The sequence below is a fragment of the Microtus oregoni genome, unplaced genomic scaffold (genome assembly GCF_018167655.1).
Source record: "Microtus oregoni isolate MIOR12 unplaced genomic scaffold, Mior012 000063F_ref0000156, whole genome shotgun sequence".
NCBI lineage: Eukaryota > Metazoa > Chordata > Mammalia > Rodentia > Cricetidae > Microtus > Microtus oregoni.
The window spans coordinates 10,201,541-10,452,712 of NW_024543873.1; the positions used below are offsets into that span (position 1 = coordinate 10,201,541).

At 42.2% G+C, this 251,172-nt stretch overlaps 1 protein-coding gene across 1 annotated transcript; it reads left to right on the plus strand.

The window, feature by feature from the left end:
• The first annotated feature begins 15,335 nt into the window (after positions 1–15,335).
• LOC121439847 (dedicator of cytokinesis protein 11-like) lies at positions 15,336–216,312 on the plus strand. The gene is given in 54 exon segments (XM_041640459.1): positions 15,336–15,437; positions 70,341–70,457; positions 70,542–70,631; positions 77,644–77,726; positions 89,785–89,890; positions 92,348–92,482; positions 95,651–95,828; positions 96,210–96,289; positions 97,452–97,535; positions 101,290–101,430; positions 102,882–103,094; positions 107,246–107,368; positions 108,644–108,726; positions 111,471–111,593; positions 111,777–111,853; positions 113,636–113,820; positions 113,908–113,973; positions 115,973–116,065; positions 119,180–119,303; positions 127,126–127,247; positions 127,824–127,910; positions 129,396–129,485; positions 135,320–135,438; positions 137,813–137,882; positions 137,969–138,094; positions 139,119–139,190; positions 141,108–141,254; positions 142,540–142,623; positions 143,812–143,923; positions 146,061–146,239; positions 147,890–148,006; positions 150,017–150,092; positions 150,662–150,771; positions 152,897–153,008; positions 160,026–160,092; positions 161,985–162,032; positions 164,138–164,280; positions 166,333–166,448; positions 170,384–170,521; positions 174,148–174,330; positions 178,120–178,233; positions 180,320–180,535; positions 180,619–180,676; positions 182,007–182,013; positions 182,894–182,897; positions 185,854–185,949; positions 197,519–197,641; positions 199,247–199,360; positions 200,770–200,916; positions 206,794–207,004; positions 207,346–207,536; positions 207,984–208,084; positions 210,019–210,157; positions 216,155–216,312. Coding segments are annotated over 54 exon segments (6,162 nt in total). The 3' UTR covers positions 216,275–216,312.
• The last annotated feature ends 34,860 nt before the right edge of the window (positions 216,313–251,172 follow it).

Sequence of the window (251,172 nt, forward strand, 5' to 3'; positions counted from 1 at the left end):
TTACTATTTAAAAAATTCTGTAAGGCTCTATGTACCCATAGTAAGTTACCAAACAATTGAAAAAGATTATATTCACAGTAGGACATGCATTATTAAATTATAAGTTTTAAAAGATTTATAAAACCTTTGTGGTATGTATGATTATAATATGATAATTCTAAAAAGAAAAACCAAATATCCAAGTACAGGATGTTCAGTGATAGAAGGAGTAGCATAATAAAAAGATCACATCCCTTCCAACTGGCATATAAACTCCCATAATCAGACTAAAATTTCTACAAAGCTTTTGTAAAATTTGGTGAATTGATCTTCCAAAAGTATGTAAGAGAAAAAGTGCCAATTCTAATCCATTTTTAAGACAACATGAGGATGTTTTCTTTATTATAAAAGTATAGCAATGAAGACACGGTGGCATTGGCTTAGGGGTAGATCAGAGAAGCCAGGACAGACCTACCCCAAGGTGGAAACTTGCTATATGACAGAGGTGGCTTCAATGAGAAGAGAAGACAGGATGGATTTTTTAGGACTGGGGAGACGGCTTAGTTAGAAAGGCATGTACCTAATGGAAACCTCAATTCGAGAGTTTCAGAACCCATGTGGGGAAAAGCCATATGGCACACTCTGGAAATCCTGGCACTGAGGGAATTGCTAGAACTCAATGGTCAACAGACCTAGCCTACTTGGAGACTTACCAAGAGGAAAAGACACTGTCACAAAGGAAATAGCGCAATACTTGAGGAATGACAGTCAACATTGTCCTCTTGGTTTCCACATGCACCTACACACATGTAAATGCACACATGTGAACACACATGCATACACACACACACACACACACACACACACACAAACATGAAATGGTAGACTATGATCTGGTGCCAGAACAATTGGTTTTCAGAGGAGATTGATAAGTGAACCTACGCATGTGCGGTGCACGCACATACACCCCAGGTTAACTAAACACTTGGATATTTTAAAACGACTTCTAGAAGTCTGGAGACAGCACTCAGGAGAATGAGGATAGGGAGAAATTGGAAATGGAAAGTTTTCAAAATTATACGGTATACTGCCATATCAAGGAACAATTTGACAAGAGATGAGAAAGGTGAGAAAGGGCTACATTATACAAACCCAGAGAGACTCTCAGATATTGTGCACAAATATTTAGAGTTCTAGAGAGAGTGTGTATTTGTGGAATAGTCTTAGGTATCTTTGACTGTCAATTTGACACAGCCTCGAGTCACTCTGGGAGGGAAATTGCATAGATCAGATAGGCCTGTTGGCACATTTGGCTGGATGAATCCTGTTCGCTAATTGCTGTGGGAGGGTCCTAGCCCACTACGGGCAGCCACCATTCCCTGGGAAGGTGGCCCCGGGCTATATAAGGAAGCTAGCTAAACAGGAGCTGGGAGGAGAGAGCAAACAGCATTCCTCCATGGTTTCTGCTTCAAATTCCTGTCAGAGATTCTGGCCTGACTTCTCTCAGTGATGGACTGTGACCTATAAGCTGAAATAAACTTTCCTCCCCTAAATTACTTTTGTTCAAGTTTCTTATCACACTGACAGAAAGGTAACTAGAATGAAATTAAGTTCAATAGAACAAGCTAGAAGTAAATGTATTAATTAATTATTTAAGATATTTCCTCTGGAATGAAACATTTCCTCCTGGGAGGGAGGACTAGAGGCTCATAAGACAGGATGCTTATGAAACTTAGGAGACAGGAGATATAAGACGCTTAGAGAGCTATATGATTCCCAAGGCCCTTCCCCAAGGTTATAAAAAGCAGTAAACAGTCTCTTCCAGGACCTGAGGCTCTGGGCTCTGCTGGAGCTGCCTGCGGGTTAGGCAGTTATGTTTGAGTAATGAGTATAACCCCAATAAGTAACCCCAATAAATTCACTGATTCACCAAGCTAACCTTAGAATAGAATTGTTTCTTTGTTCTGTCATTAGAGCCTCGTCTGTGAGAATAGGCATATTCTTTCTCTCTCCCCAGAATAAGGAACACCACGTTTTATGAAGCAGTAGAGACTCAGACTCCTTATGAACGGTATGGGCATAGTTCAGAGGGAGAGCTCCTGCACAGCATGCACAAGGCCATTTTTTCCACTGCCCAAACAAACTACAAGCACAGGTTATAGAATGCTATGCCCCAAAAGCTATGCAAAACGTAAATACACAGGGAGGGGCTGGAGAGATGGTTAAATGATTAAGAGCAGTTGTTGCTCTTGCAGAGGACCCAGGTTTGACTCCCAGCGTGCACGCCATGGCTCCCAACCATAGGTTAACTCCAGCTCCAGGGGATCTGATGCTGCCTTCTGACTTCCCTGGACAGCAGGCATAGAGGTGGTACACATTCTTACATACAAGTAGAACACTCACATGCATTAAATAAATCCTTAAATTTTTAAAAAATGCACACACAAAGCAATACTACATGTGCTATATGGATAAATGCACATACAGTTAAAGTATAAAATTTTGCTTGGAAAATATATGTACAGACATCAGGTAATGGTTTCTTCTGAGCCAGGCAATGTGGCATAAGCCAGCACTCAGAAGGTTGAAACAGGAGAAAAATCAAGTTTGGGGCCAACTGGGACTGAGGTGTCTCTTCAAAATAAAGAAAGGAAGGAACTAAGGGGAGAGAGGAGAGACGAAGAAAGGAAGGAAGAAAGGAAGAAAGAAAGGAAGGAAGGAAGGAAAAGGAGGCAGGGAGGAAGGAAGAAAGGAAGGATGTATGGGAAGGAGGGAGGGAGGGGAAGAGAAAAAGAAAGGGGAGAAAAGAAAAAGAAGCTCGAAATTACTTCCAAAACAGTGGCAAAGAGAAGGGAATTGAGGAAGGCACGGTGAGGTCCGCACATGAACTGAAAATGCTTGTTATGAAAACTGAGTGCTGCTGTAACAGGTTTATTCCATCCTTCGTATGTTTGAAATAGTTCATAAATTCAAAACATTTTTTTTTAAAAAAGGAATCAACAATAGGAACTGATTGATAGAGTGTGGGTGTGAAGTCAGGAAGGGAGTCAGGGCTGACTCAGGTTGGATATCTGGTGCTGATGTCAGTGACACAGAGAGAGGCGCAGAAGCTGGCTTCATGAAGGATGCTGAGCTGGAATTCAGACAAGATAAGCGTCAAGAAATAATAGCGCTGAGATGCACGCCAAGGTGTGTCATGCTGGGGGTCGGCACAGGAAACCGCCTTGCAAAGATGGAATGACAAATCAGCTCATTCCCCCTGAGTGCCAATGTCTCATGTGTCCCAAGGGCCAGGCCAGAGAGGAGGCATTTAACAGAAGAGAGATTCCAGAAGGAGAGGAGGAGGAACAGTGATGAGCTCAGACAAGGAGGACTGAGGAATGGTGGCTGATTAACAGTTCCAACAGGCCAGGTGACAGAATGCTCCAGGGCATGTGACAGCAGGGGGAAGTGGTGGACCATTCGTTTGAGAAGGCGGGCAATGAAGAGTAGGCATTGCTATATATTGCTTATGAATATGGATATATGTAGTAAAAATGTAAAAATATTATAATTTTGGGAAGTACAGACTATGTACAAGAATATACACATGTGTAAGCTACATGAATTGTATATATGCTTATACACACACACACATTGTGGAATGTTTTCATTGCTCACAATACTAATTAATACGCCCTCCCAAGTCTCTCACAGTGAACAAATACATACATATGCATGACTGTGTCATACACATGATGATAGAGGTCCACGTAGATGTTTTGCATTTGGGATGCCCTAAGGCCCTATGTTTGCATGCTAGAGACAGTTAGTGTTGGAAAGCTATTTTTAGAGGTACTGCAAAGAGGACTAGAAGAGAAAAAAGCATCGACTCCGAGGCCTGGCCAGTCATTTCAAGAGAAATAGGAAACTGAAGTCAACAGCCACGAGGAATCCGAATCCAAAGAAACAAGTCCTTCGAGAGGGAAAACTTGAGAATGGCACCCTAACTACGAAAGGAAAGGCCACACCTGGAGTGAGGCCGGCACCAACCAGAAGAACATGTTGTTAAATGAAGTCCCTTGGGCTAGAGGGAAGAAAAAGGAAAAGGAGGGGTTGTCCCAGAACTTAGCAACAATTCTTATAGTTATGTAGCCAAGGGGCACTCCTTCACCTCCTCTCTTAAGATATTAATTTAATTTTTTATCTTTATATATGTTTGTGACTGGTATATGCATGTACTCCAAGTGTGTACAGAGCTCCGAAGTTAGAAGAGACATCAGATCTCCACGCCCCCCTCCCCTGCTGGGAACCAAACCCAGCAAAGGCAGTAAGCATTTTTTTTGTTTTTTGAGACCGGGTTTCTCTGTGGTTTTGGAGCCTGTCCTGGAACTAGCTCTTGTAGACCAGGCTGGTCTCGAACTCACACAGATCCGCCGCCTCTGCCTCCCGAGTGCTGGGATTAAAGGCGTGTGCCACCATCACCCCGGCGGCAGCAGTAAGCATTTTGATTAAGCTACTCCCCCAATGTCAAGGGAAACTTATTTGCTTTATTACCAATTTTCCTGTCTATTTATTTCTCTGAAGCTGAATGAATGCTGTGGAGGGCAGAGGACGACAACTTGTAGGAGTTAGTTCTCTCCTTCCAACATGTGAGGTCCAGAAAATGAACTAGGGTCGTCAGCCTGGCAGGCACACACTCTTAGCCCAGGAGTTTTCCTGCCAGGCCTTGCCAGCCAATTGTTCTGATTGTCAGGGACAGGGACTTACAGTGTAGTCCAGGCTGGCCTATTACTCCCTTCTTATATCAAGTTTGCCTAGAACTTAGGATCTTCCTACTTCAGCCTCCATGCACGAGCTGCCACACTTGGCAAGGGACAGCCTTGAAGTTAATATGTACAGCTAGAATAACACCAGGAACTCAAGATATAATGCTCATTTGAATTATAGTAGACCAGCAAGCAGTGTTTAAATGAATACAGTTTATGCGTTGTTATTTCGGGTGTAAAGCTAGCCATGCGGGGAGCCGGGTGGGATGAAAAGCAGGCCTGCCCGCAGATCCGTTAACAATTGAGAAATGAATTGTTCTTCAAAACTATTACAGTTTGATCCACTGGCTTTATAAGTTTCCTGAGACATCAAAATACACAAGGGAACATATGTAAAATATTGAATGATATTTATAATTTAAAAATGCATTAACTTCCACCATCTTGTGTTTTCAGATTTTTTAAATAAAATGTGATAGACAAGAAGAAATGTTTACAAATGGCACCATAGGTTTTTGCATCTTCTCAGCACACGTTTTCTGAACATTTCTGAAATAATCGTACTGGGTAGGCATTTTCAGTCCCCCATGTCATCCGACACGTGTGCGTGGGGCATTGGCCGTGTGCCAGTACTGTACCAGGTGCTGTAGCCGTCTTAATGAAGCAGACGAAAGGTCCTGCTAACCCAGAGATTACACTATGCTGCAGGGAAATCAGTTTGCAAACCATTTAAGTAGTGTGTGCTGTGAGGAGTGGAGAGAACAGGTTAAATGGAAAAAAAATAGCAAGCCTCAGGGGAGGGAACGGGTTGCCATTTTAAACGAGGTGTTCAGGGAAAGCGCATTTGAGCACAGGAGAGTGTCCAGAGAGCCTTGCAGCTGTCGATGGGGGTGGGATGGGGGTGGGGGTGAGGGTGGGAGTGACAGCATTCCAGACCAAAGGGGCAATCAATGTAAAGGCCTGAGACTGGAGCATTGCTCCACTGGTTGATGAAAGAGCAAGGAAGCCAGCAGGCCTGACACAATTTGGCCAAGAAGGGATTACTGGGGCAGGAGGCCACAGTGGCCACAGGAGGTGAGGGTACAGACTCATCCAAAGGATCTGGGGTTTTGCCAAGTGAGAGGAGAATCATGGCAGTTTCTGAAATGACTTGCATTTAGTCCTTGTTTTGTGGCCATTCCAAAGGGGGCTAGGGCTGCAAGCACAGAGGCCCTTGGGGCGGCTGGTATTTTCAGTGGGAGATACGGCCATCTCCGAAGAGATAAGAGCTCTGGAGCCTAGCATTAGTGGTGGTGTGAGAACTGCTCTTTCGCTTTGAAGGTAGAGCTGCCAGGGTTTCTTGATAGATGAGATGCAACCTGAGGAAGATGAGTACAGAAAGGCCCAGATGGTGATGTAGGTCTCAGTAGCTGAGAAAAGTTTGTGGGCATAAACTGATGTGACTGGCCATGGGCATGTCCATCTGCAATCCTGGCACTCAGCAGGCTGCAGCAGAAGGATTTCTGGGACTTTAAGTCCTGCCTGGGCTACATAGTGAGCCCCTGTCTCATAAACAAAACTGACAAAGGAAAGGGAGTTGAATTACTTCTCATATAGCTATTATCCGGCTTCAACAGCACATGCCTTTTACATGATTTGTTTATTTTATATGCTCAAGTGTTTTGTTTGCAGACACTTACACATGCTACATCCATGCCTGATGACCGCTGAGTTCAGAAGAGGCCTCAGATCCCTGGAGATGGAGTTACAGATGCTTGTGAGCCACCATCTGGGTACGGGAACCAAACCTGGATCCTCTGCAAGAGCAATACATGCTTTTAACCTCCGAGGCATACCTCCAGCCCCACGCCTTTGGCTTTTTCAATGCAGTCCTTAAAGAAGTTCCTCCAGGTTCAGAATGAAGTTTGATCATATCCACTTCCCGCTCTCATTCCGTCCAGAGCCACCTCCCAACATGTCCCCTTCCCGATGTCATATGACCCTTTCTTTAATTGTTTTTCATTTTTAATATTGTATGTGTCTAAGTTTTGCTTCAATATATTTCTGCCTATCATGTGTGTGCCTTGTGTCTGCGGAGGCCAGGAGTCACAGACTCCTGGGAGCTGCCATGTGGGTGCTGATTATTGAACCCAGGTCCTCTGGGAGAGCAGTCAGTGCTCTTAACCACTGAACCATCACTCCTGGTCCTCGCCCTTCTTTTTTAAAACATAATAACCCACGGAGTCTAGTTGGTGCTTCCCTCAGGTATGTGGGCGTAGGTTCATCCACTGGAACATGGACAACCTACCAGTGGCCACGCCCCCAAAGAAAAGAGGCCTTCTCTTAGCTGCCAATTGTTCCTCAAGTAAGGGTAAGGCTTTGGGAGGCCCTGTCTGATCCATGCTGGGATTCTGGCTAGCTTGATCTTGTTCAGGCAACCCCGGCTGCTGTGGCATTCTTAAGTACAACCTTGAAGTGTCCAGAAGACAGTATTTCAAAATAGCATTCCCCGTCCTCTGCCTCTTATGTTGTTCCAGCCCTCTCTTCCTCAATAATCCCTCCACCTTAGGGGAGGGGTTGATGCAACTGTCCCATTTAGGGCTGAGCAGTTCTGTGCCCCTGTACTAACTGCTGCCCGCTGCAGAAAGAGCCTCCCTGAGCAACGACGAGAGCAGCACAGGTCCATGGCTAGAAACATAAATATTTGGAAGGAGGTTTGAAGGTGTGACTTCTTAGCAAAATAACATTAGTAGCTTCCTTTAGTGCCTGTGATCTCCCTTGCGAGCTTTTGACTGGCTTCCAACACCAGACATGAAATCCCTCCTCTGGAGTGAGTCTTATAGTCAAGAGAGAAACTGGTTGCCTTCATAAAGAGCATTGCCACTATTTTTTTCCCAGTAAGCACATCTGGCTTGGCAGGGTGGCATTGTAGTATTGTAGCCCTGGGTAAGATCATTGATGTCCCTGCCCCCAGCATCCCACAGAGCACCTTTTCGCACTATGGAAGGAAGTTAGCTGGTTAGCTGGCACGGAGGTGTTCCCAGTCCATTCCAGACTGATTTCCCTGTGTCTTGAGACCCAGGTGTGTGTTGTCTTAAAGCATCTTACAGTGGGCAAACAGTCCCAAAGCCTGAGTAATATACAAACCAAAGAAAAACTACCATGAGACATACATATGAACACTGCAAGCAAAATAATAGAACCAAAGCAGCAAAACAAGACGGCTTCATAGATTGCTGGCACAGCTATGCCGAATTGAAAGATGTAGGTCTCAGACCCGTTCGCTCCCAGCAGGCTGCGTGTGGGGTGGTGTGGTAGGAGGGAGGGGTGAGCTGGTGATTGAGGCTGGAATTGGACACTTGCCAAAGCTGGGCATGCATTGCCTTCACCTCATGTCCTCACGGGGCTCTCCTTGTGGGTAGTGTCACTCCCTGCATGGCAGACTCGGGAAGGTTAGCTGGGCTGTTTATGTGGCAGCCAAGGGCTCCATCAAAGGTACCCCAAAGAGCACCCAGATACTAGCCCTCTTTTTCTGTTCTGGTATCAGAAGATATCTGTGTTGACTCAGACTCAGTCACAAGTAAACCAAGACTCAGAGATAACACAGACCCCTCCCTCTGTTATGGGGGTTACAGGTGTTGCCACCTGTGCCATCCCATGGGGCTCCTCGCTCACACGATCTGTGCATTTGACTTAATGCTCTCTTACTGTTGTCATGAAATTTGAAATAAACTATGATCATGGGTCCCTTAAGCCTAGCAGATTTTATAACCGATTTTGCCAAGAAAGGAAAAGTGCCACAACCGCATTTTCAGCAGAGCCCACGAGATGGGAGGTACTGTTGCCCATATCTTTGGGAAACACAATTTGCCACAGTTAATCCTTAGATGCTTAGTGCGAGCTAGGGTATTTTATCTTATTAAGTTTCTATAACCATGTGAGCCAAGTCCTTGTAGTCTAGTAGCGGCTGGAGGAACAAGATGTTGTGACCCAGTACAGTGCGAGCCTAGCCCCTATTGCTTACCAGCGACATTGCCCTATTCATGTTGATTAACAGCAGCCTCAGTAAGCCCCAACCATGTGGGTTGTGTCTGTGCTTGGTCTTTAGAGTGACCGGACAACAGAAATTCTCATACTGCCTGGTGCAGAGTAGAGCTTCAGTAAACTCTCCCCCCCCCCCCGCTTCCCCCAGCTTTCCTATGGTATAACCTTGCAGTCTGTGGGGGTCCTTATCTCTAGGGCTTCTCTGGGGTATCAGTTTTGGTCTTCATTAATGAAGGTTCTATACCTAGTGAGAGTCAAGCTAGCTTTTTATCCTTGTCTGTTGGCTTGTGAGGTGGTCCTGCCTTCTGAGTGGTTCATGTTCCTGTATCTAGATGAAACCTAGCTTTGGCTTCTGTACAAAAAAACGCACTTTGTCCTACCAACTAGACACCGTATAATGTCTAAGATCTGTTCCAAGGTCTACAAATTTGCCTTCTCTGTCTTCTTTTTTTTGTTTGTTTGTTTTTTGAAACAGGGTTTCTGTATGTAGTTTTGGAGCCTGTCCTAAAACTCACTTTGTAGACCAGGCTGGCCTCGGACTCACAGACATTCTCTTGCTTCTACTTCCTAAGAGCTAGGATTAAAGGCATGTGCCACCACTGACCAGCCCCTGTCCTCTTCTTGCTCTGATCCTAGTTCCTGCAACTATCAGGGAACAATGCAACTGTTCCTAAAAGGTCCCTGGAAGTCCTCCTTGCTCTGGTCAGCTCTGCCCCAGGGTTAATGCTCTGATTTGTGGCTGTGGAAAACATGACAACTCAAAGCAGTTTTGGGAGGAAAGGGGTTTATTTTACTATCAGTTCCACGTCACAGTCCATCATGTGGGCAGTCAGGGCAGGAGCGCAGGTAGGGCAGGAACCTGGAAGGAGGAAGTGAAGCAGAAGCTGCAGAGAAGTGCTGCTTACTGGTTTGCCTTCCATGGCTTGAGCTGTCATTTAGGAGTTTACATGTACTTTGGAAAAAGCACTCCCCAATGCTTTCTGTAACATTTGAAACACATAAGAAGCACACGTTGACATTTTCTTAGACCTATTACTGAATTCCTGGAAGAGAAAAGTTCATCTTTAAATCTACAAAGTACTATTACTATGTGTAGAGACTACCTTTAATTTTTTTATGTTTTGGGTTGTGTGTGTGTGTCAGAGAGAGACAGAGAGACAGAGAGAGACAGATAGGACAGGAGTATGTGTCAGTGTGAATGCATGAAGAGGCCAGAGGAATACCTTGAATGCCTTCTTCCTTTTTGCTCACAAAGAATATTCATTGCTTTAAGACAGGGTCTTGCTGTGTAACTGAGGGCAGTTCTCCAGCCGCAACCTCTGAGTGTTGGGGTAACTGTGGCCCACTGGAGTGTATCTTTACTATATCCTTTGAAGAAAGTGAATTTAGAAAACATTAAAACATTTGTAACTTTTTCTGGAAAAAAAATCACCCATTATACCAAACCATACAACCATCCAATAGTAGATACTCAGTAAGGTTCCTATTACTTTAAATGAATGCTATATGATTGCAATGGGGCTCTACATACACATCTTCATACAGTGCATATATTATTACATCCAGTCTGACACCTCAGTATAAATTAGTAACGATGAGTTCACAACGTCTAAAGTGTAATGGAATTGTTTTCCGGAACAGTTGGATTTCTGGACACTATATGGTATCTCTGCAAAAGACCTCAAAGGCCAACTACTGTGTGATTTATCTTCCTTGATTTCTTTATCTATAAAATGGGGGGAAAATGACCTCAAATCTCCCCACTTCTCACAATTGTTCTGAAGACTGAGAGAGATATAGACATATGGACCTCAGTGATTAAGAGCTCTTGTTGCTCTTGAGGGGGACCCAGGTCCAATTTCCAGCACTCACATGGCGGCTCAAAGCCTTGCTAATCCCAGTTCCACGGGATCCAGTGCCCTCCTCTGCCCTCGGCAGGCATTGGCCATGCACATGCTGCATACACAACCGTTCAGACAGAATGCCCATATTTATTAGATAGATACATAAATCTAAAAAATGAAAAAGAAAGCGATATAGACATGAATGTGTTCTGGAGACTATTCGGCTTACCAGAAAGACCATTCACCATTCAGACCATGCTCAAGAGGTAGACACAGCATTATGATTGCTTATGCTGTTTTAGTTTTCTCATTCACATAACAATCGCTGTGTTTTCATTGGAAAAGGCCCACACAATTTTGTCCCTGAATAGCTTTTATGCTCTTCTAAGCATGCCCTGCATTTGGCTGTTGAGCATGCAAAAGGTGGCTCATGTGAAGAAGGAATGGAATTTATAATGTAATCAAATGAAGATATACTTAAACATAAAGCCAGCTGGGTAGAGGTGCACACATTTGAAGTCTCTGCTGGATAATAAAATGTAAAGGCTCATTGGCTCTTACCAGTCTCTTAATTCACATATAAGGGCATAAGTATATGCATGAATTATTTTCCATAAGCAAATAGTTATTCAGCCTCTTCCCCCTCCACACTACCTCCTCCTCCGCCCGCTTCTGAGACTGACTCCTTTTATGCGTCCCAGGCTTGTCTCAAACTGCTATGCTGCTTAAAATTTCGAACTCAATCCTCCTGCCGCAGCTATCTGAGTTCTGAGATTGCAGGCTTGCACCACCATGTCTGGTTATGACAGAGTTGATGTGACATGTAAATTTGTAAGAGACCGCCAAAGCTGCTTAACAAATGTAGACACGAACTCACCAAATGAAATGCCCTCTTGCAGGCTGGAGAGGTGCCACTACAATTTCTTTTTATCACGTGAGTTAGAGAAGTCCTGCCCACATCCACTCATTCTTCAATGTCCAGCTCTAACAGCCCCTTCTTCAGAAGTGCTCCAGAGGCGGGATCTCTCCTAAAGGAAAAAAAAATGGACTGAGCTCCTTATCACAGCCTGCCTCAAATCACAAACAACACTCTCCAGAAACTTCAATTCTTCCCATGAAGGAATTGGACAGTGCCATTAATTTTCTCATGTTCTCAGCGGATAGCTCCACTCTCGATGTGTAAGTAATTAAACACAAGTCCTAAGGCAGAAGATGTAAAGCCTACACCCTCATGAATGAGCGGGGAGACTGCACAATGGCCAGATGGTGTTTGTGCACCATCAGCATGACATATGCTTCCCATGGCTCGTGAGGCTCTGTAGAAACTGCTACTTCTCTGCCTCCACCTCTTAACTATTCGTCTCACTCAGTCCTTCGGCCTCTTGGGCCTTTTAAAAAAATTCTGATCTTCGAAGACATTAAGTCTCCCTTCATCTTCAGGATATTCCCTGCATTCTTGAGCCACTCGCAGGGCCCACCTCCCTGGGATTCAGCTCAAAGAGGCTGTTTTAGATCAAACTGTCTACACTAGGCGCCTAACTTCAATGACTCTGAAGCATATTGCTTTAAATCTCTGTATGGAATTTCTATTCCTGAAGTAAACATGCTCATTGTTTATAGTGGAATGCCAGCCCCATGAGAAGAGAGACTGTGTCTGTCATGTTCATTACTGTGTACCTTTTGCTGCTGCAAAGAGTCTTCAGTACTAAGGATGCTTTTGGCTAAAGCTAACAGACTACTTGACTACATAAAAGTAACACAAAGGGCTGGAGATATCACATGCACAGAGCATGCACAGAGCCCTAGGCGTGAGCCCCAGCCCTGTATCTACCAGGTGTGAGTTCAAGGCAAGCTGTAGCTACCTGGAGAGTGTCAAGGCAGTCTGGCAGAGAAAGGGGAAGAGGCACTGATTGACTCAAGGGTTTATTTTCCGTCCATACAAAGGAACTCAGAGCTATGTAGTATGAAAGTAGATTTGATAGCTCACCGCCGCTGAATTCTGGCTTGGCTTCTTTAAGGCTGTCTTGGACTTCCCTCTTGGTTACAGTACAGCTGTCCAAGGCTGACCCTTCACACACAAAATTATATTGCTCTAGAGAAGAATAAGAGGCAGAGGGCTCTGTCTGTCTGTCTGTTTGTATTTTATGTGTGTTGTATGTGACTATCCATCAAGCTTAACTGTTGCTCTCTTCAGGAGTTCAGCGGGGCCTGTTCTCCAAATATCATCAAAACTGGGCGTGTTGACTTGTGGCTCTTGGAAGGAAGGGGTGTGGAAGGTCATAGGCCCTCACTCAAGTGTCCAGTACTCCCTCCCAGCCAGTTCTATCCTAATTGCACATGACCTCAGGGGCTCTGGGAAGGACTAGAGGATATGGGTAGGGAAGGATGAGTATGGGAAGGGACATCTGTCTACATTGCTGTGGCAGGGACACTATAAGCTGGATGTGGACCCTTCATTGTGACTGCTTCCAGGTCACCCACACTCTTGCCAGAACACCTCATCTCTTGCTTTGTAAAAAAGCCTAAACAACTCTTTGGTTCTCCAGGTGAACTTTGGTGGAACGGCACCTTTGATTGCCATGGGGACCTTAGTGGGAGGGTTAGATGTTTTTACATCTTGCCCAGGGAAGGACTTTTAGCAACAGCATGGGTGTCTTTGGCCCGAATGTGTATGCATGTATCATGTGTGTGCTCGGTGGCCAAAGAGTTTAGGAGCACTGGATGCCCTGGAGCTGGAGTTGTGAGCTGCTGGGAACTGAGTCCATGTTCTCTGAAAGAGCAACCAGTGCTCTCAACCTCTAAGCTGTCTCTCCAGCCCCAGAGGGGACTAGACTCTGCATGATCTGAGAATTGAACCTATGGGGTGAGAAATGAACCCCCTTCTCTTTCTATCAAAAGGGAGAACTTCCCCAGCAGTCCTCCCAGTCTGCTGTCATACACCCCGTTGCTCCAAACTGAGCAGGAGTCTAGGCCATCCTACTAGTAAAGGAAGGAGGTTAGCATGGGGTCAGTATACACCAATTATGATTCATCTGCACCTAGAGTGCAGCCCCTCTTTCTTAAATCCTGTGCCTCTTCCTTGTCCCTATAGCAGCAAATCTGGGCTCTCTTAGCAAGGAAAAATGCTGGAGCATTGTGGAGGTCACCAATCAGGAGTCAGGCATAAAACGTTCATCATTCATGGAAGTCACAGCATGAATTTATGCGGATCCACTTGCAGGCAACAGTTACCACCTCTCTCTCTCTCTCTCTCTCTCTCTCTCTCTCTCTCTCTCCCTCCCTCCCTCCCCCCCCACACATCATGCCACACCCTGTGAAGTCAACATTTGTGACCATGCCTGTCCCTTTAGAGGACTTCTACATCCCAGGTCCTGCAGGAACCTTCCGTCTGTGCTTTAATGAGGACCCATGTGAAAGTGGCTGAATGGGCTTTCTGCAAAGTCTTTTCTGGGTTCATGGAGTTTATTCCTATGCCTTTGTTTCTATAACAAAATCCTTCTGTAGATGTGACTGTCTGCTCTTTGAAGGCAGGAGAAGTGTGGACAGTGCCATGTGGGCACTGGTGAGAATCCTCTCAGATGGGCAGCTTGGGTCCCTGGTGATGGACCATTTTCAAACTTTTAAAAAATGAAATGGGCCCTTTCATTTCAGAGTTAAGTCTTGGCAGGGTCACTAGCTCTCCAAGATTCTTCTTGTTCGTGTTTTAAGTATGCACACTTTACACCTAGTCAGATGATCTTTGATTCTTTGGAAAAACAATTTCTTAGAAGCTGGAGAGAAGCTAAGGCAAGGGCGAGGCGGTTGCAGGACACAGGTAAAAGCTGAAAATTGATAGGTTCTCCAAAGCCAAGGCCATGGCCTTCCCAGCACCAGGGCCACCCATTTCTGGTGGATTCACTCCAGAACTCAACCTGCCACAGACTCTGGTATCCCCCACCACCCAGCTCTCCCTGCCTGGGCAAGTCACATTTTCAGAAGCCTGTTCCTTCCTTGGAGTTGCCCTGTGAAGTGGATGCCTGGGCAATGAAATGAAGTGTGTTGGGTGTGGGACCCAGGCAAGTCTGTCTTGCAGCAAACCTGCTCTTCCTTCCTTTGACATAGGCGAGACCCAAGCAGGCTGCATACACAATAGGCGGCACGCAGCTCCATGTTGTTTCCCAGCCTCTAGCCGCCTGGGACCTAGGGGCTTGCTGGGTGGGAGCAAGGTCCTGCAGTCTTTAGGGAGGCAGAGGAGCCTTGGGGCATGGCACACCCTAGTCTTGGAGACATTTCATCACCCACCTCTAACCCCCCCCCCCCAGTACACAAGAAAAAGAAGCAGCCTCATCTCGCCTCCCGGATGCGGCTGCACCAGCAACATCAGCTGCGGGCGGAGCCCGGGTGCTTGCCACTTCCCCCCTCTTCCCGCGTGACCCTCGCCCCCACCTCCAGTACTCCTTCCCCCTCCAGCAGACACACCCTCCTTCTTAGGCTGGTGGCTCCTCCGGCGGGGCCCCAGGAGGAGCCAAGGGAGCCGAGGGTTGAGCTAGCAAAAGCTTGAGAGAAAAGGAGGGAAAGAGGGAGGAGCGGCGCTAGGGAGGAGGAGCCGCGGGAGCTGGGCGCGGGGTGGCGAGGCGAGCTGAGATGTGGCGGGCCGGCCGGCGTGTAAACACAAGCAGCGGCACAGGCAGCAGCAGCGGTCGCGGTCGCCCGGGCCCGGGGCACTGAGCGCGCCCGCCAAGACCTGCCCGCCACCGCTGCCATGGCCGAAGTGCGCAAATTCACCAAGCGGCTGAGCAAGCCCAGCACGGCAGCCGAGCTCCTCCAGAGCGTGTCGGAGGCCGTGCGGGGATCCGTGGTGTTGGTAAGTGGCTGAGCGACTGGGAGTCCGTGTGTGAGGGGTGGGTGGGGGGGACACGCGCTCGTGGGGAGAGCGGCGCGGTGGCTTCCCGCGCGCGCGCGCTGGGGACGGCGGGCCGGATGGACGCCTGGGCGGCAGCCCGGTGCACTAAGAACTCTCTTTCTCTGTCTGTGTTCTAGTTAAGTTTTCTCTCTGGCGACTGGCTGCCTTGGGGTGGGAGTCCCCGGCTCCAGGGGACAGCGCTCTGGTTGTCCCACCAGCATGCGCTGGGCTTGAAGCTGGAGAGAAAAGCGGGTCGCGGACAGCTGCGTCTGGAGCGCGGGTTCCCACCCTGGGCGGGGGCGGCTAAGAGCTGCAGAGTGCACCTCCCACTCCCCCGGACCCCGCACAAAGAGCTGGGGGCGAGGACACGAGGAGATCTGGATCCTCTTGGGAGGGCACCTGGGGCAGCCTAGGCGGAAGGATGCGATGAGCCTCTTGCACAGACGCACTCGAGTGCGGATACACATTGAACACACACACGCACGCACACACGCACACACACACACAACCCCACCCAAAAAGCCCGGGGCGCCCGAGCCCTGGCGGGTGGTGTGGACAGAGGAAGCACAGTGACTTCCTCCTGCTACTGGGGAGAGGGAGGGCGGTGGTGAATATTGAGGGGTACTGCCCAAAGACAGAGGGAGGGGATTAGAAACAACGGGGTTCTGCGCCTGAGTGGGCTTTGGGTCGATCGCCTCTGAGAGAGGATAGTCGCTGAGACTTGCTAGAGCTTGGAGGCAAGAGGATGGGGGAAAGGTCGGGTGTGCCTGTGTTAGGATGAAGAACCTAGAACCAGACGCCTACCGCAGAGGACTGGGGTTGTCTTGGCGGCGGGCAGGGCTGGGGGATGGGGATTGGAGTGCATTCTGACCCCCCTGGGAACCCTTCCAGCACACCCTCAGCCCTGTTCAGATTGTCTAAATCTGGAGAGAAGCCGTGGGTGGTAAAAGGGCACTTGCTCCTTCGATTTTAAAGACCCTCATTGCCATTTTTTTTTTGGACTAGGGATAAAACCTTTTAAATAAGCTGTGGACTGGTTCATTAGCGGGCGTTTTGTTACTCCGTTTTGCGGGAGATTTGCTGGCTTTTGTCTCATTCCACTCCTATATTATTTTGTGTCATTTGCTGTGTTTTAAATTTCGCCAGGTAAGAGAGGGCTTTTTTGTTAGCACAACTTATCCGGGGAAGGGAACCTCGCAGCTTTCCCTTGTAATTTTTTTTTTTTTTTTTTTTTTTTGGTTTTTCGAGACAGGGTTTCTCTGTGGTTTTGGAGCCTGTCCTGGAACTAGCTCTTGTAGACCAGGCTGGTCTCGAACTCACAGAGATCCGCCTGCCTCTGCCTCCCGAGTGCTGGGATTAATCCCTTGTAATTTTTTATGTTGATCTTGTAGAATCAGCAATAAAACCAACATTAAAGCAAGGCAAGGGGCCTGATCCTAGCAGTGGGGAAAGTTGACAGTAGTGGGAGTTCTGGAGGAGGATCAAAGGTAAAATATGTACCTTTGAGATAAAAATCGGATTTCTAATAGCTGCAACTGTGCAGAGCCAAGTGACTTTAAAGAAATCTCTTTGTCGTGGCTGGACCCTTGAAGTTTAATCCTGCTGTTTGGTGAAGCTAAACCCAGACCTTTAATGTTGTTTTAATGGATTTGGCTTATTGTCTATTTCCCTCGGATTTTGGAGCGAGAACCTGTTGAGGTCAGATGAGACCCTCACTTGTCATCACAGCCAGTTAGAGAGGACCACAAGCTGTGTGCAAGGCATTTCTTTCTACCGGGCCATCTTCTCCAAAGCTTATTAGCAAATGATTCAGACAGCCTAGCACAAGGATGGCTTTTCTAAAATTGTAAAGAAAGAAAACCTTCCCGGAGCAGTGGTGTCTGGTCACAGACCACAGTACGTGAAAGGAGAGGGCAGATGGACAGATGGTAGCAAGAGAATAAATGGGACACAAGCAACCTCTGCTGGGATTTGACCAGCATTTGACTAGCTTACCGCAACAGTAGAAAGTTAACATTCTTTCCCAGGTTTTAGGCTTTAAAAAGAATTTCAGTTTTGAGACAGGGTGTCCCGACTGTAGCCCAGGCTGGCCTGGAAGTCTGGCCTTGAGCTTGGTGGTAGTCATCCTGCTTCAGCTTACTGAGTACTAGGATCAGGGACGTGTACCTCCAACAATTTTTGTGCAGCCCAGGTGCAGTGGTTTCGCCGTTCTTGACAAAGCTGGGGGGAGTAATTCTATAACAGAGAAAGACTCTCTTGTTGCTACAGCCAGGGGCCAGAGTTTCCTGGTCAGCTGGCCTCACTTTTATGTCAGGGGGTGTAGAGGGGTGCGATCTATTCATTTCTGTAGCATATGTTTTGTATTAAGATTTGGGGACTTGGGAGAGCAGTTTCTAGTGATGTGGATCAACATCGATCGAGCCCTTCCTCTGTGCAAGGCCTGGTGTTAGACGCTTCATTGTTATAAATGAATAAACATGACCTGTTCTTCACTTATTTTCTTTAGTTCCAGCTTAGGGTGTGTGTGTGTGTAAGATACTAATCAGTCTTAGGGTTTCCTAAGGTTCTCAATAGTGCTCTTTGTTAATTAAGAAATAAATAGCTTTAAATAATCCACGCCCGTTCATGTATTCCTTCTCTTCCTGTATTTTGTTTTGGTTTTTGTTGTTGTTGTTGTTGTTTTTTACTTCACAGAACTGTTAGCCAGAGATAGGAAAACCATGGGTGATGGGAGAGGCAAACGGCCATGTTGCAGCTGCTGTCAACTTCTGGTTCATTTCTGCTGTAAGCCCCAAGTGTTTATTGAGAGACAGCTGAGGTGGGATGTACACTTGCTGCCCTAAAGCCAAGACAGCGGCAGGGTTTCAGCATAAGTTGGAGCCATTAGCACAGCGGGTCATGCTTTCCTCTCATGGAAGTCTTGACAGAACTTGGAAGCCCTACCAAGCTGATCAAATATACACTATTTCCTGTTTAGTTTTTTTTTTTTTTACAGTTACACCCTTGTTGGCATGTCCATAACATCATTGAGTTTTGCTCACTGTTCAAAAAATTCAGAAGGCTTGGGCCTTGGCTATATATAGCATGCTGTTATTAGTACTTCCATGAATCTATTAACTATGCAGTGAAACAGGCAGAGAAAGAGAGACTGTTTCATGGCTGCATGTTCCTGTGAGTTCAGCATTTTTATGAAGGTCAATTTTAAATCAGGCAAAGGGATAATTACTGAATTGCCATTGACCAAGATTTCTCAAGAGAGCTTTGGGAGGAGCATCACGATATCCCGCCAGTGAGCACTGGGGCTATTGGACAATGGTCACATACATGCATGTTTAATGTGCTATGTTCCAATTGTCTTTTTGTTATACTTCAGATTCTAGTCCGTGGTGCCTGGAAGGGACCAAAGACATTTCAGAAACCTGCTGTATCCCTTAGGAGGTGTTTAAATGGTGCTTGCTACTTACCATCAGCAAAAGGTTGTTAGATATTACCAGTCGTAGCCCCTTGAGGCAAGGGAATTTGGGCAGGTCCTTTGACTGGTATCAAGGGATTTCGGGAGAGGAGCTCTCCAGAGTTGAGAAAGACTGACAAGGGTCGGCAGCTGTTGACTCCTCCACCCTGCCACTCAGCACTACCTTTGAGCAGAATGGTTGTCATGCTTGCCTTTAGGCAAGCCCTGAGAAACCCAGCAGCTCCTCTGTTCCCTCTTCCTGGGGAGGGTGGGGGGGTGATTTGGAACGTACTTAATATAGGACAAAACTCACAGCTGCATCTGCAAGGAGATGACAGCTTCCACTGTGGAATAAAGTCTATTTCAACTTGGGCTTTCCCCATTAGATGCTGGGGACAGAAGTCAGGACCCTGGATCAGGCTAAGCATTATTCTACGGACTGGCCACACTCCTAGTTCTGCTTGGGTGTTTGCTTGTTTCTCAAGACTTTAAGTCATGATGCTCCTGCCTCAGCTTCCTGGATGCTAGGGTTTTATATACCTGGCCTCAATTTTGGCTTCTTGAGCATGCCTTTCCAGTTCTAGGTTAGCTCAGCTCCCACTGAGCTGAGAGTGAGAGGGGTGAGCTATACCCTTGGCTCCTGACCACATCCCTTCTCATTCTTCTTTCCGGTAGCTTCTCTTGGTTGGAAGGGTTCTGGGAGACCCATTCCTCTAAGGTTTGTTCAAAACACCTACTCAGTTTGTTATAAAACCAGAGGGGTCACCTCACTAAGCCCTCACTGGAGCAACTGATAGAATCCCCCTGCTCTTTTTGGTGTGTGTATGTGTGTATGCATGTGTACGCAGGCGTCCTCACCTCTGTGCACCCATGCGGAAACCAGAGAACTTGGGTGCCCTGTTCGAGAGGGGACTTGTCCCTTAATTCCCTCGAATCCAGGTCTCTCACTGACTGGAACTGGCCATTCTTTGGCCAGACTGATCTGCCTTCCTGTCTCTGCACCCTGTTCCCACCTACTATGCCCACGGCCACACCTGTCTTTTTGACGTGGTGCTGGGAAATCCAAACTCAGGTCCTCCTACTTGCCCAGAAAGCGTTCGTACACTTCGCTGTCCCCCCAGGGCTGGCATTTGGTGTCTAAGCTTGACATGTCAAACCCATTCTGCAGGTTGAGTCTTTCCCTGTCCTAATCATCAGCAATCTTTCCTTAAACTTTTATTGCTTTACCACTTGAACATGCATAGTCATTACAGAAAAATTTGAAAAGAAAAAGATTGAAGTGTCACCATCTCATTGCTCAGAAGGAACTCTGTTAATAGTCTGCTGTATGTATTTTACTTCTATATATGAATTTTCAGTTTTGTTATCATGTGGTTACGCTGAGCCATCTCACCTGTCCCTAAATAACTCTTCCTTTACCCCTAGCTTATTAACATTCGCTCATGTCCGTCAACATCCCCTTAAGCATGCTTAATAAGATCGCCAACAATTATATTAGGAGTTTTTCGTAGATAAATCGATTTTAGATTTAATTTTATTGGAGTGTGTGTATTGTACATGCACGTGCATATGGGCATTTGCATCACAGTGCCTGCGTGGGGTGGGGTCAGAGGCCAGTTTTCGGGAGTTGCTTTTCTCTTGCTCTGTTAAGGGAGGGCCTCTTTTGTTTTTGCTGAGCTGTACACTCCAGGCTAGCTGGCCCAGGAGCTTCTAGGCAATTCCCTTGTCTCAGCCTCCCATCTCTCAGTGGAGGTGCTGGAATGACAGGTGAAGGCCCCTGCACCTGGCTTCTCTCCTGTGTGCGGTCCAGGGATAGGTCATCATGCTTCCTCTGCAGGCACGTTCACCTGCTCAGCTAGCTCCCTGGCCCGGTGCTTTCTAGTCTTCTGCAGCCATAATCATGAGCCGTCCTCCGCTGTCTTAGATACCTTTAGATTTTGACTTCTTCTTTTTCTTTTTTTTTTTTTTGATAGTGTCTTTCTGTGTAGGCGAGGCTGGGCTTTTAATTTTAATCCATGTGCCTTAGCCTCCTGGGATGACAGGTGTGTGCTACTCTGCCTGACACGTCTAAATGTAACCGGGCGGTGGTGGTGCACGCCTTTAATCCCAGCACTCATGAGGCAGAGGCAGGTGTATCTCTGTGACTACGAGGTCAGCCTGGTACAGAGAGAGTTCCAGGCCAGACAGGGCTAACACACAGAAAAACCCTTTCTGGAAACAACAAAAATAATAATAATAAACAAATAAAAATAAAAAATAAAGTATTAATTCCTAAATTGCCCTTGACACAGCTTCTTAGTAGCCACATCCACATGTGACTACCATATTAGACAGTGCTAAACATAGCATTTCCATCACTACAGTCGGTTAGCACTGGGCCAGACATCTTAGAGAGAATCGTTTCAAATGTGCTAGATTTTGCCCATAGATTAAATTTCTGGCTATCAAATTGCCTGTTCAAAGTCCATATGCATTTTTAGGGTTGAAAATTTCTCTTAGGGGTGGGGATGCCAGGCCTTGAGGTCCATCTTTAGCACCATAAACAATGCTTGGTAAATAAGCCGAACCAAACCAAACCAAACCAAACAGCGCTGTAAATGACACTGCAGAAAGTTGCTCCAGCTTCTCCCGCCATAGCCAGTGAGCCTACATTTCTCTGCTCCCATGTTGACGCTGCTTAAGGCTCTTCAGCTCGGTAATCTGATAAACTCTTAATTTGTGTATATCTTTCATTACTGTTGAAACTGAATAAAGAGTGTCTCCTATGTTGATGACCCATCCATATTTCTTCTGTTAAGGCCAGGGAACCTTGATACAGACTCTTTTCCTTCTTTGGATTCTTGAAATAACCATCTTCACCCTTCCCAGTTCTGTTTGGCTGCGGCAAGGGTGGGACCGCGCGGTCATATTCCTTTAGGTCTCCTCCCGGTGATTCTGATGCACCCAGAAATGCTAATCTAGGCCACTCATCTCTTCAAGGCAAGAATGTCCCTTAAATACATCTTTGACAAAGGCTTGTTTGGGTTCTCCTGAGCCCCCTCTTCACGTTAGAAGGCTGTGTTGGAAAACTTAAGCCGAAATTCACTCTTCTGAGTTCTATGCTGGTCTGCACCAAAATCCACTGTTTGGAGCAACATGGAATGTTTGCTTCCTCTTTCACACGACAAGCTTTGACATGTGGGGACCACCACTATGCCATTTGAAACTGTACTCTTCTCACGGCCGGAGAGCCTTCATTGCTTTCCTTCATTTCCCACACGACTTGGTTTCACGATTCTTCATATCGTGGTCATTCTGTTTGACTCTGATCCAAGTGTTCAATGTCCTCCTGAATAGCAGCGGCAGAACACCAGGACTAGAGGGAGGCCTGGGGCCTGGTCCCAAGTCTGCCTTCTGTTGCCACTTGCATTGTGAATGAAGGCAGGTAACCTTGTCTGTGAAATGGGGACAGACAAAAGTTAGCTCCCTTGTGAGGAGTAAAGAAATAATGTATGAAAATGGCTGGCGTATACACGTGGTTCGTAGGGTTTTAAAATGAAGGTCGAGGGAGAGGCAGTTTTCCTGGTAAGTTGACCACGTTCCAGTGGAAGACCACACATTCAAGAACATTTGGGCAGCCCAAAGTGGTCTTAAAGGGTTTAAAGTGAAAAGGACACAAAGTTGAGTGGGTAGGGACAGGAGTATAGATCTGGGAAGAGTTGGGGGAGGGGATGAACATGGTCAAAGAACATTATATGAAACCCTCAAAGTACTAAAAAAAGAAAACTAAGACAAATAGAAAAATAAATAAAGAGAAGGTTGGGAGGGGGAATGCCTCAGTGTCTGCCACAGAATGTTCCCTACTTATTCTGGGTCTGAGTCCATCACATGGTGCCTGGAATGCAGTAGGCAGACAGTTTACATTTTGTGTATCTTGGGAGAAGAGCCGGGAGGCAGGAGACTAGTGAAAATATAGAGTCGAGGAGAGTGATAACAGCGGGTTTAACCAACAAAGGCCTTAGCTGAGGCAGTGAGGATGGAGATAGAGACAGTTCAGTGATAACATCTATAGCGCTAGGTAATTGTTGAAGGGAGCAAGGGGGAAGGGAAACAAAGGGGAGGAAGAGAGAGGTGGAGTCAAGCTAAAGTTGAGGTTTTTACAGCTCGGGAGAGCAGAAGGAAGGAGATGGAGGAAGGGCAGAGAAAACAAGCAAGCTCTGTTTGAGAAAACTGTGAGGGTAAGGCCAGGTTTGGTGAGAACATTCTAAGGGGAGGCTGAGCAAGGAGAGTTGTGTTTTGGCAGAAGCCTGGGGTTCTTGAGGGCAGAGAGGAAAGTGTTCCAAGTGGAATCAGGAAAGGGAGGAATAGCCAGGAAAGGACCAAGGCTCAGGGACAGAGATGAGATTGTAGCCGGTGGAAGAGGCTTGCCCCTCTGGGGATGATTAGGAAAGAGAAGGCAGGGTAGGGAAGAATAACCTGGAGGCTAGCTCTAGACTTCCCGTTAAAATGATAGTAGAAGTCCACACACACACACACACACACACACACACACACACACACACACTGGTGGGGTGGTGAGAGCTTGTTTTAGTAGTTGGCTTTAGCAGATCATGGGAACAAGGAACTAGTCAGATTTTTCTGGGTGCCCAGGGAGGCTAATGTACTAGTCTCCCCTTAAGGGACTCCTGATTCAGACATGAAGATAGGATACCCAGTAATAACTGATGTAGAGAAGAAAGAAAGCAGTGAGGATGCCATGGCTATGGTAATGCCTTCTAGTTTCACCTGATTCATCCTGTCCCCCTGTCCCCCTCACCAGTACTTCATGATTTGTTAAGACCTTAGTAGTAGTCCCTTCTGGCCTTAACAAGGCCAAAGAGGCTTTTACTAATGACCACTGTTAATCTCTGTGGTTTTGTCTGTAGAGTTCCCTTCCCCTATGCTTTCTGGGAAAGAGTTAACAGTGAGAGTTAGCGGTGACTTGTAATGGTGAGAAATTTGCCGAGCTCACCTTGGCATTCCCTGGCTTGACCTCTGTGGCCCCACACAGTGGTTGTTACCACACAAAAATTCCACCCACCTGCTTTTAAATTCATGAATTTAACATCTTAAAATCGTTATTGCACTGTGTGTGCGCGCATGCAGACATGATGTGTCTGTGAAGGTCAGACAGCTTGCTGGAGTTGTTTCTTTCCTTCCACTGTGTGAGTTTCTGGGATTGAACTCAGGTCAGCAGGCTTTGGTGTAGTTTGCTTAACCTGCTGAGCCGTCTTGCTACCCTATTCTTGCTTTTAAAAAATATTTAACTTTGAAGTCGTTTGGAGAACTTCATACTTGAGCAGTGCATCGACGTAAGTGCTATCCCTTTTAACTCTCCAACTCCTCCCATTTTCCCCCAAATTCTTTACCTCTTCTTTAATTATTGCGCACAGACAGACAGACAGACACACAGACATACAACCTACGGAGTCCATTTAGCGTTACAACTTATTACAGAGGATTGATTCACCTGCCGGATTTTTTTCCCTCCTGAGACACAGAATCATCCAGAAGATATGCTGAAAAGTGTATTCATAGTCTCTAAATTTTATTTACCACTGAAACCGGAAACCACGGGAGGGAGGGAGCTCAAGCAGTTCCTCCTTTCTTATGGTTTTTGTTTAGTTTTATGCTTTGTCAATCTTAAGGGTCCTTTTAGAATAAGTTTCTCCTTGGGATTCAGAGCTCATAATTTCCTATAGATTTTGCCAGGAGGGCGGAAGAATTCCAGGCTAATATTGGTCTGCTATTTGTATCAGCCTGGAGCCAGATGCCGTTTTGATTCTTTGCACAGCCCCACCCCGGAGGCTTCCTGAGCAGAGAGACTGGAGTGGGGCAAAGGGACCATCGTCTTGCTAAGCTGCTACTGCCTCTAAGCCCATGATTGTTAGAGCTCCGGGTGAGAGCCCGAATTTTGGGAGCACACCACAGACGTGCTCAGAGTTCAGCCCAACTGCTTGCTGGCGGGCTGACGTTAGGCTAGTGCGTGTAGAACACATCAGTGAGAACATATGATCTGCATGAGTGTTGTTTCGGGGGAGATAGCTTGGTCAGTAACATGCTGAGATGAGGACATGACCTTGATCCCCAGAACCCACGGGAGAAAAGTCAGGTGTGGTGGTGCACCCTTGTCTCGACAGTTCCAGGGAGGTAGAGACAGGTGGCTCAGGGCCTACTTAGTGAGCTCTAGGCCAGGAAGAGACAGTTGAGAGGGAGGGAGGGAGGGAGGGAGGGAGGGAGGGAGGGGAGGGAGGGAGGGAGGGAAGGAGGAAAAGACAGACTATGAAAATGAACCCGAGAAACCACAACCCTGCCTGTTCTTTGGCCTCCATATGCATGTGCACGCATGCGCATTCTCACCTCCCTGTATACACCTGTGCATATGCGCATACGCACAGATTCACACAAAGCGTGCCTTGTTGCTTCTCACACCATCCCAGGCTTTATGTCCTTTTCTGTGGTGTCGGAGAGAGAAAGGGCCTCACAGATGCTAAACTCGCATGCTCCCTCTGAGCTCCAGCCATCACCCAAATGTCCTGTCCTAGTTTGCTGATGGAGGAAGGTCATTGGTTAATTAAATAAAGAAACTGCTTGCCCTGATAGGTTAGAACATAGGTGGGTGGAGTAAACAGAACTGAATGCTGGGAGGAAGAGGAAGTGAGCTCAGAGATGCAATGCTCCCCTCTCCTGGACAGACGCGATAGCTCTGCTCTCTGAGGCAGAGGGCAATGCAGCCAGCCACCAGGTCAGACATGCTGAATATTTCCTGGTAAGTGCACCTCGTGGTGCTACATAGATTATTAGAAATTGGTTAAGAGGCTGAAACTAATGGGCCAGGCAGTGTTTAAAAGAATACAGTTTGTGTGTTGTTATTTCGGGGCATAAGCTAGCCAGGTGGCCGGGGTGCCGGGGACGCAGCCCCGCTGCTCCTAATACTACAGTCTGCTAGTCAGGTTTAGTAATAGCAGGCTGGCTTTGTTAAGGGGGGCATATCCAGCTTCCCGGTCAAGTCAGCCTGGAAAACACGTGGTTTCTCTATTGTTCATCCACAACCTTGTACAATCACACCTAACTTTTGCTCTGAATGATTTCCTGTGATTCTTGGCTACTTGAGTTTTTATTGCCCATGGAGTTTATCATCGCCAGGAAGTTTCTCCCCGCTTTCTTGACAGCTCCTGTTGGACCATAAATGTTTCAAGGTGGTGAAAAGGGTTAGGAGGAGATGTTTAGGGTCTTCCGTGTCCCCGCCATATTGTTTTCTCTAGTGACTGGCCAGATTTTACTGGTCAAGATGCAGCTGGAGATATTCTGAAGTCCCTGGACAGAGTATCTTTATCTGAAGCATTTCAGTGCATTGTGACAGAAGTCTAGCAAGTTCCTTTGCATGGAATGTTTTTCAGATGATGGCCTTATATTTCCATAGCCCCATTAAAAGTACTGATTTGATTTTATGTGTATGGGTATTTTGCCTACATGCGCATGCATATACTCTGGAACTAGAGTTATGGACAGTTGTGAGCCACTATGTGGTTGCTGGGACTCGAACCCAGGTCCCCTAGAGGAGCAGCCAGCGCTCTTAAGTGCTGAGTGATTGCTTCAGCCCCATTAGGGCCCCAGTTTTAAGAAGCGTTCAAAAGACTGTTATGTCTGTGATGTCATGAGGTTACAGGTCACTGTTAAACACATTCCATGTTGTCATCACTCTAAATGGAGAAACAGAGGCCTGGTTTCTGGTGAGATAGCCACAGGCCGTCTGTCATTTCCAAGTGACTGGGCAGGTAATGAAGTCCAGGTTTCTCTGTGCAGCCATGTGAAAAAGCACCCGTGGCGTGCCTACCAGATTACACAAGCAAGCAGGGGAAAGAAACTTTTCTTGTGTGGCTTGCTGATGGCTTATGGGAAGCCATATTTATTTCCAAACAAGCTTGCTTTCTTTAGTGGGAAGGTAGAACTTAAGGGTAAGATTAATTTTTGAAATTTGGTGAACTGCTTTTAGTTTGCTGTTCTTCATTTCTTTACTGTTTGAATAAATATACAGAAAAAGAACACTCTAGAACTTTATCCCCGCAAAGGTACCTGGGATCGTTTTCATGGAACTCCTTTTAGGTTACCACTATCCAAAAATAACATAATATATATTTCTTTCCATGCCTTTTCTATTAGTAGTTTAGTTTTCTCCCTTGAGAAATGGCCAGCTTTATACCTTACAAGGCCTGCTGTCACAGTGTTCCCGAACACATGGCGTACTTCTGTTGGCACGACCAGTTTTTTTTCATAGGCTAGCGAGTTCCCAGTGCACCAAATGACTACCTAGAGACTTGAAGGAAGGAATGCCACCTTCTGAGGTGTCTATCTGACTATCAAGAAATGGCTGACATCCATGGAGACTCGGCATCAACTGTTGTGTAAACTGCACTGAATTGTTCTTTAAGATCTCACAGGGGCCAGTGGTTCTCATTTGGGCCCATTGGAGAGCTTATGACACACTCTACCGCTCTGGAAGCGAAGACTGTTCTCCTTTCAAACTTGCCCCCAGGAGACTTGTTCTGTCACTTCTAGTGACTGACCTGACTGTTCACAGAATAAGTGGGCCACAGTCTATCCTTCCAAATAAATACTCTGTCAGAATTCTCACTAATAGTGCCAAAGTGTCGCCAGAGTGTGTAGTAATAGGAGCGGCGGGGCTGCGTCCCCAACACCCCAGCCGCCTGCCCGGCTAACTTATGCCCCAAAATAATTACACGGACACTGTATTCTTTTAAACACTGCTTGGCCCATTCTCTTCTAGGCTAATTCTCACATATTAATTTAGCCCATTTCTAATCATCTGTGTGTAGCACCCCAAGGTGCGCTTACCAGGGAGATTCTAGCCTAGTCCATCCTGGGTCGGAGCTTCATCCCGGGAGCGGGACATGGCGTCTCTCTCAGGCATCTGCTCCTGAGAGGAAAGCTGTGGAGTCTCAGCTCACTTCCTCTTCCTCCCAGCGTTCTGTTCTGTTTACTCCTCCCACCTATCTTCTAACCAATAAAATGGGCCAAGACAGTTCCTTTATTAGCCAATGACCTTCCTCCATCAAGAGTGAATTCGCTAAGTTTTCTAATCTATACCCACATGAGCTTTCTCCTTGCTTCTCGCCCTCCTTCCTTTCTCTACTTAGAGTCCAGTCTTGCTCCAATACTGGAAGCATCAAGAGTTTCTCACATTCTGTCTTCAGGTCCTAGGTTTCAAGTTGTCTAAGCTGCTGGCTGTGCCCTGTATGTTTGTGTGTATTTGTTTGTTTGCTTCTATTTATTTCTCCATCCATTCACTTGGAGACAGGGTCTCATGTAGCCTAGGCTGACCTCAAACTTAAAAAGAAAATATTATCATTAGGTGGTGGTGGCACACACCTTTAATCCCAGTATTCAGGAGGCAGAGGCAGGTAGATCTTTATGAGTTTAAGGCCAATCTGGTCTGCAGAGTGAGTTCCAGAATAGCCAGGACTGAACAGTGAGGCTTTGTCTCAAAAACAAAACAAAGGTGTGTGTGTGTGTGTGTGTGTGTGTGTGTGTGAGAGAGAGAGAGAGAGAGACAGACAGACAGACAGACAGACAGACAGAGACAGAGAGTGCATACCCGTTCTACAGTGCTCATAGCGGTCAGAAGACAACCTCCGTCTATCACGCAGGTCTCAGGGGTTGAAATTAGATCATCAGGCTTGCAGCAATTCTTTTAACTCTGAGCCATCTCACTGACCCTAGTCTCAAACTCATAGTAGCTAAGGCGACCTTGAATTTCTAATCCTTTGCCTCAGCCTCCCAAGTGCAGAGGTTCCAGGTGGACACCATCACAGCCAGCTCTATTTTAATAGTCATTTATTTTGCTGGTACTAATGACTGAATCTAGGACCCAGGGTATTCTAGGGAAGTGTTCCCCCACTGGACTCCCCAGCTCTAGCTTTACCTTTAAGTTTTAGACAGGATCTTGATAAGTTGCCCAGGCTGGCCTTGAACTCATTCTTTTGTCCAGGCACATCTTGAACTAGCGGCCTTCCTGCTGTTAGCCTTTTGAGCAGCTGGGGTGACAGATCTGTGCTGCCAGACCCAACATCTACCCTGTCTTTAAAATTAACTTCTAGTAATCTAGTTGTTGGGTTCTGGTGTTACTTTTTGTCTACCTTGTGTGTGTGTGTGAGTGTGTGTGTGTGTGTGTGTGTGTGTGTGTTTATATGTGTGTGTGTTGCCAGATATGAAGCCAGCAGACTGCCATCCATTGAACAGGTCATCTACCCTGTACCAAATTTCCAGTTCCGCTGTCCCTAACCCAGTCCCCTTACCCACCCATATCTGATCCCCTACTTGGTTTCCTAGCAGGTTACCATGATGTTCCTCTACAAGTGACTTCTTGTCATACTGCTAGGTCTCCTGAGCAGGATGCTGTGCCTTTACCATGCTTCTGCAGCTGTTCAGCCGTAGCTCTGTACTTGAACTCTGTACAGTGGAACCGGACCGTGTGCTGAGGGAGGGAGGAGCTACTTAGCAAACTCAGAGGAGGCTGAGTGACCAGGGAAGGAGGTCCAGCAGATGGGCCTTATTGAGAGCTGGACAGTAGTCCACATGGTGGATCAGTCTCCCATTTCTGCTTTAGTATATTGTCACAAAGTTAGTGTCTTCAAAGTACAGAAATTTTATTTATTTATTGTTTGTTTGTTTTTCTGAGACAGGGTTTCTCTGTGTAACCACCCTGGGGCTGTCCTGGAACTCACTCTGTAGATTAGGCTGACCCCAACCTCACTGAGATCCTCCTGTCTCTGCCTCCAGAGTTCTGGGATTGAAGGTGTGTGTCACCAGTGCTCAGCTTATTTATAATAAATTTATTTATTTTGAAAATAAATTTTGTCATGCAAACTCCTAACTCCTCCCACATCCTTCCTACTTTCCCACCCACCCAAATCCCAAATCCATATTCTTTCTTTCTCTCATTAGAAAAACAAGCCTATGATGATGATGATGATGATGATGATGATAATAATAATAAATCAAAGCAGAATATGGCAATACAAACAAACAGGAAAGAAAGAGCCAAAGAAAAAGTACATAAGAACTCATAGATGCAGACACACACACATTCACATACACAGAAAGTCCATAAAAATACAAAAGCAGAAACCATAATATGTAAGCAAAAGATCTGTAAGGTAAAAAAGAAAATCCCCAGACAAAGTATTATGAGACAAAAAAAATCTCCAAAAATACCACTGACGCTGGGAGATGGTGGCACACACCTTTAATCCCAGCACTCAGGAAGCAGAAGCAAGCAGATTTCTGTGAGTTCGAAGCCAGCCTGGTCTACAAGAGCTAATTCCAGGACAGACTCCAAAGCTACAGAGAAACCCTGTCTCAAACAAAACAAACAAAACAAAAATACCATTGAGTTTTGTGTTAGGCATCAAATTGCTTGGCATGAGGCCTGCCCTTAAGTGTGGTTTGTATGCCCAAAGAGACTGTTGGTGAAAACAAATTTTTTCTTTGCGAGTGGTTGTCCATTGGAGATAGCTTCTGAGTTAGGGACAGGGGCTTGTGTCTACTTCCCCTCTCAAGGCTGGCTTCCCATTGGACTTGCAGCTGTGCAGGCCCTGTGCACACTGCCTTAGGCTCTGGGTGTCCATAGTTGTGTCAGAAGGCCACGGTTCCTCTGTGTCCTCCATCCCCTCTGGCAGAGCCCTGAGGGGAGGAAGTTGTTGGAGACAGCCCAGTTAGGACAGAGTGTTCCAAGGTCTGTCCCTCTGCCCGTTGTCTGGCTGTGGGTGTCTGTGTTTGTTCCTACCGCCCTTACTGTTTCTAATGCAGTGGAAGCTCCTGTGTGGAGGGCTGAGCACAGCACTTACCAATGAGTATAGCAGAATAGCATTCAGAGTCATTGTAGCTCTTCGTTCATTTTATTGCTACCTTCCTTTAGCACTGTGCTTCTCAACCTTCCCAACGCTGGAACCCTTTAATACAGTTCCTCATATTGTGATGAGCCCCCCAGCCATAAACTTACTTTGTTGCTACTTCATAATTGTCACGTTGCTACTGTTATGAATCAAATATCTGATCGGTAGGATATCTGCTATGGGACCCTAAGAGGGTTGTGACCCACAAGTTGAGAGCCGCTGCGTAGTATTTGGTTTGCCCCTGGTCTGATGGCCTCTCTAGTCTTAGGAAGAGCACAGACTTTTTATAGTTCTGGATGTCACAAGTCTGACACAGGATTCACTGGGATGAAACCAAGGTTTGGGAAATTGGCATGGCCTTCAGGAGCTCTAGAGGAGAGTTCCGTATGTTGCCTTCTTTTCCAATTTCCAGAAGCTTCCTGCATTCTCTGGCACATGATCTCTGTGTCCATCTTCAACAGAGCAATGGCTGACCACGTTCCACTCACAGCCCCCTGCCTCTGCATCTATCCGCACATTCTCTTCTCCGCCTCTGATTAGCCGGCCGCCCTCTGTCATCGTAAAGCCCCTTGCTTTGTTTTTGTGGTACTGGTGATTGGAAGCATGGCCTCGCATGTGCCATGCTGGACAACTATGCAACACTTTAAGCCACATAGAAGAACCTTTGGGAGGACTTTGGTCCCACCTGGATAACCCAGCATGGTCTTCCCGTCTCAAAATCCTCAACTTCATCACATCTTCAGTTTAAAGAGGAAAGTCAGTATTCCCCGATTTGAGGGACTGAGATGCAGCCACGTTTGGGGAGCCATTGTGGTTCTTCAACTTCATGAAGTGTTGCTTTAGGTTGATGAATCTGTGGGCTACTGATGAGTTGGTGAGGTCAGGTAGGTTCCTGACTTTATGATGGGAACGAAAACCGGACATGGATCCGAGAGACTAGCGAACAGTGAACTAGGTGCAGATGCCTTCCCAGCATCCTACTGAAGGAGCATGATCCCTTTCGAGGATCTTCGCTGAAGTAAAGCAATACAGGTTTGTCATCTGTGATTTCCATTCGCACGTTTTCTGAAATTCTTCCTGACTAACTGTTTTCCCCACAGAGGACTCCATTAGTCTGGAGTTCTTATAGAGGGCACTGCTTTCAGACTTGAGGTGTTTCGGGATACAAGTTGGCCAGACACATGCAGGCACTTAGCCAGTTGAGGCCTATGGAATTTTCCACTCTCGGCTAAGGAAAAGAGGAAAGCAGTAGGGGTATAGACGTGTGTGCAGGAGACATGCTGAAGAGAGAAAGGGATGGTTTCACATCACAGTGAGTAACTGGCTGGCAAGTCCCAAGATGCTTCTCGTATGTCCTCTGTAAGAGATACTTCACCTAGGCTGAAGGTCACCTTAGATGGAGCCACATCCCCATGAATTCTCAAGGTAACCACAGGACCCCTTGCAGACAGGTCGGAGAAGGCGGAGGAAAAGACCGGGAAATCTCTGAGTTCCTTCTTGACTTCACGGGGATTTTGACTGAGACATAAATCGAAACTTCCTCTCCCCGCGTAATTCAGTCCCTGCCATTTTAGAGAGCTGCACCACAAAAGCTTCCTGGCTGCTTTGGTTTTAGCCTCCTCGCGCTGCACAGCACAGTATAATATCCGTGATGGTCTGATGGCGCAGAGCCTTGCAGCTCTGGGGGAGCACTCTGTCATAGACGGGGGTTGTTCTTGCCGTTTTTACAGCAGCTCCAGTTGGCCACGGCTGTATTTCTCCCTGGCTCAACCGATCCTTTTACAGGTCCTCGGGTAATGGATCTGGCTGTGCGTTGAAAAGCCTTATGAGAAGGTCCAGGAAAATCACAGATTTTGTTTCAAAATCTGGAGCAATGAAATGTCCAGAAACTATCTTCACTTTTTTCTATTCCATGTTTTTTTTTGGGGGGGGCGGGGGGGCTCTGCCATGGGAAAATAATTTCCATTCTTTTTTCTAGACAACTTATGATAAATCTTCAGGTATTTTCAGTGGGTTTGTATTAAGTGGTCCACTATTCTGTAAGAGTAATCTACCAATTTTTAAATGTGCAGGTGTATTAACTATAGCCCTATTGGGGACTTATTTAGAAAGACTTTTAATACAGTATGCATTTTATCTAAGATATGGGTCCTTTACCTTCGTATTGGACTTGAATTTTTGGTTTGTTTTCCTGATATACTGGTCTCTGTTGTGGGGGTCTCCCCTTTTCTGCTTGTCTTCCACGGAACTCCATGACTTACAGGTAGTGTCCACTACATCAATGAATTTCAGGATAGACTTGATGCCTTAGACACCTGGAACTTCTTGGCCTGTGGTAGATAGCAGAAGGAAGTCAAAAGCCACATATTGATGGAGAGTGTGCTGACTGGTGAAAAAGATACGTTGTGAGGTTGTAGATAGCTGCATTGGCTGCTGGTTAATATGGATGCTTTCATTCACTATCTGATGCTAAAGTCCCAAGGGGCGTGCTTTTAGAGCAGTTGCCTGAACTGTACAGAAGCAGAGGTTCTATTTCCACTGGTTTCTTTATAATGGACTAAGTCTATTTAGAGCGAAGGTGTGGACATGAGAGAAGGCAAGAGGAATAATCCGAGGGAACTAAATGATCTTTGGGCACCACAATAGAGCAAAAGTCCAGAGATTCAAATAGTAGTGCTCTTCGATGGGGGTAGCAGCCTAGTTTTAGAGAGGCAGACAGGAAGGAGTGAGAAGCTCTAAAGCTAGGTAGGAGGAATGGCTTGGGGAGTAGGCAGGTGGCCAAGCCTAAAGATGCTGCATGCTGTCAGCCAGCAGAATTCAAGACCCCAAATCAGTTAGCCGAGGGATTTCAAAAGTCCTTGTTCTCCATTGTATATTACAAGTGGAGACCAACTGTCCAGTTCCGATAGAGGTCAGAGTTTACGGACCGGCAGACCCCTCCCTGTGCAAGACTTCTTCTGGGAGCCAAGGGTGGAAGGACTCCGGCGCAAGGCATGCCTGCCTCTCTTCCTTCATCCTAGCTTTCCTTAGCCTCGACTGGCAACCTCTCACACCTATTCCAAACCTGTATTTCTTGAGGCAGCAAACCCTGCTGGACAGGAATGGCAACAAGTAGAGATGGAACCTCCAAGCCATTGGAACTTTGCAAGAGCAGCCCTGCTGGGACTGACTTCCTTTTTACTGTTTTCTTTCTCTCCTAAACCACTTTCTTCTCTTTTCTGACTTCTACTTCATGCTCACTGCTCTCCTGTTCTCTCCTCATTACCCCACCCCCCGCACCTCAGGTGTCGGCAGTTTGTGTGCGCAGAAAGCATTCCACCACTGAGTTACATTCCCCGCCCTTTCTCATGTGCACACTCTCCTATTGATGGTCCCCGTATTCCCCTCTCTGCACTGCAAATCTGGATCCTCTCGGCTCCTCCTCATGGCCTCCCTTCTTTACTGCCCATCAAGATATCATTATTCTAGCGTGGGCACATTCCTACTTTATTTCCTTCTCTCTCCCCCCCTCTCTCCCTCCCTCCTTCCTCTCTCCTTCCCTAAGTGCTAGGAGGACAGGTAGGCACCACCACATGCAGATCCCACTTTCCCCTGCCCCATCTCTCTCTCTCTCTCTCTCTCTCTCTCTCTCTCTCTCTCTCTCTCTCTCTCTCTTTTGACTTGACTACAAAGTGTTCACCATGGGGCAGAGACATCACTTTGTTTTTTTTTTTCTTTAACCTTTTTTTTTAAAGCCAAGGGTGGAAAATTCCAAAGGCCTGAGTTAGTGATGGCTAGGTGCCTTTTCTGGAGCTCCAGTAGCTGGAGTGCCAAGGGAATGTCGTGGGGTTGCACATCTGGAGAAGTCGTTCTCTAAAATGTCCTGGATTTGAATTTAGGTCCATGCGAAAGAAGAGGAGCTTTTAGCTGTGTAATGATGAAATCAATACAGCAACTAAACATCCCAGATCCCAGTTTACATCACTTGCTTTTTTTTCTGCTGGGCTCAATTGGGAAGGCATAGCCTTTGGCTTCTTAGGCTTTTCTAGAGTCCAACCTTTTGCATAAGAAACAAATGCAGCTCTCACAGCCCAACTTAATTGAGGATTTCACTTTGTTGGAGTCATTCTTTGGCAGAGGCCCGCTCCATTTCAGAACAACCCGAGTGGGTCTCCTGGGGCACGGGAGCATCCTCCCAAATGTTACAAGGTGGAGTTGAGTAGATGAACCCCACCCTCATGTGTCTTGCTGCTTCTTTGGAGAAATAACCTGAGCAGGGTTTTGCTTGCAGAGCCCCTAGGGCTGTAACAAATTAGAGGTGACTAGTTTGACAATTCTCCAAAAAGCAATCTTCTTGAAATGCATAGAGAAGTAGTCTGCCATTCTGCTGCTTCTCGTGAAGGTGGAAGAGATGAAAATTCCCAAGACCAGAGAAATACCAACTCCTTTTGCTTTGGTTTCACGTGACTATAAGTAAGACCTTTAACTCAACCACTTCTCTGTAGGCTTTTTTTGCCATGCAGTCACATTAGAAGGTTCCAGGCTTTAGAGAGGGGTATGTGTGTCAGAGGTCTTTTTTTTCCCAGTTTGCCCTGCTAACTGAACAATGCAGCCAAGTTCTTAGGTTTTAGAGCACATCGATTTCCTTCTGTCTCATCAGTGTAGCTGTTGATAGCCTTTCTCTTCCATTAGAATGTTGATGCCTTAAGGGACCAGCAGGAGAAAGGCAAGAGCTAATGTCCAGCAGTCAGGGTGCCAGGAGGCCCAGCACTGAGAGTCTGTATTACCTTCGGTAGGCTATTTAACCTTGAGGAATTCCTTGCAGTCATTTGTAAAAGGGAAAGAATAACATTATCTTTGGGACTTGGTAGCATTGTTCACAAGAGCAAAAGAAATACAGATTTAAGTGTTCAGAAATAAGGGTCAAGAGTGCATACTGCACTTGCAAAGGACCCATGTAAGGAGGCTCAAAACCACCTGAAACTCCAGCTCCTGGGGGATCCAGTGCCTCTGGCCTTCAAATTTACACACTCACGTGTGTGCATGCACAGACACTCATGCTTGAAAAGAATAAAAAAGAAATCTTTTTATGAAGTAAGGGGCTGAACAAATTAACCCCCATGCACCAGACAACCATGCAGTCGTTGCCATGGCTTCTTCCTACATGATTCACATCAGGCAAAAGCCTTAGTTATAAACTATGAAATTGCATACAAAGTATGAGTCCGTTTTTGGAGAGTAATGCAAATCTGTATGAATTTAGTTACTTAATTACTCCCTACCTCGGTTTTCTCATCTGTAATATCGAGACAGTGCTGGTTATGAGACCACAATGGGATTGCTGTTCAGCGTCATTAAAGCAATGCAGTAAATTTCTTACAACCATGCCTGGCACACAAAAAGCACCAAGTTAATGTGGCTCCTGGTAGTATTGATATCCTCAAAGCATCACTGGGACATTACGTGTTTATAATGCATATGTGCCTGTGGATATTAAGAGTACATACTCTGGATGGTGATTTTGTGGCTAAATTTTATTCTTGCTTTATGTCTTCTGGGTTTTGTTTTTGTTTGAGACAAAGTTTCCCTTTGTAGTCCTGGCTGTCCTGGAACTCATGTAGACCAGGCTGACCAGAGATCCCCCTTTCTCTCCCTCCCAAATGCTGTGATTACAGGGATGTGCTGCCATGCTAGGATTTTTTTTTAGCCTGAAACTTGCCATGTGGAACAGACAGGTCTTGAAGTTATGGTGATCCTCCCGGCTCTGCCTTCTGAGAGCTAGGAGCAAAAGAGTGCGCCACTCCCGCTATGCTTTGTGTTTTTAAGACCTTTATTTATTTTTCCATGGATCACAATAACTTCTAAAAGCAGATAAATAGATTTCAAGGCAAAAACTGTAATTGCTTTTTGGGTGGCTATATTTTTGGCTATATTTTTTGGTGGCTATATTTATATGGCAGATACACATATAACACTACCTGTAATTTACTTTATTTATTTATTTATAGGTTCTTTGAGACAGGGTTTCTATGTAACTTTGGAGCCTGTCCTGAAACTTGCTCTGTAGCCTAGGCTGGCCTCAAACTCACAGAGATCCATCTACCTCTGCTTTCTGAGTGCCTGGATTAAAGGAGTGTGCCACCACCGCCTGGCCTATGTTTAATATTATTTGCCTAGTATTCACTATGTGACCCAGTCTGGCTTTAGAACTCAGGGCAATTTTCCTGTCTCAGTGTCTCACGTGCTGAACTATGGCCATATACTACCACAGTTTGAATTACTATTATTTATTTGTTTGTGCTTGTGTGCGTACGTGTCTGTGAGTGCGTGCATGTGTGTATGTGTGTGCGTGTGGTGTGTGTGTGTGTGTGTGAGAGAGAGAGAGAGAGAGAGAGAGAGAGAGAGAGAGAGAGAGGCTGAAAGAGGGTTTTGATTTCCTTGGAGCCTGAGTTACAGGCAGTTGTAAGTTGCCTGATGCGGGTTTGAACTCAGGTCCTCTAGAAGACTAGTACGTACTCTAAACCACTGAGCCATTTCCAGCCCCAGTATTGTTACTGATTATTGAGATAGGGTCTCTCTAGTATGTAGCTCTGGCTGTCCGTGTCCATGTCGGACCAGGTTGGCCTCAAATTCACAGAGATCCACCTGCCTCTGCATCCTGAGTGCTGGAATTAAAAGCGTGTGATATCACCATGCTATGGTGACCCTTCCCAACCAGAAAATTATTTTTGTTGTTTTTTTCATAACTGTAATTTTGTTACTGTTATAAATCATAATATAAATATCTGCGTTTTCCAATCGTCTTAGGTGACCCCTGTAAAAGGGTCATTCAGCCCCTCAAAGAGTCCCGGCCGACAGATTGAGAACTGCTGCTTTTGAGGCTGTCTTTCTTGACAAGGTCTCTCTATGTAACTCAGGCTAGCCTTGAACTTGGGACCATCTAGCCTCTGCCTTCCAGTCACAGAGAATACTGGTTGGTTAACCACATCTAGCTTTATAATGTGTTTCTTCTTCTTCTTCTTTTTTTTTAAAGAGAGAAAAGATTCCACCCTATAGCCCAGGTTGGTCTAGAACACATTATATAGATCAGACTGACGTTGAACTTGAAAAATTCCTGCCTCTTCCTTCCAAGTGCTTACATCTGTAAGCCACCACATCTGGTGGAGACTTAAATTTCAAGCAAATTTAATCAGTACATTACATGCATTGCTATTATAAGGAGTCATGGCAGTGATTTTTTTCCTGAGTTTCAAATAGGCCTGTGTTTTGGTTCTTTTATTTAAATAAAACTTAACATCTTCTGGCACAGGAGTGTCCCTTTGTTAGAAATTACAAGTGACTTTACAGAAGATGTATATTATGAGATGGTCATTTCCATCCCAAAGGAATTATTTTCTTTGCTAAGAATGTCAATAGAGTTTGTCTTTTAAAAATGGGTTGAGTTTATGCTTAAATGATTTGATTTCCCCCAAATTTAACTTCCCTACAGGTTGCATTGTGTAAACACAGCTGTACCCAAGTGTGCACAGTGATTGACACCTGTCTGTGCACCATGACTTGGGGCTGTTCACAATCCCATTTTATTGGACCCACTGCCACCCAGGTCACACGGTGAAGAGTAGATGTTCTACTTTCTGACTCATAATCCCTCACTGTGACAATAAAATTGCTTGGCTTTTACCTAGTAGCTTTCATCCAAAACCTTCAAAGTGTTCAATCCACAGTTGCTTCTTCATAATTATACAAATGAGTCAGCAGCAGAACGAAGAATGCAACCTTTCAAAATACCCGCCACTGGGGAAACTAATTCTGTTCTGGCAACTGACGGTAGAAAAGACAGTGCAGAGTCATTACAGTTATCTTATTTTTATTGAGATGAATGTAAGATTTTATGTATCTTTTATGAACTCCGTTTAGAGTAACGGTAATGTTCGGGTCAAAACAGAACCACAAGCATGGTGGTCACTTCTCATATACTGCCGCCTCCATTATGAAAGTGGTTAGTTACAGCAACAACCAAACCCTGAACTGAGTGGTCAGGTGTGCTGATGCAAGCCTGTAATCTCACCCTTGGTAGGCTAAGGTATGAGGGTAGTGGGCAGCCTGAGCTACACAGGGAGAGAGCCGGTCTTAAAAATACTGAGGAGACTTCTATAGGAGACTGGAGAGTTGGCTCCATGGGTAAAGTACTGTGGTGTGAGCATGAGGACCTGAGTTCAAATCCTCCACACCCAAGTGAAAGCCAGGCATGCTTATGCTGAGATCCGCGACCTCAGTGCTGGGCTGTAGAGGCAGTCACATCTCCAGGTGGTGTGCTAGCTGGCCAGTCTAGTCAAAACAGGGCTCTTTATGCTCAGTGAGAGATCTGTCTCGAAAATCAAGGTGGAAATGGATTGTGGGAGACAGCCAACGTCATCTTTAGTCTCTACAAATGCACATAGACTTGAGTTTACCCACAGAAGTACGTGTGGACACATACAGACACCACATACACATATAGCAGATAAATAAACTGATGCATTTTACACCTCATTATTCATATTTGGCTAATATTTTTTTCCAGTACTGAGATGAAATCCTGGACTTTACACGTTATAGATAGCACCTGCCATTGGTCTCTATTGCCAGACTTCATTTTACTTTTTATTTTGAGACAGGCTCTCTAAGTTGCTCTGGTTAGCCTTGAACCTACTCTAGTTCAGGCAGGTCTTGAACTCAGGGATACTTATGCTACTTCAGCCTCTCAAATAACTGAGATTATAAGCATGTACAATTAGGCTCAGTTAATGATTTATTTTAACCTTTATGTGACTAATTGGCTGTTGATTTATTCAATATCTTTATAGTCTGCAGTATTATGACATTTTTTTCCAGCCCGGAGGATTATACTGTACCACTGAACTCTATCTCCAATGCTTGCTTTTTAATTAAAAATATTCAACGTGGGTAGTGTTTACTAAAAATAAATAAAGATTAGATTGGGTTGCAACTGGGCTCTAAGCCATAGTACAAAAATGGTTTTGAAGTATGATGTAGAGGGTTATCTCAGCAGTAAGTGCTTGCATACGCATGTGCAAGATCTTGGGCCAAAAATAAGATGGGAATAAAATTTTAGATAAATTTAAAATTATATGGTTCTTTGAGGCTTTATCAAGTATCCTTGGCATTATCTGTCCCTCCTTCCCGTCCTTCCATATTAACTTCCTTACTCTTTACCATTTAGAGCCCCCTTACCATTTTTCTCATTTCTCTGTTTCTGTCTCTCTGCCTCTCTGTCACTCACTCTCTCTCACACACACATGCACACACACACAATACACACATGATGAATTATGCTACTTGGACTCACAGTGCTCCCCACAAGAGCCATAGACTAACAAAAGCCTCAGTACTCGTGTTGTGTGTCAAAACTTTCTTTTCTGGGGGATACACAGTACACGCATCTACTCACCCCAGATAGGCAGCCCATGACAGACCAAGGTATGGACACCACCAAAGTCCAGCTTGGTTAGCCAGTAAGTTTTATTGGTTTTACTTACAGGACTCTGGGTAAGGGGTTACTTACAGGAGCAGAAATGACTCAAAGACAGATGTGTCACCAAAGCCCACAGCCCAGCATGGATGACAGACAGCTCACAAGAGCTGGGAAACTGTAGTACACTGCATAGCCTGACGCAACTTGACAGGTTGGAGAGTGTCCTTTCCTAGTGACTCAGTTGATCTCAAGCCCTTGCAGGCAGCTCAGCTGGTTTCTGCTTCTTCCAGGCAGCTGGTCTTGTCTCAGAGTCTTCTTTGCCTCTTGACTCTCTGCTCTTCTGAGAGGGACTCTCAGTTTTTATTGCCTACTCTGGCAGGGAGGGGCCTAGTGAATCCGGTCTGTTTCAGTGACTTCCTGAAGCCATTTTGAGTAGTTTACCTTCCTGCTTAAGGAGCTTCCTGCAGGATAGACTATTTCAGCCTTGGAGGAAACTGTGACCCAACAGCCAAGCATGAGAAACTGCCATTCAAGTAGTTGGTCAGGATAGTCCAAGTGATTTCTAAAACAATATAGCCTATTGCTGTTGCCCTTGGTTGACTCTCAGAGGTTGAGAGTAATTATCTGTTGTCTAAACACCATACACGTCAGACAGAGGACTTCAGTGATCTTAAAAGAGTCCAGATGGACCTCATCTGAAAGTCTCTGACTTGCAGTCTAGCTCTGTGTCAGCTCCTGCCTCCAGGTTCCTGCTCTGACTTCTTTCAGTGGTTGGCTGAGATGTGGAAGTGTAAGCGAAATAAACCCTTCTTCCCTAACTTGCTTTTGGTCATGATGTTTCACCATAGCAATAGTAACCCTAACTAAGACAAGTGGGGATGGAAAGATTGTAAGAGCCATAAGACCAGGAAGTCTGCTGTGATTGTGTATCTGAGAAATGGCAAGGAAGCTACACCCATGATACCTCTACAGTATGACTGACCAAACAAGACCTGAACAATGATAATACAACAACAAACATGCCAATGTGGAAGGGGGAAATCAAGTGGGATTCCTCCCCCACCCTAGACAATGAATTACAGGCAACTAATGACTGCTGAGAGAGGGAGAATTAGCCTCTCCCAGGGTTGAACTCCCTAACTGATTGTCCAATAGTAGTGCAGGAGAATTGTCTGTATTCTGTCAATCATATTTTAAATAAACACTGATTGGCCAGGCAGGAAGTATAGGCGGGTCAACCAGACAGGAAGTATAGGCGGGTCAACCAGACAGGAAGTAGAGGTGGGGCGATGAGAACAGGAGAATTCTAGGAAGGAGGAAGCCCATTTTTCCCAGTCCAGCGCAGACCACCAAAGAAGCAACATGTGACCTACCCTTCTGTGAAAGGTACTGAGCTATGTGGCTAGCATAGATAAAACTAATGGGTTAATATAAGCTACAAGAGCTTATTAGAAGAATGAGCTAATGGGCCAATCAGTTTTATAAGTTATGGAGATCTCTGTGTGATTTTCTTTGGGACTTGCCGGCTGTGGGGGACTGGGCGAGACAGAAACCCCAACAAGCTGGCCCTCATGTCACACAATACAAAGTGGTTGGCTCTGAACTCATTTATATGCAATTTAAGCAACATTAAGTGGACTCAGAACCTTGTATTTATATATCTATACACACACACAAACACACATGTAGCAATAATAAAAAAGGAATCCATCAATTTGAGAGGGAGTGAAGGAGAGGAGTGGGATTGAAGGAAGGAAAGATAAGGGAAAGTGATGTAATACTAAAAGATTTTAATCTTAAAAAAATATGTGGGCATGGTGTTGCACACCTATAATCCCAGCATTTGGGAGACTTCAGCAGGAAGGTGACTATTTCAAGGCATGATGTAGGTGGGTCATCTGTGTATGTGTTACTTTCATTGGTCAAATAAAGAGAATGCCTTGGCCTTTGATAGGACAGCAGCTTAGATAGGTGGAGTAGACAGAACAAAATGCTGGGAAGAAGGCAATGAGGCAGACGCCATGATTCTTCGACCCTAGGTAGATGTAGGCTAGAATCTTTCCCGGTAAGCCACCACCTCGTGGTGCTCCACAGATTATTAGAAATGAGTTAATCAAGATGTGAGAATTAGCCAGTAAGAGGCTAGAGCTAATGGGCCAAGCAGTATTTAAAAGAATACAATTTGTGTGTTGTTATTTCGGGGCATAAGCTAGCCAGGCGGCTGGGAGCCAGGCAACAGGAACGCGGCCCGCAGCTCCTTCTACAAAGGCATGCTGTGCTATAAGTCAAATCTGTCTCAAAAGAGAACAAGAAACAAACGAAGCCACACTGATGTGACCTCCAAAGTCTCCAGTGTGTGTTAGGGATGACTCTTCATATTAAACACTCTGTGAGTACAAACCTGCACCTGTATTTATCACTCTGGTACTACAGAATGGTAACACTAGACTAAACATCTTGTGTTCTGGCTATTTACCCCATCCCTCTCTATATTTGAAGTTATGAGGAAGTATTCAAAACTCAATTTAAATACAAGATATACATTTTTCATGTATATCTTACATTTTGAAGAGAGTAATGGTTGAAAAGCAGACTTGCATGGGACAGTGCAATGGAAAGAAGCTAAATCAAGAAGAAAGAACAAAATTCAAAGATGTGCATGCTACCAAGGAAGATGGCACACCAGTACAGAGGGAAAAGTAGCCGCCACTTACTTTCCAAGACAAGCGCTCTGATCTGAGTGTCTTAAATGTCAGAGGCAAGCCCTTCCATTCAAAGCTCCTATGTCATCAGCAATTGACCCATTCATTCTTTTCATTGTGTTGTGTTTTGAGAGTCTTACCACATAATCATGGCTGGAATGAAACTCACTATACAGACCAGGCTGGCCTCACACTCACAGAAATCCACTCACCTCTGCCTCCTGAGTGATGGGATTAATGGGGTGTGCTGCTCTGCCTGGCTCCCATTCATTTGTTCTTATGTTATGGGATAGTAAAGATATGCTACATTTGTTTAATTATGTAAAGATGTATTTTTGTTTCCACCTTGCCTGCCTAAGGCACCTGATTAGTCTAATAAAAAGCTGAATGGCCAATAGCTAGGCAGGAGAAAGATAGGTAGGGCTGGTGGGCAGAGAAAATAAATAGGAGGAGTAATCTGGGCTCAAGAGAGGAGGAGGAGAGGAGATCCAGAGAGAAAGAGAGGGACATGCTTGAAGTTAGAAGCTAGGCAGCCGCCAGGCAGACACACATAGATACAGTAAAAAGTAAGATATACAGAAAGAAAGAAGGTAAAAAGCTCCAAGGCAAAATGTAGATAAAGATATTAAAATAAGAGCTAAGATAGGGCTCAACATTCATAGCCAATAAGAAGTCTCTATGTCATGTTTTAGGAGCTGGTGTGTGACCTAAAAGAAAAAGCCTGGTACATCTTTAAGTTCTCAAGTACTATAAGGATTCTTCTTCTTTTTTTTAAAGATTGCAATATAGTTACATCATTTCCTTTTCTCCCTCCAAACCCTCCCATAAACCCCACCTTCCCCTCTTTCACATTTATGGCCTTTTTTTTTACTAATTGTTGTTATATACATACATATATACATATACACACATATATATGTGTGTGTATATATATATACATACATATTCCCAAATATAACTTGCTTGGTCTGTATAATGTTCCTTCTATATATGTTTTCAGGGACAACTATTTGGTATAAATAAGCAATTGCAGTGCTCTTCCCTAGGGAAGGCTATTTTTCCCACTCTCAGCATTCCTTAGTTGCCTGGAGTTATTTGTATGGGGTTGAGTGGCTTCCCTGTCCACTTTAGCATGCCTGTTGTTGTCCTTGCTCAGGTCATGTTTAGTCAGTCATGTTGTTGAAGCTTCGTGGGTGTAGCTTTTAACATTCCTAGGAGGCATAGTCTCTCAGAAAACTCTCTGATTCTCTTTCTCTTACAATTTTTCTACCCCATCTTCCAAAATATTCCTTGAGTGTTAGGTGTAGGAATTGTTTTGTAGGTCTATCAGTTGGAACAAACTTCATAATTCTGCGTTTTGGTTCGGTGCGGTTTTCAGTAGTAATCTCTGTCTCAACACAAGAGTTCCTTGTTGAGGGGTGAGGGTTACGCTTATCTATTGATATAAGGACAAATGTTTAGAGTGTAGTTAGGGATTATGCTGGTTTAGTAAAGTGGTGTTTGTTTGTAAGGTCTCCTATTTAGGAATCATTAATTCCTTCTGGCCTGAAGAAACCATATAATCAAATCTCATTTCTGGTAAATAAGTAATATAGTATCAATTCTCATTTCTGGGCACTAAGTAATAGAGTTCTTTCTTATATTGTCTTTTGAAACAGGTTCTTTATTATTATTATTGTAAATGGATTCTTCTCTCATGCAATACATTCTGACATCCCTTTTGTTTCCCCGACCTCTACTCCTCCCAGCCCACCTTCCCTCTGCCCCAGATCCACTCCCCCTCCATCTCCCTCCAGAAAAAAGTAGGTCTCCAAGAGACAACAACCAAATGCAACAAAACAAGATACAGTAAGACAAGACAAAAGCCTGTGCTGAGGCTGAACAAGGCACCCCAACAGGAGAAAAAGAATCTGAAGAGCAGGCAAAAGTTAAAGACACACCCGCCATTATCAATCCCAAATAAACATCAAGCTAACAGCCACAGCATATACACAGATGACCTGGTGTATCCCCTACAGACCAGTGTTTGCCACTTCAGTCTCCCTGAGCCCATATGTTCCCTGGTTAGTTGATTCAGTGTGCCATGTTCTCCTGGTGTCCCCCATCCCTTCTCACTCCTACAGTCTTTCTACAACCTCTTCTGAAGGATTCCTTAAACTCTGAGGGGAGGGACCTGATGGAAATTGCCAATTTAGAGACTCTCTCCACATAATGTCTTGCTGTGAGTCTCTGCATCCACTCCCATCTGCTGCCAGAAGAACCTCTCTGCTGACAGGTGGACAAGGCACCCATCTATGAGTTTAACAGAATATAACTGGAAATCATTTCACTGATTTTTTTTAGACCAGTCATGTTTAGTTTTACCCTAGGTCTCTGGGCTATCCAGAGATGGCTATCTGGTTCCTCGCCATCTAAGCAGTGTTGGGTATGGGACCCTCTCGTGGAGTGGACCTAAAGTTAAATCAGACATTGGTTCGGCGCTCACACACGTTCTGCACCACCATTGCCCCAGCACATCTTGCACACAGGAGAGATTGTAGGTCAGAGGGTTTTGTGGCTGGGTTGGTGTCCACATTTCTCTCTGTAGCCAGCAGAATGAGTACCTTCCCACACCAAAGAGAACAGAGGCTTCATGCAGGCACCAGCTTGGCCTCTCCATATTCAATGAGTCCTGTGGACGTTGTCCTCGGCAATGGGAACCTGCTTTTGGAGGGCAATCCTCTGCCCCAGTATCAGCCTGGGGTGTTTGGAGATCTCCATGGGATCACCTTGGCCAACAACTCAACAAAATACAACCCAGTCCCACCACTGGAAGCCTTGCCCGATGTCCAGTTGAGACTCCAAATCCCCCATAACTAGGAGTCCTCACCAGGGCCACCTTCAAAGATTCCAGAGAACCTCCACTGCACAAGGTTGCCATCCCCTGAGATGTCCCCCAACTCCAGCGGTCTCTCTCCTGAACTCTCTCCCTTCATCCCATCTCCTTCCCCTCAAACCCACCTAATCTCTCCTGCTCCCAGTCCATCGTAAAATCGATTCTATTTCCCTTTCCTGGGGAGATCTATGTGTCTCCCTAGAGCCTTCCTCTTTTTCTAACCTATGGATTGTTGCTTGGTTATCATTTACTTAACATTGGGTCTATGGATTGTTGCTTGGTTGTCATTTACTTAACTGCTAATATCCACTTATAAGTGACTACATACCAAGTTTGAGACAGGTATTTAAACAGCCAAGGTTGGCATTGAACTCCTTATCTTCTCCCAACTGTTGAGATTACACGGTATGTGCCACCACACTGGTTCTAAAGTGCCTACTAGTTCTGTGAATGCATGATTTATTCCTTCATTGAAACCTGAAAAAAATTCAAGGGCTAGAAGATGCCAAGAAAAAGATTTACGTTCTGCTTCTAAATATAAATACTAGAAGTGTCGTTAGAAAGCTTATGTGATATGAGTTAAAAGTAGGTGGTTGGAGCCACTATATTAATATGTGGCTGAAAGAGCAAGGAGTGGACTGGCAGCCATTTGCAGGCTATTCTTTGGGGGGAATTCATTTCTGTTTGTTTGTTTGTTTGTTTGTTTTTCAAGACAGGGTTTCTCTGTGTAACAGCCTTGGCTGTCCTGGAAGTCAGTGTAGACCAGGCTGGCCACAACCTCACAGAGATCCACCTGCCTCTGCCTCCTGAGTGCTAGTATTTAAGGCATGTGCCACCATTGCCTGCTTCCTTTGGGGAATTCTTGCTGACAGTCTCATGGGTTGAGACTGTATTGTGACCTGCCTTCCTCTTTTGTCTAGGGAGCCCGCCCTTATCCCCCACCTCCTGAATTTTGTGCTGTCCTGTTTTCAGTGCTCCCATAGTGCTGTTCGGCCTTTACTCGTGGTTGTTTCTTTCTTAAATAGCCTTTGGATCCAACTTCCGTGTATGGCCAGTGAAAGGGAAGAAAGGGTGTCAGTGTATCTTGCATGGGTGCTGGGAGAAAGATTGCGCTTCTGTCCCTTTTAAGACACTTCTTGACGGTCACGTACAGAGCTGTGAAGGGTGAGCTTCTCCAAGCCTGGGTCAGACTTTGCCTTTCATTGACCTCAATGAATGGCAGCTAATGGAAAAATATGATCAGGGTTCACCCTATGGAAGCATTGCTTAATATTGTAGATGACTCATTGGAATTAGTGTGTTAGAAAATCATTTCCAGATGTGTAGCAGAAGCTTTTCCAAAAGGAAGAAATCAGCGCTGGAAAACTGGGTTAGTTTTCTTTCTTTTAAATGGTCTTAGTGCCAGAGTTAGTCAGTTCTTCTCGTTTGTGGTTAGTCAACATTTATTTGGGGTTCTCAGTGGTAAGAACCTATTCACGTATTCATTAGAGTGACATCCACAAAAGTGGGGCCTGTCCCCAGACTGCCCCTTTATCCCCTTGCCTTCTGTCTTCTTCAAGTCCCCCCATGTTTTCATAATAATGAATGTTCCTACGTGATTCCTAGTCCCCTGGACTCTGGCCTCGTTCCTTATCATTATCAGTGAGCATTTGTTGTGCAATCCTGTGGGAAGGCTTCTTGCTAGGCGCTGAGAAGGATGGGGAGAATACCTTGGCAGCAGAGTAGGAACAGAATGGGTAACACAGCGAGTGGCTGAGAACGACTGCGCTGGAGTCTGGGTTGGAACAGCACTTTCTATCTATAGAATATGGAAAAGTTAACTTTAGCATATCTGTTTCTTTATTTACGCAAGGGGAGCAGTAGTAGTAATAATCTGAATGAGGTCATCCCTTGCAAACACTGCACAGCATCTTCTCTGATTTGACTCACTGTGTGTAGTTTCCTGTGAAGGAGGAGCGGGAGATCTGACTTGCAGATGGCTGCTCTCCAGAAAGCCATTGCAGTGTTAGGGTTTTGCAATTCCACCTTTACAATACTTAGCTCCAGGAGGGAATCCCCAGGCTTCTCACAATCGGCAGAGCTTTAGTCGAGCCCTGTGAGAGAGGTACAGTGTTGTGATCTGCTTGCTAGCAGCAGACGACAGATCCTGTAGCGCGTGCCACAGCCAGAAGGAAAGGATGTGCCGGGAGCGCAGCCTGGAGCTCCAGCAAAAGCTCTAATAAGGTGCTTTTGGTAAATAAAAACTCATATTTCTGTCTTGCCCATTTTCCATGACTTACCTCGTTTCACATTATATTTCTGCTGAATGCGTGTTCTTGCGGGAGATCTTACATGCTAGGATATGGGCGCCCAAATTCCTGAACTTGAAAAATCTTCATCAGAAAGTGGAAAGATGATGAGCATTGCTGTTCCATAGACTTAGATTTCTCTCATTGCCTTCTCTCTTTCTATTTCCACCTCTGTTCTCTCAACCCCTGTGACTGGAGCTGGAGCCCAGGGCCTCACACCTGCTAGGCAGATATTCTACAGTGGAGGTTCTACAGCCTCTCTACAGGTTTTGAAGTGCTAAAATGTTTAGGAATTCATACAAATGTTACCAAAACTCGTGTCTTGGTTAGGAGTGTGCACTCCATGGTTAAGCAGCCCTGGCTTTGACTCCCTACCGTGTTACTTTTCTATTACTGCATGGCATAGTGCCACAAATCTAGCAGCTTAAAATAAAGCACACTTCCTAGTTCTCAATCTCTCTGGGGCAGTAGCATGGACAGGGCTCAGTAGGAGGCATTCCTCTGTGTCCACAGGTGGTGGGAGCACTGTCTTCTGGAAGCTTACAGCCTTTCCCGAGCTTGTGCAGGTTGGCTTAATGCAGTCTCAGCATTCAGTGGTTAGTGGTAGGAACTGATTCCATTTGCCGGCTGGCAGTCGGCAGCACCCACCAACTCCCAAAGAATAGTGTCAGTCCCAGCCTGTTGGCTGTCTTATTACATGGCAGTCTATTGGTCCAAACTCAGCAGGGGAGTCTTCCTCTTCATGATGAGCCCTGTCCATGCTTCTAGGAGCTATCGAATTCAGTTAGGCCTCCCTTTGATGATCTCAAAGTCAACTGTTGGATAGCTTAATTGGGGGAGCAGTATTTCCTAATACGCACAGTTCCCTCTTATGCAGATAGAACACAGAGACGGGCCTAAAGGGCATCCTAGAACTCTGCCCACTGCAGCAACTCCGTCTGTCACCTGAGCAAGTTGCCTTAGATCTCTCCTGCTTTCCCATTGATAAAATATGAGTTGTGGTAGTATTCTCCACCTTCCAAGGTTCTTGGTAGAATCACGTGAGATGACACACTCAACACATCTCCACATAGCCCAGGTGCTAACGGAGCTTTCCAGAAACACCAGAGTCAGAGCACAGAAGCACTTTGTTCTTTCCTTCTCTCCCACCTTGTCTTTACTCCTACCCATAATGAAATGGTTTTAAGGCTGAATGAAGCTTATGCTAACATGCTGAAAATGTTCGGTGTTTTCCCCTAGTGATTTGCGTTACTTCAAAGAGAGAGAGATGACACACACCTGTAATCCCAGCTCCAGGGAGGCTCCAGGGGCATGATTGTGAGTTCCCAGCTTGAGCTATAGAGTGGGACCCAGTGTCAAAACTAAAAAGGAAAAAGTGAAGCAATTTCTTAATATTTAACACTCAGATTTCTTACTCATTTGTATTAAGACGTGCAGGTAATGGCCTCTCTAGAAGTTTCCAGCTTGAATATTTGCTGAGTGAACACACGTAGTTCGTTTGGTTCATGGTTTTCTTCCCGTGCTAGGCCAGAGGTGTGTTTTCTAGATAACGTAACACTTTCGGGTGGTAGTCTGCTTATGTGAACCTGTCAGCGTGGAGCCAGGCGCAGTGGCGCACACTTTAAATCCCAGCACTCAGGAGGCAGAAGCAGGTGGATCTGTGTGAGTTTGAGGTCAGAGAGCAGCCTGTTCTGCATAATGACAACAGCCAGAGTTGCACAGTGAGCCCCTGCATTGAAAACCAAGAACAAATAAACAAACAAAAAAGAAAATCAGTTTGGTAGCTCAGTGATCTGTAATTGACAGTACTGGCTTTTGTTTTGTTTTGTGTATGTGGATGCGTGCTCGCTCATGCGTGTATGCGTGTTTGTATGTGTGTGGGCACATTTGCAGGTATGTATGCACTAAAAATGTGGAGGCCCGAGGTTGGTGCCCAGTGTCTTCCCTGATTGTTGTCGGCTTGTGTTTATTGAGGCAGGATCTCTTGGTAAATCCAGAGCTGGCCAATGCTAGTTAGCACAAGGAGCCAGTTCGTCCCAGGAATCCCCTGTGTCTGACTCCCTAGCTTTCCCGTATGTGCAGAAGAAGCAAACTCTAGTCCTCATGCTGGTCAGGGCTGGGGATTGGGGCTAGAAATATGGCTCAGCAGTCACAGTACAGTCATGGAGACTGTTTTTCAGAACCTGGCACCCATGTGGCAATCCAAGCCTCCTCCAAACACTTGTAGCTCCAGCTCTGAGAGTCTGAAGTTCTCTTTGGCCTCTGTGCACAGGTGCACATGTGTAACTTCCCACACAAAGACGTGAATCTGTTTTAAGATAGCCATTTTCCAGAGCTGCCCCGTGTTTCTGCCCTATAGACGAAAGGCGTTGGAGTTGTGCAGATGTGCCCTGAGTTTGTTCTCATGAGCTACTGAGTCATGGCCATTGTAGGGGATTTGAGTATGAGCACGTGGCCGTCTTTAGAAGAAATTGAGTGTGACTTCTTTCTTGTTGCCCAGAGGAGGAATTATGCTTCAATGTACTTAAAAAATAACCTCGTGTATGGCGTATGACATACACTTGTTTAGAAGGGTCCATTCGGCAAGCAAGAGAGGGGATAGGATGGAGAGCTGTAAAGACAAAAGAGCAGATCCTTGAGAAAAAGGCAGTGCTTAGGACTTGGGCTGTAGCTCGGTGGGAGAGCGCTTGCCTGGCATGAATGAGTCCTGGGCTCTGAATGACTGATGCTCCATGGGGTTGCCAGTCCAGTACTCTGGAAGCCAAAGGAGGAAGGTCTTGAATTTGAGGCCAGACCACCCTACATTGTGAGACCCCCCTCATCTCAACAAAGAAACCAAAATGAAAGGGTACGCTTGCAATTCAGAAGCTGACCCACTGCCGAAGGGTTTGATTCTTCAAGGCAGAAAGAAACCTCACAATAATGAAAAATACTATTTTTTCTTAAGTGTTGGCAATTCTGAGGGTTTGTGTCTTTAAGGGCTGCTGAGGAAAATGGAGCTGGTGAGACTGAGGAACCATGTAAGATCTCAAGTCATCATCACCTTGCCTGCACTCAGTGGGCTTGCTGCCATAACCGGTATGGAGCCTCTTTCTGTGGCTCCCTAATCCACCAGGGTTCAACAGCATCAGCTGCTCCAAAGCGGAGCCCAGAGAGAAGAAGTCATGAGTTTATAATCTTAAAGCTTCCATTTCTCATATAGCCTGAAAAGAGTAGAAAGCAATTTCTTCAAGCTCTCGGTTGGATCTTTGAAGATTTACCCAGGCTTTCTTTAAGAAACAAGATTGAGGCTGAGCATGGTAGTAGACAGTGATCTTAGGTCTCTGGAGTGAGTGTTCAAGGCTAGCCTGGGCTGTCTACTAGGTCTACATAGTAGTCAGTCAAGGCTACAAAGCAAGACCATCTTTTATAAAATAAATCAAAAAGAGACTGGGGTTTAGTGACACACATCTGTAATATACACATCTCTGATTCCTAGCACTTAGAGGTGTAGACATTAGGATCACTATCAGTTTAAAGTGAGCTTGGACCAGCCTGTGCTACATAGCAAAATTCTATTTCAAAACAAAACAAAACAAAACCCAGCACTTTGGTTTACATTAGAGGTCACTAGCCAGAGAATGAAAAGGCATCACCCCAAATGTTTGGAAAGATTTGCCACAGTTCTACCTGAAAAAGGACTAACATCTAGAACATATGAAGAACTCCTCCAACTCGACAACTGTGGAGAAGACTTGTTTTTAAATAAGCACAGGAGTTGAACAGACATTTCTCTTAGGGAGATTAAACACATGTCCAAATAAGCACATGAAAAGATGCTCAAGAAATGGAAATCTAAAGCAAAATTCCAGTGAGATACCATGTCCCACATATTGCAGTAATTGTTGCCCACCCCACCAGCCTTCACAAAAGAACCCTGCACAATAGCAGGGTTAAGATGTGGAGAAGCTGAAAGGTTGTCTGTCGCTGTGGAGAATTTCAGACTGGTGCAAATGTTGGGGAAAACTGCTTAGTGGTTCCTTAGAAATTGAAATATAGAACTGCCTCTAAATAGAATTAGGAACTTCTCACCAAAGAACTGAAACAGAGGCTCCAAAAGATATCTGTAGCAAGGTCCAGAGATGCGTTACTCACACTCACCAGAAGTTGGAAACATCCCGGATGAACACAAACCCCAAATGTGATAGATATGTCCAGGGGAATACGACTCAGTTTTACAAAATGAAATTCTAACGTCTATGACAGGATGGGCAAATCTTGAAAGCCTTGTGCAGGTGGCTCAGGCCAGACGGAAACGGAGCAATTTTGTACAATTCCAATTATGCGAGATATGTTGATGCAGCAAATACATCGAAATAGAAAACATAGGTTGCCAGAGACCAGGAGGAACAGAGAGTGGAGAGTTGGTGTTTAATGACTGTGAGGTTTCTGTCTGATTCGATTCAAAGTTTGGAAATTAGTATTGCTGACTTCAGAACAATGACTGTACTCTATTTTGGAAATTTGGTTTTCGAGATAGGGTGTCTCTGTGTAACCCCAGAGGGCTTCAACTTCTCAATCCCCCTGCCTCAGATTCCTGAATGCTGGAGTTAGAGACGAGCATCACTGCGCATGGCATGGGAGTGGACTTACTGCCACTGAAATACACCCTTAAAAGGGTGAGGGTGGTAGATAAGTAGTATGGAGAATTCCCCACAACAATAACCTCTCCTCAAATTCAGTACTTGTATGCTTTTGGACTGTACCAGGAATACTTAGCATTAGAAGTCTCTGAGGGAAACCCAGACACTGGAAGGGAAAGATCATCATGTCCCCATCCAGCACTCTGAAGAAGTATAGTTGATGTTCTCATTTCATCATATTTATTTTTAACCACCTTGCCTTTGTCAGTGAAATTAACAGTCATTCTACCACTTCCTGTGCAAGTGCACGGTGGTATCTGCTTGTTCCCTAGTGAACCTTCATGGTCTTCATGCACTGTTAGAAGAGAAAGCCAGACAGTGGGGGCACGTGTCTTTATTCCCAGCACTTGGGAGTTCGAGGCCAGCCTGGTTCCAGGATAGCTAGGGCTGTTTACACAGAGAAACCCTGTCTCAAAAATCCAGAGAGAGAGAGAGAGAGAGAGGGGGGGGGGGGGGAAGGACCTCAGAGTTGAGATAAACCTAGCTGTCATGGCCGGCATTCAGCCACCCAGTCCATCCTCAGCAGCAGTGGTTCCTCGGGCTGTGGGGGAGAACAGAGAACCTTGGGTCCACAGGCTGGCTCCATGAACAGTGTATCACAGGTTGACAAGTCTGTGGCTATTGTCAGACTACACACAGAGACCTGCAGCTGCGGCACACATTGCAGAGGTTGATTTACAACCTCATTATGCCAAGTGGGGCTCTTGGCTCCAGAGAGATGTTGAGGACTCTTACTAATTAATCCTTTCAGCTCCGAGTCCTTCTGCCCTCCCACATGGGTTTTTCTCCAGGCCTTCCAGTGGATAGACAAGCAAAGGGGAGAGTGCTTCTGAAACCTTACGAGGAGAATGATCACCTGTTTGTGGCTTGACCCTCTGGAAAGTGGTCACTGTCGGCTCGTGGAGTTCCCCAGAAAGCAGGGGCAAGTCCCTAACCCGGCTGGGGCTGCAGCTCCTACGGTGGATGACAGTGGGTTCCTGGGTGAGTTCTGGACTCTCTTTCAGAGAAAGCTGCACCTGGTGGAATGAGATTTTGAATCTACCTCTGCAGCGTGCGCCGCAGCTGCAGGTCTCTGTGGATTGTCTGATGATAGCCAGACTTCTCAACCCTGCTGTAGAATGGTATTCAGCATCCCCATGGGCACTGTCTGGCTTTTGGAAAGAGCTGTCTTTGCTCCCCCTCTTGAACTAGAGTATTATTGGGCAGTGGACATAACTTAGTGACGGGATACTTGCCTAACAAGCACATGATCCTGGATTTCATCTCCAGCACTACAAACAGGAGGGGAAGGGGGTGGGGCGGGAGAGGAAATCTCAGCAGAGAGTAGGCACAAGTGGCAAGAAATCTTTCAGCTGATTCAAGAAAATCAATAATCTTATTCTTTCCAGAATTATCTTGATTATGAAATATGTAGGCAGTGTTGGTGAAATAACTGCACCAAATAGATGTTTTTTAGGAAGCCACCAATGTAGGAGACCATACATTTACTTCCTAATATTATCATTGATGGAGAGAAGGACTTTATATCACAGTAAGTTTGTGAGAATATGAGAGAGATGATGAGGGGCTTTACATACAGTGATAGTTCGTGGACTATATGTTGTATCATAAGTGCATTTTGGGAGTAAAGGAAAATGTATTATTTTTAAAAAGTGACTTTTATGGACCAGTGAGATGACTTGACAGGTGAAGCCGCTGGCTGCCTGTCAAGCGTGATGAGCTGAGTTTGATCCCTGGTACCCACATGGCAAAAAGGAGAGAATTGGCTTCTACAAGTTGTCCTCTGATTGCCACACTTGTGCCACAAACGTATGCACATCACTTGTATCTAAAATATAGGAGCACTGGGTGGGTGAGATTACTCCAGCAGGTAAAGGCATTTGTCACCAAGCCTGATAATCTGAGCTTTATTTCTTGGGACCCAGAGGGTCAAAGGAGAGCTCTGATTTCCGACAGCTCTCCTCTGACCACTGAAATGGGGAAACTGACTGTCTATCTCTCTCTCAATAAACAAAAAATAAGTAAATGTAAAAATTAATAAAAAACCTGACTTATAATGGATTAATTGCTTCTCAAGCCTGTAATTGTATTATTCCTGCCATCTGTCTTTGCCCCCCCTCCCCCCGCCAGTTAATGCAACTCCAGACAGTCTAAGTGAAAAGATTCTACTTGATAATCTGGGGTTTGACACAGCCTATCCAAATTCTACCAAGTTTGTTTGTTTGAGACAGGGCTCCTTTGTAGCCCTGGCACCCCCTCGTGCTTGCGATGCTTCTGGCTCCTCCTCCCAACTGCTGAGATCATAGGGGATCACTACCATGCCCATCAAAATGCCTAGAGTTTTAAAATTTATATCCTTTATTTGCCTAGCAGTATGACATTTACATAATTCATGGATGTGTCTTAGAAATTAAAGGGAGTTTTTGAACACTCATCCAAAATTCCTTTTATGCTCAAGTTTCTCTGACATCATTTGAGACATTGTGGCTACCAGAAACCAGCTTCACATGCAATCTGAATCCAACTTGAAATCCAAATAGATCTGAGATTGAGGAACAACCGTCAGCAGTGTTCCCGCCCAGGCTGTGAGTTTCTAAGTGACTTTTATTTTCTGAGTTGTAGTTTTGGATTCGAAATTCTACTGTGAACATGTATCACTTTTACAATGATTGAAAATTAGAGTTCTCACACAAAATAGTTCATCTTGGGTATAGGAAAGCTAGCATGGCAATTGATTTTTTTCTTTTTTATTACTTTATAAATAATACCAATCAAAATTCCCACTTCCTTCCCTCCTCCCACTTCCCTCCTGCCCCCCCCCACTCTCCCCCCATCCCCTCCAGTCCTAAGAGAGGGCAGGGTTCCCTGTCCTGTGGGAAGTCCAAGGCCCTCCCTCCTACATCCAGGCTTAGGAAGGTGTGTACCCAAACAGTCTAGGATCCCAAAAAGCCAGTACATGCAGTAGAGACAAATCCCAGTGCCATTATCATTGGCTTCTCAGTCTGCCCCAGTTGTCAGCCACATTCAGAGGGTCCAGTTTGATCCAATGCTCATTCAGTCCCAGTCCAGCTGGCCTTGGTGAGCTCCCATTAGATCAGGCACACTGCCTCAGTGGGTGGACCAACCCCTTGTGGTCCTGACTTCCTTGCTTATCTTCTTTCTCCTTCTGCTTTTCAACTGGACCTTGGGAGCTCAGTCTAGTGCTCCAGTGTGGATCTCTGTCTCTATCTCCATCCATCGCCGGATAGAGGTTCTATGGTGATATTCAAGATAGTCATCAGTCTGACTAAGGGACAAGGCCAGTTCAGGCACCCTCTCTTCCACTGCCCAGGGTCCTAGCTGGGGACATCCCCGTGGACACCTGGGGACCCATCTAGAGCCAAGCCTCTATGGCAATTGATCTTATCCTTTCTTGTGTGACACATTCCTTTGAGATTACCAGAAGCTCCAGACTCTTCTGAAGGATGTAGAGCTGTACACATGGTGCTGTCAATGAATTCTTTCCATTTATGAAACTCAAGTTTCCTATTCTTCCAGGCAAGTGCTCTGTCGCCGAGCTCTCTACTAGTCTTTCGCAGGCCTGTGACACAGGGGCCTGGAGTACAGGAGGCTTGGAAGGAGTTAAGGCAAAGCCTTCCGGGCAGGGCTGGCAGCTCAGCTAAACTTAGAACCTGAATCAGCAAGGAAGCCTATGGGCACCAAACTGGGATTTTCCCCTAGGAACAGGGCACAGCAGAGAGAACAGCGAGGAGGCTGATCTGGGGCTTGGAGTGGTGGCAGTGGCGGTAGATGTAGTTTAAAATGACAGGGGGTAAATGAGAGCACTCTTGGCCTTTAGGCTTCAGTTCCCCTGACAGTGGAAGTAGGACCCTAGTGCACTCTCACGCAGAGAGCATGACAATGATGTCCACCAAGCTCAAGAATATATAAGACAGAAGGTGCGGAGGGATAGTGTTTTGATAGTGGTATAGTAACTCAGTCAGTGCTATAGTGTAGAGGCCCCCCATTCTCATGGTAGAGTTTGCAGGAAGTGGGGTAGGTACTGCCAAGTGGGGGTGCTTAGATAAGGGCAAGGGGGAGTGCTGGTTGTAGCTAAAGCCTCTCGATTTCTGAGCATGTATGACTGTATTTTGGAGTGCTTTTAGCAGGAGCAAATCAGCGAATGTTCTTGTGGGCACATTCAGTTTACAGGCTAAATATGAAGTCAACAGTGGGAGAGGGAGGTGAGGGGAGAGGCTGAAAGGCTAATTGACTGTTTGGGAGAAAGCCTATTGATGAACACCACAACCAGTATGAATGGACTTTTGCTTCCTCTCAGTTTTAACTCAAATGCCCAAACTGACACCATTTTCAACGGCCCAGCCCTGGTATTTCTTTGTGCAGGTATACCTTTTCCTCGGAAAACTTCCTCTAGAGATCTATGAATGTATCCAAAGAGTAATGGGTGGGTGATGTTCATGCTATTCACATGTACAGGGCAGGGCTCCTCGATCACTCCCTAATGAGTGTCTCTCAGTGAGTGCTCATCTTGGAAAGACTACAAGGGGAAGACAGTCCTAACGCTGAGGGTTCGAAAGACATTGGCAGTTGGGTCTGTAGCTTCCTCATTCACTCTTTCAGGATATAATGTGGGGGCACTGGGGACCCAGCAGTGACTAAGTCCAACAGCCTGCCACCTCAAGGCTTTCTTTTTTTGGTGGGGAGGGTATGGGAGAAAATTGAAGAACACTGACGGCATCAGTGCCCTTCAGTCGTGGGCTAGGATGGCAAAGGAAGCAAGCTACTGGTTCTGTGCTTCAGGAGGTGAGCACCATTGGATATCAGGGGCTGGCCACATGTACCTGCATAGATCAGGTAGCTTTACAGGACTTTGTGGTGTAGTGGAAGGGAGAACCAAATGGAGGAATCAGGGCCAACAAAAGTGAGATCATATGAGCTACTAGGAGCGATGGCCACTCTAGCTGGAGGGCATAGGCTGGAGAAGGGGATTAGAGGCCAGATCACAAAGTGTCTTAGAGACTTTTCTCAGCAGTTCGGGTCTTATGCAGCAGGTTCTGAGAAGCTGCTGAAGGAATTTAGACAAAGGAATAATGTGAGTTGACTTTCATCTCATGAAAAGTTTAACTGATTTGGATCAAATTGGCCAATGAAGAGGTGTTGGGAACAAATTCAATCACAGATTGGCAGCTGATCTTTTCAGAATGAACTGTTCGGGTTAATTTAGTCTGTCACAAGGGAGATAGAGACAGGCATTCTCTCGGTGTCCTTTAAAGAAAGGTTCTTCGTACAAAAGTTCCTGCTTGCTTTCCCTCAAGAGTTTTGTATGCAACTCTAATGAGCAGGTTTTTTTTTTATAATTCTGTGCATTGCTCCTGGAAAATAGAGACAGTGGGGTACATTTTTAGATTATGTTGTCATTTTATGGATTAATTTCTATTATTATGGACATTTTGGATTTCAGTGCATAAATATGAGCAAAACATTCCCTTGCTTAAAGAAAAAAAACAACTTCTGCTGGCTCCGCACTCCTACACCAAGAGACAGTCTCAGGCCATTTTCTTGGTGCCTGCTGCCCTCCGTGAATGGACCTCACCAGCTCAGCTGCTCCATCTCCCTTTGCTGCACCCCAGCAGACTCACGAACACCATCCTCTATTCTCTGCTTACTGTTTCTCCCATGCTGCTTTGCTCTCCTCGCCTGCTGCAGGATGATGGTCTTCCATTGTCTGGGTAGTAGCCCAACTGCTTCTTTCTCCCTCACCAGCACTGTCTCCCTTATTGGCAATCCACACAGCACTGTCTGTATGCCTTGATCTGTTGTGGAACTCTGAGCTCCAGCCATGGCATGGCCCTTGCTGTATTGAAATTTGAGCAGCTGGAATGACCTGCAGGAGGCTGTCAGGAGGCTGGGCTTGCTAACATTCTTCATTGAGTAGAGGGAGGGCTCTGGTGACACTCCAGGAGAGGTTTGCTAGCCCGCCCCCTCCCTCCTCCAGGGTATATAAACAGTTAACAATTACCAGGGATCGGGGAGGGCTGTTTGCTGATAAGTTGCCCACCCTTCTGTGAGTAACTCCAACTAACCTCATTGGTTCACCAAGCTAGACTTGGGTGAAATCAGTTTCCTGGTATGTCGTTGGTGCCCTATTTGAAATACATACATGTTTATCTCTACCCAGGAAAAGTTAATGTGGTACCATGCCAGTCCTGGCCGTGTCTCAGACTAGCTCTCTGTGGGAAAGCATGGCCGTCTGCCCCTCTAGTTCATGGACTCACCGAGGGCTCTGTCTGCATGTTGTTCATCTTTCAACAGTTCGTAACTCACTGCCTCACCCCTGGCTGAAGCTCAGTGTGACTAAGTTAAATGGTTTGTGTTTTATTCTCTAAGTACCCTGGATGAATCCCGAGGGGACGACTGACCAGGGAGCCTCACTTTTGTAGCAGGTTGGCCAGCAAAAGTTTTGACTGAGGAAGGATCTTCTCACACACCAAAATCTAACTGTGCTATTGCTAGGGTTTCTGTCCTGGGAGCCTATCTCTGAGGCGACACTGGAGGGTTTTTATCTTTTTGAACATACAAGGAAGTGAAACTTTTTTATGTTTTAGCTTTCTTCTTAATTATCATTAAACTTAGCATACAGGGCAATTGGGTTTCACCATCCCTCAGTATACTATAGGTGTTCAAGAAGCCTTTCATAGGTCTTGACCCTTAATACTTCGAATTCTCTTTCTTTCTATTTTGGTTTGGTTTTGGTTATCTCAACACAAGCAGGAGTTCTCCAAGAAGAGGGAACCTGTGTTGAGAGATGCCCCCATTAGACTGGCTTGTAAGAAAGCCTGCGGGGCATGGCCTTGATTAATAAGTGACATGGAAGGGCCTAGCCCACTGTAAACAAGCTTTTCTGAGGTGTGAGAAAGCAAGCTGAGTGAGTCACGGGAAGCCAGCCAGTAAGCAGCGTTCCTCCACGGTCTGCTTCCTCTCTGCTTTCGTTCCTGCCCTGACTTCTCCATGACTGACTATTGTAAGATGAAGCAGACCCTTTCCTCTCTAAATTGCTATTGGGTGGTCAGTGTTTTATCACAGCAGTAGGAAGCAAAAGTAGGCCCCAGCGCTCGCTCTCTCTCTCTCTCTCTCTCTCTATCTCTCTCTCTCTCTCTCTCGTGTGCTAACTTCTTGGGATCAAACACAAGAACTTGCTCATGTTAGCCAAGCTATTCTACTAGTCAACTAAACCCCTACCACACCAGGACTCCTTTCAAATACTGTCTCCAGTCATAGGACATTTGTCATAGGGAAGAGAATTGGCTTACAGAAGGATTCAAAGATCATAGTTATGGCAGGCTACCCAAGAGATGGTTACCCAAGGAATGCTGGTCAGATTGAACACCCTTCCTAAAGATAGATATAAGCCAAGCCACAGAAGAAGTCCTGATAATGTGAACAAGGGAGTGAGAGATGTGTGTTGGGAAACAAATCAATTGTATTAATAGGGGAGTACATGTTAAGCTTCTTTAAACCAGACTAAAGCAACATGGGTATGATTGTAGATTGGCCACCGAGGAGGCCCATCTGCCCAGGGGGTGTGTGGCTTAAGAGGGCAGTAAAATAGATAACCACACTGAGGCAGGTGTGGCTGTTGGGTTATAGGAGGATAGATAGGATTAACATGGATTGGCTCACTATGTCCTGGAATATTATTCAAAGAAATAGGAAAGCTCCCAACTTTAAAGAAAAGCCCAAGGTGCATTGCCTTTATTCTCTTGAAGTAGCTTTCACAGTGGATTATCTCATGTAGTGATGCCAGCTTCTTGGATTGGGAGGGGGTTCACAAAAAAGGGGCAAAAAGACGGGGGGGGTCATTTTAATTAAGGAGTAGACGCAAGATGACCAATTATGGGAAGACTAAAATATTTGTCACAGGAAGTCAAATTTTTGTCCTATTCACGGTTCATTTTCAAACTGGGGCTTTTCAGTTTTCTTTAGTTCGTTATCAGAAACAAACCAGTGAGAGGCACAGACCGGTGGAGCAACCCAATGTGGAAAATTATTTGTGGCTGCACTTTCAAAAATGTAAACAGTAGTGTTCTGATGATGCTAAAACAAACTGTAGGTGCTTAGTTTTTCACTGTCTGTACATCTATGGAATATCTGTGTATTTGACTTTTTCTGCTGAGAATACAAAGTATGTTATGACTGTTTATAAGTATGGAAAAAGTCAGTGAGGGTTTTTTGTTTGTTTGTTTGAGGCAGGGTTTCTCTACATAGCCCTGACTACCATAGAACTCACTCTGTAGACCAGGATGGCCTCAAATTCAGAGACCTACCTGCTTCTGCCTCCAGAGTGCTTGGAATTCAATGTATGTGTCTTCACCACCCTGATAGTGAAAATATTTTTTGAAGGTCAAAACTGGCCTTGTCATCCTGGGCTTACATAGTCTCTCTCTCAGCTCCCTAAATAGCTGGGACTGTAGGGGTGGGTCACTGTTCCTAGCGAGAACTTTATCGTTTTTTGCAGTTCTATGATGAACACAAACTTCCAAGGAAGGTTGGAATTAGTTGATAGGCATGGAACAAATTGTTTGCCATAATTGTGTCTGTCTTGAGAACTTGTCCAAGTCTTTGGTTTTTCTGGAAAGTTGTTATGTTTTACCAAGGTGCCTTTTTCCCCTATCAATAATGGTGTGCTAAGAATGAAAAATAGTATTGTTCTAATTGACATCCTCTCAATTTATTCAAGTTCTTTTGTTAATTTCCCCCTGTTCTTGTCTTCCTTTTGAGCCATTTAAAACTTATCAGCATAAAGTGAATGCCAAGCCAGGAGGCACTGAATCCAAATCTGTTCTTGCTTGAGAGCCAGTGGATTGAGTCAGCTTAGACTCATTGACTACAGCAAAGTTCATCAGACTTCTCCTTACCCCTTTGGGGAGAATAGGGATTATTTGTATACTATCTGAGTTAAAGCAAGCATGGAACCACTCATAGAGCATGAATACAGTCATTTCTTTAAAATAAAATCTTTTTGAGTATTTCAGACTAGTTCTCAAAATAAATAGCAAGTAGACTTGGAAAGGGGAAGTAATTTTGCATTAAAGATGTCCCGTGCGAGGGGAGCAGAGAAAAATGTAGAGCTCAATAAAAATCAATAAAAAAATTTCCTGTGCTAAAGTTATAAAATTGGAAGAAAATAGGGAGGGGTAGGTAATGTAATTTTTCCTGGTTGTCTTTATGTTCAATTTTAAGTACCTTTTGAAATCTCCTTTTGTTGTCTCTTAGAGTTGTAAGTCATTCCTTAAAGTTGGAAACTGAAAATTGGTTCTGAACACTGTTTGCTCTCCTGACCTCCTGGGTGGCCATTTTGGCTTGGAAAACTTGTACACAAGACTGACTCTTTGTATTATGCAGCTGGCTGTCCCCAGGAACCACAAAAGCTGGCTTTGGAGTTCTCACGGCTCTCTGATAGGTTCTGTGGAGGATACTGAGATGAATTAGATACGGTCCCTTGACAATATCTTACTTTTTTTTTTTGTAATTCGATTCTTCCCGCTTGAATCTGCCAGCTCCTTTCCTCAAAGTAAAATATCCAAGGTGTTAATCCCTACTCATTGGAGACAAATGCTAAATTGGAAGCAACAGCCGGGAAATGCAAAACTCCTTATCCAATTAAGATACAAGCTCGCCTAGTCAGCTATGCTCAGCATCAGGGTAAGAGGGGAAGGTTTAATTTTGCTTAAAAAAATGATAAGGTATCTCCAAGTTTTAGAAAGTACCAAAATGTAAAGTCCACAGACGGAAACAAAACATGGTAGGCAGGATCAAGAATGAAGAAATATTAAGTATCTGTGGAGTTTCGAGTGCACAGGTTTATGGGTACATAGTATGGTTAAGAGCACTTATCCAAGCTGGGTGGTGGTGGTACACGCCTTTAATCCCTGTGCTCAGAAGGCAGAGACATGAGGATCTTTGTGAGTTTGAGGCCAGCCTGGTCTACAGAATGAGTTCCAGGATAGCCGGGGCTATATAGAGAAGCCCTGTTTTGAAAAACAAACAAACAAACAAATAAACAAACAGAGCACCAATACAGCTCCATAAATATGAGGCATTCAATCTGCCTAAACCTCAGTTTCCTTATATGTAAAATGAATATTTAAAAAAAATAGAAAAAAAAACCTTCCTTACAGGATTTTTGACTTGTGTGGTGCTTAACAGTCTGTGTCATGGTGCTGGGTCTATGAGGCCAAGCACAAGGTATTGCTTTTCCTCCCCACCAGGAGTTTAAGGTTCTGTTGAGAAAATTGAACACCACGAAGTAGAGTGCCCAGGCAAAGTAGTACGAGTGCATGGCGCAGCCAATGGTAAAAACACCGCGGCTAAGAGAAGAGGCACCTTAGGCTTATCTTGAGAGTAGTATGAGGCCTGGGGACATGGCTCAGTGACTAAAGCACTCACCACACAACCATGAGGACTTGGCTCAGGATCCCCAACACCCACATAAAAGCTGGACAGGCATGGTACCTGTTTGCAATCCTAGTCCTCTCAAGAGCTAGAGAGCAGAGATCCCCAGGGCTCTGCCTATCCAGACTAGCTGAATAAATAAATAAAGCGACTAATCCAGAAAGATAGCTGATAGCAACCTGGGGCCTCTACATGCAGATGCACCTATACCGTCACACGCATGTGTGTCCACACATGTGAACAGCCGTACACACATGAACTCACATAGATAAGAATAACAAATTGCTAAGAGTCTGAGTTTTCTGGGATTGTGTGTGTCTCTCTGTGTGCACGTGCCCATGTGTGCATGTTCTGATAAGGACTTCCTACATAGTTCAGCCTGGCCTCAAACTTGTAATCTTCTTGCCTCAGCCTCCTGAGTGCTAGGACACCAGGTGTACCACCATGTCTGGCTTTCTTCTAGAGTTTATGAACACGCAGAAGTGATCTGAGTCTGCATATCCTCACACAAGGAAAGCTTCTGATTGAGATAAGTGCTAGTAGATGGATTCCCATGTTTTTATGTGTAAAATGCTTTGTGCCAGCTAGAAGCAGCACTGGCCATTGGTGTAGGTATGATAGAGACGTAGGAGCCAAGTGTGGCTTCAAGTTAAGACAGCTTCTAAGATCCAGTCATGTGTCTTGGGTTTATCTGCCTTCTGCACTGTTGGGGTTTCTTAAGGGGCAGGTCTAATTCTTTTTATGTCTGGATCACCAGAGCTTAACTTAAGCTGGACCTTAGTGGGGACCCAATAAATGTGCCACATTCTGAACCTGCTCTGTTTGCTCTCCTGCCGGAAATTCCATGCCCCCAGTGGCCATTTTGAGTGCAGAGGGTTATTTTAAGGTATTCTCTGGAGAGGACACTAGAAGCTGCTGTTGAGTGGCTAAAAGGGGGAGGGGGCTGAATGACAAGGGACAGTGCAGAAAGTTCCAAGTGAAGTGGGTGGAGGAGCCATGGGACGGAGTGACTCATCTCTTTTTTCTTCACACTATCAACTTCCATAAAAATGTTCAGCAAGGCATGGTGCCCTATGCCGGTGATCCCATCACTTGGGTGGGTTGCCATGAGTTTGGGGCTGGCCTGGGATACCTAGTAAGTCTCCCATTTCTCTCTAAAACAACAACAAAGGAATAAGACTAAAGAACTCAGATACCACTGAACATACAGTCCTGTCTCAAAACTACACACATGAAAAATTGAACCAAGTCACCGTCTTAAAACATTTGTTGCCTTGCCCGTCCACACACGGAAACCTAATGTGGCGGATGGGTTGGGCCAGGTGCTGGAATTGGCCCCATGCCTCGCTGCTAAGCTTTCTGATCTCCCTCCCAGTATGATAAAGAAGGGATTCTGTGCAGCCAGTCCTCACTTTAGAGTGGCAGAAGACGCATTCTCCGAATTCTTCAGGAGAACTGGTTTCTAAAATAGAAGATTTATTGGTAAACTCATGACCTTTAGTGCAATACCTCAGCAGAAGTAAGTTGGGCTGGGTTTGGTGGTGTTGGTCTGGAAATACGAGGTTATTTGTGGTTTAAGTTTTATTGTTGCTTACCGTGGTTGTAGATCTGTGTGGTGTGTGCGTATGTGGCAGGGTTTGTGCAGATGTGCCAGGGTATGCGTGCAGAGGTCAGGGAGCAGCTTTGTAGAGGAGGTGTGGGTTCCCAGATGTAACTGAGGTGGTCAGGCTTCTGTGACAAGTGCTCCTCATGCCCCTTCACGGAGTTGTCTTAAATGAATGGATCTGTGCTTATGTTCCTAATGATAGTCTACACAGGCTGACTAGCCATGTATGCTTTGGGACAGACTCAGTGATTGCACTGTCCACACCAGTGGGTACTCCATCAGCTGCAATGCAAGAATGCACATTTGCTCATGTTTTAGGATTACAGACATGGTTTTGTACTTTGCACATGCATAGTTAAAATGATGAAAGATCCCCACAATGGATGTGTACTAATTGCCACAAAGAAGAATGTCCCGGTTTTGATGCCGTGGATAGACCCTCAGTTGGGATCCTTTCTTTCCAGTCATTTTGCCAAGGGGCATCCTGCAGCTGAATCTATACTGATGGTTTTTCTGTTTTTCCCATAATAGAAATAGTAAGATGTTCTGTTTGTGAAGTATGTGCTTCTTCCTAGTTTTAGGATTTACACCCCGAAGGCTATTGAAAATTGTCACTAGAACTGGCTAAATAATGATTTATTTGCCTTTACAGGAGGCTCAGAAAGCTTGTATTTTTTTTAAATAAATGCATCTCCATAGAAGTGTTTTTAGAGCTGGGATTGAGCCCTCTACCACCGAGCTACATCTCCAGATTCAGTAAACATATTTGATTTGAGGATTGCATACCCATCCATTTAGTGTGTGAAACACTGACAAAAGGAACAAGACCAGGAGTTAGAAGATGGAGTTTGGGTCTGCAGTGTAGCTCAGTCCTGCCATGGACCAGGTCCTATTTCTAATGTGGCAAAAAGAAGAAAGAATCTGAGCTTGAATGGTCATAGTGGTGCTTCTGCTGATATTGTCAGACAGCTGAGCCACTTCCGTCATGTAGAAAGTTAAAAGTGTGTGTACTTGATGGTCCTTCAGTCATAACAGCAGAATGCAGTTGTGAGTGCTTTCCTAATATTGCAAAGTGATCTTTAAGTGAGCAGAACAGCAAACGCTAAGATTGCCACTAGCAAGTTATGCCAAGGGCTCAGTGAATGAGAACGTTCAAAGACAGATCGCTTTGTTTTCTTTCCCTTGATGAAAACTGAGTAGGTTCCAGATTTAGGTTGACTGCTTTCTTGTCATTCCTTAGGAAGTCAAGATGGAAACATTTGCTTACTTTACTCCAGATTGCATAAGCGCCTTTGCCTTTTGTCTAACGCTGTTATGGACTCGTGAAGCTACGCTGGGGCCTTGTTGTTACTCGAGCGATTAGTAAAGTCTGGTTTATTATGATACAGTTTTCTGGGGTTATAAAAACAGTCTTTGTAGGCTAATCATTGCACAAACTAAAAGGATAAATAGCAAATATGGAAGAAAATCCATATTCTCTCCCTCTCTCTCTCTCTCGATAGTGTTTCTCTATGTAGCCATTGTTGGGTCTCATTATGGATCAGGCTGGCCTTGAACTCATAGAAACCCACCTCCCAAGTGCTAGGATTAAGGAATGCTCAGCTTTCTGTTTTTAATTTAAAATATTTTATTGAATATCTCTCTCTCTCTCTCTCTCTCTCTATATATATATATATATATATATATATAATGTTTTTTTGATCACCCCCCCCCCGAAAAATCTGTAAGTGTGGTAAGAACTTTCTCTTTTTCTGTTTGGTAATCATAGAATGTAGTATTAAGGGCGGCGGGGCCTCTTCCCCAGCACCCTAGCCGCCCGCTCGGCTAGCTTATGCCCGAAATAACAACACACAAACTGTATTCATTTAAACACTGCCTGGCCCATTCTCTTCTAGGCTAATTCTCACATATTAATTTAGCCCATTTATAATCATCTGTGTGTAGCACCCCAAGGTGCGCTTACCAGGGAGATTCTAGCCTAGTCCATCCTGGGTCGGAGCTTCATCCTGGGAGCGGGGCATGGCGTCTCTCTCTGAGGCGTCTGCCCCCGAGAGAGCTGTGGAGTCTCTGACTTCACTTCCTCTTCCTCCCAGCGTTCTGTTCTGTTTACTCCTCCCACCTATCTTCTAACCAATAAAATGGGCCAGGGCAGTTCCTTTATTAGCCAATGACCTTCCTCCAATAGAAGACAAACAAAATGACCAAAAAACAAACCCAAACTCAATAAAGGTTATGGTGTAGGAAGAACCTCTGTTAAATCTATTAAATCATGAAGTTCCATAAGTAAATCCAACCTTTTCCTTGTCTCTGATGATTTAATCCATTTGGAAGGGAAAGATAGTATTTCAGGCCTCTTTTTTTTTCCTCATATGGTGAAGCCTGGTTCGCAGGTCTAGCTAGGTTTTCTTTTAAGACAGTGGTTTTCAACCTTCCTAATGCTGGAACCCTTTAATACAGTTTCTCATGTTGTGATGACCCCAACCATAAAACTATTTTCATTGCTACTTCATAACTGTAACTTTGCTATTGTTGTGAATCGTAATCTAAATATCTGCTGTGCAGGATATCTGCTATGTGACCCCTGTGCAAGGGTCGTTCGATCCCAAAGGGATTGTGATCCATGGGTTGAGAATCAGAATCTTTGGGGAGAACACTGTGGTCCACAGAGTAGTTACTCTAATTCTTCTCATATCTTGCTGCCTGTAACAGAGGAAATAGAAATGAAGACCTAGAACATTAGGTTGAAACTGTTTGAAATGAAAAACAAACCCCTTTTTATGTGGTATGCATATGACTTTTAAAACATAGGGAAAATGTTTATTTCACTTTTAGAAGGCATATAGTGTTTACATCTAAACACATGATCCTTTGTACCATAGGCTTATTTTATACTAATGTGCTATTAGAAGCCAAAAGAGGAATTTCTTTTTGTCATTTTACTGAGTTACTTGAAGCAGATACATGTGAGCTTCCTGTACAGCCTAGTTAATGGATGCTAATTCATTAAGTTAGGCCTTGACTCTGAGAACTATATTTAATTTATCTTATTTTTCTAACTCTTTGGTATTGAGGGCTGAACCCAGGGCCTTTTGCATACTAGGTAAGTGCTCTACTATTGAGATACACCCAAACCCTGTTTTTTTCTCAGACAGAGTCTCAGTATGTACCCCTTGGCTGACCTGGAATTCAGTATGTAGACCAGGCTGGCCACGAACTCAGGGCTCTGCCTTCTTCTGCCTTCTGTGTGCTGGAGTTAAAGGCATGTATCACCATGCTCAGCTTATTTTTCAACATTTAAGTGACACATAAAACCATGGAAAATCTACATACTAATGAGTACCATGTAATGCTAAAAATATGTATATATCATGCAATGTTAAATCATGTTAAATATATATATATATATATCTTTAAACGTGTATCATATCTTTGTGGTGAAGGTTTAATATGTCTTCTTAATTTTTTTTCCAAGACAGGGTTTCTCTGTGTAACAGCTCTGGCTGTCCTAGAACTTGATTAATAGACCAGGCTGACCTCAAACTCACAGAGATTCACTTGTCTCTGCCTCCTGAGTGCTGGGATTAAAGGTGTGTGCCACCACTGCCTGACTGTCTTTTTGATTTTTTAGATTCATTTTATTATTAGTTTTTGTGTATAAGTGTTTTGCAGCAGATGCATGCCTGGTGCCAAGAAAATGGGGAGCCTTTATCTGGGTGTTGGGTCCTTTGTAAGAACAAGTACTCTTAACCACCAAGCCACCTTTCCAGACCCAATGTAATATATCTTTAATGTGGAATTTCCTTATTCACCTTCTATTAATACAACTGAAATAATTTCATTAAATAAAACATCCTGATTAGAAATTATTGACATATATTGTTTAAACAATTAACATGTAATTGTTTGAAATAGCCTGTAGAGGCATGGTTTTAACTGAGTCTGGATATCTCGAAGTTCATTCCATAATTAATGCTTGAATGTCTAGGGGGCACGGGTGTTTTAGGTGCTGTTGTTATGACAGTGACCAAATAAAAGCTTTTCCTTGGCTCCAAGGCTAGCAGTTCACAACCGGATCTCACTGGAAGGGGAAGGCGGGGCCTTCATCCTTTCTCCCTTTCTTCTCATCGAGATGTTTAGTTTGGTTTTCTATTGTGGGAAGTTCCATGCCTTTGAATAGGCAGAGAGGAAAAAATAGAACACAGTATGTTCAGTGAAAGAAAATGACAGACAGGTAGGTAGTGGAATAACCCAAGTTCAAGACCTTGCACAGTAATATCTTTGTGTATTTCTGAGTGAGGGGGGGACTGCAGGAGAGAACGCGTGTGAGTCTTTTCAGGTACACACCTAGTGTTGACTTTTGCCTCTGAAGATAGGCAAATGATTTAACCTGAGTTAAATCCAGAGCTTTCCCAAATGTAATGTGTTGGAGCCGATTATACCTGTTTCGTAGGTGGTTAGGAGCATTGCACTGGAAGATAGACAGCAAACAGTTCCCTGCTCATAGAGAACACTCTGTTGGCGATTGATGACTGCTGAGCGAGGCTCAGATTTCTTCAAGGACATGAGCCCATGCTCTAGTAGATGGTCCCACACCCATGCACTTACAGACAGCACTAATGGACTCAGTGGCATTGTAAGAGACAAGTTGAGAGAGGAAAGTGGAGGGAAGTAGGAGAAAAATTGGAAGGGAGAGTATGGGTGTGGACTTCATCAAAGCACATTACGTGCATGAATGGATACTAAATACAATACTTCTAAAGGAATCCAGTTGGTGCTTTTATTATTATTACTCCTCTTCCTATGTCATATTATACTCAGCTTTCATTGACCCAATCCTTGTAACAAGAACCTCAGACTGGTACCCTACTATCGCTTAGCTCTCTGACAGGAGTCCGTAGCCTTTGCCTCCTGAAACCTCACCCTCTCAGGCCCCGTCAGCAGGATTAAGCATCTCCAGGTCTCGTGCTTGCCCTAGCAAAGCTGGAATGTAATGCACTCTTTGGCTTGTGTATCGGGTACAGAGAGGGAGCTTGGATGTTGAGATTTTTTTCCCTCTTAGTTACCCAGCAAACAGTGCACATTTGTGAAATGACTCACAGGCTTTTAAATATACCATTTCTGTTTGACTTCACATTTAGGGAATTTTTGGAAGACATACAGATATATAGAATATGGTGTTATTTCTTTAGAATTCTTATCTATAGTAAGGAGGAGTTTGTTTATGCATGTCCTTGTGTTCACTTGTGTTTGCTATGTGTATGGATGCACTTTTAGAGAAGGTTTCTCTTGTTAAAGTAACTTTATGTACTTGGTATCAACAATCACCTCTTTGCGGAATAGCATATCTTTGCTACAGAGAGAGGAATTTCCCTCTTCAGGGAGTCTGACAGTAACAATTTATGTCTTTGGTCTCTTACAAAGGAAAAGGCCAAGGTAGTTGAACCCCTGGACTATGAGAATGTTATCATCCAACGGAAAACACAGATTTACAGCGATCCTCTCCGAGACCTGCTTATGTTCCCCATGGAAGACATATCTGTGAGTTCATGAGTACTTTTTAAAAGAATAAGCATTTTATTTTCCAAACCAGTTCTTAAAGCAAGAATGCGATTTGTTCTCTAGATCTCAGTGATTGGTCGTCAGCGGAGAACAGTGCAGTCTACTGTACCAGAAGATGCTGAAAAGAGGGCTCAGAGCTTATTTGTCAAGGAGGTAAGGGGTTCAATGGTCAGCCAAAGAACGTATTTTTTTGTGTTTATTTTATTCATTTGTTATGGGTGCGTGCGTGCACGTACATGTGCACAGACCCATGCGTGTCTGAGTGAGTTTATGTGCACCGTGTATGTGCAGGTGGCTATACAGGCCGGAAAAGACTCTTGGATGCTCTGCAATTAGAGTGAGAGACAGTTGTAAATCACCTGATCCTGGTGCTGGGAGCTGAACCCAGGTCCTTTGCCAGAGCAGTGTATGGAGCCAGGCAGTGATGGTGCACGCCTTTAATCCCAGCACTCGGGAGGCAGAGGCAGGTGGATCTCTGAATTTAAGGTCAGCCTTGTCTACAAGAGCTAGTTCCAGGACAGGCACCAAAACTACAGAGAAACCCTGTATCAAAAAAAAAAAGACGAGCAGTATCTGCTCTTAAGCTCTGAGCCATCTCTCTGGCAACCCGCCATATGTTCTTAGTATTAAAAAATAGTTACATATCTGTGAATTTCAAATTTATATTATAAACTGTTGAAAGTACCTCTTCCTTTATGATAAATGGGAAATAAAATTCCTAAGCTTAATTAACTTATGTAACAGGTCCGTGTGCTGTGAGGGCAAAGCAAGATCCCCATACCAACATTTCTCAACTCAGTTCAAAAAGTCTGTTAGTATTTCGCCAGACTTTGGTTTGTGTGTTTGAGACAGGGACTGGCTATACAGCCAAGGCTGGCTTTCGGTTCATTATCCTCCTTCCTCAGGTCTCTGGTTACTGGTGACTCCAGGTGTGTACCACCATCATCAGCTCTGCCAGACTTGAAAAAATAATGCTTCTTTTTATTCTTTTCCAGTATCTAAAATGAATGATTCCTATTTTCTTTTTTTTTTTTTTTTTTTTTTAACTCCGGTCACTTTTTTATTTTTTTTTTTTATTTATTTTTTTTTAAATTTATTTATTTATTAAGGATTTCTGCCTCGTCCCCACAACCGCTTCCCATTTCCCTCCCCCTCCCCCGATCAATTCCCCCTCCCTCATCTGCTCGAAGAGCAATCAGGGTTCCCTGACCTGTGGGAAGTTCAAGGACTGCCCACCTCTATCCAGGTCTCGTAAGGTGAGCATCCAAACTGCCTAGGCTCCCACAAAGCCAGTACGTGCAGTAGGATCAAAAACCCACTGCAATTGTTCTTGAATTCTCAGTATTCCTCATTGTCCGCTATGTTCAGCTAGTCCGGATTTATCCCATGTTTTTTCAGACCTAGGCCAGCTGGCCTTGGTGAGATCCCAATAGAACATCCCCATTGTCTTAGTGTGTGGGTGCACCCCTCGTGGTCCTGAGTTCCTTGCTCGTGCTCCGTCTCCTTCTGCTCCTGATTTGGACCTTGAGATTTCTGTCCGGTGCTCCCGTGTGGGTCTCTGTCTCTGTCTCCTTTCATCGCCTGATGAAGGTTAATATTCCTGAGGATGCCTATGTGTTTGTCTTTGGATTCACCTTCTTATTTAGCTTCTCTAGGAACATGAATTATAAGCTCAATGTCCTTTATTTATGGCTAGAAACCAAATATGAGTGAGTACATCCCATGTTCCTCTTTTTGGGTCTGGCTTACCTCACTCAGGATAGTGTTTTCTATTTCCATCCATTTGTATGCAAAATTCAAGAAGTCCTTGTTTTTTACTGCTGAGTAATACTCTAATATGTATATATTCCATACTTTCTTCATCCATTCTTCCGTTGAAGGGCATCTAGGTTGTTTCCAGGTTCTGGCTATTACAAACAATGCTGCCATGAACATAGTTGAGCATATATATTTGTTGTATGATAGGGCCTCTCTTGGGTATATTCCCAAGAGTGGTATTGCTGGATCCAGGGGTAGGTTGATCCCGAATTTCCTGAGAAACCGAAACACTGCTTTCCAGAGTGGTTGCACAAGTTTGCATTCCCACCAGCAATGGGTGAGTGTACCCCTTTCTCCACAACCTCTCCAGCAAAGGCTATCATTGGTGTTTTTTATTTTCGCCATTCTGACAGGTGTAAGGTGGTATCTTAAAGTTGTCTTGATTTGCATTTCCCTGATCGCTAAGGAAGTTGAGCATGACCTTAAGTGTCTTTTGGCCATTTGAAGTTCTTCTGTTGAGAATTCTCTGTTCAGATCAGTGCCCCACTTTATAATTGGGTTGATTAGCCTTTTACGGTCTAGTTTCTTGAGTTCTTTATATATTTTGGAGATCAAACCTTTGTCAGTAGCAGGGTTGGTGAAGATCTTCTCCCAGTCAGTGGGTTGTCTTTTTGTCTTAGTGACAGTGTCCTTTGCTTTACAGAAGCTTCTCAGCCTCAGGGAGTCCCATTTATTCAATGATGCCCTTAGTGTCTGTGCTGCTGGGGTTATACATAGGAAGTGGTCTCCTGTGCCCATGTGCTGTAGAGTACTTCCCACCTTCTCTTCTATCAGGTTCAGTGTGTTCGGACTGATATTGAGGTCTTTAATCCATTTGGATTTGAGTTTTGTGCATGGTGATAGATATGGATCTATTTTCATTCTTCTACAGATTGACATCCAGTTTTGCCAGCACCATTTGTTGAAGATGCTCTCTTTTTTCCATTGTATACTTTTAGCTCCTTTATCGAAGATCAGGTGTTCATAGGTTTGTGGGTTAATGTCAGGGTCTTCTATTCGATTCCATTGGTCGACTTCTCTGTTTTTATGCCAATACCAAGCTGTTTTCAATACTGTAGCTCTGTAATAGAGTTTGAAGTCAGGGATGGTAATGCCTCCAGACAATCCTTTATTGTATAAGATTGTTTTGGCTATCCTGGGTTTTTTGTTTTTCCATATAAAGTTGATTATTGTCTTCTCCAGATCTGTGAAGAATTTTGATGGGATTTTGATGGGGATTGCATTGAATCTATAGATTGCTTTTGGTAGAATTGCCATTTTTACTATGTTGATCCTCCCAATCCAAGAGCAAGGGAGGTCTTTCCATTTTCTGGTGTCTTCTTCAATTTCTTTCTTCAAAGACTTATAGTTCTTGTCAAGTAGATCTTTCACTTCCTTGGTCAGGGTTACCCCAAGGTATTTTATGCTATTTGTGGCTATCGTGAAAGGTGATGCTTCTCTGATTTCCCTCTCTGCTTCCTTATCCTTAGTGTATAGGAAGGCAACTGATTTTTTGGAGTTGATCTTGTATCCTGCCACATTACTAAAGCTGTTTATCAGCTGTAGGAGTTCTTTGGTAGAATTTTTGGGGTCGCTTATGTACACTATCATATCATCTGCAAATAACGAAAGCTTAACTTCTTCCTTTCCAATACGAATCCCCTTGATCTCCTTATGTTGTCTTATTGCTATTGCTAGAATTTCAAGCACTATATTGAAGAGGTATGGAGAGAGTGGACATCCTTGTCGTGTTCCTGATTTAAGTGGGATGGCTTTGAGTTTTTCTCCGTTTAATTTAATGTTAGCTGTTGGCTTGCTGTAAATAGCTTTTATTATATTTAGGTAGGACCCTTGTATCCCTATTCTCTCCAAGACCTTTATCATAAAGGGGTGTTGAATTTTGTCGAATGCTTTTTCAGCATCTAGTGAAATGATCATATGGTTTTTTTCTTTCAGTTTATTTATATGGTGGATTACATTGATAGATTTGCGTATGTTGAACCAGCCCTGCATCTCTGGGATGAAGCCTACTTGATCATAATGGATAATTTTTCTTATGTGTTCTTGGATTCGGTTTGCCAGTATTTTATTGAAAATTTTTGCGTCGATGTTCATGAGTGAGATCGGTCTGTAATTCTCTTTCTTGGTTGGGTCTTTTTGTGGTTTTGGTATCAGGGTAACTGTAGCTTCATAAAAGGAATTTGGCAATGACTCTTCTGATTCTATATTGTGAAATACATTAAGGAGTATAGGTATTAGTTCTTCTTGGAAGTTCTGGTAGAATTCTGCATTGAAACCATCTGGTCCTGGGCTTTTTTTCGAAGGGAGATTTTTGATAACCATTTCTAATTCTTCACGAGAAACCGGTCTATTTAGATCATTCACCTGGTCTTGGTTTAGCTTTGGTATGTGGTACTTATTTAAAAAAATGTCCATTTCTTTTGTATTTTCCAGTTTTGTGGCATACAGGCTTTTGTAGTAAGATCTAATGATTCTCTGAATTTCCTCTGTGTCTGTGGTTATGTCCCCCTTTTCATTTCTGATCTTATTTATTTGCGTGTTCTCTCTCTGTCGTTTAATTAGTTTGGATAGGGGTTTGTCGATCTTGTTGATTTTCTCCAAGAACCAGCTTTTTGTTTCATTGATTCTTTGGACTGTTTTCTGTGTTTCTATTTTGTTGATTTCAGCCCTCAGTTTTATTATTTCCAGTCTTCTACTTCTCCTGGGCGCGTCTGCTTCTTTTTTTTTCTAGAGCTTTCAGGTGTGTTGTTAAGTCCCCAATGTATGCATTCTCCGTTTTCTTTAAGTGGGCACTTAGTGCTATGAACTTTCCTCTTAGCACTGCTTTCATTGTGTCCCATAGGTTTGAGTATGTTGTCCCTTTATTTTCATTAAATTCAAGGAAGACTTTAATTTCTTTCTTGATTTCTTCCTTGACCCAGGTGTGGTTCAGTAGTTGACTGTTCAGTTTCCATGAGTTTGTCGGTTTTTTGGGGGCAGCGTGGTTGTTGCCTTCTAATTTTAATCCGTGATGATCTGATAAGACACAGGTGGACACTGATATTTTTTTGTATCTGTGGAGGTTTCCTTTGTTTCCGAGTATGTGGTCAATTTTTGAGAAGGTTCCATGAGCTGCAGAGAAGAAGGTATATTCTTTCCTATTTGGGTGGAATGTTCTATAGATGTCTGTTAAGTCCATTTGCTTCATTACCTCCAATAATTCTCTTAATTCTCTATTAGGTTTCTGTCTGATTGACCTGTCCCTTGGAGAGAGAGGTGTGTTGAAGTCTCCTACTACTAGTGTGTGTGGTTTGATGTCTGCCTTGAGTTCTAGTAATATTTCTTTTACATAAGTAGGTGCTTTTATATTGGGGGCGTATATATTCAGGATTGAGACCTCCTCCTGATGAATTGTTCCTGTTATGAGTATAAAGTGACCGTCTCGGTCTCTTCTGATTGATTTTAGTTTGAAGTCAGTTTTGTTAGAAATTAGTATGGCCACACCTGCTTTTTTCTTAGGACCATTTGCTTGAAACACCTTTTCCCAACCCTTTACTCTGAGTAGGTGCCTGTCTTTGTGGTTGAGATGTGTTTCTTGCAAACAGCAGAATGTTGGATCCTGTTTTCGTATCCAATCTTTTAGCCTGTGCCTTTTTATAGGTGAATTGAGCCCATTAATATTAAGTGATATTAATGACCAGTGGTTGTTTACTCCGGTTATTCTTATTGCTTTTGGTAGTAGAGATTGTCTCCCTTCTTTGAGATGTGCTCGTGAAGGGTCATTAGATGCCTGGGTTATTGTAGGCAGTGTTGGCAGTGTTGGATTCCTTGGGTTGCGATTTTCCTTCTATTACTTTCTGTAGGGCTGGATTTGTGGCTACGTATTGTTTAAATTTGTTCTTATCCTGGAATGTTTTGTTTTCTCCATTGATAATGAATGATAGCTTGGCTGGGTATAGTAGTTTGGGTTTGCATCCATGGTCTCTTAGCTTCTGCAGAACCTCTATCCAGGACCTTCTGGCTTTCATAGTTTCCATCGAGAAGTCAGGTGTAAGTCTGATCGGTTTACCTTTATAAGTTACTTGCCCTTTTTCTTTTGCAGCTCTTAATATTTTTTCTTTAACCTGTATATTTTGTGTTTTGATTATTATATGGCGAGGAGATGTTTTTCTTTGATCCAGTCTGTTTGGTGTTCTGTATGCTTCTTGAATATTTAAGTGAATATCTTTCTTTAAGTTGGGAAAGTTTTCTTCCATAATTTTGTTGAAAATATTTTCTGGGCCTTTGAGCTGTGACTCTTCTCCTTCTTCTATTCCTATTATTCTTAGGTTTGGTTTTTTTATTGTGTCCCATAGTTCCTGAATGTTTTGTGTTGAGAATTTGTTGGCTTTGCTGTTTTCTTTGATCTGTTCGTTTATTTTCTCTATGGTGTCCTCAGCATCTGAGAGTCTTTCTTCTAGCTCTTGTATTCTATTGATTATGCTTGTTTCTGTAGACTCTGCTCGTTGGCCTAGATTTTCCATATCCAGCTGGTCCTCAGTTTGTATTTTCTTCTTTGCCTTCATTTCAGTTTTCAATTCTTGAACTGTTTCCATTACCTGTTTGATGGTTTTTTCTTGGTTTCCCAGGGTATCATGTACGTATTTACTCATTTCTTCAAACTTTTTGTTATACTTCTCATCCATTTCTATAAGGGCATTTTTTACATGTTGTTTAAGGGACTCTATTATCTTCATAAAGTCGATTTTTTCCATTTCTTCTGTGTTAGGTTGTTCAAATACTTCTGTTGTAAGATCATTGGGTTCTGATGTTTTCATGTTGTTTTTCGGATTATTGGGAGAATTCTTGCCTTGGCGCCTGCCCATCTCCTCCTATTGATCCTATCCAATGGGTCCTTTAAAAACCGGATCAGGTTTCCCTGCTGGCCAAGGGCTCCGCTTACAAAATGCCCTCACTCTCTTTCGTGGTTCCTGCTGCAGGCCAAGAACCCTCTCACCCCTCTGAAGGATCTTCAGGACAGGACCAGGCTCCCCTTGTGCCAGTGACCTGGCCAACCAAAGGCCTACCTCTTTGATTCGATTGTAGTAGGGCGATCTGCTCTCCTTATTGCACGCCTGTTCCCGCCGCTTGGGTCTGCCTCTGCGCCGGTCCCCGAAAGCCTCTTCCTGTATGCGGTGTTGCTCCGCCGCGTCTGGCCGCCGCCGCTCCGCCGCGTCTGGCCGCCGCCGCTCCGCCGCGTCTGGCCGCCGCCGCCCCGCCGCGTCTGGCCGCCGCCGCTCCGCCTCTGTGCGTCTGGCCGCCGCCGCTCCGCCTCTGTGCGTCTGGCCGCCGCCGCTCCGCCTCTGTGAGTCTCCCTATTTTCTTATAGTGTATTAAGACCTACAGCACAGATTGGCATGTGGTCAACTACAAGTACGAAGACTTCTCTGGGGACTTTCGGATGTTGCCATGGTAAGTTTTGAAGAAAAGGGAAGCAGGAGAGTTATTATTATAATTGTTATCACTGTTATTATCATTGTTATTATTTGGCTTTTTAGAAACCTCTTCTGAAACCCCTGCTATAGTCTATAATAAATCAAACTTGAAACAACAGCATATTTGGCTTATGCAATATTTTGATTAGTCGAGTGTGTTTTATCTTTGCTTAGTGACACTCTTACCAATAAGTGTGGGCTCACATGCTTTGGTGTACCCATAGAGATCACAGAATAATCTTTAGTTCGTTCTGAAAAACACAGAGAAAGATGAGGTAATGCCAGGCCTTTCTTCAAGGCCACTTCTGCAGAAAGGGCTGCAAAGAAGACTTGAGGAGAGATGCTGAAACCAGTGCCTATGAGTAGCTGTGGCCAGTTTTTCTAACCAATGGGTGGTTTTTAATAAATAAAGGTTACATTTCCAAATGAGTTTTAGAAAATTTCCAATGAAATGGGCAGAGCTGTGTATATAAATGTGTTCTCTTGCCTGTGTGATGGGATGGTAAAGTTACTTCTCTTGTTGGGCATGTGGGATGGTGACTTCATGTGGATTTGCCTCCTTGCTACATCCCTCCTGGGACAGAGGGTCTCGATGTCTGTGACATTTCAAGGTATAGTTTTGACTGCATAACAAGGAGGCTTTCTTAGGAGGCCACTTGGACACGTCAGCAACTATTGAGTGCCTGCTATGTTATACCACTGGGCCTTTCATGCTGTAGACAATAATTTCAATATTTATGGAGAGCAATACTTTTATGTTTAACTAGGAAATGGGAAGAGGGCTAGCTCTGTGTCTGCTAAGTGTTGCTTACTAAATAAATGGTTGACTACTATTTACTGATGATTTTCTTCTCTTCTAGGATTCATCCTCTTTGTGTTCTCATTCATTCCCCTACCCCACCCCAAAAACCTTTAATGAAAGAATCTTTACAGTGTGTGGAATTTTAAAGCGCCATCCTGAGAACAATGTTAACTCAGAAATGTTAATTTTTAAAGGCATATTATGAAGTTCTTATTGTCTGATTAAGTGAGCTTAAGAAGGAAGTTGGTAGTTGAATGAAGAAAATGGCTTTGCAGAAACAGGCATCAGAGGTTCCTATGTGGAAAGGAATTTAATGAATAAATTTGGCTCTTATTAAATATAATTGACTGTGGTGAAGCATAGATAGCTAAGATGGAGAGTCCCTTGTGTCCAGCAGCTTCATAATTCTGTCAGAAACACACCACCATGAGTCCTACATGAAGCAGTGCCCGAGGGTGGCCAGAAGAGCCTCGTTAGAAAATGGAGTAGTTTGACAACAGTGAATTTGTGTAAGGGACTCGTGGGAGACAAAACCAAAAACACTGAAAGGGACAAAGTACAACGTAGAGCCTTTGATGCCTTGACACGAGCTTGACTTTTGTTTAGGAGGTGGTGGAGAGCCATTAAAATCCAGAGGAAGAACAAATGAGCTTCTTAAAGATTCTCAGCACAGAAACACATTATTCCATGGTACCAAATATAGCTGTTCTTTCAGATATTCAATATAAGATCATGTGATTTACTGAGGGTGAGTCACAGTCCCATTAAGCACTGAAGGTCATTCTAGCTTTCCGATAGCCTGAAAGCAGAAACCATGGGTATCTACCAAAGGAAGACTCAAATTCGGTCTTAATTTAATATTTTGCCTCCTGCTTCCCTTTAGTGGCCATGTCCTGTTCTCACTTTCATTTTCCGGCCCCAAGATAATGAATCCACGTTGTAGGATGTTTCCTGTGTATCTGTTGTATCCGAGCATGGGATTTGTTTCTAACGTGAGATAGTAAGAGAACCCTTTTACTGGGGGCTCAAAGTGTGCCAAGAACCATACCAAGTTTATTTTGCATCTCATTTTTATATTCTGCATTTGATCTGAATGGCAACCTCATGAAATAGGCACTGTTATTATTGTTCTTAGATTAGAGATATGGTAAGTTAGGCACAGATAAGTCTGATGGCTAAGCCGATCTCCAGCCCTGGGGATATGACTTACTGGGTAAGGTGCTTGCTGGGCAAGCATGGGGGCCTGGGTTTAGAATCCTAGTACCCACATAAACAAAAAAGCTGAGAAACATTACATTCATCTGTAATCACAACACTCGGGGATGCTGAGACAAGGTGGATCAGGGGCTGGCAGGCTAACCAGTCAAATGAACCAGTGAGCTCCAGCTCAGGGGGCTGGAGAAGGTGAAGGAAGCCACTCCATGTGGACTGCTAGCCTCTGTATGTGAGCACAGGTGACTACACCAGAACACACATGTGCATATGTGTCTGTATACCACATACACAAATCTACCAAAAGCAAAACAGAGCCCCAAGTATTCAGAAGGAGGATTTGAGCCTCTTGGCCAGTATACTCTCATCGTCAGTGCCTGAGTACAGGTCCTGTCAGTTATTAAGTTCAGATGCACATGAGTGGAGGTTATAACTCTGTGCAGATTGTCAGAAAGTGCTTCTAGGATTTTACACTTTTAAAAAGATACATAATGTACACACTTACGGGTTACGATGTAAACTTTTGATACACGTATCATGCATAAGGAGCAATGGATCAGGGGAAATGGCACATGCATTAGCCTAAATATTGATCACTGTTGCATGTGTGTATGTGTGTGTGTGAGTGTGTGCATGTGTGCTTATTTATGTATGTGTGTTAGAAACATTTGAAATCATCTTGCTTTTTGGAATTACCTGATTAATTGCTGCCGGCTGTACTCCACTGATCTGTAGAAATCATTCCCCTCATCTGATTATACCCTTGTGTGCTATAGCTTAGACTCCATTCCCCTCCCCTAACATTCTCCAAATGTTAGCCTGCTTTACCTGCACCTTAGGGTTAGCATAGCACTAAGGCTATATGCTACATAGAAAGCTAGATTCATAAGACATTGGTAAGAAATTAATATTTATTAATCAATTCACCTCAAGACTGTTTTCAATTGTTCCTCAAATACCATCAAATTACATTTTGCTTTATGGACAACTTTTTAACTTCTTAAGAAGATAATGTTTTAGATAAAAAGAACCAGTTGCCTGTAAAAAAAAGTTAATGGTTTATACCTTCTTTCCTGATCTTTAAAATACATGTCGATGTAGTAGCAAGGCTAATGAATCCCTAAAGATGTCCTAATCCCTGGGACCTGTAAGTGTTTGCTTACACGACAAAAGGGAATTCAAGCTGCTAATAAGCCAATAGGGAGACCATTTTGATTTATCCAGGCAGGCCCAGAATAAGCACAAAGATCCTGATATGTGAAAGAAAGAGGAGACAGGAAAGGAGAGTCAGAGGGGGAGATGTGAGCAGAAGCTGGGGCAGGAGATGCTATGTGGCTAACTTTGAAGATGGAGAAAGGAATCACAAGCCCAAAGATGGTGGGCATCCTCTTGAAGGTACAAAGGAGCAAGAGAGTGGAAATGGACCCTCCCCTACCTAGGGACCAGTTAGACTTCTAACCTACAGAACGACAGCGTAATAAATCTGTGTTGTTTCAAGCCATCCTGTTTGGGGTAATTTATTATAGCAGTAGAAAACTAATACAGTCAGCCAAAGATTGATTGTTCAGCTTGGCTGTTATCTATCTCTGAGGTTGAAAACTCCCGTGCTTACAGGGGCCCAGGAGGAGCCATAAATTGACGGAGTGGATGATAGATCTTAGGTAACCTGGTGACCACATGGGTGAGGCGAAGATGTCACTTGCTACTTGGTTGCCATTGCCCTGTCCTGTTGAGCTAGGTTCTTTGCTTTGTCTCTGCTTATTCCCAGATACTCATATTTCCCCTCTCTTCTCTTGCTTTTCTCCTCTTTCTCTTTCTCTCCCCCTTCCATTGTCTTTCCCTTCCTCTCTCCTTCCCATCTGCCCCTTCTTCCCCACTCCTATCTCTGTGGGAAACAATTTTCATCCAATTCTTTTCTTTCTATCTGTTATTTTTGAGATAGGGTCTCATGTATCCCAGGCTAGCCTCAAACTTGCTTTGTAGCTGAGGATGAACTTGAATTTCTGGTTCTCCTACCTCCATCTCCAGGAATGGAACCCAGGGCTTCATGTATGCTAGGTATACTCGATCAAATGAGTTGCACCCCGGCTTGTTGTTTCTTCTTAAACCCTCTATGAAATGGTAGACAGAGGAAGCAAAAAACAACAACAACAAAAACAAAACAAACAAACAAACAAAAAAACCCAAATTGGTCATATGAGGCTACATAGGTTTTAACAAAATCATTTTGCAACATAAGGGCCATAGTGAGGTTTGGGAGTGATTTCTGGTTAGTACCCTCATCTACTATCCATTGGGGATGTCTATTTGGAATTTTTGTTGTTTGTTTGTTTGTTTGTTTGCTTTTTGAGACAGGGTTTCTGTGTGTAGCCCTAGCTATCCTGAAACTCACTCTGTAGACCAGGCTGGCCTCAAACTAACAGAGATCCACTTGCCCCTGCCTTCCAAGTGATGGGCTTAAGGGCGTGCGCCACCGCCATGGAATTTTGGAAGTTAAGCATGTGTCCTGTACTCTTTGCCTTCATCTCTTAAGTCAAAACAGTACTGTTGTATTTGGGGGATCTGCCAAACCTACAATGGGCATGAGAGAGGAAATATCAATCAGAGCTTTCTGATATACTTTGCCAAAGGTTCTCTATCCTATATAGACTAAAATATTTTAATTATTGTTCCATTGTGCACTTCAGGGCTTAGTTGCCCCTGGAGTGTTTACCCTTTGAGTTTTACTCTGCTCGCTTTCTCTGTGAACAGAGGGGTTATCAGGGTGGTCAGCAAATGGCTGGAAATGGTAGTGGTTTTGAAGTTGCTAAACAAGGGGTCCTGTCCTGTGAAGCAAGGCATACTAAGGGCGTAGAGCTCGCAACCTTAGGTGCCCTGTCACGGGATGGGGAGAAGTTCTTCCGAAGTTTGCACTGATTCAGGCTTAATAAGAAGCTAAGTGCCCAGTGGGGCGGAGCAGCCTGTCTAGCTCTGGCAGTAGCAGAGACAGAGGAGGTATAACTAAAGCCAAAGGTTAACAGAATTGGAGGTGTGCTGGAAGGATGTTTTGTTTGTTTCTATTAGGTGACTCTTCAAATAAAGACGGTTAATCAGTCTCATAAGCAAACGGGAAGATGATTCAGGTGTGCCGTTATCTGAGTAATTTCCCCAGCACTTGAGGCAGGATTATCCTGGATGCAGCCAGAGTTCCCTGCCCAATGGGGCCCTCCTTCTGCACTGGTGCGATGCAGTAGGAGCCTTAGCAAACAGCCACAGTGCCCGAGCTCCAGAACTGACCCCAGAGAATCTTTCCTTATCGGCAAATTCATGATTTAGTCTCTGCTAACTCCCAGCGGGCAGGAAACTGCCTGCCTCAGAAGGGTGTAGGTATTAATCATGACTCATTGGCAAAGAACAGCCCGCAGAAGCCAAGCTTCTTTCTTTGTATTTTTATTTGAGTCTCCGTGAGGGGCTGGAGCTTGACACCAACCTGCATATCCCTTTGTGACTGGCAATTGTACTTCTTCAAGCAAGTTATGTATTCAGAAGTGTTTTAAGAAATCATTTTAAAACACACAAACCCAAAAATTAAAAAAATTCTGTTAAGAGTAACTGGGCCCGGTAGCACAGGCTTGTAGTCTCAGCACTCATAAGACTCCAGCAGGGGGGTAGAATTAAGGGCAGCCTGGGTTATACAGTGAAATGATGTCTCAGACAGCCAAACCAAGAGCGCTTTGTGGAAGCGGTCCCTTAAGATGTTTGAAATTATGCACAAGAACTGCAGGTTTTGTTCTGTTGTTGTTGTTTTTTTTTTTTTATAAACAAGTCCAAGTCTTTTCCCTAGACATTTGGGCTGTCCAGAGTAAAAGAATCAAAGAGCAAAGAAAGAAAAAATAAAACTAGAATCACGAGGGAAGATGCAAAAGTAAAATGAAAAAGGATCAGAAGTTGCCCAGTTGATTTACAAGAGAAACCAGAAAGAAGACTGTTAATTTATGTGATCATTTGAGCAAGCAGCCATGTGGCCGAACGTAATATCAGCGACATGGTCAATGCAATTTCTGCTGGGACTGCTTTCAAATATCAAACCTCCTCTGGTGCCTGCCAGAATTCTGCCAGGGCATTCAAGTTGCTAGTGCTGGTCCTTACAGGAAAGAAGGGCGAGCATGTGAACCACACTGAGTTCTTGATGCTGGAATAAAAATTGTATTTTCCCCAGTGGATTGTGTCCCCTCCCCCCGCCACTCGGAACAGTTAAGTACCATTCCATTCGCTGCAGTCGTCATTATCTTCCTCAAAGTGCTTTCTGGGTACCCTCATTAGCCCCCAACAAACTATCACTGAGACACCAGGCGGTGGGAGAGCTGCTAATGATATATCTAGCTTCACAGTGAGACACAGTCACTCCGCAGCAGCCGTCACAGTGCCCAAGCACTTCCTCTCCCTGAAGAGGATGCTGGCCTTGTGCAGCTCTTACAAAGGCGCTGATTGTTGTCTGGGCACAGTGACTGTTTTTCACCCAGCACTTGTAAATTGCCTTGTTGTCAGCAGTCATGTTAAGACAGGACAAGCTTTATTACAGCGAGCCACTTCTTCAATTCATGCTTTCTAGTTAATGGGAACCCGTCCCGCGACCCCATTCCAATTCCTGGAAAAGGACTGAAGCGAAGCTGAAGATAATCATAGAGATTAGACGATCACTTAGGCAGAAACTGTAGTCCTAAGAGGAGCCTATTCGGTTGCACTCTCTTTCCTAATTAGCTGCTAGAGACATTTGCTTTATTCAACTTGTTCTTTAGCACTGAGAAAATATTTAATGCAGACTAGATAGCTGTGCTATCAGGTATGACCTTCCCCTGGTATTTAGAACTATTTTTTCTAAAGACTATGATGATATATGGCCTAAGGAACATTTTTGATCTTGAGGGTGATTTCTGGTTTCGAAGAGTTGCACATTCTTGGCTAACCCGTGGCACACCTACCTTTGTGGATCTTCTTGGCTCAGTTTGATCGCATTCCTTAGAATCTCGACTCCCCATTTGCAGCAATTAAATGTTGAAGGGCCTTGCTGTGTTATTGCAGTTGCGAGGTCAACTGTCTGATGTATGACTCACTTCTCGTGCCCGTTTTACCCCGACAAAAGAGAGCCATTTGTTATACATTCAGAGTCCAAAAGTCCTTATTACTCTTTGACTACTGAAGGAGAATTCTCTTCTTGGTAGGGGGAGAGCAGCAAATCAAAAGAGGATTTCATTCAAGAAAGTATATATAATATGAAAGAAATTGCTGGGAGGTCAAGGTCACTGGGTGCATCGGAACAAGAGGAAGATAAGATCTATTGTTTTGATTTTTTTCTCCATGTGCTCCAACTTACTAGACAGCATCTTACAGTAAATAATATGGATTAATACGTGTTTATCATAGGCAGGGGCTTTCTCACTAACTTGTTTTTCTGTTTTGATTCCCTTCATTTGGTGACTGCGTCTCAAAACCTGCTTATTAGGTACTTACTATATGCCAGGCACTCCTAGGAGTCATCAAATCCATCACGAGATATACAAGCAATACTTGATTAGTCCATTAAATTAGTATTCGGGGAGGTAGACAGAAGTATCACATGTGCCTCTTCTGACTTACGACCTCTTTGGAGATATGAGACACACAATAAAAATAACTAATTGTTTAATGGTTGTTCAGGTACCAACTGCATGAACATGGGGTCTGAGATGGCCAGACCTTGAAGGAAGGGCGTCCCAGAAGAGAATATGAGTGTGGACACAGTACATAGAGAACCCATACTAAAGGAAGTCTGGTAGTCATGCTAGGTTAAGTTGATTTGCTCCCTGGTGTCCTTCTGTGCCTCAGTTTCTCTTTTGTGATGTGGCAACGAAGATCGTGGTGACCGCACAGAGTTGTTTATAAGGATGAGCTGACATGAGCAGAACACTTAGTCAGGGCCAAGAAGACAGAAAGCACACCAGTCATCGTGATTTTCTGTTATGAGAATGACGAGAGGTTAGGTCCTGGCACGTGAGCCTGATTATGCAAGAACTGTGATACCACCAATAGTGTAAGCAAGGAAACAAGTCGGGTGTGCTGGGTCTTGCTTGCTTGGGGACTGGGGCAGGAATTTCACCTTGAGATTGAGGCTAGTCTGGGCTAAAGAGTGAGACCCTGTCTCAGAAACAATAGATGGAGGAGGAGGAAGAAGAAACAGGAGGAAAGGACAGAGGAAGTTGAGCAAGGCCGTCTTTGTTGAAATAAGTCTGAGAAAATAATGTGTCTGCAATGATAAGAGAGATTGTAGATATCCTCTTTCATGGTTTGTTTCAAATGAGTTTTAAAAATTTCCAGTGCTTGGGTATGATAGACCTATTCAAGAAAAACGAACATGTTTCCCCTCCAAGTTTCACATAGTGTAGCATTGTGATATATGTTAAAGCGTGATAGGAGTATAAAATGATATGGAGACAGATGAGAGGTAGGTTGCCAACCTTCTGGAGGGGCTTCTCCAGAAAGACCAAGTCCTTGCCATTCTAGTATAATTAAGTGTAAGTCAGTTTTCGTATAAACTCTTTGGGGTTTTCTTTCCTACTGTTTCTTCCATGCTTGCTTACAACAGTTCTGAGACACCGTATGACTCTTGTCCCCCCCCCGCCCCCTTTTCCTTTGAGGCAAGAGTTTCATAATGCAGCCTCAGGCTGGTCCTGAATCTCTAATCCTCTCACCTCTGTCTCATGAGGGCTGGGATCCTGCTCTCTTCCTTTCACTGCTATCCTGGCTGTTCTGTTAACTTTAACACAGTTAAGTAGATCCCCTGCCTCACTTCTGCATTGCTGCTGTTCTGCATTCCTCCTATTCTGTCCTTATCCTTTAGAGCATCCCTTCTTGGGACTTCTGGTTACTATAATGTAGAGGAAGTTTCCACACTCTAGGCAATACACAGACAAGGCACCCTTGTGGTTTGTTATATAAGATGATCAAATGTTCTCCTAATTGGAAGGCAGGGTAGTAGTTACTCTACCTTTCCTGCTTGCCTTCCGTCTTTGATGCAACTGAGTGACAAATGGCCTTTGTGACTGGTCCAGAAGAGGTCCAAAAGGTTACTGTCCCAACATCTCAGGGCTTTGAAAGGACTTGGCATGACCTGATCCCTGAGAATCAACTTGCTGTCATCCTTAGTCTCCTAAATGGACCACTCTTTGGGATCCGTGTTTCTCATAAAGGAAGATAGAGAATAGTCATCTGTGCTCACTCTCTAAGACAAATAATAAAGGCAAGAAGGATGAGAAGAATGTTGGTATTACAGAGAAACATCGTTCTATTGAATGAATCCTTTGAAAATATGTTGGTGGACAAATTTTTTTTTCCTTTTCAAAAACTTTAATGAGTTTTAAGCATTATACTAGACTTAAAACAATAGTGCACCTTAATAGTCTAGAAGGGAACAGGATATTTTAAAGAAGAGATAGATGAATGAGGTAGATTTGGATAGGGTTCACACTGCAGAAAAATGCTATAATGTTTATAGGTACTTGTAGAAAAACAGTTCCAGGAGATGAGACTCAAGGACAGTCCTGAAAGAAAGTAGAGGGAATTGTGTCATTATTCAGGCAAGAGGATCCCAGGCTAAAGGCAGGAAGAGAAAAGACTTAAAGGAGTTTCCTTGGGGTTCTTCGGTATTGTACATAAACCAGTGTAGCCTGAGTGGTGGGATTAGATATTCAGGTGCAGGCTTGGGAGATGGCCCAGTTGCTAAAGTGCTTGTTCTTCATGGGGAGTTTGATCCCTCAGGAGCAGGGTATAAAAGCCAAGTGCTGGACTCCTTGTAATTCTAGCAGCAGGACGGCAGAGATACAAGGATCATCGTGCCAACTCTGGGAGATTGAGGTTCACGGAGAGACCCTGCCTCTAAAAACAAGATGGAGAGAGCAATTAAACACACACACACACACTTTCTCTCTCTCTCTCTCTCTCTCTCTCTCTCTCTCTCTCTCTCATACACACACACACACTCATGCACACACACTCACTCACACACACACACTCTCATACACAAACACACAACACACACATACGCATGCTAACCTGAGATCATATCAGGCACCATATTCTAAGCTATGGTAGATATTTTATTTAAAACTTATTTTTATTATTACTATTATTTTTTTGTTATTGTTGAGATAGGATTTCATGTAGCCAGGACTGACATCACACGTTTGATCCTCCAGCCTTCACATCCCAAGTGCTAGGACTACAGTTGTGTTCTACCATACCTGGAAATTTTAACTATTTCATAATACACATATAAATTATATGTTCATGGTATCGTAGCACGAGTTTTGGAAACATGCATACATGTTTAAATTAGAGTGAACATGTGTTTTCATTTTTTACTGTGAAAGCTTTGCCTTCCTTTTTTGAAGTAGACAGTGCATTGCTCTGTGTGAGTGCCTGGTTATGCTCTACCATCCCAGAACAGCTTCCTTTCTCCAGCTGCCACTGATAAAGCCTTGCCCTTCTCTCTCTTCTCTGCACCCTCCATAGATGAGATTTTGATTGACCATGAGTGAGAAGCCATTGCAGGGTTTGAGAGAGACTCTCTCTGTGGATGTCACAGGAATGTGACTCCAGTTTAAGTAGTGACCACTGTGAATTTAAATACATCTTTATTATCTCTGTTAGGGAAGATGTGAGTGGATATATATCCTCAGGTAAAATAGTTATCTGTTGATTTCAAAGGACTTGAGGCCTTTTGATGAAAACTCTGATGTAGAATTATTATTTTAGCATCTATCTTCTTTCTGAAATGAAATTCTGAAATGAAAAATATATTTACCTGTATCCTAAATTTCTGCATCTTGGATATTTTGAAAATTTCTTCTTGGTTCTATAGTATTGATTTCGGATGCTCTTTTCTTCTTTGACAAAGGGACCTACAACTTCCCAGAAGTTCAAACCTAACCTAGCAGTGCTAGAAAGATGGCTCAGAGAGAGAGATGTGGCTTAGAGGTTAAAGGTACTTGCTGCTCTTGCAGAGGACCAGGTTTGATTCCCAGCACCCATATGACAGCTCACAACCATCTGTAATCAAGATTCCAGGGCAATCTGAGGCCTTCCATTGGCCTCCATGGGCACTAAGCATTCAAGTTGTGCATATACATAAATGGAGGCAAAACACCCCTACACATAAAACATAATTTAAAAATATTTAAATAATAGATACATCATTGACTCTTAGAATGGAAAGAGAGTATAGCCATCTCCTGATCTGTCGTTCATTCACAAACCAATTTCTATACAGGAGTGACTTAAAAACAATTTCTAAGCCACACAAAGAATCATATCCATGTATTCCCAGCTATTCTGGTGTCTGAGGCAAGAGGATCAACTGAACCAGGGATAAAAAGTCATCCTGAGCAATGGAGTGGGACCTCCATTGCCAAAAAGAGCAAACAAAGCAATTCTTTGCTATGCAAACGGTGTGCTTCTAATGTTTAAGCCATCTCACGGGTGAGCGTGTTTGTGTGTGTGTGTTGGGGTAACTGTCAGTCTAGGAAAGCTAATGTGTAACTTGTTCAGTGAACATCTAATATATGGGCCATCTCACGCGTAAGTGTGTGTTTGTGTGTGGAGGCTAAATGTTAGTGCAGGAAGGCGAATGTGTACCTTGTTCAGTGAGCAACTAATTTCTGGGCCATCTCACGCGTAAGTGTATTTGAGTGTGTGTGTATGCTGGAGGGGGGGGGTAACTGTCAACTTAGGAAGGCTAATGTGTTTGTTACTTGTTCATGTTCAGGGAAAGGGTTTGTAGAGTCTGATGACAAAATGACCTCCTAGCTCACCTGGTCCAATCCAACAGGTGAGGAGACTGACAGAAGCAGCAACCTCAAGGACAAATGTCACAGGGGCTCCTGGATGAGGGTCACCATCCTCAGCCTTCGTGACATCTGCTCCTTCCAAGTGCCCTTTTAGGCAAATGCTCTCTCTCTGATTTCTGAACTACCTAGCAATTACACCTCGCGGTGTCATTGTGTTATAGGGGGGTGATTGCCTATAATTTCCCTTCCCTAATCTTGGAAATGGTGGCTGCTGCAGAATGCCGTTACTTGGTGAGACAGCTGCACACGAAGGCATTTGTGCAGATGGTAATTGGACTCCAGGCCACAAGTGTTTTGCTTCGTGCCTTTCCTTCTCTGCCCTCGCTTTGTGGCTGACTGTGGGCTTTTCACGCAGATTTGGCCAGCTGTCTCACTGAATCTGTACCCTTTGAGTTGTAGATTTGTTCACAATTAAACTTTTAGTTGGGTTGCAGGCTTTTAAATCATACTAATTTTTGCCTAGAAGATCTATTGATTTTTGCCATGTAATTACTGTTGTAACTTTTAAGAAGTCATAGATGCACAGTCTCAATGCTCAGTAAATTATTCATTTAAAATAAGCTCAGTATGTAATTTTAGGTTTTCTGGTTCCATTATTTTATTAAGAGATGTGGACCATTGTCACGAAAAATACATAAATATAAATGATATGATCACCAACGTTGTTGTTTGTTTTTGAGATAGGATGTCATATAGCTCATACTGACCTTGAATTCACTGTATAGTCAAGGACAGCCTTAACCTTCTGATCATTCTTCCTCCTGAGTACTGGTATTACAGGCATGTGCCAACATACCTGGATATAACAGTCATTTTGTTTAACTTTTTTGCATATTTATGTAGACTTATATAAACATAAATATATTTTAATTAAATATACATTTTAGGCATTATATTACATTAGTATAATTATATTGCTATAATTATATATATTAAATATGTTTTTATATCTATGAAATACTTGAATACCTCCAATTTGAAGACTCCCAAATTCACTGATTTCAGATTTTCAGTTTAAGGATGTAATCTAAAATGCTTCTCTGACCCCAGGTACTTTAGTTAAAGGCTACTCAACTTGTATATGAATAAACAAAAGACATAAATACACATAGGAGCACACTCTCTGTATTTATGTGTCTCGGTAAACTAACATTTACTTGAGGCTCTACAAACAAGCTGGTGTTTTCTGCTTGTTCTCCCTTCTGTTGATGCCATATAGCCCATATGCCTACTTACCTGAAATAGAAGCTGTAGCGTTTACCCGTCTGACTTGGCAAGGAGTCCCTCATACTAGTACATTTTTGTATTCATTCACAAATAGATGATCCTCAAACAAGTCCAAAATGGTTGTAAGCATTATTATTATTTTACTTTTTTCTAAAAAGAAATACCCCATAATATTGTTATATAATTTAACTTGTTCATGCTATGGAGAAATGAATTGTTGATGTTTCAAGATGCTTTGGCAGAGAATTTAAGTAGTTGGCAGGAATGATCGGGTCCAATAATGCTCTTTTCATGATATTTAAGTCCTTTAAATATCAGATTACAGATCATATTGGGTTGTCAGATGGGTGATCGCAAATGGCAAGCTTAAATCTTCCACTTTTGTGAGTAAGACATGATGCATAGGCGTATATTTCCTCACTAATCGCTTGGAGTCTGTTTTTCGGGCTCTGTTACTATTCTCATTCTGGAGTGCTTTCAGACCCACGATTCTGGGGAATTATGACTGGAGTAAGTTTTACTTTCGCTATGACAAACGCTTGACACAGCCTATAGTTTCTGACTCATTGAAAAAAAGCACAGAAACATCAAAGGGTTTGTAGTCCCCTCTGCTCACTCTACTCATTGTACTCTCTGGGAGAAACAAAGGGGAAACATAAAGGCATTTAGGTAGTCTTCCTTTCTTCCTCATTTCTGTAGGCAACAGCCTACTCCCATCTCTGATCACATGGCCCAGGCCCCTTGGGCCCTATTGATTCAAACTTCAGCACTGAGGCCATTGATGATTCTCTCTGCTTCTCTGGGAGAAAGCTGTAAGTGGGGTTTTCAGGAGCAAGAGTTCCGGTCCACTGTAACTGTTCTGTGATATGAAGGTGATGTAAATTGCATGCCTTTTAATACTTGGATTTGTGGAAATGAGACATAATTGGAAAAGATCTATTTGTTTCTTCCTGTTAGACAGAAAAGGATACTGGGTGAAGAGGCCAGTGATTCAGATGTAAAAGTGTTTTATACATTTTCAAGTGTTAAATATTCACCATTAGCAATATATTTGATTAGCTAAGGGTAAATTGCTTGACATCATAGTATCTTTAAAGAAATAAGGAACAAAGCTAAGCATAATTCTTGCTTATTTATTTATGTATTTATGTATGCATGTATTGTATATGTGTGTGTATGTGTGTCCCTAAGTGTATATGTATGGATACATGCTTGCATATGTATGGAGGTCAGAGGAAACTTTCAAGAGTTGGTTTTATCCTTTCACCATGTGAGCCCTGCGTATCAAACTCAGGTAAGTGGGCATGGTATCAAGTGTCTTAACCTGCCAAGCCTTCCCATCAGCCCAGAAACCTGATTCATAACAATTTCTGGAGATTGTCTGACAATTGTTCAGATACCATGGCTGCCAAGATGTTGAAGGTTTTTGGTTCAGATAAACAGACCTTCTGCCGTGAGTATATGTTACAGTGGATCTTGGCTGCATTCTCCTTCCAGGTGTTCAAGAGACGGTACTTTTACTTGACTCAGCTGCCTGATGGTTCATACATCCTCAATTCTTATAAAGATGAGAAAAATTCCAAAGAGTCTAAAGGTTGCATCTACTTGGACGCATGCATTGATGTTGTTCAGGTAAGGCTATTGCAGTAATCATTCTTTCTCCTTCTCCAAGTGGGTTGTTGATGAACTATTAAAAACGTCGGCAGTTCCCCTCTTGGTTGATGGCATCTCCATGCCCCTAAACACCTGTATTCGTAAACTCTAAGCCTCCTTACACCACTTCCATTCAGGGCCAGTATTTAAAAGTTTATGGAGGACCTAGGACTTACCACAGGGCAGGGAACCCGGACTGCTCTGTGGACTGGAGAGGGAGGGGGGGAGAGGAGTGGGGGTAGGGGAGAAGGGTGGGAGGAGGGGGAGAAGGGTGGGAGGAGGGGGAGAAGGGTGGGAGGAGGGGAAGGGAAATGGGAGGCTGGGAGAGGAGGTGGAAACTTGTTTTTTGTTTATGTTTTTTTCTTCTTTTCGCAATAAAAAAAATTAAAAAAAAATAAATAAAAAGTTTATCAAATCCTTTGAGTCTTACTCCAAAGTGCTTCCTGATTCACATTTTCTCTGAATTTTCCCTGATTTTTCTCTGAGTATCCCTTGTATACTGCCTACTCTAGAATTTTGATTTTTTTCCCATTTAAGATTTCTTTTTAAATGAATATGTTACTAGAAACATTACTGAAAGGCTACTACAGCCAGTACTTGCTGTGAAGTACTTGCTCCTTCAGCCCACTTGGGCATGGCCTCTTATACTATAAATGTGGCTGTAAAGCCTGCACTTGCTCTCTTGCATCCGGCTCACTTCTAGCTGCTAGATTCTGTTTCTGTTCCCCATTCGTGCAGAGGATTGTGATCTGTAAGTACCCCCTAAATAAATAACCCTTTATTATAAAAGAAAAAAAGATTTCTTTTTTTTAAAATTTATTTATTTATTAAAGATTTCTGTCTCTTCCCCGCCACCACCTCCCATTTCCCTCCCTCTCCCCCAATTAAGTCCCCCCCCTCAGCCCTTTTTTATCATTACTTCTTATGTGTATTTGTGTATATGGGCATGTGCACATGCGTGCAGGTGCCTGAGGAAGCCAGAAGAGGGCACTGGATTCTCCTGGAGCTGGAGTTATAGGCAATTATCCCTGTCTAAAGTGGGTGCTGAGAACTGGCCTCAGGTCCTCTGTATGAACAGTAGATACTCCTAAACACTGAGCCATCTTTCTACCCCAAATCTTGCCTTCCAAACTCCCAGTTTACTGTTTTACTTTACTCCACCTCCCTGAGACAAAGAGTGGATCCCTCACTTGTCTCTTTAAAACCTTCGGGTCTTAATTTCCTGCCTCATAGAGGAAAATCGAAAGGTCTTACAGAGGGATTCAAAGCCCATGGTGATATGCCCTTAACCTGTTGTCTAGTTTCATTCCTGTGCATCTGTGTTCTGATCACAAGCTGTGTATTCATGGATTTCAGACACATTTGTGGCTTCCCTATTTCTTATTTCTTTATTTTCCTGATGCTGGGAATGGAACCTAGGCTTTTGTGCATGCTACACAATATCCCTAACCCATGTTTTATTTTGACACAAAGCCTTGTTAAATTACTCTTATCTTTTAAAACTCAGTTTAAATTCCCTTTCAACCTTGAAGTGCTTTCTGTTTCCTTCCTCACTATCATTTCCACCCAGTCAAATCCAGCTCCCGGTCTGCTGGGCTATCCCTTGGCTATTTCCTTTATCAAAAGCACACTTTAAATTGTGTTTTGTTCGTTCCTTTTTGTGTTTAGATTGCAAAGACCCTCTCTCGCTCATTCCTGGAACTTCTATAATAATTAACAAGGCTACCCACACCTTAGGGAGTTAGTAAGTGTCTATTGATTTGAATTCCTGGTGATGTAGAGAAAGGTCAGGTGGGAACGAGAAGGCAGAGAAATAACTCGAATAGTGAAGTGATTGACCAGGAGAGGAACATTGTTAGGTGCTGTGGCACTGTAATTCAAAATAGGAACACTGAGCTAATGAAGAGGCAAGGGTGACTGTTTCAGTAACTTCAATTTATTAGAGTATTTTCAAAGCTATAATGTCAGATTAATAATATCTTCATACTCCATCCAGTAAGATTGCTGTGAGGTTCAAGTGAAAAAAATTAAAACTGTAGCCATCTTTGTAAACTCAACATGCTTTTCATTAGGTCTGGTTTGGTGTGCACAGTGCTGAGGCCCAAAGTTCATGTCTTGAGCACACCCAGCGCGAACTCTACCTCTCAGCATCAGCCCCAGCCTGAAGGTTTTTTTGAAATAAATAATAATCGCACATTTTAATTTTACTGGAAGAAAAGAAAGGCAGACATGATTGCGGAGCTTTTTCAATCAGCCCTCTTCCAGTGACCTTTCTCGTTGTTCTCCCACAATGTCTCTTTATGACTCCCTCTCCTAGTGTTTTCAAATGCAGAAATCATTACAGCCTGCTACGTGGTTTAATTTCACCCTTTTCTGTTCTTTGAAGACGAAAAGGTCCAGGAAAGTCGTTGGTTTCTTCTTAAATAATGACCGTGCAGTGGAGAGTTATTGATTTATGACCCTTTCTTGAAATGATTGCTGAGGCGCAGGAGAGGGGCCGCATGCCATTTCTATTGTCAGGACAGAGAGGGTGGTAAAGTGTGTTATTAGGTTTGAAGACGGGAAGGGGTCTTTTTTCTTTTTCTTTCTGTTAGAATATTCAGTGTGGGCCACTTCACGTCTTATTGAAAGTCGCAATTTGATGTGAAACAGTTAGGACCTTCCTTCCCCAGTGATACTGCTTTGACCCTGTGCATGCTGGACCCAGTCACACCCTTGTGCTCATGAGGAGAGGGAAAGGAAGCATTGCATTTGCTTCTTGTGATATTTTAGCTGGATTCTAACATCTGGTTTTGAAAAGTCTATGAAATAACGCAAGGGAAATTTTTGGATGAGGAGAGGAAAATGTGTTCTTGTTTTAATGGTGGTGGTTTGGTTTTCTAAATGTGAAGGGTCGCAAAGGCCTTAAGTGATTGATGTCTGGCCGCTTTGTCCTTATTGCAGTTTGCTCAGGCCGGGGAGGAACACCAAAGATAGGTTTGGTATGCTCTGGGAATGTCTATATCTTATCGAAAGAATTAATGGTTTTGTGAAATTGTTGGTGTACATATAGGCTGAGCTGAGGGAAAAAAATAAATAAGAGAAAACAATATCAAAAGGGCAGCTAATCTAATTGAACAGGTGTTTTCTTTTTCCCCCCTTCTCTAGTGCCCCAAAATGCGCCGTCATGCTTTTGAAGTCAAGATGTTGGATAAGTATAGCCATTATCTGGCGGCTGACACTGAGCAGGAAATGGAGGAATGGTTGATAACGTTGAAAAAGATCATTCAGATCAATACTGACAGTTTAGTGCAAGAGAAAAAGGAGACAGCAGAAGCAATACAAGGTAAGAACCATGAAATGACTCATTCGTAAAGGAGGCCCTCATCTGTAATCCCTGGGAATGTCCTGCAGGCTAGATGAAGATAGAACCTCCACAATGAAGGCCAACCTGCTTCTTCCTGAAGGATGGACTGCAGGACAGGCTTTTCAAAGAGCTGGGACTGCATGGGCCCTGACACTTGAAATACAACCATGCTGAAATGGATAAGAAATTCATGGCAGATTTTCAAAAGTCCATTAAAGTTTCCCCGGTGCTTTCATAATCACAATTCTTTGCCATAAATCTAACAGGAGAGGATGGGGTGGGAGAGAGGATCGTTCTCTTAGGTGATTAGCAATGCTCTGTATGGTTTGGAACATCTGCTTTCCATGAATCTATCTGCAGATGATGAAACGAGCAGCCAAGGGAAAGGCGAGAACATCATGGCCAGCTTGGAGAGGAGCATGCATCCGGAACTGATGAAGGTATATCTTTCTTCTGGCAGCTCACCTTCCACTGACATGATGCAGGGCAAGCTGGTCCGGCTTCAATGCTGCATTATGTTTGGGAATGTCATTTTCGAGTTCAGTCACCTCCCCAAATTGATGAAACAGGCATAAAAAGGATGGTGCATTCCAGATGAAGGACTCAGAAGTGTCCACTCTCAGCATGGAAAAATCTTTTTTTTCCCCTAGACCCTACATAAAGGAAAAAGAAGCACACCAAACTTCTAAGCTTTTGTAGCCTTATTAATTTTATCTACTATTATTCAATTTCATCGTTAAATAAATTTTCTTTCAGTGGGCTCATGATACAGCTTGTGCAAATGGGATTCAGTCCAATGGCACATGCTAATTTCTTCTGTCAATCATGTGGATAATTTACTCAGATAAAGACTTTGGTGAACAGCCACTGTTTGTGCTACCTCCCCTTATTTGTGGAGTTTGAAATAAAAAAGAATGTGAAGGTAGACAGTTATTGCCATGCGTATCTTAGTGGGATGTACATTTCTTCTGTTACAGTGAATTAGAGCCTATAAACCGCTTGTTCGTTTCAATCGCTGTTGAGGCTACTTACACATTTACTTTTGTTTATTTCCCTGGACTCGTGATACAAACGCCGTTCTGGTTCTCTGTTTTAAATTCACCCTCTCTGAGAATCTAAAAACATCTTTAAAGGATCGCAACCTGCTCATGACCCCATGGTCTGTGATTTCTGAGTTTGTGGGTTTTAGCTGAATCCTTCTTGTGGTTTTTAGTCCTGCGAGATGTATAGTCATTATCTCCCTGAAGACAATAGAGTCTGAATCGTGTATGTAGCTTACAGCCAGCATTATGGGGATGTCAACTATGGTACTGTTCTCTTTTATTTCTTGCTTGCATCCCAAGTCTTTTGGATTATTGTTTTATAATGAGCACAAAATGTAGAATATTTAGGTCTTATGGAAATGTATAATAATCAGATCTTAGTATTAATCTCAATGATGGTGCTGTACTCCCCAGCCAATCAAGCCTGTTAAAGCCATATTACATGCATGGCAGCAAACATGGCACATGGTGTCACTGATCTGTATAAACGATAGAATTGCCTGGCATTTAGTTTTGTTTTGAAGGAAAGGTAACAGTGTTATGTATCTTTAAATTTTAGTATGGCAGAGAAACAGAACAGCTGAACAAACTCAGTAGAGGAGATGGAAGACAGAATCTCTTTTCCTTCGACTCGGAGGTGCAGGTATTGATATATCTCTAACTCAGATATGCACGAGTGAGGTGGGTCAGGTTGGTGGTGGTGGTGCATGTTCTCTGAGTTGACTCCCCGCTCAAGAGGACTGCTGATAACATGGGACGGAATGTATATATCTTCTCCTCGGTCTTTTAAATCCTTGCATCACGCTGCTTCCCATGGGTAATTTACATAATGCCTATAGATGATTAAGTACAACTGTGATCTAGTGGCAATGAATATCTACAATATAGAGAGTACTGAATTCAATGAAATGTGGATTTTCTCCATTTGATATTGGTATATAGAACAGGGAAGTATGCAGTATATGACTAGATAGTTTCTAAACTAAGAATATTTCGCAAAATTATCTGGGGGAGTGAATTTTTGTTTTCTTCTCCTTTCTATATGAAATCTTTTTCTAATAGTTTATTGTTGTTGTCGTTGTTGTTGTGTGTATCTGTGTCATTTTTGTAGGCAAACATATCATGGTGCACAAGTGGAGGTCAGAAGACAACCTTGTGGAGTCTGTCCTCTCCTTTACTCCTTAACGGGTGCTGGAGATTGAACTTAGCTTGTCAGGCTTGCATGGTAGTGCCTTTACCCACTGAGCCAACTCCTGTTTTAAATAAAAAATATAACATGAACATGGCAGTTTTTAGTCCAGTAAAAACATATGAGGGATATATAAAATAATTTGAGGAAAACTAATTTTGTTATTTCCTTTTCCTTTGTGCTTGAAGAGTTCTTGAATCGAGTTCTAAGTGTGTATGCGTGATACGTACGGTAATGAAATTCCCATGTCAAACTGATACTGTGGGGCGTGCATGTGTGGCGTATGACTGTGTACAAGTAAGCATATGTGTGCACCTTTCTGTGCACCTGTGACAGCCTGAATTTAGCTTGGCGCATCTTCCCCCCATCACTCCACACCTTCTGTTTGGAAATGGTTCTCTCCCTGAACCTGGAGCTCAATGATTTAGCCAGACTAGCCAGCAAGCCCCAAGGATCCACCTGTCTCTTATCTCCATGCTGCCCCCCCCCAGCTGTGGGCTTACAGGTGAACAGTGTTGTGACAGTTTTTTATGTGCATAGCCAGGTTCCCTCCTCAGGTCCTTAGGCTCGCACAGTAGGCGCTTTACCCAGTGATTCTAGCCCCAGCAAATTAATTTCAAAAAAATTCTATTTTCCTCATAGCAGTTTTATGTATTGTTTTAATGTCAGTTATGTGATAGATAGATAGATAGATAGATAGGTAGATGCAAGCATGCATCCATACACACACACTGGTGAGATGTTCCAGTTGGTAAAGGTGCCTGATTACTTAAATTCCTAAAACACACTTAAAAGTGGAAGGAGAGAATCAACTCCAGAAAATTGTTCTCTATCCTCCACACATGTGCTATTGTACACACACACACACACACACACACACAGAGAGAGAGAGAGAGAGAGAGAGAGAGAGAGAGAGAGAGAGAGAGGAAATGTAAGACCAAATAGAATAGCACGTTTCAGAGATGGCCATCTCTGGGACACTGGTTAAAAAATGTCCTTGTTGCAAACATGACTGAGCCTTTGCTTGCCCTGGGTGATTGGGCTCTAATTGGACACGTCAGGCTCTTTGCCTGAGTACAAAGCAGGCAATTGACAGTGGTTGAAACTGAGTCCAGTAGCTTTAAAAACTTGTGGCGTAGTGTTTTTTGTGGTCGGGAAACTGAACTGATTCTGTGTTTATCGGAGACCTACAAATGAGAGAAAACCCATAGTTGTGGATGAATCTTTAAGCACAACCAACATGAATTTCCTGGTGACTGTGGAAGGTCACCTCACACAGAGTAACTCCTGTTGTGTCAAGTAAAAGGTGAAATTCACCCAGAATTTCAACTTCCTCTTCTGGTCACATTTCAGTGTGGCAAGATAAGAGTCTTGTCTGTGCCCTTAGTGAATAACGAAATGCTCCTTTGACTGAAGGAGTGTGGCGTCAACTCTGAGCTGCTGGGCAAGGCCATAGGTCTCTAAGTTTATTCTTAGGTGCCTCAGAAAGGAAAGGATTTGGGAGCTGGGAGCACTTTGGGCCACTTGCTCCACATTCCGCTGTCTGAGTAAGACAGAAAAGAAAGCAGATAAATGGGCAGAAATTAGAACTGATCTCCATGGCAATGACTTGCTTCAGCTGGCTCCATAGCTAGGTGTTTAAAAGGGGCTGCCTAGTCCCCCATGTGCGTGTTTTTTGTAGATAAATAGACTCAGAGAGGGAAACTACACATTCCGGTACAGGTTTTATGCATTAGGCTCCTTTAAGGGAAGTTTTGTTAGAGACCCAGGCTGGGTCAAAGCCATTATGATATCTAAGAGTCTTCAGGTATATCTGGCTTGACTTGGGCTGCTCAGGTAGCTGAGAACAATTCTGTCTTTTGGCTTGACTGTTCTTTATTGGCAATAGTCTCTGATCAAGTTAATTGTGAGTCATTTCTCCCCTACTGTGTCTATGGCTTTAATGAAAGTTAAGTTGTCATATAATCCATACTTGGCTTCCTGTTTGCAAAGAAAATGGACAGAGGTACTTAGACTGTGTGAGCCTTGGGAGCTGGGGAGTTTATTCTAGAGTTTTCTTTGAGAAGACACAGATGCCTGCCCTATTAGAGGAACTGACTCCCAGTATCTTGTGTTTAAATGTTTTATTTACCTTGAGGTACAAGCACTTTTCAAGAAATCTATCTTTGTGGCAGTTAGAGCACATCCCTCGGTTCTATTAGAAGCTGAGCTCATATTTATCTGTCTCCTAGGCAGGCCCTTTCTCTCTCTGCTCATCATTTAAATGTAGGCAGTTTCCCTGGGCTCCAGCCTTGGCTGCCTTTCACCCTAGATGCCCATCACTTTCAAATCCTTCTCCCCAACACAGACCCCTCCTAGTTTTCCAGTCACTCCAGTCGCTGGCTAATCACCTCAAGCTCAGAACACTCTAAGTGAACCGCTGCTGTCCCCCCATCTGTCATTCATTTGTATGTCACAACGAATGACGATTTTTAACATCGCTGTCTGTGTGAGCTCCCGTGTCTGACACCGCTGTGTGATTCTTGTAGGCTTTCCTACCTCTTCCTGTCCATCTGTCCTGAAGGGCTTGTGAAGGAAACAGATTCTACCATCTCTGAGGATGTATTCTAGGAAGAAGAAGAAAAGAGCCAAATAAATGGAGGCTAAAAGTAACGCAAGATAAATCCAAGAAAGGAAGTTTAGACTATCTGTACGCACTTTTGTTTACAGGGAGTTGGGGAAATACTTCCCTTCACAAGTGCACGTTGATGGGACAGACCAGAAGGAAATGAGAGGGCAAGCCATGCAGCTCCTTGAGGGCAGGGTTCCTGATAGAGCAGCAAGCACACAGACCCTGTGGTGAGGAAGGCGCTAGATGGGCTAGAAAAATAAGCAAGGAAGGATGTGGGACTTGGAGCAGTAACCTGAGGGGGCGGGGAAGCAAAAATAGTAAAAGACAAGGTCACCAACGTGGGAAATGAGAGTCATGGGAGTCACGCCTTGTAGGGTAGGGGTTTGTAGGTCAAGGCCTGGATTCTATGTTCATTGCCTTAGGCCAGATTCTCCTCATCTCCCTCCAGGAGTTCTCTAAGGGCTTGTCCAGTGGAATCCAGACTGGACAGAGCTGCTGGATTCTGCCGCCATCTCTAACATACTGATCTGAATCTCTATCAGTCAGCGTCACTATGAACCCTGTCTCTTTAAATAACTCACGCTGTCTGTTTTGTAGAGGTTGGACTTTTCAGGAATTGAGCCTGATGTAAAGCCATTTGAAGAAAAGTGCAACAAGCGTTTCCTGGTGACTTGCCATGATTTAATGTTTAATATCGTCAGTCACATTGGAGACAATGCAAAAGGACCTCCCACAAATGTACGTATGACCCTTCCTTCTCCTCCCCTGCATCCAGCATATTGAAGAATCGCTTTTCTTTTTATGACTAAGGGCTAATTGACAGAACAAAAATTCCAGTGTTACATATTATGATTAATTTGCCATGAAGAATTTCGTATCTTTCTTTGGCCAAAGTACAAATGTGTTCTCATCTTGAGAGGATTCCTGCAAGTCTTATCTACTTGGATGGCAGTTGGGAAAGGTCCTACACTTTTCAGGAGTGCCGTGTTCCCAGAATCTGAAAGAAATATCCCTCACATTGGATTTGACTAAGGAATAGGAATTCTTCAGGAAAATTGGTTCATGGCAGTGAATTAGTGTCCCCAAGCCCTAGTGTGACATAGATGCTATGCAGTCTGCTAGGCTTACTTACTGTTCTATAGAATGAAATTCACTTTTGGTCTGTATAAATACTAGGTATCCTGAATCGAGGAGGTCAGAAATACTTGCTTCCGTAAATGTCAAATCTTCAAAGACACCGTATTTAATGTTCATCTTTATTTTGGGTTTCTAGTTTCAGAACTATCAAGTAATGATGAATTCTTTCACAAAGTAGCTAAAATCTACTGGAGTACTTTTCTGCCAGTAAAGGTTTAATCTTCATGTCACCTGGTATGAGATTTCTCTTTGTGACCAGCTTTTGAATGCCATCTGTAGGGAGGAATCATGTCTTCTAGATTTGCTGATGGGGGCAAAGCATTTTTTGAGTAATTTACTGTTGACTGACAAGTCCAGTGCTCCGATGTGGGTCTCTGTCTCTGTCTCCATCCATTGCCGGACGAAGGTTCTATGGTGATATGCAAGATATTCATCAGTGTGGCTATAGGAGAAGGCCAGTTCAGGCTCCCTTTCCTCTGCTGCCCAAGGACCTAGCTGGGGACATCCCCTTGGACACCTGGGAGCCCCTCTAGAGCCAACTCTCTTGCTAACCCTAAAATGGCTCCCTTAATTAAGATATCTTCTTCCCTGCTCCCATATCCACCCTTCCTCCATCTCAACCGTCCCACTCCCCCAAGCTCTCCCCAGTCTTCCTCTTCTCCCTTCTCTCTCCTCATCTCTTCCACCAGACAAGGATTTTTAAAATGATCTATAAGTTAGCATTGTTTTAGGAGTCGTCAGTAAATATATAGCAATTTAAATTGTATTTATAGATTAATGCTTCTTTAGATGAAACTTTTGAATTCTGCACACCTTTTAAAACATTGTGACTTGTAAATTTTTGGGAATTTATAACTTGAGAATTTGCACTTGAAGAAATGACTAGACTTTTATTTCTCAATGCCTTTCATTCAATGCAGAATAACAATAGTGCAATTTTAGCTAAATAATGAACTGGGACAATAACATAATGACTCAAAGAAAAAAACACTCATTTTGCAATCTATCTCCCAAAAACTTAATTTTAAAATGTCAACTGTCTTCATTCCTAGGTTGAGCCCTTTTTCATCAACCTTGCCTTATTTGATGTAAAGAACAATTGTAAGATTTCAGCTGACTTTCACGTAGACCTGAACCCGCCCTCTGTCCGTGAAATGCTTTGGAGCACCTCCACCCAGCTGACCAATGATGGGAGCATAAAGGGGGGTTCACCCGAGTCTCTGGTCCACGGAATTGCCGAGTCGCAGTTATGCTACATAAAGCAGGTGATTGTTGCTCCTGGACTCTTGCACTCTTGCAGTACACTCACGACAAGAAAGAGAAACATTGTTGCCTTCCTTCATGGTTTCAGGCACTTTTCTTAGAAGATCTGGGGTAAAGGCAGGATTTGAACCTAGACCTGAAAGATCTCAATCGGCAGTAGTAGATTGAGTACATTGTAGTTAAGTTCTACCATACATACCACCTCCACAAGCACTACCAGATCCTGGGGGTTGTAAATACAAGGAGTGGGCTGGGTGTGGGGCTAAGTGCTTCAGAAGAAAGGGGCAGGGAGAGGGTTAGAGTCACCCTGGGGAAGAGGACATATCCACTCTTCACTGGTGAGGAAGGGTTAGACAAGAGCCCTTGTCACAAAGAGACTAAACTCCCAGTGGCTTTCTTTAGCCACTTTCTATATCAGAAGACGGGAGATACTAGAAAGTTTTGGGGGCAAAGGTGGAAGAACCTCCAAGATTGTACCCTTCCTCTACTTGGAGCCCTTGTCAGTAAAGGGCTTCTAGGAGCTAGGTAGATGGCTCACCACATAAAGTACTTGCTGCTCATGCGTGAGAACCAGAGTGGATCTCTAAGAACAACAGAATCCAGGTGGGCATAGTGGCCTTTCTGTGATCCTAGCCCAGAGACAAAGGATCCCAGAGACAGACACAAGATATTCTGGAGCAAGGTGACTCTTCAGACTAATCAGCATGGTGGGCTCTGGGTTCAGTTAGAGGCCCTGCTTCAGGGTTTAAAATGGAGAGCCATCGAGGAAAACCCCTGGTGTCAACTTTGGGCTCTTACATGCACAAACACATGTACCACATATGCATGGGAACACACAACTCTTCACACACCGCAATGCATCCACACAAGGAAATGAGCTTCTCTATGCCTCTGGACCTTCTCTAGTGTGGAAGCAGTGACAGCTTCTGCTTCCCAGGGCCCTTATGGGAATCAGACAGGTTGCAGCATCCCCAGAAAGCAGGTGCAACACATGTCCTCAGTGCAGTGTGCCTGCTATGGGTAGCGCCAATAACGGTGACCTTAGATAAAGGAGAGAGAATATTGCTTTTATAAATTGCCAGATGGTATTAAAGTATAATATTCATTGCTGGCATCAGTGTGGGAAAATGCCAAGATGGCTGGAATGAGGAATGGTGGGTCCTCAGCAAATGCTTGCAATACTTGGTTATTCTAGCTGCCCACATCATGTGATATACTGAAAGCCCAGGGTGTGTGCTCTTCTTTACCATCTCCTATAAAAACATTTCTGAGCTTCTGTTTCCGAATCTTTTAAACATATTGATAACTAGTGTCTTTAATTTAAAAAATGAAGGTAGAATGAGATCAAGCATACAGATAGCCAGGCATAAGGTTTTGTTTAGCATGAATTATACTTATTCAGGCACAGTAGTATACATCACCTGCTTGGGAAGATTGCGGCAATGGGATCACTTGAACTTGGGAAGTCCAGGCTAGCTTGGCCAACATAACAAGATGGGTGGTTGGAAGGAAGGGAGGAAGGGAGCGAGGTAGGAATGGGGGAAGTCAGGCAAGAAGGAAGGAATGACCTGGGTGGTGGGGGTGATGGCGCTCACACCTTTAATCCCAGCACTTGGCAGGCAAAGGCAGGTGGATCTCTGAATTTGAGGCCAGCCTGGTCTACAGAGTGAGTTCCAGGACAGCCAAAGCTCTTACAACACAGAAAAACCTTGCTTTGAAAAACCAAAAACAAACAAGAAGAAGAAAGAGGAAGAGGGAAGGAAGGGAGGGAGAAGGCAAAGAAGGGCAAGGGGAGGGGAACGGAAGGTGGAAAATGGGAAGGAGAGAAAATGGAAAAATGGGAATGGAAGAAACATTGAAAGGGAAACATTTATAGAAGCAAATAAATGCAAATGGGAAACCACTATAGACATGGAAGACCTGAATGCTGTAGGTGAAACTTTTTGGAATTTATTAACAGACCATGGCTTCCACCAACCAAAAGGCTAAGGGTGTCGTCAGATAGCATCTGAGGCCACTGCATTGGTTCTTTGACACCGCTGTAATCCACCTACCTGATGGCCTCACCAATGGATTTGAAATATGTATTACTTTATGACTTCCTTTGTTCCGTTTCTATAGAAACTTCACAACATTGTCACCATATTGAAACATGGAATTTTGGGTAACCTGAATCTTTGTTACCAGGCCTTATTGGCAGACATAATAACAGAACGAACTGTCTGCTATTCCCTTAAGAATAGTTTAAAAATTACAAATCTACTGGGCTCAGAGTCCACGGATGAACAGACCTCCTGCAAGGGCAGCTTGGATGGTCTGTTAGCCCAGCTCACAGTTCAGGCAGCATGTTTCCAGCAATACCAGGAGCCGAGTTCTGTGACCTTGTTACAGTTTTGATGGGCCACCCTGGTGTTGACCAGACATCTAGTGTATTTTATTTCATTTAATCCATATGTTTTTGATAGCACTCTTATTCTTAGTACCATCATTTTATAGGTTAGAAACCTAAGGTGTAGACAAGATAAGAATTGGTTAAGCTGATGAATGGTCAAGCTAGAATATGAGCCCAGGCTGTCTAGCTCCTCACCCATATTTTAAATACCTTGTTCTATGTTTTCTCATGCTTGCGGCTTGGAAATTGACCACCCAGCCTTTCTAGAAGCTCTTTGAAGGGAAGGGACGTTGCTAACCTTGCGAACTGTCTTCTGTTGTGTTCTGTCAAACTCAGAAGCTCCAATTTGTATCTAATGAGATGATATGTCTGAAGTAACTTGAAAGCTAGAAAGCAACATATTAATACACAAAACAGGAAAATAACACTTGATAAAGACCTAGTGATGGAGTATTCTACTCAAATTCCTTTGCTTATTGAAGTGAGAGACAAAATCCACTAAAACACATGTTCAAAGAAAATGGTGTGACTTTGGCTGCAGCTGCTTTCCCCATCTCCATTGAGAGCACCAAGCTTTGAAAATGCAGAGTTTTCCACGATGTGGTTTAGGACATGTGTGTGTGTGTGTGTTGTGTGTGTGTGTGTTTGTATATGTCCATCACGGTGTGTATGTGTGTGTATGTGTGCATGTGGATGTGGAGGTCAGAGGTCAATGATGGTGTCGTCTTCAATCATTCGATAGCTTATTTTTTCCTTTTAAAAGAGACTTTAATTTGTTGTTTTTAACCATGTGTATATGTTGAAGTGTGCATATATGGGTAAATACATGAGTGACCATGTAGGCTCCTGGAGCTGGAGATACAGGCAGTTGTGACCCCCGCCCCCCAACATGGATCTTGGGGACTGAACTCTTGGCCCTTGCAAGAAGAGCTTCAGGCAGCTTTCTACCCATCCACTTTATTTTTTGAGTCAGCATCTCTTGGTGAAGCTGGGAACTCTTCCATTCAGCTGGACTGGTTAGCCAGTGAATTCTAGGAACCCTCCCCCCTCCCTGTCTCCTCCCCAGCATCAGGACTACAGATCTTCTCTGGGCTTGATGTGACAAATTCAGGTGCTCCTGGCCTGATGTGACAAACACTTTACCCCTGGGCTACCTTCTCCGCCCCAGCTGGTGAGCTTTCCCATTAGTCAGAGCAGTGAAGTGGAATCTTCCTTCTTCACCGCGTTCAGTGTGAATTGTGGGCGCCCTGCTTGGTAGGTATAGCCACTTGCACGACTCACACTATCGTTAGCACATAGCAATGAAACCAGCACAATGTGTGTTGTATTCATTAGGTCTAAGAACACATCTTACCAAAGAGCCAAACAGAAGGAGCTCGGCAGCATAGTGAGACTTTTATGTCAGGGGCGAAACCCAGGTGCAGCTAATAAGGAACTAGGAACTGCGTTTGGGAAGATACATTGGAAGCAGCCAGTATTACCCCCTGGACATGGTGGCGCAGGCCTGGGATACTAGGGCTGCAACATTCAAGTGGCAGGGGCAAGAGGGTTGTTTCAAGTTCAAACCTAGCAGGTCTATAACATAGCTAGACCCTGTGTCAAAAAGTTCCCCAAGTGACAAACTACCTATCCCTAGAATCCTGGCCGTGATCCTATGTTGAATATCAACATTCTGTACTCGCCACACTACAAGCTAGCAGTTGCCAAACAGCCATATGTATGTTGCATAAAAATATCTAACAGAAGTCATTCTTCCCCCAGGGAATCTTCTCAGTGACGAATCCACATCCTGAGATTTTTCTGGTTGTGAGAATTGAGAAGGTGCTGCAGGGGAGCATCACACACTGTGCAGAGCCCTACATGAAAAACTCAGATCCAATAAAGGTACTCTAAAGCACCATTGGTAAATACTCCTGCTTAATAGCGAACGTACCTTTTCCCAGTGTTTTAAATGGCATTGTCTGCGACTTTTTGATAAAAGAACATATTCTCTGAGGACTTGTCACGTTGTGTGCTATAGGAAGCTGTACCTATGTCTGCTCCTGTCTGTGATGCCACGAGGCTAGACAATGAGCACCTCCTTCATCAATGTATTGACTCCCAAGGGATGCCCTCCACTGTGGTCCATTTCATCCTTTATACTTTCTCAGTGGTATTCCTTTCGTGCATGATGTGTTGACATATTACATGATGGGGATTTTTCATTGTTTTTCTTTTTTTCTGAATGTTCTTAAATGGCCATTTTTGTCATCAAAATCTCTAGCTCCTGGCATCTGATTGTTTAGAAACTGTTTGATTGAATCATGTCCTCTCGTGCTATAAATAAGAAATCTGAGCCCTAGGGAGGAGAAGTGTTTGTGGAACGATTAATTTATAACACCACAGTTATTGTGTGTTTAAGAGCCCATCAATCTACTGTATGTTACATTTTGTTGTATTCGACTAATATTTATTAAGTAGAAGATGCTTCGGAGACGTGAGTAATTTGTGGGTGAAAGACTTTGCAATGTACACAAGAGCCTCTAGCATTTTGCATCCCTGGGGATAAGCATCCAGTCTATTTAGGCCTTATAGACAGCTTATCGCCTTTGCCATCTCTCATTGCTTGTTCAAACAGCGGCTGCTGCCCACAGGAGACTAATTGCATTGACTCTTGTCACTTGTGCCTTATCTTGGGAGTAGAAAGGTCAACTGTATCTAGAGCAAACTTCTTCCATGAATAATGAGGATCTGCCGGCAGCGAGGAAGGAAATACTTGTTAATACTGTCCAAAGTGCTGCCTGCTGAGGGCCGTGGTGCAGAGGATTCCTGCATCTTTTTAGTCTGTGTTCTGTGGAGAAAATAACAAAAGCCAAAAAGAATTACTTTTTGATTAGGGATTTGGCTCAGTCGTAGAGTGAAAGGCTCTGGGTTTGCTTTCTAGTTACTGGCTGCCAGCCCCCCCCTCCCCCCCGCCACTACCACCAACAGAATTTTAAAAGAGATACTTTAGTCTTAGAAAATGGGTAGCGGGAAGGTGTTATGTTTTAATATTTTATTTATTTATAGATGTTTCTTTCTAGATTTTGGTGTTTTATAAGGCTGACTTGAGGGAGGTTTTGGGGTGAATCCATAGCAGATTGAACAAATCCACACTAATCTTCTTCTTTCTACTCGTAGACAGCCCAGAAGGTACACAGGACAGCTAAGCAAGTGTGTAGTCGCCTTGGACAATACAGAATGCCCTTTGCTTGGGCTGCCAGGTTCGTGGAAAACAAATCCTGACCCTTCTATTTTCCATTGTCTATGAAGTTGGGGACCAGTGCCCTTACCAGTGGTCTATTTCTGGCAGGCCAGCTGTGGCTTGGGGTACTTGGGATGTAAAGCCTCTTTCTTTAGAATTTCCCATGCCTTCAAGAATCCTTCTAAAGCCCTCTTGTGTTTATGCACTCTTGCTTTAGGGAATTGTTTTTGGCTTGGGTTAATCCGATGGATACTACTTACTCTTATATTTTCATACGACTCATTGCTAAAATGGTAGAGTCTTCCCCCAGAGAACTGAAATGTATAATGAATTGTGTACAATATGTCCAGTTTTTCAGTGTTGACTGAGTTTACGGCTTTACAAATTATCATAGAATCATCCTGGGATATGTGTTGAATATTCGATGACAAAGAATGCAGCCATGAAGTGCAAGCTTATAATTAATAGATGTCTCTGTTTCCTGGTGACAAGGTCAACCAACCCTTTGGCAACAGTGGACTTAGGAGCATACATCCTCTATGAGTATTACACTACTGTTGTTTATGAAGGTCGTTCATCCAAATCTTGCAAATCTTCAGGCAATGAGGACTTGAAGCCTGTTTTTTTGCTTATCCCCACTTCAAAGTGTAAATTCATAAGCTTGTTTGTGGTACAGCCTGTACAGTTGACTGGGAGTTCTTGGTAAAGGGCACCATGTTCTGAATAATTCAATCAGTTATGTTCCCTGTGTGCTGGGGAGGACACGAGGTAGGAGATTCGAAGTGAATCAACTCTTCTCTCACTATTTATAACCATTTCATTTGGGGGAAGGATCTCGAAATGTTTCGTGTGCTCACAGACGGGGAGGCACTATTTTCCTTGTTTTACATACTGGTTGAAACAAATGATTGCCAAGGATAGGCGAATGGCAAAAACTAATGGATGTTGCCGTCCTTGAAGTAAAGTATGGCTTATAAATATAGACATGCAATTACTTGTAATGTTTCTACCTTAAAAGTCCATAGCTGTTGCTACTACTGTTTATATTAATAATACTCCTTAAGTGTTAACTCTGTTCAGAACACACCAATCTAAGAACTTAATGCATATTTTGTTTATTTATTTATTTTTGGAAACACAGTTTTGCAGTGTAACTCTGCTTAGCCTAGAGCTCACTACTGTGTTGACCAGACTGGCCTTGAACTTGCAGCCATCTTTAAGCCACTGACTTCTGAACAAAGGGAACTGTGTGCACCACCACGCTTGGCCTAATATTTATTTTTTTAAGAGAGAAGTTCCATTCCCCGATCTCTGAGATAAGGACATAGAGACCCAGAAGGAAAGGAAAAAGCACAGGAAACCCGTGCCTAAGTCCTACAGCTTGTGGCAGAGCAGAGATCAGGCTATGGGGCTACCCAGTGTTAGCACTAAGCCCAGACCACCATGGCATGCTCCTGCTCTCAGACAGTTAGAGGGACTGCTTGATGCTGCTTGGCCACGTGAGAAGACTAATTCTGAAAGCTTCAGAGAGAAACCCCGATGCCCAGTTCCGGTGGAGAATTCTGCTATTTTCTCCTTCCTGGAATGTTTCCATCAGCAGCAGTAGCAGGAATTTACTCTGAAGGTTTGTCTGGAGCGTTTAAAAAGTGTAGGAAAAACCCCTGTTGCCGGAGAGAAATGCTTTAAAGTGGGAGCAGTGGGCTCTGCTGAGGAGAATCGGGGTTCTGGCTATTGCTATGTCCTACTTCCTATATTACTAACAGTGCATTAGGTGCTTGTATATTACTTTCCGTTGTAGTAGGAAAAACGGCTGCTTAAAATGGTAGAGGAGGTGGGGTGTGGTGATGCACGCCTTTAATCCCAGCACTCAGGAGGTGGAGGGAGGCAGGCAGATGTCTGTGAGTTCGGAGCCAGCCTGGTCTATAAGAACTAGTTTCCAGGACTAAGATTCAGTGTAAGTTTTATGAGTTTATGGTGATGAAACATCACTTTTGATAAGATACATTTTAAGAATCCACCTTAAAGGCAGGCAGTGGTGGCGCAAGCCATTAATCCCAGGACTAGCGAGGCAGAGAGGCAGGCAGATCTCTGTGAGTTCGGGGCCAGCCTGGTCTACAAGAACTCGTTGCCAGGACAGGCTTCAAGCTACAGAGAAACCCTGTCTCAAATAAACAAACAAAGAAAAAAAACCCACCTTAATAAATGTTCACAAATGTAAGGACCACTTTAATCATGACTGATAAGGTATATAAGGAATTTTTCTCCCCAGAAAGGTTCTTCATGGACCTGTCCAGTCACCATTGCACCCCCAACGCCCACGCAACCACCCATCTGATTGTCATGGTAGATAAAATTTTATCTGTCCTTAACTCATCATAAAAGTGGAATCCTGCAGCATGTACTCCTGGGGTTGGTTCCTTATGCTCAGTGCATTTTGGGGGTTCCTCCATGTTGTGTGGAATTCATTTTAGATATTTTGGGTGGCATTCCGCTGTGTAATATGCCAGTTTGTTCCCCCCTTTACTAGCCGATGCATTTCTGATTCATTACCAGTGTGGAGCTGCAGCCAGTCAATTTGCTGGGCACATCCGGAAACCACATGGACCCATGCCTGGAAGCCGAACAGCATTGCTGTAGAGTCGGTGCTGGGCGCTTCACTTGGTGAGAGCCACCAAAGCTCTCACCGTCTTGCGTTCTCGCCAGTACTCGTTGATTATTGGCACTTCAGACTTTGTCTAAAAAGCTGTTCTACTGCTGTTCTAGACCCGTTTTCAAAGACACTCAGGGCTCTCTGGATCTCGACGGGAGATTTTCCCCTTTGTACAAGCAAGACAGTAGCAAGCTTTCAAATGAAGACATTCTCAAGTTGCTATCAGAATACAGAAAGTAAGTGTGTGATATTAGTATGCTAAATGAATAGAATGCATGAGTTATTGATTCCTTAAAGGAATGAGTGCGAGTTATATACGGGGAGAACAGAATGCTTAACGGTTTGAGTTGGATCTCAGATAGCTAGTGCATTTAACAATCATCATTTTTAGCCCTAAAATATTCTTGCTTTATACCTAGGCCAGAAAAGACGAAATTGCAGATTATCCCTGGACAGCTGAACATCACCGTTGAATGTGTTCCTGTAGATTTACCAAGTAAGAATGGACCGCAAATAAACATTGACAGTTGTAATTGGAGCTTGGGTATTTATCAATAGTTTACTGCAGGTTTGCAGTGTCTTAATTTCCTAGGGCTGCCCTAACCCACAAGGGAAGGAGCCTGCTAGCAGAGGATGTTTGGGGTCACACATTGCAAACTGAGGGCATCCTATATATTGTAAAGGTCCATACAAAACTTGATTTGTATGAATAGGGAGGAAGCCGGTGCGACTCTGTGGTAGGATGTGGTGGAAACAATGGAACAGGAAGTGGACGTAGAAAAGAATACGGAGAATTGTGTAGACTGTGGCAACACCTTAGACTTGCATTTTATTTTAAGAACACTGAGAAATCACTAAAGGATTGTACACAAGGAGCAATAGTCAGCGTGCGTTTTGAAGCATGAAACAGTGAAATAGATTATTTTTCATTAAAAAATCGTTGAGGGGAATGGAGAGATGGCCCAGTAGTTAAGAGCACTTGCTACTCTTGCAGAGGACCCCACGTTAGGTCCCAGCATCCATATCTGACTGCTTACAACCACTTGTAACTCCAGCTTCAGGAAATCTGACAGCTTGGACTCTCTGGGCACCTGAACACATATGTATATGTGTGTACACACAGATTCATGCACACATGCATGCATACACATACACAAATAAATAATGAGACAAATCTTCAATTATTGGACTATGGGCTGGGCAGGAGTTTATGCATATGCATATAGATGTTCTTTGCAACGTTCTTTACATTAGAGGGAACTTGGAAATTACTAGCATCAAGATTGTCAGTGTGCTTCAAGCATTTATGGCACACCAGTACCATAAAACTTGATGCAATGTTTCAAATTGGTGCTCATAATTTGTAAAATGGGATATCGGATAAAATCTAAGTAATCAAGATTTAGTTGTCCACATCCCATAGGGGTTTCATTTTGCTATGTAGAATGTGCACAGGAAGAAGAATAGAGGACTCCACATTCAATATGGCCATGCTAGTTATCTGTGGGTGGTGGAATGACCAATTGCTATTGTAAACTTCTGTTCTGTGCCTCCAGAAGTTCTGTCATTAGTATGTATTGCCTTAGTAATCAGAACAAAAAGTGCAACCAGAATGGTGTCTTAGGCTCACTTTAGCCTGGGCCTTTGTCCATCCTCATGGCTCTCTGTCTACAATAAAGACAGTGTCGCAGCCCTACGCATTGCTCATAACCTTCACTACAGTGGCCAGGTCACAAACACATGTGGCTAAGCTGCACAAACACTCTGTGGCTTTTATTTTATTATTGGTAGCACATCGTAAGGTCTAGAATTTCAAAAGGCTCCCATTATTTCCTTAGTGAAACTTTGCACCTGCAACGAGTTAGCTTTTTAAAAGCGTCTCTCCATGAGCTAATTGGAAGCATAAAATTTACTCTCATTGCTTTCTCCCGTACCAATAAAAACTTGCAGCAAAAGCTAAAATTGCAGCCGCAGGAGGGAAAACGCAGTGAGTTTCTTTGCAGAGTTTAAATTTATCAAAATTATGATGTGTTATATTTGGCAAGTCCTTAGATGTTGAGAGTGAAGAAGCATGCCATGTCTGGCATGAAGGTCCTCTCAAACTCGGTGCTCCACCCTGTCCTCTTCTGCAGCTTACACTTGCCTGGCTTTTTGTCACCAACTAAGAATTCTGTTTTGAAATCGTTTTTTGCAAACATGTATATTTTCGCAAATGCGGGAATGTGTTAGTGACTGTTGAATTACATGTGCTCCGCCTGCTTATTTTTTCCTACCGTAGATTGTATTACCTCTTCATATGTGCCCCTGAAGCCCTTTGAAAAGAACTGTCAAAATATTACCGTGGAGGTTGAAGAGTTTGTGCCAGAAATGACAAAATATTGCTATCCATTCACTATTTACAAAAACCATCTGTATGTCTATCCCTTACAATTGAAGTACGACAACCAGAAATCGTTTGCCAAGGTAAGGACACCATACATTCTTGGCACCTGTAGTGCTGTTTGTCATTGACTCGCTGTGTGATTCACTTTGGCTGCTTCATGGTTGTAGGCCAGGAACATTGCTGTCTGTGTGGAGTTCCGGGATTCAGATGATGGTGACGCATCGGCCCTAAAGGTTTGTTTCTGCTGCTGAGCAGTGTGCCTTTCGGGAGGCAATTGTAGAGATGAAAATTTGAGTGCGTGATGCTTTCATGCTATGAGTTTCATGTCTGTAGATTTCAACAATAACGTGTGCTAGCATGGCAAAGGTAATATTGCATGTTCTACTATTACTTGTGCACTAAAGAGTTTGTTAAAATGATCAGTATCACAAAGCAGGGAGGATGTGCGGCTGGGAAGATGGGTAACTTTGGGCTGTGGATGTTTATCTATATGGTGGTATCGCTCTGTAGTAGGGTACTGGCTTAGCATGCACAAGGCCCTGGATTGCATCTTGAGAAGGGGAGAGCAGACACGTTGACTTATTCAGTTACGACATTTGCTTCACTTGACTTTTCATTGCTCTGTGGCCTAATCACAAGGTCATTTTTAAAAATGACTCGATAGTTTCTAATGTTCCCTTTAGGGGACCTTATAGTGCCACCATTAGGAGACCTTTAACACCTTTCTCTTTGGAGCCTGAAGAGGCTTTTTGAGCTAACAGACGCACAGCATGAAGGCTTTGATTTGAAAGCTGGGACTTCTGCCCCACGACTGGCCAAACGGTTACTTCCAAACTTAGATCTGTAAGGTGGAGTCTCAGTGGCGTTCAGTGGAGCCCTGGATGCCGGGCATCAGGCAGCGCCTCTGTGGTTTCGCTAGGAACTTTTTCTTTTCAAACCTAGTGATCAGAAACCCGAGACACAACCCCAAAAGCATGTAGCCATCAGCAAATGTGTGTCTGCTTCCTCACTTCTAACCTCAGTCAGCCAAATGGATGAGTAGTTATACTCAAACCCACTAGAGAAAACTACCCAGGCACTCCCAACTACATTGCTGATTACTGTATTGTCCCTATGTTTGAAAGGAGCCCCCCTTTCAAAGAGGGCATTAAATTCAATGAATGATTAGCTGGCTCAAACACAGCAGATTATTTTCTCCCTCTGCTTGTCTCTTAACTAGAAATGAGCACGACCAGTTCCCTTTCCTTCCCGCAGCATCCTTTGATGTACTTTAGAAACCCTTTTGTTACTTCTTGGTAGTTCTTAGAAAATGCCCTGATAACTCGTATTTTGGGAGAACTGGCTGTGTACTCGTGGAGTCTCAATTTCATTTCCTAGCTGGCCTAGAGCTCACTCCAGAGTAACGGTAAAGCAGTTAGTAGCTTGGCATGCTGGCTCAATATTCATCCTTCGGCTTATTGGGTCAGTGGGGGTAAAAGAAAAATCAGAGTAGCGTGAAATGGAAACATGCCAAGGAACCGTAGAAAGCCTTACGTCTAATACCAGAAAATGAGTGAGATTGAAAACAAAAACTGTACCGCATAAAATGTTACTTTAAAAAGTGTAAAAAGAAGCTGGGCAGACCTTTTATTCCAGCATTGAGAGCCGGAGGCAGGGATGCATGCAGATCTCTGTGAGTTGGTGATATGCCTGTGAGTTTCAGGCCAGCCAGTGCTTCATACAGTGAAACCTTGCCTCCAAAGGAAGGCTTTAGAATGTAAGAGAACAGTAAGCTTGTCTGAAGCTTAATAGATATTTGACTTTTTTTTTTTATTTTTAGGTTGTTGAGTTTTAAAAACACCTTTTTACCCCTGAACAAAGAGTGTCCAGAAACTCTTGCTGACTAAGGTTCACCTGTCTGTCATATTACGCTCTTTAAGCAAAGAGCCAAAAGCATTACAGAGAAGGTCTCTCTTCTAAAGGAAGAGAGCTATGTGGCTTATCACTGTCGGCTAGTTGTGAGTACATTTCTCTGATGGCCAGACATTGAAAGCATTTCGTAGCTGAGTTGAGCACTGTCTATAGAGTGTATCTGAAGTGATCACATAAATGCTGGAACACTTACAAGTTCAGGACAGCAGCTGAGTAAACTTGGCCATGGCCCTCTACTCGTACTGTCTCTAATGTGTGTGGGTCTGTAGCACCTTGTTTAAAGACCTGGCTTAGGAGTGACTCTGTTTCCTTTGTTTGCAGTACATTTATGGAAAACCCGTGGGATCTGTTTTTACCACAAATGCTTATGCAGTGGTCTCGCATCACAACCAAAATCCAGAGTTCTATGATAAGGTAAAAACATCATTTCAGTATTTACGGCAGCCCTTTCTAATGATTTTTTCTTAAAAAAATATTTCAAGCCATTCATCTGCCCATGCATTCCCTGAATGAAAATAAAAAATGTTACATCCAAAGGTGGGGAGTCGGGGGGGGGCAGCTCCTGCCTTCATGGTGTCCTATGATGACAGTGAAAGATTATGAAAAAATGGGACATAAATCTCAAAGTAGAGCTGGCATTCTGGCCCTCCATATTGTCATCAGATTGGCTCTATGCCAACACTTTCTCTTTGGGGCTCTTCATTTCCTCAGTTTCCAAATAAGAAATCCAGAGCCAGGCCTGGTGCTGTAGGACTGCAATGCCAGATAATCTGGAGTATTGCAAGTTTGAGGCTTGCCTGAGCAGTTTAATGGGAGTGTATCTCAAACTAAACATTAAAAGGTAAATATAAGCCAAGCATGGTTACTTACCTGTAATCCCAACATTCAAGAGGCTGAAGCAGGAGGATCAGAAACTCAGGGTCATTCTCAATGATGTAACAAATTTGAGGCTGGCCTGGGTTACATGAAAATGTATCTAGAACATTAGTGAAAAGAGATCTGCAGGTGTGGTTCTCAGGTTGAGAACTTGCCTAGTATGCACACGGCTCTGGGTTCAAACCCCAGGGCCAGAAATTAAGAAATTACTTAACTAAATAAATGTGGGTGTAGACTATGAAACCAGAAATGAGACCACCAGGAGAGATTAAAGGTGTTGGGGGAAAGGGAAGGGGGAGGCGCAATAGAGAAGCCTGTCACTGAAGTAGAAATGAGGCTTAGGGGGTGTGGGGGAAAGGTAGGGGGCAGCAGTGTTGTAGGGTGAACGGGCCGCGTTCCTGCCACCTGGCTCCTGGCTGCCAGCTAGCTTATGCCCTGAAATAATTACACGGAAACTATATTCTTTTAAACACTGCCTAGCCCATTAGTTCCAGTCTCTTATTGGCTAGCTCTTACATATTGATCTAACCCATTTCTAATCATCTGTGTAGCCCATGGGGTGGCTTACCAGGGAAGATCTTAACCTGTGTCTGTCTGGAGTGGGAGAATCATGGTGACTCACTGACTCGGCTTCTTTCTCCCAGCATTTTGTTCTGTTTACTCCGCCTACCTAATTTTCTGTCCTATCAGGCCAAGCAGTTTTCTTTATTAGTTAACCAATGAAAGCAACAGATAAGATACAAGACCCACCTCCATCACAGCAGGGACTCCATGGAGGCAGGAGAAACTGTAGAAAAATTGTCTTTGAAAATGCCATAACAAAACTTAATACTTCAAGTGCTAATTTTAAAACAAAGCTAAATAGATAAATTAACTAAATCCAAACTGGCTTTTCTGAGGGCACGTCTGGCTCTTTTCTTATGGTTTTGAGTGGTAAGGGGCAGCTGGCCTGTATGTGAAGCGCTGGATGGGCTAAGCTGTACAGCTGGGTACCACAATCACATTGGCTGCTCTGCCTACCTCTCTGGAATAAAGGGGAGTGTTGCAATATTCCCTTCTAATTTCTCTGGCTCTTTCTTGCTTGCTGTTTCTCTGCCTCTGTATCTCTTTCAATTGCCCAGTGTGCCTCTCTCGCAGCCTCTATGTATTTGCTTATCCAAACCTACAGATTGCTTTTGATTCCTAGTGTTTGCATGTGACCTGAATGGGAATCCTGGGCCAGATGCTCCTGTCTGCCTGGGCCCTAGAGTCTCCATTTTTGGCTTGGTCTGAATTGTCCCTTCTGCTGTCAGGATTTCTCCCTATCCACCTGCTCCTATATGAATCCTCCTGCCCCAGCTTTGGACATCACTCATTCTTTTCTCAATGTACTTTCTCTGGTTCCTTTGGGGGTGGGGAAGGAATTAGTAGTGCCTTGCATTTTTGCTACCCAGGGGGAGATTATGTCCATGTTTATGTGCAGTAGAGCATTAGATGCCCAGATGGCCTGAGTACTGTGAATAGGCATGTTCTGTAATGAAGTATATCTGTAACAGACCATGGCGATAATACTCCAAGCCATGCCTTGTATGTGCTATCATTGGAGCAAATGTCTAACCACATGCTGTTTCTTATACATAGCTCTATAGCCAGTGAAAAGAGCTGGATCACATAGTAAATTAGATATGTTTTTAGAATGTCTAAAACCGTAGACTTTTTCATTCATTCATTAGATATTGACTAGGAAAGACAGGGAATAGTTCCTTTCATGTGTACAGGTATGGTTACAGGCATGTGTGCCAAGTCATTTAAATTTTTAATTTGTCTCTTAACTGCTAATAGGAGGTTGAAGCATAAAATTGGTTTCTAATTAGAAACTCAGTTTCTTATAAGCATCCTTTGGACCTAAATTTTTGAGTCATATTGATTTCTTTTTGTTTTTTCAAGAATAAAGTTACTAGCCAGGTGGTGGTGGAGCACGCCTTTAATACCAGCACTCAGGAAGCAGAGGCAGGTAGATTTCTGTGAGTCCGAGTCCAGCCTGATCTACACAGCATGTTCCAGGACAGTCAGGGCTTTTACACAGAGAAACCCCGTCCTGAAAACCAAGAAAAAAAAAAGACAAAAAGAAACAAAAAGAAAAAAAAGGAAAGAAAGAAAAATATTTTTTTTCTAGAGGATTTTTTTTTTTGTGAACTTTGATTTGTGGGTACTCTAATGCCATGGTATTGGCACTTTATTTGTAAGGTTTCTTTTTCCATGCACAGAGGAACAATGACTTAGGCAAATGTAGCTTTGCCAATTTAGAACTCATTTGAAATGGATTGCACTGGGCTACAGCATCCCTGGGTGTAAGGATTTTTTTTTTAATCTAGTGCTTTAGAAAAAAAAATCATGCTGTAAAGTTGAAACTGGGAGACTCTAGTGAACTATGCAGAAATAAAGTATTATGTCAACAAAAGGATTAAATCCCCACAACGCTGTCAAACTGAAACCAGCCAGAAAAATATTTGAAATATATTGAAATGCTACCTGCTATCTGGCCACTGGGCTTGTTCTTCAGGGAGTGTTTTGGAACAGTATGGTGAAACTGGCCTACATGTCTGCCAGCCCAACATGACAAGTAAGGCAAAGCAAAACAAAATGTCCTATGTCATTTCCCTCTCTTTTCAGATCAAAATTGAGCTTCCCATTCACCTGCATCAAAAACATCATTTGCTTTTTACTTTTTATCATGTAAGCTGTGAAATCAACACCAAAGGAACAACCAAAAAGCAGGACACAGTGGAAACTCCAGGTATGTGTGCTGCTATTTATTTGTTTGCTCACTGTGGTGTTGGGGAGCAAACCCAGGGTCATATCTTCTTTCTGTAGGATATAAATCTTCTCATCAAGCTGTTGACTACTGCACTCCTTGACCAAAAAGTATATTTCTGAGTTATAAAGTTTGTTGCTAAGCCGTGTACACTGTGTATTCCTGTAGTCTCAACTGCTCAAGAGGCTAAGAGTAGAGGATTACTTGAGCCCAGGAGTTCAAGGCCACCCTGGGCAGCATCACAGGCTCCATCTGAAAACAGTTCATTGGCAAAAGATAAATTATATGTTGATTTTATTATCATGTGTATTAAATAGCTTTGTCCAAGTGCTCATCAGCACAGCCAAACTCCATCAAGCAACATAAAGTGATAACGCTGCTCTCAGGGAGAAACACATATTATGAAACAGTGTTGTTATTTGTTTTATGCAGAATTGCCCTGCAACTAGAATTTTCCAGTTATGCTTGTTGTGGAAGAGAAAAGAGAGCCCAGAGCCAGGGACATCTGTGAGCTGGAGGGAGATTGGGGGCTGCCTGTTGCTAATGAGAACAGATTTAATGAAGTTAAATAAGCTTTAGCACCGAGGCACTAGTTCTGGTCCCATGTCACGAAGGCTTTAAATAAACTAGTGGAAGACAGCTTTAGAAGAACATCCAAGGACTGTGAGCATAGCCGGTGACACTTCCGCTTTATCAATGTCAGCATGCCTCGGGATGCATCCATTCACCAGATATTTCTGCATATTTTTTCTGTGAACTATAGTAGTAAACACTATAGAGAATGTAGTGAAAAAAATCTAATCTAGAGCTTGTGTTCCGGTTTGTATTGATGTGAAAACACTATAATCACAAAGCATCTCGAGGAGGAAAGGGTTTATTTCAGTTTTGCAACTTGTAGTCTGTTATGAAAGGAAGTCAGGACAAGAAGTGCTGCTTACTGGCTGGCTCCTTGTGGTTTGCTCAGCTTGCTTTCTTATAGAACTCAGGATCGTCTGCCCAGGGATGGGATGGTCCACAATGAGCTGGCACTCTTCCTAGCAATCATTAATCAAGAAAAGGCCCAATAGACTTGCTTAAAGGTCAGTCTTATGGAGGTGTTTTTACAATTGAGTGTCTTTCTTTCCAAATGTCTCTTTCTTATGTTGATAGAGAAACCAACCAGGTCAGAGCATCTCTTCATCGAGCATATCATCTAGTTAACTACACTTGTTTTATGTAGACAGATCACTCTAGTATAAGACAGATAGTAGTGAGCACCGAGAACATTGTGATACGTGAGACAGAAGAGTGAGTTGTTCAGCTAGTGGAAGGACAAGTGGCTGCGTCTAAGGGGAGGCTTTTAGGAGACAGTCTTAAAGGATGGGACTGAGCTTGGCCATGCTATGATGGCCAGAAGGTGGGGCAGTCTGGGATCAAAGGGACAGCTTTGACAGAGTCAGAGTAATAAAGTATGGACAGAAAACTACACTGTAAGTACTTGACAAACATAAGAGCCCAGGATACTGAGTGGGGGACCACGGGATACCTGATTGAAAAGCATTGTGGAAAGCATTGAAGGCCAGGCTGTGAATTTGACTTTCTTTTGTAACAGGCATGAGATTATGGAAGGGTTGTTTAAACCAGTCTGAGCTGTTTTGGAGGAAAATGGGCCAGGAAGCAAAGCGAAGGGCAGTGTGAGTTAGAACAGAAAGAAGGAAGGAAGAATAGAAGGACACAGTTGGGGACCTATTTAAAAGGTCATGAAAAGAAAGAGGATACACTATGACCATGTCAGGAAAGAAGAATAACGAAGAGTTACAGAAAAGGAATGTCAAGTATGTAGGTTCATATCTGTAATTGCAGCACTCAGGAGGCTGAGGCAGGAGGATTGCCATAAGCTTAATCCTAACCTATGCTATAGAGTGTGTTCCTATCTTTAAAGAAAAAAAAAGGAATAAAAAGTTTAAATCCTTGCAGTCAGAATCTCTGTGGGCTCCTTATGAATACATGCAACCATCTGTGGATTAAAAATATTACTTTACTTGTGCATATATTTTCATTGTGCATACATGCATACATACATGCATGACCAGGCCAAAAGACAGTCTTCACTGTCATTCCATAGGTGCCACCCAGGCTTTATTGAGACAGGGTCTCTCACTGGCCTGCAATCCCTAGGGATCCACCTCCCTACAGTACCATTAGGAGCTGGGAATTATCCATCACCACACTTGGCTTTTTTCAATGTTCATTCTAAGGACCGAACTCATGTCTTCATGTTCGCATGGCAAGCCCTTTACCTATTGAGCTGTCTCCCGGTCCCTGTAAACGCTATTTTTAAAAAATTGCATCTGAAAGCTGGGTGGTGGTGGAGCACGCCTTTAAGCCCAGCACTCAAGAGGTAGAGGCAGGCGCATCTCTTTGAGTTCGAGGCCAGTCTGGTCTACAGAGTGAGTTCCAGGACAGCCAGGACTACACAGAGAAACCCTCTTTCAAAAAACAAAAACAAAATTTCATCTGAAGCTCTATGTGGTGGCGCACGCCTTTAATCCCAACACTTAGGAGGCAGAGACAGGTGAATCTCTGTGAGTTTTAGTCGAGTTTAGTTTACATACATAGTTCCAGGATAGCCAGGACTATAGAGAGAGAGACCCTGTCTCAAAATTCCAAAATAAATGCATTTATAGTAAATGCATATAGGCTTCCCCCTCCCTTATTTTTGTCCACTAATCAGGGGAGTAAAATGATTATTTACTTAGCATTTACATTCCAGTAGATATTATATGTAATCAAGCAGTGCTTTGACATATACAGGACGATGTGTGTAGGGATGTAAATACTATGCCATTTTACATAGGGGAATCAAGCATGCACAAATTTTAGTATTTCTGGGGTGATCTTTCACCAGTCAGCCTCCTGCGGATTCCAAGGGATGACTGTATTTATTGTACCTGGAAAATATCTGAACTTTCAATATTAGGTAATCGAAAAGAAGATACACCAGTATCTTGGGGGCAAGTGTGCTCCCCGAGGGATACCATCAGGCAGCGGGACTGACTATTAGGGATCCTCACTGAAAGCACACTTAGTTTAGAGCAGAAGCCTGGAGAAATGACGTGAAAGCAGAACTATGAAAATCCGTGCAAGTACTCTCCTCCAGAGTAATAAGCTGGAATTTCCTCATTCAAATCCTAGAGAGAAATGGACAAGATGTTCAGTGGAGCATGAGGTGGTGATTCTTCATGCCACTCATCAATTCTAACTGTCCCCCTTCTAAGTGGCTTCCTACCCCTGTGCCAGATGGCATGCTTGAGAGTGTATCTTTACAGCTTCCAAATGCTGCCTATGAGTTTCAAGTAAGGGATACACTTGGCCATGCTCTGATAATTCACACCGCAAAACTCTCACCTAAGCAGATTCCTGCAGGCAGAGAGTGGATTGATGGTTTCTAGGGATGGGGGATGCAGGGGACTTGGGAGTGCTTGCCAAGGTCGGCTAAGTTTCTCTTCTGAGTACTGAAAAATGTCTGCGGTTCCTGTTAATGAAGCGACTGCAAATTCACTAAAACAATTATACAAATCATACCCCATTAAAACCTGCGTGAGGAAAAAGATTGTCTAAAAGCAAGAAATGTGTTTTCCCAGTTTCTAGTTTGGAATTTTTCCCCTGTTGGTCAGAATTGCAGAGTATTTCCCATTGGTCAAAGTTTCAGAGCGTCAACAGTGTCATTTCTTTCTTTCCCTCTTTTTTATTTGCCTTTTTCTTCTATTTTTGAGATTATAATGACATCATTTTCCTTTTCCCTTTTTCTCTCCAAATCTTCCCATATATCTCTCATTGCTTACTTTCAAATTCATCCCCCTTTTAAATTAATTGATACTACATGCACACACACACGCACACACACACACACACACACACACACACACATTCCTAAATACGACCTGCTCAGTCTGTATAATATAACATGTGTTTTTAGGGCTAACTATTTCAGTATTGGATAACCAGTTGGTTTATTCTTCCCTGGAGAAGACTATTTTTTCCATTCTCACTCAGCATTCCTTAGTCTCTGTAGATCTTTGTATAGGGTTGAGGCTTTGTAGGCTTCCTGACATTATCGTTTCTAGTGGTCCTTCTGCACACGCCCATTGTTTGCTTTTTCTGAGAGCAGAGGTCTGGGGGAAGCATGCTTGAAGCAGCGCTGGAGAAGATGCTCAGCCGCAGTGGCTCAGCATCTGTGAAAGACCTCGGTCTACTGAGAGAAAACCATGTGTTGGCTGGCTTGTGAGAGTAAACACATTTGCCAGATTAAACATGTACACGAAGACATTCTAACCAGATTTGTGTTGACTTCTGTATTCACAGTATAAACACACACATGCACACACATGCACACACGTGCATAGGCATTCATGCAAAGAATTTTTAAGACTTAGAAAGCAGTAGATTTGTAAATGCTCTTCATCCAACACCCCTGATATTTGCCAGAAGTCCATCCAGAGCAAGCTTGGGTTGTTTCTCTTTTCTTTTTTTTTAAATTTTTTTTTATTGAAAAAAAAATTTCCGCCTCCTCCCAGCCTCCCATTTCCCCCCCTCCTCCCACTCCTCTACCCCTCCCCCACTCCTCTCCCCCTCCCTCTCCAGTCTGAAGAGCAGTCAGGGTTCCCTGCCCTGTGGAAAGTCCAAAGTCCTCCCCCCTCCATCCTGGTCTAGGAAGGTGAACATCCAAACTGCCTAGGCTCCCACAAAGCCAGAACATGAAGTAGGATCAAAACCCAGTGCCATTGTCCTTGGCTTCTCAGCAGCCCTCATTGTCCGCCATATTCAGAGAGTCTGGTTTTGTCCCATGCTTTTTCAGTCACAGTCCAGCTGGCCTTGGTGAGCTCTCAATAGATCAGTCCCACTGTCTCAGTGGGTGGGTACACCCCTTGTGGTCCTGACTTCTTTGCTCATGTTCTCCCTCCTTCGGCTCCTCATTGGGACATTGGGAGCTCAGTCCAGTGCTCCAGTGTGGGTCTCTGTCTCTATCTCCATCCATCACCAGATGAAGGTTCTATGGTGATATGCAAGATATTCATCAGTATGGCTATAGGATAGGGTCATTTCAGGTTCCCTATCCTCAGCTGCCCCAGGAACTAACTGGGGACATCGCCCTGGGCACCTGGGAGCCTCTCTAGGTCCAAGTCTCTTGCCAACCCTAAGATGGCTCCCTTAAATAAGATATGTGCTTCCCTGCTCCCCTATCCAACCTTCCTTTATCCCAATCATCCCGTTTCGCCAAGTTCCCCCCATCCTCCCCTTCTCACTTTTCTCTCCCCATCTCCCCTTACCCCCCTCCCACCCCACCCCCAAGACCCCAATTTTTTGCCCGGCAATCTTGTCTACTTCCCATAACCAGGAGGATAGCTATATGTTTTTCTTTGGGTTCACCTTCTTATTTAGCTTCTTCAGGATATCAAATTATAGACTCACTGACCTTTATTTATGGCTAGAACCCAATTATGAGTGAGTACATCCCATGTTCATCTTTTTGGGTCTGGGTTACCTCACTCAGGATAGTGTTTTCTATTTCCATCCATTTGCATGCAAAATTCGAGAAGTCATTGTTTTTTACCGCTGAGTAGTACTCTAATGTGTATATATTCCATTATTCCATTGAAGGACATCTAGGTTGTTTCCAGGTTCTGGCTATTACAAATAATGCTGCTATGAACATAGTTGAACAAATGCCCTTGTCATCTGGTCGGGCATCTCTTGGGTATATTCCCAGGAGTGGTATTGCTGGGTCCAGGGGTAGGTTGATCCTGAATTTCCTGAGAAACCGCCACACTGCTTTCCAAAGTGGTTGCACAAGTTTGCATTCCCACCAGCAATGGATGAGTGTACCCCTTTCTCCACAACCTCTCCAGCAAAGGCTATCATTGGTGTTTATGATTTTAGCCATTCTGACAGGTGTAAGATGATATCTCAAAGTTGTTTTGATTTGCATTTCCCTGATTGCTAAGGAGGTTGAGCATGACCTTAAGTGTCTTTTGGCCATTTGAACTTCTTCTGTTGAGAATTCTCTGTTCAGATCAGTGCACCATTTTTTAATTGGGTTAATTAGCATTTTAAAGTCTAGTTTCTTGAGTTCTTTATATATTTTGGAGATCAGACCTTTGTCTGTTGCGGGGTTGGTGAAGATCTTCTCCCAGTCAGTAGGTTGCCTTTTTGTCTTACTGACAGTGTCCTTTGCTTTACAGAAGCTTCTCAGTTTCAGTAGGTCCCATTTATTCAATGTTGCCCTTAATGTCTGTGCTGCTGGGGTTGTACCTAGGAAGCGATCGCCTGTGCCCATCTGTTTTAGGGTACTTCCCACTTTCTCTTTTATCAGGTTCAGTGTGTTCAGATTGATATTGAGGTCTTTGATCCATTTGGACTTGAGTTTTGTGCATGGTGATAGATATGGGTCTATTTTCATTCTTCTACAGGTTGACATCCAGTTGTGCCAACACCATTTGTTAAAGATGCTTTCTTTCTTCCATTGTATACTTTTAGCTCCTTTATCGAAAATGGGGTGTTCATAGGTTTGTGGGTTAAAATTCGGGTCTTCTATACGATTCCATTGGTCGACTTCTCTGTTTTTATGCCAATACCACACTGTCTTCATTACTGTAGCTCTGTAATAGAGTTTGAAGTCAGGGATGGTAATGCCTCCAGAAGTTCCTTTATTATATAAGATTGTTTTGGCTATCTTGGGTTTTTTGTTTTTCCATATAAAGTTTATTATTGTCCTCTCAAGATCTGTGAAGAATTTTGATGGGACCTTGATGGGGATTGCATTGAATCTATAAATTGCCTTTGGTAGAATTGCCATTTTTACTATGTTGGTCCTCTCAATCCAAGAGCAAGGGAGGTCTATCCATTTTCTGGTGTCCTCTTCAACTTCTTTCTTCAATGCCTTAAAGTTCTTGTCAAATACATCTTTCACTTTCACTTCCTTGGTCTCTTTTCTTTTTACCACCTGAGTTATAAACACTCGAAGCCCAGAGTAATCTGTATGATGGAAACACTGACACTACGCAATCTGAGCAATCCAGATGGCTCTGGTTAGTATAGCAGACATGAGGAGTTTTCTAATAGAAAGCCAAGGTTTCCCTTTGAGGGTAGAAGTGTTAAGAAATGTAGATATGGCAGGAAATCTCTCAGTGGACTGAAGTCATAAACACTGTCGCCCGACTGCATTTTCCCTCTGCGCCTTCTCTACCTCCAGTCAGGAAAACTCTGCCTGTCTAAATGATTGACACTTTTACTACCTTGGATCAATGTAGACCATAGCCTTGACTTACGACCTTAATTTTCCATACTCCATCTGCCAGGGTTACCATAAGAGATTTTGGAACACATGGTTGCTGACTGAGATGGTGTCAGCTTTGAACTCGGAGTAGAAGGGTAGATAAGAGGGACCCGAACCTTCTAAAACACGAAGCTACCAAAACAGCTCTCAGCACAGAGAGATAGTGGTATCAGGGCACATTCTAAACTTCAATATATTCATATATTATCTGAAACCAGCCCCTCAATTCTTTGAACTGCAAAAGGCTGCGTTACTTTCATTTTCATTGCCAAAGATATAGAGCCAGTAACCTTTTAGTAGCTAGGCTGGCATTAGGAAATGATCCAAATGCATTTTTCCTTCCCTGCTCCACAGTTGCCTGTCACCTGGGCTCCAGCATACAGATCCCTGGAGCCATCACCATCTTCCTTTCTGCCCTAACTTGCAGACGTTTGCATAGCTAATTGTATTGGTGATGTCCTTTATCACGGTTGATCATTGTCTCTGCAGTTGGATTTGCCTGGGTACCCTTGCTGAAGGATGGGAGAGTTATCACATGTGAACAGCAGCTGCCGGTCTCAGCCAATCTTCCCCCAGGCTACTTGAATGTGAACGATGCAGAGTCAAGAAGGGTAGGGCCATGTTTGCATCTGTGCGAGTGACTGCATTTTAGATGTTTAAAAGGAGAACTTTGTTGGCATGGTTTGGACCAGGAATACCCAAATATGGTCCAAAGGCTGGTCCTCCTTCACAAGGAAAGTATTTGCTCTGTGTTTACAGATGATAACTCTACTAACTTTTAAAACTGCATTTGAGCATGACTTATAAAAACCCTCATGGATCTAAATAGGAAGGAGATAAAGGAAGGTCTCCTGAGTAAATTGGGAGCATGGGGGGGGGGTCATGGAAGATGGTAGGAAGTGAGGGGAGCAAGGGAAAATGTATAGCGCAATAAAAACAATAAAAAGGAAAAAACCCCGCATTTATTTAATTCATTTTTGGGGTGGTAGTTTATAAACGTCAGCGGAGGACTGGAAATCTTAAATGACTTAGGACATATTTATCCTAAAGGGCACTTACGTTCTCCAGGAGATCTTTGGATGAACCTAACACTTTCTGAAATCTGTGAAAGTGCACAGACAGTATTGTAGGTTGTTCATGCATTTTTTTGCTATAAAATTGATGCTCACGACTGAATTTCTGTGCAGCAATCGAATGCGGATATCAAATGGGTAGATGGTGCGAAGCCTTTGCTGAAGATTAAGAGCCACTTAGAATCAACCATTTATACACAGGTAAATTGAAGCAGCCAAATTTCTCAATCTGAGTACTGGAATCTGTTTCCTTCTTAAACTCGATCATTTTTAATCTCCCACTGCTTGGAGAAATTGAACTCTAGATGGCATGTAGGGGCTATCGTCACGTCACCATTTTTTTATTTTTCCATTCAAAAATTTACACTTGCTTCCCTGCTCCCATTCCCCTCCTGCTCCCCCACTCACCCTCCTCCCTCCCCCTCCCTGCTTGAGAGAGGGCAGGGTACCCTGCCCTGTGGGAAGTCCAAGGCCCTCCCCCCTACATCCAGGCCTAGGAAGTTTTGCATCCAAATAGACTAGGATCCCAAAAAGCCAGAACATGCAGTAGAAACAAGTCCCAGTGCCTTTATCATTGGCTTCTCAGTCAGCCCCCATTGTCAGCCACATTCAGAGAGTCCGGTTTGATCCCATGCTCATTCAGTCCCAGTCCAGCTGGATTTGGTGAGCTCCCATTAGATCAGTCACACTGTCTCAGTGGAAGGACCAACCCCTCGTGGTCCTGACTTTCTTGCTCATCTTCTCCCTCCTTCTGCTCTTCAACTGGACCTTGGGAGCTCAGTCCTTTGCTCTGATGAGGGTCTCTGTCTCTATCTCCATCTGTCGCCGAACCAAGATTCTATGGTGATATTCGAGATAATCATCAGTGTGATAGTGGGGCAAGGCCAGTTCAGCACCCTCTACTCTTCTGCCCAAGGACCTAGCTGGGGACATCCCCATGGACGCTTGGTATCCCCTCTAGAGCCAGGTCTCTTGCCAACCTTAAAATGGATCTCTTAATGTAGATATCTTCTTCCCTGCTCCTATATCCGCCCTTCCTCCATCTCCACTCTCCCACTCCCTCAAGCTCTCCCCAGTCTTTCCCTTATATCTTCACTCTCTCCCTCTCCCCGTCATGGGAAAACTGAGGCTAAGTCAAAAGAGGCAGTTTTCCCTGAGGCACAAAAAACCAATCAGTAATTCCAGTTCAAAACGCATATTACATTTTTCTACCTCCTGCTGTGACCCCACTGTCCAGAAAATCAACATGTACAGACTTCATAGGGGATAACTGGACTCGCCAGCAAAGCTGAGTACTGAATGCTAGGAATGATTCATCTGGGAACTTGCTTCACCTGCCGTTTCAAACCTCTGTTCCTGCTCATTTCATTAAAATAGAGAAACAGCTCAATTTGATAGAGCACACTCTTTTTAGGGCTTAAATAAGTGTCAAGCTGGTTGGGCATGCTTAGCAACTTCCTGCGTGCTCAGGTACACACCAGTTTCATCTGGCTGTGCTTATTCATGTGACAGTCAAGAGGTTTTCAGGCGCATAGCACATATTAGCAGAAATGGCTCCTGGGTCCTGGCATTAGAACGCCCAGAGAGATAGGCCGGCCATCAAGATGCCGGATCAGGGAGAACTGGAAGGGTGTGCTTGGGGGTAATGAATCCAACCTCATATGGCTGTTTCCATCTGTGTTCCAGGATCTGCATGTGCACAAATTCTTCCATCATTGCCAGCTGATACAGTCGGGCTCGAAAGAAGTTCCAGGGGAGCTCATTAAATATTTAAAGGTAAACGAGCAGCAGCTAGCCGCAAAAGGTTCGCTTTTCGTGCCTTTCTGCCGCTGCATTTTGACATGGAGTAAAGGACCAGACAAACAGTTGAAAATCCCGTGGGCCCCAGGAGGACACTTTCTTTTTTGTGCTTTTCCAGCAAGTGGCCGCTTAGAAGCAAACAACAGCATGGCTATGTTAGGGAGAATATATTAGAGCCCACATTGGTCATTATTGCTTAGAAACCTTATGATTTTAATTGCACAAATGGGTTTTGGGGTCTCGGCTCTTCCTGCTAACTCTCACGGAAAGGAGAACATGCTGGTGGGGGAAGGGCCAGAAAGAGCGAAAACACTTTTTTTTGTCATGAAGTATGAGATGGTTCTGTACCCGCTAGGGGGAGACTACCATGAGGGCCCGCTGAAATTAGAAACATTGTCTGATCGTGGCACAGGGGAGGGAGTCTTAGGGAGTCTTTAGGATACCACACTGTAGCGGATAGAGAACCTAATACTTGACTTACTCACTCGGTGCTGCTGCGGTGTGCAACCTAGGACCCGACTAGCATCGGTTGCTTGCTTTGTTGCTACCTTAGTAGGTTAACTGCGGAAAATCTGCGCCATTTTGAGCTGAAGACTCTCCAGGGTCTCCCTAACAGTGACTTCAGGAAACCCTTCCTTTCAGACAGATAGGATGGTGTGAGACAATGTATGGGTCTGGAATCGTAAGCTGATCTACTGTCACAGAGCCGGCATTAACTAGGTCTGTGATTAACCTTGACCTCGTTGCCGAGCTTTTCTTAGTTGTTCATGGGGAGAAGAGTAATACCCATTGGTCACGAGTCTTAAACAAGGCAGCTCATCTGCTGGGTTGTAATTGTTCATGACACACACCTTCTGGAAAGCAGGCATCAGGGGTCTAGCAAATAAAACTGTATGTCTTGTCAAGGAGCTTCAGGTCTTGTGGAGGGAATGAGCATAGAAATGAGCAGGTAGAGATGTCACGTGATGATTAGAGACGCTGTAGAGTTCTCAATTTCTAAGTCACAGCCCCACAGGGGTCGCGTATCAGAAATCCTGCATATCGGATATTTACGTTGCAGCTTACAGCAGTAGGAAAATTATAATTATGAAGTAGCAATGACAATGTTAGGATTGGGGGTCACCATAACATGAGGAACTATATTAAAGGGTCGCAGCATTGGGAAGGCTGAGAGCCACTGCCCTAGAGAAAATAGAAGCAGTGAGACCGAACAAGGAAATGACTTCTGTCATACAGAGGCCTCTGGGAATAGGATATTTAAGCAGCAGCTTAAAGAAAGATGGCAGCCAAGTGCATGGCTGAGGAAGAGCTGGGAACAGCCGGCAGCAGAGTCCCTGAGGAACATGGCTTGGTGGAGCAGGAAGGGCTGTAGTCTGGCTGGCGCACAGAGCAGTAAGGCCTGACCTTGAGGCAGCTGGGAGCCTCAGAGGCTGGAGTGAGGGCATATATATATATATAATATATTGTATATATATATTATATATTATAATATATTATATATTATAATATATTATATATTATATATAGTATTATATATTATATATTGTATATATATACATATATATGTGTATATATATATATACAATTCCGATAGGAAGCCTTGAAGGCATTTGACAAGTGTAATGGCAATGATTTGCCTTTTGTTCTTTTGCTGTTGTTGTACTGTAACTTGAACCCAGGGCCTCAGACATGCCAGGTACTTAAACACCATACCATGTCACTATCGCCCCAGTTTTGGGTATTTTGTATGTGTGCACGCTTATGCGTGCGGGTACCTCTTTGTGTAAGGGTGTGTAGACACAGGTGTGTGCAAACCAGAGGTCAGCTTGGGTTTTGTTTCTCAGGAGCTATCTTCTTAGTCTCTCAATACAGAGTCTCTCACTGGCCTGTGGCTTACCAAGTCAGCTAGGCAGGCCAGAGAACCCTCATCCCTTACCAGGAATCACAAGCTGGCAATACCATGTCTGGATTTTTATGTTGTTACTGGAGCTCAGAATCAGGTTCTCATGCTTGGCTGGCAAGCAATTTATCCACTGAGCTATCTACTCAATCCTATATTTTATTTTCTAATTTCAAGACATCCTTACTAAGTTGTCCAGGCTGACCTTTAAACTCACTATCTAGCCCAGGTAGGCCTTGAACTGCCGATACTCGTGTCTTATCTTCCCATACTGGACTGGGTCTAAAGAATCAGAGCTTCTAGGTCAGGCTTGGCTTTGGTTTTTATAGTACTGTTCTGCCTGCCCTATAAGGATGTTCAGTTTTTGTTCAAGAGAGTTGATCAATCAGCAGTGGCTTTTGGCCTTAAGCAGTATACCAGTCATGTAACTTTTAAATTCAGTCCTGAGTACTATCTCAGAAGAGTCCAACTATATGGACGAATGGTTTATCTATTAAGGTCATTGCTTTGCCTTCTGGGGGGAACTTTGTGAGAATTTTTACAGAGCTGTATGGAAAGCAGCAGCATCTTCAAATACTGGTATTCTTCAAATTTGACAAAATGTACCCTGGTATTTGTTTTTAAGGGTGTGGAATGGCTGATCTCTGTACAGTGTGTACACGCCCTCTGGTGGTAGTAAGTGAAATGGCATGTGATTGCGAAAATGGTGTGGAAATGATTGTGCAGAGGTTTCTCTTTGAGGATGAGAAAACAGAAGTCTAAGGAGAACTGATGTGCCTGCAGTGCTTGAGCTGGTTGGTGGCTGAGCTGAGCCTGTGACACATCTCTTGATTCCTGGTCCCATGAGCATCCCCACGAACCTTTCTATCTGTTGTCCCTGTACATGGCGGTTTCATGAGTTGATTTATTCTTTGAGTTTTGGTGTGTATTTAGTAGCTCTGTGTGTGCTATGAGGCTTGCAGTGCAGAATAGCTTAGAAACATCGTCAGTATGGGGATTACAGCCTTACAGCCTCACCAAAGACAAGCTAGCAACTTCTTCTTAATCCAGAGGATCATGGAAAGACATATGTGATGAGCTGTTCCATGTCTGGTGCAGACTACAGATATGAAATAGTCAGGTCATTGAGAAGCCACTGTAGAATAGGGACTTCCATTTTGCCTTGTCCTCTGTTGCCTTTTATTTAGTCAACCATTCACCAGATACTTATTATGCCCCTGGTGTGGTATTGTTCGGGGTGCTGGGAATATAACTTGGAGAAATTCAGACAGGCCTAGTTTTGTTGAGGGAGGGAGATTATAGCTAAGCTACAGGGAAGCTGGGTACTATGAAGAAAAGAATAGGTTAATGGGAATTAGGGCAACCAGAAGTACATTCATTCTAAGTAGGGAAGGGCTGTCTGAAAATGGGCCAGTTTCAGGCTGAAAAGACTTTGAAGTGAGGCAGACAGTCACAGGTGATGACAGACTCTTACAGCAGCCGCTCATGCCCTCTACAGGCACATTTGCAGGAAAGCAAGAAGACAGCATAGCTAGAACACCCAATGGGGGGCGAGGCTACAAAGAAGCAGAGTGTTCCGAGTGTGGAAGGTCCACGATGGCCTTTGCTTACTTTGTTTGTTTTGTTTTTAACAAGAGAGCGATGGCATTATCTAGTTGGCATTTCAAAAGGGATGCTCTGGCTGCTGTTCAGAAAAAATAACAGAAGAGCTGTCTGAGCTCCATCGTGCATGGAAGGGCTTATCTCGTCTGCCTGCTGTTTCCCTTCTGCTTATCTCATGTTCTCTACCCCTCGCAGCCCAGGCCACTTCTTTTGTACATGTTGTACACGTGCCTGTCCTCCTATTTGCTGGTTGTACTGCAGTGACTCAGTTTTGTGTCTTTACCCACTTTAAACAGTGAACTGCTTAATGGTAGTTGTGTTCAGGGCATTTTGGTCGCCCCCTGCTGTTTGGCTGTTGTAAGTACACTCAGTACCCCTTGAGTGAGAAAATGAAATGGCTTCACTGAACTGAGGATTTTGATCTGCCTTGGATGAGTAATTAGGGTGTGGGTAAAATCGTGAAGAAGGACAAAAGGAAGGAAAGCAGATGATATATTTCAAGACCAGCACTTATGTCTCGATTCGGTTTCCGAAGAACAGTAATCAGCTTTAAGGTTCAAAATGTAGGCTAGGTCTTCAATGCATTCAACTTAATTCCATCGATCAGGATTTCCCAGGTTCAGCGCTATTGACATGTCGGGGATGATAGGTCTTTGTTGTAGAATGTTTATCAGAACTATAGGCCTCTACCCAGTAGAAACCAGCGGCACAGATGCACCCAAGTTGTGATAGCCAAAAATAACCCCAGACATCACTAAACCTTCCACAGAGACTGTGTGACTCCCGAAGGAAAGCCATTGCTCACAGTAATGGGAAGACATCACAACTGTTCTAGAGGGCTGAGGATGTAGGTCAGCAGGACAGTGCTTACCTAGCATGTGGGAAGCTGTGCTACATCTTCAGCACCCAGAGGAAAAAGAAAAAGAAAAACATCTTGGTAGAAGGTAGTCTAATATCATCCGTGATTCAGGGGAGTGGACAATCACTTTGGAAATGTGTGCTGGATATCCTGAGAACGCCAAGAAACTGTAGAAGAACTAGAAAATGTCCAGGGCGTAGCCTGAAAGGGGGCAGCAGTAGGGAGGATGAGAGAGAGAGAGAGAGAGAGAGAGAGAGAGAGAGAGAGAGAGAGAGCGCACAAATGAAGGAAACCTTGGAAGGATAACCCTGTGTGCTGCCTGGGGCTTGTCAGCCTGCCCCATGAGCCTGATGGGAGAGAAGTTACATAGAGGCTTAAAGTCTTTGTGGGACTAATTGAGATACAGATGATGGAGGCCTGAAAGGGAGAGAGGCATGTGAGCATATAAAGACAGAACAAAAGTAAAGGAGACCAAGAAAGAGAAGCGATGAGTTCCCTTAAGTAGGGTGGCTTGGTTTCTTCATCATTGTGTTTCTCGAAGCACTTCATACAGAACTGATGTCAAAAATTCTCGGCAAAGTTGGATTTTCTTTTTGCTCGGCTGATAGACTGAATGTCATGGAAAGAAGAAAGAAACATAGCAAACGGTTGCTGTAACACTTCTATGTATACATGAACATACAGTATATGGCAACACTTCACTTGGATGTTTGTAACACCCATCAGCAGAGATAGAATGCAAGCCTGTGAAATAAATACATGGATTAGAAGAATGTCAGAGGCCTGGCCGGATGGCTCATTGGGAAAAGGTAGCAAGCCTGACCGACCGTCTGAGTTGGATTTCTGGGATCCGTATAATAGAAGAGAGAACTGACTCCTGCAAGTTCTCCTCTGACCACACCCATGCCCTGTGGCACATAAGCTCCTACATGCACACACACGCACAAACACTCACGAAGGAAAATGTAATAAAAATGGAAAAGAATGTTCAGGTGCAAGACTGTTTCATAGCTGATGTGGGATAAAGCAAATTGCATATACATGTGTTCTTTCCTGCGGCTCATTTAACTTCCCATCAGGTTACCTGGAGGCCACGGTTGTCTTAGAAAGCATATAGAATGCAGGAGACTTGCTTGGAGGCAGATCTTTCCAACTCCCCCCCCCCCCGATTTAGCTTAAGTCAGTTGTCTTCTCTTCAAAGCCCATAAGTAATTTGTACTTGCTAGCTTTACAGTTGAGTATTCATGTCAAATAAGGTCATGGAATCCGAATAGCAAAATAAAGGGGAGCATTAAGTCATTATCAGGTCCCCTGTCTCAGAAGCTCGTGTTTCCGCAAGCTGCTAGTCTAGTCGATATACCGCTCATTACTTAATTTTCTTATTGTTTCACATTTGCAAATTAGATCATATTTCTGTTTGTTTCCATAACTAATAATGACTTATTTTAGTGTTTGCATGCCATGGAGATCCAAGTCATGATACAGTTTCTACCTGTAATTCTTATGCAACTCTTCCGAGTTCTCACAAACATGACCCATGAAGATGACGTTCCCATCAACTGCACCATGTGAGTTTCGGTGTTACAATGAAAGAAGCTATCTGCTTCAGGTCTTTCTGCTTTTTGTCGTGGCTATGAACTTCCCTCTTAGAACTGTGTTTGTTGATTCCCATTGGTTTGGTCATGTTGTCCCATTGTCACTTGTCTGAAAGATTTTTTTTTTAATTTTCCTTTGGATTTCTTTCTTTCTTTGGAAAGTTTTGAAATTAACTGTATTATAAAAGCTTACAAATAAAATAAACAATACGTGACTAAATGAACCAGACCCAAAGTCTGTACATCTCGGCAAACTTCTATGCAGTCATAGTAGCCGTACATAAGGGAAGCTGTGGAACTTCCCATTGGATTTTACACTTTCAATATTTATGATATTTTTATGCACTCAATGATCACCAAAACCAAAAACTCCATGACAGAATTAGAACTAGAACAATTAGCCCTATACCCGCTTTCAGAACTTGTGTTTATTTCCTGTGTTAAGTCCTTTCTAATCCTCTAATAGTCTTGTTATACTGAGCCCACAGGCATATTCGGTTACATATATACACATGCTATGGCCTAAGTTCCACATATGATAAGAGACCATGTGGGTGTTTTCTGAGATTGTGCGACCTCACTTAATATTATACATTCTAAGTCCATTCATTTTTCCTGCAATTTTACTTTTCTTTCTTTCTTTCTTTCTTTCTTTTCTTTCTTTCTTTCTTTTTCTTCTTTTCTTTGTTTTTTTTTTGGCTGATTGTTCAGAACATGATGTTTACTTTCTAGGTGTTTCCATTTTCCACACTTTCTTCTCATGTTGATTTATTTTGACATAGTGTGGTTGAAAACTATACTTGGCATGATTTCAATCTTCTTAAATCTTGTTAAGACTATTTGAATAGCCTATTATATACTCTATCCTGGAGATTATTCTACGGGCATGTAAGAAGAATGTGTCTTCTTTTGCTGTTGAATGAAATGTGTTCTGTATATGTCTTTTAGATACATTTGGTTTAAGTATAGTTCGAGTCAAATATTTACTTCTCAGTTTTCTATCTGGCTGACCCATCCATGTTGAAAATAAGATATTGAAACCCTACACTATTGCATGCACTCTTATTTCCTGCTCCATGCCTGTTTATAAGACAAAGAAATTTCAACTGAGCTTTCTCTAGCCACATTCTCTACCTGTGTTGTTCAATAAAGCAGTCACTCACCACATTTGGCACTAGAAGTGTGGCTAGATCTTCTGGGGAAGGACTAGTTAATTGTAGTTCATTTTAGTCTTAAGCAATATAGCCATACATGGCCAGTGTTTCTCCTACTGGACATCATGTGTCACTAAGCCATGAATTTTGACTTGGAAGAATAAATTATTTCTGTATGAAAACAAACAGGGATACATTGTAAGGTGGAGGGTAAAAACACACTTGCATTTCAATGAAAATATGAGGGAGACTTTTTAGAAAAAATGCTGAGCTCAGTCCTAGAGGTCACTGGCTTTGCTGCTTCTACAGTTGCCATAGCCTCTTTCCCTAGACCCTAGGCTGTGTGCTCTGTGCCCAACTCTGCGGCCAGGAACGGTCCAGTTGAAAATGTAAGAAACATTATTCTAATATAATGGTTCTCAGCATGCACTCCCCAGATCAGCAGCCAGCAGTGGTATCCTCAGGAAGCTTATCAAAATGCTAATCACCGAACTTTACCTCAGCCCAGCAAAGTCAGAAACACCAGGCAAGGAGCCAGGCAATCTGTGAAGATGCCTTCCCGGTGACACTGATGTTTGCTGAAGTGAACAAGGCACAGCTAGTCTCTTAACCTCACCTCCAACTACCATATTATTTTACCTCCTCTGTCCCTCTGTTCCCCTTTGACGGTTTTCATGTTGTCTTTTGTTCGTTTCTTTGTTTTTTCTTTGTTCTTGTTGTTGTTGAGACAGTAGCCCAGCCAGGACTCAGACTCATGGCGGTCCTCCTGCCTTAGCCTCTCAAGTGTTATAAGATTACAGGTATGCACCACCTCTCCCAGCCACTTGATCTTTCCTTTCTGTTCCTTCTATCCTCACTGGAAGGGATTTCAGTATTTACTTTGCTTGAGCTCTTTCACAACATAGGGCTATGCCCATGTTTTAAGTGACTACCCGGATTTAGAAAGGAGACTAAACATCCGGGCTGCCTTTGAACCAGGAAAGTGCATTTTACAAGACTCTGAAGTGCATTAGGCAACGGACTCTTGTGGCTCTAAGCTAGGGAGCGTCACCTCTTCTGTTACCCCCCCCCCCCCCGTTGTCTGGGCATCTTGTTGTTTTGATTTGGTTCTTTTCTGTGTTAGACTTGCTCTTATCTGATTGTCGCACTATAGAAATTAGTTGACCCGCTGAGTTTCCTGAATGTCGTTTCAGGGTTCTCTTACACACTGTGTCCACGTGCCATGAAGAAGGCTTGGATAGCTATTTAAGATCCTTCATAAAGGTTTGTGGAGTAAAGCCCTCTTGCTGGATGTTTTGCCTGTTTCCCAGGATAGTCGTATTTGATAGTTCATTTGGTTCTGTTTGCAGTATAGCTTCAGACCTGAAAAACCAAACACTCCTCAGGCCCAGCTGATACACGAAACCCTGGCTACTACCATGATCGCAATATTGAAACAGTCTGCAGATTTCTTATCCATAAACAAACTTCTAAAGGTAAGGATGGAAGACACACTGAAAATACATCAGCCACCACATACTTGCTGGTCACCTTCTGTTTCAATTTTCATTTATCCTTTTCGTACTGGACACACCTTCATTCTATTACACGGCGCATGTACCCTTTGCAGCCTTCTTCCTCCTCCATATACACCCATTGCCCTCAACTGAATGTGTAAAAGATCATTTCAGATGAGGCAGAATCTTGTATCTGTTACAGTGGACCTGTTTCTGCACCTGGGGCTACCTATGTCTCAGCTCTGGGCCACTATTCATGTCTGAGTTGAAATATTTGACAGTATTGATGGCAGGTAGTAGGCACTCTATGAATAGTAGCTATTGATCTCATTATTTTTACTATCTCTTTAATTGGCGAAGGAATTATGGGCCTTTGGGGATGTATTGGCTAGAGATTTGATGCTAGCTTTCAAATTACATGATATAGGAAACCATATAGATCATGTAAGCTGTGCCAGTACTGTACCACAGCCCAAAATGTTTATCTAAACCAAATGTAGGCAGCAGTCAGATTTATTATTTGATGTATTTGGGAAAGAGGGGCAAGAGAGAAGGGGGACACGAGAGGTCAATGGGGGTGAATATGATCAAAATACATTATATACATGTATGAAAATGTCATTAAACCCATCTAATATATGATTAACACATGCTAATAAAAACTTTAAACATTAACTATAGAGGATTTAAAAGAAGTAATAAAGATAATTAAAAGGTAGTTTGCCTTTATGCCCAATCACGGCTGTCCAAAACAATGTCAGGGTTAAAATAATCCTGTCCTGCGAAGCAAACCTTTCGATTCGCCCACTGAACGTGGCTAGTTGGCCTTGAAATTTTAGTACTGTTTTTTCTGTCTGAAAAAGTATTCTGAGACCTTGATAGTGAACTGAGATCACTTGAAAGTGTTATCAAACTTCAGAGACAAGATTTCTACTGATCTGTCAACATTTTCAAAGCTTCGAGTGTTTGGGTAACAGTTGAGACGTGTGTGTTTGTTTTCCAGTACTCATGGTTTTTCTTTGAAATAATTACAAAATCCATGGCCACATACTTGTTGGAAGAGAATAAAATTAAGGTAAGTAAGCTCAACAAAAACTTCTTGATTAATTAACATTAATTATCTCTGAGACAGCCTATAGTCCAGGCTGGTCCGAAACCTGTGCTCAACCTGCCAAGTGCTTGGGCTATAGACCTGAGTCACCACATTAGGCTTATTTTAATTTTAATTTATAAATGATAATTTTTACATATTTATGAGGCTAACATGTAACAAATAGAAAGATAACTTTACACATAGTAATAATATACAAATTCTCTTTTATTCTAAATGATTCTTTCCCTCAACTTCTCCAGTGTTGGTTATTAAAAACAATGGACGCTTTGCATTTCTTTGTGATTTAAAAATGTCAATGTTGCCGGGCGATGGTGGCACAGGCCTTTAATCCCAGCACTCAGGAGGCAGAGGCAGGCGGATCTCTGTGAGTTCGAGGCCAGCTTGGTCTACAAGAGCTAGTTCCAGGACAGGAACCAAAAGCTACGGAGAAACCCTGTCTCGAAAAATAAAAAAAAAAAATGTCAATGTTGAGGAGCTGGAGAGATGGCTTAGTGCCTGCTGCTCTTCCCGAAGACCCAAGTGTAGTTCCTAGAGCCCATGTTGGGCAGGTCCTAACCACCTGGTACTCCAGCTTCAGAGAATAAGATACTTCCTTTGGCCTTGGCAGGCACCCCCTTCCCCCCGAAATGTATGCATAAGTACAATAAAATATTTAAAGAAAATAAAAGTTTGATGAAAAGATTCAACTAGAAAAAGTCGCAAATCAGACACACTCTTTCTATTAGAAAGAAATACAGTACACATAAAGTTTCAAAAGAATTTTAGGCAATTAGATATATTTCCAAAGCATAGTAACATGGTATGTCCATGTTACTTATTTTAATCATCATCATCTTTATCTTCTTTTCCTCCCGCTCCTTCTTCCTCCTCCTCCTCTTTCTTCTTCCCTCTCCTTCTCCTCCCCCTGCCTTCTTCTCCTTCTTTGTTGTTGTTATGTGTGTATCATGTGTGGGTGGGACCCCATGTGAGCTGCAGTGCATGTGTGGAGGTCAGAGGTCAACTTCGTAGAGCTGGTTCTCTCTTTCATTACATGTGGGTTCTGTGTATGAAATGCAGTCTCACAGGCTCCTCTAGTTTTTCCATTTTGGTTTAAAGATTCATGTTGAGAACTCTTGATCTGAAATGCTTAGAACCAGAAGGGTTTCAGACTTCAGACATTTTCAAATTTTGGAATATTTGCATATACATAATGAGATAGGCATCTTTGGTACAGGACACATGTCTAAACATGAGACTCATACATGTGTCATGGATACTTTATACACATAGCCTGAGGATAATTTTATGCGCTATTTTATATTTGCATTTGTGTTTTGACTTCAGCCAGACACACAACATCAGGTGTGGAATTTTCCATTCGTAGTGTTGAGTCAAGTCTCAAAACATTTCAGGCTTGAGAGCACTTCAGATTTGAGATGTTTCAATTAGAAATACCCAACGTGTACATAGAAGTTTCTTAGTTACAGAAATCATAATGGTCAGGCATTCGAAATGGCTAGGCATGCAAAATAAAATAAAAAGTCATCACATAGAACTTTCATAGAGTAAGTTGACTGAAACCATGACAACACACTTAAAGTGTGTCCCAGAAAATAAAATAAAAGCGGAGATGTGCCTACATCCACGGTTGGGCTATATCTACCCATACTATACTTAATGATAATTTCAGGCACTTCTATTATTAGAGAATCAAATAGTTCCTATAACTTTAGGGTCAAGAATAAAGTATACTTTCAACAATTAGTGAAGTCATTTTTAGTTGAGAGAAAAATTGTACTTCCGTTTAAAGCCGCTTCCATGATGGTGCATGCTTGAAAGTAAAATGGCAGTTGATTTAGTCTGACCTTTTCAAACTCTCTTTTTCTATTTGTATTTAAGCTTCCCAGGGGCCAGAGATTTCCTGAAGCATATCACCACATCTTACATTCCCTGCTTCTTGCAATAATTCCCCATGTGACCATTCGCTATGCAGAGATTCCTGATGAGTCCCGAAATGTGAATTATAGCTTGGCCAGCTTCCTAAAGGTAAGTTGAAGGCAGTCAAAATATGTTAAGAATCTCCTCTTCACTGATAGGGTCTGGAAAGCCAAAGGAACAAGTTTTCCTTTTTTTTTCCTGAAAAAGGTGGATGCTTTAGGTTATTTTTTTTTCATCGCTAAGGATTAAACATAAGCTCTCTGCATGCTGGGCAAACGCTATAGTGCTTAGCTGTATCCGCAGCTTCCAGCTAGGTCTTTGCAAAGCTGTTGAAATAACTCTTTGGACTGACTGATGGATCAGCTCAGTCAGGTGTGCTCGCCCTCCCACTGAAGTTAAATAAGAGGCTGACTGAGCCAGAAGCCAGCTCATGCTAATTTCACAGACGTTTAAAAAACACAACAAATTTTAAACGGACTGCTGTTAGGTGGGGCAATCGCTGTCGCCCCAGTCAGGCCCCACCAACCTTCATCATATCCCTGACGTTTAAAGATATTTAAATCACTTTTCTGGTCCAGTTGACTTTTGGGTTCATGACTTTCTCTGACGTACGTATGTACGTGTGTGTGTGTGTGTGTGTGTGTGTGTGTGTGTGTGTTTGTGTGTGTGTGCGCACGCTATACATGTGCAGGTGCAGGCACTGAAGTTGAAGCAGCACATCTATCAGTTACTGCCCTGTTCCTCTGTTCCTTTGCGACAATATCTCTCAGTGAACCTGGAGCTAACTAGGAGGACCGTCTCAAGCTCTAACTAGCTTCCTGTCTCCTGCACCCACCGTGGCACTGGGCGCTAGGGTTACAGGGATGCCCATGCCTAGCTTTTTATGTAGGTGCTTGGATTCTAACTCAAGTCCTCATACTTGTGCTGCAAGCGCTCTTACCCACTGAGCAGTTTCTCCTGCCCAAAAGGTTCAACTTTTGAAATAAAGGTACCTGTTGGCTGTTGTCAACACAGGGTACATGTCACTAATGCATATGCATAAAAATTGTTAGCTTTGCTCAGTGAGGTTCTTTTGTTTGAGAGATGTCAGAAATCCCCATATTTACAAAGGATGATAATTTTTACTTTTTGTTATTATCATAGATGGGGTATGTATTTATTTACATATCTTATTTTGAAAATTATGAAGTTGAGGACCTTAAGTCTTGAGTCCATTGATAATTTACTTTACTCTTTTTCTTTAAGGTCAACCAAAACTCTGACAGCTGTTCTCATATTGTCTGTAAAAATGACATCCCCTCTGTGTACATGAAATTTCAAAATTGTTTAAAGTCATCATAAGAGACATGTAAAATGGCAAATCTAACCTTCCCTCCTTTTTTTTTTTAAATAGCGCTGCTTGACGCTCATGGATAGAGGATTTGTGTTTAATTTGATAAATGACTATATATCGGGATTTAGCCCCAAAGATCCTAAGGTAAGTTCTAAGTACATTAGAGCTTGAGGTCAAAGATGACAGTTATACTCTCTTCTGGAAGATTCAGAACTGCTCTTTTGTGTACTTCGAGTGTTGTCAAATGCAAGGACTACTGTTGGACATTGTTGGGGGGTCCCCAACATCACCCACAGGTTCAACAGTTTACTAACAGGATTCCACATATAGTTGTAACTCTGATGAACGCTCATTGCGGTGATATATATGGCTACTCAGCAGGGTCAGGAAAGGCAAAGGCATCAAGTGGAGTGTGTGATGATCCCATGAAGCCTCCCATACTCTCCCCCTCTTGCGAAGGCATACTTCCCATAGGGGCGAGAATGCAATTAGAAGACTACGACACGTCTCTTTAGAGTTTAGGGTTCTTTGAGACTGACCCAACTGTGCTGATGGGGAATGAAGAAACCACAGACACACCTACAGAAAACATGGGATTGGGTGAGCCATGCACTGTGATAGAAACACACCAGAAGTCCGGAAGCTCAGTATATTATTATATACAGCTGAATGGGGAGGCAGGTTATTGTATACAACTGATGGAGGAAGTGGGGTGGTCACTGAAGGGGGCCAATCTCAGGGGTCAATCATACAGATTGTATCTGTAGGGGAATATGAATCTGTCGTTGATACTTCTGCACACACCTCTGTACTATGACCAGGGAAAGGTCTTGCCATTCCCCCAGCCTGGCCCAGGAAAGCCTCTGCTTATCCTATGGGTCTGCATCCCTGAGGTCTTTTGACATGCTGTGCGTATGCCATGAATGCTCATATATGCTGGGGTACACTCACTTCCCACAGTTCTTACCGGGGAGCTGTTTTTGTATTGAAGCACACAAGAATTCTAGACTAGCAGAAAGGAAAACAAAACAGGTGTTCACCATAAACCACATTGTTTGTAAAAGGGCCTGGCAGACTGGCACCAAGAATACACCCTTATCTCATAGGGAAAATTTCAAAATCCCTTTTCTCAGATGCCAGCCAACATCAGTGTTGCAACAGGCCTTTTCAAATCTGCCACTCTTGGGCTGGCTATGTTAACGCTTTCCTGGACAGATTGTACCTGCCTGTATACTTTGGAAGACAAACACATTGGGGAATTAAGGATCTTTTTTTTATTCATCAAAAAAATAAATGCCTATAAAATGACATGATATATAATTTACCATATAGGTTCTTGCTGAATACAAGTTTGAATTTCTCCAAACAATCTGCAATCATGAACATTACATTCCTCTGAACTTGCCAATGGCATTTGCAAAACCAAAGCTACAGAGAGTTCAAGGTATGTATTTGTATTTTCCATTATTTGGGATTGTTTTTTCTTCTGTGATAGTACTAGTGTAGCATATTGTTTTCTGATGAAACCAGATAACTTGACGGTAATTAGAATTGCTACTATCTGAGGATAGCTTCATTGATGGCATTCTGCATTTCCTTCATTGTAACTATGAAAAAATTGGATGTTACATACATTGTTGCTAAAACACAAATGTCAGACACTAGTAAAATTTCTCTTTATAATAATAGTATATTGAATTTTATTTAAGACTAAGTAAAAAAAGTATGTGAATGCATTTCGGCCAAAAGCATCAAAAATAAATATAAAAAGTAAAATGATAACTCGCATGTACTAAATTTATGAAATGCCTCAGTTTTAATCTCCATTGCTAGTTTTATTGAATGCTTCTTTGTTGTGTAGCACTATTCTTATGTTATTATGTTTTTTATTTGTCCCTTTTCTTTTCATATATTAATTAGATTTTTTTTCATTTGCGGTGGACCGTTTGACTTCAGTAGGTAGGTTTAACTCGGTTCACTCTAAAGTAGTATGCTGTGTTTAAACACAATTGATTTGATGAATGGCCAAGATGAATGGGGGCTTTGTTTGTTTTTCAAATCCTCCCTAGCCAAAGTGAGCCTTTAATTTCTTGTACCCAAAAATCGTAAAAGCTTGTTAGTCTCAAAATAAGCTTCAGTGTTGTCTGGAGTGAGTTTTCAAATGTCTGCCCGTAGAAAGCAGCTTCCTCTGCTGCAAAGCAGCTTGGAGACAGGGGATGAGCTGAGTAGCTGTTTTAAGTGTTTTTCACCTCTCTCTGCCTTCTGCTTTCTCTGTCACCTTGTTGGCCACAGTCTTGAAGGTGTGGTTGAAAACACCAAATTGGACTTATTCAAGTCACTGAAGCATAAAATCAATTGTCATTTGCAAACTCTACCCAGATAAGTCCACCTTGGTTATTCAATGCTATCCTTGAATCTAGAACACGATTGGAATTCACAAAAGAGCATGACAGTGCAGGAGAATCATATGCCTTGGTCTTTAGAGAAGTCTCTACTCAGACCTAGTGGTTGTAGAAGTGGTGAAATGATAGCCAGTAAAACTGGAGAAACATTTCAAGACCACAGTACCACTATCTAACTCCCCCATTACTAGGTTGAGCATGAGTGGCTCAATGCTCCACCCATATGTTTGATAATGACAAGGAAGTTAGCGGGAAGAATTGGACAGGGCATCAGGATTTGGAGTTAAATTGGACAATGTACAACAATTTAAAATCCTAACTGGATATACTGCATTACATTAATTCTGAATCAACCAAAAGGAAAAAAAAGAAATGAAAGGCATTTTCTTCAGCTTTTTGCTTTATCTAAAATAAAGGAAAATATAATTTCCTATAGAAATTACTAAATTTGATCCTAACCTCCTCTAAGTTATGATAAGGCAAGTCTCCCGCATAGAATTAATGTGTAGGATTTAACAGAGATAAAACGACCTAAAGTGGAGGGAAAGATACAGTTTGCAGTGGTGATTTTATAAAATGGAAGGTCTGTATTTGTGACTGTGATGAAGAATTGATGTGAGTGTGGTGATGAATTGATGTGAGATGTGGTGGCTCTTTGTATTATCATTGTGTCTACTATGGATGTTCAGGCTGATATGTAATGATCACTGCAACAATCAATAATACTGTTGGGATGATGGGGTTGTCTGGTTTGTCTTCTTTTTTCTCTTTATAAATATACATAGATAAGGAAATCAAGCATTAGTCTAGAAAGTTGAGCCTATAGTCAAAATGAGAAATGTGTTAAAATATTGCAAAATATAGAATTATTTCATTCTAGTTTCTATTGTAGGAGTATTAAGACTTCAAACAATTTAGGGGAGAATGTATCTTCATGACCATCTTGCTGACTGAAATAATCATTAAAACAATCATTTATCCCTAATTAGAAGTGTTCTTATTTAGTAAAAATTTTGCATGCTCATTTTATACTATAGAGGAATTGCTCAGATTGATTAATAATAAAATTAAAGTTTTTGCCAGCATGACCACATAATTAAATGATAATTATAGTATTTTAATTGTCTAATAACAAATTTTGTATATTTATTAAAAGTTACAAATTTTATTGTACTGCAAATTCCAATCTTGAATACAGTTTATCAGATGAGTATTGCAAGCATCACTTCTTGGTTGGTCTACTTCTGCGCGAAACCTCCATTGCTCTTCAATACAATTATGAGATCAGATATACAGCTATCTCTGTCCTAAAAAATCTTTTGATAAAACATGCATTTGATACTAGATACCAGCACAAGGTGAGGATGTCTATACAGTTCTTGGGAGCACATTAGTAAATTTTTCTAAGAGTTTTGATTCAAGATGATGTTTACAGTGAGGAAAAAGGTATGAATATCAATGAAAAGGTATTTGTATAAATAAGGTATTTTTCCATTTCAGGCCATTACATTTTTTAAAATACCATGCAATAACTTGAAGAAAAACATTTTCTCAAATCATTTTTTAATATTTTGATGCTGGGTAGGGAACAAGCCGTGGTTCTGCATATAGTGACATATATTCTACCACTCAAACCGTATTTTAAATTAACATATATAAAGGTCTCTGTTTATGTGACAATGAGTTGGGTTGCTTATTTTTCTTATATTTACTGTAAATATTAGGACCAGTCAAACTCTCTCATGATTTACTCCATAAATTAAATAGGATGCTTGTAAAGTCATACAGAGACTAGAGAGATAGGTCAGGAGTTAAGAATGTTTGCCGCTCTTGCAGAGAAATGCAGGTTGGTTCCTAGTACCCACATCTGGCAGCTTACACCACCTGTAACTTCAGTTACGGGGAGATCACACACTTCTAGCCTCCAAGGGCACCTACGCTCACGTGAACATACACACACATACCTAAAAATCATCATACAGAGTTGTATCATGAATATATTGTCAAATACTGTAATGTCTCTAAATAAATGTGATATTGATGTGTTTAATAAGACATTAAGTTATCATGTATAAAATATATAATATGATTTTTTCTTTATACTAAAAAGATTTGTTATGATAGTATTTTACTGTCAGTAGCCATGGATGTGGCTGTAAATCTTACATACATTTAACATCGACCATAGCACTGGTTGCTGTCTGTTACTACTTTAAATATGTCTTTAAATGTCATTAATATTGCAATTTAAGGGCATGGAAAATTAAACTACAGACTGAGTTTAATTAACCCTAAGTTATTTATTTGGTATTGAGTGACTCAAAGAAATATAATATTTCATGTTTGATAATACATCCTTTACTTTTTAACATTCAAATGTAAATTTGAATATAAATTGTTACTATAATTAATTTGAAAAGCTGATTTGTAGGTAGAATTGTTTCTACAATTTTCTCATCTGTTGTGTTTTTTTAGTTACCAAGATTTTTTTATTTGTAAATATTGCCTTTCTTTTCGTGGTTCTATCTAAAAGTAAATTGACTCTTTCGTTTTGTGATATAAATTATTTTACTGTAGGTTGTGATATCTTTTCAAATTATAAATAGCAGCCGGGCGGTGGTGGTGCACGCGTTTAATCTCAGCACTCGGGAGGCAGAGGCAGGTGGATCTCTGTGAGTTCGAGGCCAGCCTGGTCTAGAAGAGCTAGTTCCAGGACAGGAACCAAAAAAAAGCTACAGAGAAACCCTGTCTTGAAAATCAAAAAAAAAAAAAGAATACTGATATTGCAAAGAACCTTTTCCTTTATGTTTGAAAGCTCTCACTGGACTCCATATTATGAATAAGTTCAAACAGCAACCAAGTTCATGGACAATTAGTTATAAGATCCATGCCTCTAAATTTTGAAGCTATTAGCTGACCTTTACTCTTTTAATCTGACAGATGGGGCCAATTCCATTCATGTGAATCATATACATATTATTTACCCATGAAGTTTGACTATTTTTCAGAATCAGCAAGCCAAAATAGCACAGTTGTACCTCCCATTTGTTGGACTGCTCTTGGAAAATATACAGCGACTGGCAGGCCGAGATACTTTGTATTCCTGTGCAGCCATGCCTAATTCTGTAAGTGTTAATGTCTTTCTGTTCTGAGTTACATCTTGTTTTACCTAATGCATTTGGGATTGAGGCCATCTGCTATAGGATCTCAACTGTGAGCATGGACTTTTCAGTATACTTCTACATTTCTCCTGCTTTTCCTAGAGCAGTGCTTCTCAAATGATAAGGTGGGGATGTGCTAGAACACAGATCTTAATTCAGTAGGCCTAGGCTGAGAGAGTCCCTGTGTCTAAAGAGATTTGGCTGCCTCTGTCTAGTCCAAAGGCTACATTTTGAATAACAAGGTCCAAAAGAATACCACAAATGCCTTGTTTCTAGTTTGTTCCTTAAAATTTGCTGCTAATTAATACACTTCAGTGTTTTCATTTTTCTGGAGAACAAGATGAAAGCATCTTCACTTGCAGAGCTGATATCAGACTCTGGGGTCGAGTCCCTTTGCTTCTCCTTATCCTTGGTAGTCTCTGGTTAGTATTTCTTGCTAAGTCTCTTTTAGTTTATTACAATGGGGCTAGCTTTCTCTTCCCCTTAGTGCCTGAGACTTATTTCAGGCACTTAAAGGTGACTAACTAGGTTTCTGTTTGTCCTGACAACCTTTGCCCTTGCAATAGTTAAACTGTTCTTCCTCGACCTTAGACCTGGAAGGGTTTCTGTTCATAGTTCCTAGTTCTGCCCTCTGGAGACCTATAAACCATTAGTTTCCACCTTCACAGCTTCTCCCTTCCACATATGCCTTCTAACTTTTTCTCCAGGCCAACATATCATTATTTTGTCATTTCTTGTTACAAACCATTTGTTTTCTTGGTTAATGCTTTTGGATACTCTCCCATTTGCCAGTGGCTCTCCTAAATCAATGGTGCCAGGCCAGATGCCAGCACTTGAAAGACTGGGGCAAGATGATGCAAATTTGAGGCAAGCCTGGACTACACAGTAAGACATGCCCTCAAAAAAATGGTGCCCAAATTGTATGCTTTGTATTTGTTGGCCCAGTATAAGCGTTAACTCCTATCCCTCTTCATATTCTGAATGGTCCTAGATCATCTGCAGACTTTGCATCATCACTTCATATAGTTGCATGACAGCTTAAACTCTGCTTTATAATATAATCTGGAAAATTTTTCCCTGTAAAATGTCCCTGATAATTTTGAAAAACACTCCTAAGTTCCTGAGAAAGAGCTTTTTAAAGATCAGTTAAGGGCACATTTTATTTTCATTCTTAAATAGTATGTTTATGCATATGTCAGAGTGTGGATTTGTACATGAGGACAGGTGCCTATAGAGACCAGAAAAATGTCAGATGCCCTGGAACTGGAGTTATGGGTAGTCACCATGGGTGCTGGGAACTGAATTCTGGTCAAGAGCAATTAGGCACTCATAATTGCTGAGCCATCTCTCCAGTCCCATTTGTTTGTTTTCTGAGACAGGGTCTCACTGTGACTGTAATCTAGGCTGACTTGGAACTTGGAACAATTCACCTGATTCAGTGTCCTGAATGCTAGGCTTACTGGCACACACCACCATCACCGGATGGAAAAGCCACTTTTCAGCTTGAGTGGTAGCTAGCTCTCTTGCTTGTGGCACTTGATGGGGTTAATGAGCAGAGTGTGGATGTAATGTCACTGGCTGTCCCATTGGTCTTTCTTCACACAGCAGTCGTGTTCACTGCACACATTCGACAGTGCTATTTGGAAAGGTTTCACTCTCTGTTCTTTTGCAGCTCATGTTCACTTAGAGACTTCATTGCACTTCAACTTCTAGCACTGTCCCTGGTTCCAAGGAACAGAACTGAACAATGTTTAGATTATACCAATTGCAGCCATCTGATTATATCACTTGGTCAGCGGTTGTGATTACTACAGTAGGCTAGCAGCCATTTTTTTAAACATGCCACTTAAATACTAAGAGCACCTGTGTAATTTCCCAGTGAGTCGTGTTTAAAAGCAGGGTGCAGTCTAATTCAGATGTCTTGCCCCAGTTTAAAAACTGGTTAAATGACTCAGGCGTCACATTCTGTTACAGGTGTCCAGGGATGAGTTTCCATGTGGCTTTGTTTCACCGACAAGCAGAGGGAGCCTGACCACTGACAAAGACACAGGTAATTAATCTCTTTAAAGATTATGCATAACATGAGGATTTAGAAATGTACCTCCGCTCTTTTTGAAAGATTTCATGATAAAACTATCCATAGCCTGATCTTTCCTGAAGTTTAGTTAAAATATGACTCACACAGGTAGCCACATTTTCTAGTTTGTCTGAGCATGATCAAAAAGGCTAAGTGTAGTGGAAAACTAGGAGATAAAAACAAACAAAACAAAACAAAAACAGTGGTTTCCTTTCCTCTTAACTTTCATCAATATTGGGTAAGATACTTCCTTTTCTAGGTTTGTGTTTGTTTACCTATAGTGCAGATAAGCTGTCTTGTGAATTACCTGGATTTATTATATGACTTCCAAGGAACTGAATTGCATAGCAAATTGTTTTGAGAGGGGAAAATCACTTCACCTTTACTTGTTTTCTTGTGGTGTTTTGATATATGAATTTCACAGTAGAGGACCAGGATCTATTTGCTTTACCACATATTTACTTAAAATAATGTAGCACTTAGTTTTAAAATTATCTTGATGGTTCTTCCTGTTGCTAACAAGAACTTGAACTTTTTTCCAGCCTATGGATCTTTTCAAAATGGTCATGGAATTAAGAGGGAGGATTCAAGAGGTTCCCTCATCCCGGAAGGAGTAACAGGATTCCCAGATCCTAGCAACACTGGTGAAAATGTAAGAACCGAAATCTATAGGATAACCTCGTGACTATACTAAAATCTTTCAAAATAAGCATGCAGCTATCTGGTCTGTTATAGTCTATTTTGGATCTGTAAAATGCATCCCACAATTCTTGACTATTTAGTAGTACCTTCCTATCCCTGCCTCAAGATCCTTATGTCACCCAGGCTAGTCTTGAACTCACAGTCTTCTGCTTCCACCACCAATTTCCTGCTTTTCAACTGGGGTATTATTATGTTGCTCAGGCTGATCTCAAATTTCTGATCTCAAGCAATCTTCCTGTCAAATCCTCTTGAGTAATTACAATGACAGGCAAATACCACAATGCCCAGTTTACCAATAGGGAGTAAAGCAATTATTCTCAAGCTGTCTAACTCTTTACTGTAACCTAGAGGGTTGAAAATTTCTCAGCTGCCTTGCATTTTAATCACAACATATCAGCGTAGGGCTGATTCAATCTTGCCTTTTAGAAAATAACATTTATTAATTAAAAAATTTCATTTATTTTACATATCGACTAGTTTCCCCTACCTACTCTCATTCCATCCCCCCACCTCCCATCTACTCCTCCCCATCCACCTCTCCATCTCTGTTCAGACGGGGCAGATCTCCCATGGGCACAAAGCATGGCACACCAAGCTGAGACAGGACCAAGTTCCTTCCCCTGTATCAAGGCTGGGCAAGGCAACCCAGCATGGGGAATAAGTTCCCAAAATGAAAATAATATTTAACTTGAGAGAAACTTTAGGTCTTTGGGTTGATAGTTTCAGAGTTCCAGCATTACTTAAGGTCTTAGAGACCTCTAACTCTTACATCATATTGTTGTAAGCCTAAGATTAGTATGTAAAATGTGTCTGCCTTGAGGCCCAAATACATTTTAGACAGTAAACTTCTGTGACACTATGTAAAATCATATATTACTTAGAAGGATCTGTAAAATATTTTTTTTTAATAATTAAACTCCCATTCCTGTTTTAAAGTGAAACTGGGATTTTGATGTAAGCCAGTCACACCTGACCCCATGTTTAGAGATCAGCAATTTTCCTATTCTGTGGCATGTTCGGTGTGCATCAGAGTCACCTGAGGGAAAACGAATAATGAATGGCTGCGCCTCACCATAGAAAGGTTCAGTAGGTCTGAAACAGGGCCTGCTAACTTGTATTCCAAGTTCTCAGGTGATGTCGTTTCTGCTGGTTGGGAAGCACCCCTTAACCACTGGACTATACATCTTTGTGACTTTGGGTAGAGGCATTTATTCCCAAAGGCTCCCATCTCATGCTATTGTGAATTTTGATGATACTGTCACAGATAAGGTCAGAACAATTAAATATCTTACTGGAAGTGATATGACTGACAAGTAATTAGAACTGAGGTTTGTTTCACTCCAATTCAAAGTTCTTAGTAAGTCCTACCTTAATTCTATGTACCCTGTTAGCTCAGCTCAGAGTAGCTACTCAGTACTCTGAGCTGAGCTACGGCTTTGCATTGTTGTTATTCTATTTATAAAGAACCTCAAATAAATGACATCTTGCCATGATTTGGTATTAAGAAGACCTCATTAAGTAATAGGAACATCACTACTTTGATATAATTTGGAAATATTACCTGGCCCTCCTTATTTTAATTATTGTATAATTTGTCCATTTAAAATAGATAATTTGATGGTTGGGGATTGGGTATTATTAATACATTCTAAGTAGGGATTCAAATTTAAAAGTGTAATTTTGAGGCCGCAATGGTTCCCCAGGAAGTTGTATATGATAGGCAAGTGATCTACTTCTGAGCTTTCAAATACCTTAAACCCTCCGCCACATAAAAACTATTCTTTCTGAAAGTTTTATGTGAGTACTTTAAATTTTTGCTATTACAACACAAGCATATGGGAGTAAACATAAATACATAATTAATAGCTATGTTTTATGAAGACCCCAAAGTCATTTCCAGTGATATTACTAGGTACTGTAGCAATGAAGACTCAGCCCATTTATCTGTCAAATATACCATAAAATTTGTATTTATAGTTTTCCCAAATAGGAAAAATAGTTTAAAAAAATAATTGAATTTAAGGTCGTGTAAATTGTGATATTGTTCCCTAAATCTCCTCTCTTTTATCTTACAGACCCGACAGAGTTCTTCAAGGAGTAGTGTATCCCAGTATAATCGTCTGGATCAGTATGAAATCAGAAACCTCTTGATGTGCTACTTATATATTGTAAAGATGATTTCTGAAGGTGAGAAATGAGCATATTCAACAGGAATTCTACTAGACACTCCCCCCTTGTAGGGTCAGGCCTGTAAATCAAGAACATGCATGTTAGAAACAGATCTTTAAAGATTTAAGTCATAAAATATCCTTTAAGATGAACAATAAAATAAGTTCCTGTGGATTTGAGTCTTTGATATAATTTAAAAATATAACTATTGATTAATTTATAAAAATTATGCAACAATTTTAAAGGATTTTTATACAAAGCATAAAATATGTTAAATAGTTAATATACCAGGAAGGAAATAATCACAATACAAAATTAACATTTTAGCTTTTATTTGAAAAACATAAAAACAGAAACAAAAAACAGGGTTTTCTGAAGGTAGAGGATGCCACCATTGTCTGGAGTCAGTCATTGTTTCTGCAGCAATGCTGGCATTGTCTGGAGTCACTGTCTCCACAGCATCATTGGCATTGTCTAGAGTCAGTCATTGTCTCCACAGCAACGCTGGCATGGTCTGGAGTCACTGTCTCTGCAACATTACTGGTATTGTCTGGAGTCACTGTCTCCGCAGCATCACTGGTGTTAGCTGGAGTCAGGCTGTCAGACTGCTTTTCTTCTTGGAAAAGAATGGTATTATCTGCTAACATTACTAGCTTCTCTTTTATACTATATGATTATCTATAAACAAGAGATTAACTACATGTCCTCAGAAGTTAAAATAAAATTACCTTTCTCTCAAATGCCACAACTATTATACAATTCCCACCCTCTTCTTCCATTTCTCAATATTTTGCTCAAATAATGTGCAAGTCTAAAGAACATAAAATCCACGTTACGTGGTCATTATACAGTGTTCACAGGTTACATGTTCCTCAAAAATATGTACAATTAGCAAAGTAAATATAAACTAGAGGAGGGCTCAATGGTAGAACACATGGCTAGCATATTTGAGACCCTGGGTTCAATTCCTAGCACTATAAAAAAGAAAAAAAATGTGTCAGCACTTCAAAAATCAGTAAGTAAATTTAAAATAAATTCAAAAGATACCTGGGTGCTAATCATCATAATCATATTAACTATTTTGTAATTAAAATTTCTTATATTTTTATTTTTAATTTTTTTTGCTTATTTATTTTTGTTTTTTTGAAACAGTCTCATTTTGTAACCCTAAGTGACCTCAAACTTGCCATGTAGACCAGGCTATCCTCTGTCTCTCAAGTGCTGGGATTAAAAGCATGCGCCACCATGCCCTGCTTATTTTTTTTTTTGTGTGTGTGTGTGGGTATGGGTACCATATGTATGCCTGGTGCCTGCAGAGGTCAAAAGAGAGCATGAGTTCCCATGGAACTGGAGTCACAGATGGCTATAAGCCACTATGTGAGTGCTGGGAATTGAACACAGGTCCTCTGCAAGAGCAAAGAGTACTCTCACCTGCTGAGTCATCTTTCCAGCCCCAATTTATGTAATTTTTGGAGACAGTGTCTCACTATTTATTCAAAGATGGCGTCTCCTGATCCTCTTGCTTTAGGCTCTTGAGTGCTAGAATTACAAGGGTACACACCACACTTGGCTGTTTCACTTTTTTTCCCATCACACTTGGCTGTTCCATTTATCTCCCTGGTGTCAGATGGCAAACCCAGGGTCTTGTACATTCGTATGCAAGTGATTTCCTGCCATGATAAATACGTTGGCCATATATATTTTTTTTTTTGGATTTTTCGAGACAGGGTTTCTCTGTAGCTTTTGGTTCCTGTCCTGGAACTAGCTCTTGTAGACCAGGCTGGCCTTGAACTTACAGAGATCCACCTGCCTCTGCCTCCTGAGTGCTGGGATTAAAGGCGTGCACCACCACCGCCCGGCTCTGCGTAGATTCTTGGCCATATTTTTTAACTTTTTTTTGTTACTGGAGTTATGAACCCAGGGTCTAGGACATGAGCTATATACCTCCAGCCTATTTTATCCATTTTGTTAACTATTACATACTTTATTTTTGTGACAAATAAACATTAAAACAGATTAGTCAGATATGGATAACAAATTCGATAGTTTTTTCATAGTCAAGGATGGTCTTCGTGTCTATCTTCCAGATGTTGGTACTAGAGACACATGCTAGCATGGTCAACTATTTTTCGTTTTAATTTTTTTTCTGGTGCTGGGATGAGATCTAGAGCTCGGCACATGAGCTCTACCCTCAGAATATTTTTATCAAATTTTAGTAAGCATTACTTGCTTTTATGTGATAGTACAAAGTAATATAAATAATATAGTTAATACAAATTATACAAATAATACTACAATTAATATAAAATTATTCAATATAATAATGCAAATAATACAGATTAACAGATAAGTTGATAGCCAATTAACTGTAGAAATATTAAAACCTTTAGCCACATATGAATAAAAGCTGTGAAAATATATTAATACAACTCAAAAAATAGCTTTTTTCCTTTTTGAGATGGAAACACATTATTTAGCCTAGCTTGGCCTGGAAATCACTATGAAGCACAGGCTAATCAGCTTCCTAAGAGCTGGGACTCTACCACTGCATACCGAAAAACAATACAAATGATTCTGCAATCTACTGGTTTCAGGAATATACAACTTAGGAGTAAACTGTCAAAATTAGATTGAAGCTCTCTGATGGGCCTCCATGTTTTGGAAAAGAAGTAAAATAATTTTTAAAACCAAAGGTTCATTTCAGGAAATAATAGATTACCTAATAACAACCACAATTCATGCTTTTTACCTTCCCACAAAGATAAAAATGGGAGAATATGGAAACTGTGTTGTTTACGGGGTTTCTTAGTTAGAGCCATGAATATTCTAAAACATTCCATCACAATTTATAATAGTTTTTATAATATTAAAAGAAATACTGTATTGTTAGTTCTTGGAATGAAAATTTTGTTATGACCTTAGTAAATTTAATGTAAACTTCTGTTCTACTTGTACACATTGTTGTTTGGGGGGCAGGGGTGTTCTGAAGTGTTTCCTTCTCTGTCCTCTATATTTTACTAACCGCAATTCACTATATTAGGGTCCTAAAGGGCATTTGTCGAAGAGTTTCAAGTTACCGTGTTATTCTTTATTAGTTCCACAGTCTCAATTTACAGCAACACTATCTTATTGGAAAAAAAAAACATATTTTCCTTATAAGAAAAAGCTGCGACTTCTTCCATTCTATTTGGTGATTCTTCTTTTCAACACAGACACCGTAGGAACTCCCTCAGAATTACTTTTAGGCTTCTTTTCACAAGTTTTTACATTTTTAGACTGACTAGCATTCTCATTTTCCTTGGAAGGTAAGGGAGCACTACTAGATTTCACTGAATTGTCATTTTTGTAACTGAACCCATGGAGTGCTGATTTCTTTTGCGAATATATTTGGAACTATATATAGTTCACAGGAAACCGAGTACTATTTAATTCATTTTTCTTTGTCAAAGGTGGCAAAACCTTGCTAAAATTACAAGGCATGTTTTCCTCTGAGGTTTCAGATATTATTATAGGTTCTCCAGGGGAAATGCTGGAAACACTCCAAATAAGGTTATCTTTTCCCTGTTTTTGTGTGGAGGACTTTTGGCTTGAGATACTAATCACGGTATCTTTCTTTGGGGTTTCCAATATAGTTGGTAAAGAATAAGCTATACATGAGGGTAAGACATTGGCCTCTTTAGCAAGATTATCCTTAACAGAGGCAGAGTCCACAAGAGGGGTCTCTGGCACCTGGATGGTTGCTCCCTGACTGCTGAGTAGAACGAGATGATCATCTGGACTTGGTTCTATGTCCAGAATAGATAAAGATCCTGTCTGTTCCCTACGTGGTTCCATAACCTGTCTAGCAGGCAACTGTACTGGATAGGAAGGATCCTTTACGGTATAAACCTGCCTCTTCTCAAACTCAATACCAGGCATGAAATCATCATCATCACTATCCAAAAAACACAGAGGAATACGTGGCCGCTTTGCTTTGACTTTATCAGAAAGCTTTCTATTTTCTTCTTTTAATTTGTTATTTTCTACAGTGAGCTCAGCAATCTGCACTAGACTTTTTTGGTGCACGTTACTAAATTCTTGCTGTAGCATATTGCTGTATGTTTCATTTATTAAACAGCGCTCACACAATTCTGAATCAGGGACATTCTGTGTCTCTGCCACTCGTTTATTCTTTGCTACAGGGCCATGCCGCCTTCCCTCTGTCAACCTGGCTTTCCTCATACTGCCCAATTTCATCTGTAAACGGTGAAGCTCTTTATCATGGATGTCTTTCAGTGATAACCATGCCTTTTTAAAATCATCAGACATCAGATCTCTTACACTAAGCTTAGCTTTGCCTGCCCTTGAGGCTCTCCTACCACCTTCCCCATCTTCGCTGCTGCTACTGACAGCCTGCATCTTTCATTTACTGGAAATGAAGCAAGAAGGCTTTGGGCTTGGTGGTGCCACGGACAGAAAGGCCAAAGAGGGAACACTTGTCACTGCCTAGCGACCCGCAGCACCACTGGCCGATCTCTTACTATGGAGCGGGGGGGGGGGGGGGGGGGGGGGGGGGTGGCAGTGGCCTGGCAGTGCCACTGACTAAATGGCAGAGGAGCCTCTGAGGGGACAGGTCCACTGACCAGAACACTAGCTCCTGCAGCCCTGCCCAGAGGCGACAGGCGCGGCCTCAAGGGCTTCGCCCGGCCTGCCCCTTTACAGACCTGCCCGGAAGTCCAGAGGAGCCAGGAGCCAGTGGAGTAGAGGATGAACAGAACGGCCCAATTTCTTTTTCCTAGAAAAAAGTCAAAACATTTTTGTTAGGGGTGAAAGAAAAGCAGAGCATAACGGCCACCGCTTTCCAAAATGGCGCCACCACGCTCTGAGGACAGGCCGAAAAGCCCAGGACTGCTGAGGAAGCCTGCACAGGTGCGACCACGCCCCTGCTGGATTAGGAAGTCTGCACATGCGCGACCACGCCCCCTACAGGGTCAGGGGGTTTGCTCATGCGCAACCATGCCCCCTACTGGTTTACTTTTTTTTCAGGAGATACCAAAAGGCCAGGCACAGCAGGGGAGGACAGAAATTGCTATCAGCTTAATCTTTTAAAATGAATGGTATTTTAGAACAAATGATAACAAAACCATTTTGATTATTGATGATTAATATTTGAGAATCATTGAAACTATTAATATTTGTGCTTTTATAAAAATACTTGGGAGTAAGCTGAGGGCACTGACCCATGCTGTATTCCCAGTTACTCTGGAAGACTGACATAAGAAGATTGTGGGTTCGAGACCTACTGCTACAATTTCCTGAGATGCTAGACCCCAGTTTAAAATTAAAATTTAGAAAATGCTTTATAACTTCAGCAATTGGGAGGCAGAGGTGGGGGAATGGAGAACTTAAGGCCAACCTGGGCTACATACCAGCACCCCACCTTCACCCATGGCCAGAGAGCTAGCTGGCAGTGGCAACAACAACTGTGTAACTCTAATTCCATCCCCGAGGCCCATAGGTGGAAACAGAGCACTCGACTTGTAAATTGTCCTCAAATTTCTACAAGCATTGCAGCTCAAATATGCTCCCACATCATAAATGTGATAATAAATATAATTGTAAAACATACTTTTCAAAAGAACTGGTAATATAGCTCCATGATAGAGCACTTTCCTAGCACATATAGAGTACTCGATTTGATCCCAGGATCAGAAAAAAAAATATTAAAAATGGGAGCAGCAACATCAAAACCCCTTCATTCTGTCTCACACCATCATAAAATCGGCAGTGGCTCCTCAATCACTGTCTACCAAAGGCTGTCTGTGGCTTGGGTGGAGAGGGAGACACATATCTACTTATTTTTTTTTTTGGTTTTTCGAGACAGGGTTTCTCTGTAACATATCTACTTTTTAATGATAAAAGATTTTGTCATTTACAATAGGGATAGCCAATACTGATAGCTATATCAGAGGAATATCCATAGAAATTATATACTAACAAAATTTTAATAATTTTTTTTTATTATTATTATTATTTAGTCAGAGCTGGGCAAGGGTGGTACATTTCTTTTGTCTCATCACTTGGGAGGTAAAGGCAAGAGGATCAGGAATTCAAAGCCGATCTGGATTATGAGACCCTGTCTCAAACTAACAAAATAAACCCTATAAGTAGGGAGGGAGGGAAAAAGGGAGGGAGAAAGGGACGGAGCAGCGGAGGTAAATCAGAAAAGATATACTGGAGAAATGAAAGAAATAGGTTAAAGAGACATGAGCTAGATTTTAAACATTCTTTTGTCTGAAGTAGTTGGAAGCAGATAGAACATCAGCCTTATTAAAAAAAGAGGAAAATGGAAGAAAATAATTTGTCTCCTCTATAGTTGTTAATTGTTTTGGTTAACAGAACCTTTTGAGAAGCAGAAAAAGGTACCCACCTCTTCAGGAAAACGCCCATAATCCTACCATTGTTTGTGAAATGTTCGAGTTGGCTAAGTCTTGGGTATAAAGGATCAACAAACTTTTCTTATTTTGTCTTCAATCATGATAGGAAGATTGGAGCAAACCATCCCAAAGGACATTTACAAAATAAATAAAAAGAAGGTTATAAAGTAAAATAAAGATTGCTTGATACATTTGAAACCAATGTGAAAAGTGTGTGTGTGTGTGTGTGTGTGTGTGTGTGTGTGTGTTATGTTTGATGAAACATACTGTAATCCCAGCACTCAGGAGGTAGGGCACGAAACAGAAAGTCTGGGCACTTCTAAGTTTAAGGCCAGTCTGGGTGGGGTATTGAAATCCTGTCTAAAGAAAGGGAAAGGGGAAGGCCCCTTGGTGCTGCAGACATTTTAATTCTAGCAATCTGAAGGGGAGGCAGGAGGATTAGGAGTCATCCTTAGCTCCTTAGCCCCCTAGTGGATCTGAGGCCAGCCTGGGATGTTTACTATCCTGTGTGGGTGTTGGGAAGTAGGAAGCAAAAAGGGATGAAGTGTATGGTGTTGGTTGATCCTAGGTCACTCAGTTTTTGTTCTCAGATCTAACCCCTTATTTCTCCTATTTTCAGATACTCTCTTGACTTACTGGAATAAAGTGTCTCCCCAGGAGCTCATAAACATTCTCTTACTTCTAGAGTAAGTTGCGGTATTTTCCTAAATGTTCTACTTATTTGGAAAAACTGAGTTGAAGGACTTTAGATGTTACAGTTTTTCTGTTTTCAGCTGCCCATTGGCTAATGTGATAGAAACTGTTAAATTGTCTTAATAATCTAGAGTCTGGCATTCTTCACCCAGTGATAAAAGAAAAGCAAGGAAATGAAATCCTTATGAGGCCATACAAAACTCCTATCTAATAATCTTACAGATGTGCAAGCATCTTACTATGCCGTTGAAAGCTGGGAAATTAGAGTGCTGCTAGCTGGCCTGTATTGTTCAACTGAACAGATCCTGAAATAATGAGCAGCTCAAATGTAAAGTTTGAACTCTTAAGTAGAGCTGAATAATTCTAAATACTACCCACTTTAGGAACAGAGAGATGTAGTTTATCAGATATATATATATATATATATATATATAAATATACATCTACAAGTATTTTAAAACACATGGAGAAACCAACCATTGCGATTGAAAGGAGTAATATATGTTATCATTATCAAAAGCTCATTATCTATACGGTTGATTCAAGTTTTTAAAAAAAATTTACAAAAAATCTGCTAACTAGCAGTTAAGATTTCTGGTGGGTTCTACTATATATGAATTTAATAGTTTGTTTTAAATTAATACAAAAAAGAATGAGATTTCCGTAATTGTAGTAAGAGGTACGGGCTCCTTGTTCCGTCCTGCCTGGCTAGTTTATACCTGAAATAACCACAAGGAAATTGTATTCATTTAAACGCTGCCTGGCTCATTAGCTCTAGCCTCTTATTAGCTAATTCTTACATCTTCATTCAGCCCATTTCTAATAATCTGTGTAGAACCACGAGGTTGTGGCATACTGGGAAAGATTTAGCATGTCTGACCTGGTGGCTGGCTCCATGGTGGCTCTGTCTGCCTGCCTTCTTCCTCCCAGAATTCTGTTCTGTTTACTCCACCCACCTAAAGGATGGCCTATCAAAAGGCCAAGGCAGCTTCTTTATTTAACCAATGAAAGTAACACATAGACAGAAGACCCTCCTTCACCACATAATGACATTTTCATCCGAATTGTTTCTGTTGCTCTCTCTTGGCTCATCCTCTAACTGCCTACCACTCTGGCTGGACCCCTTCTTCCCTCTGTTAGCCCCATTTCTGCTTTCAAGTAATGTAGCTTCATTTTTTCCTTTTTTTTTCTTTTGCTAACCCTCCCCGAAGACCTACTTCTCCTTTTCATGGTCCTCTTTCTAATTTCCTGACCTGTCCCCCATCTGTAGTAAACACTGTAAATATGCTGGGACATATTTCCCATTGAAGACAACGGATGTTGAGAATCTACTTGAAAAGAGACAGGAGCGAGGGGAGGGTGGAGGAAGATTAGCCTGCTTTTCATGGGACTTAAACAAGACTGTTTATGACAGCTGTTGAAGCTGTGAGTACATAGGGATTTAAATGTTATTTTTCCTAACTTCATGTGTTTATGGTTATTGATAATAGAATTTTAATACCATTGTGCAAAAATATAGCATTTGTCCACATTTCTGTAATTAAGAAAGATGTTTTGTCTTAATGAGTGCTGGCAACCTTGGCTATGGCATGGTATAGCACACAAAGGATGTTTGACATGGGCAAGTTTTTTTTTAATTTTTTTAAATCTGTCATTATAGTTATGTATATTGACATGGGACTTTTAATGCTGATATAACTATAGAAGATATAAGATATATATGGCAAGATAGGATATGGCCTTTAAGTAGTTATCTGGGCCTTTATTTTTGTGGAAATCTATGTTCTTGTAAATTGATCTCCGGAACATATGACGTCTACTCAATAGTTATTAGGTTGTACCAGGTAGCAGTATATTACTAACATGTTGTCATTTTCCTTTCCAGAGTATGTTTGTTCCACTTCCGCTATATGGGGAAAAGAAACATAGCAAGGTAATGCTTGCAGCACTACAACTTGCCATTTTCCCTCTTTCTTTCCCAACAGAGAGCAGTCCCACCCATGGTTTATAAAATCTAAGATACTGATGGTAGGTTAACCTGAAGGTAGCCATGATTCATTCAATGGATCCCAATTCAAGGTTAAAAATAATATGAACCAATACTACATTTTCAAAAAGACAATGGCTAGAATAATATAGCAGGTTTCTTCCTCTGAGATCCCCCTAAACTTCGAGCAGATTCTTGTATTTCCTGGAGGACTTAAGTAACAGCTAAATAGAAGGGTAGGTATCAAATCAAAAAGTCAGGGTAGCCAACTACTAAGGGGAATAGAAACATTCACCAGTAAGTAGGACATAAATTATATATTATCTATTTGTTCTATTGCATCTTAAATCTTTATGAAGAAATATGTGCAGGCGGATCTCTGTGAGTTCGAGACCAGCCTGGTCTACAAGAGCTAGTTTCAGGACAGGCTCCAAAACCACAGAGAAACCCTGTCTCGAAAAACCAAAAAAAAAAAAAAAGAAAAGAAATATGTGAGGATCTCAGGGATGTAGCTCAGTGATAGAGCATTTGTTTAGCATGCACAATGCCTTGGATTCAATTCTTGATAAACATCAATAAGAAGAAGAAGAAGAAAAGGGAAATAAATTTGTGCTTAGAATATAGCTTAGCAGTGGATTACTTTCTTAGCTTGTGAAGCCCTGGGTTCAATACCCAACACTGGAAAAAAAATCAGGGACGATCAAAGGGCCCTAAGGCAAAGGAAGGTCTTGCTTATTTCAGCTATGAATGTGTGTATATTAAGTAGAACTACCCATTAAAGGAAATCAAACATAGTCTTTTAGAAATGTATTTTTTTTTCATGCTTGGACAGCTGCCTACCATGGCAAATGTTTGAAAGTCAGAGGACAATTTGTAGGAGTGGATTCTCTCCTTTGACCATGTGGGTCCCAGGGATCCGACTCAGGTTGTTAGGTTTGGTGGTGAGCACCTTTTACCACTGTCTCCAAATAGTGTAGTTTCAATGTTAAAATCCAGAGCAGTTTCTTTTTTTTTCTTTGCTTTTGATTTTGGTGACAGAATCTCATGGAGCCCAAGTTTGCCTTGACTTTGCAATATCTCAAGGAAGGACCCTGATCCTCTTTCCTCAACTTCTCAAGGGCTGGGATTATAAAATGTGTGACCACACCTGGTTTAGTTCCACAAATTGAAGACTTTGGATGGGGTTTATTGCTGACTCTCTGGAATAGCCTAGTGATGCATCTTGAGTGATAAGAGTTCCAGCCACCTTTCCCTGTATATCTAATCATAGACCTTAGCATCTCAGCTTCTGTTGCTCCAACCTCACGCTTATAAGAGAACAAACTTTTTCATCCTCAGTTTATATATGACCCAGTTGTAAGCAGTCCAGGAGACTGGATTGATACTCATTCTAGACTATCTGATGCCAGCCCCTTCCCATTTTCAGTGTCTGTCTTCTTTCTTCTTCTTCCTCACTTCCTGCCAAAAGACTGACTATAATTGGAGTGTTGTCTACTTAACCCCAATGGTTTTTATTAGTATAGAAGTGGGAAGCTTTTTCTAAATGCGCAAGTTCTATTATAACAGCATAAGCTCTATTTAAAATCCCATTAAAACTTTGTACAATTTAGGGAATGGAGAGATGGCTCACAGTTTCCTATAGGCCTCATTTAATCCAGGTAATAGTTAACAGAATCTTGAGCAGAGTATTAAATTTATCTGGAATAGAATATATTTATAAAATTATATTTTATATAAAATTATGTAAGTTATATTTATCTGGAATAACACATCAACTAAAACCACATTTTAGTTAAAAATATGCAAACAGTGAAATATTTTATCAGAGCACTTCAGATTTTTGTTTGTTTGTTTGTTGTTATTGTTGTTTGTTTTTTTTCAGGAAAGGTTTCTTTGTGTAACAGCCTTGGCTGTCCTAGAACTTGCTTTGTAGAACAGGATGGCCTTGCTCACAGAGATCCATAGGCCTCTACTTCTACTTCCCGAGTGCCAGGACCACCACCACCACCACCTGGCTTTATTTCAGTTCTTGATTTAAAATTTTATTTTAGGGTGCATGATGCCTGGCTATCAAAGCACTTTGGAATAGACCGAAAATCTCAAACTATGCCAGCTCTTTGAAACAGGTCAGGAGTGATGCAGGCTCGGCTACAGCATCTCAGTAGCTTAGAAAGCTCATTCACACTTAATCACAGTAAGTAAACGTGGGAGAGGGGATACATATGAAATAACCTGGTAATGCTGTATAATCTTTTTTTTTAAAAAAATGCATGTGTTTGTGTGTGTGGTGTATACACATGTATGTTCATGCATGTGGGCGCAAGTCTATGTGCAGGTGTGTGTGGCAGCCCAGAGTTGATAGCAGGGATCTTTCTTAATTATATGCCTACCTTAGTCTTTGAGGCAGAATCTCTCAGTCAGTCCCAGGTATGAGTAGTTTTAGTCGCCAGCTTACACCAGGGATCCCCTCTCTGCCTTCTTACAGACAACACTCCAAAACCACCCAACATTTAGTTGGCTTCTAGGGATTAAACTCTGGTCTTCTTGCTGATATGGCAAGTGCTTGTACCGCCTCGTCTTCACCAAAGCCCATTTTCAATCCTAAATCCTGGCTTAAATCACAATTTCTCTTGCATAGAGAAATTCTCTGCATAACTCTGCTATGTATTCATTTATATACTATAATTTCATCATTCATGACTATTTAATAACATGCATGACTCTTCAACAACTGTGATTTAAATCTTTTTCTTAGTATTAAGGAATGTTTCTATGAAATTGCTGTTAATATATTTTTATATTAGATATCCTTTGTCGCGACTGTCAAATTTTATTTTTCAATAACTTTAGGTTTATTTATTTTATAATATGTTTATCAGTGTTTTGCCTGAATGTATGTATTGCACTGTATGTGTTCCTGGTGCCTGCTAAGGCCAGAAGAGGGCCTTTGATCCTCAGGAACTGGAATTACAGATGAGTGTGAGTCACCATGCGGGTGCTGGGAATTGAACCCAGGTCCTCTGGAAGAACAATAAGTGCTCCAAACTACTGAGCCATCTCTTTAGCACCATTACATTTTAATAGAAAGTACTAATATCCTAATAAGATAGCATATATAATATTCATTTAGAGTTGCTATTTCTTATTTAATGACTAATGACATAGATGTCCCCTCCTGACTGCAGAAGTAAATCAATTCTAGCTGGGCTTGCTAGTACAGGCCTGTAATCCCAGCTACAGAGGAGGGGAGGCAGGAAGTTCACAAGTTCAAGGTCTTCCTGAGCAAATTTGATCTCGACTTATATAAAGAAAAGGAAAAAAGAAGAACAAGAACCACCAGGAACCTAGCTCAGTGCTAGGATGCTTGCCTAGCATGCATGAGACCTGATGTTCTATCCCCAGTAGCACCAAATAATAACGAGTACTAGATCCTATTGGTTGAAAGTGTATTTAAAAGGGTAAAGCATTGAGAAGGCATCAAGGACAAGGAGAGAAATCTTCCCTAACTGGGGATGTCAGAGGACTAGATAAAGAGAAATTGCCCTCTCGAAAGCAAATATTAATCAAAACTCTGAGAACACTTTTGTTTTCATACGGTCTTCTGGAGGCCACAGAAAAAAGAAGCCAGGAAAATTGGCTTTGTGAAGCCCAATGATAGTAAACAAGGTCTTGTGCAGGTAGACCCTGAGCGAGAAGACTAAGGACTTTTTACACATTGTCATTGCAAATGTTAAAGGTTCCTGCTTCTTGAACAAGTATGATGAGCCCGCTTCTGTCAGCCCATAAAGAGTCTGGGCTTTAGAGAGAAGCCTCATGTCACTGGCAGAACTGAAGAGCTCTGGCCAGAGGTCACTAGACTTGTGTGGCTTTCTCAATTTTCCTTCCATGTTGGCAGCATGGCCTAAGATGCCTCCCAAATGATTTCCTAGTTACATCACCGTAGCTCATTACTGAGACCACATCACCAAACAAACAGACACCTCAGTCCATGCTGCAGAGCTACTGACAGGGTGCTAATACTGAAGATCACTTGGCACTGATAACGGGAGTGGAAGGTAGGCGGCAGTGATTAGACCAGACCCTGGCTCAGTAAGGAATAGCTGCAGTGAAGCTTATTAGGTCTATTGATGCTGCGGACTCCTTCTAAGAAGGCAAGACTCTCTCCATGAGGCTTCTGGAGGAGATTATTCAGTGCCCTTGTGGGAGTCTACTTTGGACGTGGCTTAATTTGCTTCTCTTACCCTAGGTTCTGCCACAACAGAAGCAGATATTTTCCACCAGGCACTTCTGGAAGGCAATACAGCTACTGAGGTTTCCCTGACAGTACTAGACACCATATCGTTTTTCACCCAGTGCTTCAAGGTAAAGATGAGTGTGAGTTCAGCTGGTGGTGTTGTGAGGAAAACATTTTACAGTGTCTATGTGCCAAAGGCAGGGCAGTTTGGTTTGTGATAACCTGGTAGGAGCAATGAGGAAACGCTGGTGGCAAGCCAAGTTTGACTGTGCTCTGGTAAAACCTTGGGAAATGACTGAAAGTCAGTCATCCATAGAGTGAAGTGTTCAGACTAAAATGTCCTTAATCCTCCTCTGCCTCTCAGATTCTATTGTTTTATATTTGTCTTTAGAATCAGTTTTCTGTCAAGCATGGTGACACATGCCCATAATGTCAGGACTTGGGCAACACAGGCGGGAGGGTAGTCACAAATCTGAGGGTAGCCTGATCTATATAACAAGTTCCAGATCAGCCAAGGCTATGACTGGATAAGAAAGGATATGGCGGGGGAGGAAGAAGTGGGAGAAAGAAGGAAGGTCGGGAGGGTTTTCTTTTATGTTTTTATTAAAATAACTGGTAAACTTTACTGGAAATCATGAGAAAATCAGCCAGCCAAAATACCCATTGTAACAAGATAGCTTATAGGGATAATGTGCAGGCAAACTGACTGGCTGCTCAGGATTTTCTCGGATGTTTTCTGTTTTCTCTCATCCCAAATCATTATTCCCTTGATTTGTAAAATAAAGTAAAAGCAAGTTTACTTGCGGGCTCATTGGAAGGGTAAACTAAGATAATAGACGGGGGAGTGCTTTGAAAACAAAAACTACATGAGCATCATGTAAACAGCCTCGGTGAGAACCCAAATGTGGAAGTCACACCTGTTCTCTCTTCACTTACTGATTTCGGGCTGTTTTGGTTGGGTTGTTTGTTTTGCTCTCCTCCCCATTCATTTTTTAAATGTATTTTATTTATTTTACATCCCAACCAAATTTTCCATTCCCTCCTCTCCTTCCATTCCCCCACCCCACCTCGTTCTCCTCTCTGCCCCCTGCCCCCGCAATCCACCTTTCCCCTGTTTCTGTTTAGAAAGGGGCAGGCCTCCCATGGGTATCTACAAAGTATGGCATATCAAGTTGCGGTAGGACTAAGCACCTGCCCTTGTATTAAGTCTGGGCAAGGCAATCCAGTATGTTTGCTCCCCTTTCTTACATAATGTAGTTAATTGTTTTGGCTTCCAGATATAGTGTGGAAACTTGCCCCATGCTTCTCAAAGACATTATAAGGAAGAATGGAATAGCATGCTAATAAGGAGGTGTAAACTGGGCAGTGGTGGCGCACGCCTTTAATCCCAGCATTTAGGAGGCAGAGGCAGGCGGATCTCTGTGAGATGGAGGACAGCCTGATCCACAGAGTGAGTTCCAGGACAGCCAGAGCTGCACAGAGAACCCTGTCTCAAAAAAAAAAGCAATAACAAAAAAAAAAGTTGTAGGAGGCGACCTTGCAAAAAACTTAGGTTTGTTTTGATTAAAATAACACACACATCTATTTTTCATTGTGTCAGTAGATAGGACATCACATCTCATGACTAGGCTTTTATTCCTAACTGCCTTTTTGATATGTTTTGATTTATTTAATAAAGATTTATCTATTTCTTGATAAAAGTCAATCTCTCTCTCTCAAGCACTTTACCAATATTAACCTACTATTTTGCATGCAAAGCACATACTGTGTTGCTGAGTACCTTACTCTTTATTTTGAAGGTGGGGGTAGTAAATGGTGCTGATGACAAAGGAGAATGTGTGATTTTTATGACGTCACTGGGATTCCAGATGCTAGTGTCTGATTTTACATGGATTCTGAGAATCTGAACTAAGTTTCTCATGCTTTCATGCCAAGCACTTTTACCCACAGAGCCATCACTCCAGCCCCAATGTTTTTCTTTTAATTTTTTTCTTTGCAGTGTTGGGGATTTGAAGGCGTAAGTCACAAACAATCCCACACCAGTTTGGAATTATTATTAATAAAAGGATTATTTTTTTAAATATTTATTTATTTGTTATGTATACAATATTCTGTTGTGTGTATGCCTGCAGGCCAGAAGAGGGCACCAGACTTCATTACAGATGGTTGTGAGCCACCATGTGGTTGCTGGGGATTGAACTCAGGACCTTTGGAAGAGCAGGCAGTGCTCTTAACCTCTGAGCCATCTCTCCAGCCCAAGGATTATTTATTTAAAGGAAAAACTTACAGATCACCGTCCCAGACAACAGCCCTCTACGTGATCAGGAAAGGAGTCTAGTAACCAGAAGCGGAGCCAGAAGCAAGAGAGCAAGCACATGGCTACCACTGCTTTTTAAAGCAAATGAGACCATGCCCAAGTGGGCTGGTATCTTAAAGTCTATTGACAGAAGGAGTGGAAGGAGCTCCCGCAGCACCTCCCCCTTTTGTTTAAGTAAGATAGTTGTAAACCCAATACAAAACAATATACATTAGGAACAGATATTAAGTATAAGATTAGAATTACAATCACCATAAACAATATTAAGAAAGGAACATATGCTAAATGTTTTAATAAACATTCTATCCTGTGGAATCTAAGTCTTGTATAGGAAATGGCTTGGCTAGATAATAAGAGGACAGTAACTATGACTATCTAATCTTCAACTCTATCAAAGGCCTGAGAAGGGAGATAATTGGGCACCAGATGAAGGCATAAGTCACAAACAGTCCCACACCAGTTTGGAATTATGATAATAGAATGGTTATTTACTTAAAGAGAAAAAACTAACAGATCACCATCCCAGACAACAGCCCTCTGCATGATCAGGAAAGGAGTCTAGTAACCAGAAGAGGCGCCAGAAGCAAGAGAGAGAGAGGAGGGCAGCCGCTGCTTTTTTAAAGAGAGAGGGAGACCACTCCCCAGTTGGCTGGTATCTCAGTGGCTATTGGCTGAAGGAGCAGAAAGACCTCCTGCAGCACCGATTGAACCCCAGACCTTCACATAACAGACAATTTACCTCTGAACTATATGTTGGAGCCCCTTGAGGATTTATTTTAAAGCAAAGTTCATAAACTAACTGATATCTCTGTACAAATGTACTATTATTTTAGGCCCATTTACAAGAGGTATTTAATAGCCAGTTGCCATATCTGTTTTCTGAATTCATGGAAGGTTCAGTTTGTTAATAGTGCATAAATATATTTTATATAAAATGCACTTCCAAAGGTAAATTAAATAGCAGACTTTTTAAAAGAATTGTTACTGGTTCTTAAGTGTCTAAAAGTGTAAGTTAATAAAAAAAGTATTACTCCCAGCCAGTCATAACTGGACATGTGCGTGATCTCAGTAAGAGGATCATGTCTTTGAGACAACCTGGTCTATGCATGTAGCAAGTTCTAGATCACCCTGAGCTACATAGAGAGAACTGTAAGAAAAAAGAAAATGAAGAAAACAGAAAGGAAGGTGGGATGGGATATGAAATATTATTTCTGTATTCATTTTATATTTTGACATGTTCCATTAGAAGAGTATTTTTAGCTATTCGAAATGCTAGCATTTCTCTCTCTTTCTCTCCTTCCTTCTTTCCTTCCTTCCTTCCTTCCTTTCTTCCTGTCCATCTGTCAGTCTGTCTGACTATTTTGTTTTTTCAAGATAGGATTCAGCCCTGGCTGTCCTGGAACTCACTCTGTAGACCAGGCTAGCCTCAAACTCAGAGATCCACCTGCCTCTGCCTTCCAAGTGCTGGGATTAAAGGTATGTGCCAACTCTCCCAGGTTAAGAGTTTCAATATTCTAGATGTAGTTTATATGGTGTTTCAAGATTTCCAATGTAAGTTGAAGATCCCATGAATATTCTTAGTTAAGATACTCAAAATAGTCTAAAAAACCTTCCAAAGGTCAAACAGCATATTCATAAGCAGATATTGGTCATGCAGTAAAATTAGTTCTCTTGTATGTGGGCAAGAGGGCTAAACTAAATGATTCTGTAAACTGGGTGTTTTGTTTTGTTTTTCATGTTTTGTAGAGCCAACTTTTAAATAATGATGGACACAACCCATTAATGAAAAAAGTATTTGATATTCATCTTGCTTTTCTTAAAAATGGACAATCTGAAGCATCACTCAAGCATGTCTTTGCCTCACTGAGATCTTTCATCAGTAAGGTAAGAACAACTTTAACCTGCTGGGAGCTCACGGGAAGATAGAGGAATGGGAATCACTGTGATGACATACACAAACAGCCATTTACTACCAATGCCTTTGGACATACAAGCACCACATAGCAAAATCTATATTGAGGACCTGACAAAGAATCCTCTAAAATCAGAACGTGCTTTTGCTTTTACCATTGTACCATTACATTTTCAGTAGGCCCTTCTCAAGAGTCTCCTTCTCCATCTGGATCTTCTTTTCTCTCTCAAGATTCAACCAACCAGGGGCACTACATTCCCAGCCCCAATGTCATTTTTAAATCACCAGCTTTGCCAGTTTTTCTTTGTCTTGTTTATCATATGATAAGGACTAACACCATCTATTGCACTAATGAAGCACCAGTCTTGTTTATTTTTTTTAAAAATTTTGCATAAGCATTTTGATAATCGAAATTAACTTTTAGAACTCTGGGATCTTGCATAATAACTTGCCAATGAACAAGTCTTAACTTTCATTGTATGTAAAATAAGAAATTAGGTTAATGTGAAGCTTTAAAAAATTTTTCCATTCTTTAATATGCTTAAGAGTAAAGGAAGCTATGGAAAAGTGAGTTCTCTGCAAACATGAAAGAATAAATGAGTGGAAATACATTTAGAAATAATCCTTTTAATAGGTACTAGTTTGGTAGTTATTGCTTATAATCCTGAGGGCTTACTGTACAATAGATAAAAATATACACATAAAGATACGTACATGCACACACATGTACATCAACAAATGTCATCATGATATGAAGTTTGTACAGAGAATCCCGAGGGCTTACTGTGTAATAGATAAAAACACACATAAAGATACCTATGTGCACACATACAAATATATCAGCAAATGCTATCATGGTATGAAATTTGTACCGAGAACTGGGTGTGCCCAGGAGAAGATAAAAATGCTGTAGCTTAGCAAAAGTTTCTCTTCAGCAGGAGTACTGTGGAGGGATTAGTGTGGATTCAGGAGATAAGTAAAAATGGCAAGTAGAAAAGTGTGTAGTCAGTCATCGTAAGAGCTAGGCTTCATCTTCTAAGAATCAAATAGGCACGGAAAGGATTTAAGCAGGGAACTAGCACGATTAGCTATGTATTAAGAGAGCATCAGTGTGGCCAGGGAAGAGTAAACCTCTTGAAAAAGGAATAGGAAATGTATGGGCTGGGAGGCTGAGGCAGGCAGATCTCTTTGAATTCAAGGGCAGCCTAGTTTACATAGCAAGTCCCAGGCTAGCCAGAGCTGCATAGTGAAACATGGATGGATGGACAAAAAAGGAAGGGAGAAACAGAAGAACAGAGATTGGTGATAGTACCTGGAGAAAAGTCACTGGTGCATGGATATGGTGGTAGGATATATATTAAAGAGAATTATTGGACTTGATCACCAGTTCACCAATAAAATGGTGGGACAGACTATAATTACGATAAAAAAATAGTGAATACTGTTTTGTATTGAATTTAAGTTGCCTCTGTAACATTGAAATTCATGGATTTAGACAGAGCTCTGGGTTGGAGTCATCTCCGTTCATTTGTATTTAGTGAGCACATTCTCAAGTGCTGTACTAGCTGCTAGAGATATGATTATGGAGATACAAAACAAGGATAGTCTCCAACCTAAGGCTTTCCAGCCTTAGGGGTGGGGTAGAGAGCAAAAATGAACAACAGAACCATTTGTAATCATGTTCAGTTCTAGGGTAGAAGCAAGCAAAATGCCTTAGCATTTTGTATTAGCATTAGTACAAATGCTCTTTAACTTATGATGGAGTAACAGCCCAATTAACCCCTTTTAAGTGGAAAATCATTTAAGTGTGTTCAAATGGCCTTCAACAGAATTTATTGAGTGTCATGCTTCAGCAGCATAGCACATTGAAGGTGTTTGTTGTTTTCCCTCATGATCCCATGTGTGTATGGGGGCTGTGGCTTGCTGCCACCACCCAGGAATATGAGTTTCATTCTTCATGTTACATCCAGAAAGAGAACAGAGCTCAGAATTTGACATTAAAATTTCTACCTTTCACTCCACTGTAATTTTTTAAATTCTTCATTTGACCATCATAATTTGGAGACCACCTCAAGCTGATATACTTCATCTAATAAGAAGTGAGGTATGTAAAAGGCCCAGCCACACAAACGGTTCAAGGAAGAACATCCTAGGGAGAAGTACATGCGTTTGTCAAAGTCTTGCATCAGGAAAGAGTTTGGGATATTTCAGAACATAAAGGACAAGTATAACTGGAGCATGGTCAGGGGACAATCAGCATGTAAGGGACTGCCCCAGAATGGCTGAATTTCCCCCTGGAAGAATAGAGACGAAAAGCCAGTATCAGAGTTGAAGAAGCTAACACAGAAAGGGTTGAAAGAGAACTCTGTAAACGAGAAAGAGGAAATAGTGGCAGAGGTAGCAAATAAAGGCAAGAGTGAAAGATGTCATGGAAGCCAAAGGGAAAAAGAACGTCAGTAAACTCACGAGGCAGAGTGGTCAAGTGAGAGGAAAGGGGCACATTAGAGCTTCTGTGGAGGAAGTTATTCGTAATTTTGGCCATTGCTTATGTCTCAAGTACTGTGGGCAGACTTAGTGTAGGGATTAACTGCACGTAGCTATGCCCACTCTTAAATCTTTTTATACCAGGGAATCTTCTCTAGTAAGAGTTGATCTAATCCTGTGAAATTGTATGTCATTTCCCAATTTTCCCATCAGAAAGCATTTATTAAACATCCATTGCCTGCCTAACACTGCACTTGCTACAAAGGCTTAAAAAAAATAACCCGCAGATAAATTCCTGAAGTATGGATTAAAATTCAAAGTTTCCAAGAAAGCATGTCGAGTGGGTGACACTGAAACTATAGAATCCCTGAGGAAATGTTCATTACACATTCTGAAGCAGCTTGCTCGCCTCAACTTGCAAGCATAGGGAATTCTCATAAGCCCACCTTAGTTCTACAGTTTATCTTCCACAAAGCAGCAAGCTGAATGCATTCTCAAAGCAGCAGGCCTCTTGGAAGTTTTGAGAAGTTGCTGACCACATGGGCACTCTTTTTCTATGACAAAATGTGTCTTAATTGGCACTGCTCATAGAGGAGAAAATGGACAGGCATAGATGAGCACTTAACCTATCTCTATTTTGTTAAAAATAAAATGATCACTTCACTCCTAAGGGCTTTCAGTTCTAATTTTTCTCAGCACATGGAACACTGAACACAGCGTTTAGATATAAAGCAAACACTACATAATGCAGACTGGTCTTCCCATTCTAAGACTCCATTTTAGAGGCATCATTCATCATTCATTTATTCAGTATGTCATTGAAACTCTGTCCCTCATAAGTTTTGCGCTATCTTGCGCTCTTCTCAGATTGACAACATTTATGACAAATACCTTTATGTTTTTGGAGTAACTGCAATACTGACTTGACTTGGCCCGTCATTGCTTGTCTGTGTAGTAACAAGCTCAGACTATCCTGAGAACAGAGCTCTGACTAGTATTAATTTGTTATCCTCTAAAGCACCCGGCATAGTTTTAGGTCAGGCACAGTCGACACTTGATAACTGGTGGACTTTAAGAGATTTTTCAGATTCTCACTTCTGTTTCCCTTGTCTAGTTTCCCTCAGCCTTTTTCAAAGGGAGAGTAAATATGTGCGCTGCATTTTGCTATGAGGTTTTAAAGTGCTGTACTTCAAAGATTAGCTCAACCAGGAATGAGGCATCTGCACTTTTGTATCTTTTGATGAGAAACAACTTTGAGTATACCAAAAGGAAGACCTTCCTGAGGACACACTTACAGGTGAGTAGCAATCAAAGCTCTTCTTGATGGTTTCCTCTTCAGCCGCTGGCCTCTATCAAAACCAACATCTATAGCTAGAAAGGTAGCTCATTTGGTAAAGTACATTTCCTACAAGCAGGAGTACCTGAGTTTGAGCCCCAGAACCCACAGAAAAAAAAACTGGCCAGGTACTGGATTGATGGCTCAGTGGTTAAGAGCACTGGCTGTTTGCCCAGAGGATCTAGATTTGGTTTCCAGCACCTACACGGTGGCTCACAACCCTCTGTCACTCCATCCCAGGAGATTTGTTGTTCTCTTCTGTCCTCCTTGGGTACCAGGCATGTAAGTGGTTGTACACACAGGGATACAGACATACATGCAGGCAAAGTACCTGTATCACTCATACAATTTTTAAAGCCAGGCATGTGGCATGCACTTGTAATCCTAAGACTGAGGAAGCAGGGACAGACAAATTCCTGGGGCTCACTGAACAACCAGGCTAACCTTACTCGACAAGTTCTAAGCCATGCCCCCCCCAAATTAAAATAGACAGCTTCCGAAGAATGGTACCCAACGTTGACCTCTGATCTCCACACACAGACACACATACGCACCTACAAACATGTGCCCAATCCCACCCCATGCCTCACAAAGATCAACATCTACAGGTACTTGGGAGGCTAAGGCAGGAAGATATTAACTTCAAGTCCTACCTTTCTGTCGAGTGAGGGCAATGCCAGCCTGGGTAACATGAAGGACACTATCTCAAAACAAAAGGTTAACACAGGGCTGAGGCTATAGCGCAGTGGTAGAGTGCTTGCCTAGCATGCACAAGGCTCTGGGTTCCAGTCTCAGGACTGCAAAAGAAATCAATATCTGACTTCCCCTTCCTGTGCTGTAGTTCTCAGACCATGTGACCATCTTGAAATGTGACTGGTCCAGACTGACATGTGCTGAAAGTTCAATTAATAAGTACATAAAAAATAGAACATCTATGTTGTCTTACATTGTTTATATACTAAAAGGATTTATTGACTTGGGAAGGTTTTTAAAATACATCAAAATAAATTTGTCAAATTTGGGAGTTAATTAAAATGCATCAAAGTAAATTTCAGATCAGCAAGACGGTTCAGTGCATAAAAGTGTTTGCCGCCAGACCTGATGACCTGAGTTTGATCACCAAAACACACATGGTGAAACGAGAAAACAAGCCAAATCAGCTGTTCTCTGAACTTCACATGTGCGCTGGCTCACGCACATGCGCTCGCGCGCGCGCGCACGCACGCACGCGCGCGCGCACGCACGCACACACACACACACACACACACACAAAGTAAAGATGAGAAAAAAAAGTAAGTTTCACTTCCATCTCTCTCTCTTTGTAGCTACATAGATATGAGACTCACATCCTCTTTCCCGTGGACAAGGCTACTCTAAAGTCTAAGTTTGGAGTGCTTGCTGAGGTTCACATTCCATGGCAGTCTGCCCTGGAGCAGGCTGCTTCCTCGGCCTCGCTGGTGCTTCAGCTTCTTCAAATATAAATCAGGAGAAACTCTACCTCACAGTTTTTGTGAGGCTCAATTAAGATGACTAAGTAAGACGGTTAGATAATACACGGCAGGTGATGCCAAACATGATGGCACACGCCTAAAATCCAAACACACTGGAGACTAAGACAGGAGGATTGCACGTTTGAGCCAGCCTGGGCTACAGGACAAGACCCTGCCTCAAAAGGCAAAAATTAAAAAAAAATTGACCTGGGGGTGCTAGCATGCACCTGTATAGTCCCATTTACTTGAAAGGCCAAGGCAAGAGGATCACTTGAGCCCACAAGTTCAAGATTAATCTGGCTAACATGGCAAGACCCTATCTCAACAAATAATGGATTAGTCTCAAGATTTTGTGGAAATCTCAGAACTTATAGACATAACTATCTGTTTAACACATAGCTCAACTACTTACGTGCTGTGTGACCCTAGGCAAGTTGCTCAATCTGACTGAACCAGTTTGCTCATCTGTAAAATGAGGCCAAGTATTGGCCACCCTGCATGGTTAGTATGAGGGTGACAAATGAGATACAGAGAGCAACTGGCATGCTGCACAGCACAGAGAATACACTGTGCGGTAATTATTATTCCACATCTCCATAGCGTTGTGATTATTTGCTGAAACAACTCAGAATCTAAGCCCAGCTGGGACTTCTTGGCTCAGTAGGCTACTGATAATATACATAGTCTCTAGTTACAGATCTTCCTTGGTGTCCCATTAGAGCAATTTACTAGAGAAAAGGTTATTTATAGGGAAACAACCATTGGCTGCTTTTTTGAAAATGCCATCAATAAAGTACAATTCTAATAGAAAAATAATACTCCCTTAAAAATCTGCTATAAAGGAGCTGGAGAGATGGCTCAGTGGTTAAAAACACTGGTTGCTTTTCCAAAGGACCCAGGTTCAATTTCCAGCACCTGCATGGCAGCGCATAACGGCGTATAACTCCAGTTCCAGGGGATCTGATGCCCCCACATACAGACATACATGTAGGCAAAATACCAATGGAAATGAAATATTTAAAAATATTTTTTAAAGGAACAGCACATGTAAAGATCCTGACTTAAGAGTCCCATCTGCCTTGCAGGAGGACATCCTCCAAGAAAACAAGTCTCTAAGTCTAGAGAGTGATGGTTGCAAACTAGAGCTAGCCAGCACTAGCTGTCAGCCCTTTACTGTTTGCTTTTGTGTGAAGTCAGTTGAATACCCACCACCCCTAATATATGGCTTTGATTAATTTACCAGGGTGCCTGAAATGTTTTATTAGAGTCCACTCTCTGGCCCTACTATCAGCTCTGTCAGTGCTTCATTTAATATAGATGAGTTAATAAATATAAAGACTTAGAACAGCATCTAGAATACAGAACGTGCTCAGTGAAGAGTTACCTACAGGCTAGAGAAATGGCCCAGTGCCTAAAAGTGTTTGCTATCAAGCCTGATAGCCAGAATCTGATACCTGGGCCCTTCGTGGTAGAACGCGAAAAATAAATCCCACAAGTTGTCTTCTGATCCATACATGCATGCTGTGGCATCGCGCACCCCCACACGCAAGGAAGCAAATAAAATAAAATAAGCAAATGTAAGAGAAATGTAAAGCCTTAACTAGCCACTAAAGTCAGAATTTGGATGTCAGGCGCTTTGACTCCAGAGCCTGCGCTCATAGTCACTACTGTATCTTGTCTTCTTGGATCGAGAGGAAGGTATCGAGCCGTTAACGTTTGAGCATGACTTATTTTGACATTCACCCAAGGTTGTAGACTAGTGCATTATATAAACTAGACAAGTAATATAGAGTGAGAAACTGTCAAAGAGAAAGGTCGGTCACGCCCAAACTCATCCTAACCACCAGCGTGTGAGCACATTCAGAGGGAGGACCTGATCGCCACCATTGTATCAGGTGTGTGGTGGAGAATCTCTAGCTCTTTGTCCTTGTCATCACTCTTTATTTTTAAAGGCCGGGTTTCACCATATAATCCTGGCGCCCCCGAAACTCACAGTGATCCTATTGTTGCCTCTGCCTCTACACCTCTCTGCCTCTGCCTCCTGAGTACAGGGATTACAAACACACACCACAACCCATGACTTTGCAAAATCTTTCAAAGGAGCATTTGAAAGCTGAGCATGGCAGCAAAAGTCTGCAGGAAGACAAAGAAGTTAGATGCTAGCCTGGACACAGTGTAATGTTTCCCCTCGCCACCTCCTAAAGCAGGATTTTTTTTTAAAAAAAAATTAAAAAAAAACAACCTTTATTTCTTCCCACAGATAATAATTGCTGTGAGTCAGCTGATAGCTGATGTTGCACTAAGTGGAGGATCAAGATTTCAGGAGTCTTTGTTCATTATCAATAATTTTGCAAACAGCGACAGACCTATGAAGGTATGGAGTAAACTGAAGCCACTTTGGCCAGGATTGTGAGTCACTGGTAGAATGTGTGCTTACCTTGTACGGTGAATGCCCTGGGTTTGATCCCCATCATCAAAATAATGAATAAGAACCCCTTTAACTAACAAAGGGAGTTTATGCCATGGAACTGTCATGGAATTCACAGTTACTGTTAGTGTGGAATGTATAGGATGTGAGCTTTATGAGCTGCTGGCTTTTACATGCCACCGGCTTTCCAGAAGTTATAATTCGGCATGAACTGAGTAGATTAAACAAATGAGCATCTGGTAGTAATCGAATCAGTGTCATTTTCTCTGCTTGACTTCTAAACTTACTCAGAAGATACAAGTATTTTTCATTCTTAACAATTGTTACCATTTGTAATACTGGCTAATTAAATCCCGTGAATGAAATGTAAGAAAAATCTCAGAATGGCTAACAGATCCACGGACAGCAGAGGAGAAATGGCACAAAAGGGTTTCATTGTTTGTCAGTTCTGTGACTTTGGAAAGTTATGGTGACTGATTGTGTGGCTTGCTGGAACAATCCAAAGCTGTCATTCTTCAGCACCAGTTCGTCAGAATCACATGGAAGATTCTGACCACCATGGCTCTTCACATATGCCTAAAAACTAGAGCAGTGTAAAAATGCATCTCTTGTTGGGTTGCCTGGAGGACAGGTCCTGATATCCTCCCAGGGAGATAAATTGTCCTCATTCTTGGGAAAAGGTCATATTCTAGTATATTTGGCAATACTGTATAAAATCTGAAAAAAAAATCGAAAACTCTCAGTCACAACATACTTGATGCTTGGGACATGTAGAATCTGTCTACCAAAAACCCATTCCCATAGGAATGCTGCTTACAGGGAGAAAAACACGAAGCTGTGCCAGCTGCTCACAGGCTGGGAAAGTTTGCTTTTCAAGCAGCGATGCTGGTTTCCCAGGGGATCATTATACACTCCAACTAATCCCATGAGCACAGAAGCAATGTATACTATTTCTGCTATTGTACTCATGCTCCAATAATTCATGTCCCTCCCAGTTGTTACCATGCTCAATGCCATATTATACAGGTAGGTAGTGACGTTTTCCAAGAGAATAGGGCTGATGTTGGTTCTCCTTGAGAAGAACTATCTCCTTTGCTTTCCCTTGATTCATTTGTGAATGACTTAGTTGCATCTGCTAAGGCCACCATTACCAACAAACCCTGGTAAATTAAGGTAAGCCTTTCCTTCAGGAAGTAGAGTTTCTGTTAATAAGCAGAAAGGGCTAAGATGCATGTCTATTAATTATTGTAATTATTTTTAAAGCAGACAGAAAGGCAGAACCATATATTATATTCGTATTAAGTCCCATCACCATGTACTTGCCCCATCCATGTCTTGAGGTCAGAAACACTTTCAGAGTTGAATCTCTCTGGAGTGTGATGTAACTCACAACCTCTCATTTGTGGAAATGGAAAATTGGCAGCAGGCTTTTCACTGCGGTGTGCATTATAGTCGGTGGGCAAGATAGGCACACTTAGCAGTACGGAAAATTGTCTGTCAAGCACTAGTTCTGGAGCCAGATCGCCTGGATAGAAGTTCTGTCTCCATGACTTACCAACAGGGGCACATTGGTTGAACCTCTCAACTGCTCTGTGCCTTGGTTTTCCCATTGGTAGAAGTGCAAGGAAAGACTACTTAATATATAGGATTCTTGTAGAAATGAAAACATATAATGTATCCATCTTAGTACCTGGTACCGATGTGCTGCCAATAACTGTCAGTTACTGTTATAAGTAAACCATAAACATCCAGCATCTAAAGCCAGATAGTGTGGCTTCAAAGGTCATGTTTTTCCGTGTGCTTTAAGTATATTGCCCTCAAGTTCAAAAGCCTTTGAAGCCTAGCTGGTTACATATATTTTAAAATAACTAATTAAAGCCCCTTTAGACATGCCACATCCAATGCAGTACCCTGAACAGTTAACAAGGAATAGGAACCATAGTATGTTCCCCAGGATTGGATGATCACGCTTAGACCTTATTGATAAGGCTGCTAAATATATGGGTCTTGTTTTGTTTTGTTTTGAAATTAGGCAACTGCTTTTCCCACAGAAGTCAAAGATTTGACCAAGAGAATCCGAACTGTTCTTATGGCCACTGCCCAAATGAAGGAGCATGAGAAAGACCCGGAAATGCTGATTGACCTCCAGTATAGCTTAGCTAAATCTTATGCCAGCACACCAGAGCTGAGGAAAACCTGGCTCGACAGCATGGCCAAAATTCATCTAAAAAATGGAGATTTTTCCGAGGTGACTACTTAAAATCATGTTCCCCTAGGACTCCTCAAACTCCTTTGAACACGCTCTGACACTTCTTTGTCATCTGTTTCCAGGCTGCAATGTGCTATGTCCATGTCGTGGCTCTCGTGGCAGAATTTCTTCACCGAAAGAGTAAGACCTTCCTGTTTTGAGATGGGAGGACTCTCAGCTGGCAAAATAATTTTTATCTTTGCAGCTTCCAATTGTGAATGGACTAGAATGGGGCTTTTTGAAAAAATGTGTTTACCTTCAGCCTCGTTGAGTGCTGAACAGACGTTGTTATAAAAGAAAGCTGGATTGCTCATTTTGGCTTCGGTTTCTGTAGGAGGTTACAAGAATAAGTTAAATAGTACATGGCTGGGCCTGATGCCCAGTGTTTATTTCCCAAGACTATCTCCCTGGATGACTGCCACAAATTAAATTCTTCTTAGGGCTCATGAGAAGCTCTGTGTAATACAGGCAGATCACTTCGTTCCCCTTCCTCATCTTTTACCAACAGCTGTCCCTGGATTAGGTATCTAGAGCCATTTTTACGCAGTGACATCTAAGGGACGTCAGGCCCTCGGAGGACATCAATGGCTCTGCATTCCTCATTCAAGATTTCCAATTCCCGGATCAGCCTCCGTGCTTCTCTGTCCCAAATAATCTTGCTGTGTGTTATAACTACTCGGATAGCAAAACAATTGAGTAAGGTTTAAAAGTTAACTTGCAGCGGCGATTGCAATCAAGACATCTGCTATGTATCACAGTGCTTAAGCTGCTGCTTCCTTCAAGCCAGTCAACCAAATAACATGAGGGCAAAACGAAAGCAGCTTAAGGGAGTCCTGTTACTCAAGCTTTGACTATGAGGACACAGCCTCGTTTTTTAACTCTAGATTTTCTGTGTTTTTCATTCACATCTAAGGTTCAGTGTTCCATTGCCTCCTATAAAATAATGGCCATTGTGGAGATTCTTCCCAAACGCAATGATAAAGATTAAATTATGCATTCCTTTCATTTAAATTTGGGGCCGGGGTAGGATCGTGTGTAGCCCAAGCAGGCCTCAAACTTGCTATGTAACCAAGGATGACCTTGGACTACTTCTCTTGCCTCTTGCTCCCAAGTGCTGGTAGTGCTGGTATTACAGGCATGCACCCCCGTACCCACCCAGTTCATGCAGCATTGGATATCAAACCCAGAGCTGTGTGAATGTTGAGAAAGCAAGCATACTGCCATCTGAGCAATATCTCCAGCATTTTACTCTTTTTTAAATTAATATTTTGATACTGTAGTAGTTCTGAACAATCTAGGTTTTCAAATTGGTATACTCAGCTAGGGGTTATAGGGCTCTATAAATCCCAACATACTGAGACTAAGGCAGGAAGACTGCCAAAACCCCAAGGTAGCCTGAACTACATGGTGACTTCCAAATCAGAGTGGATTACAGAGTATGAACCTGAAATAGAATTCCAGAGTCACTAAGAATTATTAAGAATAACTCTATAGATTTTGAAAATAGGTAATTATATTAGAAATTCTTCCTGAGAATCTTGTTTTACTCACAAATACAAAGACTTTAAATTAAACAAAAATTAAGAATGATTTATTTAAAAAAAACCAAAAAATTAGTGTATTCCAATTTTCTCCTTTTAGTGCATATATTTCTTTCATTTTTTTCTTTTTTTCTGGTTCTAGGGATTGATCAGATGGCTACAGTCATGGTTAGCATGTACTCTGGCACCAAGCTATACACCCGGTCTCTACGAGTAGTTCTAAAATGGAGAAAGGGTTTATGAAAATAAGACTCATTTCATCTTTTTAAAATTATAACACTGATGTGTTTGTCAAGTTACCCTAAAAACAAAACTTGATGTCATACACCCACAATTCCCAATCCATTGACATGAAGACCTTGAACACAGTACTGTGACTTTAAATGCTTTCCAAAGAAACTGGCTTCTGGCTAGCCCAGCTTTCTAGTTAGCGTTGAAGTGAGGGGTCCAGGCCCATCAAGAACAAACCCTTCAGATTTTGAAAATAGGTAACTATATTAGAAATTCTTCCCAAGAACCTTGTTTTGTTCACAGGTAAAAGACCTTCAGTCTAAGTAAAACCAAGAATGACTTTTCCATTAGCCCATCCTTAACTTTAGAAAGATCTTTTTTGCTCTAGTTGTTTAAACATTAAGCAGCTACCTTCATCACCAATCTGACCTGTCTTAACAAGTGGATGCAGCCCAAACTTGTCACTGAAGTATTTCATAATACCCTTAAGGTACTTACTAATCCTTCACTAAAATCACAGAGCTAAGGAGGAAAAATGATGTTTTTCAGTTTAAACAAAGAGATGTTAAATTTGAATGCTGTTAAACCCTGTCTCGAACCCCCCCCCCAAAAAAAATTGAATGCTGTTTATATATTTATTTACGGGTTCTGTCTATTTTAGAGCCTGGAAAATTTTACTTCCTTGAACTAGAGAACCTTATTCTAAAAGAGTAGCAGGAGCAGAAACTCCTCAGGGTTTTTCCACCTCAGCTTCAGGGATTCAAAAACAAATCTCCAAAACAGCTTCTTTCTTCAATTAGCTGCTTAAACTATGAGAAGGATATCAAGATAGATGGCTAATGTAAAACAGTTAAGTGCACTATAAAAATATTCTTAATCAAGATGGACTAAAATGCTGCCTAGATGACACATTGGAGGCATGTAGACTGCTTTTGTAAATAATTAAGTTTGTTCGCTCTGGCAGTTTCCTGGCCCCAAGGGATAGCTGCTATCCATTGTGAGAACTCTGCAACCCAGCACTATTAGAAAAGTCTAGAAAAGACCCCAATATTTAAGCAAAATATGCTTTAAATATCATTCAGTGATGACCATGAAAATACTCTGGAGTTCTTTATTTTCAATTAATTGTCCATTGATATGGAATATAAAAGGCGTGTTTACATTGTAAATCCCTGACAGGTGTCTAGCAGGAATGTCTAAACACTGTACTCATTTCCCCTCCTCCCTTTCTCTCCCTCCCTCTGGGATGGAAATCAGGGTGGCATATGTAGGACACAAGGCCTCCATTGTTGAGTTATGCCCTCGGCTGGCCCTTAAGCCATTTCTCTTGAAGTGAGCTACAAAAAATATTCTTAATTGCAATGGAATAGAACGCCAATTAGCTGATACATTGGAAGCAAATGTTCTATCATTTAGACTTTTTTAAAAAATAAAAACAAAGTTTGTTCTATCCAGTTGTTTCCTGGCCCCGAGGGGTATCTGCATAAGTGAAAGACCACTGCTAGAACCTTCCATTCCTTGTTTCAGGCACTGAAGTGCCAGGAAAAGGGGGAAGAAGGAAGCCAAGAATGGTGGATCATGCCTGTAATTGCAGCATTCAGGAGTGGGAAGGTTAGAAGTTTGAGGCTAGCCTGGGCCACGTAGGGAGTCCTGGCTACAGTGGGAGACCTTGTCTCATTCTTGCCACTCCCTGTGAGAAGAAAGAACAAGAGAAAAGAAAATGAAAGTGGAAGGAGTGTACAGTTGACCCTGACCCCACCCCAACCTCCCCACCTCAGACTCCCCACCCCACCCTCAAACAGCCAGCCTTCCACTTGCTCTTTGTACCAGAGGCACCTTACAGATTCTCATGCCCTTCCCTTTAGCCAAGTCAAGTGGAAAGAGTGACAGTGGGGCTTTGTTGTTACTCTTTCTTGTCCCCAAATATAACCTTCAAGATAAGTCAGACTGTCTTTCATTTTGTCTGAGAACCTCAGCCTTTCTGGATCTCCCTCTCTAAGAGACTTTGGCATTCTTCGCTCTTTTCCTGAGAGAGGGCACAACTCTTTCCCCCAGGGAAGACAAGAGTCAAGTTTTCTGCATTCTTGAACCACCACATAGCATCCTCTTTAAGAGTTTGGATTCCCTCGGAAGCCCATAAGATGTAATGTCCTTCCCCATAGCATCTCTTCCCATTCCTTATAGGGTAATGCCGCTTCCATTCCCAAGTCTTTGTTCTCAGTGTCTATAGCTAAAATGCCACAAAGCACTTCATTTCTTTGTTTGTCCCTAGTCATCACCCTTTCTGCTCTCACCTCAAGATGTTACCACTTACTCTTCTGGCTGGCACTCATATTTCATTAAGAATTGGCACTACTACCCCCACCTCCAAAATCCTACCCACTCTTTTCGTGGGATAACTTGAACTCCAACTGGTTGTACCTACCTGGACTGGTTCCATCTTTAGAATGGCACGTGGGCATACGAAAGCAGTAGCTATGAAGCATTAAGATCAAGAATCCAAGTCAAAGCTAAGTGGAGGGTACCTCACCCATAATCTCAGTGCTTGGGAGGCAGAGATAGGAAGACAGATGTAAGTTTGATATTAGGTGCTTCTAAAGTGCGCTTTGTTTGTTCTCTAAATCACAAGATCCCAGAAAACCCAGGCTCTAGGAAGACACGTAGCTCTCTCTATCTGTCTTCTCACTCCACAAATAACAATCGGGGCCATAGTTGTAAAAAGTTGTTTTCAGGTGGAGTTTACTTCCCCCCTTCCCAGGGCTCCAGCTGACAGCATTTATCTTGAGAAATCGGCTTTAAGACATTGATGGGCTTATTTAGCACTAATAATGCATTCGGTCCTTTTTACATGCTAGGCTCTATTCCAAACATGTGTTCATGTAATTCTCACAAATTAACCTTTATTATTATTCTTGTTATAGTAGTGGCGGTACTGATGATGATGAAGAAACATTATAAATATTAGGGAAACAAGCATTCAAATTCCCACAGTGAAGCAGTGGTAGTGTCAGGTCTGTCTAACTTTCCAATCTGTGGGGCTTTTTCATGCTCCAGTCTCCCCAAGGGTGTTTTCTCTCTGCCATGTGTTTCGCTTCCTGCCTGTCATGTAAATCCTAGGACAGTGTCTTCCAATAACTGACTGATTTCCCTTTCCAACTCTCAGTGAAATTTAAACACTAGAGATGATTCTAGAGGTCATTCAGTTGTTACCCCCAAAGTGTTTGCCTTCTTGTCTAGGTGATAGACAATACGCACAAACGATAAGTATTTTATATTATTTTTACACTAGGAAATCATCTACACTAGCTATTAAAGATGGTGTACCAAAAACACAACTTACAATGAATTATGGCTCTTTGGGGGCAGGGAAGAGAGTGGTAGTATTTCTGAGTAATACTTGAAATTATTTTTATGGCTAAAATTTGTTCTTATGACTTTGACCCAAAGTCATTTGTGTTATAAAAATAGTGTATCCTTTTAAGGGTGTCTGTCATTTACCAAACATTTTTTGTAATAAATATGCTCCCTTTCTGATTTTTCACACAGAATGGCTGTTCAGCCTTCAAGAAAATTACTCCCAATATAGATGAAGAAGGAGCCATGAAAGAAGATGCTGGAATGATGGATGTTCATTACAGTGAAGTAAGATCCCAGGCTTGCACTGTTATTGTTTGTCATTTATAGAAATTTCCCATTTCAGGATTGGTTTGTATTAAAAGTTACTAGATCTGACTAAACTTCAAAAGTGACTAAGAATCGGTGAACTTTAAGCCATAAAACTTCCTAAGCAAAGGAATTCCTTTTGACAGGGTAGAATCTTGTCTCTGCGACTCTCCCCATTGTCTTGTTTTAAAAGGCAATATTTAGAGGACTGGAAAGATGACTTAGCAGTTAGCAGTGCTTGTTGATTTTTCTGGGGACCCAGGTTTGATTCCCAGTACTCACATGGTGATTCATAACCACCTGTAATTCCAGTTTCAGGGGCTCTGGTACCCTCTTCTGGCCTTCTTGGACACCAGGCACTCATATAGTATACATAAATACACGCAGCAAAACACCTGTAAGATAAAATAGATAGAACTAATTCTTAAAATGCAGTGTCTGTGACAAGAACCCATCCAGCATATGAAAAAGGACTCCACCACCCAGAGTTAACATTGTCTTCTAATTCAAATAGGCAAAAACATATGGAACAAAGTAGTACAAATGGAAAATAGCTGGCTCCCTGCTTCAGATGAATAGAAAACAGCTTTAGTTGTCCATCAGTGAAGATCTATTAAGCAGTAGCATAGGAGGAAATCTATAGACTTGCTAATAGAAGGGCTATAAAATGATGAACTATGATCTCCAATGACTCTGGAAATCATCATTAAAATAATAAAAGTATGTGTCTTGCAGAGTCAGAGGTGTAAAGCAAGAACGGTTAACAGGTTGTGACATGAGAGGTGGGTTATAGGAGGCTGGATAGGGACTGGAGGCAGAGTCCAGGAGGAGGCTAGTCTAATTAGTTGTCCGGGTGTGGGACTATCACGGTCTAAGCCAGAATAGCAAAAGATCCATGTTAGACATGTAGCTCAGTTGGCAGAGTACTTGCCTTGTATGCATAAGTCCTGAGTTTGATCCTCAGCTTCATATAAACTGGATAGGATGGTGCACACCTATACTTCAGTTCTTGGAAGGTAGAAGCAGGAGGATCAGAAGTTTCATTTCAAGCCCACCTTAAGATACATAGAGTATGGGAAGCCAGCCTGAGCTGCATGAAACCCTGCCCCCTCCCCCCCAAAAAAAACCAAAAAAAATAACTTAGGAAATACCATTAGGAATGGAAGAAGAAAAAATGCTGCTTAGGAGAGGTCTGGGAATTGTGGGAAAACAATAGCTGCTTTTTGCAGGAAAAGTGATGAGTACTTATTTTTTAACTGTAAAAAAGTTTGAATTATATATTTTCATGGAAGATACATGCAGACAATAATTAAATAATGCAATGAGTAAATAATGTTGGACTTAGACACCAGCAATTATCTTTAAAAGCGTTATATAATTGAACTATCCAAAGTTTGTATTTGTATGCTAGAGGATAAGAGAAGAGGGGAGTGGCTATCATTATCATGACAGGTACATGACAATGCTACAAAGAAACTGTCTTTAAAATAAAAATATTTTAAAATGGAAGGTATTGCTTATAAAATAAAATTCCAAATGCCAAGCTATTTTGTTTGTTTTGTTTTGTTTCAAGACAGGATTTCCCTGTATAGCCTTGGAGCCTGTCCTGGAATTCACTCTGTAGACTAGGCTGGCCTTAAACTCACAGAGATCTGCCTGCCTCTGCCTCCCGAGTGCTGGGATTAAAGGTGTGTGTCACCACTGACCGGCTATTTATGTATATATTTTAAGAAGCTTCTACTGTATTAGGTTTCAATATACAACCCTCAAATGACCCTTGGTTTTAGCTGTCCCTCCCCATATCCCTCCATTAGCCCCTTTCCTTCCCCCTCCTTCTTGATCTTCCTATTTCAGTAACCCCATCCATTCATAAATCCATAACTATTCTATTTCCCCTTCCTAAGGTGATCCAATCCTACCTTTAGTCTCTTACTCTATACATAATCTCTGTGGTTATATGGATTGTAGCCTTCTTATCACACTTGACAGCTAATATAACAAACAAGCAAACAGATGCCATATTTGTCTTTTGAGGTTTGGGTTACTGATGAGTGCTATTTTAGAAAAAAGTAGAACTTGAAGTGAAAAGTTATCAAAATGGAAATAATCAGACTGCTTGAAATGCAGAATTCTATGTAAAGGGACCTTGGGTTGGAAATAAACATCTGGAAGATATAACAGCAAGTGAAGACCAGAGCAACACAGATAGAAAATGGGCAGCAGTTCACGAAGGCTGGGAGCATGAGCAAAGGAAAGAAACACAGAAGCAGAGACTGAAGTAGTGTACCATCCCATAAAATTCTATTTTTATAGCAGCCACGCTGAGCCTGGCATGGCAGCAAATGCTTTAATCCCAAGGAGATTAAATCCCAAGAGGGAGAAAGGATCTCAAGTTCTAGGCTACCCTGGGCAGCAGAAGGAGATTCTGCCTCCAAAGAAATTGTAGGAAGTATGCAAGGCATTGTGGCTCAGACCTGTAATCCAAGTACTCAGAGGACTGAGGCAGAAATATAGCCATGAGAACTGTCTCAGGTACGTAGTTTCTGAATAACCTGGCTACAGAACAACTCTGTCTCAAGGGGAAAAGGAGAAAGGAGAAGAGAGGAAACAATTTCCCTTTTCTCTATCTGATGCTTCAATGTCCTTTAGAATTTTGGTTTTTTAGTATGTGGCAACAGAGTCAAATATATAAATATATTCTTCAGCTTAACCTTGCCTTCCAAATGGCAGCATCAAGTTATTCTAAGAAATGGCCTTGTCCTAGGAACAAATATATTAGGATTGCTTTCTTCCTTTTCTGCCTTCCTTCCTTCCTTCCTTCTTTCTTCTTTCTTTCTTTCTTTCTTTCTTTTTTCTTTATCTGTCTGTCTGTCTGTCTTTCTATTGTTGTTGTTGCTGTTGTTGTTGTTTTATGACTATCTCCTTGCCTTTAGGAAGAATTCTTAGCTTTGGTATCTCCAACTTTTTCAATTGGCAGTCAATATTTATTGGATATACAGTGGACAGGAAGATGAATATGCAAGTAGACAGTCATAGATGAACTGTGGCGGTGGCAAGATTCTAAAAATATTTGCTGATAAAAGAAAAGATTTACCTAGATTAATCAGCAGACTGCTTGAACACTGAGGCAGAAACCTAAACATCAAGATCTAAAGTCTCTAAGGAAAACGGCTAGAGACTGTGAAGCCTGCGCAAATCAGTGAAAACATAGAGGAGCAGTATAACCAAATTCAAGTGCTAAGTTAGGCAATTAAAATCTAAGGATAAATATCGTTAGAAATTCTTATTTGGTTCCCAGTGCTACCTAAGCTGTCTTCCTCAAGTGTCCTTCTGTTCCTTGCCTCTCGTGAACAGAACGCTGATATAGTTAGATTTAATGCTTGTCCTTATGCCTTGTTTGTGTTTCATATTTAAAATCATTTCTGATTTTTCCTAAAAAATGAAGTTGGAAAACTGAATAATCAGTATTTAATATGAAAATAGTACATATTGAAAACATATAGGCCCTTTAGATTTGATGAGTTAAAATAAAAACAGCATCAAATTTTGTTTTTTTTTAATTCAAAACAATAAAATGTTAGTTAAAAAAGGACCATATGAGTCTTCATATACGCTTGCTTAAATTGTCACTGTCTTGCTGTCACCACTCCTCACCAAGATATATTTATCACTTAATACATCCTGTTAAATCTTACTAATTATGATTATATTCCCACGACTGTGAAGAAAATTATTCTAAAGAACAAATTAAAATATAAAAACCACATATCCTTCAAAATGCAAAAATTAACATGTAAATAGCTATTCCTAAAGAGTTGACAATTGTGATCTAAGCATAGACATCCCACAATTTTAATATTATTTTATTTTTAAATGCATTCTTTGACAACTCCATGTATGTATATATGTTCTATTTACCCTCACTACCCCACCACCCTCTCTTAGCTCCCTTCAGCTCCCATCAACTTCCCCTCCACCCAACAAATTCCCTTCCTAGAGTGTACGTCATTTTATTCTGTGACCCACTGCGGTTAAACAAGGCCATCTGTATGACCATTGGTTTGGAACTATCCATAGCTCGCAGTGCAAACAAATCTTAATAAGACCATGGAACATCAGGAAAGAGATTCAGCAGTAGCAGTCAAAACAGGCCTTACTTTTCCTCTTTGTATGCAATAATCAATTGTACAACCATCTACAAGGTGACTACTCCAAAGGGTTTCTTGTTTTATCAGCCCTCAGTGAGCTTTTCATCCTTGAGAACAGGATTGGTTCCATCTGCAAACCTTCTTGGGAGCTCATCGCTATTTGCTTGGTGGAGAGCTACATTTTTAACTATTATTTTCTCTTAATATTGAATGTAATCACTTTTCCTCTCATTTCAATAGTTGAAATATGTCCTCCTGTTAGTAAATGTGGCTCAGGAAAATGACTGACCTTTTCAAAGAAAATTTATAATTTTAGAAATGTAAAACTTAACATTCTTTAGTAATTTAATATTAAGATACATTTAGGTTGATCTATCAAATGCTATGATTTCTGATACTCTTTTTTTAATGTGCAAGAGAGAAACATTAGCAATGCGTGTGGTTTAGAAAAATTCATTTGTATGGCTGTTTGCCATGTCATGATGTATTTTAAACAAAAGAGGTACAGACAAAGGTATTGATTTTAGGGACTTAACTAAATAAACAGTATGTAAGTTGTGAAAAAAAAACAACAAAAAAAGAAATGGCCTTGTTTTTTGGATTTTTTTGCAATAATCGATATATGCTTTTATTTGATTATAAGTTATAGTTTGTCTGGGCTCACTCTCACTTTTGGAAAAGGTGACATTGATTTAAAAGTCACATTAAAATAAGCCATATTTGGCAGTACACATCTGTTATCCCAGTAGTCTGCAGGGAGAGGAAAGGAGATGGTTGTGTGTTCCGGGTCAGCCTAGGCTATAAAGCAAGACCTTCTCTTACAAAAACACAGCTAAGTTCTGGGTCTGGCGAGATCATTCAGTGGGTGTTTGCTACATAGACATAAGGACTGGATAAGTTAGCTTAGAGCCCTAGCACCAAGAGGAAAATAGGTGCATCTCTTTGTAGCTGTAACCCCTGGCACTGGCTGAGAGAGACAGATAGATCCCCAGAGCTTGCTGGCCTGACAGTCTAGCCAAAAGCTGTTAGCGCCATGTTTCATAAGAGACCTCATATCAATGTGTTAGGGTTGAGAGTGATACAACATGACATTGTGTATGCTCCTCTTATCTCTGAATTCACATATGCACATGTAAACACACACACACACACACACACACACACACACACACACACAGAATTACACTGAAGTGAAAACCAAAGTAGTTTTCCATTTAGTCCTTGCATTTAAGTGTGTGAGTTAAACTACTAATATGAATCTCATTTTTATAAATTTATTTCTGTATTGATTTTTAATAGCTTAAATATAGAACATATAATATATCACATGTTAAGGGAATGGCTTGATGAATTTTGACAATTATATACACCAATGTAGTCTACGACCAGAAATAAGAAATAGAACACATACTTTCCTGCAGATAAAGTTCTCTTGTGCCCCTTAAAAGCACTCTCTGGTCTGGCAGGATAGCTCATGTCTGTAATCACAGCCAGCACTCTGAGGTCTGAAGCAGGGGGATTGACATAAGTTCAAGGCTGCCCTGGGCTATAAAGTAAGTTCCAGTCCTGTCTGGACCGTAGTATGAAATGCTAAAAGAGCTTTTCTTTGCCACTGACATATGGTTCCCATCATCATAGATTAGCTTTCACGTCATTAAAGTGAAATTATTGAGCTGGAGAGATAGGCCAGTGGTTAAGAGCCCTGGCTGCTCTTCCAGAGGACACAGGTTTCATTTGTTCCCAGCACCCACATGGTAGCTCACAACCTTCTGTGACTCCAATCCTAGATGATCTAAATTCCTCTTCTGACCTCGACAGGCATCGGGCATGCACGTGGTGCACAGACTTACATGTAAGCAAAATACCCATTTACATAAAATATAAATAAATAAAAACCCTGTTAAAAATAATACAGAAAAATGGAACTATTCAGTGTGTGTATGTGTGTGTTCCTTTCCTCAGTTTAATGTTGAGATTTCTCCATAATGTAGAGTATATTGAAAGCTTGTTTTAATTACTAAATAATATTCCACCATAATAATAATTTTTCAACCCATTTTCCAGGTGATAAACATTGAATTGTTTTCAGTTTAGAGATGTTCTTCTTTGGTTGACATATGTCCTCATTGCTCTTCAGTAATACTCCAAAGTGAAGCAGAATACCCAGATCGAATTTACTTAGCTTTTTAAAGGGATTCCAATGTGTTTCTCAAAGTAGTTAAACCATTTTTGATGAATGACTTGCTCCATATCTTCGTTAACATCTGATGTACCTAGTTTTTTTAAACCATTATATTAGGCATGAATTAGTATCTGTCACGTCGTGACTTTTCATTACACATCCCTAATGCACTTTTTCATGTTTCCCCTGGCCTCTTGTGTATCTTCTCTGTTGACATGCCTTCTAGCTATTAAAAGTGGCACTATCTATTCTTATGACTGATTTGTGGGAATCCTTTTTATATCCTGACTGTTAACTCTTTATAGCATATGCATGTCTATGGGTGTTTATTTATCAGTCTTTGCTTGTCTATTTAATTTTCTTAATTTAATCCAGTTAAACAGAAAGGTCTTTTTTTCTTTTTGGAGGCATGATCTCACTCCAGGATGGTCTTCCTGCCTCAACCTTTCAATCGCTAGGACTGCAGGTGCATACCACTAAGTGTGCCAGGAACTAACTCTCTCTCTCTCTCTCTCTCTCTCTCTCTCTCTCTCTCTGTTTCTCTCTCTGTGTTTCTCTCTCTGTGTTTCTCTCTCTGTGTTTCTCTCTCTCTCTCTCTCTCTCTCTCTCTCTCTCTCTGTGTGTGTGTGTGTGTGTGAAGTCTAACTTTAAGTTTTTAATGATTTTTCTTTCTATCTATAGTTTAAAAATGTCTTTACCTCAAGAATATGATAGCATTAACCCTCTGTTTTCTAAAACTATGTTTTGAGCTTGGAATAAGATAGCAGTCAAAGTTGAAGGGAGGGGTTCATTTTTTTTTCAGTTCCTGAATTTGAACTCATGACCTTGCCCATGCTAGACTGGCGTCCACCCAGGCCTACAGTTCACTTTTTATAGACATAGCTTAAGCAGTCCATGTCGTTTAGAGAAAAATATAAGCTTCCTTTAGCGTCCTTGAATTTCCTTCGGCACATTGGTCAAAACCTCACCTCTTTGCATATATGGTCTATTTCTAGTCCCTGTGTCTACCACTCAGCTAGTTGTACAAGTCAACATCAATATCATACTTTTTTCTTTTCTTTTTAATTAATATAGCAATCATTCCCCTTTTCTCTTTCCTCCCTCCATAGAACCTCTTTCATATATCCCCCACTCCCTGTACTCCCTCTCAACTTCATGGCCTCTTTTTCTTTAATTATTCTTGTTATAAACATAGATGCACAAGAATACATTAATGTAACCTGCTGACTCTGTTCAGAGTTGTGTGTATGCCTGTGTGCTTAGTTCTGACCATTTAGGATTGGATAACCAATTAGGGAGCTCATCCCTGGAGAAGACTGATTCTCTCTTTCAGCGGGCATTAATTAGTCATAATTAGGGATGGAGCCCTATGAGATTTCCTCCATCTATAGTTGGGATTTCCATTTGTCCAGTTCTTCTTTAGGCAGCCATGTTGCTGAGCTTTCATGGGTGCAACTTCACTGTCGTAGCTGGAAGACACAATCACACAGTAGACTTCTTGGTCCTCTGGCTCTTACAGTCTTTCTGCCCCCTCTTCTTCGATGTTTCCAGAGCATTGGGTATAGTTGTATCACTTTGGGCTGAGTACCCTACTATCACTCGTTCTCTGCCAGTTGTGGCTTTCTAGAATAGTGTATCTGTTACAAGAATAAGCTTCTTTGTTGAGGGATGGTAGCTACACCCCTCAGTTTGAGCTGGAGTACAGGGGCCATACTTTTTTATTACCATGGCTTTATGAGACGTTGTAAGCTCAGGGAGTGTTAGCTCTCTAACTTTATTCTTTCTCAGTGTTCTTTTTTTAAAAAACAGTGCTGTAGAATTTGAATTGCCGTATAAAATGTATAGGCATGTTTTTTCAAAAATGACCTTTTGGAAATTGAAGGTGTGGCTGGAATGTTAAATTTATGTTACTATATAGAGAACAGAGCAGGTAACAACACTATGACACCCAATCAGTAAACATTTAGGCTATTTTAATTTATCTCAGCATTATTTTGCAGTTTTCAGGGTAAATTTTTGTTGTTGTGAGATTTATTATGAGATATTATCTGATATTATAATGATATATCAGGTGCTTTAATGCTGTTATAAATACTACTGCTTACTTTTCATGTTTTTGCTTTTTATGAGGGGTTGGGGAAGAATTGAACCCAGGACCTCACACATACTAGGCAAATGTTGAACTATATCCCCAGCCTTTTTCACTTTTTAAGATAGGATTCCACTTACATGAACTTCCCTTGAACTCACTCTGGAGTTCAGACAGGCCTTAAACTTGTAAGCCTTGTTTCTTATTCTTCTGAACAGCTGGAATTATAGGCCTTTACGTACTAGATATTGCTCTATTTTATTCTCCAATATGTATTGTTGCTAGTATATAGAAATCTCACTGGCATTCTATTTTCTAACGGAATTTGCTTGTCAGCCTTACTATAATCATCTGCGTATTCTCTATGATTTAGGGCATAGGCAATCATGCCATCTACACAGAAGCACAATTTTACTTTTGTCAGTCTGTATGCCTTTTCCCTTTTGATTGCCATATTTCACTAGCTCAGACCTCTATGGTGGTGCTGAGCAGAAATGGTGAGAGTGTACATCTTTGCATTGTTCCCAGCTTTAGAATAACAGTGTTTGGCCTTCAGTGTGTAGTGGATGTTCTTTGAGATTAAGAAACGTCCCTTCTATTCATTTCCATCCGCTGTTCTTTTTTACTATCATGAACAGATGCTGATTTTTTTAAAAAAGATATATAATAATTTTAAAGATTTATTTTTAATATTTTTGAGATTATAATATATTTACATCACTTCCCCTTTTCTTTCTTCCCTTCAAACCTTCCCGTGTTCCCCACACTCTTTTTCAAATTCATAGCCTCATTTCTTTTCATTGTTGTTATGTGTGTATATTTCTAAATGCATATATAATCCATTCAAGTTGTATAATGTTACTTGTATGTATCAGATTAAATACCTTTTTCTGCACTTGTTAATCTATTAGGCTTATGTAGTGGTATATCCCTTATCTTTTTTATCATTCTTAGACAACTATCACTTTCTGAAACAAACACCATTAGTTTGTAACTGAGTTTTTGGTATTTTGAGACAGGATCTCACTATGTAGCTGTGGCTGGACTGAAACTTGCCATCTAGACCATGCTGGCTTTGAACTCATAGAGATTGATCGGCCTCTGCCTCCTGAGCTCTAAGATTAGAGGTATGTGCCACCGTGCCCAGCCTGCTGAAATGCTAACCATAGTAACATACTTATCCAATTAGTTACATTGATAATGAGTTACAAAAGAAGGCAGTGAATGAAATAAGGTTGTTTCCACCCTTAAAGAGTCGCAGCTTATTCGGAATGTCAGTTACTATCTAGACAGTGTGCAAATATTGTAGAACTATAAATATTTACACCATTGATTGGTAGAGTGGGGAACAAAGTATTTGTACCTGGTCTTCCTTATCTGGACCAGGAAAAACATCTAGAATAGTAGTACCTAAGCTATTCTAAAGAGGGGTAGAAGGGTTGAGGGTTTTTCAGGAGAATTGCTAGTAAGCCTTCCTGTTATTAGAGCTCTTGTCTTGTTGAATAAAGAATCATAGAAGCACTAACCATATCATGCAAGCCATGTGTGCCACACGAAGGAGCTTGCCTTTTATTTTGTGAGTGATGGCATATTTTCAGATTCTCAGTGGCATGATCAGAACCTTGTGATGTATCCATAGAGGATGTATTGGAAAGTACCAAGGCTCGAGTCAGGAAGATCAGTCAGGGAAAAAAAGTAGTGAACTCTTAAGCCTTAGCAGTAAATGCAGAAATAGAGGGAAAGGGTTGTTTTTGAGAAATACTGGGAAAGTAAAAGTGGCAGGACTAAAATGGTTAGAAATGGATTTGTCTAAAAGCTATTTTAACATTCAATTGCTGTAACATAATACCATAGACTAGATAGATGATTAATAGCAGAAATGGATTTCTCAGAGTTCTAAAGAATGAGAAGTCCAAAATCAAACCACCATCAGGTAATGTGTCCAGGGAGGGCAAATTTCTCAGTTTGTAAATGACCCCTGCTTACTGTGCCCTTACATGGCAGAAGGTGTTTTCCCATGGTATTTTCCCTGCAGTGTCTTAAAAGATTGCCAGCCATATTGGCTTGAGGACTCACTTTGTATCAGTATATTCAACTTAATCAATTGTATCTATAACAATCTTTCCCCAAATCAGGTCACGTTCTGAGGCAGCTTCCCATTTAGGGGAACACAGTTCAACACATAACAGGATAAAGTCCAAACTGCACCTAATTTTCCAGCCAAGAATTCATAGATTATTGCCACCTGCTACATAGGAATAAGGGCTAGACAATGAGTTTGGTTGTCTAAGAGACAAACAGACCATTTTGCCAATCAGTTCCCTGGATCTGAAGGAAAACACATTCCTAACACTTGTAATAGCTTGAGAAGTTGTCACATTTGATTTAGACTAACGTTCTATGCAAATGTAGTTTCGATAGGAAAGAGAAGTAATGGACATGTACAAGCTTAGTGAAATTTACCTTGTTAGGCATTTATACATTCTCAACTTGGTTACATATTTTTATTAAAACATAATACATATATGAGATTCATTATGATACTTCTGTGTATGCATACAGCATTCATTGATGATAGCCAACTGCCCTTCTACCTTCACCTCCCACCCTGTCCCATCCTAGCATGCTTTCCATCCCCAGTAAATCACTCTTCCACTTTCAGGTCAACTTAGTCCATAATTTGGAACAACCAAAAGATTCAATTCAACATGATGTTATCGGCAAGTAAAGTCTCTATTTTCACTTAAACAAAACATTTAAAAATATATAATTTACTGTTGCTATTGATTTCATATTTTAGAAATTGTTCTGGTTTTCCAGTACTCATAGCATTTGATTCAGAAAATCCTGTTATGCAGCTCTGTATTTGCTGGCACATGCCCAGAATCCCAGCATTCAGTGAGGCTGAAAGTAGAAAGCTCACCAGTTGGAGGACAGACAGCCTGGGCTTCACAGCTAGGTCCTGTTTCCAAAGACAGAGTTGGAGGGGAGAAAGATGTGGTCTTACAAATATACTTCTGTGTACTTGCTTGAACTCAGCCCATTCTGTTTGTTCTTTAGTAAGTTAAAATGATTTGAAGTTGATTTGACGCTATTTTAATACCCAGCTGAATATTTCTCTGAATGCAGGAGGTTTTGCTGGAGCTGTTAGAACAGTGTGTAGATGTCTTGTGGAAAGCAGAACGTTATGAAGTAATTTCTGAGATTTCCAAGTTGATTATTCCAATTTATGAGAAACGCCGTGAGTTTGAGGTAAGCAATGGACACGCTCGCATCATTACCTGGTATACTTACTTTCAGTCTTGACAAAAGCACTAATATAGCGTCGTTCCTATCTTTTTATACTCTGGTGTCTTCTGAAGAAAATAGGTGATTTATTATATTATGGCATTGGAATTTTATCATAGAATAAATATCCTTTTAGCTTGTGGTGCTGGGGATGAACCCCAGGATCTTGGGCATGCTAGGCACATGCCCTATTGCCAAGATACCCCCCAGGTCTAGATTTGAAGTTTCCCCCTTGGATTGTAAAAACTATCAAACCTCCGTATTGCCCAAGAAAGCCCTGGAAACATAATTGTATTCTTTGAACTTGAGTGCAGTGACTAAAATTGCTGGCTGACCATGATGATGAAAGATAGCGTGATAACCAGGAACAGCTTTGTTTATTGATTTGGCCTGCCGGGAAGACTGTTGGTAAATCCTACAGGAGAGTAGTGAAAAGCTGCTGCCATGTGCATGACGGAGGTTTTTTTTTTGGATTCAAGTCTTTGAGTCTGTATCCTAATCTTTTCTGCAACTGTACAAAAAGGAGAAGAGGATGGCTTGGAATTCGTATTTTGAGAGTCGGAACAAGATGAGTGTGCTGACGTACAGCTATAATACCGCCACTTTATGGAGCTGGGACAGGATAACCGGCTCAAGTTTGGGGCCAGCCTAGACAGCATGGCAAGGCCCTGTGTCAAAGAAAAAAAAAAACTATTTGAAGCTCAAAGGCTTCAGGAAGTCCCTGGAGCTAACCAGAGGTGCTAAGCCCCTCCTTCTCCAATGTAAATGATCAGACCATCTGAGCTGCCCAGAAATCTCAGATGAACTGAGCTGCCTGAAACAGATGCTCTTCAACTTGTTGAGCCGCCTGCAAATTGTGCAGGATGCTCCAGCGTTTAAGCAGCCGCACTGGGGTGGGCTTTGGTGACACAGGTGTCTTTGAGTCATTTTTGCTACTGGAAGGGGTTATCTCACCCATACTCTTGTCAACAAGCCCCATAAAGCTCATTGATTCACCAGAAAATAAGTTTGAAAGAATTTAAAAATCAGTCCAGAGAAATAGCTCGGCATGTAAGAGCACTTGTTGCCCTTGCGGAGGACCTGGGTTCAGTTTCCAGCACCTATATGGCATCTCACAAGCAACTATAAAGCCAGTTCCAGGGCATCTGATGCCCTTTTCTGACCTCTGTGGTGTATAGGCATACATGCAGGCAAAACACTCACACACATAAAAATTAAATAAAAAATAAAAGTATAATCTTTAGATCAATAGGTAAAACTCATATTCAGCTAATGTAATATGTTTTGTACTTTGGGGATTGAACCCAGGCCATCACAACTTTGTGATGAGGTCTTGCTAATGGCCCAGGATGGTCTGGTAATAAAGTGAGTACATAGTGAGTACCAGGCCATCCTGGCCTATATAGCAAGACCCTGTCTCAAAAATAAAATAAAATAAAATAAAATAAAATAAACAAGCAAAAAAAATCCACATTAAAAAAAAACTAAACATTGGTGGTTTTTTACTCTTGCATGTTGGTTGTGATACAGTGATTGACAAAAACACACATATATATTCTTATTTTTCAGAAACTGACTCAAGTCTATAGGACTCTTCATAGCGCTTACACAAAAATTTTGGAGGTTATGCACACCAAAAAATGACTTTTAGGTACTTTCTTCAGAGTTGCCTTTTATGGCCAGGTAAGTGTGCTTTAGTAAAGTTCATTCTTCACGCTGTTTGGCTTTTAAATGTTCTTCTTTGACTTATTAGATGGCCTTTGTATAGTTGTTGCTTCTGGAATTCTGTCTTGCTTTTCGCACAGTGGAAAGTCCCTTTCATAATGTTCTCGTTCACTTTGGTTCTGCTGTCTAATTTGGTTGGGGATGCAAAGTATGAATTCCTCCCTCAGTTTGATTCTCTGTTAAGCTTCTGAAGTATACATTAAGTATCTAGTAGTTAAAGCTTTGTAATACGAAACAGATTAAGCACACATGGAAGGGGACTGGAGAGATGACTCAGCGGTTAAGCGCGCTGGCTGCTCTTCTAGGAGATCTGGGTTCAATTCTTAGCACCCACATGGCAGCTCACCACTGTCTGTAATTACAACTCCAGTTCTGACAACCTTTACACAGACACACATGCTGACAGAAACAAATGCACATCAAATAAAATAATTAATTAAAAAATTTAAAAAACAAAATCTGTTAAAATAAACACGACATTATATATGGGAACCACTCTTAATAAAATCCACAAAAATAAAAAACATCCTTCTTAGTTTATTCCTTCTACCAATAATATGGTTCATATATTTTTGAATTTGAGTACACACAGAAGAAAGAAAATCTAACATGGGAATACTTAATAAAAATAAGAAATACTTCCTGATGACACCTTCCTCTTCCAGACAATATGTTTGTATACTTGTACATTTGACAGTTCTCACTTATTCGAAGTTAGAAGGTTGAATATGTGCTTGTGTCTTTAATATGTCATTATATTATTAATAATATAAATTTTATAATATAATATAAATATATAATAAATATTAATAATATCTAATATGCTAAAATTAAAATATTAATATTGTCTTAGAGTTTCTATTGCTATAATGGACATCATGACAAAAGACAACTTCTGGAGGAAAGGGTTGATTTCAGCTTACAGCTAATTAAGCCAGCTCCATTATTGAGAAAGTCCGAGCAGGAGCTCAAGGCAGGAACCTGGAGGCAGGAGCTGATGCAGAGGCCATAGAGGAATGTTACTTACTACTTACTTGCTCCCCATGGCTTGCTCAGCCTGCTTTCTTATAGACCCCAGGCCCACTGGTCCAGGGTTGATACCATTTTTCGGTGAGTTGGGCCCTCACACATCAATCATTACTTAAGAAAATGCCCCACAGGCCTATCTGATAAGGCATTTTCTCTATTGAGGTTGCAACTTACCAAATTATTCTAGCTATGTCAAGGTGACGTAAAACTAGTCAGCATAAATATGTTAAAACTAATATAAGTGTATTCAAATATATTGCCACTAGCTATGCAGATTTTTCTTGAATGCTTTTTACATATACTATTTGTAAACTATTATTCGTTTACCTTTCTAATAGTCTTTTTTTGAAGAAGAAGATGGAAAAGAATACATCTATAAAGAACCCAAGCTCACAGGCCTTTCAGAGATTTCCTTGAGACTTGTGAAACTTTATGGTGAAAAATTTGGTACTGAAAATGTCAAAATAATTCAAGATTCAGACAAGGTAACCTGTGTCATGCATTTGGAAATCGTTGTTAACTTATTTCAGGCCCAGTGTGTTGCTCCTGATATATGGGATAGACACATGGAAGTAGAATCTATCAGATGACAGAAAGAATGGAGGCTTTGAAATCAGGGAGACCAGGGCTCAAATCTCCATTCTCTGTTAACGGTGTGATGATAGGAATGTCACTTAACCCCTCTGTATTTGATTTTTGTCAATTGTACCTTCCTCATGAGGTTGTTATGCACATAAAATGAGTTACTATGTAGAAAGTGACTATACAGTTACATTAAAAGCATTCATTAATAATAATAGAAGAGACGGGTTTTTAATACAGTTCAGCTGCTGAACATTCAGCTCTACAGCCTGGCTCTTTGTTTCTTCTCTCATACATCCTAAAGGAAGTTTCCCTTCCTTCTGCCCTTCTCCGTTCTCCCCTCCCCCTCCCATCTCCCCCAGATCCACTTCTCCTGTTTCCCTTCAAAAAAAAAAAAGAGCAGGCCTCCCAGAGATAACAACCAAACACAGCATAATAAGCTACAATAAGACTAGGCAGAAACCCTCATATTAAGTACAGCATGATTCTTAGTTGGATTCTTAGTTGGCTACTGTATGGCTCAAATCATCCGGAGACAGAGAGGGTTGTTATATTGTGCTAAAATAATCCAATTCAATGAGAGTGGCCATACTTGCATTTTATTGTTGTTCTTATTTGGCTTGTGTGCAAATATGTTTATATGCACATGTGAGCACATGCATGTGGAAGGTGGACGTCACTGTTGAATGTCTTCAGCCACTCTCCACCTAAACCTGGAACTCTCTAAATTAGCTGGCTGGCTGCCCAGCTGTCTCTGTCTCCCTGGGACTAGGATTACAGGTGTCCGGTGCCACACCCAGCTTTTTCATATGGTTCTGGTGCTCAAATTCGGGTCCTCATGCCTGGATTCTCAAGGGTTTTACTGCAGTTCCCAACCCCCAATGTTTTGCTTTGGTTTTTGGCTGATCTCAGACTCAACAACTGTGCTCCCCTTTAACTTCCTTAGTGCTGGGATTACAAGCATGGGTTGTGGCCACATTTCCAATGAAGTCGGTTTCCAGAGAGACATTTTTGGTCTTGCCCCAAATAGTATCCATCCCATTAAACCCTACCATAATGAGGTGTGAAAAATTCTAGCAGGAGAGGCTATTTTGTAGGGAATGTACCGCTGCTTCTAGACAGCCTTGGGAACTCAGAATGCCTGTGACCTAACAGTTGCCAGGATGAGAGTTCATGCTGAGGTGGAAGAGAAAGGGCTTCCCCTGTGCAGAGTTTGTGGCTACATTTACTCAGCAACTTCCAACAAAGCACCTGAAATCAAGTAGACAGCATTGATGGAGAGAAAAATCTCACCTATCTCACCTTTTCACTTCCTAGACATGCCTGTATCCCCTGGGAATGCTGTTATCTTGAACACAGGCTTAAGACCTTTCAAAGTAGATGTGATGAAAGGGTCCAAATGAATATTTGGCAATGCTCTCTGCTGCTCCATAAGTTTCCCTAGTTTTTGTGGTTTGTCATTGAGGGGATAACAGGAAATTCCAGACCAGCCTGAGCCCCATAGTAAGAGCTTGTCTCACAACAAAGTCACAGTCTCATGGCGCATGCCCATGATGACCACTGTAGAAGTTATGGGTGAGCCAGACTCTGGCCCAAAGGCGTCTTTCTCTTTAATTCTGCATCTGGAAACCTAGCCCAATTGTGCTGCTGCAGAACCCCTGTCGGGACTCCTCACATGATGCTGCACTCTCACAGGTGGGGTACAAGTGGCCGTTCCTAGTTGTATAAAAACGGCAGTCATCCCTTCGAAGCTGGGGGTTCTACAGCCGTGGAATCAACCAACCACGGGTCTGAAGTGTTCAGAAAATACTGTATCTGTACTGCGTACGTGCAGACCTTTGGGTTTTGTTGTTTTGTTTTACTTTGTTGTGAGACAAGCTATTACTTTGGGGCTCAGGCTAGTCTGGAATCCCCTAAGAAGCCCAGTGTTGTATGTCACTATTCCCACGGAGATATGAACAAACATCTACTCATCCCAGATGGAAAACCAATGAGAGGCCAAAGTAAGGATGCCACCAAAGTTTACTTTGTTAAACCAGTGAGTTTGATCAGAGTGATTTATAGGACTATAGGTAAGAGGTTAGTTAGTAGACTAGACGTAACTCCAAGACAGCTGTGTCACCCAAAGGCCACTCCCAAATGGCTACTCCCAAAAGGAGGCAGCTCCATGGACTAGAAAGTGTCCCTTTCAGGCAGCTGCTTGTCTGTGAATGTCTCTCAGCGGTCCTTATGTATGCCTTGGCAAAGGACAGACCTAGTGAATATGGTCAGTTTCAGGGACCCTATAAGGTTTCTTATTTCTTCAAGCAAGCTTTCCTGTAAGATGAAGTATTTTATGTCCTAGAATATTGTGTCTCTTGATGAGCCACCTTGAAGAATGGACTGTTTAGAATCCCTTTATAATAGCCTGTATATTAGGGACCAAGATGGGGGGCTTTAACCTGTAGGAAACTGTCACACAACACTCACGCTGGCCAAGCATTTTTTAGACAGGATCTGACATAGGTAGGCCTAAAATGCAGGATCTGCCTCTACCTCCTCAGTGCTCAAACTATAGGTCTTCACTACCAAAGCCAGAAGACTTTTTCCTTCTAACTGTTCCCTAACTAATAGAGCATAACAAGCAATTGCCCAGCATTTATGTTGTATTTTCTGTCGCAAGTCATCCGGCGATGGTTTAAAAGCTGCAGAAGGGTAATTCCTCGGTTCTCTACAACTATTTTGCCACTTTCTATAAGGAATTCGATTTTTAATATTTAAAAGTAAAATTGAAAACATTGTTTTGCATGTGTGGTTTTTGTTGGGAGGACGGGGAGGCAGATTATGAGCCTGAGCTACCATGCCAAGCAAAACAAAATCCAAAACAAACCATTCTTCTGTGCTTGCCAAAGAACAAAATCTGCTTGAAGGCACAGTGAAGGCACAGGCAACTTGAGTGAAGTTTAGCAATGTCTTCCACTATCTTAAATGTGTGTGTCCTTTGGGCCAAAAATATCATGTTTAAAGTTTTCTATTATATTTATTTTAAAAGTTTATTTGTTTAAAGAAGTGTAGCGCTATATAAGCCTGGAAAGAGCCTGATACTCATATAGCTACCTGCATGGGAGGAATAAAGTATAATAGTAATATTTTTTTTCAAGACAGGGTTTCTTTGTAGCCTTGGAGCCTGTCTTGGAACTTGCTCTGTAGATCAGGCTGGCCTTGAACTCGCAGAGATCCGCCTGCCTCTATCTCTCCCAAGTGCTGGGATTAAAGGCATGTACCACCACTGCCTGGCTAATAATTTTAATGTATAGTCTCCTAGGAATGAAAAGAGTGATATATTTTTATTGTTGCTTTTTTGGTGGGGGAAGGTGTTGAGACAGTCTCACTTTGTGGCTCAGGCAGGCTAAAACTCCCTGTGTAGTCCAGGTTGGCTTCAAACTTTTTGCTTTTCACGGTGCTAGGAGTATAGGTGTTGTTAGCCACCATGTCTGGCAGCACAAAGGGTTTATCATATCAGTATGACAATATCAAAATATGTCATTAAATAATAGAAAGCAAGATGCAGGACATAGGGTTAATAAATACATTTGTATCAAAACTGCAAATCCACATAAACTTATCTCTGTATGTTTAGAAAATATATAGAGTCAAAGATAGAAAAAAATGTTGCTTATGATTATCCCTGAGAAATGGACCTAGAGACTCTGCTAGAAAGGATTTTTTTTGGCTATTCATATATACCCTGTGTACTACTTGACCTTTTATTTCCTATTTATGTTTCTTCTTAGCTAAATAATTACTTTGACTGAGGTTTTTCTAGAAAATTCCAGCTTTTAAATGTGAGAGAATTATTTCTGAGCCTTTTGGCTAAGATAAGTGAAACAGGAAAGAAAGGTTAATGTTTCCCAGCGAGCCAAGTAAATAGAAGGGGTTTAAAGAAGTTACCCAGTGTTAAGACATTACTTCCCCCCTGCAAATATGGAGAGGAAAAAGATACAGAGACTGTATGCAGGGAGATTTGTGTTGATTTTGTTTGTTTCTTTTATTTTTTTACTTAACACAGACAGGCGTGACTGATAAATGACAAAGATAGTAAGCACCCAGGACACAAGGCTGGTTTCATTGGGAAATACTGAAAGCAGATTCCAAGTTTTGTTTCAAATTAAGGAGAAAGGGTAGAATTTGCGAGCCGGCAGGGGACCCTTCAGCAAGGACAGCAGCAGCACTGCTTGGCATGGAATTGAGATGCCTCACGAAATGACCAGCAGCTGTGCTAGGCTTTTGTGTTTGGTGGTGGTGGTGGTGGTGGTGGTGGTGGTGGTGGTGGTGGTGGTGGTGGTGGTGGTTACTGGCAACTGAACCAAGTACCTTGTACATGCTAGGCAAGCATTCTACCAGTTGAATATATCCCCAATCCCACAACTAAACTCTTATGTCTTCCACATCAAATCGCTGTATGTCCCCGTGTTCTGTTCCTCTGCTAGCTAGGATTAAACTGATGTACAGGAGAATACTACTCTTGGAGGCTGAAGAGATGTTTCAGTGGTTGTGTGCACTTGCTGCTCTTGCAAAGAACCCAGGCTCGGTTCACAGCACCCACATAATGACTCACAACCATCTTTAACTCCAGTTCCAGTGATTTTGATGTTCACTCCGATCATGGCGAACATTGCATGCACATGGTGCATATACATGCATGTAGGCAAACTCTCATACACATAAAATCAAAATAAAATCTTTTTTAAAACTACTCATGATATCAAACATTGCTTGTGGACATCCAAATTGATAGGCTACCTTGTGGCATAATTAGGTAATTTGTTAAAATCCTTAAAGCTATATAAAACTTTGAACTAAACAATATTTTTCTACCAAACGTGTATCCTAAGGCAAACTATCAGAAAAAAAGAACACTTATAAATTCAAGGCTGTTCACCAAAGTATGACTTACAATAGCGAAATGTTAGAAAGTTACCAAATTGTCTGTTAGTAAGGGAATGAACCAGTAACTCATGTGTATTCATTCAGCCATTAAAAGTCATATCAAGCCACGCGTGAATTCACACCCGTAATTCACGCACTGGAGAGGCTAAAGGAGGAGACAGCTGTAAAATCAAAGCTGCTGTGGGTTCCTACTGAATTTCAGGCCAGCCTGAAATACAACGTGAAACCCTGTCTCAAATAATATAAATAAATTGTGTTAATGCTCCAGTGTAAACTATACTAGTTATAATATCTTCTTATTGAAGTAGATTTATATATTTAATAAATATTTAAGGACTCTGGTTATAAAACTGTTCATTGTGATCTCAGTTTTCAGAATATATGTGTCTAGAAACAATTGGAGGTGGGTGGTGGCGCACGCCTTCAATCCCAACAGTCGGGAGGAAGAAGCAGGCGGATCTCTGTGAGTTCCAGGCCAGCCTGGTCTACAAGAGCTAGTTCCAGGACAGGCTCCAAATCTACAGAGAAACCCTGTCTCAGGAAAAAAAAAGAAGGAAGGGAAAGAAATATGTGAAATGTGGATGTGGATCGTGTTAATTGCTGAGGGCTAAAATGTGTCTTTTGTTCTTTCTATATTTCTATAATCTCTCCGGGTTTTATATACCTTCCTTTTAGTAATAAATAAGCTATCTATAAAACCCAGCCACGATCTCCCCCAGGTAGTTTTCCAGTCAATCAGGGGCACAATTGCAATGCCAGTGTTTCTCGTGTGGTTTCAAAGCAGTAAGGTATACTTTCATTTTCTTTCCATTGGTTTCGGTTTAAAAAAAGACAAACAACTTTCTTTATAGGTAAATGCCAAGGAACTTGATCCAAAATTTGCTCATATACAAGTCACTTATGTGAAGCCCTATTTTGATGACAAAGAACTCACAGAAAGGAAGACAGAGTTTGAAAGAAATCATAATATCAACAGATTTGTTTTTGAGGCCCCTTATACCTTATCGGGCAAAAAGCAAGGCTGCATAGAAGAGCAGTGTAAACGCCGGAGCATCTTGACCAGTGAGTCGGAGTCTTTATGTTGCTTTGGTACTTTCTCATACACACAGCTACCAGTTGGCCAGCAGGAACACGTAACTGAAATTTTAATCATTGTTATTTTACAAGTTTATATAATCATGGCCTTGTAATAAACCATCGTTTCCCCATATGTCACTCCTAATTGCTTAGAGGTATCTCATAAAGATAATTTATCTTTTCAACCCGAAGCAGAAGGAACTATTTGGCACCCTAAGGAATTTTTTTAAGAAAAAGCAGAAGGTGTAAACAAGGCGATTGTGTTGTTTTTCCTTGGATTCCACCAAGTAAATGATTTTCTAAAATTGGTCTTTACCTTTTCATAGCTTCCAACTCATTTCCCTATGTGAAAAAGAGGATTCCTATCCACTGTGAGCAGCAGGTGAATCTAAAGCCAATAGATGTTGCTACTGATGAAATAAAAGACAGAACTGCAGAGCTGCACAAGCTTTGCTCCTCGGCTGATGTGGACATGATTCAGCTTCAGCTGAAGCTGCAGGGCTGCGTCTCTGTGCAGGTATGGTGCTCGTCCAATAAGGGCGCAGAGCAAGCATTGAATACAGTTGTGTGATATGTTCTTATATTGGCTGTGAAAAACAATTCTGTGTTTTTTTTTCATGTAAGAAATAAATCCCATTCAGTTTATATGAATGGTATATTATGTCAGAGACTTTAACATAAACCTCTGAGACCAGCCAAGCGCCAAGCCCTGTACTCATGCATCAGGAATCATTAACTAATTTATTGGTGTATCATTTTATCAGACTAATCCCTTTAGTTAATGATTTTTCACACAAACGTCTCAGAAACGTAAGTTGATAGTGAGGTCTGGGTTTCTTCTGTATCTTATTGTGCATCTGCTCTCCCCTCAGCCCTTGGAGGTTTTAGTGAGAAGGAAAAATGCAAAATTTCCTCCTGCTTACATGCTGGCCACACTGTCATTTTTTTCTCTTCTGTAATTTAGGTCAATGCTGGTCCCTTAGCCTATGCGAGGGCCTTCTTAAATGAAAGTCAAGCTACCAAGTATCCACCTAAGAAAGTGAATGAGTTGAAAGACATGTTTAGGTAAGTGTTAGTTTTCAGATCATACCTCTATTTTTTTTTCTTCCAGTTTCTTTAAGAAAAAAAAAAAGACAGCAGTAGAAATGCTTGCCAAGTAAGGGCATTCTCTGAGTTCTGCGTTTGCACTGATTAATTTACCTCCAAATGGCACTTTAAGTAGTCAGGAACCATATGATCTGTTTCATGCTCTGAAGTACTAACACTGCTCCTGTGACCCAAGGGATTAAATATGCCAGCTTACTTTATTGCTTTGGATATTTTAAGTGACACAAACACAGCCCTACATTCATTACGCGATTTCCTTCTTTGCCCGATTGACCTTGCCTTATAGCATTTCAGACCATCTAGGGCAGGAGTGAAGTGGAGCTGGAAAGGTTACACAGACTTCTTCTGGTCTCTGTGTTCTCACTTCCACTGGGACTCCACAGGTCTGGGGAATGCCTTAGCTTGTTTGCAGTGAGTAGCCCTGTAAGTTAAGGCATGTCTGAATCATCAGGAGAAAAGTCTGATTTATATGGAAACAGAATTAAACTATGGAACATGAGGACAAGTAGAGTAAAATAGACTAAGAAGAAAGATGGTAACCTATGCAGATGCAGAGTAGCCACTATTCAGCCATTCATCAATATTTATGAATAGGATTTGCCTGGCATGTGCAAGAGACTCCCCTAGTTTCTACGGCAAGAATACAAAACATGCATGCAATGGGATGCTTTACCCCCTTATGCATCCATTCTTAAATGTATGCATTAAGCACATGAAAATGAATGAAGGCTAGGTGGTGGTGGCGCATGCCTTTAATCCCAGCACTCAGGAGACAGAGGCAAGCGGATCTCTCTGAGTTCGAGGCCAGCCTGGTTTACAAGAGCTAGTTCCAGGACAGCTAGGCCTGTTACACAGAGAAACCCTGTCTCCAAAAACCAGAGAGAGAGAGAGAGAGAGAGAGAGAGAGAGAGAGAGAGAGAGAGAGAGAGAGAAACATTAATATAAACATAAGAAATAACCAAGGGAAAGACTTTTATATTTCCTCTACTCATTGTCCATATTCCTACCAGCCCAAGTACTTTGCACCTGTAATATACAACACTATTGACCTACTAGTAAGCCCCAAATGAATTCTGTTTGAAGCTTGACAGTAAATATTTCCATTAAGCTTCCCTGGGGTGTTGTAGGAGTTCCTTCTGTTCATGTGTTGCTTTCATTGGTTAGTGAATAAAGAAACTGCCTTGGCCTAGTTGATAGGGCAGAACTTAGGTAGGCAGAGAAGACAAAACTGAATTCTGGGAGGAAGAAAGCAGAGTCAGAGAGAGACACCATGGAGCCGCCAGAGACAGATGTGCCGAATCTTTGCCCATAAGCCACTGCCACGTGCCGATACATAGATTAATACAAATGGGCTAAATCAAGGTGTAAGAGTTAGCCAATAAGATGTTAGAGCTAATAGGCCAAGCAGTGATTTAATGAACACAGTTTTTGTGTGGTTATTTCCGGGCTAAGCTAGCTGGGTGGCCTGGACGAACAAGCGGCCCTCCCCCTTGCAACACCAGAGGCATATGTTTTGAGCCAGGTATTGATTTCTTTTGTTTTGTATCAAGACAGGCTCTGTCTCTAAAGCCTTAGCTAGCCCACAGCTTGCTATGTAGACCAGACTGACCTCAAACTCACAGAGACCCACCTGTGTCTGCCTACTGAATAATGGCATTAAAGGCATGTACCTGGTAGCGAACCAGGTCTTAAAAGCAGATCAGAAACTAAAGAAGAAAGATAAAATGTGTTTCAGACTTAAGAAGTGACCATAGCTAATAATGAGAAAGTGGAATATTCCAATCTTTCTTTAAGAAAGTCATAGTCAAAGTTAACTGACAAACTATGGTGGGTGACACTTTGTAAGAATCAGTAACGAAAGTTTAATCTTCTGTTTTCATGTTCATCCACAGGAAATTTATACAAGCATGTAGCATTGCACTTGAACTAAATGAGCGGCTAATTAAAGAGGATCAAATCGAGTACCATGAAGGGCTAAAATCAAATTTCAGAGACATGGTAAAGGAATTGTCTGACATTATCCATGAGCAGGCAAGTATTAACACTTTTCAAAATAAGGACAGCATCTGGGGTCCCTAAAGCACTACTTAGCAAACTACATTAGTTTGAAATGTATTACCCTTAAATTATTTAGTTTATATTAAATTTTTAAATTTAAATTTTTATTGAAATTTTAAAATTACACTTTAATTTATTTACCATGTGTGCATGTGTGGATTGTAGGTGTGCGTTGCATATAAGCCACAGTGCGCATGTAATATGGTACATGTGTGCCATAGTGTGTATGTGGAGATAGAGGAAAACATGCAGAACTCAGTTCTTTCCTTCCATCATGTGGGGGCCAGGGATTGACTTTAGGCTTGACTGCAAGCATTTTTAACTAGTGAGTCATTTTACTGGCCCATTAGCTGATACTTTAAAATTTGCTTACCTCGTATCTTCCACCATTTTAGTCTTGTAATGTGACTGTACCTTGGAGCAGTTACCTAAAACCGCTGTAGAAGTGGTGATCAGTAAGAGATCATTTTATTCTTTGTGCCGTGGCATTAAAGCCAACTGTCTAAGCACATCCGAATTAATCTTCTGTAAGCATTGAAAAGAGTCTCTCAAGAAGCGGCCCAAAGAGGTGAAAAGACTGGGCCAGTAGCCAAGTTCCTATGTGAAGTTATCTTGGTTAGAAGAAGGTAGACCCGGGCACTTGGGGAGATGGCTAAGTCAGTAAACAAAGTGGAGCCCAAAGAGGACATCCAATGTCATCCTTCGGACTTCCGCAGACGAGCACACACACATCCAGTGCACCTGCAGCAAGCCATGCACACTCCTGAACCTAAACAAAGACACACACATACACGCACACACACACACACACACACACACACACACACACACACATATGCAAATACAATAAGACCTTTTTAACTAGATACAGTTACATAGGAGATAGGCTAAATCACTAAGTGTTAGGAATAATTAGAACTACCTTAGGAAAACAGCCTGAAAATATTAAAGTGAGCCTTGCTCATAGTCAAACTCTGTCATCATTAAGTACTTCCCACATTTCATCTCCACTGACCCTTCTAGAAATCCTGAGTCGTGTTGCTAGACTATCTGCTGAGGCCCTGGAATTTGTGTTTACATCCACTTTGCATATGGATTGCCAGTAAAACGTCTTTATCATGTTGTAAAAGTTGTGGCAGAGTGATCTGCTTCCTCCCTGACAGAGCGTTTGAGCTTATCATAAAGCCTTCTTTATTTTCTCTTCAATGAAAACACAGAACAAATTATTTTTTTTTCCTCTAAGACAAGGTTTCCTCTAGCCCAGATGGGCCTCAAACTTACATACAACCAAAGCTAGTTTTGAATTCCTGCTCTTCCTGCCTGTCCCTGCCTTCTGAGTGCTGGAATTATAGGCATGAGTCATCATGCCAGGCTCAGACAATATATTCTGAAAGCGGACCCTTAAAGTCTAGCATGGTGGTATACGTTGGTAATTCCAGGATAGTGAGTTCAAGGCCAACCTGGACTACTATGGAGTTTCTAGGCCAGCTTGGTATGTATAAACAAGACAGGAGAAATAAAGAAAACAGACTAGTCCTGCAAAGAGAGAAGTTCATTTATTTATTTTAGAATCTGGATTTGAGTGTTTGAAGGCAGCCACTCCCTGTGGGAGACTCTCACATAGCTTGCCTTATAGCTCAGCCCAGTGCTTGGTAGAAAGACTTGTCAGACAACAAAAGCTAGCTGACTCTCAGTTAAACCTCCCAGGTCCCCACATTTCTTCGGTATGCTTTGACTTAAAGAGCTTTGAGAAATCTCATCGCTGGGTGTGACCATGAGTTTACTTTTCTAATCACTGCCATCTGCTCGTTATGGAGAACCAGGATGGGCCAGAATTAAGTGGTTAATGAGATCAGGTCCAGTCTCCTAAGCATCCATTCTTTGTAGTTGGAACCTTGGAGGCTTGCAGAACTTCCAACGTTCTTTGGCTTCTTTTTCTCCTTATTGGCCTATCTAGGACTGAACGTACATACCAAGGCATCTCTGCTGGGCATGCAGAGGTCCCTTTCTTTTTCCTCCCCAGAGTAGTCAAGGGAGAAGACTCAGAAGACAGGGAAGCTTTTGGCTGCGTCTCACCCTCACCTGTTAGCACAACAGGAGCATAGATCTCTACAGCATCATTGTCCTGGGTGCATTCTGTTATTAAATAGTGTACATAGCTCGTTCTTAGAAGCTGTCTGAGCCGGGCGATGGTGGCGCACACCTTTAATCCCAGCACTCGGGAGGCAGAGACAGGTGTATCTCTGTGAGTTCGAGGCTAGCCTGGTCTACAAGAGCTAGTTCCAGGACAGGCTCCAAAGCTACAGAGAAACCCTGGGGGGACAGCTGTCTGCTTAATTACCTCATTGCTCTTAATACATGAGGAAAAAAAGAGTAACAATGACTCCTTCATGAAAGATAGAAAACAATTGCACATGCTGTTTTAAACCCGTGTATACTGTCTGACAGTTACTTCATTTGCATGCAGCTGCATTGCCTAGTCTATTCAAATTCAAGGCAAATTATTCAATTTCTTATTGCTGCTATGATCAAGATATTTAGAATGGTCATTTTACCATTTCCCCCCTTTTTAAAGCATGAATTTTTCAGATCAGCTAGCTTACCCACCTGCCTATATCAATTACTCCATTAAGCCATCGCTATTTTTCTTAGTTGGAGACCATAATTTTAGACAAACATGAGCTAACATTAGCTAACTAAGAAAAGTCTTCATTTCTATATATTCATGTTTATGAAAACCATTAAACTTATAGTGATTTTTATAAGTCAATTGATATCTTCCATTAGATATTAGGCTAAAAGAATTTTTTCAGTCATATATGTTAAGATTGATAATACTCCCACAAAATAAGACATAGTGTAAGTACATACTGAAATAGGAGCTGTTCCATTGAGCCCCATAAATTATTCCTTGAAAAAAGAAATGGCCTGAATATTTCTTGATTGTTTTCAATGTAATTTGTTATAGTATACCAAAGTATACATTAAGTTTTCATACTTATAGACAGTAAATATATTTAAGTTTTGTTTTACTTCTGACCATAAAAATTTAAAAGAATAATTTAAGGTTTTTTGTTGTTGTAGTCTGGGTTGTTTGTTTGTTTGTTTGTTTTGAGACAGGGTTTCTCTGTGTAACAATCTTAGCTGCCCTGGAGCTAGCTCTTATAGACCAGGCTGGCCTCGACCTCTGGTCTCTGCCTTCCAAGTGCTGGGACTAAAGGTGTGAGCCACCCCCCACCAAACATTTTTGCTGGGTTTTTTTTTTTGGAAGATTATTTTTTATTAATTACATTTTTCATTTATTTTACATCCCAATTAAAGTTTCCCCTCCCTCCTCTCCTTCCATTCCCTCCTCACACCTCCCCTCTGCCATCCCTTGCAATCCACCCTGTTGAAATAAGAGCAGCCGGGCTGCGTCCCCGGCACCCGGTCACCCGCATGGCTAGCTTTACCCGAAATAATTACACGGAAACTGTATTCTTTTAAACACTGCCTGACCCATTAGTTTCAGTTTCTTATTGGCTAGCTCTTACATATCGATCTAACCCATTTCTATTAATCTGTGTAGCCCACAAGCTGGCTTACCAGGAATGATCTTAACCTGCATCTGCCTGGAGTGGGAGAATCATGGCGACTCCTGATTCAGCTTCTTTCTCCCAGCATTCTGTTCTGTTTTCTCCGCCTACCTAAGGGTTGGCCTATCAAATGGGTCTAGGCAGTTTCTTTATTAATAAGAAATCACTCCCACATCACCACCCCTCCCCTGTTTCTGTTCAAAAAGGGGTAGGCTTCCCATGGGTATCCACAAAACATGGCATATCAAGTTGAGGTAGGACTAAGCTCCTCCCCTTGTATTAAGTCTGGGCAAGGCAATTCAGCGTAATTTATGATTATTAATTGCAGATTTCTTATTTAGATAGAGCTGGCAGCGGCCACTGTAGCATATGGTAGGGTTTTAGCCACGGTCTCAATAAGCACCCCGTTTGTCACATCTGACAGGCATGAGTAACTGATTAGTCACCAGTTAATTCTGTAGCATGCTTTCAGATTAGTGCCACGAGTTAAGATTTTTGTAAAACGAAATTCCTTTATTATAAGATTTAAGTCTAGCCGGGTGGTGGTGGCGCACGCCTTTAATCCCAGCACTCGGGAGGCAGAGGCAGGCGGATCTCTGTGAGTTCGAGGCCAGCCTGGTCTACAAAGGGAGTTCCAGGACAGGCTCCAAAGCTACAGAGAAACCCTGTCTCGAAAAAAAAAAAACAAAAAAAAACAAAAAAAAAAAGATTTAAGTCTAAGACTTATGACAACACAAATGACAGCACACAGGGAATTGTCATTGTAGACCAGGGCTTAACACTAAAGCCTCGAAGCCAATTTAAAAACCTGATGTCCTCGTTTGCTTTCTGTTGCTGTGATAAAAAACATTCTGACCAAAAGCAACATGGGAAGGAAAGGGTTTATTTGACTTAGGGGTCCCTATCCCAGTCTATTAGTGAGGGAAGTCAGGAGAGAAACCATGGCCCAGTGCTGCCTAACGGCAGGCTCCCCACGGCTGGCTCAGCCTACTTTTTTTGTTTGTTTTGTTTTTGTTTTTGTTTTTCGGGACAGGGTTTCTCTGTGTAGCTTTGGAGCCTGTCTTGGAATTCACTCTGTAGACCAGGCTGGCCTCAAACTCACAGAAAGATCCACCTGCCTCTGTCTCCTAGGTGCTGGGATTAAAGATGTGCACCACCACCCAGTTTTGGTCTACTTTCTTAATACAAACTAGGCTCGCTTGCCCAATGGGCCAGACCCCCCCATCAATCATTAATCAAGAAAACGCCCCACAGGCTTGCCTCCAGACCAGTCTAGTGGGGACATTTCTCAGTTGAGGTTCTCTCTTCACAAATGACTCTAGCCTGTGTTCAATTTACAAAAAAAAAAAAAAACACCTAACCAACACACCCATTTTTTTAGATTTTTCTTTTCACTTGTGTATGTTTTCATGTGTTCACTCTGTGTTTGTGTGTGTGTGTGTATGGGTGCATGCGCTCGTGCGTGTATGCATGCATGTCTGCATGCAGTATGACAGCGAGAAAAGGGAGGGTGTGGGATCCTCTGGAGCTGGAGTTAGAGGCAGTGTGAGCCTCCCAATCAGAGCACTGGGAGCCAAACTCAGGTCCTTTGAAAGAACAGGAGTGCTCTTAACCACGCAACATCTTTCCAGTCTCGAAAACCCAATACTAAAAAAAAAAGCCAAACTGAGCCAAACAAAAACTTAAGACCTGAGTTAGGACTCAAAGAGAGGCAATGTAATGTGTGTTCTATTCCTTTCCTCTAATTCATTTAAGCATAAAACCTTTGTTGCTTTGGCTTTGATCACATTAACAGACTAACTTTTAAAGTATGTATGCCAACATGTATGTATATCTTTACATACATAAAAAATATAACCTTTGGATCTTATATTTAGTTCATTTTTATATCAGTTAGCTCATGTCGTCGTAATTTCTTCAAATAGGCACTTTGATTTTTATCTTGATTCAGTATTATCCCAAGTCTGCAGGAAGGGCTATTAGAAAAGTCCCTGGGTGATTCGGAAAATGGCTGTTAGAAAGTGGATAGGTGATCCATAAACGCTTGCCCAAGGGGGATGCATGCTTGAAGCTTTTGTGATGACATATTAAAATGGAATCCAAAGGACGAACCCTGTCTGGTTTAATTGAATTTTGCATTTCCTGACCTTTTATTTTTCCTAATGAGTAACCAGATCTTTTCTGCTTTTTTGATACGCTGCCTTTGTAACTCAGCTGTGAAGACTGATGCTGGTAATGTTATTCTTTGCTCTTTCTGCTTCCCGTCATTTTAAATAGCCCAGTGTCAGTGATAAATTAAAGCATGCCTGTAATTTCATACACACAGGCTTTTTAAGGCAGTAGCCACTTCAGCTGATGATAATGCTGCGGTTTTCTTGGTTTGTTTTTCCTTCAGATATTACCAGAAGACACAATGCATTCTCCCTGGATGAACAACACGTTGCATGTGTTTTGTGCAATTAGTGGTACATCGAGTGACAGAGGTTATGGTTCCCCAAGATATGCTGAAGTATGAAGAGATTTGCAGAGAAATGACAAGGAGACTGACTTTTCTCAGGAATATTTGGAGCTGTGCAAATGTTAAAATTTAGACATTTCATATGTAGGGAGTGTTTCCTCCTGACACCAAAATCGTCATGCTTTCATACAGGGTGCTTACGTATTTGTAAATATTTAAGCAACTTGGAAGTGCCTGGAAAATTGCACCACTGTGCTTGGTTTGTACTTTTTTAGGTAAAATCTATATGCTGAAAAGTAGAGCTCAAAACCATTCGTTCAATGTGCTTAACGACTGCTTCATAATCACGAGACTCTGTACAATTGTATAATGGAACCCAATAAAAGGTAGAACTTATTTGTAACTTGAAGTGAAGGAAATAATGCTTGGAGTTTAGCATTGTTCTTGATAAGAACTTGAAGTCATTATCATATAAATCCACGAGGAAGAAACAATTTTTAAAAACCCACACAGGACATGGATAAATTGGGGAGAGAATTTGAATTGCTGCCTGTTAGTAGGTAAGGCCAGGGTGAAAAAGAACCAAACCTTTAAAAGGAAAAGTTGGGAAAGGATGCCCTGGAAACACCAGGTTTCCTGCTTCCCATTTGATCTGAGGGAGTTCCACAACTAGCTCTCTCTAGCTCAAACAGCGGGAGGGATTTCTGGGGATGTCCGCGAAACTAAATAAAACATCCTTGGGAATCTGGAGTCTTTAGATCTTATGGGGCTTCAAAGCTGTTGAGGGTTCCCTGGGGGTGGCTTTAGTGGTGACTCTTTTCTCCAGTAGCGAGATTAGCTAGCACTGTGAGGGAACTTGGTGGTTGCGTGAGCATGGCTTGGGTCAGCGTAGAAACAGAGATTTAACAATGGCAAGTTTGGAACTACATTTCTGACTACGAAGGACTCTTAGATCCCTTCAGTGATTTGGAATAACCGGGGGTATAAAGGACTTTCTGAGCTGGGGAGAAGGCATAGATAAAGTGGCCCATTTCATGGAAGATTTCATAGTAGCACATCACAAATGGCATCATGCCCATATATGGAATTGTTATTGTTACATTATTTATATGCTTTGGCTCCCTCTACAAGTAGCATAAACATCTTTTTTTTAAAAAAAAATGAGATAGAAAGCAGTGTTAGCAACGGCCTTTGAACGGTGACCAACATATCACAGAATTGAAGATGAGGCACTAGTTGATAAACTACACAAGTCATCATAATAAGACCTCGGGCTTGTTAGTATAAATACTGGTTTACCTGAGATGAATGACCGGAACGATTGATTGAATATCTCTTGCTCCCTTCCCCTCCCAATCTCTCTCCTTCCCAATGTGTCTGTGTCTATGTGTGTATCTGTGTGTGCCCTGAAACTTGGGCTTCAATCTGGTGAGCATGAAGTATACCACTGAGCATTAACCCAGACCATCTTGGTCTAACAGCATAGCACTTCAACTATGGCCAGACAAAGGAAGGGAACTGAACAGAACAACAGATGGGGGGAGTAAGTCCGTGCACAGGCTCCACTCCTGCCCTGGGAGCTGGCCAGTAAGAGTCCACTTTGTTTATCTAGTGGGTTTTTCCAGTCCCTAAACATGAAAAGGTCACTCTAAGGAAGAGTTATGTCTGTTTACCCGAATCCTAATGAAAATCGAGGCTAAATTCTTCAAAGACTTTCCTCTGTGTGTTGTCATTTGAAAACTTCTCTGGCATGCTCTGCTTCCTCCGTCTGAGTTGTCCTCTTTATTAAGATACAATTCACATACCGTATACATTCATTTGATTGAGTGCACAGTTCAGTTGCTATCTGAGTACATTCACAGGGTTGTACAAGCATCATCTCATAGGACATTCTCTCACCCACAAGAGACCCACATGAATTAGCAGTCACTGTCCCGTCCCCACCATTCAGCCCTCAGCACAAAGCAACCATTAATCTCCCGTCCTCCACACATCTGCCTCTTGTAAACCTGTGTCTTTTTGTGCCTGGCTTATTTCACATAGCACGATATGTCCATAGCTTATCCATATAGCATATTATCAGTCATTAATCCATTCTTTTCCATGTCTCAATAATATTCTTTCATAGACATACACTGTCTTTTAGCCATCCTTGGACATTTGGGCTATTTACATTACAGAATGAATGCAATATGCATGCTGTTAATATGAACTTGAGTTGATGTGTGCTTGAATAGACATATTTTCAGTTCTTCTGGGCATAGATATGGAATGACCATGACTGGTTCACAATGTAACTCTAACCTTTGAAGGAGTGTCCAAACTTTCCCACAGAGGCAGCCACAGCACTTTGCATTCCCATTGGCAGTACACATGAGTTCCAAGTTCTCCTAACTTCCCCCAGCACTATTATCTGTCGCTTTGATTATTGTCATCCCAGGAAGAGTGGAGTATCTAACTGTGGCTTGTATTTGAACTCCCCTGGCGGCTGACAAAGTTGAGGATTCTCACCCATACATATCGACCATTTTTCCATTCTCTCTGGAAAGATGTCAGTTTACCTCATTAGTCAGGTAAAATTAGGTTGTCTTTTCATTGTTGTGTTGCAAAGCTGTTTGGTTTTGTTTTAAATATGCTTTCTAGTAGGATGTTCCATCTCACATATATTATTTGGATGTATAGCTTCTGTTGCTAGTCCACTTGGGCCGGCCCTAAATGTGTTGAAGCACTCTTCCTGTCTCAGCCTGTCGGTGGCAGTCGGGGGGACAGCTGAAGACTGACAGCTACAGAATGCTCCACTCAGGTGTGGCCCATATCTTGATTTACATGGCAAGACAGAATTTCAGGATGAGTCAGTATGAAACAAAGTTGTTGTTTATTTTTTTAAAGATAGTCTCTCTCTGTGTGTGTGTCTCTGTCTCTCTCGCGTGCTGTGTGTGTATCTTAATTCCTTTCTCTTTGTTGCAAGTTTTGAAAATGGGAAATATGAGCTCTCCACATTTGTTCATGTTCAAGGTTTCAAAGGCTATTTATTCTGGTCCTGCTGTATGAATGTTAGGATAAGCTTATTGATTTCTATAAGAAGAAAAAAGGCAGCTGGAATTTGTGTAGCAATCGCTGTAAATTTTATGCAAATATTGCAGTCTTAAAATATTAAGGGTACATGAAGACCTGATATTTAAGATGTTTTTCCATGTATTCATCTTCTTCTTAATGTCTTTCAACCATGTTATATCATTTTTAAGTTTAGATGTATTTATTTTATATGTAAGACTGTTTTGCCCATATGTATGTCTATGTACCATGTGCCTCCTGGTACCCTGAAGCTTTAGAAGGTAGCATTAGATTCCCAGGATCTGAAGTTAAAGATGGTTGTGAGCCACCTTGTCAGCAGTGAGAATTGAACAAGATCCATTAATGTCCTCTTAATTCTTTTTTTTTTTTTCGCTTTTTCGAGACAGGGTTTCTCTGTGGTTTTTGGAGCCTGTCCTGGAACTAGCTCTTGTAGACCAGGCTGGTCTCGAACTCACAGAGATCCGCCTGCCTCTGCCTCCCAAGTGCTGGGATTAAAGGCGTGCGCCGCCACCACCCGGCTGTCCTCTTAATTCTTATGTAGTTTTGAAGTCAAAGTCTTACATTTACATTTTTATTTTACTTCATTCCTTAATTGTTTTTAATTTTTGATGCTGTTGAAAAGGAAATTATTTTCTTAATTTCACTTTTAGATTGTTCATTGTGAGTTTATAGAAACAATTGATTCTTTTGTATGTGTGATATATGCGTGAAGACCAAAGGTCAATGTTGGCCTCAATTGCTTATCCACCCTGTTTTTTATTATATGTGTGTGTGTGTGTGTGTGTGTGTGTGCGCGCACACACACACACACATATATGTATGTATGTATGAGTGCTCTGTCTGCACATATACCTGCATGCCAGAAGAGGGCATCAGACCCCATTATAGATGGTTATGAGTCACCAGGTGGTTGCTGGAATTGAACCCAGGACCGCTCTGCAATAGCAGTCAGTGCTCTTAACTATTGAGTCATCTCTCCAGTCCCCTGCAGAGACAAGGTCTCATCAAAGCTAGAGCTGGTTAATTCTGCTAGACTGGCTTGGGCTGAACAGCAAGTCCCAAGGTATTCTGCTGTCTCTGCCTCCCCAGTGCTGGAATTTTAGGCGTGTTCCACCATGCCTGAGTCTTTTTAAATATTGGCACTGGTTTTCCAGGCCATTCCTCGTGCATTCACAATGAGCACTTTACCAGTTGAGCCATGTCTTCAGGCTTGATGCTTGTGCATCGAGCTTATATCTCACTGAGTTATGTACTATATTCAGCTGAAACCTTGGTGGGTTTTTTTTTTGAATGACCTTTAAGAGGATTCTATGGATACTTTTGGATTCTCTCCACTTAATATCCTATCATTTTCCTTTCTCCTTTATCTTCTTGAATCCTTCTGTTTTATATTCTTATCCAGCACCTTGCTAGAACTTCCTGTACAATTTAAATGACAATAGTGAGAGCAGACATTTTATGCCTCATCTTTTAGAGCAGGGTGTGAATCATCACTTTCTAGTTTGGTGTTAGTTGTGGGGTTTTAGTAGGTCTCTTTAAATGCAGTTCAGGAAGTTTCTTCCAAAATGGTTTGCTTCTGTTTCCTAATCTGTTTTAATTATCCATAGGGTCCCTATAGGTCACATAGAAATTTACACACAAATGCTCAGGAAATAGAATCCAGTTCTATGTAATCAAATATGACCCCAGGGTATCTGCTTCCATGTTTTAGACTATTCTATACTTCTTCCTGTGACATCCTGCTTCAACACTCTGTAACCTTCCAGGAAAACCCAGAACAAGCCCATCTTCTACTTTTTCACCAGCATGAAATTTGTGCCTGAAAATTTCATCTCTTTACCCAACACCTGGCACAGAAGAGGCACTGGAGTAGTCTCAAGAGAAGAAGGCTAATTTATAGGAACTGGGCTCTCTGGAGGCGTTTGCAATGAGCAAAATTATGTGGACAGACAACCTAGCCCTCAGAGAGGTTGTAGTTCATGGAGATAGGAAATATTTGCATACAGAAGATAATGTATTGTGGTCTGATGAAATCGTAAATCAGTGGCATGGTAAGTACTTGACAAGACAGAGGCAATCTAGAGCGAAAGCAAAGACTTCACGGCAGACAGGACAGAGCTCTGGGCACTGGGAAAGAACTAGATTTTTCTTTTTGTTGTTTTTAGAACTAGCTTGTTTGAACTGAATAAACCTTAGGCAGAACTTTAAATGGGAAATGGAAAGTTTTTAGCTTCATTTTAATTGCTATGTGAGGTCTTGTTATTAAATTCAATTATCACTACACAGGATGTGCTGTGTGTGTGTGTGTGTGTGTGTGTGTGTGTGTGTGTGTATTAGAGAGAGAGAGAGGGAGGGAGGAAGGGAGGGAGAGATTCTCTAGAGTTTTAGCGCTCTGGAAACACAGTATTTGGGAGGGAAAAAAATCCACCTCTCCCAGTAGGTTGAACCATCTTGTGATTCTTCTCATTTCTGATTAGAACTGTCGCCCACTACAGTAGCGTCTGGATGGGTTTCATTAAACCCTGTGATTCCAGATGACACAGTTTGTCTGGTGTGGAGCACACTTACAGATCCCCCAACTTCCCATCCCCACCACGGCCTCCACTAGGGGCTTTGGCTGGCCTCTGCGGGTTCTGGTATTCTGGGGAGCATAGCTAGTATGTGCACTGATTGAAGCCAGGCTGTGTCAGAATTCCCAACTCTCCATTGAGCGCATTCTTCAATCCTTTTATGCCTACATTTCCTCACCTGGAAAATGGAGATATTCATTATACCTAGACCCCTAAAAGCTCAATAAGTTAACATGTATAATCCATAAAAAATAATGTCTAAAGGCACTAGGGCAATGGCTCAGTCGCTAAAGCCCTTTGCAAGCACAACAACCTGAGTGTGGAACCCCAGGACCCACGAAGAAAGCCAGGCAGGGTGGTGCGTGCTTGTAATTCCAGGAATGCTGAGATAAAGTGCTAGAGCCAGATCCCTAGAGCTCACTGGTTACCCATGAATACCCTTCTTGGAAACGTTCAAAGCCAACAAGAGACCCCATCTCAAAAGGTGGAAGGTATCGAAGGAACTGCCACCTACATATCTTGGTTATATTCTGACCTTCGCAGTAACTGATGTAATAGGTATGCCCACCCACATAGGAACATTGCATGGACACACAGAGGCATGATGCTCGTTACATCTACATAATCATTGCATTACATGTTAGCTGTAACTCTAATCTTGTCCCCAAAGCTTAAGAAAAATTTGCCATCCATCACAGCCTCTGTCTGCTTCTAGCCGCAGCATTCTGGGTGGAATGGCCAATGACTAGGTCAAGATAAGGCTGTTCTGATTTTTAATATTCCATAGGTTCCCTGTGGCTTCCCTCACTCTCACCGGATGAGGGAAGGTGTTTTGCCACCATTTTAAGCACGTAATTTCGTGTGTGTATGGGCACTAGCTGTTACCAACCAGCACGGCCACGCTGCACATCCTAGCTGACGCACAGTCCGGTGCCTCTCGCTGTCAAGAATCTTTCATTTGCTCTGACACGCTTCTACCTGCCTCACTGCTTCCTGGAAGCTATTCTGGGAGGAAGATACGGCAGCTGTTTGGGATAGAAAACTGTCACGGACAGTCACGATTTGAATGTATGCCTCTCCTTTAGATTACCGTGCCAAGACCTACACAGTTAACTGGTCTGTGGCTCCCTTGAATTGAATCAGGGAAAGGTTTTGAGACTTCCCCTTCCCCCCCACCCCAGCCTACCCATTCCTCTTTGTGCGTGTTTCGTTTTATTATTGTTGTTTTGTTTAGGGGGTTTGGGGTCTTTTTTTTTTTCTTGTTTTTTGTTTGCTTGTTTTGAGAAGGGTCTCATTGTGTAGCCAATGCTGGCATCAAAGTCACAGCAATCCTCCTGCCTCAGGCATGAGCAACCACACCCAATTCATTTCTCTGTATAACAGGCACTTTGGAAGCAACTCATCCTAACAATGTGGTTCGCAGATGTGTAGTACCAGCCTTAGGTGCTGTGCACAGGGTTGGGGTATACCTGCCCCTTCCCCTTCTGGTGAAGCGCTAGCTTCTGTCTCCCGGAACATTGCTGAACTGCATTTTCCCCTTCACTCCCATTCTTCTCCCCAGGGCCACTCCCACATTCCCATGCCGTGTGTGTTTTTCTCAACCTCCACTGTCCAGCTGAACCCAGGCCCACAATGATATTCCATTACTCCAAGCCAATTACACCTAATGGCATTTGAGCAAGTCCCCAAAGCTGCTGCAACTAGGACCACCTAACAGGATTGGGGTAGAGGTCTTGAGGTGGTTCTGACTATAACGTCCCCCTTCAGCAAAGATTTAGTTTCTCTAAGAGCATTACCCCTACCTGCCCCATGCTTTACAGGAAGCATTTCTTTCACATGGCTTTGAGCAAATTAGGCGCCTGGTCTATTTCTTCCCCCTCCTGCTGTGATCATGACACATCCCTAGGACACCAGATATGTCACCACCCACTGGGCTACCAGGATGTGGCTGAGTAGGGGGTGGGGTACCTTGCACTTCCTCTTTCCAGGAAGCCAACTGACTGTAAAATTGCTCCATCCTTCCCACCAACATCCTGCTAGTTGATCTGGAGTGCTCACTTTCATGGGTTTTCCTCAGTAATGATTGTTACTTTAGATCAGTGGTTCCCAACTTTGGGGGGTCAAATGACCCTTTCACAGGGGTCACCTAAGTCCATCGGAAAAACACAGATATTTACATTAGGATTTGTAACAGTGGCAAAATTAAAGTTACGAAGTAGCAATGAAAATCATTTTCTGGCTGGGAGGGGGTCACCACAGCATGAGGAACTACCTGTGGTAGAGGGTCACAGCATTATAAAGGTTGAGAACCACCACTTTAGATCTTGGAACAGTGGTACTTAACTACCAGTCACTAGGCATTTGGCAATACCCAGAGACATTTTCTGTTGCCATAACTCAGCAGAGGAGTTGCTACCAACATCTAACAGGCAATGGCTAGGAATACTATTAAACGTCCCACTATATTTAACAGGCAGTCCCCCTCAACAACAACAAAAACACTGACTTGGGCCTGGAGAGATGGCACAGTGGATTAGAGCACTGACTGCTCTCCCAGGGGATACAAGTTAAGTTCTCAGCATCCCCAACAGGTGGCTCACAGCCATCTAACCCCAATTCTAGAGGACCTGAGACCTCTGGCCTCTGCAGGCACCTTCACTCAACGCGAACATACCACACACACACACACACACACACCTACACAGAATTTAAAATATTAAATCTTTAGAATAATTGACGGTATAAACAGTACAGAAGATGAGAAACATTGTCTAGGAAAGACTGCCTACCTCACTGGACTTTAAGGACCCTTTTGTTGGTCATTCACCAGTAAGTCAATGCAAGGCCCCACTTGCCCATTAATTGCTGTTCCTGCCTCTTGTTCCAGCTATCTATCCCATCACATGCTTGCATCTCATAAGCAGTAATGGTCTGCCTGACTTTTCTTCTTCACTCAGTACTTCACTTTCAAGTTAGCCAAACTTGGGGACCAGAGGCTCCTAAAGATTGGCTTCATTGTCTCTATGGCTGCCCCTTCCACTCTCCAGGAAAGTGAAGTCTTTCTCACTACTAGTAACCATTATTGCAATAACTAGGACAACCAACTCCAATTCCTTGTTGCCACCTGAGGAGCAGTTCTTTAATAAAAATAATAAAAACACAAAACTGGGTCTCTAAGATTATTCATCGTAAACCAGGCATGGTGATATATGTCTTTAATTCTAGTACTCAGGAGGCAGAGGCAGGAGGATCTCTGTGGGTTCCATACCAGCCTGGTCTACAGAGTGAGTTCCAAGACAGTCAGGGCTACACAGAGAAATCTTGTCCCCCAAAAAGAAAAAAGAAAAACCAAGATTTTTAATCCTGAACAGAAAGCAATAGGTAGGGGTAGGGTAAAGAAAACTAAGAAAACATAAAGTCTAACGGCAGTGGTGGCACATGCCTGAGGTCCCAGCACTCAGGAAGCAGAAGCAGAGGCAGGCAGAGGACTGAGTTAGAGGCCAGCCTGGTTTACAGAGTAAGTTCCAGGACAGCCAGGGCTACACAGAGAAACCCTGTCTTAAAAAAAAACAAATAAAAATAAAAGAAAGAAAGAACGAAAGAAAAAGAAAGGAAGAAACGAAAAGCATAAAGTCTGGAATCAAGAGATATGTAAACCCCTTGGATGTCAGTCATAGGGTGAAATTTCTCCCCCAAATGTCTATGATTTCAAGATTATCCCAATAAAAGTTCCAGAATAAAAATTTGAACTTGACAAAGTGATTTAAACTTTTATATATATATATGTATATGTATATAAATAAATGAATATACCATCATATATATATGAATGATGGTAGGTATGGTGGTGCATAACTTTATTCCACTCAAAAGGCTGAGGCAAGAGGAAGCCAAGTTCTGGGCCAGCCTGTGCTTTAGAACAAGACTCTTTTAATAAATTATTAGAAATGCTGAGTAAGTAACATTAGAACAACTAACTATGCATTTGCATAAAATCTGAGGATTTAATTAATCACAGATTAAAAAAAAACTTAAATGAACTATAAATACAAGGGTCCTTACAAATCAATCGGATGACATTTCTCAATAAGAAAACAGGTAACGTGTAGCTGGATATACAGTTCAGGGGTACAGTGCTTGCAAAGCCTATGTGAGACCCCAGCTTCCATCCACAATAAAGAAAATAAGTGGGGGCTGGAGTTGTGACTCAGTTGATAGGATGCTTAAGCCCCGAGTTTTATTCCCAGTACCACATGAGTCCAGTTATCGTGGTACACGCCTGTAATCTCGGCACTTGGCAATTAGAGGCAGTAGGATCCAAACTGCAAAGTCATCCCGAGCTACAATATGAGTTTGCAGACACATAAGTCACAGTCTCAGTAAAAGGTAAAGATGAATAGGTAATTTGCAGGAGGACAGTACACATGGCCGCTGAACTGATGAAGAGATGTTTAACTTTATTATTAAAGAAATACGGGGCTGGAGAGAGCTCAGCCATTAAAGGCTAAGCCTCATAGGCAAACTACAAGAAATGAAGAAATGTAATTAAAACATTAGTGTTGCGAGACTGAGACATATTTAATACACTCTAAGAAAAACCCAAATGCGAATAAACGTTGAATCACCTAACCTTTTAAGAGATGGGTACAACCTGCATCACCTCCCCTGCTTTCTTGCTTTTCCTTCCTCTTAGACTTTCTGCCGTCTTGATAAAGTAGGTCAGAGTCTCACTCGACATGCCAAGAAAGGTTTTCCCTCCCATTACAAATCTGTTCAAATGTTGTTGTTTCGTAGGTTTTTTTTTGTTGTTGTTGTTGGTTTTTTTTTTTGACTGGTTGATTAGTTGGTTGCTTTCATGTTCTGATTTGAGAGACAGACCTTTTTACCAAGATGACTAATGCCAAGATTGAACTTGTCCAGATGAGGACTCACTCCTGAGTCACAAAGGTTCCACATTTCTATTGGCTCCCAACTGATTACTATCTGAACAAAACACAAGCACAGCACTCAGGAGGGAGGACTCAGGCTGAGGCAGCAATACACACGGGAGTGCTGCAGATGGGTAAGGAAGGAGGGAAGAAGAAAAGGGCGTGGAAAGAATGATGTCACCAGAAATACACATAGTACCTGACCCTATCTTAAGTTGGAGTAAAGCATCTGATTCAGTCTTCAATATCACTTTGTAAGGTAACTTATTAATCGTTCCTTTGCTATTAATGGAGAACCTAAGAGGCCGTGAAACTCACTAACCGGTTTGAGATTGATTACTGAGTAGCAGAGCTGGGGGCTGGGTCTAGGCAAGCTGATGGGACAGTTTCACTCAGGTTCCTTCTAAGGCAAATCAAAGAGAAAAGAGAGCCATGAAAGAACAAACAGAAGGAAGGTGAGGAAGGTGGAGGAAGTCTCAAGTTCTCAATCACTGGAAAGCCGTTGTCAGAGGGTGCCTCTTCTCCTTAGCAGTACTAAACCTAAGCCCTTGCAATGTTCCACCTTGGGCTCTGTAACCAAAACTTCCTGAAACCATCTGGCCAGAGGGCTTCAGTCTAGGGAAATAGATGTTGCATACAGAAATAAACCCTGTTTCCACACCAGGAAAAACTGTTGTTTTCAGAAGGCATTCCATTGAGTTTAGTAACACCAAAGTGCTGCCTCTGGGTCCTTTTTCCTCCTGTTTGCATAAGCAGAACCTAGACAAGGACCATTGAAAAGATCCCCTGTGCCCTACTCCCCAGCATTTAGCTGACATTTAACAGGGAAGGATAAAATTGCAGCTTTGTCATTTGGTTAACTCTTTGAGACAGAATCCTTTGTAGTCCAGGGTGGCCTAGAATTCTCTGTGTAATTGAGACTTGTCTATACCTTCTGGGTGCTGGAATTACACATGGCAACACCATGGCTAAACTGCAGATTTCCAGCTGGAAGAAACCATTACATCTTAGTAAACTGAAGATGTGTTCAGTTTCTTTACTCCATTCTGTTTGTTTATCCCCATGGTGCTGACAAGGGAACCCAGGCCTATACATGCTAAGTAAGTGCTCTACCCCTGAAGCTACACTCCCAGAACTTTACACAAAAATTTTCAACACTGTTATTGCCTATAAGGCCTATCCTATGCTTCTTTCTGTTGCTGTGACCAAACACTCAGCAAAGCAAATTAGGAGAGGAAAGGGGTTATTTGACTACACTTAGAGATCATAGTCAGAGCAGAACCGTGACGCAGAAACCATGGAAAAATGATGCTTGCTGGGTCACACACAGACTAAAGCATAGCCAGGTTTTTATACAGCTCAGGACCACCTCCCCAGGAAAGGTGTGGCCCACAATGGTCTGGGCTTTTTATATCAGTTAACAATCAAGTAAATCCCCACAGACATGCCCACAGGTCAATCTTATGTATCCAGTTTTCTTTGCTTTCTGTGTGGCCCTGGCTATCCTGGAATTCCTTTGTAGGCCAAGCTGATCTCGAACTCACAGAGATCTGCCTGCCTTTGCCTCCCGAGTTCTGGGATTGAAGCATGTCCACCACTGCCCGGTTTATATAGTTTTTCCATTGAGATATTTGTTTCTCTTTTCAAATGATTCTGTGATGTGTCCGCTGCTATTTAAAGCTAACTAAGACATTGGCTGATTTAATTCTTCTGAACGTATATGTATCTTTTTTTAATTTCTAACTAACAAAAGTTACACATGCTTTGTGGTACAGTGCGAGATTATATATATATATGTGTGTGTGTGTGTGTGTCTTATTGTAGCTGAATAAAAAATTAGCTTACCTATCATTCCACATACTCATCATTTCTTTGTGGTAAGATTGATTAATAGTCACTCTTTCAGTAATTTTGAAATACATAATGCATTAGTCTATGATCACTGTCAGGAAGATTGGCAGGCTCCATTCTTCCCGTCTAGCCACAACATTGTTCCACGTGACTAACACTTCCCCTCCCACAACAGAATTCACATAATTAATACAAACCAATTTAGATTTATTCCAGACCCTACTAGACCTCTCTTTTCTTTTTTTTTCCAGCCCCTTAAATAAATCCTTAAGAGTCCTCTAGTCTTCACTCGCTTTGTATCTAAAACTTAGGATTTATGTTAGTTCTTTTACTCGTTGTTAGGACCAAAGACCTGAGAAGAAGCAAGTTAAAAGAGCTCGGGTTTATTTTTGCCCAACAGTTGGAGACCACGACTCTCTGCTATGGCAACAGGAGGGTGAGGCAGCTGTCACATTGTATCCTCAGAAGCAGAAAGAAGCAAATGCCAGTGATCAGCTCACCTTTTCCTTTTTCCCTTTTTATTCTATGACTGCAGCCAATGTAAAGGTGCCACCCCCATTTAGGGTGAGTATTCCATCCTCAGTTAAACTTCTCTGGAAACTCCCCCAGAGACACTCCCAGAGCTGCTTCCTACGTGACTCCAAATCCAGTTAAGTTGACCACCAAGATTAATCATCATGGAATTCTGTAGACATCAAACCTTTATTTCGAAGTCAAACATCAAAACTTAAGATGTAAGTGGACCCTTCATGCAGTTAGTGGGAAAATACTCTGGATGTTTATATTCTTCTTTCTGGAGAAGGAGAAGTGTGTCAATATCCACTATCTCTGTCTCCAGCTAGGTCCAATCTCATGAGCCCCACAGCCACATACCCAACTGTTTTCTGAGTTGTTCTCCTCAGGTGGCCCAGGGACACTTGCCAATGATATGCCCTCACAAACTTCCTCCTCTTCCCTCTTTAAAATTATATTTTTATTTATTCTTTGAAATTTTCATGTAGATTGCACTTTGATTGTATACATCATTACCTCCCTCCAACTCTCCTTAATGCTCCCTTCCCATCTTCTACCCAACTTCACGTTCTCCACTTGGTGGTTGTTATAATTTACCCCCAAGTCAAATTAGCACTGCCCATATGTGCGTGGATGAAGAGCTATCCATTGAGGTGTGAACAACTTACTAGCAGACATGTCCCCAAAGGAAAGTGACTCAACAGCATCTCTGCCAAGGGTGAGACATTGTTCCCATGATTCCTATTGGAATATCCACTGGCTTTCTACTATGCAGGTCACCATATTTGCTCTGAGTTAAGGTGTGCAACAGTAATGTCCAGTCCAGAAATAAGCATTTCACAGCTCTCCACTCATCTGCCAGTTTGTACTTTCTTTCGACCCACTCTTCCAAGATGTTACCTGAGCCTTGGATTGGGGTAAGATAATATAGATGATTAATTCACCAGAGTTCTTCACACTTTGACCAGTTATCAGTCTCTGCATTGTCATCCATTCCAAATAGAGGCTTCTCTCACCAAAACTAGGAACAACATAAATCTATAGCTACAAATATAAATGTTTAGAATGCAATTTGACAGAATGACCATTTAGCAAAACAACTGTTATGGAATATTAGTTTAAGATGTGTTATACTTGTTTATACTGTGAAATATTTGTTTAACAATGCAAAGATGTGTTACATTCTTTTATATTGCATTTGTTTAACTCTGGAAAGCTTTGTTATTTTGCCTGCCTAAAACACCTGATTGGTCTAATAAAGAGCTGAATGGGCTAGGCCAATAGCAGGGCAGGAGAAAGGGTAGGTGGGGCAGGCAGGCAGAGAGAATAAATAAGAGGTAAAAATCTAGGCTAAAGAGGAGGGGGGCAAGAAAAGAAGGAGAGAAAGATGCTGGGGCCAGCCACATAGCTGAACAACCAGCCCTAGAGTAAGAAGGAAGAAATATATATGGAATAAAATAAGGTAAAAAGTCCAAAGGCAAAATATAGTCAAAAAGAAATAGAATAATTTAAGTTAGAAAAGCTAACTAGAAACAAGCCAAGCTTCCCAACACTTGGGAGGCAGAAGCAGGTGGAGCTCTGTGAGTTCAAGGCCAGTCTGGTCTACAAAGTGAGTTCCAGGACAGTTAAGGCTACACAGAGAAACCCTATCTTGAAAAGGAAAGAAAGACAAAAAGACAGACAGACAGACAGAAAGAAGAAAGGAAGAAAGGTAGAAAGGAAGGAAGGAAGGAAGAAAAGAAAGGAAGGAAGGAAGGAAGGAAGGAAGAAAGAAAGAAAGAAAGAAGCTAAGGCTGGACATTCATAAGCAAGAATAAGCCTTTGTGTAGTATTTATTTGGGAACTGGGTGGTGGGCCTCCAAAGAGGAAAGAGAAAACCAACTACGAATAACAACAGTAGGTTCCTCTTAGGGGCTATGATCTCCCAAGTCATGAACTTTTGACCAGGTTTACAATGCCATGAATGAAATTCCCTCCTATGGAGCAGGTCTCATAGTCAATCAGAAAGCAGTTGGTTCTCCCAATAAGTGTCATGCCAGTATTACACGAGTGGGTACATCTTACCAGGAAGGGCATTCAGGACAGTAGCATTCAAAGTACAGTGCTGATTGAAAGCATTGCTGTCTATTCTCCCTCAACAACCTGAAGAACATCTTCCAGCACCGTGTAAGCTAGCTAGTATGGGATTTCCTAGTCGAATGAGGTTGATTTCTTTGTTCTGTATCCAAAATGACTAAAATAAAATGTTTATTCCAGAATAATAACTGTTTGAGTAATGTTAATAAATAATAATAATAGTAATGGTTTTCTTAGCATGCCTAGTGAGACTCTGATCTACTCGATCAAGATGGCAAGAAGTCTAGGAGGGGCCTGCTGTTGGGAGAAGTAGTTACCTGTGGTAAGAAGCAAAGAGAAGAAAAACAGGAAACCAGGGGAAGGTGGTACAAGTTGTCCCCATCTTTTATTAGACTAGGTGGCTCAGTTTGCCGTTTATCTGCCGTTTGCAATAAATACTTATTTATTAAGTAATAGCAATCATTAATAATAATTAATTGTTAAGAATAGTTATTTATAATTTATTCATTAGATACTAGGGGAAGGTACAACCAGGAGCAATGGCAATACCTTTTATTGTTTAGGGTGACTCTGCAGCCTCCCTGATGAATAACTTGTAGGAATGCATCCCAGGCCTGGCGCCGAATTTTTCATTTAATGACCAATGACTTCTGGGAGCCTTGTTGACTGCCAAATGCAGGCTATTTCCATAGACCATATATATAGATACATATAGATATAGATAAAGATAAAGATACAGATACAGATAGACTACACAGATCTAGATTTTAGCATATAAGCTAGTATATTTCCATAAGGCTTCTTCACACATCCTTTGTTTTGGTTACCCCACCCACCCACTGTTCTATTCTTCCTCTCTATCCCCATCCTCATTTATGCCTCAAAGTCTCTTCTTTTTCACATGCTTTTCCTCCTGTGCTCTCCAGCTCAGTGGCCACAATGATTCCCATGCAGCTCTGTAGGCCGTAAGCCAACAAGTGCTCTAGAATAGCAGTCCATGTCCTTTCTTCCTAAAGGGTTTGCTATGGTTTGAACTTAGTTTGTGTTCCAGCTTAAATTTATGTGTTGGGAACAAAGTGATGGAGTTGGAAGGCAGTGTGTGCCTTCAAGAGATAGAGTCCAGAGAGAGGTCATTGGGTCATTAGGTCATTGGTCATTAGGGCATGAAGTAGTTCTCTGGTGATCCCTTGGTAGTTTTCAGGAGAGGTGCATTATAAAAGACCAAGTCTAGTCCTCCTGTCTCCTCGGCTTCCTGACTAAAGGGAAATCTGGCTCTTCCTCAAATGGGCTTCTGCCATTGCTAACTGTACCATGAGGTGATCAGCCAAGGGTTAACCCTACACTACAGAGCCTGCTAGGTACTGTTTAGACTTTGGACCAAGTAAAGCTTTTCTTCACAAGTAGATAATGTCAGGTAACAAAAACCCAATACAAGGTCAAATATAAAAGTATAGTGGTTCTTTCAGTATCCACACAAAATGGGTTCCAGAACTTCCTACAGATATCTGGGGATGCTCATTGACCTTATTTAAAATTTTGTACTATTTGCATATAAACTACATATGCCCTCATGTATTTTCTTCAATCATTTATTTATTTATTTGTATTAATGTTTTGTCTGCATATATGTCTGTGTACTATGTGCATGCCTGGTGCCCACAGACATTATAAGAGGGTGCCAGATCACCTAAAGCTGGAGTTACATACAGTTGTTAGCTATCATGTGAGCACTAGAAACCACACTCCAGGTCTTCTACAAGAATAAGTGCTCTTAACCACCGAGAAATGTCTTCATACCCCATATATATTTTAAATCATTTCTAAATTACCTATAATGAAAAGCTATATAAATGGTTGTTTTACTTCATTCTTTAGTGAAAAATGAGAAAAATCTGTCACAAATATTCAGTTCTGCTATGGCAGGATAAGAGTTGCCAGCAACGATATCTAACAAATGCCTGGTGAACACCTTTAATCCCAGCACTCGGGGGCAGAGGCAGAGGATCTCTGTGAGTTCAAGGCCAACTGGCCTACAGAGTTCCAGGACGGCCATGACTATGTAGAGGACCCTGTATCAAAAACAAACAAACAATATGTAACAAATGAATGGGGCTGTGCTCCAATAAAGGGCAATGTGAGGAGGGTGTCAAGGAGTAGTCCAGTAATCCCAGTATTTGGGACACAGAAGCAAAATGATCAAGAGTTGAGGGTCATGCCTGGCTATGTATTATATTTGTGGCCAACCTGAGCTACATAAGGCTCTCTCTCAAATAAACAGTGATGGCCCAGATTTGGTACATGAATTCTCATTCACCTTCCTTCCTTAGATCTAGCCATGCAAACCCTAGGTACACATTTCCTACGTAGTTGTTATATATGCCCCCATCTTCCCCCCATTTATACCATTTTAGTACATATCTTTGTTCGTTTTTCTTTTTGAAATGGACAAGCTAAGCAAAGATACAGATGGCAAGGAAAGATCCACACAGATCATGTCCTTCCCAGCTTTTCGTCTTGCTCTTGTTTCTTGGATTTGTGAGATTATATCTGGCTATGCAGCCCCAGGCTGTGGTATAGGGCAGTAAGCAGTGCTGTATCGTCCTCGGTGACATGACACAACATTTCCCAAAAGCAATCAGAAGAAGGAAGAGTTTACATTGCTTCCCAGTGTGAAGGTGCTGAGGAAATTCCAAAGGAGTTCCGTGACAACTTTGTACCCGTTGTCAGGAAGCAGACAGCCTCTGAGCCGCCTTCTTCTTCCTCTTCCTTCTTGTGTTTTATTATTGAGACAAGGCTTTACTAAGTTTCCCACGGTGGCCTTAAAGTCACTCTCTAGCCCATTGTAGCCTGCAAATTTTGATCCTCCTCTAGCTAGGATGTAGCCTTCCAAGAAGCTAGGATTACAGGCCTGTGCAGCCAAGTCCAGCGCAGCCAAGCCCAGCTCAAACTTCAGTTTTTGTTTCCCAGGCAGATTGTTTGCCAAGAGTTCCCAGGAGAAGTGGCACCAACACTCAACCAGGTCCGTAGACCAGAAATGTAGATGTCTCGTGTGTGACCTCCCCCTCCGTTTCGAACCTTCTGATCCTTTAGTAAACATTTTGGTCTCCACCTTTAAATTTTCCATGCCTAACCTGCCCATTTTCATGCTACCATCCTAGCTGAAACAGCTCTCATCTCATGCCTGTCAAACCACAATGGCCTTAAACATCCACCCTTTACCACCCTGAGTCAACTCGGCAGTTAAATAATCTGTTTATTTTATTTTAAACCTTTGAACATGTGTATATACGCGTGTATACGTGTATAATTTATTCATATGTGAGAGTGTGTTTGTACACGCATGTGGAGGCCACAGGTAAGCCGCAGATATTGTTCCTGGGAGCTGTCAACTGTATTTTTTACCTTACTTGATTTTAGGTGTATGAGTGTTTTGCCTGAATGCCCAGGGAAACCAAAGAAGATATGGAGCCCCTGGTACTCTAGTGTCATGCAGTTGTGATCCACTACACCATCTCTTTTCTAGTCCTTTTTTTTGGTATTTCAAGACAGGATTTTCTTGTGTAGCCCTGGCTGTCCTGGAACTCCCTCTGTAGACCAGGCTGGATTCAAACTCACAGAGATCCATCTGCCTCCCAAATGCTGGGAATAAGGCTTGTACCACTATCGCCCAGTGGATTGAATTTTTTAAATTTAGTTTTGAGAGAGGATCTCATGTAACCCAGGTTGTTTTCAAACTTGTTAGATAGCTGAGGAGGTTAGTCTTGAACTCCTTATCCGCCTGCCTCCACCTCCTGCATGCTAGGATTATAATAATGGACCCACCCAGCCAGCTCATATAGCATTTTGACAAAGACTACTCATCTATTTAATCCACTTCATTTTTTTTCCATAGCATTGGATTTTTTGGTGTCTGATCTGTCTCCCTGAAATAAATATAAAATATGAGGGCAAGACATTTTTCTTGTTAGCTGCTGGATCTTCTCCTAAAGAAATTTCTAGCACATAGTAGATGCTCAATAAATACTTGCAAAATAAATAGATGCATAAAAGGCACAGGTGAGACTACAGGAATTAAGGTCAGAAATAAAGAGGAAACTTTTCAAACCTTGGAGTACTAAGTAAGTGACTTGTGCTTCAGTGGTGGGAGATTCAAATTCAATGCAAAACTTGGTTATCTTTCAATGGCTATTCCTGTCTGCCAAAGTAGTGGATTACCTCATTGTTGACTGGACACAAGATCACTCAGAGTAACAACTAGCATGACTAATTTCTAACCAAAGGGCTATAAAAGCAAATGCCACGTGAAAGCCACTTGGGTTCTTCCTTAAGAGCCAGCTTCCAGGCAGACATGGTGGCTTATTCTTGCAGTCTCGATACTCAGGAGTTCAAAGCATGAGCATTACCATGAGTTGGAGACCAGATAGCTGGACCTTGAAGATAAAACCTAGAGCTACAGCAGCTGTCTTAGATCATGAGGTTACCTGACAAATAGAAGCTACGAGCAATGGACTAATGAAATGGAAGAAGCATAGGTGTCAGAGATCACTGGAAGTTCAAACACTTTATATCAGCCCCAGGCTGGTATAGTCTGGTTATGGAAAGATGGGTTTTCTTCCTGTTGATGCCACTATTATTTTGGAACATTGTTGCTCTTGGATGAATCTAATACTAACCAATACAATACACATATGGAGAGAGGCGCTATGAGTTTGAAACCAAGAATACTATAGAATGGCCTGCATTAAAAAAAACATACATTCTATTAATTATTTGGTGTGTTGTGTGTGTATGCTAATGTGTGTGCTTATGTATGTGCATGCACTCAGGAGTGTGTACATATGGAGGTCACAGGACAACTTGTAGGAGTCATTTTTTTTTCCTTCCAACATGTGAATCCTAAGGACCAAACTAAGATCACCAATTTTGGTAGCAAGCCCCTCTACCCACTGAGAAAAATGTCCCTGCTCCCTTTCTTTATATGTGAAATGTGTATGTATGTATTTTATGTGTATGCATGTATATATGTATATATAGAGAAGTGGAATAATAAGCCCTTTATTTTGTACAATTAATTTTTTAAAAGAAAATCCCATTTAGCCTGGCATATGCATCCCAGTAACCCTAGCATTTTGGAGGTAGAGGCAGGATGAGAAGTTTAAGATCATATTCAGCTAGATAGTGAGTATGATGTCAACCTGGGCTATATAAGACCCTGTCTCAAAAAATAAAGAAGAGGAGGAGGAAGGGAGAAGAAGGCAGAGGAGGAGGAGAAAAGCAAAGAAAATGTACATATTTTTCTTTTCCATTTTTTGACACAGGGTTTCTCTATGTAGTCTTGGCTGTCCTGTAACTCTATGTAAACCAGGCTGGACTCACAATCAGAGATCCTCCTGTCTCTACCTCCCAAGTGCTGTGATTAAAAGGGAGCACCGCCATGCCAATCTGAAAAATGTTATAATCAAAGGCTTAAAAAATATTCCATGCTGTCTCGAAATAAAAAAAAATATTCCATGAAGCAATAATACTGAGAAGCTCCTGAATGACACCCTAACATAGCTACTATAGTCAAAAGACTCGTGCTGTTACCTTTAAAATGTATGTTTAAGGTTTTACAACGAACTGGAAATCAATATTTGACAAAGAGATTGCCCACCATTTTCTGCAAAGAACAGTAGCCAATACTTTTATTGGTTGTTTGCTAGGTGCCAGGTCCTGTTCTGAAAACTTCCTATGTTTGAACAATTTGATCCAATAACATCTGAAGTAAGGGCCATACTCACCATAACCTTCCCCATTTTCTTCTTCCTCTTCTTCTTCTTCTTCTTCTTCTTCTTCTTCTTCTTCTTCTTCTTCCTCTTCCTCCTCCTCCTCCTCCTCTTCTTCTCCTCCTCCTCCTCTTCTTCTCCTCCTCCTCCTCTTCTTCTCCTTCTCCTCCTCTTCTTCTCCTTCTCCTCCTCCTCCTTCTCCTCCTCCTCTTCTTCTTTCTTCTTCTTTCTCTTCCTCCTCCTCATCCTCCTCCACCACCACCACCTCTTCCTCTTCTTAAATTGTTTGTTTGGTTTTTGAGACAAGGTTTCTCTGTGTTGCCCTGGCTATCCTGGAATTCACTCTGTAGACCAGACTGGCCTTGAACTCAGAGATCTGCCTGTCTCTGCCCCCAGGTACTGGTGATTAAAGGCATGTGTGCCCCTGCTGGGCTACCATCCCCATTTTCTGAAAGAGGAAGCAGAAACACGGAGAATTCAAGGAACTTGAATGCAGCCAAACTAACTGCAAGTGTTGGAGTAAGGATTCTCACCAGACATTCTGGCTACAGAGCCCTTGATCTAACTATGGTGAAATCTTATTTCAGTATTAGTAATTTTACAGCAATGGTACTTTGAGTTGCTGCTGTGCAATAAGTAGGATTGTTTGCATGAGTAAATAGCCAAAAGCTGATAGACACTATTTTTAGTATGCCATTAATATAACTTTAGTAGAGCTGTCTGCCCATAGCTTTTCAGGACTGGTAATCCCCCACACTGAGGCTTGAAAAGGTTACTTTCTGAAACCACAGGAAAGACGGTCCTCAAGGGAGTCTTGTCTATGGTTTTCATTTCCATTAATCTTTTCATCATTAGCACCCTTGGTCGGTAGGATAGGGATAAAGGTTGAAGCTGGATTTCATGTAGCCCAGACTGCTTTCAAGTTAACTATGTAGCAGAGACTGGCTTTGAACTCCTGCCCTGCCTGCCTACATCTCCTGAGTTCTGGCATTATAGGCACTGTGCCATCATGCCAGTGATAGCAGATTTATTTTAGTATGATTTACTCATTCATAGTGAGTTCAGAGCTAGAGATAGAGCTTAGTGGTAGAGCATTTGCATAGCATGCCTGATGCACTGGGTTCTAGCTTCAGAACCAGCCCTATGAAATATGGCTACAGGAAATTCAAGGGCTTTCAACATTCTCTTGTGCTCACAGGTAGTCACTTCCCACCATCCTCACTTATCTTTAAGTCACTATTAAATTATTGCCTGTTTATTAGCTTTTCTAAATAGCTCTGTAATGGAATAATATAGTATGCAGCCTTTTTCGAATAGCTTCTTTTACTTAACATGATGTTTTCGTGGTAGGACAATAAAAACAAATGATTATTTAACCCTTTTTTTATGGTACTGGGGGATGAAACCTGAGAGCTTGGGCATGTTGGATAAGTAAGTGTTCAACTTGTAAGTTACAACCAAAGTCATCATTAACATTTCTTTTTTTCTCTTTCTCTTTCTTTCTTTCTTTCTTTCTTTTCCTCATTTTTCAAGTCAGGGTTTCTCTGCAGCTTTGGAGTCTATCCTGGAACTAGCTCTTGTAGACCAGGCTGCCCTCGAACTCATAGAGATCCACCTGTGTAGTGAGGAGCTGCAGGCAGGCCTGCTTTTCATCCCAGCTCCTGCATGGCTAGCTTTACACCCAAAATAACAACACACAAATTGTATTTATTTAAACACTGCCTGGCCCATTAGTTTCAGCCTCTTATTGGCTAATTCTCACATCGTGATTAACCCATTTCTAATATTCTGTGTAGCACCACGAGGTGGTGGCTTACCAGGAAAGATTCATCATGTCTGACCTGGCAGCTGGCTCCATTGCGTCTGACCTCACTTCCTTCTACAAAGCATCCTGTTCTGTTTACTCCACCTACCTTATGTTCTGTCCTATCAAAGGGCCAAGGCCATTTATTAACCAATGAAAGTAACAGATAGACAGATGACCCTCCTCCATCACACCTGCCTCTGCCTCCTGAGTGCTGGGATTAAAGGTGTGCATTATCACACCTTGAATTCACAGAGATCTGTCTGCCTCTGCCTTCCAGGTATTGGGATTAAAGGTGTGTGCCACCACCACCAGGCTCATCATTAATATTTTAATGCAACTGATTTACTGATATATCACAAGAATTCAGACATATTGGGCTGTAGATATGGCTCGGCAGTTAAAAGCACTGGCTGTAGTTCCAGAGAGCCTGGGTTCAGTTCCCAGCACCCACATAGCAACCATGTAAAACTCTACTGTCAGGAAATGGGAAGCACTCTTCTTCTTTGCATGAGCATCAGACAAACAAGTGGTACTCAGACATATATGTAGGCAAACACCCATATACAGAAAACATTCTTAAAATTAATTCTAACGAATTTATCACATTTTCTTATTTTTTTAAGGTTTTTGCCTCTTTGAGACAGAGTCTCACTAGATATCCCTGGCTGGCCTGGAAGTCTCTATGTAGACTAGGCTAGCCTCAAAACCACAGATTTCCCTGTCTCTGCCTCCTCCATAGTACCAGGATTATAAACGTGTGCTACTAAGTCCAGAATTTTTTTTCATGAATTAGAGATATAACTCAAGCATTTTACTGACAGGACTATCACTCCAGTCCCTAAATACATTTTGTTGTACTTTTTCCTTGAGACAGGGTCTCATGTAGCCCAGGCTGGCCTCCAACTATATACAGTTGAGTACCGTGCTGAACCTATGCTCCTCCTGCCTCCACTTCCCAAGTGCTGGGATTAGAGTGTACCACGCCCAGTTTATGCAGTGCTGAAGGAATCAACCTAGGGCCTTGTACATGCTAGGCAAGGCATAGCCTGAGCTCTTTCTATCAACTGAGCTACATCTCCAACTCCTGTATTTTATTGTAATAAAACCAAATAAGACAAAATTGACCAGTTTAACACTTTTTATTGTATTGAGCAAATGTCCTACTATGTATCACAATGACTTCATTATCCCTCCACGTTATAGTATGGGTCAGGATGCTGTTCCACTATTTGTATAGGCCATGGGTTTTTACTTTTCTTTAAATTTTATTGATTTTTATTTTTTAATTTTATTGAGTTCTACTGTTGTATGGTGCATGGGGGGTCCCTTTGTTTTGGCCGCTCAGCTAACTTACACACAAAATAATCACACAGAAACTGTATTAATTAAAACACTGATTGTCTATTAGCTCTAGCCTCCTATTGGCTAACTCACACATCTTAATTTAACCCATTTCTATCAATCTGTGTTCACCACGAGGTCATGGCTTACCCGGAAAGATTTAGCATGTCTGATTCTGGCAGCTCCATGGCGGTTCTCTCTCTGATTCTGCTTTCTATTTCCTAAAATTCAGTTCTGTCTTCTCCGCCTACTTAAGTTCTGCCCTATCAGGCCAATCAGATTCTTTATTGATTAACCAATGAAAGCAACACATAAACAATGGTGAGCATTGTTTAATTTCAAGCCATGGGTTTTTCGTCCATTCATCCACTACTGAACATTTGGGTTGTTCCTACAATTGCACTATTGTGAACAGTGCTGCTGAGAACATTGGTTCAAATACATTTCTGATTGCCTGCTTTTAATTCTTTGGGGTTTATACCTGGGAGTACACTTGTTGGACAGCAAAAGAGTAACACATGTAGTTTATTTCCAGTCCCAGGGATTGAGCTCAATACTTTACTCATGTGAAAGAGGTGTACGTAGCACTGTGCCCATTATTTAGAGTAATCTCCACACTGTTTTCCGTAACATTTATACCATTTACATCCCTGTCAGTAGAGAATCATAGGATCACATACATCCTTGTCTTTGCAAACACTTGTGTTTTTTTAAGGGAAGGGGTAATTTGCAGGAGACCTTTTGGGCAAGGTCTTACTATGTAGCCCTCAATGTCCTAGAAATTGCTTTGTAGAAACAGCTGGCCTTTAACTTGCTGAGATCATCTTGGTTCTGCCTTCTAGGTCGTTGAATTACATGTATATACTATCAAGTCCAGTTAACACTTATTATTTCTGCTTTGTTGTTGTTGAGACAGAGTCTCATGCAGTCCAGGCTAAAAATTAAGTAGTATCTTATTATAGTCTTTATTTTCACTGTCTTAAGATTTATTCCTTATAGTTTGCTTGCTTTTTGGGTTTTTTTTTTTTGGTTTTTTTGTTTGTTTTTTTTTTTGTTTTTTTGACAACTCTGGCTGTCTGGAACTCCTTTTGTAGACCAAGGTGGCCTTGAACTCAGACAGATCCACCTGCCTCTGCCTCCCAAGCGCTGGGATTAATAGCGTGGACCACCCCTGCCCAGTTTGTCTGCTTTTTCTTATTTTAAATAATCAATAAATGCCTTACAAGAATGAAAGACTCTGTTTATGAAACAGATACCCCCAAGTATCTACAAGTTTCTAAAGTTAGCTTGTTTAAAGTCAAGTGCACCTGTGGCTGAAGAAACTAATTGCTTCCAAACTTTAAACATTACTATGGCAGACACTGCCAAACACTTGTCACAGGTTAGGTTAACCAGAAGTCTACTCCCTGGCGAGTTGTTAAGGAGTGACCAGAGGACAAAGTCCTATGAGAAGGAAGAAAAGAAGGCAGTATTTAGCTGCTCATCATTGAGTGTGCATGCATGTGTGTGTGCACATATGCATGGTCATGAGTGTGCATGCGCACATGGTCATGAGTGTGTGTGTATGTTTCTGTGCACATGGGCATAGTCATGAGTATGTATGGATGTGTGTGCACATATGCACGGTCGTGAATGTACATGTGTGTACACACGTGCACGGTCGTGAGTGTACATGTGTGTACACATGTGCACGGTCGTGAGTGTACATGTGTGTGTGCACATATGCACGGTCGTGAATGTACATGTGTGTACACACGTGCACGGTCGTGAGTGTACATGTGTGTACACATGTGCATGGTCGTGAGTGTACATGTGTGTGTGCACATGTGCACGGTCGTGAGTGTGCATGTGTGCACACATGGTCATAGTCATGAGTGTGCATGTATGTGTGTGTGCATGTGCATGGTCGTAAGTGTACGTGTGTGCACATGGGCATGTTTGTGAGTATGTGTGTTGCATCATATTGCATGCATGTGAGTTTGTGGGTTCACACCCCTGCATTGCACATGCAGAGTCCAAAGAAGGACATTCAGTGCCTTCCTCTATCACTTGTCTCCCTATTTCCTTGAGACAGGGTCCCCCACTGAACCAGAAGCTAGGCTGGCCAGCCAGTGAGCTTCTCTCATCTGCCAGTTTTCACTTGCCAACACTGGAGTTACAGACACAAGCAGACCTGGCCAGTTTTTTGTGTTGGTGCTAGGGATTCAACCTCAGGTCCTTACACATACACAGCAAGTGCTCTTACCCACTGAACCATCTCCCCAACCCTCAACTTTTTTAGGCATTCTGACCATGGGATCAGAACACCTAAGAATGACTAGTAGAGCACACTAGAAGAGGTAAAACTCTGAGTCACTTCAAATCTAATAGTTCTCAAGCTAGTGAGACCAAAAGACCCACTCTCTTGTCTCATCTCCCCCTTTCATATTCGCTCTCATTCTCTCTCCCTTTCCTCCATGTATTTTCCCCAGGCTCTGTCACCTTCCCAGATTTATTTCTTTCTATACCACTTCTGGGATTCGTGTATCATTTCATGTTCTATGCTTGTATCTTTTCTATGGATCATTCCCGAAATTTCCATAAATTTGTAGGCAGTAGGATGAAAACAGCTAGGAGAGTTTAGATTCAGTTTGGTTTCTAGGACTTCTAAACCTAGAGAGGCATTGTGTTGTTCACTGTTCTGACAATCATTTTTCTACACTGTAAGGTGACATTGTACATTGTAATCCAGAAAGCTTCAAAAATAACAACAGCATCTATTTAATCTTATCCCGAAGAATGAAATAATTGCCAGCAGAAGGTTAAGTTGTCCAATCTGAGTAAGACCCACTAGAAATCTGGAAGTTCGGCGCCTCTATTTATTTCAGTCTGGTTGTGGAAACCACCAGAGACCAGAAAAGCACCCAAAACTCCACCAGAGCGCCAGTGTTCCTACAGTAGCATGGTAAGTCTTAGAAGAATGTCATGCTACACGGGACATAGAAAAAGTCAAGACTTGAAGCAACTCTTTTAAGGAATCTCAAAACAAACAATGTCAAATGAGACGAGACCCCTTCCCAGCTTGGAAACTTTTTGCTTTTTAGCAAAGAAAACACTTTGTTTCCTCTAATTGACATGAATTCACACACACGTGCGTGCACGCACATACACACACATTCATATTTATGCAGCTTGCTAAGTTTAGTTGTAGCATTGTTATAATAGTGATGATGAAATTTTCCTCTGACCACAATGTGTTTGAGCCCAAATGGTTCCTCTTTCCAGGCCCAGGTCCGAGCAGTGGGGTGACACCCACTCTCCTGCAACAGGACTCCTTAGGAGTGGAGAGTAAGGATGGAGCTGTCCTCCATTAAGTAGGGAACACACTAGGGAATTGAACTGCATCCCTGTGGAGGAAGCCCTACTGCCTTTCTAGTTCTTCACAGAGACTGAAGATCCCTACTAAGCCAGCTTTATCATGGCCAACTGAGAGCGTCCTCCACAATTGAGTGTGTGCTGGCCAATCTCTGCCAACCTGTGGTCAGAAAACCACTGGGACTAGGGCTTGCCCATTCCTGTGCAGGACCGCAGGGACCCTTTTCCCAGAGGGCTTCATCACAACAGCCTGAACACATAAGCTGGTCTGGGGATAGAAGGGTAAGAAGAAACAGGAAACTGAGTGGCAGCAAAGGAGAAATGAAAGAAAAAGGATGGAGAACACATAAGACAATGCCAGCAGAAAGGAGAACACCAGATGGGGAACCATAAGCAATGAGGGAACTATAAAGCAAAATATGAAAGAGTGCTCAAAATTCTAATAATAGTTCCCATTTTAGTATCCTTGATACACTAGGTACTGGGTAAACATTTATTTGAGATTTTATTTTCTTCCAAATTTTATTTAATACAATAAACCTTTTGGAAGGTATTAAAGCAATGAAATCTTGTAAAAATTAACAAAATCCCTCACATTTAAAAGAAGTCAAGAGAGGAAAGGATGAAAAAAATCATAAAATCAGATGACTGAAATAAAAATGTTAGGCTAATTGTAAACAAACTAAACTCTATAGTTAAATGGCAAGGGTTTCCTACTGGAAACAGAAAGAAACTTTGCACTTCATGCTGTTTCTTAGAGCAAACCTATATTGTGACAGTACTGAAAAGAAATATCCCTGGCACATGCTAGCCTAAAGAAAGCTTATAAAGGTCTATTCAGATTAGTCAGAAACGACTTTAAGGCAAAAAAAAAAGAATACTTAACTAAATGATGAAAGTTTGGTTCACTAAAAAGAATAACAATTCTAAAGATTTGTATGTATCTGATGAAATAACATCAAAGTACACATTTAAAAGAAAAAAATAACTATACTATCACAGCAGGGTATTTTAATACTTGCCTCCTCATAGTTAGTAAGTGTGGCAGACAAAATAAATAAATAAATAAATAAATAAATGTCACAAGTAACCAGATGTGGTGGCAGAAATCTATAATCTTAGCCCTCAGTGGATGCCAAGGCAGGGGGACTTTGAGTTGAAGACCAGTCTGGGATACATGATATAATTGAGGTGACCTTGGGCTACACACATGAAGACTCTGTCGTAAGGAAACAAAAACAGAGGCAGGTGGGACACTGCGAGTTCGAAGCCAGATTGGTCTACACGTCATGAGTTTCAGGAGAGCTAGGGCTATATAGAGAGTCTCTGTCTCAGAAAACCAGAAAGGAAGAGAGAGAGAGAGAGAGAGAGAGAGAGAGAGAGAGAGGAAAAAGAAAAAAGAAAAGAAAACAGAAACAAAAAGAATCAGCAAATACACTATTGTTTTGGTCTGCACAATCCAGGAACTTGATTTAATGGATGCATCCAGAATACTGGGCTCAAGGAGTGGAGAGTAGATACTTTCGTCAAACACTCATGGGCCATTTATGGTAATAAATTACATATTGTGCCATGAAGCAGAAATCATGAAATTCACAAGGACTGGCACCATCATGGATGCTGCAGATGCAAAGAAGTGGAATAACTGAACCTTGCTTCTGAGCGAGAACTGGAAGTTCTTTTAGCTAAGCAGGTGCAGCCACAGCACTGTGCCACGGTGCCTTTGAGGAAGTCTTTTCATTCTATTACCTAGGATCCCAAGAGGCAATGCGTTGAAGGGGTGTGGGCAAGAGGGAGTAAGGCAGCAGCTGCACTGGGAGGGGTTCTCTCTCTCTCTCTCTCTCTCTCTCTCTCTCTCTGTGTGTGTGTGTGTGTGTGTGTGTGTGTGTGTGTGTCTCCAAGCCTGTTGTTTTCAAGTGAAAAGTGAAGCCTCAACTCCATGTTTGCATAGGGACCTATCCAAAAGGTAGATACGCAAAGTGGCCCATGGGGATACAGTTAAGGTGATATACAAGTCAGAGCCCTGTCTTTTGGGGAAGAGTTACTGGTATACTAAGAGCCTCCTACTCAGAGAACCTTTGTGGACTGAGGTCTGAAACTAGACTTTGATTTGGTTAAATGGAAATATTATTGTCCTTGCCTTTCAAAGCAAACAATGGACAGCTTTCAAGGTGCAGGGGTTGGACTCAAATGTGCAAATGATATATTTGAATATTTCAACCCAGGACCCTGAGACTGGAATACTAAGGTAATGCTAGAGATCAACGAGGATACACCACTGCACTGACCTGGCTGTTAAGAGCTGCTCTTGAACCAGGGATGGTAGTTCAGGACTGGCACTTCCCACCGCTTGGAAAGCTGAGGAAGGACGATTGCCTGAAGTTCAAGGCTAACCCCAGGCTCTAAATAAAAAGGTTTCACTAATAAAAGAAAAAAAAAGCTTTATATGACAGTAGTGAGATTGGGCCAGCCTTGAGGTAGGTTGATGCCCGGTTTTCTGAGAAACCATCACACTGATTGTTTGTACAGGTTTGCATTCTCACCAGCAATGCAGAAGTGGTCTCTTTACTCCGCATCCTCTCCAGCATACGCTATCATTGGTGTTTTTGATCTTAGTCATTCTGACTGGTGGAAGATGATATCTCAGACTCCTTTTGATTTGCATTTCCCTGATGGCTAAGGATGTTGAACATTTTCTTAAGTGTCTTTCAACTATTTGAAATTCTTTTGTTGAGAATTCCCCGTTTAGATCTGTACCCCATTTTTAATTAGATTATTTGATAGTTTGACGTCTAATTTCTTGAGTTCTTTACATATTTTGGAGATAAGTCCTCTGTCTGATGTGGCGTTGGTGAAGATTCTTGGGGCAGACTGTGGGGCCACTGGTAGTGAGACTAAGATTTATCCCTACTGCTTGTTCTGACTTTTTGGAACCCATTCTCTCTGGAAGGATATCTTGCTCAGCCTAGATATAGGGGGGATGGCCTTGGTCCTGTCTCAAAGCAATGTGTTAGACTTTGCTGATTCCCATCGAAAGCCTTACCCTCTCTGAGGAGTGGATGGGGGGGAGCAAGAAGGTGGGGGAGCAGGAGGGAGAGGGAGTGGGAAATGGATTTAGCATGTAAAATGAGAAAATATGGTTTTTAAAAAATAATAAAGTAAAATAGAAAGATTGGGCAGGGAAGGGGGTGGGGCCTGGAGAGGATTTTGATTTATAGTGGAGAGGGGACACTGAGCAGGCTACTGGGGGTCCTGGCGGAGATGCTGCTACCAGAAGCCAAAGGAAGTTCTTTATATGCTAACACTCCGAGGTCCTTCCTTTTTTGGCCACTGAGGGTTGGAAAACAGAATAGGGCCGGCTATACCGAAGCAGTGTTCACAGCCTGAGAAATGGAGGCCAGGGAGCTGGGAATGTTCTGTTTTCTTGTGGGGTGAGGGATTCCTGGCCCAGGGGCATACTCTTATATAAAATAGCACTGCTTGCTTTCCTGGAAATCACGGTGTTCACTTTGATATTAGTGCCTGCTGGCCAAGCCCTGAATTACCCCCAGACTTTCAGACCTCTAGATCTTAGTAACTCGTCTTAAACAACCCTTTATTACATCACGGCTTTGTTTGGGAAGCTTGCTTATCAGATGCAGCCACCAAAGCTGAGCTCCTCCTTTCCTCTCCTTCCTGCCCCCCATCTCTCCTCCATTCTTGAAGGTTTAGTTCAGCTCTGAATGAAAAAAATAAGAATTAGAAAAGGAAAGATTTGGGCAGTGGTGCATGCCTTTAATTCCAGCACTCGAGGGCAAAGGCAGGGAGATCTCTGTGAATTTGAGCCCAGCCTGGTCTACAGAGTGAGTTCCAGAACAGTGGGATAGCTAGGGCTACATGGAAGAAACCATGTCTAGAAAAACCAAAAAAGAAAAAAAAAACAACAGGAAGAACAGGACTGCTCCGAGGTATGGTGGAGGAGAAGGTTCATTGAGATGAAAGGGAGAACATAGCCAGAGGCAGACATCTGGGAGAGTCCAGAGTGGACGTGACTAGACTGAGCGGGTCATGTGAGGAGAGAGGGGAGAGGAACTGCTTACCAAGAGGGGAGGCCTGGGCCAAGAGATCGGCAGCGCCAAAATGGCTGAGTTATATACGGACCAGAAGAGCTAGGAAAAGGAATGCACTGCCCAATAACTTGGTTGGAGAGTTTAGGGTAAGGCAGGGGGTATGCCAGCCAGGAGGGCCCTGTGACAAGTAGAGACTGAGGGATGCTGAGAGAACCTGGCAACCAGTGTCTGCTTTGCTATATTAATCTCACCTCAGCCATTTGTCCCAGGTTTGAGACCTATAAAACTCCTGTCTAATTCATGAGCTCTTCAAAAGCAAACCTGACTACATTTGTCTGCCCCAACTTTTTCTGAACTTGACCCAGGGACAAAGACTTTTGTCGTTCGCTTATTATTGTTTATTATTATTATTAATTGTTTTTAATAATATTTTATCTTTGTTTCGTGTAACCTTCCAAAGCTTAGGCTAGGAGCACGTTGCCTTTCATTTGTTGGTTAGTATCCTTTTACAGCACCTAAAAATGAGTGATTTATTCATAAATTAAAACCTGACCTTAATTTGGAGGCTTAGGAGTCTCTAGGTTTCAGAACATGGACCCAGCAGCACCTGCTGGGACATGCCTCCTATGCCTTAGGTTTCCCCGAAAGGGTTCTGTCACGCCTCATTCGCCAAACCTGTAACAGAAAAACACTTGCTAAGGAGCAAGGCCTTTCGATCCAATTAAACATGAGCAATGAGGGCACTGCATGTGCTGCTAACCGTATTACAGTCATCTGTGTATTTTCTGTGGTGCCAGGGGATGTCTTCTGGAAGCCACCTCCGAGAAACCCAGAATCTAAGCAAGAACAGGCTGCTTGCTCTCTTGGTATGGCTTAAGGACAAGCCCCCCTGATGACTGTCTCTTCTCAGTCAGCCTTCTCCTAGCTTCTCTAGAGCCACATGGATGGACTTGAATCTCACGGCAGAAATAATCCTTCCCCTCCATACCCCTCTATAACTATGACTGCAGAACTTACTGAATGCTATGAGGGGCAGGAAAGTATTTTGCTTTGGGGGAGCGAAGTAGTTACCAACAAATGTGACATCTGGCAAAAGGAGAAAAGCAAAGGGAAACCATTTGTGTGGAGACAACAAACAGGAGCCAGGCAGTGGCAGGAGCTGGCCTGGCCAGGGAGCAACGGAGCGACACAAGGACACAAAGGCTGCTTGGTGGCCTGAGTCTTGCTACAATTGGCTGTAGGTCTAATAAAACAACAGTATTTTTTGTTTCTTTAAAGAAGCTGTAGGATGGGGAGCTACAATTCAGTCAGCAGAGTGCTTGCCTAACTTAATGAAAGAAACCCTGGGCTCACTAAGCATGGTGGCTCCTAGACTCTATCCCAGCACTCGGGAAGTAGAGGCAGGCAGACCTTTGGTAGTTCAAGGAAAGCCTGGTTTACAGAGTGAGTTCCAGGACAGGCAGGGCTGCGCAGTGAGACGAAGAAGGCAGAAGATTCCCCACTCAGAATAAATGGCATATGATGACCCGTAATCCCAGCACTTGGGAAGCAGCAGCAGGAGGATTGGGAGTTCAAGGTCATTCTTGTCTCCGTAGCCCTTTATTGGCTTGGGATTTTTGTTTGTTTTGTGTTGTTTTTGGTTTTTCAAGATACGGGACTTGCTTACACAGCCATTTGGAAGACAATCTGGAATGCATGAACCAGTTTACTTTTTTAAAGGGAGGGAATAGGGGACTGTAGATCTGGAGGGACATGTGTGCGCATGTGGAGGCCAGTGGTCAACTTTCGGGATTGTGCCATGAATGAGTTCTGTTCACCCCCTTCCCTGCCCTGATCTGATTTTTGTTTGTTTTTCCGCCTTCAGATTATTTTGTTTAATTTAATGTATATGAATGTTCTGTCTACATGTATATATGTGTGTCACATACATGTCTGGTGCCCCTAGTGATCACAAAGGGAAACTGAATCCTTTGGAATTGGAGTTACAGATAATTTTGAGCCATGGTGTGAGTGCTGAGAACCAAAGCCAGGTCCTCTGCAAGAACAGCCAGTGCTCTTGACGATTGAGCCGTCTCTCTAAAACCCACTCCATTGGTTGAAATAAAATCTTTCACTTGGCCTGAAACTCACTGATTGGCCTGGATGACCTGCCAACCCCAGAGATCCCCTCTGAAGTCCCCACCCCCCTTTCAGAAGACAATTTTGTTAAGCAGCCTTGGCTGGCTTGGTACTCATTATGTGAATATCTACTCCTTGCCAGGAGTATTTTCTTCCCATCTACCTGACAGTCAAGACAGCCAGAAACATCCCCAGACACGGAGCAATCCCCTGTGGGAACACTTGGGTGGCAGGAGTGAAACAATAGGTTCCATTCTCTAAACATAAAAAAAATGGTCAATTTTCTTCAGGGGACATCCAGCCTAAAGGTAACTAACCACCTTTTAGCTGGTTGGCAGTGGCAGGGATCTAAGTGCCCTGGGAGGGGCTGGGCTGCTGATGTAGCTGGATGGAAGTCTGGAGAATCAACCTGCCCCGATGAGGAAAACCTGCAGGCAAAGAAATTGGAGGCTCATGTGACACTTTGAAAAGGGTGTCACTTAGGAAGGTTATGTGGAAGAGTATAGCGGTCAGATTTGAGCACTGAGATGCTCTGTGTTGGTTTTCAAGGCCAGCTGATAAGGACAGAAAACAGGACTCTGCGTGTCTAGGCAGGATCGAATCTGAGAAATGCTTATCCTAATGTAGTAATTGACTGCCTGGCTAGACAGTATGATGGAGGAGCTGCGTGTAACGTAGGGAAGGGGTCTGTCAAGACCAGGCAATTGTAGCATTCATCTGATACAGGCAAGCACCGGAAAACGGGTGAATGAAAACCAAGTGTAAAAGAGAAGGAAAAGAACCCTTAGTCTAGAATTTATCAATTTTGGTGCAAATGTGTCATTCTGAACAGGCTAAATCTCAGTGGCGGGCCTGTCCTGTTCATTGAAGGATGGCCAGCAGCAGCCCTGGCCTTATCTAGTATAAGTCAAGAATGTTCTCTTCCCAACAATCTCTGACAGCCATAACAACCAGAAATGTCCTGAAAAAATGTCACCTGGGAGGCCGAATGGTCCTGATTAGAAGCCATCACTTTAGAGTCATTAGAGGGAAATTCTTTGTGACTTACACTCGTCCCTTGTACTTCATGCTGTATCTGTTTGGATCCTCCCTAATAAAAGGTTGAGGACATGCTGTGGAATATTTTCCTAAGAGATGGGCACTTTTAGCTAAGCCCATAACATACTCTACTGTCCATGTCCTTTTCGAATTTGTGAGGTTCTTTCTAGCTGGCTCCAGCGAGACCTGATTTAGGGAAAGGAGGGACATCATTCTTTCCCCTGAGGTGTCTTGTCTGCTCCTTTTCCACTCCTGTAGGAGGAGTGCCTCCGTGAGAAAGTGAAAATGAAAACAGTTAACTAAAGCTAGGCATAAAGGCTGTGCCTGTCTTTCCAGAACTCTGGAGGCTTTAGCGGAAGAATGGCTGATGGTTTGAGGCCAGTCTACAGAGTAGCTGGTGACTTCCAGACCTGGAAGTCTGGGCTACAGTACAAGACTCTGTCTAGAAAAAACATTCTCTCCTTTACAAA